This window comes from Ictidomys tridecemlineatus, chromosome X, assembly GCF_052094955.1.
Source record: "Ictidomys tridecemlineatus isolate mIctTri1 chromosome X, mIctTri1.hap1, whole genome shotgun sequence".
NCBI classification, from domain to species: domain Eukaryota; kingdom Metazoa; phylum Chordata; class Mammalia; order Rodentia; family Sciuridae; genus Ictidomys; species Ictidomys tridecemlineatus.
The window spans coordinates 4,023,882-4,267,833 of record NC_135493.1 but is presented as its reverse complement, the minus strand read 5'-3'; the positions used below and the strand labels follow the sequence as shown (position 1 = coordinate 4,267,833).

Sequence of the window (243,952 nt, the reverse complement as noted above, 5' to 3'; positions counted from 1 at the left end):
GCCCTGGGTTCAATCTGTAACACCTCGAAACAAAACAAAACAGAAAAAGAGAAAAGACTAAGGTCTCCACCAAAAAAAGGAATTCTCCAGATTGTGTTCAGGCTCACAAGTGCAAAATCAACTGCTGCAGATTCCACATAATCAAATGACCCAGTTCTTTAAAAATCCCTCAATCTCAATCTCTCTCTCTCTCTCTCTCTCTCTCTCTCTCTCTCTCTCTCTCTCAGAAGAGACTGATCTTAGACTTCCCAGCCTGCAGAACTGTAACAAATAAAGTTATATTACTTATAAATTACCCTTTCTGTAGTATTTTATTACAACAGCACAAACAGACTAAGACAAGGGCCATTCTCAGTGACATCCTCATAAATTTCTAGATCTTTTGTGGCAATTTCTTGGCATTCAAGGGTTGAGCTCTAACAAAATAGATATATTATGACAATTTTATGACAAAAAGAAGTGAAGTGCTGTCTTTTTCTAATGCACACAATGGTTCTATATGGGCTGAGACTTGGGATGGTTTAAACTCAACATGCTTAAAATTAATTCATCTTTTACCCTCTTATTTCACTTGCTTACCATCCTGGATTCCTTATATCAGGGACTAATATCTCTCCTTTTTCCCTGTTATCTAAGTCTAAAACCTCAGTGAAAACTTTAACCCATTTTGCCATCCCTCTCCCTCTCCTCTTCATGCCTAAAGCCCATTACTTACTGAGGACTGTGCAAAGTCTAGCCCTCACACATCAGCTCTTCTTTGGATTATAAAAACTTTGTAATGTCAGGCAGGGTGGCGAACGCCTGTAATCCCAGTAGCTTGGGAGGCTGAGTCAGGAAGATTGCAAGTTCAAAACCAACCTCAGCAAAAGTGAGGCGCTAAACAACTCAGTGAGACCCTGTCTCTAAATAAAATACAAATCAGGGGTGAAGATTTGGCTCAGTGGTGGAGTGCCCTTGATTTCAATACCTGGTACCATCCTCCCCCCCCCCAAAAAAGAAAAAGAAAACCAACTTTGTAAGAAGTAACTTCCTACTACTGCATTTGTTCCTTCCAATTCCTCTTCATCACGCAACCCCAGTTATCTTTCCAAAGTGTATATATGATCAGTTCATCCTCTCCAAAATCTTCTGCAGCTCCTTGTCACCTTCAATAACATTTCTCAAAGTGTGATTCTCAGATTATCCATATCAAAATCACCTGAGTTACTTTATAAAATGTGTATTCTCAGCACCTGCCTTACCAAGCTATTAAATCCTCAGATTCTCTGCAGTGAAACTCATTAATCTGCATATTATTGAGTACTCAACATCATTTTTATGCATGTACTTTTGAAAATGACTGCATTCTACTGTTCATTGCTTAAACATTCACAAACATGCAATGTGCACTCATAAACATTTCCTGCTTCCCTAGTAGGAACTGCAGAGTGAAAATGGGAGCACAAAGGAGACCTTGACTATGGCCTGGTGAGCACCAGTGTAAGAATTAATTCCTCACTTTGCCTCCCACCATACAACTCCAGTTCCAGGTGGACATCTGGGAACCATGTACCAGTTCCCTTACAGTGACTCCCGGGGATGCAGGGTGATCAACCCAACAACTATGGGTAATTCTCATGTGGACCTTGAAAGGTAGAAGGGAGAGGTGGGGCCCATGTGTGCTGGGAGACAACTCTTCATAAATATCTCAGACTTCTGCATGGTCGGATTACTCTGAGTGAATGCATTAAGCAGTCAAGTTAAGAAAGCCAAATTAAAAATCACTAGAGAGAGTGATCCATGAGGGCGGGCTAGATGGAGGCTGCATTCTGTGTTGCCCCAGGACCTGGCATTCAATTAGTGATAATACTGTTTCTCTGTGATCAGAGGACCCCCAACAGATGCTCCCTCGCAGGAACCACAGCCTCCATGCGGCACACATCTCCAGGCCCAGCATCAGCACAGGACTCCCAGCCACTCATTTACACAGGTCCTCCAGGTGCCAGAGTAGGACCACCCACATTAACACCCACGTAAGACTCCTGGCTGCCCACCTGTGCAGGAACTCTGGCTGCCAGTTCTGTGTGGGTCCCCATCTACCAATGTGGGGCTCCTCTGGTTGCCTCCACCTTGGGGCAGTGCAACCATTGCATCAATCCCCTACACATGGTAGCCTGCACCTGGAGACACTGCACTGGGTCTGGAGACAGCCACCAGCCACAATACTGCACACCACAGAGCTGCATCTCTGAACATGCCCCTCAATACTACCAACCGGTCCTGCCCAACCTGACCAATCAATCATGTCTCAATAGTAACCCTGAATGTAAATGGCCTAAACTCACCAATCAAAATACATAGACTGGCAGATTGAATTTTTTAAAAAGACCCAACAATATGCTTCCCTCAAAAGACTCATCTCATAAGAAAAGATTTCCACAGATAGAAGGTGAAAGGTTGGGGAAAAATTCCCACTCACATAGACTGCAGAAACAAGCAGGGGTCTCCATCTTCATATCAAATAAAGTAGACTTCAAGCCAAACTTAATCAAAAGGGATAAGGAAGGATATTTCATACTGTTTAAGAGAACCATATATCAACAAGACATAACAATCATAAATGTGTATTCCCCAAACAATGAGGCATCTATCAAACAAACTCTTCTCATGTTCAAGAGTCAAATAGACCACAACACAATAATTTTGAAAGACCTCTTTCACCACTGGATAGATCTTCCAAACAAAAGCTAAACAAAGAAACTATAGAACTCAATAATACAATCAATAACTTAAACTTAACAGACATATATGGAATATTTCATCCATCAATGAGTGAATACACTTTCTTCTCAGCAGTACATGGATCCTTCTCTAAAATAGACCATATATTATTATACAAAAATATAGAGATACTACCCTGAATTCTATCATATCAAAATGTAATGAAATTAGAAATCAATGATAAGATAAAAAACAGAAGCTACTCCAATATCTGGAGACTAAATAATATGCTATTGGATGAACAATGGGTTGCAAAAAGACATCAAAGAGGAGATTTAAAAATTCTTAGAGGTGAATGATAACACTGATAAAACATATCAAAATCTCTGGGACACTATGAAGGCAGTACTAAGAGGAAAGTTCATTGCATGGAGTTCATTCCTTAAAAGAAGAAAAAGTCAACAAATAAATTATTTAACATCACATCTCAAAGCCCTAGAAAAAGAAGAACAAATCAACACCAAAAACAGTAGAAGAGAGGAAATAATTAAAATCAGATCTGAAATACAAGGAAACAATTTTAAAAACTGACAAAATAAAAATTTGGTTCTTCAAAAAATAAAATCGATAAACCCTTAGCCATACTAACAAAGAAAAGGAGAGAGAAAACTCAAATTACTAACATCCATGATGAAAAAGGAAATATCACAACAGACACTACAGAAATACAGAAGATAATTAGAAACTATTTTGAAAATTTATACTCAAATAAAATATAAAATATCAAAGGCATCAACAAATTTCTAGAGTCATATAATTTGCCCAAACTGAATCAGGATGATGTACACAATTTAGACAGACCAATTTTAAGCAATGAAATAGAAGATGCTCTCAGAAGCCTACCAACCAAGAAAAGCCTAGAACCAGATAGATACACAGCTGAGTCCTACAATACCTTCAAAGAAGAACTAATACCAATACTCCTCAAATTATTTCATGAAATAGAAAAAGAGGGAGCAGGTTCGAAACTCATTCTATAAGGCCAATATAACCCTGAATGCAAAACCAGACAAAGACACATAAAAGAAAGAAAACTTCAGACCAATATCTCTAATGAGCCTAGATGTAAAAATTCTCAATAAAATTCTGGAAAATAGAATACAAAAACATATCAAAAATATTGTGCACCATGATCTAATGGGGTTCATCCCAGGGATGCAAGGTTGTTTCAACATATGGAAATAAATAAATGTAATTCATCACATCAATAGACTTAAAGACAATAATCATATAATCATCTCAATAGATGCAGAAAAACTATTTGACAAAACACAGCATCCCTTCATATTTAAAACACTAGAAAAACTAGGGATAACAGGAACATACCTCAACATTGTAAAAACTATCTATGCTAAGCCCCAGGCCAACATCATTCTAAATGGAGAAAAATTGAAAGCATTCCCCTCTAAAAACTGGAACAAGACAGGGATGCCCTCTTTCACCACTTGTAGTTAACATAGTTCTTGAAACTCTAGCCAGAGCAATTAGACAGATGAAAGAAAGGGATACAGACAAGAAAACAAGAACACAAATCATTATCGTTATTTGTCAATGATATGATTCTATATATAGAAGATCCAAAAATTTCCACAAGAAAACTTCTAGAACTAATAAATGAATTCAGCAAAGTAGCAGGATATAAAATCATAAATTAAAGGTATTTCTCTACATCAGTGACATCCTCTGAAAGAGAAACTAGGAAAAATACCTCATTTATAAAAGCCTCAAGGAAAAAAAAATTGGGAATCAACTTAATGGAAGAGGTGAAAAACCTTTACAATGAAAATTACAGAACACTAAAGAAAGAAATTAAAGAAGACCTTAGAAGATGGAAAGATATACCTTGTTCTTGGATAGGCAGAATTAATATTGTCAAAATGACCATACTACCAAAAGCACTATACAGACTCAATGCAATTCCAATCAAAACCACATTGAAATTCCTCATAGAAATAGAAAAAAGTCAAAAATTCATCTGGAAAAAAAGAGACCCAGAATAGCCAAATCAATCCTTATCAAGAAGACTGAAGTAGGTGGCATCACCTTAAACTATAGTACAGAGCAATAGTAACAAAAACAGCATGGTATTGGCACCAAAATAGATTGGTAGACCAATGGTACAGAACAGAGGACACAGAGACAAACCCACATAAAAACAATTAGCTTATATTAGGCAAAGGTGCCAAAAACATACATTGGAGAAAAGATAGCCTCTTCAACAAATGGTGCTGGGAAAACTAGAAATCCATATGCAATAAAATAAAATTAAGCCACTCTCTCTCACCATGTGCAAAACTCAACTCAAAGAGGAATAAGAACCTAGGAATTAAACCAGAGACTGCATCTAATAGAAGAAAAAATAGGTCCAAATCTCCATCATATCAGATTAGGCCCCAACTTCCTTAATAAGACTCCTATAGCATAAGAATTAAAACCAAGAATCAATAAATGGGATGGATTCAAACTAAAAAGCTTCTTCTCAGCAAAAGAAACAATCTGTGACGTGAATAGAGAGCCAACAGAATGGGAGCAAATTTTTACCACACACACATGATACAGCACTAATATCTAGGATATGTAAAACACTCAAAAATCTTAACACATACAAAAAAAAACCCACAATAAATGGGCCAAGGAACTGAACAGACACTTCTCAGAGATGATATACAGTCAATCAACAAATATATGAAAAAATGTTCAATATCTTCAGCAATTAAAGAAATGCAAATCAAAACTACTCTTAAGATTTCATCTCAAACAACAATAAGTATTGGTGAGGATGTGGAGGAAAAGGCACACTCATATAATGCCGGTGGGACTGCAAATTGGTGCAACCACTCTAGAAAGCAATATGGAGATTCCTTGGAAATCTGGGAATGGAACTACCATTTGACTCAGCTATCCCACTCCCATATTTATACACAAAGGACTTAAAAACAGCATAGTATAGTAACACAGCTACATCAATGTTTATAGCGGCACAATGTACAATAGCTAAATTGTGGAACCAACCTAGATGCTCTTCAATAAATGAATGTGTAAAGAAACTGTGACATAAATTCATTAAAAGAGAATACAATAATAATGACTTGCAGATGAATGGATGGAGTTGGAGAATGTTATGCTAAGTGAAGTAAGTCAATCACAAAAAAACAAATGATGAATGTTTTCTCTGATATGAGGATGCTGATCCATAATGGGGGTCGGGGGAATATGGGATGAATGAGGAATTTTGGATAGGGTAAAGGAGAGGGAGGGGAAGGGAGGGGGGACATGGGAGTAGGAAAGATGGTGCAATGAGATGGACATTACTACACCAAGTACATGCATGAAGACACAAATGTTGTGACTCTACTTTGTGTTCAACCAGAGACATGAAATATTGTGCTCTGTATGTGTACTATAAATTGAAATGCATTCTGCTGTCATATATAACAAATTATAATAAATAAAAATTTTTAAAAAGAAAGCCAAATTAAGCTGGTGAGGTGGCACATGCCTGTAATCCCAGTGTCTCAGGAGGCTGAGGCAGGATTGCAAATTCAAACCCAGCCTCAGCAATTTAGTGAGGCCCTAAGCAATTCAGTGAGACCCTGTTTCTAATAAAATTTTAAAAAGTGTTGGGGATGTGGCTCGGTGGGTAAGCGCCCCTGGGTTCAATCCTCAGTAAAAAAAAAAAAAAAAAAAAAAAAAAAAAAGCTATTTTAAGAAAGTTCAGAAGGGTTTGGGCTGTAGCTCAGTGGTAAAGCGCTTGCTTTGCATGCATGAGGCCCTGCGTTCGATCCTCAGCACTACATAAAAATAAATAAAATAAAGGCATTGTGTCCAACTACAACTGAAAAATAAATATTAAAAAAAGAAAGTTCAAAAGACATTACAAGACAGTAGACTTTATAGCTGTCTCCCTCCCTGAAGTCAATGCAGGGCAGTAAAGGTAAAGATCTCTTCTTTTCCTCTTCAGAGATTTGGTTATAGTCCAAATTAATGAAAATATTTGCTCTCTCTGGAAAGGAGAATGGACATTTCACTAACAACCCAATACAAGATCAGAGTTTCCTAAATCTGTGGTTCCTCTTCTGTGATGCAGGTATAGGATACCCTTTGGTTCACTATTGGACAAAAGAGGTTATGGGGCCAGCCTCCATTCAAGAATATAGAAAATAGATAACACCTCTTGATGTGGGAGTGGCGAAGTTGCATTACAAAAAAGCGTGTTACCCTGTGGAAACCGGGGCCTGGAGTGCAGATTCAAGATATTTTTCTGGCTGCATCTTTTGCTGTGAATAATGAACCATCTTTGTTTCTGATTCAGAGATCCTGTGTTTTCTGTCAAAGCATAATGATCAACTACAATTTTAGCTTGTAGTAGGATAAATCTTGACCCATAAGAGCTTCTGACTTAAGTGCAGAGCACCTACTTAGAGAGTGGCTGTGATTTGTGCCTGGATCCCCAGCTGAGTGGGGAAGAGATCTCAGCAAGTGGAAGTTTACTTCTCTGGGCTGCAATGTATGTTGCTGCAGAAAACATCCCCCAAATCTAGTAATTGGCTTACAAAACAACTTATATCTCAAAATCTTTGGACTAATTGAATGATTGTCCATCTTCACATAGTGTTGGAAAAGCCACTGGGATAGCTGGAAGCCATGAAATGCCTCCACTCACATGACTGACAGTGTTGGCTGCTAGACATGCTGGAATTCCAGATGACTTATGACCTAGTCTTGGAAACTGTACATAATTACCTCTACTCCATTCTCTCCACATTGAAGTGGAGGAGAAATAGACTCTATCTATTGATGTATCTGAGTGGCAAGGTCACCTTGCAAAAGAGCATGTGGAATGGGAAGTATTATTGCTTTGAAAACACAATCTACTTACTATAGTAGTATTTCTCCAAGTGCAGTGAGCCCTGTATCAGAGTCCCTGTAACACCTGCTGGAAATGCAGATTGGAGGCAATTCTTGCACAGTAGCATTTGAGAAACCTTCTGCTGAGCTACAGAACAATGCCCAGACTTTTTAGCCTAAAATCTTCCATGGCTTGGCCCTGATGACCTCTCATCGATCACCTCACTTCTCTGAATTTATGCTCCAGCAACAGTAAAATTCTTGAAGTTCCCTTTCATATAAGGTAATTAACCTACTCCATACTTGTGTCCATAACTGTTCCATCTTCCTGGAATGATTTGACATAACCTGACAAGGACATACTACTCATCTTTTAAGATTCAGCATTATGTCACCTTTTCTAGGAAGCCTTCATAATTTCCTCTTTTTTTGAGAGAGAGAGAGAGAGAGAGAATTTTTTTAATATTTATTTTTTAGTTGTTTTTTTTTTTTCGGTGGACACAACATCTTTGTTTGTATATGGTACTGAGGATCCAACCCCGGGCTGCACGCATGTCAGGCGAGTGCTACCGCTAGAGCCACATCCCCAGCCCCCTAATTTTCTCTTGTTCCATGGATTGGGGTAGGTATTCCTACAACCCATGTGATTGCCCCCGGCAGAGCACTTACAACTTGAAATATCAGTGTTACTTTATCCCCTTCACTTAACTGTAAACTTCATAGTCAGGTATATGTCAGATTCATCTCTGTCCTCTAAATCCAACATGTGGTTAACTAATTTGAAAGGTTGATAGTGTCACAGAGAATTCCCCTCTTTGGCCTAATCCTCTTTGTAGTATCTAGTATTTTAAATATCCTTCAAATTTCATTGCATTATTTTTGTTCTGACAAATCTTAGGGAAGCTAGGGTATTTGCAACAATTTGTTTAAAAAAAACTGCTTTGAAAGTGGGTATCTTAGTCTACTCAGGCTGCCACCACAAAATACTGTAGAGCAGGGGGTGGGGAGCTTTAATGATAGACATTTATTTTCTCACAGATCCTGGATCTGGAAAGTCAAAGATCTAGCAGTTTGGCTGCTGGTAAGAGCTCTCTTTCTGGCTTGCAGATGGCTGCTTCCTGCAATGTCCTCACATGACCTTCCCTCACTGTCCTTCCCTATCTTTCTCTTTCTTCTGCTGAGGATTGAACCCAGTGCCTCGTAAGCACTGAGCACACACTCTTACCACTGTACTACACCCCAGGCCCTACATGGGTTTCTTGGTGCATGTATGTGAAAGCATACTATCAAGCTCTCTAGTGGCCCTTTTATAGTAGCACAAATTCAGTCAGGCCCAGGCAGGCCCTCAGAACCTAATTACCTTATGGAGACGTCATCTTCACATACCATGATGTTTGTAGTTATCCCCTCTCAGCACATTCCTGATTTGGGGTGTGAATTTGGGTGGGGGGACACAAACATTCAATCCCTAACACTAGATTAAACATTTTGTTTAATGATTTTGGAAATCAAGAATCTTGCAGGACGTGATTTTCCAGTGTGCCAAGATATTTCCCTTATTTCCTCCCAGCCATCCTCAGTCTGTCAACCCTTTACCATAGGTTCACCTGCGCTTTGGTATAAGATGGTTGCTGGGGCTCCAGGCATCACATTCTCAAGACTTAGTTTGAAGTTATTAAGCCAGTGGAACACAATGAGTTTGGGGTGGGTGTGGGTTACTGTCTGCAGGTCTACCTTTAACAGTAAGGGAAGTGTTCCCTTTATGTGTCCTTGGGCAAATCTAAGGCAGAGGTCTACTCCATACCCAGAGCAATCACAGACAAAAAAGGTCTGGATTCCCATATCTACTACCAAAAAAAATCAGGGATGTGCTGAAAGGGGATAAGCCACTACATATTTGAACCCAAGCAGAATGAGGGTAATAAATGTAGCTAAGAAGCATGCCTAAACCCCTTTATCATCATGATTTTCATAGTGGCGTATTGAAATCAACAGAGCTTAAATGTTACTCTTAACATAAACCATAAACCAAAGGCGGAAGTTCTGAGGGCGGCATTGGAATCACTTGGTTGCCCTACAGATGGCAGGGAGGTGGATTTGTGTGGGGGAGTGGAGTGGAGTGCGGGTAGAGGGAAGAAGGGAGTGGGGAAGAATTGCTAAAATGCATGCAATTGCTTATGCTTCAAGACGGCAAGACCAGGTACGCCCAAGGAGCCTGGACTGTCCCGACCCAAAAACTTCTTTGAGCACCACAAAACTGAGGGAGAAAGAGTTTTTAACCCCTGAATTTCCCCAAACCTGTTTTTTTTTAATATATACCCCGCATCTTGATAGTCAACCCGATTTGATTATTGAGCAAAGCATCTTATGCTTAATGCGTTGGAAGCTCCCGAATCTCCGCGGATGTGCTCCAGCGGGACGTCCCAGCCTACTAATCTCAGGTTCCAGGGGACGGGTGCCAGGTGGGGCCTGGGCGGGGTCGGGAACCAGACGCCCGCCCTGCGCACCGCCCTCCCGCCTCGACCCCGCCCCCTCCCCAGCCCCCGCGCGCGCGGCCTTGTGGGTAAAGTGGGGATGCCAGGTGACAGTTAATGGCGACGGCCGCCTGAGGCGGGCGGCAGAGTAGGGCTGCAGGACACGCGTGGCGGAACATTCCGGCCCGCCGCTCCTGTCCGACTGCGGCTTCCCGGCGGTTGCAGGGCTCCGCAGGAGCTTGGCTCTCCATGGACAGGCCAGTGGCGGCGGCGGCGGCGGGCTGTGAGGGCGCTGGGGGCCCGGGCCCGGGACTGGCGAGCGTCAGGAGGCCCCCTCGGGCCGCTGGGGGCGTCGCTGCCGGCTCCCGGCAACCCAGCGTGGAGACCCTGGACAGGTAAGCGGGACCCGGGCCGCCCTGACTCACTGCCTCTCCCGCTCACCGCTCGCCGCCGAGGCGGGGACGGAGGGCCCCTCCACAGTCCCTTCCCTGCCCCGGAAGACCCCTGCGCCCCAACCTGGGCCGCACCCTCGGACCTGTCCCAGGCTGTGCACCTGGCCCACTTCCGCCTCACTAGTCGAGCTCTCCCCTGGCCCTCTGATGGCCTTCGGAGCTGTCACATCGCTTCCCTAGATACCTACTAAGATTCCCTTGACGACCCGTGGTCTGCACTTGCTGGAGCCACGAATCTTCTGGGGCAATTTCACCCGGGCGGGCTGTTCTCTTTTGAGTCACTTTGCCTCCTTTTAAGCCAAATTCTCCTCCTGCTGCTGCTCCTTGGAGTCTTTGATGTTGGAGTTGGGGACTGTGGGACAGGATCCCATACGCGTGGGAGCTGGTGCAGATGAAGGCAAAGATACCCTGATTTGAAAAACTGGGATGGAAAACTTCCAAACTGTTCATGCAACAAGAACACAGAATCTTCTTTCAGTTCTTCACACTTCAGAGGGACCCACTCATTGTTTTCTTGAATGCAAGAGCTTACTGCTTCTGAGGCAGTTGCAGAACTAAGAGAAATCTGTTACAGGCACACAAAGCCACCCACCATGTCCAACTGGGAAGGGCCATCCCATACTCTGAGGACAAGTGATGAATTATCCTGTGGCCCAGAACATCCAGTTTGCCCACCTTGTGGCCATTTCCCCAATGCTGGAGTGACTTAGGCAACAGACACTGTTGTGATGTAGCTGAGTTTCAGATGTTCATTCCTGCCTGTCTTAGTCATACCAGTATACTGAAGTTTTGGGAGTTTCCAAAGGCACAGGAACAACAGGAAACACTCCCTCACTTTGCTGCTAGCTCAGTGTAATTACAGTGTACTTCAATAAATTAATCACCCAAGAGATCAGCTTCACTGAAAACTAATCACAGCTAACACAGACAGCATTTGGAATGGTGAGGACTTCACTTATCTGCAAATATTCAACAATGTTTGAGGTATCAGCAATTCAGACAATAATACAAGATGTCTTTTGCTCTCTGGCTTACCATTTTGCTGAGAATACAAACAAAGCAACAATTGAAATCAAATGTGATTGAGAGCTCTGCTAGAAGTGAACACACAAGGATACTCAGGATGGGGCATGTGTCTGAATATCTAAGAAGCTGAAGGAGCCAGAATGTGTTACCCTAAGATATAACTTATATTCTTGTCCTTCAGAGCTTCCCCCCCACCTTTTCCTTTTTGAACCATGGATTAAACCCCAGGGATTTTAACCACTGAGGCACATTCCTAGCCCTTTTTATTTTGAGACAGGATCTTCTGAAGTTATTTAGGGCCTCACTAAGTTGTTGGGGCTAGCCCTGAACTTACAATTCCCTTGCCTCAGCTTCCCAAGTCACTGGGATTACAGGCATATGCCACCACATCTGGCTCCTGCAGAGCTTTTTAAGTATTACAATGAACCAGGCCCCATACCTCTCTGAATACTCCTTCAGGATATTTCTGGAAGGCCTGGTAATTAGTATTTTCCAAAAGCTCTATAGACTGAGTAGTGATCCCCCTGTACTATGGGTACATTTTGCCAGGTACTTTGGGCTATAAGTGAGGATCTTCCAAGGAAAACTGACACTGGAACTGAATAGTGAAAACTGAGTAGAAGTTAGCTTGGGCACAGAACAGGGAGGGCATTTTTGGCCATGAGAGCAGAATGTGTAGTCATGTAGGTAATACGGGGATATGGAGAACTGGTAAGTGAGAAGGCCTGCTTCTTGTGGGAAAACAGCCTTCCTAAGGAATTGGGTCATTATCCTGCTATAGGGATTGCTGCATCAGAATCATCTCAAGTGTAAACACAGGTTTTTCGGCCTCATCCTAAATCTAGTCCATTCACTTCTGACTTTGAGCCTGTGTGAGTCACACAGGATATTTTGCTCACAATGGTTCTGGTTACTTGGTGGGCCAGTGTAATTATTAACATCCTTCTTCAACACTCAGTTTTTTTCTTGGTTTGAATGAGAAATTATATGGTCATCCTAGCTTTGGGGACCACAAAAGGACTTCAATCAGGTGAGCTATGCAGTGGTGTGGCAGATGGACTGGTGAACTGGTCAGTGGATTATCAAAATGCTTAATCACTCATGCGTTTATTCTGCAAATATGAATGCCTGTTCTGCATCCAGTAATGCGTTGAGTCTGGCGATAAAGCAAGGAACTAACACAAATCTCTCCCCCCATAGAGTGTATATTTGTTGGGAGACAAAGACAAAAAGCAAGTAAAATGTGTTCTGGGTTAGATGGTGATAGGTGCTAGGGAAAATAAGTTGAGAAGGGACTAAGAAGTGTTGGGATCTGTGCATTTGGAAGTGGTTGTAATTTTAGTAGGATGATTAGGAAAGCCCAACTGAGAAAGGTGACATCTGAGCAGTGTCCTGAAACAGGTGGGAGATTCAGCCTTACAAATATCTGGGGAGATAGCTTTCTAGGCAAAAGCCTGTGCAAAGGAACTGGGGTAGGAGTGTGAGGGAAGTATCTGAGGACTAGCAAGGAGACAGGGAGTCAATAGTGAGGAGGGAACTCTGGAGGGAACTAAGGGATGAGGTCAGAGAGGCCTCAGGAGTAGCTGTTGGAGAGTCTTAGAGGCCATAGGGAGCCACTGGGGACTTCAGAACAAAGGAGTGACATATTTTATTATGTATTTCAGTAGGCTTTCATGGTGCTATGTGGACAATAGGAAGAGGAGGGAAGGAGTTGAAACAGAGAGGACAGCAGGTAGGCAACTGTTGTACTAGGCCACATGAGAGGATGACAGCTTAGCCTAGGGTGATGGAGTAGAGGAGGGTAGAAGTGGTCTGATTATAGATGTGGTATGAAGAAGACCTGCAGTGTAGAGCCAGTAAGGTTTGCTGAAGATTGATTGTTGAGTATTAAAGAAGAATCATGGAGGATTCTAGTGTATTTTGCTGTGGGAAAATGGTATTGCTGAGATGGAGAAGTCTCTAAGCAGATCAGGATTAGGAAAGAGAAGGCTCTCATCTTTAGACATATTAATTCAGAAATGCCAATTATACCCCTGAGAAGATGTCAGAAAGACAATTGGTTTACATGAGCTTGGAGTTCAGGGGTGGCACCTGGGCTGGAGACCTAAATTGGTGAGTCATTAGCATCTAGATGGGGCTTCGATTCATGAGGCAGGATGAGAATACAGAATGATGGGGCCCCTGAAAAGGAATAAAGTAGGAATAGGACAGGGTCAATTTTTAAGATACTTACCAGGGAACAGGGACATGACCTGCTGAGCATTCAGCTATGTGAGATTGCTCAATGAGACCACAAAAAGACCAGGTTGGAGAACCAGAGCCTGCAGCCTACAAGTGGTTGTTGAAGCCAAGAATGTGGAAGGCAGTTGCAGACTAAAGGGATGAGAGAAGGGAAGAGGAAACGTGGCCTTTAATCTCAGGTCTGTCATTTCCACAAGCTCCCATTCATGGTTTTCTTTGAAGAGTGACTCTTAGAGTGGAACCTGGCTATATGGGCTTGGCTTGGCCATGCTTCCTGGAACATGGGACCTTCACCCCTCTTCCCAGTACTGTACTTGATAACGAAACTGTGGTCTTGTGAGAGGATGTGGCTTGCTGAAGGTCACAGACTAGCTGGTGACAGAGCATGGCTAGAATCCAGGCCTCCTGTCTGCTAGCCCACTATACCACTTTGTGTGTGACTGCACTGGCCAAGACACTTCCTGTTGTAGGTGACAACACAACTCATTACCACAAAGGAGATATGTTGGCTCACGTAACTGCTCCAGATGGGGAGATAATGCCAATGCATGTAAGTGGGACCAGGGTTGCAACAGTGTTGTCAGGACTGCCCATCTCTTGTTTCTTACTTTTTATCTCTGTGTGTTCTTTTAAGGGGTAGAGGTAGGGATTGGCTTCTAGCAGCTTTGGGGCAGATCCACAGAGCTCAGAATCCAAGAACAAACTTGGAACTGGCAGGGCCAGAGTAACTCCCCTATAAGCTATAAGTGGGAGCAGGAGGAAGAAGGGATTAGCCCATCCCTTTCCTCTCCCCCATAGAATCCTCTGAAGTGGGAGGCAGGAGTTATATAGTTCCTCAAAATAAAGGGAAGTTTCTAATGAGAAGAACTGGGAAAGGGATACTGCTCAAATGGTAGCACCAGGCCACTCATGGTCAATAGTTGGGTTTCTACAGTTTTTTCCCTATACTTGCAATCAGGAATGGGTGCTGATAGAGCAAAAGGCAAAATGAGAAGAAAAACTGAGTACAAGCAGGCAATAAAGATAGCAGCTTTTAAAAAGGAAACGAAAATCCTTGCTTTCCCCCCTCCCCTTAGGAATTATGATAGATTCCTGGGATATCATCAGAATTTCTGCCCAATGAGCAAGTATTTTGCTTATATTTTCAACCACACAGCTAACCATTGGGCTGTCTTAATCAGAAACTGGAGTTTAGAGCACTAGGACAGAACATCATCTTTATTATTTAGTTTACTTTACATATTTCCTGGTGATTTCGTGTGTTTCTTTTCTTTAATACATGAGAGTAGATTTAATTAGTCATGTGTTTTTTTTTTTTTTAAAAAGATCTGGAATAGTCAGTGAAAGCTACCTGCGCAGTAAACTTTTATAAGCATCTTTTATTCTCTTGCTTAATTTCTTCAGTTTTGACAAATCAGGAGAGGAACCCAATTTTGAGGGGCCATTTGTAATTCTACCACTGCCTAGTTTGTTTTTTGTGGTCCTTTAGAACTTAGCAGTCATATGAGCTTGGACCAAACTAGAGACTAGATTTTTTCATCTATGAAATGGGTCACTTTGAGGCTGGGTAAGAATACATGTGTGGAAATGGCTTTGAACACTGTAGAGCACTGTGGAATTGGAAGATACCATTTTTTCACATTGTTGTATTTTCATATGAGGCAGATGGTTAGCATCTGTGGTGCTGGATTTAGCTCATTAAGCTGGTCACTATTGTACCATGTTCTGTAAGGATGGCTGCTTCCTAACAAAGCATGACACCTCTGTGCCTCCATTTTCTCATCTCAAAAACCAGTTGCGTAGTCCCTGTTCTGCCTTTTCATCATACCATGGTTATGAGGCTCTGGCATAACAACTGGAAGAACATTTTGTAAGCTAGCAGAACACTTACAGAAATGTAAGGTATCATTATTACTGTATATAAAATGCTATTTTTCTACTCTGTTCTCTTTAAAATCACAATCAGCTTTCCTCCATTAAGAGTTTCTTTGGTTTACTCAAGATTACACTAGTTTTTAGATTAAAACTGCCAACATGAAATTAAATTTTTGAAAAACATATGCTGGAAGATAAATATTTCACCTAAACAATTAGTTTTCTATAAATGTTACATTAAGAATCATGTTTCCATACAATTGTAATAGGATAAAATTCCATTTAATGTTGGAGAACAGTATGCTTATCACCTAGAATCTTAAAATTTTGAAAAAAATGGTTAATTCATTTAAAACTATCCAAGATTGTAATCTTACTTCCTAGATTTCAGTCAGTATTTATTTATTTATTTATTTATTGGTACTAGGGATTGAATTCAGGGGCATTTAACCACTGAGCCACATCCCACATCCCCAGCCCTTTTTTTTTGTATTTTATTTAGAGACAGGGTCTCATTGAATTGCCCAGGGCCTCACTAAGTTCCTGAGGCTGGCTTTGAACTTGCGATCCTCCTGCCTTAGCCTCCCAAGCTGCTGGGATTACAGGTGTGTGCCATGGTGCTTGGCCAGTATTTCATTTCTTACAGTAAATGTAGAGGTAACCAAATATTTTAACAAAAATTTATTCCTCTAAATTTGTGTATATATCCCTATTCAGTGCTCTATTACAGAGCCTTTGTTTTAAAATTTTTTAATCATGCTGCCTTTTTTTTTTTTTTTTTTAGTCCTACAGGGTCACATGTTGAATGGTGTAAACAGCTTATAGCTGCTACAATTTCTAGTCAGATTTCAGGTTCAGTGACATCAGAAAATGTATCCAGAGATTATAAGGTAAGCAACATTGAGTGTTTAATTCATTTTCAGTAAACTAAGCAGCAAAGAAGCTTTGTAGTTTTATTTCAAGTGAGCCTTTGACCCCTTGATGATTAACTGTCATTTGCTTGGGAATGGGGACAAATACAAATTCTCTGTTGTTCAATTGGAAATTTAGAAGAGAAGTTTTACCAGTTGCCAGTATATGTGGTCATATATTTATAACTGAAAGGAAAAACTGTCTTTAGATTATGATCATTCTTTTAAAACTCAAGTTCCATTTTATTATAAGACATGCATATATTTTCTTTGTTAATATTTTTTATTTCAGAAAATGTATATGTACATTATCTCCTTAAGCTGACAATTCATTTTTGTATTTAGGTATTATCTGTGAGTATGCAGCATTAACATGTGTAACTAGAATGTAAAAGCAATTGCAAAATTCAAAGAATGTATGAGCAGCCTCATTTTTTAGTCCTTACTGAAGTGAAAAATTGAATTTATTTTAAATTCTCTTGTTTATTTTAATCTCTTCTGCTTATTCTAGAGTTAAGAGTGATAAGTTCCTTATTAGCAGACACCAGGGCTCCTTTACTCACCACTGGTTTCCCAGCATAATCCTGGAGCATAATAGGTACTGAGTAAATACTTAATGAATCAATTAACAAGCCCTAAATTACTTGCTCCATCTTTGTTCATGATGATCATTATGATCTTGCCCCATCATTTTAATGTCAATAAACTATTAACAGGTACACTAAGTGAAACCATGTTTACATTTCAGTTGTGGTATTTATTTGAATTAAGGTTTCAGTTTACCATGATCATTTTTGTCTGCTAGGAAGATATGATTGATTTTTTATAAGCATGTATAAAATATATTTAGTATCCTGGACTTGTATTAGTTACAGGCTCTCAAAATCATGATCCTTGCCAGACAGCAAATCTTACAAATCTTACAAATATTTAAGAACTACAATAAAGATGCTGATTAATTCTTAATTGCCTCAGTTCCTCTTTAGCTCATAACATAACAAGTACAGAAACTAACTCAAGAGGCCATCTAATTGAGATTCAGCTATGTTGCTGTCTCTTGCCTCATCCAAGCCAGCAGATGTTGTTGAGTATGCCTATCAGGGGAAGGCATAGCAGTGGATTAGAGGAAATTGGGTTATCTTCCCACCAGAAGAGTGACAGTATGTCCCTTAATAGTGTCCCCTGTTACCTGGTTTTTATATTTTCCCAGAAAAGTGTAGCTGGAGCTCCCGATCTTCAAAACTTGACTGGATAAACACAGTGTCCAGTTGGGAGAAGCATTTGCTGTATCACCAATGCCTGGGTGGCTGGCCAATGAGCAGCTATAGATCAGTTGTCCAATTGCCCCCACTTTACCTGAGAAACTATCCACTGAAGGAGATGCTGAAGCACCCATATTGGCAGAGGAAAACTCTCTGACTTTGGTGTGATTTTCTTTATGTGCAATTATGAGTTAATTGTAAATTGTTCATTATGGTTGAATAGTTATGTTGTGTGGCTTCTATAAAAGACTGAATGTTGACTGTGTGCATAGTTCTCTAAACTATATATTAGTAGGTCAAACTGAATCTGTACTTTATCATGAAGTAACTTAAGTTTTATTATGTTTAGTCTGTTTACAAATTTTCTGTAACAGAATTAGCTCATGTTATGATGGTTTAACAGATGGTGTTCAAAAAAATAAGACTTAAAAAAATTTTATCCCTGCATCCTACAGTTACATTCTTTGATGAGTTATTGTAAGAGAGCATGTTTTAAAACTATCTCTGTTATATTTGCCCTGTAGCCAAATCTACAAGTTGACATTAAATTTATAATTTGTGAGTTGTTATGCTTCTTCAAGGAAGTTTAGTTTTGTTTTGTTTTTTGTACCAGGGAATTAACCCAGGGGCACTTGACCACTGAGCCACATCCCCAGCCCTATTTTGTATTTTATTTAGAGACAGGGTCTCAGTTGCTTAGCCTCACTTTGCTAAGGCTGTTTAGGTTGGTGATGGGACAAAGCATTCCTAGTACATTCATACAAACATGAATAATTAACAACTCATGTTAGATGTTGAGAACAGTTACTTATTCTTTACTCATATCTTAAATTGTTGATCAGCCCAGGGTCAGATCACCCAAAGTGGTAAGAATATCACTGGTGTCATATGAGATGAGTTTGGATGGTATGTCTTGAACATATTTTAATAGCATTATAATTATTTTATTATATATTAGAAAAATGAGCACATCAGGCTTATGATTTAATGGATGTTATTGCTTAAAGCAAACAAAATATACAAAGGCGTGGATTTTAAATCAATATATGGACAAATATTAGTATCAGTGCAAGTGGTAAACAGACATAACAAGCCAAACTGGTAGAGTTGGTATTGTGAGTTGACAGAAATTTGGCAAACATTGTCCCAGCTGAAAGAGTAGACAGCTGTTAGGTTGAATTGTAGGTTAACTAAATTAATAAATGCATGCTTTAATACCAAGTTATCCTGAAGATTAGTCCAATAATTAAGAATATCAGAAGAAATGTAATAAAATATTTTGCTCCCCTCTACTACCAACTCAGTTATTTTCATTTTTATTAAGTTAACAAAGTAAAAAATGTCTTCCTTGAATTTGTTAAACAATATAAGAATAAGATCTGAATGTAATCTTCCATAGATCAGGTGAAATAATACAGTCAAAGATTGTAATGAAACATTTCTAGGAACTATTAGTAGAAAGGATGCAATTGATCAAAGCTTTCATTGTTTGGAAAGTAGAACCAGGCCAAGAAGAGGGAGCCTAATGGAGGAGTACAAACAGTACTGGTTAGCTTTGTGACTTGCATAATCTCTGAGGATAGTTTCCTTTTTTTCTTAATTTATTTACTTATTTTAATTTGGTATATATGACAGCAGAATGCATTTGGATTCATTGTACACAATTGCAGCACAACTTTATATTTCTCTGGTTATACATGATGTAGCATCACACCATATTTGCACTCATATATGTACCTAAGGTAATGATGACCATCTCATTCCACCATCTTTCCTGCTGAGGATAGCTTCTTTATCTGTGAGGATTAACAGGTTTAAGTTAGATTATAAGCCTCTAAATTTCTCTGTTTCTAGAGCATTCTTCAGTTATGCTTTGTCTAGAAAGATTTGATTCTGGTCAGCCTTATGGAAATTAGGACACTGCAGGTTTAATGTGATTATCTTCTGACTCTATCACTCTCATCACTATTCTTTGGTCCTTTGCCTCCCTTTCTCTCCTCCTCACCCATACACACCCAGAAGCTAGGTGTCTTCTCTGTAGACATTCTGAAGAAAAAGGAGAAAATGGAAAAGGTGTCCTATACAAAGTTTAATCAGTGAACAAGATAGAACAATAATTAAATTTTGGATCTTCAACAAAAATTTCCAGAAGGAATTTAGAGGGAAGGGAAAGCAGTATATGGGAAATACTTCATTAATCTGATTAATCTGGAGGAAGATATTGGTTAATATTTCTTTTCTTTTCTTTTCTTTCTTTCTTTCTTTCTTTCTTTCTTTCTTTCTTTCTTTCTTTCTTTCTTTCTTTCTTCCTTCCTTCCTTCCTTCCTTCCTTCCTTCCTTTCTTTCTTTCCCTTCCTTCCTTCCTTCCTTCCTTCCTTCCTTCCTTCCTTCCTTCCTTCCTTCCTTCCTTCCTTCCTTCCTTCCTTCCTTCCGATTGAACCCAGGGTGCTTAACCTTTGAGCCACATCCCATGTCCTTTTTTTTTCGATTTTTAAAAAAATTTGAAACAGGGTCTTTCTTAGGTCCTCATTAAATTGCTGAAGCTGGCTTTGAACTTAGGATCCTCCTGCCTCAGCCTTCTGAGTTGCTGGTATTACAGATGTGCATCACCATGCCCAGCAATATTTCTTAAATTGACTACTAGTCTCTAAAAAGGGAAGCTTAAACATGATTTTTCATAATCTATAACTGTAATCCATTGTCTATAGCCTGGCCTTGTTACATATTAAATCAGAGGTTGCCAACTCAGGTGCCTACATATGACAGTTAACAAGCTGGTCAGACACAGGGGAGTATTACAGAGAACTGGATAGTGATCATGCCCCTCTAAAAGAAATTTTTTTTAAAATCCTGCTACCGTCTGTCTGAGCAATAGATCTCAAGTTTATGACCACTGTGATAGATGGAAAAGTGCTATTTTAACTCCCAGGGTCCTTAGGAGATAGATTTCTTAAAAATGACAAGACTTGGGACTTCTGCTTCTAGAAAGATGGAGCAATGAACTTTCTTGTTCTTCATGCTAAGTACAACTAAAAGCCCCAGACATTATCTATAAAGTAAACATAAGAACAGTCTGAAAGTCAAAGACATGAAAGCAAACTGGTTAAGGACCTCAGGACTCAAGAAATGTCATGATCTTGAGTGCCTTGACTTTTGTTTTTGCCATACATAGTCCAAAGGCATTGCGGAAGCAGCCATTGACTCAAAAGTTTATAGGTGCAGACAAGAAAAAACAACTCTGATTAACTAAAGGATCAGGAAAGGTTCAGTTTTGCAAAAAGAAAACTTTATACACTAACCACTGTATTCCAGCCAAACAAAAAATATTGTAACCCCATGCTCACCCCACCAGCGAAGCCAGTTGGGGAGACTTGCCAGGCTGTCAGGATGCACACCACTCTGCAGGAGTAATGTCACAGGATGCCTAGTGGAGAGTCAGAATTTTCAATACTGCCCATTGAATAGAAGGTTACCTGCTCCTTTGTGGTATCAGTGAAGGCCACTTGCAGTTCAATAATGAGGCATCCTTTCATTTCTCAACCAGAAAGGTTTCTATGCAAGTCTAGCTGGGAGCTAGAACTATTGCTCCTGTTCAGCAGCAACAAGGAACATTTGTACACTCTGATGATGTCAGTGGAGGTCTGAATAAGGAACCTGGACTTCTCCCATACTTGGGAATAATAAAACAGTGCACTCCTTCTGCTGGAGTACTGACAGAGAAAGACAGCTAAAACAGAAGGTTTAAATAAGACTGAGTCTCATGCATAGTACACCAAAATATCCCAATTCCAATTGATAATCGCTTATCATACCAAGAATGAGGAAGATCACAAATGTAATGAAAAAAAGAGAGTCATTGTGGGCTAAGGATGTAGCTCAATGGTACACTGCTTGCCTAGCATGCCTAAGGCCCTGGGTTCCATCTCTGGCACCATTAAAAAAAAAAAAAAGCTAGAATCAACAGATTTTAAAATGGAAATGACCAAAGTTTTAGAATTATGTGCAAAAGATTTTAAAGAAACCATAAAATTTCTTCAATTATAAATATGCTCAAAATAATAAAAAATAGAAAGAGGGAAGAAATAGAAACGTTTCAGAAAAAAAATACAAGAGATAAAGAAGAACCAAATAGAAATTTAAAATGGGAAGATACAATAACTAAAATAAACTAAGCAGATGGATTCAACAGCAGAATAAAGAAGACAAAGAATCTGTGAACTTGAAAACAGAAAAATAGGAATTAACTAGTCTGAATGAAAGGGAGAAATGAATAGTTCAGGGACCTGTGGATCTATAACAAAAGATTTACCATTTGTGTCATCAAGGTCCCAAAGGCGAGAAAGGGGTAGGGCTAAAAATTCCTTGAAGAAATAATAACTAAAAATTTACCCAAATGTGGCACTAAGTGAGTATACTCCAAAGAAAACTCCCCCTCAAAAAAAAAAAAATTCGTACCAAGATATAACATACTCCAACTATTATTGGACAATTAAACATAGTAAAGATGTCACTTTTTCCCAAAGTAATACATAGGTCAGTTCAATTCTTACCAAAATCTTAGAAAGATTGTATTTTAGATGCAGACAGGATTATTCTACGATTTATATGGAAAGTGAAAGGAACTAGAATAGCTACAACAATTTTGAAAAAATAAAGCAGAAAGTATAAGTGTACATGAACTCATGCTGAATGATTCTACACTACGTGTAAAATTTTGATTAGTATTTAACAACTCAATATATTGGAAGTATTATTTAAATGAAAAATATAATTATGCTAATAAGATGCTAGAATTAATGGAAAATATGTCAATAATTATACTTCTACTAATTGAATTATAAATGTTTATTTCTTTTGTAAGTGGAAATTGGGATGTCACAGGATGCCTAGTGGAGAGTCAGGATGGAATTGGACAACTCATTTGCCATGTTTCCAGAAGGGTTTTATGTAGTCTTGTTTTAGTCAGGGTTTGAACAAGGCTATCAGGCAAGGTTCAGGTCAGCTTCTCCCAGAGACTGGGGTTTATTTTGTTGATGATGTTGAAAGGAGCATGGGGAAGATTATTCAGTTAGTTGAGATTTGTTTGACCATTCCATGGCCTCTGACTCAGGTCAGCTGGTGAACACTCCCTTCTGATGGTTGAGGCTTTAACAAATGTGTTCAGTTTTACTCTAGCAAAAAACGTCTCCTGACCTAACAGTTCAAACTACATAACAGGGCAAACCTCCTTTTTAAAAGTTCGTTTTGTAGCAATCTGATTGCTAAAGGAATATTATTTTATTCCTGATATTAAACTGATATTTTTAAGCCAGCTGTGGTGGTAGACACCTGTCTATGATCCTAGTGACTTGAGAGGTGAAGGCAGGATGATTGCAAGTTTGAGGCCAGCCTCAGCAACTTAGCCAGACTCTGTCTCAAAATAAAAAATAAAAATGACTGAGGATGTAGCTCAGTGGTAAAGCACCCTTGGGTTCAATCACCACTACCAAAAAATGGACTTTTTTGGTCTTAGAAAATTGTATATGGTTAAAGCAGCAGATGTTAAATTTGGAATCAGAGCACTTTTACCTTGAATCCCAGTCCTGTAACTGACTAGCTGCTTATGAAGTTGCTTAACTTTGATGAGCCTCAGTGTCCTCATCTGCATAATGGTATTGTAGCAGAAGCTGAATGTGTTAAATAGTGCAACATACGAATGTTATAATAGTGCAACACATACAAATGCTCATTTACTACATACTACCACTAAAAATTTCTATGTGTAAAAACAAATACAAGAAGAGTATATTGTCTTTGCTGAACACTAATGTATTTTAAGAAACATGATGTGAGTATCTGTTCTGGGTTGGGCTACGTGGAATTCAGTCAGGCAGAGATGAAGAAAATCATGGTACAAGTTGGATCCATGGTGAGTGTTAAAATAGACATGTAAACAGGTGTGGTGGGAGGAAGGAGGGGGAAAGAGCAGGGCATTCTGGGACTTAAGACTTGAGGGTCTTTGTCAGCACTCTGCAGAAGGGGAACAGATGTAGGTAAGGGCATGTTGAGGTCAGGAGCATGAGCACTAAAGCCAACTAGCTTGGGTTTGAGTCCCTGCTCTGCTGTTGCTGGCTGTATGGCTAGGGACAAGTTGCCTCACCACTCACTGCCTCGGTTTTTGCATTTGTCACATAGGTTGGTGGGAGGGTTGACAGAACATATGTAAAGCACTCAGTACCATAGCTTACGCTTTCAACAACTGCTCGTTATTATTTGTAGTACTAGTACTGGCTGTGTTGAAAGCTTTCTGAGATCCTTTCACACTCTTGGGGGTCTAAGGGTATCAACTGTCACTTTATCAAGAATTAAGACAGGAGCCAGATTTAGACCAAAATATCAGCTTTAGCAATTGATGAAAACTGGCTTAGGGGGCCTAGCTAAGGTATGTTGCAGAGTAGGCTGCCTCATTCACCCATCTAAGGTTAAATTAACTTACCCAAATGCAGTTGTGTCCTCTCTTGGGGCAAGGCCCATACAAGTGAACACCTTGGGCTGGGGGAAAGCAGGCTGTGCCTTCAGGTCTCCCTAGCAGACAGATACTGTAGGGCCAATGTGAAACATGCCAGTTCCACTCCAAAAGCTGTCAAAAATGGATGGTCAATCGAAGTTCTTGCCCATCTGCTGGGAAGTGCCTTGAAGGATGACAAAGGGAACCCAAGGACAGAGGAAGGGAGATTTACCCCTAACAGAAACTTTCACACACATTTGAATTTTGTTACTATTTCTTGATTTGCTGGAAGCCATTTAGAGTTGGTATGGGCAGGTAAAACTTAGTTAACCTTTGGATAGATAGTAGGCTAGCTTTATTGAATAGATTGAAATCACTTACTTTTATATGCCTTCTTAGAGGTTCTTGGCATGTTTAGGAGGTGAGGGAGGGATGTGGGCCACATTGAGATAGTTGTGGTCCAAATTAGGGCAGCTGAGACCCATCAACTTAAAGTTACTTATCCTGCCCCATGTACGGTTACCTTAACTGATTTAATCTTCCCAATAATCGTGAGGGAGATGGAGTTAGCATCATCAATTTAAAGAAGAGACTAAGACTCTGAGGGGTTTATGGCTCATCCAAGGTCTTATAGCCAGTAAGTAAGTGGTGGATTCAGGATTTGACTTGAGTTCACTCTTGTAACCTGAGCCAGTTTGCCTCCCTAAGCCTCAGTTTGGGAGATGTTTTCTGAAAGCTTCTAAGGAGGTTTAGATAATCCTACTCCTGGGATTTTAAACTGGTCAGGACTTTGCAGTCATCCCACAACTTCTTCTCATTTTCTTTGTGTAGAAACTGAGGCCCAGAAGGCAGACATTGGGAGCTTCCCTGGCCTTGATTCAAAAGCACTGCCCTCTCCTCTGACTTCCATCAGAATTGGATTCAAGAAGAAAATGAACTTCTGTGTGTGCCTGAAATGGCTTATTTCAGGCAGAATGAACTAGAGAGAAACACAACTAGTTCAGTCAGCTTTTCTGCTGCTGTGACCAAAAGACCTAACAAGAACAACATAGAGGATGGAAAAATTATTTGGGGCTCACGATGTCAAGGTCTCAGTCATAGACAACCAACTCCATTGCTCTAGGTCTAAGGTGAGCCTAAACATCAAGGTGGAAGGGCATGACAACAAGGAGTCAGAGAGCTCCACTCGCCAAGAACAAAATATATACCCAAAAGGAAGGCATGCCCGTAGTGATCCCCCTGCCCCAGCCACACCATACCTGCTTGTAGTTACCGTCCAGTTAATCCATTCAAGTGGATTAAAACACTAATTAGGTTAAAGCTCTCATAACCCAATCATTTCACTCTAAATTTTCTTGAGTTGTTTCACACATGAGATTTTGTAATAAGCCTTCATTGACCTCCTTCTCATACAAAGAACACTGAGCATTTCACTATAGTAGGTAATGAATGTGAGTTTAAAGCCCAATTATTCTACACCTTTCCAATCTTTCAAGTTAGTGTCTCAAACTAATAGTGAAGGCTTTATTGACAAGGAGCTAGCTATGTCTTCCATATATGAGGCTCAATTGCACTCCCTGGTTCTGCAGTAGATAGTATTTCCATAAAATAATTGTGAAAGCTGCTTTTTATTTTTCAACTTTTGCTGTCAATTTACATATGAAATATCAAAAGCTGTAGTTACATAACAAATGGGAAAATAATATATCATGTGGGAATGGAGGATTGGCGATTGAGAGGGGAAGAGAGGTGGAGAAAAGGATGGTGGTGTTGGTTTCTTCAGCAAACTTAAAGGGAGTTAAGAGCTATCATGTGTACTTTTGAGGGGTCAAAGCAGGGTTTCAGGGCTAATTATAGAGATCCTACACCAAGGCAGAAGATCAGTGTTATTAGGGACACAAATATGGAATTAGACTACCATGATTTAAATAGTAGCTGTGCTAACTTGAACTTGGGCAGGTTACTTAACTGTGCCTTGATTTTCTCATCAAAAGAAAGAAAGAGAGAAAGAGAGAGAGAAAGAAAGAAATTGGGCCAATAATTACTTGTCTTTTTGTGTGTGTGTGTGTGTGTGTGTGTATGTGTGTGTTTTTACAATGATAGTTTTTATCTCACAAGGTTGTTTTAAGAATACAATGAGTTAATATGTATAAAGTACTTCAAGGAGTGGCTGGAACATAAAAGTCCTGAGTGTATTTTTATGATGCAACTGCTGGTAAAGGAAAATGTCAGAAGAAATAAAAATTAAACTTTGAATCAGCAAAGACTAAGAAGAAAAAAAGTAGTAGTTTGAGAAAGATTATGTTCTTAATTTTTAAAATGGGAGGTCAATGAATACTGTTTAAAGGTGACAAATTAAGAAACAGAAGTAGAACCATTTTTCATAGTAATGGAGGAAATAGAAGAATTAAAAATAGGTCGAGTTGAGTGTGGTTGTCTATGGGGAATGAAGCTCTGGGAGGGGAGATTTTCTATTTCAAAGTTTTTATTACCATAAACATGTTATTTTTATTTTTTTGCTAGCTTTCTTGAGGTATAGTTAAATAATAAAACTCATGTATTTAAAGTATACAGCTTGATGAGTTTTGACATATATACACATTCATGAAACAAACCATCATCACAGTTAAGATAAACATCCATAACCCTATTTCTCATCGTCCTAAAAAAGTGCCACATTTAAGCTTCTTTTTTTTCTTTTTAATTTGTAGATGGACACAATGTCTTTATTTTATCCATTTATTTTTATGTGGTGTTGTGGATCGAACCCAGTGCCCTACATATGCTAGGCAAGCGCTGTAACACTGAGCTACAACCCCAGCCCACATTTAAGCCTCTTATTCTAAATAGTCTTTATAGGAACTTACGGGTTTTAATACTTTTGAGATACAGTGTCACTTAGCTCAGAATGCCTTTTTGACTTCAATGAGTATTTTAATGCTAATATTCTGATGTTTTTTGAAGTAGTATATTTGTATTCAATTATTTTCTTATCACTTCTGAGTTAAACCATAAAGCTAATAACCAAAATGGTGATTGTCTTTTTTGATGATATGTTTTTAATAGAACACTCACTGTTTAGATGCTAGGATTGCAGCCTTTGGAATGAGATACAGATATAAAGTCTGCCTCAGACTATTACAACTATTTGCTTTTCAAAACTTACATCCATGTGTGGGCCATTTCTTCTGACCAGAGCTTTCCAGATGTGTGTGTTACATGTTCATTTATGATTCACAGGCCATAGGCAAAGGAATAATGTTACTGAAGTAAGTCTCAGTTGAATAGTGTGGCTTCCCTTCTAAGGTTAGCCACCACCCCTTCCTGCCTGGAAGTTCCCCTTAGCTATCCATGTCTATCAGTGCTGGGGTACAGAGCAGGCACCCTATTCTCAATGGGGTGGCTACATTGAGGAGTTTAATTCCATAGTCCAAAGTATGAATTGGAAATATAATTTCAATAGAAGTCAGGCTAAGCTTTGTGATTACCTCAGTTTTATGGTACTGTTAGTTAATACTATAGCTGAACTGTGCTCTAGGTCCAATGTGGGAGTTTCTGTGGTTTTGTTTTGTTTTGTGGGCTGCTTTGAGAGCATAACTGCCTTTTTATGTCATTGCCTCTATGTAGAAAATGCATTCAGTATTCCAAACAGAAATACAAATGGACTTTTCAAACAGAGCCTGTTCCCGATAACTTATAATAACACTTGACAGAAGAGGTTTGTATTTAAGGTAATATAGTTTGTCTTAGCCTAAGAGTGATACATTTCTCCAAATTATACACTTCCTTGGAAATTATAGGACAAATATATTAGTATTGATTTGATATTGAATGAAAATTGGAGGGCAAATGTGTTAGGATTGATTTCACTAGTTTTATCCAGAGGATTATGATGTCTGTTAGGAAGTGGGCTGTTGATTAACGGCATCTTTCACAGGTCAATAGTAAGATGTCCATGATGATGATGTTCTGTATTTTAACTAACAGGTTTTCAGGAGGCCTGATATAAGGGTAAGGATACCTGGCTTTCTGCAGATGGGCCTCTTCCTTGTGTGTCTATTTAGTGTTCTTTACCTTCTCACTGGTTTTTATGAGTCACTCAGATCAATTTGCTCTGCTGTGTTATAGCTTTAAGTGTTCACTAGAAACGCTTTATTTGTTACAATGTTTTTATGTGCAGTAAAAGCCACTGTGTGTGAGGGCAGGATGCTAAAATTGTTACCAGTGTGTACTACTGACTTTCCTTGTGCTACATGAATTCTGACCAGATGGATGCTCAGGGCAGGGATTATAAATTTAGGCCTACAGAGACCTCTTTTAACTTTGCTTGCCATATGATTCATGCTAAGGAATTTAGTACCACCCCCTCCCCAAAAATAAAATGGTCAGATGTTGTCCATCCAGTCTAAATAAGGTTTTTAGTCATATTTGTGTTTGCATGTTGAGTTCAAAAAGCAGGAGTGCTAATCTTTTTTTAAAAAGTACTAAAATCAGTCCCAGTTAGTTTTTAAAATAGAGATACAGCAGATTATAGCTTATATTTTCCTCATGATTTTCTTTCCCTTTATTTCAGAATATTCATAAAGCAAGACAAAGATTGGTAATGTGCATGCAATTAACTCAGCATCAGACATTTAAAATTAACCTGTTTCCATTCAATGAAAACAATGTGGATTTGACAGTATATTTAATGACTTTAGCCTAAAATTTTTAATCTTATTGAAGCCAATGAAGTAGTACAAAAGTAATCAGTTGAGTCAAATTCTTCTATTTTAATTGGTTTACCCTTTTAATCTTGTTTTCTTTTGCTTGTGGTAATCATTTCTTTCATTGATTCACATTGTTAAATATTAGTGTTTGCTTTTACACTTGCATGGATTTTGAAATGCAGTGGGGTTTTTTTGTTTATTCACTTTCTGTTTTTTTTAATCTAATCAAAGAATAATTCCATTTCTTTGTATTTCAAAAATAGGAATTTCAAAAACCTGGCCACATTTAAATATTACACTGCCTTGAAGTGTAGTTGTACCAACTGTGTACTGAATTCAATCTGATGATAAATTATAAAATGTGATAAGTTTATTGACCAAACTGAAGGTGGGAAATATTGAATTCTTTTAAAGCTTTGCTACTTCTTCACTTTTAAAGAAATATAATCACTGGAACAAAAATTTTATTAAATAAAAATATCTATGCTAAATTTTAATATTTTTAGTCTCTGGAATTTGATACCATTCTTAAAAGGTTTTATAATCTTGTCATTTTCAGTATTCACATTCTTTACACTTAACCAACTGAATTAAAAGTTAGGTTTTTTAAAGCTTCAAAAATAACTGATTTTGTGAAGAAATTAAACTAAAAACAATGTACCTTTACAGGTATTGGTAAAAAATTGGAGGATATATGACCTTTTCATTTCTTGGAAGCATGTTGTTGATACTGCAATTAGAAATATCTAATAAGATGTTGATTCATGTGTCATAGTATTTAACAATAAGAAACAGACACATATATGTACATATGTATATATAAAAATCTCCAGCATGTGATATGTGCATGTGTGCAGTGGAACTGACCCTTGGGCAAAATAATAGTTCTTTCGAGTATACAAGTAAGTATACTCTAAATTGTATACATACTTAGATGTCTATGAACTGCCTTTGTATTTTGGCCTGACTTTGCCCTTTACCTGGTTTCTGTGGTTTGCTTTATTTTCTATGAGCACATGATGTGCCTGTTGTTTAGTTTCTTTGCTACATGCTATAGTGTTGCTTGATTTTAAAAAGACAGTGCATTCTTTGAAATCCATGTTTGTTTGCTTTACATTTTCTACTCCAACACAAGCAGAATAGATACTCCCATTTTAAGCTGAGGATGCTATATAGATAGCCTACATGTTATTTTCTTAACTCCAAGGGGGCAAATGTTGTGATTTGCAAAGCCATGAAAGTTGTGTCAACTTTTACATGCTTACTGTCTCTTTAAAAAAGAAATTCTGTCCTTTCACCTGTCTGTTTGCACGTGTTTCTCTTTCTCTTCTCTGCCTTTTCTTGTCCATGCACCTGGTGCTGTGCAGGAGATACAGGAAGAACACAATGGCTACCCTTCTGAAGCTGAAGCTGATCAGGTGGCAAGTTCTACGTGTTCATCTGTTTGGATCGTGTATCTAGAAGCCATTTCATACTAGATTTCTAGACAATAAGCAAAGCTTTCCAAATGCTCTTACCACTATATTAGTGTTCTCCTGTCCAAATTTGGTAGATTCCATTATGACATTATTTGCAAAAATTGGTTTATCCAACATTTTGTCAACTGTGCTTCTTGGTTCCTCCAGATAGGGGTTATTGATGAGTTTAGTGACTCTCCATCATTGTACGATTCTAAAGAATATTTCCAGAAACCTAGAGGGGACAGACACATAATGCTAAGGGGCTCCTTGAGTATGTGGACTTTATTTTATTCAAATTTGCATGGTTTGTGCCCTTTGTGAACATTTATGGAATGAGTACTTAATTTTTATATTTACTAATCAGTCTACAAAATCATTCCAATTGGAGTACTTCCTCTTTGCTCAGTGCCTCTGGACCTTCTCTGGAGTCTCAAGGCAGCAGTCCTTTCCTTGTTGCCTTAATGTATGAGACCCATAGGCAAGCAAGCCCCGGATGCTCAGTTGTTTTTTGTCCTCCACTGCCTAGCCCCACCTTCCATTGGAGACCCTAGGAAAGAGCTCAATTTGAAAACCACTGCTTTGGGCATGCAGCAGCTGCATAAACTGTCCACCTTGAAGCTTAGATTCAGGCTGAAAAGAATAATAGTGGAGAGGCTAGGGTCACTCCTATGGGCTAGAGCCCTCAAGGACTAAGTCAGGGAGCTGCAGACCTCATCTGGACCTTCAGGGTCATAAGAAGAGAGTTGAGATGAGATCATCAGAGGGGGTTCCTTATTTGGTGAACACTTTGTGCAAAAGGCACCAAGAGGAATGGGTGTAATTGTGATGTCAAATTTACTCCATCCTTTGATTGTACAATACATGGGTTGGATAAATCAAGGGTCAAATCATGTCCTGTGCGACCTGGTAGTTGCCGCAAAAGCTTAATATAGCACAAGTGTGAGTCCATTCTCCTAACACCAGCTTCATAAAGGGAATCTACTGTACTTTAAAAAACAAGCCTTAAAAACTGTTCTCCTCTTGAGTTCCCATGCTAAAGCTTAATGTGTTCCTTTTACAAACAAACTTCCTATGGTGAAATCAGATACAGTGGGGTCATTCCTTTGTTTTATTCTGATAGTTGATTTTTCATCATTTAAAAAGCATGTCCTAGATTTAATTATCACAAGTGAGGATATTATCTGTTTTACCAAAACATTTATGCCTTGTGTAAATGCACAGGTGTTTCCAGCCACACTTGACATGACTATGGGAAAAGAAGAGAAAGGTTTGCTCCTTAGTCTCTATCTTGACAGCATTGTGCATTTCCCAAATAGTCAATCACCACTGTCTCCCACCTGCAATTTTTCATTAGCTAGTCCTGAATTGAGAACTTTACAGTGTTCCATGTGGCTTGCTGGAAAGTTTAGCAGGAATCTTATCTTCTCTAATCCCCTTCAGATTCTATTGATCAGAATAGCTTGTTTTTATAAATATATTTCAAATAATCTATCCCCATTTATTTTTAAGTATAAGTTAAGGGATTTACATCTGTATAATATATATTATAATAAGCCTTACCAATTTATTATTTGAAGTAATGAAATTGATTAAAGTAGCTTTCTTACTTTGTAACTATTCTATAAAATTAGTCACTGGTTCACATAATAAATTAAGGCAAATTTTCAAATTAAGGTTTCTGTTAAGATATTTTAATATTTCTAAAACCAGGCATTTAAAAGTATACATATTGGCTTATATTTTGTTGCATAAAAGGTATAGTCCAAATCAGATAGATGTGAGCATTAAATCTAAAATGATTCTCCATGTTCCCTTTAATGTGTTAATGCCTTAAAATTTTTGGCTGAAAATAACTAATCTGTACTAAAAATTAAACAGAATAAATTGTGTAGAAGTAATGATTGGTCCTAATATATATTATATTAACCATATATCTTTAGATAAGGAGAAAAATGGACCGTGTATTTTGTTCCCTTTCAGAAAAAAAGACATACCTGAACCAACATTTTAGCATCGAATTTGCTATTTATATTTTAACATTTTTCTTTGTTTAAAAAGCAATATGAAACTACTCTTTATAGTGTTTCTAACTTGACCTTTAAGTCCCTTTAATGAAAAATTGAAATATTCTTGTAACTATGAAAAATCATTAGTCATTTTTAATTTTCAGTAATTTAGATTAGAATTATAAAATACATCCATTTTGCTTTACAAAATTATTGCCGAAAACTTGGTGTTGTTCAACCTGTTTTCCACTGAACACTAGTGGCCTCCCCGTGTTGACAGGTATTCCTTGGAAATGCAGCCCCTGTTCAAATAGGTATGAGACATGCATTATTATACTTTAGCGCCCTCTTGCTGCCTTGGTGTACATTAACACTAAAGACTAAACAAATAGCTTAACTTGTTTTGTTTAACCCAGCAATTCCCAAACTTTTCTTTTTTTTAAGATCTATTCATATTTCTTGGGAAATTAATGCTCTGTGAAGCACAACTTGGGAATTGCTAGGGTTTTGATCACCTTATTTTTATTTATGACGCATTTTGTCATACATGCCAGGGTGAAAATGAGTGGTTTCCTTGGCAACATCTCAGAGAGATGGTGGTGACTTTGAATAGGCCCCAGATTCAGGCTCCAGTTCCTAGCACTATACTCCAAGAGCACTGCTTTCTGACCTCCCCTGAATTATCTGGCACCATCTAACCAAGCTTATAAAAAACTGGCTACTGGACTGTAATGCCGGTCTGGTCATTTAAAAATGTGGGCATGAAATGTACAAGGCATCATTCTAGTATCATTGTCGCCATACAGGAAACTAGTAAGACATTAGCAGTTTTCTTGGTGTGCTTGAAATTAGCACACAACTGAATTGATTTGAGAAATGCCTGATGAGCATATCCTGCTCCATAGTACAGACTAGAATATTGGTTGAATATCTCTTATCCAAAATGCTTAGAACCAAAAATGTTTCAGATTTGGGATTTTTTATTTTGGAATATTTTAATGTACATAACAAAATATCTTGGGGATAAGACCCACGTCTAAAGTTAAATTTATGTTTCGTGTATACTTTATACACATAACCTGAAATTTTATACAATATGCAATATTTTTAGTTCCCGTGTTTTAACTGTGACCCATCACATGAGATCAAGTGTAGAATTTTCCACTTGTGGCATCATGTACGTGCTCAAAATATTTTAGACTTTGGAGCATTTCAGATTTGTATTTTTTAATTAGAGATGCTCAACCTGTATTCTTTTCTACTAAATGAGAACATACTCTCTTGTGGCCTGGATTGGGTAAACTGAAAAATTCCACCCTCCATGTCCCCTGTTAAATACTTGGTGTTTGTGTATGTGCACACACACGTGTGGCTGGGTTGCAATACCAGAGCCTAGAACTTTCCTTGGTTATGTTCTGAGACCATTCTTTGATTATTTGATTAGGGTTTGGGGTTTTCTAAACTGTCTCATAGGCTGGGTCATTTCGATGGCAAGCCAAGCACCTACATCTAATGTTTTTATTTGTATTAGTTTCATGCTCAGAAGGTGACCTTTCTTTCTGACCTTATTTCCAAATTCTGGAGGCATCTTATATATTAGCTGTATATGTAGTGATTACAGTATCTATCTGTCATGTCAAGGCCCTTCTGTATTAATGCTTTCTAACTGTGAAATGTAAATATGTTGTAATAATTTGCTAGAATATGCAGCATGATGTCCTGTGATGCTGAGCTTTGAAACTGTCTTTTAAAGGGAGGGGGCATACATTGTGCACGCTTACATAGCCTTGTAGAGAGCACAGAACACCACATTTTTCTCAGGTGTACAGATGTAAAGAAAGATTTACTCCTGTTTGGGTTTTGTTTTTTTTGCCAGGCTCTAAGGGATGGAAATAAGTTGGCACAGATGGAAGAAGCGCCGCTTTTTCCAGGAGAATCAATTAAGGCTATTGGTAAGTTTAATGCATACATTTTGCTTATAAAGATCCTGAAGATGAAATGGCACTTCATTTGTGAGTACAGGTTTTATATAAGCTGGATATCAGCCAGACCAATTTGGGGACAAATGAACTAGGTCTATTCATTCTTATTACTGTCATCCTGACCTTAAGAGATAGAAAACTGTAGAGGATCCCATTAAGCTGTAATTGAGTATTAGTTGCATTACCAAGAGAAAAGGGTCCCAGCTTTTCCTGATGAACCGAGAGGTAATTAAACACTTAGTGTAGTGTCAGTTCACTACTTTATTGAAATCTTTCACCATATAGAAAACATATTGGTAAACAGTCCAAATCATATTTTAATAACAGTTTTGAGGACTTTGCAAAGAAATTTTAGTGGCTTATAAGATTCCAAAAAGTATAATTTTAGTGCAAGAAAAGGGCATCATGTGTTACCATCCTGGATTGTAAAGATGATGACACGAGTGCTCCCATATCCCTCCGTGGTGTGTCGTCAGGCATTTTAGAAGGTAGTTGATTGTACCATGGGTAGATGGGAGGGGCAGCTGAGTGCCAACTTTTCTTTCTTTTTTTATTTGTTCTAATTAGTTATGCATGACAATAGAATGTATTTTAACATATCATACATAAATGGAGTATAACTTCTCATTCATCTGGTTGTACATGATGTAGGTTCACACCAGTCATGTAATCCTATATGCACAATTCATTTTTCTATCCTTCTTACCCTTATTTCCCCTCCCCTCCCTTCACTCCCCTCTGTCTAATCCAAAGTACCTCTATTCCCTAGCCTTCCTTATTGTGAACTAGCATCTGCATATCAGAGACATTCGGTCTTTGGATTTTGGGGATTGGCTGATGTCACTTAGCATGATAGTCTCCAGTTCCATTCATTTACTGGCAGATGCCAAAATTTCATTCTTTCATATGGCTGAGTATTATTCCATCATGTATATCTAGCACATTTTCTTTATCAATTCATTAATAGTAGGGCACCTAGGTTGGTTCCATAGCTTAGCTATCAATAATAAATGTTGGTGAGGATGTGGGGAAAAAGATACACTTATACATTGCTGGTGGGTGCCATGTTTTTATATCATCAGTTTGTTGGGTTGAACAATCTGCTCTGTGAGGCTGAGCATTTTCTTCTTCCTTCATGGCTGTCTCTCAAAGGTATGTGCTCAGTTTCATAGTATGGTCATCTTGTATCAAGAACATTTGAGTAGCTAGGTTCTTCTACCTAAGTCTTCAAATAACTCTTCCTGCTGAATATCCCAGTCTGGGCTCTTGGCTTATCCATTTTTGGTTTTCCTTGGCTTCTGCAACTTGATTCTCTCTTAGTCTCTGATTGTTTCTTCTTCCAGCCCTGCTCCATGCTGCCTTCTGAATGATCTGTTTAAATTTGAGCTAAATATGTATTGCCCTTGCTTTTTCTCCAGGCCTTATTAACTATACAGATTGAAAGTGTACAATGTGTAGAGGGGTTTATTTACTTTATCACTGTTCCAAAGTCCACTTAGAAGAGATTAGAGCTGATCTAGATGATTGGTCACATTGTATGTATATCAGATACACTTTGAATTAGTAAGGAGTATTATGAAAGCTTGGATTGCAAGTTTATAGTTGTCTTTTTAAGAAGAGAAGACTTCAGTGGATCCAGCTATAGTTCTTTCTCTCCTGTTGGTTTCTCCTTTCACTCTGGAAATGGAACTCTGGGAGAAGGATGCTCCCTCCTGGCTCCATTCCTCTCCCAACTGTTGGAATATATATGTGAAGGATATCTGCACATCCTTAAGTGATTTAAGTATACTTTAAATGCCTCCAGTGGGTTTCAAAGGGTAAGTAAATTAACCCCTACTTTTAAATAAAATATATTCCTGGAGGCAAAGTATTAAAATAGGTCATTGTAAAGTAAAGTACTCTCCATGGATTATTATTTCAGTTTGTCACTGTCAGAATATGAAGAGTTTTGACACAGTATATGCCCGGGAAGTCATTATCATAGTCAATGTAGTGAATGTATCCATCATTACCATCCAAACCAGAGGTTTCTTTATGTCCCTTTGTTATTCCCTACTTCTGGTATATTCCTCCCTATCTTCAAGTGCTATAAACTAGATTATATTTTCTGGTATGTTTAGAAATTAAATCATTGTATATATTCTTTATTGTCTAGCTTCTTTCAATTTGTACTCATTTTGGTATCCATACTGTGATGAGAGTCAACAGTCATTCCTTTCTGTTGCTGAATAGTAATTCATTATATGGACACATGACAGCTTGCTTATGTGTTCATCTATTGATGGATATTTGGGTTGTTTCTACTGGTTGTGTGCTACAAATAAAGCTACTGTGAACATTTATATACAAGTCTTTGTATGAACATATATTTCCTTTTCTCTTCAGTAAATATCCCTAAGGTATGGAGTATCTGGGTCATATGATAGCTGTACAATGAACCATTTACGAAACTACTAAATTATTTTCCAAAGTGACTGAACCAGTATATAATCTCACCAGCAATATATGAGCATTTCAGTTCTTCTTTCCAATCTGAGTGTCTTTTAATTATTTTCCTTCCTTTATTTTTCTTGCTTGAACCTCCAGTATAATGTTAAAGAAAAGATGAGAGCAGACATTCTTGTCTTGTTGCTGGTCTTGGGAAAGCGTTCATATTTTCACTATTAAATATGATGTTAGCTGTGTGGGGTTTTTTATTTGTTTGTTTGTTTGTTCTTGTGGATGCCTTTTGTCATGTTGAGGAGGTTCCTTTCTATTCCTAGTTTGCTGAGAGTTTTTATCAATAATGAATGTTAGATGGTGAGGTGCTAAGCAACTCAGTGAGACCCTGTCTCTAAATAAAACAAAATAGGGCAGGAGATATGGCTCAGTGGTTGAGTGCTCCTGAGTTCAACATTCTATCTGTCATATTCTAACAAAGAATATGAATGTTAGATTTTGTCAAATGCATTTTTTGTATTGATTAATATAATCATTGATTTTTCTTTAGTTTATAATATGGTGGATTATATTACTTAATTTCTGAATGTTTAATCAACCTTGCATTCCCCGGATAAACTCTATTTTATTATAATGTATTTTGTTGGTTTGATTCATTTAAAATTGCAGAAACTTTACATCAATTTTTATGACATATTGCTCTGTACTTTTCTTGTAACAACTTTGTTGGTTTTTGCATCAGAATAATGCTATCCTTGTAAAAATAAAAAAAGTGAATTAGAAATCATTCTCTTTTCCTCAGTCTTCTGGAAGAGTTTATTTCTTCCTCAAATATTTTGGTACCTGAATCTTTAGTCTTATTTAAAAAAAAAATATATATATATATATATATATATATATATATATATACTTTTATTTTATTTGTTTAGGATCAAACCTTTTATTTGAGGATCAAACCCAGTGCCTCAGGTGTGCTAGGCAAGCACTCTACCAATAAGCCACAACCCCAGTCCTCTTTAGTCTTCTTTATGGGAAGGTTTTAAGTAAAAATTTAATGTCTTTAGTAGTTGTAGGATTACTTGGTTGTATTTTTTAAATTTCCATTCTCTTTTTAAAAAATAATTAATCAATTTATTTTAATTAGTTATATATGACAGCAGAATGCATTTTGATTCATTCTACACAATTGCAGCACAACTTTTTGTTTCTCTTATTGTACACGATATAGAATCGCACCACATGTGCAGCCATACACGTACTTAGGGTAATGATGGCCATCTCATTCCACCATCTTTCCTGCCCCCATGCCCCCTCCCCTTCCCTACCCCCTTTTCCCAATCAAAGTTCTTCTAGTTTTCCCATGTGCCCCCCGCCTTATGGATCAACATCCACTTATCAGAGAGAACATTCAGCCTTTGGCTTTTGGGGATTGGCTTATTTCTCTTAGCATGATATTCTCCAGCTCCATTCATTTGTTATGTATGACAGCGGAATGCATTTCAATTCATAGCACACATATAGAGCACAGTTTTTCATGTCTCTGGGTGTACACTAGAGTCACACCATTTGTGTCTTCATACATGTACTTGGGATAATGATGTCCATCTCATTCTATCATCTTTCCTACCTCTATGTTTCCTCCCTTCCCCTCCCTCCCCTTTCCCCTATCCAGATTTCCTCCATTCCTCACATGCTCCCCTCAACCCCCATTATGGATCAGCCTCCACATATTAGAGAAAACATTTGGTATATGGCTTGAGATTGGCTTACTTCACTTAGTATAATATTCTTCAATTCCATCTATTTACCTGCAAATGTTGTGATTTTATTCTCTTTTAATGCTGAGTAATATTCCATTGTGTATATATACCACAGTTTCTTTATCCATTCATCTATTGAAGGGCATCTAGGTTGGTTCCACAATTTAGCTATTGTAAATTGTGCTGCTATAAACATTGATGTGGCTGCGTTACTATACTATGCTGTTTTTAAGTCCTTTGTGTATAAACGGGGGGTGGGGGGATAGCTGGGTTAAATGGTGCTTCCATTCCCAGTTTTCCAAGGAATCTCCATACTGCTTTCCAGAGTGGTTTCACCAATTTGCAGTCCCACCAGCAATGTATGAGTGTGCCTTTCTCCGCACATCCTTGCCAACACTTATTGTTGTTTATATTCTTGATAACTGCCATTCTGACTGGAGTGAGATGAAATCTTAGAGTAGTTTTGATTTGCATTTCTCTAGTAATTAGACATGTTGAACATTTTTTTTATATATTTTTTGATTGAGTGTATATCTTCTGAGAATTGTCTGTTCAGCTCCTTGGCCCATTTATTGATTGGGTTATTTGTTTTTTTGGTGTTAGGTTTTTTGATTTCTTTATATATCCTGGAGATTAGTGCTCTATGTGATGTGCATGTGGCAAAAATTTGCTCCCAAAATGTAGGTTTTCTCTTCACCTCACTGATTGTTTATTTTGCTGAGAAGAAGCTTTTTAGTTTGAGTCCATCCCATTTATTGATTCTTGATTTTATTTCTTGCAATTTAGGAGTCTTTTTAAGGAAGTTGGGGCCTAATCTGACGTGATGAAGATTTGGGCCTACTTTTTCCTCTGTTAGGCACAGGTCCTTGATCCACTTTGAGTTGAGTTTTGTGCAGGGTGAGAGAGAGGGGTTTTAGTTTCATTTTGCTGCATATGAATTTCCAGTTCTCCTAGCACCATTTGTTGAAGAGGCTGTCTTTTCTCCAATGTATGTTTTTGATGCCTTTGTCTAGTATGAGATACCTGTATTCATATGGGTTTGTCTCTGTGTCTTCTATTCTGTACCATTGGTCTACAAGTCTATTTTGGTGCCAATACCATGCCATTTTTGTTACTCTAGCTTTATAATATAATTTAAGGTCTAGTATTGTGATACCTCCTGCTTCTCTCTTCTTGCTAAGGATTGCTTTGGCTATTCTGGACCTCTTATTTTTCCAAATGAATTTCATGATTGCTTTTTCTATTTCTATAAGGAATGACATTGGGATTTTAATTGGAATCGCATTACATCTTTATAGCGTTTTGGGTAGTATGGCCATTTTGACAATATTAATTTTGCCTCTCCAAGAGCGTGGGAGATCTTTCCATCTTCTAAGGTCTTCTTCATTTCTTTTTTTAGTTTTCTGTAGTTTTCATTGTAGAGGTCTTTCACCAGTTTTGTTAAGTTGATTCCCAAGTATTTTATTTTTTTGGAAGCTATTGTGAATGGGGTAGTTTTCCTGATATTTCTTTCAGAGGATTCATCACTGATGTTTAGAAATGCAGTTGAACTTGGTTGTATTTTTCCTTTCAGGTAAGCTTTAGTAGTTTATATCTTTCTAGAAATTTGCCCATTTAATCTGAGTTGTCAAATTATTGTCCAGTTGTTTATCACATCCTCTTATTATTCATTTAATATCCATAGGATATGTAGTGACATCACTTTTCTCATTTTTATATTGTATTATGCAGGCTTTTCTTTTTACCACCATTTTCTTTACCTTTTAACAAACAGATACTTTTTTAGAAGTTTCTTAAAAAGTTAAATGTACACATACTATATGACCTAGACACTCCATTCTTTAGGTATTTACCCCCCCCCAAAAAAAGGAAATACACATCTAAAGACTTGTACGTAAATGTTTTTAGCAGTTTTATTTGTAGAAACAACTCAAATATCTAACAATAGATGAATGGATAAGCAAGCTATCATGTATCTTTATAGGAAAGACTTTTCAGCAATAAAAAGAAGTATGAAAACATGATGGCCATTGCAAGAATACTACAATATACATATAGATGTAAAACTTCTGAAAAATTTTTTTGATTCTTTTTTTTATTATTAGTTGTTCAAAACATTACAAAGCTCTTGGTATATCATATTTCATACATTTGATTCAAGCAGATTATGAACTCCCATTTTTACCCCGTATACAGATTGCAGAATCACATCAGTTACACATCCACTTTTTTACATACTGCCATACTAGTGTCTGTTGTATTCTGCTGCCCTTCCTATCCTCTACTATCCCCCCTCCCTTCCCCTCCCCTCCCCTCTTCTCTCTCTACCCCATCTACTGTAATTCATTTCTCTCTCTTGTTTTTTTCCCCTTTCCCCTCACTTCCTCTTATATGTAATTTTGTATAACATTGAGGTTCTCCTTCCTTTAACATGCAATTTCCCTTCTCTCTCTCTTTCCCTCCCCCCTCTCGACCCTGTTTAATGGTGAACTTCTTCTCATGCTCTTCCTCCCTATTCTGTTCTTAGTTGCTCTCCTTATATCAAAGATGACATTTGGCATTTGTTTTTTAGGGATTGGCTAGCTTCACTTAGCATAATCTGCTCTAGTGCCATCCATTTCCCTGCAAATTCCATGATTTTGTCATTTTTTAGTGCAGAGTAATACTCCATTGTGTATAAATACCACATTTTTTTTATCCATTCATCTATTGAAGGGCATCTAGGTTAGTTCCACAGTCTAGCTATTGTGAATTGTGCTGCTATGAACATCGATGTAGCAGTATCTCTGTAGTACGCTCTTTTAAGGTCTTCAGGGAATAGTCCGAGAAGGGAAATAGCTGGGTCAAATGGTGGTTCCATTCCCAGCTTTCCCAGGAATCTCCATACTGCTTTCCAAATTGGCCACACCAATTTGCAGTCCCACCAACAATGTACAAGTGTACCCTTTTCCCCACATCCTCACCAGCACTTGTTGTTGTTTGACTTCAGAATGGCTGCCAATCTTACTGGAGTGAGATGGTATCTTAGGGTGATTTTGATTTGCATTTCTCTGACTGCTAGAGATGGTGAGCATTTTTTCATGTACTTGTTGATTGATTGTATGTCCTCCTCTGAGAAGTGTCTGTTCAGGTCCTTGGCCCATTTATTGATTGGGTTATTTGTTATCTTATTGTCTAATTTTTTGAGTTCTTTGTATACTCTGGATATTAGGGCTCTATCTGAAGTGTGACGAGTAAAGATTTGTTCCCATAATGTAGGCTCCCTATTTACCTCTCTTGTTGTTTCTCTTGCTGAGAAAAAACTTTTTAGTTTAAGTAAGTCCCATTTGTTGATTCTTGTTATTAACTCTTGTGCTATGGGTGTCCTATTAAGGAATTTGGAGCCTGACCCCACAATATGTGGATCGGAGCCAACTTTTTCTTCTATCAGATGCAGAGTCTCTGATTTGATATCAAGCTCCTTGATCCATTTTGAGTTAACTTTTGTGCATGGCGAGAGAAGGGGATTCAGTTTCATTTTGTTGCATATGGATGTCCAGTTTTCCCAGAACCATTTGTTGAAGATGCTATCCTTCCTCCATTGAATGCTTTTAGCCCCTTTATCAAATATAAGATATTTATAATTTTGTGGATTGGTCTCTGTGTCCTCTATTCTGTACCATTGGTCCACCTGCCTGTTTTGGTACCAGTACCATGCTGTTTTTGTTACTATTGCTCTGTAGTATAATTTGAAATCTGGTATCGCTATGCCGCCTGATTCACACTTCCTGCTTAGAGTTGCTTTTGCTATTCTGGGTCTTTTATTTTTCCATATGAATTTCATGATTGCTTTATCTATTTATACAAAAAAATGCCATTGGGATTTTGATTGGTATTGCATTAAACCTATAGAGAACTTTTGGTAATATCGCCATTTTGGTGATGTTAGTTCTGCCTATCCATGAACAGGGTATATTTTTCCATCTTCTAAGATCTTCTTCTATTTCTCTCTTTAGTGTTCTGTACTTTTCATTGTATAAATCTTTCACCTCTTTTGTTAGGTTGATTCCCAAGTATTTTATTTTTTTTTTGAGGATATTGTGAATGGGGTGTTTTTCCTCATTTCTGTTTCAGAAGTTTTGTCGCTGATATACAGAAATGCCTTTGATTTATGCATGTTGATTTTATATCCTGCCACTTTGCTGAATTCATTTATTAGTTCTAGTAGTTTCTTTGTAGACCCTTTTGGGTCTTCTAGGTATAGAATCATGTCATCTGCAAATAGTGATAATTTAAGTTCTTCTTTTCCTATTTTTATGCCTTTAATTTCTTTCGTCTAATTGCTCTGGCCAGTGTTTCGAGAACTATATTGAATAGAAGTGGTGAGAGAGGGCATCCCTGTCTTGTTCCCATATTTAGAGGGAATGCCTTCAATTTTTCTCCATTCAGAATGATGCTAGCCTGAGTCTTAGCATAGTTAGCTTTTATAATGTTGAGGTAAGTTCCTGTTATCCCTAGTTTTTCTAATGTTTTGAACATAAAGGGATGCTGTACTTTGTCAAATGCTTTTTCTGTATCTATCGAGATGATCATATGGTTCTTATCTTTAAGTCTATTGATGTGGTGAATAACATTTATTGATTTCCGTATATTGAACCATCCTTGCATCCCAGGGATGAATCCTACTTGATCATGGTGCACAATTTTTTTGATGTGTTTTTGTATCTGATTCGCCAGAATTTTATTGAGGATTTTTGCATCTAGGTTCATTAGACATATTGGTCTGTAGTTTTCTTTCTTTGAGGTGTCTTTGTCTGGTTTTGGAATCAGGGTGATGTTGGCCTCATAGAATGAATTTGGAAGAGCTCCCTCTTTTTCTATTTCCTGAATAATTTGAAAAGTATTGGTATTAATTCTTCTTTAAAGGTTTTGTAAAACTCCGCTGTATACCCATCCGGTCCTGGGCTTTTTTTGGTTGGTAGTCTTTTGATTGCTTCTTCTATTTCATCCATTGATGTTGGTCTGTTCAAATTGAGTGTATCATCCTGACTCAGTCTGGGCGAATCATATGACTTAAGAAATTTATTGATGTCTTCACTATCTTCTATTTTATTGGAATATAGGTTTTCAAAATAATTTCTAATTATCTTCTGTATTTCTGTAGCATCTGTTGTGATATTGCCTTTTTCATCCCGTATGTTAGTAATTTGAGTTCTCTCTCTTCTTCTCTTCGTTAGCATGGCTAAGGGTCTGTCAATCTTATTTATTTTTTCAAAGAACCAACTTTTAGTTTTGTCAATTTTTTCAATAGTTTCTTTTGTTTCGATTTTGTTGATTTCTGCTCTGATTTTAATTATTTCTTGCCTTCTGCTCCATTTGCTGTTGTTTTGCTCTTCCTTTTCTAGGGCTTTGAGATGAAGTGTGAGCTCATTTATTTGTTGTTTTTTTCTTTTTTTGAGGAATGACCTCTAGGCGATGAATTTCCCTCTTAAAACTGCTTTCATTGTGTCCCATAGATTCCGATATGTTGTGTGTGTATTTTCATTTATCTCTAAGAATTTTTTGATTTCCTCCTTTATGTCTTCTGTAACCCATTGATCATTCAGTAACATATTGTTCATTTTCCATGTGATGAAGGATTTTTCCTTCCTTCTTTTATCATTGATTTCCAGTTTCATTCCATTATTATCAGATAAAATGCATGGTATTATCTCCACCCCTGTATATTTACTGAGGGTTGCCCTATGGCATAATATATGGTCTATTTTTGAGAAGGATCCATGTGCTACTGAGAAAAAAGTATATCCACTTGATGATGGTTGATATATTCTATATATGTCGATTAAGTCTAGGTTATTGATTGTGATATTGAGGTCAATAGTTTCTTTATTCAACTTTTGTTTGGAGGATCTGTCCAATGGTGAGAGAGGTGTGTTGAAGTCACCCATAATTATTGTGTTGTGGTCTATTTGATTCTTGAACTTGAGGAGAGTTTGTTTTATGAACGTCGCAGCACCATTATTTGGTGCATAAATATTGATAATCGTTATGTCTTGTTGGTGAATGGTTCCTTTTAACAGTATATAATGTCCTTCCTTATCCCTTTTGATTAACTTAGTCTTGAAGTCGATTTTATTCAATATAAGGATGGCCACCCCTGCTTGCTTACGAGGACCGTGTGCGTGGTATATTTTTTCCCAACCTTTCACCTTCAGCCTGTGTATGTCTTTTCCAATCAGATGTGTCTCCTGGAGGCAGCATATTGTTGGATTTGTTTTTTAAATCCATGTTACCAGCCTATGTTGCTTTATTGGAGAGTTTAAGCCATTAATGTTTAGAGTTACTATTGATGTATGGTTTGTACTTCCAGCCATGTTTGATTATTTATCTTTTTTTTAAAAAATTTGCTTTGTTTCTCCATGATTAGCTTTCCCCCCGCCCTCTGTCTTTACTGAGGTACTTCCCACTGTTGGTTATGGTTATTGTTTTTCATTTCTTCCTCGTGTAGTGTTTTGCTCAAGATGCTTTGCAATGCTGGTTTTCTGGCTGCAAATTCTTTTAACTTTTGTTTATCATGAAAGATTTTTATTTTGTTGTCGTACCTGAAGCTTAATTTTGCTGGATACAAAATTCTTGGTTGGCATCCATTGTCTTTCAGTGAAATACGTTGTTCCAGGATCTTCTCGCTTTCAGCGTCTGTGATGAAAAATCCGTTGTTAACCTTATTGGTTTACCCCTGAATGTAATCTGCCTCCTTGTAGCTTTTAATATTTTCTCTTTGTTCTGAATATTGGATATCTTCATAACAATGTGTCTTGGCATTGGTCTACTGTGATTTTGTATGCTTGGTGTCCTGTATGCATCTACAATTTGTAAATCCATTTCCTTTTTTATTTCTGGAAAGTTTTCTATAATTATTTCATTCAGCAGGTTGCTCATACCCTCTATACCTTCCTCTATCCCGATGACTCTTAAGTTTGTTTTTTTATTATCCCATATCTCTTGGATGTTTTTCTCGTGATTTTTTACCAGCCTTTCTGAGTTGGCTAGACTCTTTTCAAGATGATATATTTTGTCTTCATTATCTGACGATCTGGCTTGTACTTGCTCCACTCTGTTAGTGATACTCTCATTTGAGTTTTTAATTTGGTTCATAGTTTCCTTCATTTCTAGAATTATTGTTTGATTTTTTAATAATCTCTATCTCCTGATAAAGATGCTTATTTGCTTCTTTTATCTGTTTATGTAATTCATTTTCAATGTGTTCTTTCATTGTTTGAATTTGCTGTCTCATATCCTCTTTAAGATTCCATTCCATCTGTCTAAGGTATTCCTTGAGTTCTTTATTTGACCATTTTTCTGATGCCTCTAGGTCCTCCTGAATATTTAGGCTGTCCTGCATTGTTTGTACTCCTTTTCTTCCTTGCTTTTTGAAGCTGCTCATGTTACTTCTTGTTCTGTTTGGCTGCTGAGTTACTGTTTACTCCTATAAATTTATTTGATGCTTGGGAGGAAAGGTATTAGAAGGGAAGGGAAGAAGTCACTAAAGAGAATGAGAGTAAGCAGATAGAATTCAAGGAAGGGGAATAAGGAAATTGAAAAGAAATGAAAACACAAAAGAAAAAATAGAAAATAAAAAAAAGAAAAAAAATTAAAAATAATCAAAAAAATAAAAATTAAAAATTAAAAATAAATAAATAAAAATTTAAAAAATAAAAAATGAAAATAAAAAAAAACAAATAATAATAAAAAAAATTGGGCTGGGGATGTGGCTCAAGCGGTAGCGCGCTTGCCTGGCAAGCATGCATGCAGCCTGGGATCGATCCTCAGCACCACATACAAACAAAGATGTTGTGTCCGCCAAAAACTAAAAAATAAATATTAAAAATTCTCTCTCTCTTTCTCTCTCTCTAAAAATAAAAAAAAATATTTAAAAAAAATAAAAATAATAAAAAAATTAATAAATGCAGTCTTAGAGTTCGATTAACTTCTCTTCTAGCAGGTGGAGTTGTGCCAACTGGGCCAAGCTTCTCCTCTCAATATGCAGGAACCAATCACTGTGCAGCAGCTCCTCCTCCCAGATGGGGCAGATCTCCAATCCTGGGTGCCTAGGGCGTCCTCTTGTGTCTAGTCACTTCTCTAGTTTTCCTCAAGCCAGGCCCCGCTCACCGGTGATGCTCACCACAATACTGGCTACACGCCAGGTCTGCTGCTCATAGGAGCCCTGTTGTCATGAAGACTTGGCACACTCTCCCTTCTTGCCCTTCCCTCAGACCCTAAGTTTGTGGAGCTTGGGGCTGAGAACCCCCAGTGTATTTTGCTTGCCCTCCGGTAGCCACGCCTCTGGTAGCTGGTGCAAAAGACATCAGTTGTCAGCACTGGTGGGAGCAGTAGCCGGGGGTTCCGCTCTACGGGTTCTGTGCCACTCCTGATTCCCTCAGTCTGGCTATCATGCTCACGGGAGAGCTGGGAGGGGCCCTTATGGGAGAGCTGGGAGGGGCCCTTAAGGTTTCCCCACTGTGTGGAGAGGGAAGGCTAGGGGGTTACACACCTGTCGCCACCGGTTTCAATGAAGTTATCTCCTCTGCCGCATTCTGGTGACGTCAGTTCTCTGCCATGATGGTATCCCATGCAAATGGCGACAGTTCGTTCCCTTTGCTGGGTGACCAATGCAACGGGTGGGTCCTGACTGGCTCTCCCAAGCCCCGTCTCAATCCTGTGGCCACTGCCTATGAAGGCTCAGTTGGTATTAACCTCCGCAGGTTCAGAAAGGCCGACCAGTTGTTTCAGCAGGATCGTTTAGTGCTGAGTCACAGCGGTTTGTCTGCGAGAAGCAGGCGAACGGGAGCTTGAATGCAGCCGATCCGAGCTTGGTGTGTGTTCTGAGAGGCCCAGACTGTTCGCCCCAGATCCACGTCAGCTCAGCATTGCCTAGTGATCCTGAGCAAACAGCATTTCGACAGTTTAAGACTCCCTATGCTCATGTAGCTGAAGGGATCAGAGACCTGATCTCTGCAAGCCCGCCGCCATGTTGGTTTCCTAAAAATTTTAATAAGTCAAATCCAACAATATATAAAAATGATACTACATAATAAGCAAGTAGATTTTATCATGGGAATTCAAGGTAAATTTAATATTCAGAGATTAATTAATCCCCTAGTTACAGGTTTATCAATTTTATTGATCTTCTCAAAGTATCAGTTTTTAGTTTCATTATTTTATTTTCTATTTCATTTAGTTCCACTCTGATCCTTAGTGTTTCCTGGGTTTAATTCTCTCTTCTTTTCTAGTTTCTTGAGGTAGGAGCTATGGTCATTGATTTGCGGCCTTTCTTATTTTCTAGTCTAGGTGTTCAGATTTTCTTTCAATTGCTTCTTTAGAAGTGGTATCTCACCAATTATGATGTTGTGCTTTCACTTTCATTCAATTGAAAATGCTGAAGTTTTCGTTTTGATTTCCTTTTTGAACCTTGGGTTATTCTTGAATGTGTTGGTCAATTCCCACATATTTGTGAATTTTTTCCAATTTTGTTTCTTCCATTTGTGTACAGAAAACATACTTTTAATGCCTTGAATATTTTTATATTAATTAAACCAGAGACTCTGCATCTAATAGAAGAAAAAGTAGGCCCTAATCTTCATCATGTGGGATTAGGCCCCAACTTCCTTAATAAGACTCCTATAGCACAAGAATTAAAACCAAGAATCAATAAATGGTATGGAATCAAACTAAAAAGTTTCTTCTCAGCAAAAGAAATAATCTGTGAGGTGAACAGAGAGCCTACATCCTGGGAGCAAATTTTTACCCCTCATATATCAGATAGAGTACTAATCTCTAGGATCTATAAAGAACTCAAAAAGCTAAGTACCAAAAAAACAAATAACCCAATCAACAAATGAGCCAAAGACCTGAACAGACACTTCTCAGAAGACGATGTACAATGAATCAACAAATATATGAAAAAATACTTATCATCTCTAGCAATCAGAGAAATGCAAATCAAAACTACTCTGATATCATCTCACTCCAGTCAGAATGGCAGCTATTATGAAGACAAACAACAATAAGTGTTGGAGAGATGTGGGAAAAAGATACACTCATACATTGTTTGTGGGACTGCAAATTGATACATCCAATATGGAAAGCAGTATGGAGATTCCTTGGAAATCCGGGAATGGAACCACCATTTGACCCAGCTATTCCTCTCCTTGGACTATACCCAAAGGACTTAAAAACTGCATACTACACGGACACAGCCACATCAGTGTTTATAGCAGCACAATTCACAATAGCTAAACCATGGAGCCAACCAAGATGCCCTTCAGTGGATGAATGGATAAAAAAAAAATGTGGCATATATATACACAATGGAATTTTGCTCAGGAATAAAAGAGAATAAAATCATGGCATTTTTCAGGTAAATGGATGGCATTGGAGAAGATAATGCTAAGTGAAGTTAGCCAATCCCAAAAAAACAAATGACGGATGTATTCTCTGTTATAAGGAGGCTGACTCATAGTGGGGTAGGGAGGGGGACCATAGGAGGATTAGATGAATTCTAGATAGGGAAGAGGGGTGGGAGGGGAAGGGAGGGGGCAGGGGATTAGCAAGGGTGGTGGAATGTGATGAACATCATTATCCACGGTTCATGAATGAAGACTCAAATTGGGTGTCAACATACTTTATATATAAACAGAGATAAAAAAAAATTGTGGTATATATGTGTAATAAGAATTGTAATGCAAAAAAAGTACACGTATAAAGGCATGAATTGGCATGAACATACTCTACATACTCTATATACAAAGATATGAAAAATTGTACTCTATATGTGTAATAAGAATTGTAATGAAGGGTTGGGGATGTGGCTCAAGCGGTAGAGCACTCGCCTGGCATGCGTGCGGCCCAGGTTCGATCCTCAGCACCACATACCAACAAAGATGTTGTGTCCACCATGAACTGAAAAATAAATATTAAAAATTAAAAAAAAAAAGAATTGTAATGAATTCCATTGTCGTGTATTTAAAAAAATAAAATCAATATAACTAAAAAAGACATTTATTATGGTCTTCATAAACAGTTTATATGTACTTGAAAAGAATGTGTGTTTTGCTGGGTTTTTTTACTGTTTATTTTTTAGTTGTAGATGGACACAATACCTGTATTTTATTTATTTATATGTGGTGCTGAGGATCAAACCCAGGGCCCCACACATACTAGGCGAGCACTCTACCACTGAGCCACAACCCCAGCCCTATTTTAATGTTATTGATTAGTGTTCTATAAATGTTAGGTTAAGTTTGTTGATAGCATTGTTCAAGTCTTCTGTGCCCTTACTCATTTTTCATCTACTTCTCTCAATTATTGAGAGAGGGGTTTGAAATCTCAGTATAATTGTGGATGTGTCTGTTTCTTGTGGCAGTTCTATCAGTTTTGCTGCATCCATTTTTAAGTTCTGTTAATAGGTGCATAAGTGTTTTGTAAGTATGTCCTTCTGATGCATTGACCCTATTATTAATATGACATTACCTTCTTTATTCCTAGTAATAGCTTTTGCTCTGAAATTTACTTTGTCTCATATTTTTATACACATGGTAGCTTTCTTTTAATTAGTATTATGATGTACCTATTTACATCTGAATTTCAAACTGTTTGTATTTTTATATTTCAAGTGATTTTCTTTTCAGTCACATGTAGTTGGGTCTTGTTTTGTCTTCAGTCTGATAATCTTTGCCTTTTTTAATATTTATTTTTTAGGTGTAGATGGACACAACACAATGCCTTTATTTTTATGTGGTGCTGAGAATCGAACCTGGGTCTCGCCTGTGCTAGGTGACTGAGCCACAATCCCAGCTCCAATCTTTGCCTTTTAATTGAGGTGTTTAGGCTATTTATACATTATATAACTATTAATATAAAGTCATTTACATATTGTATAATTATTAATATAATTAGCTTTAAATGCATAGTTTTGATGTTTGTTTTCTTTTGGTCCCATTTGTTCTGATTCCTTTACCCTCTTTTATCATCTTTTAATTTAGTTGCATACTTTTTAAGGTTCTATTTTATCTCATTTGTTTGCATAGTAGCTATAACCCTTTTTGTTATTTTACTGGTTGCTTCACATCTTTAACTTACTATGGATGACTTCAAGTGATTTTAAATACCTCTTCATGGATAAGAGCCTTTCATTTGTCCCTTCCCCATCTTTATGCCATGATTGTCATTTATTTTATTCTTACTTATGTTATAAACACCTCAATACATTGTTTTATTTTTGTTTAACAGGAATTGAACCCAGGGATGCTTTAACACTAGGTGACATCCTTAGCCCTTTTTGTTTTGAGACAGGGTCTCACTTGTTAGATGCAGGACAGGCTGAACTATGTTATCTGCAGGGCAGGCTGAACAAATGTTAGCTGCAGGATGGCCCACACACTCAAACCCCCCTCTGTCTGGTCCTTTATCATCTATTTGCGTCAAATCTGAACACTAAACCCCCCCGCTCAAGGTTGAACACTCAACTCCCACTCAAGGCTGAACACTTAACCCCCCCCCCCCCCGTGTCAACAAGGCAGCTTGCAGAACCAGAGGCCCCATTAGATTTGGGCTGTAAAAACTCCCTCCTGCCGGGTTCCTCTTTCTCTTGCTCTCTTACTCTGTCTCTCTCTCTCTCTCTTGCTCTCTCTTTCTTCTCTTTCTCTCTCTCTTTCTCTTTCTTTCTCTTCTCCTTTGTTGCACTGCTGCAGTAAAGATCTCTTGGTTGCTCCTAGTGTTATGGTCACTTTCCTTTCATCACTAAGTTGCTTAGGGCCTTGCTAAATTGATGGAGCTGGATTTGAACTTTTGATCCTCCTGCCTCAACCTCCCTTGTCACCAAGATTATAGGCATATACCACAGTGCTAGGTTAACTTTAGTACTTTCAATTGTTCCACTCAGTACATCTGTAGATATGTATATTCTTGTCAATCCGTTGGAATGATACTTTTGGTAAAATAATGATATAGGATCTTTATGGTAGATGTAGGCTTCTTAACACTCAAAGGAATTAAATGTTTTATACTTGATTGATAATAAAAAGAAAGTTAAAATTGATAAGGAAGCTGATAAGGATTTTGAAACAGGATTTTTTTTCTAGTGTCAGAACAGAACAGGGCCGCATGCATGCTAAGCAAGTGCTCTACCACTGAGCTACACCCCCAGCCCCGAAACAAGTCTTTTTCTACTTCATTGAAGTGGCTGTAGTTTTATAATTTGTAAAGTAGTTTGCCTTGGAATAGCATTAGGAGTTAGTATTTAACTTCCATTAGTTTTAAGTAGCAATAATTCATGAAAGGAAAGCCCAGTGTCTTCAGAGTTTAATGTTTTGAATATGATTAATTTATATCCCAGGAAAAATGTTGACTACCCAGAAAAAATGACAAAATGTAACTTATTATGAGGCCTTTACTTAAAATGTCATTAATTAACAAATCAGAGTTTTGTTTTAAACAATTGAACTTTATTAGAAGACTCTCCATCTATGACTTTATTTAAATTAATAATTGATATAATCTTAGGAATTTAAAATTCCTAGAAAATTAGAATAACATACCATGCATATTTTGGAAACTCATGCTAAGATTTATTGAAGCATAAGTCTATAGTAGTAGTTACTACTTTCAGCTTTTTCTTTCAGTGAAAGACGTCATGTATATCTGCCCATTTATGGGAGCAGTGACTGGAACCCTGACAGTGACGGACTTTAAGATGTACTTCAAAAATGTAGAGAGGGTGAGTTTTTAATGTTTGTTTGTTTGTTTACTTATTTATTTTTTGTTGTACTGGGGATTGAACACTGGGCCTCAAACATGGCTAGGCAAGTGCTGTACCATTGAGCTCCATTCCTAGTCCAAGAGGGTGAGTTTTTTTAAAGTGTGTTTTATTTTTTAAAAATAATTCAGAACAATAAAAAAGAAAATAATCAGTCTTCTGAAATCCCATCACCCATAGATAACCAGAGGGTGAGGTATATTTTTTATTTTTATTTTTCATTTCAGAGGGGGAGTTTTAAGATATCACATTTGCAAAAAGACTTTGTATTTTGACCAAAAGGCTGTTAAAATACCACTTAAACCTGGAGGGGAAGTTTCACTGTAGTCTCAGTGGAAACCTCAGAAGGTATGCTATAAATTAGACTTCAATTTCTTAGCTGGAACAAAGAGTAAATGCAGGATAAACAAACTTATTTCATAACCCTGCAAAGACTTAAGACATGAAAACTCAGGTGGCTGACCTTGACAGATATTCATCTTAATTTTTAAATGTAGGATCCACATTTTATCCTTGATGTTCCCCTTGGAGTGATCAGCAGAGTTGAGAAGATTGGTGTGCAGAGTCATGGGGACAATTCTTGTGGTATAGAGATCGTGTGCAAGGTAAACTGCAAACTTTTTCTGACTCAGCCTTTGTGATCTTTGGTTAGTAAGAGTAATTTGCACTGTTAGTTTCCCAGATGTTTTCGGGGCAGTTATCTCTTCAAATGTTATATCAACAGATTTAAACTATTGTGTAACTCATCAAATTAATCCTTTTCTCTTAAAATATTTGTCTTCCTTTTTATTTTGGTACTGGGCATCAAAAGGGTGCTCTATCATCAAGCTACATCCCTACCCCTTTTTATTATTTTTTTCATTTTGGGATAGGATCTCACTAAGTTGCCTAGGCTAGCCTCCAGCTTGAGTCTTCCTGCCTCATCCTCCTGAGTCTCTGGTGTGCACCAGCAAACCAGCCCTGTTGAAGTATTTATAGTTAATGTGACATATAACCTAAGTGCTGACATTATTTGTTACATCTTAGAGAAAGCAAGTGGAAAGCAGAGATCAATACTTTTTTTCCTTATGTTTCTTTCTTTTCTTTAATTTATTTTTTATTTTTATTTTTTTTGTACCAAGGACTGAACTGTAAGCTGTTCTCTCTCATTTGTCCTTCAGCCAGGAAAGCCAGGGGTTCAGGACAAAAGGTTCTATTTTTTTTCATAGCATTTTATTTAAAGACAGGGTCTCACTAAGTTGCTTAGAACCTCATTAAGTTGTTGAGGCTGGCTTTGAACTTGTGATTCTACTGCCTCTGCCTCCGTAGCCAATGGGATTATAAGCATGCACCACCGTGTTCATTGTTTTAAGACTACTCTTCAGAACACTGGATGGACAAAGACTTCCTAAAGAGTCAAAAGTGTTATGTAAATCATCTGATAAAAGTTTTTTTGGTGATGCTGGAATTTTCACCTTAAATCGCTTATTTTTTATTTATACCCTTCTTCCAATGAATTAAGTAGAATTGTGTGCCCTTAATAGATATGTTTTATTTCTAATGAGTTTACCTCATATAATACTAAAAACCTACCTAACGTACCAAGTGCCTGTAGAATTGTCAAGTTCCCTTCCAAATTATGTGTTTGGATTCCTGTCAATCTCTTTGCTTTGATCAAATTTCTGAGGACAGCTACCCCTGGTTGGCCTTAGACTGCAGTTAAATACAGTTATTCAAAGAGCCTTTTACTTTTCCAAATTGTGGATCTGCTGGCTTACTAGATACACATTAGTGACTACATGGCACATTGCACTTGTCCTTCTTAGACAGGGTTCCACATGTGAACAGTGACAAGCAGCTGCAGAACTTAAGTCAGAGGACTGAACTGGTTCTGCGATTTTGAAACCTGCCATTCCCCTTCTCATAACTCTCGAGTAGCTTCCCATTGTTCACAGGCTAGGGGAAACACCCCTTCTCAAGTCCCCACATGTCTGAATCTGATTCAGTTTCTTCTGCAGCTTCCTCTGGAGCCACCCTCCCTTCATCCTTGCCTCTCAGTCTTCTTGGCTTTCCTTTAGATGCTCATACTTGCCTTGTACCCATGTGCTTACATATACACCAAGATTGTTTTTGTTTTTTTGTGGTGCTGAGGACTGATCCCAGGGCTTCACACTTGGTAACATGCACCCTATCACTGAGATACACCCCCAGTCCCACACCAGGAGCATTGCACATGTTCTTTTATAGCTTGGGATACTTTTCTTTCTGAGAACTCCCAAACAGCAAGTCAGCTCAGGTAGCTACCAAGGTGTGTGTGTGTGTGTGTGTGTGTGTGTGTGTGTGTGTGTGCGTGTGTGTGTGTGTGTATGTGTGCGTGTCTCCAGTAGCTCAGAAATAAGGTGTGTCAGGAAATTATGCTGCTCTGGCAGGTGTCTTGTGACTATTTTACTAAGATATTTTTATGGCTGGGTGGACATTGGCTAACAGCTGATTTAAATGTTTTCTAACCTGAAAGCACTAAGGCCAGGCTCCTAGCCCTCTCAGCTCACGTGTAAGGGCCATATAAAGTGTGGGATTTAGTTTTAACCCATGGTACTAAATTTAAAAGTACAAAAACTATATAGCAAAAGTAAATGTTCCTCTCCCCAATATCCCTGTTCCAGTCCCTGCCAGCACCAAATTCCTAAAGTATCTCTCTCTTCATAGATAACCTATGTACCTAAACATGTATGTCTAGTCTTATTCTTTGAAAATACAAATTGTACTCTATTATATACAGTGTTCTCCTTTCTTTTACCCCTCACCAATATACATTTGAACTTCTTTCTATTAGTATATACAGAGTTACTTCTTGATTTTCACAATTCTTTAGTGTCTGGCTAGCTGTTTATAGTTTATTTAACTATAGCCCCTGCTGATGGGTTATTCCCATGCTTTTGGTGTTATAAATAATATTACACAACTTCATTTCCCAAATTGTGATTCCTTTGTTTGTGGTTACATTTATTTTCAAATATAATCTTTGAGAATGAGATTTTTGTGTTTGACATAGACATAGTTTTAAAAATACTGTGAGGAAAAGCCTAAAACATTGTCATGAGAAAAATGACAGCATCAGAGCTGGGCTTGGTGGGATTGTTCCCATTGACTTGTGCTTGGCCTTTGGCCATCAACTGGCATTGTGGGGAGGCATTTCAAGAAACTGTGAGCTGGAGAAATAGCATCATGTTGCTCTAAGTATGTCACTGTCTCTACATGATATTTTTAAAACTTTCTGTAAGTGCATAAGGGAAGCATCTAAGACATTTTTTGTTTTATGAATGGTATGAATTCTATAGATTTTTTTTCAGTGGTTTATAATGCACAACTAATTCCATGGCACAGCTTATTCAGTAACTTCACAGTACTTGATGGCACAGCTTTTGTGTACAAACCTTATTCTGTTACATCTGATGATTCCCTATATAGTACATCCCCCATGTTATCGTTTCCTTAATTATTTTATCTCATTGGAAGTGCTTTTGTTAAATTTTTCTTGATAGTTGTAGAAAGTAGAAAATGGGAGATGAATAAAATATTTTATTTATCAGTATAGGCATGGTATCTGCTTCATAGAAGTTCAGTAAATATTGAGTAACTTGAGTTCTAATTTTTTTTTTTAAACCAGGATATGAGGAACTTGCGACTTGCTTATAAACAGGAGGAACAGCGTAAACTTGGAATATTTGAAAACCTCAACAAACATGCATTTCCTCTTTCCAATGGGCAGGTAAGTTCACCAAAGGAAACCTTTTCTGCAAGCAATTGTGATGGTCTAATAATTTTGTGCTTAATTATTCTGTTTTCTGGAGGTTTCCTTCATTTCTTTTTACTTCTATTGATAAATAATATTAGAATATTTGGATGTTTTCAGTTCTCTGTAATGATTGAGACACTACCAATTTGTTAGTTCAGAATTTGAAGTTATAATAGGAGTATTAATACATTCAGCTCATATCAGAATAAAAAGCTTTAATAATGGGTATATGATGTAAATATATATATACTGACATCTGTTTTGTGTTTTTTGTATCTAGGCACTATTTGCATTCAGTTATAAAGAAAAATTTCCAATTAATGGCTGGAAAGTTTATGATCCAGTATCTGAATATAAGAGACAGGTAAAGGATATTGCTTATTAGACTGAAAATAAATAAGTTGAACATCTTTTTCTCTTCTAAAAGGTTAGAAATGTGGTAGAGGAAAAGAAACTTTCCAGTAAGTTGTACATAGGCACAACTTCTCTATCTTATGGGTTCTCCATCTCTTGGGGTGCCTCTTCTCCTATGCCAAACTTTTGACTCTGTCACTGATTGTTCATCCTTTGCCAGAGGGTGTGTAAGGGGTCAAGAATGGAGGTTTATAGACAGTCATCATTACCCTAGTTACATGTATGGTTTCACAAATGGTGTGACCCTACTTTGGGTACAACCAGAGAAATGAAAAATTCTGCTCCATTTGTGTACATGACAGCATTCTGCTGTCATGTATAACTGATTAGAACAAATAAATAAATAATTTAAAAATTAAAGAAAAAGAATGGGGGTTTAAAAGACAGATCTTCCAGGTGGTTTTTATTAGATGACCTGATAAAGAGTTAATGACTACAAATCCAAACCACTTAATTAAGTTCAATTTGTGGTGTATGGCAATACTGCATCTGTCTGAGGTGGTGCTAGTGAGTTTGGGAGCTCCGTAGTACATTGTCAGTTCCAAGTTATTTCCAGTATAATCTTATTTTCATGATATTTTATGTTTGTCTATACCTTTTATTTGATGTAATGTTTTGTATTACTTATTTCCAACATTTATTATTATGTATATAAGGTACTTTTAGTGTATTTTTAGAAACAACACTAAGCTTATTATTTATAGAAAACGGGACAAGAAATATATAGAACTGGAATTCTAGTGTACACTTTTATACTTGTAATATTTGTATGATTTTGAAAACCTTATGTTTCATTAGATTTTTAGAATATCTAGGAAATAGGTTATACCAGATTTTATACACACACATGCGCGCGCGCGCGCACACACACACACACACACACACACACACATATATATATATATATACTCATATATATATATATAAAATACATATATATATTATACAAGTGTATACATATGTGTATATACACATGTATGAATTTGTAAGTAACAATAAACAAGGTATAAATGATTTTTTGTAGAAAATAAGAAACAGATGTGATTAATGATTAGTAATTTTTCAAAGTGGAAAATTATGTTTTTCCCTTTTTCTTAACACCCTTCAGGGCTTGCCAAATGAGAGTTGGAAAATATCCAAAATAAACAGTAATTATGAGTTCTGTGACACCTACCCTGCCATCATTGTTGTGCCAACTAGTGTAAAAGATGATGACCTTTCAAAAGTGGCAGCCTTTCGAGCAAAAGGCAGAGTCCCTGTAAGTAATGAAGATTGTCATTCAGATGGAAACATACACTGTGTTAGATCAAATATGGGAAGATGCAAGACAGAAAACAATCTAGCCAAGTGGACAGTAGGCAAAAAAAAGCTTAAAAATGAACATATCTTTGATTCTCAAGAAATACCTAATGGGATTGGGGATGTGGCTCAAGTGATAGCGTGCTTGCCTGGCATGCGTGAGGCACTGGGTTCAATCCTCAGCACCACATAAAAATAAAATAAAGATATTGTGTCCACCTTAAAAAAAACTTTTAAAAAAGTAAATAAAAAAAGAAATACCTAATGATATAAACATTCTTTTTGCTGCATCTCCCCTTTGTATGATTTCCCGTTTCTAAGTGCAAGGGTAACTTAAGTTATGCTCTCCAAATGTAGAGGAGAATAACAAAGACACAGCAAGAAAGAACATGATGTTGCATTAACAGTTCACATCACGGGTTTCAGGAAAATGTCCTGGAAAAGTTACTTTCTTTCTTCATGCTGAGTGGAATGCTGTAGCTGCATGGGAAGAACACTGTTACAGAAACAATTGCAGCCAGCAGGGAGTGATGGTTTTACCCTGGAGTTTCTAGCTGTTATAATTCTGAGTCACTTGGCCATTGAAGGAAAATGGAAGGTTTGGTGGCAGAGTTTAAAATTTTTAAGAGACTGTGTTTACTTTGTCTTTACCCTGCCACATATGTTATTGTGGAGATACAATGATTATTTTTTAATTAGGAGAAAAGAGTAAACTAGTCAATTAAATAGGTTTGGGGCTATATTTCAGTAATAGTTAGACTTAGGTTTTGTTTTTTTGTTTTTTTAGAATCATAGAATTTTTGAGATGAAGGGAGATTTTAGAGCTCATCTAGTCAGATGAGTTAAAACCTGGGCAGAACAGTGGGTCCTTTGGCCACTGTACTGCTCTCTCAGCTCTGATGAGCCAGCCTCCCACCTCACAAATCCTATTTTCTAGAAGATCTGTTGACTTCCACCTTAAAGAAGTAGCCACCTGCCCTCAGTACCTGAGTATGTTGTGCCTTTGGTACATGAGTAGCTACCATGTGCTAGGCTGATGTGCATGAGGCTCTGGGGATAGATGTGGCCAACTGTCTGGCTTAGGAGAAACACATATTGAACAAACTGCTGCACACCCTGCCATGTGGTTATCCACTGTGACATGAAGGAAAATAAAATGTGTTTGGAGAGGAAAATTTTAGGGAGAGATTGTGCTTTTTGTCCCAAGTAATTAGAGAATATATTGCTTTAGGAACTGTACTAATATTTTTGCTTAAAAACACTAGGTGTTGTCATGGATTCATCCGGAGAGTCAGGCAACAATTACCCGTTGCAGCCAGCCACTGGTGGGTCCCAATGATAAACGCTGCAAAGAGGATGAAAAATACTTACAAACAATAATGGATGCTAATGCACAGTCCCACAAACTTATTATCTTTGATGCCCGACAAAACAGTGTTGCTGATACCAACAAGGTACATGCTTTGTTTTTTTTTTAATTTTTAAAAATTATTTTTAGATATACATGAGACTAGAGTGTATTTTGACATATTATACATACATGGAGTATAACCTATTCTAATTAGGATCCCATTTTGTGGTTGTACATGATGTGGTGTTTTACTGGTTGTTTATTCATATATGAACATAGGAAAGTTATGTCCAATGCATTCTGTCTTTCCTATTCCCATCTCAACTCCCTTCCCTCCATTCCCCTTTGTCTAATATACTGAACTTCTATTCTCCCTTCCCCTCCCTTATTGTGTATTAGCATCCACATGTCAGAGAGAATATTTGGTCTTTGGTTTTTTGGGATTGGCTTATTTCATATATCATGATAATCTCTAGATCCATCATTTACCAGCACAAATCATAAAGTTATTATTTTTAATGGCTGATTAATGAACCATTGTGTATATATACCACATTTTCTTTATCCATTCATCTCTTGAAGGGCACCTAGGTTGGTTCCATAACTTAGCTATTGTGAATTGAGCTGCTATAAACACTGATTGTGGCTATGTCACTGTAGTATGTTAATTTTAAATCCTTTGGGTATATACCAAGGAGTGGGATAACTGGGTCAAATGGTGGTTCCATTCCATGATTTTTAGGGAATCTCCATACTGCTTTCCATAGTGGTTACACCAGTTTGCATTCTCACCAGCAATGTATGAGTGTACCTTTCCCCCCACATCCTTGCCAACATTTATTATTACTTGTATTCTTGATAATTGTCATTCTGACTAGAGTAAGAAAAAAATCTCAGTGTTGTTTTAATTTGCATTTCTCTAATTGCTAGAAAGGTTAAATTTTTTGCATATATTTGTTGAACATTCATATTTCTTCTTCTGTGAAGTACCTATTCAATTCCTTTGCCCACTTATTGATTGAGTTATTTGTTTTTTTGGTGGTGGTGGTGGTGATGGTGTTAAGTTTTTTTGAGTTCTTTATATATCCTGGAGATTAATGCTGTATATGAGGTGTGGGTGGCAAAGATTTTCTCCCATTCTGTAGGCCGTCTCTTCACATTCTTTTTTTTCTATTTTTTTTTAGTTATATATACATGGACACAATATCTTTGTTTATTTATTTTTATGTGGTGCAGAGGATCAAACCTAGTGCCTCACATGTACAAGGCGAGCATTCTGCCACTGAACCCCAACCCCAGCCCCTCTCTTCACATTCTTGATTGATTCCTTTGCTATGAAGAGACTTTTTTAGTTTGATACCATCCCATTTATTGATTCTTGATTTTACTTCTTGCATTTAGGAGTGTTGTTGAGGAAGTTGGCTTCTAAGCAGACATGGCAGAGAGTTTGGCCTAAATTTTCTTCTAGTAGACACAGGGTCTCTGGTCTAATGGCTAAGTCCTTGACGCACTTTGAGTTGAGTTTTGTGCAGGGTGAGAGAGAGGGGTTTTAGTTTCATTTCGCTGCATATGGATTTCCAGTTCTCCCAGCACCATTTGTTGAAGAGGTCATCTTCTCCAGTATATGTTTTTGATGCCTTTGTCTAGTATGAGATAACTGTATTTCTGTGGGTTTATTTCTGTGTCTTCTATTGTACCATTGGTCTTCATGTCTGTTTTGGTGACAATACCATGCTGGGTTTTTTTTTTTGGTTGTTGTTACTGTAGCTTGTAGTAGGGTCTGGCATTTGATGTCTCCTGCTTTGCTTTTCTCACTAAGGATTGCTTTGGGTATTCTGGGCCTCTTATTTTTCTAAATGAATTTTATAACTGCTTTCTCTATTTTTATGGAGAATGTCATTTTGGGGGCTGGGCTTGTAGCTCAGGTGGTACAGCATTTGCCTTGCATGTGTGAGGCACTGGGTTTGATCCTCAGCACCATATAAAAACAAATAAATAAAATAAAGGTATTTTGTCTGTCTACAACTAAAAAAAATAATTTAAAAAAAAAGAGTGGATGTTTTTTAAAAAAAAGATGTCATTGGAGTTTTAATAGGAATCGCATTAAACCTGTATAGTGCTTTCTGTAGTATGGCCATTTTAACAATATTAATCCTGCCTATCTGGTAACATGGGAGATCTTTCCATCTTCTAAGGTCTTCTTCGATTTCTTTCTTTAGTGTTCTGAAGTTTTCATTGTAGAAGTTCTTCACCTCTTTTGTTAGATTGATTCCCAAGTATTTTTTTAAGGCTATTGTGTATAGGATAGTTTTCTTAATTTCATGGAGGTGATTTTCTCAGTATCTAATAGGCACTTCATTGTCTTCTATCCTGTTCAGAAGAAATAAAAGCAGGACACCAAAATGCATGTCTACAATAATTTTAACCATAGCAGTGTATGTGTCTAGGAAACACACAGGATATTCATTTATTGAAGTCCCCATCAACTCTTCTACATATATGATTATGTCATGTGCAAATAGAGAGTTTGACTATGTCTTTTCTGGTATTGTATTTCATAGCTACTTGCCTGATTCCCTATAAAAAACCTGTAGCACAATGTTGAATCTCAGGTAAAAGCAGGCATCCTTGTCTGGTTCCTAAACTTTTTTTATATAGTTGTAGATGGACAGAATCTCTTTATTTATTTTTATGTGGTGCTAAGGATTGAACCCAGTACCTCACGCATGCTAGGCAAGCACTCTGCTACTGAGCCTTAGCCCTGGTTCCTAATCTTAGGGGAAAGTATTCCATTTTTCACCATTAGGTATGATATGAGCTATGCGTTTTCATACATGTCCTTTATCAAAATAAAGGAAGTTTACCTCCTTTCCTAGATTGTTGAATGTATTTATCTTGAAAAGATGTTTGATTTTGTCAAATCCTTTTTCTGAATTGAGATGTTCATGTAGTTGTTTCCTCCTTCATTCTGTTAATGTGCTGCATTTCATTGATTTTTGTATGTTGAACCCCTCTAATGGATCTAGTAATTTATGTCTACCTGGAACCTCAGAATATGAACTTTATTTAGAAATTGGGCCTTTGTAGATGTAATCAGTTAGGACGAGGTCTTAACTAATTAGAATAGGCCCTGAATTCAATGACCAGTGTCCCTATAATAAGGTCATATAGAAATAGACGCAGAAAGAGGGAAGATAGCAAAAAGTCTCACCCACCTCCAGTGTCTTCTTCCCAGTAGAGTCAGTAATTCCTCTGTTGTCTGACCCTCTTCATGCTTAGCACTGAGTCCCAGCATAGTCTCTGGTCTCATTGTTCACCATTCTTGCTGCTGCCCTAGATTTCTGTCTGCTGAATTTCTTATGCCCCTCTCAGGAAGCTGTGTCACTGTCAATCTCCATGGCCCCTTAACCTTGGATGTTCTTGCCCATTTCTCACCAAGTTGTGCTTTCTTCCCTCTGGTGGAACAGGCCTGGCCAGTGTTCCTGGGGTCCCCTGGGTTCTCCCAGAGCAGAAGACCTATAGCCCTGTGCTACTCTTTACCCTGTTCTTCCCGGTCTACCCCAGATTTGGGGGACCTGAAAGACCAGGGTCTCTACTTGTTTATCATTGTTGCTCCAGGAATGGGCATTCATATTTACTTGGTAAATGATTGGAAACTGAATGAAGAGTGTGGTCTTTGGGTCACAGACATGTTTACCTTTCTTTATTTTATTGAGATAAAAGTCAGATAACATAAAACTTACCATTTTAGCCATTCCATAGTTTACAGTTCAGTGACTCCTAGTACATTCATAGTGTTGTGCAATTACCACTACTGTCTAACTCCTGACCCTTCTTACCACCCCATATACAAACCCCATCCATTGTAGCAGTCAATTCCCATTCCCTTCTCCCAGCCCCTGGGACCCACTAGTCTTATTCCTATGGGGTCCCTGTTCTGGACACTTCATATAAATGAAATCATACAATATTAAATCCCTGTATTCTTTTACTTCATTTTCAAGGTTCATCCACATTTTAACATTAGTACCCTATTCCTTTTTATGGCCAAATAATATTCAATTGTATAGATAAACCACATTTTTTTTATCCAGCTCTCTGATGATGATGGACATCTGGATAGTTTCTCCCTTTTGGCTATTGTGAATAGTACTGTTGTGAATGTTTTTGTACAAATTTTTGTTTGAATACCTTTTCTGAATTCTGTGGGATATATATACACAAGTGTAATGGCTGGATCATATTGCAATTTTATGTTTAACTTCTTGAGTAACCATCAGGAAGTGGGCTATATCCTCCTTTTTTGTTACATTTGTATTTTGTTTTAGTTAAATTGCTTAGATAAATGTTATGGTTTGTCTTTTGATTGCCAAATTATTTTATTGCAGAAATTTTGTAGCAGTGCAACTTTTTTCTATTCAGATATATAGCACTAACAGTAGATACCTTTTAAGTTTGTTTTCAGTTTCTTGAAGGAATTTTTTTAATTGGTTCTTTTTAGTTATACATAAAGAATACCTTTTTAAACCTAATTCTTAAGTAAGAACCAGTTTTTTATATTTTAAAAATTTTTAGTAGATGAAGGATTGTTATGACTTTAATTATATACCTATAAAAAGATATTAAGTCCTAACTCCTAATACATACAAATGTGACCTTATTTCAAAATAGGGTTCTTACATGTATAATTAAGATGAGGTCATATTGTATTGAGGTAGTCCCTAATTTTATACAAAGGGTATTTTTTTATAAGAAGAGAGAAGAGGCAGAGATGCAAAGGGGAAAAAGTCAAGTGAAGATGAAAGCAGAGATTAAAGTGATGTCTCTACAAACCAGGAATGCCTGAGGCTTCTGCCAGGAGCTGGACAAGCAAGCCCAAGGAAGGATCCTCCCCAAGAGGCTTTTGAGGGAACCTGACCCTGCCAACACCTTAATTTCAGACTTTCAGCTTTCAGAATTGTGAGATGATACATTTCTTTTATTTTGAGTTACTCAGTTTGTGGTACTTTGTTCTGGCAACTCCAGGACACTCAGATAAGTATATACAAGGTTTATCAATGGATATGTTTGTTACTTCTTTAGTGGTCTGTATCTGGTAGCACTAGAAACAATAGAAAAGTTAATTCCAGATAAATGGTATATATCTTTTGTTTTTCACAGGCAAAGGGTGGAGGATATGAAAGTGAAAGTGCTTACCCTAATGCCGAGCTTGTATTCTTGGAGATCCACAATATTCATGTGATGAGAGAGTCACTACGGAAATTAAAAGAGATCGTGTACCCTTCCATTGATGAGGCACGGTGGCTATCCAACGTGGATGGGACACATTGGCTGGAATATATAAGGGTAAAGAGGTCTAGTCAAATGCTTTCCATTTAAGATTTCACTCCATCAGTGCCATAAATTTCCCCATCTCCAAGTGGGTTTTGGTATCACAAATAAGTGCATCTTTGCTTTGTTTATGAGCTTTCTTGGTTTCCTCAGGCAGCATCCTGACTATGGTCTTTGTAGAGGGCTTTTGTAAAAGACAATCAAAGGGGGTTAAGGCTTGCCTCAAGTCAGGTTGTAAAAGAACTTTGTGACTGTTTAGAAAAGGACCTGAATTACTGCTGTAGTTTTTCTTTGTATGCTTTTTTTTAAATGTTGTTAAAATTTCCTGGTGATTCTTAATTGACTGCATGGCAGTCTTCTGTGTATGTATGTGTGTGTGGTTCTGGGGATGGAAACCAGGGCCTCCAGTACTAGGCAAGTGTTCTGCCACTGAGCTCCAGCCTTCAGCCCCTTCATGGCATTCTTGTTTGGTTTATTGACCAAAACTTCCAAAGTTCTAATTATTTTATGCACTAATTGAAATTCAGTGTAGTTTTATCTGATATATCTTCTTTTCTGAAGATGCTTCTTGCTGGGGCAGTAAGAATTGCTGATAAAATTGAATCTGGGAAAACCTCTGTGGTGGTGCACTGCAGCGATGGTTGGGACCGAACAGCCCAGCTCACATCTTTGGCGATGCTGATGTTGGACAGTTATTACAGGACCATTAAAGGATTCGAAACTCTCATAGAAAAGGAGTGGATAAGCTTCGGACATAGGTTTGCACTGGTAAGTTGAGATGATGAGGTCTGTGGTTGAATGTTTTGCTTTGTCATATGTATGTACCTGCCATGTGTAGCATATACAGACATGTGTGCACACACTTGCATGCAGACTTTCACCTCTGTATCAAACCTGAATTGCCATAATAGAATACCATGGACCTCAACATTGTATGGCAGGGCTTTTTTGTGTACATGTATGCCTTTTTATTAAAAATGAGGTAGAATTCATATAACATAGAATTAATCATTTTTAAGTGCTCCATTCAGTGTCCTAGATGACCTTCATAATGTTGTGTAACCATCACCTCTGTTTAGTCCCAAACTATTCATTATCCCAAATGGAAACTCTATACATATCTTAAGCATTCAGCTTCCATTTTCCCCTCCCTTCAGCCCCTGATAACCATTGCTCTGCTTTCTGTCTCTGTGAATTTTCCTATTCTAGGTACCTTATATAAGAGGAATTATACAATATTTACTTTCCCTTAATGGCTTTATTTCACTAAGCATGATGTTTCAAGGTTGATATATATTATAACAAATATCAAATTTCCTTTCTTTTTTATGGTTAATGGTATTCCCTTGTATATATATGCCATGTTTTGTTTTTCCATAATCTGTAGATGAACACTTAGGCTCTGTCCACTTTTTGCTGTGAACATGGATGTACAAGTTTTTGCCATAATGAAGTGCCATGGACTGGGCAACTTAAAACAACAGAAATGTATTTTCTTGCAGTTGTAAAGGATGGAACTCCAAAATCAAGTTGTCAGCAGGGCAACTTAGTTTCTCCTGAGCCTCTGTCCTTGGCTTACAGATGGCTGCCCTCTTGCTGCCTCTTCACATGCTCGTACCTATGTGCATGTGTCCCTGGTGTTTCTCTGTGTGTCTAAATTTTCTCATGTCATAAGGGTACCAGTTATATTGGGTTAGGAGCCACTCTAATGGCCTCATTATAACTTCATCTCCTTAAAGGTCCTATCTCCAAATCCCATAATATTTGGAGATACTAGGGGTTAGGACTTCAATTTGCAAAGTACATAACTCACCCCAAAGCAACCTGCTTTCAATTTGGGGAACATATCCCCAGGAGTGAAATTGCTGGGTCACCTGGCATGGCATTTTGAGGCTGCCATTTGTGTTTTTATCCAGTTGGTAGCTAATTCCTAGTCTCTTGATCTCTTGGGGATTTGTCTTCACCATGCATTGGATTGGAAGACTCCAAGATTCCCAGAGAGACTCATTTTGGAATGCAGGATGGGCAACATGAGGACTTCAATGGCTTCCATGTAGGAGCACCAAGTGGAGAGCAGAGAGAGGCCCTCACAGCCCTTTAAAATGGTCAGGTCCATAGCCTCCGAATCCCGTGCCCCAGGGGAATTCTTGTCAGATCCTTAGATACATTCCTTCCCTTCTCTTGCTTTGGTTTCCTCCCCTCTGAAATGGAGTGGTATGGGGGATGGAGGTTGGGTGTATCAAGTGCTTAGATGTTAGGGTCCCTGCTAAGTGCCAGCCAAATTTAACCTCTTTTGGTTATTTTTAAACACTATCATGAACACCTTTGTTTCTTCTCATCAAGGCTAGACTCAATGGGGAGGATAGCGTATAGAATCTTTTGAAATATTTGCAATTTGCCTTCCCTAAGGATTCAGAAACCATTCTCTTCTACCTGTCCTTTCCAAACTGTATGTCTGGAGGGAGGTAAGGCTGGCAAGTGGCCTTTCTCAGATGGGCAGCAGTAGTGGCTGTCTATTGAAACAACAGAGATGGCAGCACACAACTGGGCTGACCAGGAATGCATGTGTCCAGATAGCCCACAATTCTGTGGTCCTGTCCCTCCTTGCTAATGCTGGGGCTGGCCACGTCATGGCCACAGAGAAGGTGATATGACTGTATGATTCATAATGGCCTCAATTTACTGAGTACCACTGTATGTCCAGCACCATCACATGAATCATCTTATTTAATCTTGATAGGCAGGTACTATCATTGACAGGCAGGGAAACTGAGGTTTCAGGAATATGAGTTATCTCCTCTAGGTCATACTGTTAGAATGGAGCCAGCATTTAGACCATGGTTTCAGGCCTGCAACCACCTACCCACTGGGTCCCTGTAATCTACCTTACCTAGAATTTCTGGGAATGAGACACCTGAGCTACTGAGGCCAGTTCCTGCCCTTGTCCATCTGCTTCCATCATCTACCTCATGGACCTTATTATGAAACTGACTGTTCTTCCTCCATCCTGTCCCCATTCCTACTCTTTCCTAGATCATTCCCTTTGGTAGAGTAACATACTATTATATCCCCCCGAACCCTTTGGCCTCACAGTCCTCTCTAGCTGTCACCCTAGTTATCTGCTCCCCTTTTACAACACTCCTCAAAATTATTATATATATTTACTATCACTGCCTGTCTCCTTCCAGCTGTCTTGACATCATGGTCTTCTCATGGTTGTCAGCAACTGCCACTTTGCCAAGTCCTTCTCTTATTTGGCCTAAGTATTAGATGCTGCTGATTCTTCCCACCTTCTGGAAGCACACTTTCTTCACTAGGCTTCTGGACCTCTATAAACTTTTGCATTTTCTCTTATTGCTGGGTCCTCCCCTTTTCTCCAACCTTTTAATGTTGATGTACTTCAGGGCTTAGTCCTTAGATGATTTCTCTTCTCTGTGTGCTTAATCCCTGAGTGATCTCAGCCAATCTCATGACTTTGAGTACATGTATTCAAATCTGTTATCTCCTCTCCGTTGCTACTGCTGCCCTCTTAATTCAGGTCTCGCCAATTCCCTCAGAAAGTCTCCTAAGTAGTCTCTTTTCAACCTGTCCCCTTCTAATCCACCATCCCTACTGTAGCCTGATGGAACATTCCAAAAGACAAATATGATGCTGGCACTGCCCAGTGTGAATCCCTCAGTGCCTTCCTGTGGCCTTCAGGATCATAGGCAACCCATCAGCATGGCTCTCAAACCCTTTAGTTATCTGGCCCTGGCCCACGTCTCCAGCCTCATCTATCAACTTCCTCCCCTTACCTCATCTTCCAAGCCTCAGTAATGCCCAGCTATGTATGACTCCCCTAGCATCCTCCCTCATGTTTCCATTGCTTATAATAAATTCCTGGCCAATAGGAAATAGGCATCTCCCTATTATTCAAAGTTTAAATGAGACCTCAACTATAACTGTAACTTTTATGAATTTCCCCCATTGTTCCCTCTCTAACCCCATGCTAGAATGGTTTACTTGTTCCTCTGAGCCCACACTGTACCAAATGCACACACAGAAGCCCCTACAATACTTAATTGCCCTAGTTCTTTACAAGTCTTTCTCCTTCGACTAGACCACAAATGAATAGTCATTAAGCACAAGTTTGTCTTGGTATTCTAGGTGGCTAGCCAAAGACTAGGACTCTACTACATTCCATGAAAATGCCTGAAATTCTGAGGGCCAGACATGATGTCTTGCACACACCATAGGAGTTCAGTGACTGTCTATCAAAAGAAAGAATGAATTCTAAAGTTTGAACTGTCAGTGAGGAACTGCTCCCTAGGAACCTTAAATACTGAAGAGCAGGATCTACAAATTATTTTATGTAGGGCAAGTACAGAAATAAGGCAATGCATGCAGCTGCTATGGAACAGTATAGAAGTTCCTAAAAAAATTAAAAATAGAATTGTCATCTGGTCCAGCAATTCCATTTTTGAGCATATACCCAAAAGAAGAGAAAGCAGGGACTCAAACAGATATTTGTGCAGCATTGTTTATAGCAGCATTATTAACAATAGCCCAAAGGTGGAAGTAACCCAAATGTTCATTAGCAGATGAATGGTAAACAAAATGTGTCTATCTATACAATGGAATATAATAAGAAAGAAATTCTGATACACTGTACAACATGGATGAACCTTGAAGACATGATGAATGAAAGAAGCCAGTCACAAAGGTATATAGAGTGAACGTTTTCCACTTACATGGCGTGCCTAGAACAGTCAAAATCATAGAAACAGTAGAAAGGTAGTTGCTAGGGACTAAGGGGAGGAGAAATGGGGAGTTGGGGATTAATGGGAACAGAGTTTTAGTTTTGTCAGATAAAAAAGTTCTGGACACACACATAGTGGTGATGGTACTGACAGTGTGCATGTGCTTAATGTGACTGGACTACACACTTAAAATGGCCCAAATGATAAAACTTTTATTTCTATTTTACTACAATTAAAAATGAAAAAACTCCCCATTCCCATTCCCAAGCAACTACTAACCTGTTTTCTGTCACCCTATGTTTGTTTACATTTTCCAGAATTTTACATAAATATGATCATGAAGTTTCTTCTTTTCTTTGTCTAGCTTCTTTTGCTCAGAATAATTATTTTGAGGTCTAACCATATTGTTTCATGCATCAATACTTCATTCCTTTTTATTGTTGAGAAACATTCCCTTGTAGAGATATACAATTATGCACCCATAAAAGGTGGTCAATGACTGACCACCCTTATGATGTGGTCCCATAAGATATTGCCTACTGATGTCATAGCCATATCATTCTAAAAATACTCTGTCATGTTCACACAATGACAAAATTGCTTAATGACATGTTTCTCAGAACCTATCCCATTGTTAAGCAAAACATGACTGTACCACTATTTATTCATTCACTCATCTCTTGGTGGGCATTTGGGTGTTTCCAGCTTTTGACTATTAAAAATAAAGCTGCTACAAATATTTTTAAAAAATGAAAAGAGGGCAATACACTATTACTCTGAGCTGTTGACATTGACTTGGTTATTTCTTTGTTTTTATGTCTTCCCGATGGCAATTTTATAGATGAAGTATATTTTTTTCTCCCTGTGGTGACCATGTTCTATGTTCCCAGTGTTTTTTTTTCTTTCTTGTTCTTTTGTTTAGTTATATATTATTTTAAGCTTCTCTCAGAATGCTCACTCTTTAGCTATCTTTTTACTCATGATGTTTTCAGCAATCATGTTTATGTGGGTGAGAATAAGTATCAATCTATTAATATAAAACATAAAAAGATCTGAAACACAATACCAGACTCCTTGAGCAAGGAAGAAGAGTTCTTGAGTGGTAGAAAATTGGTTAAAACTATTATTAGGGCTGGGGATGTGGCTCAAGTGGTAGCGCACTCATCTGGCATGCGTGCAGCCCGGGTTCGATCCTCAGCACCACATACCAACAAAGATGTTGTGTCTGCCAATAACTAAAAAAAAAATAAATATTTTTTAAAAACTATTATTAATCACTATTTTTAAAAAATATTTTTTAGTTATTGACGAGTATTTATTTATTTATTTATTTATTTATGTACAGTCCTGAGAATCAAACCCAGTGCCCCATGCATGCTAGGCAAGCACACCACCACTGAGCCACAACCCCAGCCCTATTAATCACTATTTTGATATGCAGACTTCCTGACATTTCTGAAAAATGGGAAAAAATGGTTTTATACTTACAGAGAAAATGACATTCATGATGTGCTTTGTGAGCTAATTGGTACTCACTCCCACATTGATAAAATTTGCTTAATGTGGTAGCTGATCTTCTTTTATTGGTTCTTTTTAGTTTTATATGACAGAAGAATCCATTTTGACATAATTATACAAGCATGGAATAGATCTGATTTTAATTCAGACTCCAGTACCTCTCTTTTCCCTTTCCTTTCCCCAGCCCCTGCTGGTAGCTGATCTTGAACCCATTATTTGAACTGAAAAGTTCACTAGCCACTTGATTATCATTTATTGAAATCAACTATATTAAAGAGAAATTACAAAACAATCAACATATATAGTAAGCTGAATCTTGGTTTCCTAAAAAAATGGAAGTCATTTTAATTTTGTAAACATTTTCAAGTGCTGTTTATGTGCCACAAATCCTTTTAGGTCTGATAAGGTATTACTGTATCACCAAAGAAACTTAAAATGACTTTTGAGAGGACTGAAGCATACATGAAGATGTTTAACCTTTTGCTTTCTTTGCAGCGAGTGGGCCATGGTGATGACAACCATGCTGATCCTGACCGATCTCCTATATTCCTTCAATTTATTGATTGTGTTTGGCAAATGACAAGACAGGTGAGAGATTTCAAGTTTATTTCTGACCTATGTAGTGTTTGATTCAAGTATATCTTAAGTTGAAAATTGGATAAATTTCCATTGCTGTTTCATTCAAAATCAATGTTTGTATGTAAAATATGACCCCTTATGTTATTTGGTACAATTTGATTCTTATTCACTTAGAAACATAAGTTGAAAATTAGAAAAAACAAATTTCACACCAAGTTAATTTTCTTCTGCAAGTGGTTATTGTCAATCTTCCTTTGTACCAGCTGTGCAAACCAAGGCCCGTTCTGCCTCTAGTGCTCCCTTTTTGTCAGGTCCAGGAAACCTGCTTAGTCTTCTGCTGGGCACTTAATCTAACATTTGGCCAGATGTTAGAAATGCAGATATGGCTATAAATAGGGTCAGATCAGAGAATTTAGGAATCTAGGCATTCTGATCTAGGTCACAGCACCTCATACCTGAAAGTTACTGAGAATTTGAAGTATGTGTCAAGAACCAAAGGCAGAGAGGAAGCTGTGTAGTAGTTTATCTTCAGCTATCGCTTAGTTTTCAAACCCCAGTACACAGGGTGCTGGTTAGCAAGTAAGCCAGGCATGTATCCTCCTTCCCTTAGGCCCCATGGCTTTCAGTTCAGAGCAGACCATAGGGCACTTGCAGTTTTTTTCCCCCTTATCTCCAATTTCCAAGCCTGAGTTTGGTGTCTTAGCCTTGGAATAGGAGATAGTGTCAGGGAAATGGACTTGGAATCAGAAAAAGGGAGGAAGGAGGTAAAATGGATTAGTTTTTCCCAGAGCCTACTGTGCAGCCTGGCTGAGGGAGGGACTGCCAGGAAGAGTAAACTAGGAGACTGAGAACCAGGGCCTGGGTGCTGTCTCTCCTATACACTTGCATGGAGCTCTTGCCTTGGCTCCTTCAGGTAAGGGGAAGGGAACCAGTCAGAAAGCTGCTGAAATCTGCAAGGGATTCCTCCAATAGTCATAAGCTCATCTGTGATACTCCTAGCAACCTTACCACAGTCACCCTGGGATCTTTTTAGAGTACAACTGCCTTCTCACTGTAGAAAGTTGTAAAATGTCAATTGTGTTTCTTGATTATGAGCTACTGTTACTGATGGGAGCTTGTGTTGGGGCAAAAAGAAGTTGGAGCTCCATTGCACTACCTCTACTGCCCCTGCTGCCCTTTCCCACCTCAGCTGGGACTTCTCCCAGGCACCATTGCCTGGGAGCTTAGGAGCCATGGTAGCTCTCAGGCTTACCAAAGACTGGATGATGCTCTGGGAGTGGAGCTCAGCACTCTGGTTTCACAAACTTCCAGGCATTGTGGTGTATGCTTTAAGTTTGGAACTTTAAATGAAACACATCCCCTGGGGTTCTAGTTGAAATGCAGAATCTGAGTCTGTGGATCTGGGGTAGAGCCAGCAATGCTGCATCTCCACAAGGTGATGTTGTGGGTTCACAGAGCACACTGTGGAAAGGGTCTAGAGAATGTTGACCTATCTTCAGAGTAGCCAAGGACTTCTGAGTAGCCAAGGGGGATCTCACAGAGTACTCAGGTCCTCACTTAGAACTGACTCTTCCTTTTAAAAATGTTTTTATGAGTGCTTTATAGTTATATATAATATAGGGGATCATTTTGACATAATCATACATGCATAGAATATAATTTGCCCCATTTCAGTCCCCAGTACTTCCATTTTCCCTCACTTCCTCCCTCCCTCTATTCTCATTTTTCTATTCTATTGATCTTCCATCTGTTTACTTACTGTTTGGTTTTCTTTTTTTTAAACTTTATTTTATTTATTTATATGTGGTGCTGAGGATTGAACCCATGGCCTTGCATGTACAAGGCGAGCGCTCTACCACTGAGCCATAACCCCAGCCCCTACTTATTGTTTTCTTAATTGGTGCTTGATAGATATACATAAATGTGGAATTCACTGTGGTATATTCATACACACACACACACGCGCACACACACATACACATACACACACATATAGCATAATTTTATCAATTGCTTTTTTAAAAAAAAAGAATTTATCCTTTATTTTATTAGTTAATTAATTAATTAAGTGGTGCTGAAGATCCAACCCAGTGCCTCACTTGTGCTAGGCAAACCCTCTACGACTGAGCTACAACCCCAGCCCAGTTTGATCATTTCATTCTGCAGTTCCTCCCTTTTCCCACCCTTTCTTTTTCTCTTTCAGTACTTTTCTTCTTCTCTACTAATCTCCCTTCTATTTTCATAGGATTTCCCCCTCTTTTTAAAATTTACTTCATTTCTCTCTAGTGATTACATAGGAGAAAAAACATTCAACCCTTGAGTTTCTGAGCCTGGCTTATTTCACTTAGCATGATGTTCTCCAGTTCCATCCATTTACTGGCAAATGTCATAATTCCATTCTTTATGGTGAAGTAAAACTCCTTTATATATATATCTCACATTTTCTTTTTCCATTCATCTGTTGATGGGCACCTAGACCAGTTCCATAACTTGATTATTGTAAATTGTATTGCTATAAACATTGTTATCCCTGTATCACTATAGGATGCTGAATTTACTTATTTATTTTGATAAATAACAATGAGTGGGATAGCTGGGTCATATACTTTTAGACCTAGCATCAACACACTGACTGGGGTCTCAAGTTTATCTGAGAGCCAAGACAGTGGATTAAAAGTAGCCATTTAGAGAGCTGGTGCGGGATAGAATGGTGGCACATAGACTATACAAGTAACAAGTAACTGCAGAGACAGGCTCAGAAGGCAGGGAGGCTGGCTATAAGTCCTACTGTTATATATGCCTTCTACTTTGTGCTGTTTGTATTGATTCTGAGCCAATAACAAAATTAAATGATTTTTAATTTCAGGTTAAGACAAGAAAGTATGAAACATATCCTAGAAAATTGCATATAAATGTCGTATGAAAAAATAATTCTGATACCACTAATGGGATAAGCACGCATTAGCACAGAACATCCATTTTTGTGGATGTAAAGTAGTGTATTCCTCCTGAGTGCCTAGAGGATGTATGAACAAACCCCTTCAAACCCCTTCAAACTGATTTTTGTTCTTCATACTGTTTAGTGCCTATTTTCTTGTCTAATCTGTTAGTTTTGTATTGTTTATTGGATTTTTAAATTAGAGCTTTATAGTTATACATAGTAGTTGGATTCATCCCATCAAACTCATTCATGCAAGGAAATGAATTTCAGTTCATGATACCCTCTTTCCCCTCCCCATTTATCCCCTCTCATCCTTCTTCCCCTCCCATGTTCTCCTTCCTCTACTCAAGTGCTTGACTTCTTTTCACTCATCTAGCTTCATCATATGAGAGAAAACATTCAATCTTTGAGTTAAAGTCTGAGTCCAATTCCATTGTATATATGTATCACAATTTCTTAATCTATTCATCTATTGATGGGTGTCTGGGTTGATTCCATAATTCAGCTATTGTGAACTATGCTACTCTTAGCATTGAGGCGGCTGTATCGCTGTGCTATGCCAATTTTAGATCTTTGGGGAAAATACCAAGGAGTGGGATAGCTGGGTCATACAGTAGTTTCATCCTTAGTTTTTTGAGGAATCTTCATACTACTTTCCAGAGTGGATGCAGTAGTCTGCAGTCCCACCAACAATGTAAAGTATACCGTTTCCCCCCCACAACCTCGCCAGCATTTATCATTGTTCATATTCTTGATCATTGCCATTCTGACTGGATTGAGATGAAATCTTAGTGTAGCTTTGATTTGCATTTCCCTGTTTGCTAGAAAAGTTGAACATTTTTTCATATATTTATTGGCCATTTGTGTTTCTTACTTTGAGAAGTTTCACAAAAAGTTATTTTGCCTATTTATTGATTGGGTTATTAATCTTTTTGGTGTTATTTTTTTTAATTCTTGTATATTCTGGATATTAATCACCCATTAGATGAGTCACTAGCCAAAATTTTCTCCCATTTTGTAGGCTTTCTCTTTCTGCTCTTAATTGTTTCCTTGGATTTTAAGAAAAATATGGGGTTTGGATTAGAACATTTTGGGTGCCTCCCACAGCTCAAATATTCTGTTCATGAAAGGTGTGTATTGTTAATACATTAGGAGAGATAAATGATTAGTGTTTATCACTTAATTAACAAATGATTGATATAGATGCATCCATGTAACAAGATTGCTTATTTTAGGTTGCCCAAAGTTAAATCAACTATGCTAAGTCAGTGTAAAGTTGTTAAAAGCCTCAGAATAAAATGAACTAGTTGACAAACTGTTAGAAAAGGAATTAAGGGAAAATAATTGAGGGAATCTTTAGTCTCAGAGATTTTGTATAGTAGTCATAGTTTAATTGCACCTTTACTCTTTTGGATAGGTTTAATAGTAACTAATAAATGTGCATTCCTCAAGAGGTACAGAATTTTATTGTAGATTACTGTGGATATTTTGAAAGTCTACTTTTTGTGGGAATGGTATAGTTTCCAAGTGAAGAAATCAAAACATACTGAATGGCAGAGAGTTAATATTTTATTTGTATTGCCCTAGCTGCTACTACTTCCCCCAGAGAGTTGTTTTCTTAGTTGAACTTAATGCCACAATACCCTTTGAGTATGAATGGCAATCTTAACCCAATGAACCAAAGTGAGTATAGACAGATGAAGCCTTTGTTTTTTGGTTTTCATAGGTGCCAATAGGGTTGGATTGAACCCTGCTCACTTTGCCCTCCCATACCTGGTATGCAATTGGCCACAAGGCTTGTCTGTGGCACTAAGACATACCTACCCAGACTCCCAAATCTAGCATGCAGGCTTGGGGGAATCAGTAAGAATGATTGTTGTCTTAGTCTATTTGGGTTGTTATGACAAAATACTGCAGATCAAGTGGCTTATAAACAACAGAAATTTCTCAACAGTTCTGAAGGTTGAGATGTCTAAAATCAAAGTGCTGGCAGATTCTGTCTAATGAAGGTCTACATCTTGGTTCATGATGACACATTTTCACTGTCACTTCAGATGATGGAAGGGACAGGGGAGCACTCTTAGCCTCTTTTGTAAAGATATTAATCCCATTCATGAGGACTCTACCCTCGTGCCTTAATTACCCCCCAGAAATCCTACTTCCTAATTCTATCACCTTGAGGGTTAGGATTTCAGTATAGTTATGGGATACTGGGAAAATGGACATAGCACACTTGACATTAAAAACAAAAAAATAAAAAACAGCCATTTGGGCTAGATGCAGTGGCACATGCCTGTAATCCCAGCAACTCAAAAGGCTGACGCAGGAGGATCACAAGTTCCAGGCCAGCCTCAGCAGCTTAGTGAGATCCTACCTCAAAATAGAAAAAAAAAAATTAAAAGGTCTGGGACTATGGCTCAGTGGTAGAGTATTCCTGGGTTCACTCCCTAGTGTGTGTGTGTGTGTGTGTGTGTGTGTGTGTGTGTGTGTGTGTGTATATATATATATATTAAAAAACAGCTATTTTCAATGTAAGGCCATTGTTAGAGTTGTAGTGAGCAGTCTTAAAAACCCAGGAGAGAATTCACAAGTAGATTTTATTAGTATTTCAGCCAGAGATATCACAGTGCTGATTTACTTAACCTGGGGACAAGAATACCAGTAAGAATAATCACCACGGCTGGTTTCCAGAAGTTTCTGAAGAAGCAACATTATGTTTGGGCTCCTTAAGGAGAGATATTTGTGTTTCTATGAGATCAGTCTCTGAGGAGAGAAAGGCAAATCTTTATTGAAGATTTTATACTTAATTTTTTAAATCAACTAATGTAATAACTTAGTGAAGAAAATCACAGTTTCAAGTGGAGTCTAGACTGTCATCATTTGACTGTTGTTTCTAATAGAAAACCCTATTCCTAGTATAGTAAATTAGTAAAGACAAATTAAAAAGTAAACTTGTCTTTCAGTGATCCTCATTGTCACGCTAGAGATATCAGGACTAGTCATAATAGTGTGCAAAACATCACTCTGATTGGAGAATAGGTCTTTTATATAAACTGACTTCAATACAGATACACTAGGTAACTCTATTTGGTTTTGTTCTAGTTGACTCTGCTTCATTCAGTAGGTGATGAATATTTCACTATGTTTTAAAATTAGAATTCTGGCATATAGTAGGTACCCAGTATATGCTGATGCTGAGATCATTATTATCATTTCCAGATAACTCAGTGCCAGCTATTAGCTAAAACCTGCTGGCAATGCTAATAGTCTCATTGGAATTCTGCAAAGCCCTATCATCAGTTACCTAAAACAATTGAGATGATTATATAGTTTTTGTTAATATGATGAATTATAATAATGGCTTTTGGGGTAACATTAATTTTCAGATGTTAAACCAGCCTTGCATTCCTAAGACAAACCCTACCATCACCCTCTCACATGCTAGGCAAGTGCTTTATCACTAAGCTACATCACAGCCCTTTTTGTTTTGAGACAGGATCTTGCTAAGTTGTCCAGGCTATGGATACATTTACGATCTTCCTGCCTCAACCTCCTGAGTATCTGGAATTACAAGTGTGTGCCACCACATCCAGCTTGTATTACCCTTTTAATATGCTGCCGTGTTCAATTTGCTCTTATATCAGTAAGAATTCAGGGATATATGTTCAGAGGTTGTGTTCGTGGAAAAGTTCTTAGTTATGAGTTTTTTTTTAATGGATAGAAGAGCTATTAATATTTTATATTTCTTCTTGGTTCACTTTTGGTATATGTTGAACCAGGGTCTCCCTTCCTGCGGTGTGGCCTACAGTGTGCCTCCAAATAGGAAGCTGGAACAGTAATAGTGCTCCCCTCACTTATTTGCCTTCTCTCAAGGTCACAGTCTCTTGTTGCCTATTGCCAATATATCAAAACATTTTTGTTTCATATATTTTATCCAGTTTTCTGTTTCTATCAGAAGGGTGAACCTGAGCTCTGTCCTACATTGTGAGAAGTAGAAACTACATAAAATATTTTAGGCATAGAAAAATACAACAAATTTTGTTGTTTCTCAGCCAGAGAGATCACCTTGGACTTGAAACTTAGATAGTTAAGACATAGGGTCATTCTGCCTTTTAATCTCGATAAATTCCAAACAGTAATTTAGTTATCTTTCACAATGAAGTGTTATTACTTTATTTTAGAAATTAGACTTTAAGACAACCTTATTTTTCTCTCCATTTAAGTTTCCTTCAGCATTCGAGTTTAATGAACTATTCTTGATTACAATTCTGGATCACCTTTATAGCTGTCTCTTCGGGACCTTTCTGTGTAACTGTGAACAACAGCGGCTCAAAGAGGTAAGTGTCTTATGTCTCCCATGTTGCCCAGGCACCTATTCCAATAAGGACTATTATAGAAGGAGGCCTAAATGGAGGGAGGACTTGGCTTCTGGTCCTGCTGCTATCTGTAAGTGTGCAGGGAGATGGGGCTTATACTAGAAGCCCTCACGGGGTTCTAGCATCTCAAGCATATATGTCTAATATGAGCCTCTTACTTTATAGTGTTTGGGAGCCAATGAACCATGACTTTCTTTCTTTCTTTTTTTTAATTGTAGATGGACACAATCCTTTTATTTATTTATTCTTATGTGGTGCTGAGGCTCGAACCCAGTGCCTCACATGTGCTAAGCAAGTATTCTACCACTGAGCCCCAGCTCCAGCCCATGACTTTCTGAGGAGTAACACAAATCTGTACTCCTCTGCATTCAGTGTGATTGAGCCCTGTTAACTTAAAAGGGAAAAAAAATAAAGAATAAAGTTTATGGTAATCATCATATCTTAATAAAGTTCTTTAAAACAAAGAAAAACCCAGCAGCAGAAGATTGAAATTCATATATAGAATTTAAACTATGATTTCATCTATTTTGGTGGAGAGGGGACTGCAAAATTTACTATTTAAAAAAAAGCCTAGTCTCTTGAGATTTAATTTATATACTATGACATTCACTCATTTAAAGTGTACAGTTCAGTGGTTTTAGCATACACAGATTGAGCAACCATAACCAATATGTAATTTTATAAAATTTTTATCACTTCAAAAATAAACACCACGCACCCTAGCCTCTGGCAGTCACTAATCTGCTTTCTGTCTCTATGGATTTGATTTCATTTCATATACATGGAGTCATATGGTAGGTGGACTTTTGTGACTGACTTCCTTCACTTCCTTTTTCAGAATGAAAACATGTTTTCAAGGTTCATCATGTGCCAGTACTTCATTCTTTTTTTGTGAATGAGTCATATTCTATTGTATGAATAGACCACATTTTTAAAAATATTTTGTTATACATGGACACAGTATCTTTATTTTGTTTATTCATTTTTTTATATGGTGCTAAGGATTGAACCCAGTGCCTCATACATGCGAGGCAAGTGCTCTGCCACTGAGCCACAACCCCAGCCCTAGATGACATTTTTTATCTATTCATTGGTTCATAGAAATTTATGTTATTTTCACTTGGGGGCTCTTATGAATAATGGTGTATTATAAACATTCATAATTTTTTGTGGACATATACTTTTGTTTCTCTTGGATAAAAAAGAATGGAATTGCTATGTCATGCCACAAATATGTGTTTAACTTATTTATTGGGGAACCACCAGGTTGTTTTCCAAAGCAGTTGCACCATTATGCATTATTACCAGCAATGTCTGAGGGTTCTCATTTCTCTGCATTTCACTAACACTTATTACTTCTTTAAAAAATAATAACCATTGTACTTGGTAGTATGACATGTTTTTAATTTGCATTTCCCTTACAATCAATGATGTTGAACATCTTTTTATATGTTTATTGGTCATGTGTATATCTTCTGTGGAGAAATGTTTATTCAGGTCTATTGTCCATTTTTTATTAGGTTATTTGTCAGTTTCATTATTGACACATTTTATATACACAAGTCCCTAATAAGATATATGATTTGTAGTTTTTTTCTCTCATTCTGTGGGTTATTTTTTTTACTATCTTTATGATGTCCTTGGAAACACAAGTTTTTAATCCTGATGAAGTCCATTTTTTTTCTTTTGTAGCTTATACTTCTGTTACCGTATCTAAGAAATCATAGCTTAAGATCACAAAAATTTGATCCCGTTTTCTTCTAAAAATGTTACAGTTTTAACTTTTAAACTTCAGTATGTGATTCATTTTAAATTAATGTTTGTATATGATGTGAGATAAGGGTCCAACTGCATTCTTTTCTATTGGCTATCTAGCACTAGTTGGAGGAAAGACTGTCTTTCTGCCATTAAAGTGTCTTGCCACCCTTGCTCTAAATCAGTTGACTATAAATGCAAGAATTCATTTTTATAATTTTTCTCATATTTTAGTGGCCTATTATAATTATACATAAAAAACAGGATTCATTGTTACATATTTATACATGCACACAATGTAATTTGGCCAGTATCATTCCCCAGTATACCCCGTATTCTGTCCTGTTAATCTTTATGTTTATCCTTATGACAGCACCACTGGTATTGATTATTGTAGTAAGTTTTGAAAATGGCAAATATGAGTCTTCCTAATTTGTTCTTCCCTTTTGAAAATTAGTTTGGCTAATCTGGATCCTTTGAATTATCGGTGGTATTTCTCTTATAAATGTAAGAACTTAAATGGTCATAATTGAATGTTCCAGTGGGAAGTAAACATTTTTATAAGCAACAGAATAGTAGAACATTTTCTTTTTTTATTTATTTTTTATTTTTTTTATTGTTGGTTGTTCAAAACATTACATAGTCCTTGATATATCATATTTCACACTTTGATTCAAGTGGGTTATGAACTCCCATTTTTACCCCGTATACAGATTGTAGAATCACATCAGTTACACATCCACTGATTTACATATTGCCATAGTAGTGTCTGTTATATTCTGCTGCCTTTCCTATCCTCTACTATCCCCCCTCCCCTCCCCTCCCCTCTTCCCTCTCTACCCCCTCTACTGTAATTCATTCCTCCCCCTTGTATTATTTTTCCCTTTCCCCTCATTTCCTCTTGTATGTAATTTTGTATAACCCTGAGGGTCTCCTTCCATTTCCATGCAATTTCCCTTCTCTCTCCCTTTCCCTCCCACCTCTCATCCCTGTTTAATGTTAATCTTCTTCTCATGCTCTTCGTCCCTACTCTGTTCTTAGTTACTCTCCTTATATCAAAGAAGACATTTGGCATTTGTTTTTTAGGAATTGGCTAGCTTCACTTAGCATAATCTGCTCTAATGCCATCCATTTCCCTCCAAATTCTATGATTTTGTCATTTCTTAATGCAGAGTAATACTCCATTGTGTATAAATGCCACATTTTTTTTATCCATTCGTCTATTGAAGGGTATCTAGGTTGGTAGAACATTTTCTTGACCTATTTTCTTCATTTGAATTTTTCACTGTTTGATCCATTGTTTAATGCTTATCTGTCTTGTCCCCATCCCTACAAATTTGGGTGTTTTCATTCAGATGAGCAATGCAAATTGTTAATCATTTCTAAATAGTGTAATGTAAAATTGAGGGGAAGAGAATAACCAATAAAAAAATAAAAATAAATAAATATAATTTTTTTAAAATAAAATAAATAAATAAATAAATAAAATTGAGGGGAAGATATGCATACTTCTCTATAGGCAGCTTTTCCAGTCTGCCGTCATGGCACAGTATTCTGCAGATACGTATGGTTTTTCCATTGCAAGGGATCTTAACTGTAAATTCTACCTACGTTTGTCAACATGAACAGTCACAAAAGCAAACCTTAAACCAGAATAAAAAATGTATTTATTATTGATGAGTCCTATCATCTTGTGGTTGTTGGAAAGTTCTCATTCCGCCTCCCCACAGACACACTTACTGGATGTTGCCTAACATCAGCAATATGTTTTTCCAGGACAGCAAGCAGTGCATGTTCCCATGTTGTCCCCAGCATGAGGCCAGACTTGGTGGGAGGATGGGGATGGGGCCTAGTAACTCTTTGAGTTCTCTTCATTATTCCAGTCATTTTCTTTTTGTAATACTCATTCTTGGGATATGAAGAAAAGCTTATTTCAGTTATTCCTTTTTTGTTTTTCAGGATATATATACAAAGACTATATCTTTATGGTCTTATATCAATAGCCAGCTAGATGAATTTTCTAATCCCTTCTTTGTGAACTATGAAAACCATGTGTTATATCCTGTTGCTAGTCTGAGTCATTTGGAATTATGGGTGAACTATTATGTACGATGGAATCCACGAATGAGACCACAGGTACCTTTTTGTTTTTATTCTCCTCATGGGAACATGTCTCTTTCCTGGTGAAGATGATGTTATAAAATGTGTGCATGGTGGGTGCTAATGTACTGTAGTTCTTTGCATTCATGTTCCTCTAGGCCAACCCCAAGCTGTTAGAGTTGAAAACCTCCTCCTTCCCGCCCTCTGTCCTCTACTGAGGAAGGTATGGAGAGAATCCTGTCTGTGTTTGGCTCTAAGTCTTATAAGTTGCTTGGAAGTCTTATGGGTGGAGTAGTACCTACTCTAGTAATGTATGTGTGGAGTTAGTGGAAAGGCTGTAGTAGCACAATAGAAAGAAGGCATGGGCTGAGGCACAGAACAGCCTCCCCTCCAGGAAGGGGTAATGTTTGCCTTACCATCCTAGACTGTTTCACAGTAATACTTTCTGAGATGGTAAAAACTGAGAGAGTAATACATAGACAGGGCCAGTCAGCCAAGCCTGTGCCTGTACTTTGTGTTCTTCGGTGGCTGAGCTCTGGCTGTGAGCGAGGCCTCCCGTGACCTATTCTGAATGCTCCCCCAGTTTGGGGGCTTTGCCATGGATTTTGACTCATCCCTGCTCCCCACACCCAATTTTCTTTACATGGGTGGCCAGGCCTGGTGGGGTCTGGGTGTGGAAAAGGAGGGAAGGAGACAGCCCTCACCTCTGTGGACAGAGAGCTTTCTGCTGAGGTTTCTTCTTAAGATAACACATCCAAGGCTTAGCAGACAGTCACCAGGAGTATGCTGCCCAGCCATTGTTCACACCATTGTTTTCCCCCATCAGCCAGTGATGAAGCCTGCCTGCTCTCTCTGCATTCCTCCTCAACCACCTGTCTCTCTCATGGTGTCCTCACATGCTCCATCTTAGCCCCAAGCCTCACAGACAGGGGCAAGGTCCAGTTGTTCATTTTACTTTCAGCTGTCTGGCACTGGAACTCCAGAGGGCACCGTCCCTTTCCTAACTCCTGGGGCTAACAGTGTACTTACATGGAGCCTCAGCTGTGGGTTCAGTCTGATGTGCACACTCTGCTGCCCCAGGCAGCTGTGACCCATCTCCTCCTTGGATCCTCTGCTCTGATGCCGCAGCCCACACCAGTCACACTTGTTGCTTGTTCAAAAGCCCTTTCCTCCTCTAGATCCTGTGAGTTGGCCCTGCTGCCTTACAACTGCAGGAGCATTTTTCAGTGTTCATTGATCATAGCACTTACATAGTTCTCTGAGCTAGGCCCTACACTCCCTGTTGCCTTCACCTCTGTTGTTCCCTCTCCTCTTCCCTGGCTGGGGCTGGTGGCTCCAAATAGCACAAGTGGCACCTCAAAGCTCTGCAGGTGTGGAAGTGCAGGGTGAACTGCCATCCTTTCACTGGAGTCCAGGCTCCAGATCTACTCTGCCTGCCTTTGCTGCTGTACCTAGGAGACCCAGCCTTCACCCACTTCCAGCAGCTTCCTCCTTTGTGTGTTTTGCTGTCACAGGCACTTGGCTGAATTCTTCTTTGCTGGGCAGCTGTAGAGTGGGAAAGTCACACCTTTGTTTTAATTATGTAGAGAGAGCCACTAAATAGTCTGTTTAGTGATTCCAGGGACCAACTGTTGGGTGCTCTTTTGGTTAGAGGGGTTTCTCAGTTACTGCAGGGCTTAGCAGGTCATAGACTTGAAATGTAAGCAGCATCCCCTTGAAGCACTGTGCTAGCTCCTTCTGCCGGTGCCACAGGCCCAGCCACACACCCTGTTATGCTCATTCTCCATTAGAAACAAGTGAGGGCAGGGAGCAAATCTTTTGTAAGAGATCTATTCTTGATGTTTCCTCATGGAAGAGCGTTCAGTTTCAGAGTGATGATGATCAAGGGAACATGGCTATAGCTGCCTATCTTGAGGTCCTTTAATGTGCCACTGGGCACTGTGCCTGTGACTTCATGTCAGTCCCACAGTGCAGAGGGTGATGGGAAGGGTCTGAAAAGCCATAACTCATCCAGGACTTGCCAACTTGTGTGCAGTTGTGGAAGGATATCCCTCACCAGGGCCAAATTGGGTCTCTGGCAGTAACTCAGTCCTGATCTGGAGCAAGGCCCTGAGCCTCACGGCAAGGTGCAAGCGTGATACAAATCTATGCCAAGTACCTGCCACAGTGCTGGGGGGTGGTGTAGAAGGTGGGTGTCCGTTTTTTTGTGTTCTCCCTATGCTGTATCTCCATGGCTACAGCTTTTATACTAAAGGCCACAAACACAACATGCTGGGCACATGGCCTTTTGGGACACTGGTGATATACCATGCTAGGGAGGCAGGTGGGCATTTGCACAAGGCCAGGTGTATGATGGGGAAAGCTTCCTCCCTCTGGCTGCACTGTGGTGGATGGGAAGCAGAAGGCCATGAGGCAGGTTGCCATAGGTGTGTGGTGATTGGAATAGAGTCATGTGGGGCTGAGAGGAAGAAGGATATAGGAGGAAAGGCAGGGGACACAAGCCTACTGGGTCTCTTTGCTCTGAGAAGGAGATGGCAAGGTTCGCTTCTGTGAGAGAGGCTCCCTCTTAAAACCTATTAGAGGATGGCTGAGTGGGGCCAAGAGCCAGTGGGCATCCTCCTCCTTTGGGCCTTGGCTTATGCCTCACACATGCTAGCACACCTGGGTCAGACATAGCTAGCCTTTCTCTGGTAAGTTTCTCTAACGCAGTCCTGCATTTAAGCCTCAGAGTTATCTGTTTTTCAGGCACCCCCTTGCTTAGTATCAAATAAACTGATACATGAGAAAATTACAAAAAGCTCCCTAAGGACATAAGGTGATGGTGGCACACTTGGGCAGCCCGAGTCTCATTTCCTGGGTGTGCAGGAGACTGTTCCCCTGCGTGCTCTGCTCCAGGAAGCTCATGTGTGTGTTAATAATGGTGGTTGATTGCAAAGCATTCCCTCATCTGATTGGAATCAAACAATCTCACAGATGAGCAAAATCCCAGAGAGATCCTAAGGTTAAGAGGAGAACTATTGTCATTGTTAGTGTCCTTTAAGGATCAGCCTTTGCTATAAGACCCTGATGTTGCTGTCCCCTACCTCCTTCTTCCCATGGTCTGACAAAGGAGAGTGTGTTCTTAGCCTCCTTGGTGCTGGTTACTGAGCACCCTGTGATGTTGGAAGCATGCAGACGCCCTATCTTTACTCCTCTTCCTTCTCTTGTTCTTCCCCCCACCTACCAAAAGGGCTGATCACCAGGGCACCATGATGGTGCAGCTTCAAGTTTTTGACCTGGTGAGTGATGAGCTAGAGAAGCAGGCTAGTGCCTGGAGGTCAAGTTCAGGGTGTTACTCTCAGGGCAAGGGGAAGAAGCCACTAGAGGTATTAACATGGTATGTCATAAGGTCTGCTTGAGGCTTGGAATCCACCTAGTAGCTGTGTGTGCACAGTGGGTATGGGAGGAGAAAAGGATCCAGAAGCTGCCCTGTGCCTCTTCACTTCCCTAGTGACCTCCCTGCCTAGTCAACTTTGCTCACAGTCTGTGAAAGTCCAGGTCTTTGATCTCTGGGCTTCTAGTAGGTGCTGAGGCTATCTTGGTAGTTTGGAGAGCTAGGTGCTATGACTATAAAATAACATGACCTTCTAGTTTCTTTATTGTTCCATCCCAATCTGCGGGTTTAAAAAAATAGATAACTGAGGGGAAGCACTTGAGCAGAAGTACTGAATAGAGTGAGAGGCTAGTCCCTTTCCCATGGCATCACCCCTCTGGGGCCTTATGCTCTACTTCATGCAAATAAACACAGCTCCAAGTAATAGAAAGTGCTGATTTAACAGATGTATTTTTCAGTCAGGGGGACTATTTATAAAAATGCACAAATACAGAGCTCTTGGAGGCAGCAGGGTCTGTATGTGAACACGGCTTAGCTGGGCAGCCCGGAAGCACCATGTGTGTTTGACAGTCTTCAGCAGACTGCTCGGCTGAGTCTGCACTGGGCAGACTCAGGTCTGTGGTCTCACCAGAGCCTGTGAATCTTGTCCTGAGAACTGGGAGCCCAGCAAGGAGAGCAGAGGGCAAAAAGGCCTGAATGGTGCCCAGTCCAGCCTGGCTCATTGCCAGTAGATGCAGGGTAGTCTGGGTAGCAGCTGAAGCACATGGCTTATGGGGAAGGGATCAGTGTACACTTGGGGAAAGATCAGTAACTGGTCCAGGAGACTTGTAATACAGGAGTCTGGGTGAGGAAATAACCACAAAGCTGAGGGCCTAGATGTTGGAACACAGTACTGTAAGAGCAGCCCAATAATGAGACTTTGTCTCTGCTCACCACCAGATGCCAATTCACCAGAATCTCAAGGAGCTGCTGGCTGTCAGGGCTGAGCTGCAGAAGCGGGTGGAGGATCTGCAGCGGGAGGTGGCCACACGTGCTGTCTCATCCTCGTCTGAGCGGGGCTCCTCGCCCTCCCACTCAGCCACTCCTGTCCACACCTCAGTCTGATGAGCAAGGCCAGTGTCTCGGGCCATCTTGCTGCTCCACCATCTCCCAGGTGGCTCAAGAACCTGGCCATTACTGTTAGGGCTGTAACTTGTGATCTTGTCTCTTAGGATTAGGCCCAGGGACCATCTGTGTGGCTAGGTGGCAGCTCCCATTGTCAGTAAATGCTTTTTGTTTTGTGACCAGCCTGCGACCCTCCTGTAGGCGGGTTCACAGGGGAGCCACCTGTCACACACACCCTGTGAACCACCTTCCTCTCCTATGGACAGTGTGGGGGAAACTTGAGTGGATGCAGCGCAGCACTTAGGCTTAGAACATCTCACGCCATTTCTTTCCAAGTTAAACTCTTCATAGAAAAAAACATCCTTCACTTGAAAGACCACACTGCCAGGCATGTGGCTTCTTTCAGCTCTTTGCCACAACTTGAAAACTGTTTTTAAATGAAATGTTTTGAGGAATACAGACAATTGCCATCTAGTCAACAGTTATCTTCATGCAAGGGGTCTTCCTGCATCAATTACTCTTGTGTACATATAAGGTATTTTTTAAAAAGAGAAACATGCCTTTATTTTCCTATGTCCTTTTTTATGTTTAGAATAGTCACCTGAGGGGGGATCTGCTTAACTGGACTATGTGATAAATTCTTTCCAAATGAACTTCATGCTGACTTTAGTGTGGTACATTTGAAATAAGCTTTGGATGTGGTCATTTCAATGGCAATGTGTTATTGACCTCAACCAAACTCTGTACTTGCCTCCTGAGGTGGCCCAGTCCATTCACAGGGAGCAATGGGTGCCTCAGGACAGCAAGAATTAGGTTATGCTGAGAACTCAGCTGTGCCTAAGTGCTGGCCTCCCAGACAGCTCCTTCAAGAGCAGCTCCTATTGATAATTCCTGGGCTATTTCTGCAGCCCACCATCTCTCGACAGATGCCAGGCATCTGTATCAAAGCAAGGCTGCTTTCTTGTCCAGTGATTTGCCTGGACAAAATAATATTTGTCATTTTATCACAACCCTTTCACATCAGTTTATTCACAAGACTGCCTGTCCATATTTTCAAGCAACCACTGTGTTATGGCTGAGGTTTGCTAGAGCAGAGCACACTCTTCCCTTAGTTCTTCCTTCTCAGAGCCAGCCTGTTAAGCAAGTTTCTCTCCATTGTTCTGCACCTTCACTTAATGAATTTAAGCTCTGTGATTCTGTGAGTCCTTGTAAGAATGAATTTATGATCAACTCTTAGCTCCTTCGTGTGGGGTGCCAGCATCCCTCCGCCAAGTGCTGCGCCCATTTCTGCAAATCACCAGACCCGTACCTGCAGCAGGAAGTAAGATTACTCTCCGAAGCTTAAAGGGTCAGCCTCGGAACTGCTGTTTTGCACCCTCTTCTGGTTGGTGTCAAGTTGCTGAATGCCACACACAGTCCTACATGTTGACCTTACTTTTAAAAATATATTCCTAAAAAAGGTTTTCTATGGTCAAATATAGAGAATAGATTTTTTTCAACTTACAACCTTCTGATTCTTACAGAAAATTATCCTTCCAGAAGATACTAGAAATATTTATTGAAGATAATTTGATAACCTCAAATTAATTCTCAATTCTTATCATCTGGGGGATTTGTTTCTAAATCATAGCTTAATTAACGTTTACTTTTGATTTATGTTCCCAACACATCCAAAAGCTGACTTACAGATAAACTGATTGATGCACTGATTTTTTTTTAAATGGAGATATTTCCCATTTTTATTCCCCTGGAAAAATATAATTCCCCAGCCGTACTAGAACTGTTTTTATAGTGGAGTGGATGATGCTTTTGGCAGAACCAGAGAAGAGTGCTAATTCTTGGTGAGGTGAGCTGGCTGGTATGGGTGGATTGGGAGCTGCCCCCTGCCAAGCTGCATGCTCCTTCACCTGGGTGGTCTCTGCCAGCCAGATCCCTCGAAACTCCCATTTGATTTTTTAAAAAAAGCACAGCAGAGCATTTCCCTTTGTATGTTCCTAGAACAGAACCGTTTCTAAAACAACTTGAAGTAAAGTTTTATTATCTAAGCATCTTTTTTTGTTGTTGTTTTATTTAAGTGTACTAGAATGTAAAACCTTTATGGTTCAGGTTTTTAAAAACTGGTAGAATATTGTATTTGCCTCATCTGATGCACTGTATTTCAATCTATAATTAAAATTACAATATGTTTGCTCCCTGGTCTTTTTGTTGTCACTCTTTAAGTGTTTTAGTAGGTTTTCCTTTGGGGAAAATTAGTAATAATAAAGTAACATGAAGTAAATGTTTACTATATGCCAACTACAAATAATATATGTAAAGTGCCTAAATATTCACTTACAAAATCATACATGTAATTAATTCATCAGGAGTCTTAAGTGTTTGGCTGGAACAGATAAGCCTCCTTGTACAGCGCTAAAACCTAAAATTGGCCTTTCCCCAATTCTAGAGGACTTCACGTTTTTTGGAGCCCTGTAAAGGCCTGTGTGAAATCACACTGCCCCCTACAGGTCAACCTTCTTATTAGGGCCTGAGATCTCTGCTGTCCTGAGAAACACTGCTGAGTGAGAGAACCTAATATTAGGCAGAAGATGCTCAGTGGGACCAATTGCCAGGCAACTATCCCCAGCAGTGACACCAGAGAAGAAGGCTAGGAGGGCCACTGTGCCAGGTCCCCACTAGACATGTAGAACTTCTGCACAGGGCAGTCACATGGTGAGTTTGAGTTTGAGGATTTGGTGCTGTTTCACTACCAGACTAGTTTAGCAAAAATGGAAAAAAAAAAAAAAAACTGCTGTCAATGTGAAACAACTCCAATCACTGCACAGTATCTGTGCAGCATGTTCATGCTGACAATTCCATCCATCTTCTTAGTTTGTAATTCAAGCTGTGAGTTGACAAGGTGGTCTGCTGGGACTTGATCCCCAACAGTCCACTCTCCACAGGCAGGTACAACGCCCCTTTTCTTGCTCAGCTGTCTCTGCCTGAAACAACTCACATAACTAGAAGTTTTGCTGGTGACTGGCTTTCTCTGAGGACAGAGCAGTGGGCTGGGAAGCTGCCAGGCAGTGCAGCCACGTCTATCCTCCCAGAGGAGTTGATGCTACCTGGCAAGCTGCAGCATCAGGCAGCCCATGAAGCCTGGGTGTGGCCTTTGGAGGCTCTGCTCCTCCATCTGCCCTCCTAGCCCAGGATATTGGGCATATTATACTGCAGATGTTGTATAATGGGAGGCCACCCCCAGAAGCCCTGACACTAGGCTGTTCATGAAGAGGTAACTGCAAGAACTCTCAACTTGGAGAAAACCTCTGGCTGGAAATGAAGAGAATGAGCTCAGCTCCATATCAACTCTTGTAGGAAAAGAGAGCCACCTCAACACAATCCCAATACAACGTTCCATTTTGTTTAATGCACACACTAGACATTTTACAATTCACACTTGGACACAGCACATACAAAAGGATGTACAGAGGATTCTGAGATCGGTCTCCAGCACTTCTTCCTCAGAGAAATGATACTAACCCCAATCCAAGTGGTTGAGGCAGTGGGCCTGCCCCACAGCATGAGGACATTCCTCCCCACCAAGTTCCCTATCTTCTGGCTCCCTTAGCAGTCTTCCATGGAGCTGTGAGCTCACTTGGATATACTCAGAGCTAATACTATAAATGCTGAACTTTTTATAAGTTCTCCCTGCCAAGCTTGGCTGATAATCAGTGTTCTCAATTGGCCTTTCCAGATCACTCCCTTTTCCTACCACCTAGGACCAGACCTGAACTGACTAATGAAGCCTTCATATAGACAGGAGAGGAGTTCCCAAGGCTTCTGCAGGCCACAGTACCCAAGCAAGTGTCAAATGCCAGCGGGAAGAAGGAGCCCTTGGAATGATACTCTCTGCAAATGGGAGGCCAAGGACCGCCCAGGCCTGTCCAGGCACTTGAAGTTAGCGCCTGTGGGCCAAGTGATGGGTTTTATGCAGGAGGGCTTTACGCAGAAGGCACCGAGGTAGCTAAGGGAGAGAAGATAGGGCTCTTGTCACTGAAGTCAGTGACACTGAGAAAATGGTTTTACCAAGAGCATTTATTTTACATCGTGGCTGCAGGGTTTCAACGTCTGTGCCATCAGATGGGCCTCTCCATAAAGGTAAGATGGATAACACCCCGGAGGTCACCCTATCTAGGTGCCAATAGACCAAAGATGCAAAAATTCTTCATAGCCACCTCCAGCACAGCAATGGCCAGGCTGTCGGGCCATCATCTCTTGATGTCCTTGGTATCAGGGAGGCACAAATCCGATTGTTGATATTCTCACCAGCAGTGTGGAAGGTCTTGAAAACATGCAAATCTTGCAAACAATGCCTCCCTGACTAATTAAACTTCCTGAGGCCACATTTCCCTTCCTTCATCTTGCTGCTTCCTCAGTGCTCCAGCCTGCCTTTCAGACCCAGTGCTGGTGTGTCTGGGCCAAACAGGACAGGGAACAGCTGGAAGGCTGCAAGTATTCACTGGGAGTGGGCTTACCAGACCACCTAGAGACAGCACCACCTCTGAAGCCCCTCTGCCATGAATAGGCTTTTAAAACAATGGACACACACAGTAGCATGCATTAGATGGTGGGTGGGGTCTGCTTGGATTTCAGTGGTTTCCTTAAGAAATGGGAATGCCTCATCCCAGCTCAGCAAGGAGCAAATGTGCAGCATGTGGATTGCCTGGGGCCATCATGCAGTCCAAAGACTGCCCTGAAGTTTTGTAAATAGAATCTTGCCTGCTGGTGACTTATATTCTGCTTTCAGAATTGCTCTCTGGGAGGCTGGAGGTGTGGCTTAGAAGGATTGCCCAGCATGAGGCAAAGAAGCAAACAATTGCTTTTTGACATGGCAAACTGATAACCAGCACACAGGGCTCTATGCTGTAGCTCAGCCTCTGACAGCAGAGCTTGCTGGGGGCAAGGGCTAAAGGAATACCATGAAGCCAGCTATGCTCTGGCCCAAACCACACAACTTGGGCCAGGTTAGGGGCCATTCCTTGGGTTCTCATGTCTAACATATCATCAATGTTCCAAATGCTCTTCATCAGAATCGACAAGGAGGATAACTACAGAGCTACACAGGCAGAAGCAGCTCCTTTTCCTCCTTCCATACATTTCTTTTTCTTTCTTTTCTTCTACTTTGGTACCAGGAATTTAACTGGGATGCTTAAAAACTGAGCCACATCCCCAACCTGTTTTTTGGTTTTTTTTTTTTTTGTTTTTTTTTTTTTTTTTTTTTTTTTAGATAGGGTCTTTTAGGGCCTCACTAAGTTGCTGAGGCTGGTCTCAAACTTGTGATCCTCCTGCCTCAGCCTCCTGAGCTGCTGTGATTACAGGTCTGTACCCTCCCATACATTTCTAGGCAACTTCTATGAACATGGTTCTGGTTTCAATGCTCGTTCTCCACGCCTGTAGCTTTTGCTACTCAAATGAGCTCATATACAGGGTTGGGTGATCATCCATCACCCAGTAGAAAACATTTCCAAAGCAGAAATGACTCTTAAGAATTTTACCCTGGCCAGCCTAAGGCTACCCTTAGTCCCCTCTGGAATCTGGTAGGAATTAGGGCTGCAAGTCACAGCTTCCAACTTCTCCAGATTCTTATACTCTCAGGGCAGGATTATCATGAGATGTACATTTGCACTGAAGTAACTGAAAAGTCTCCACTTGTGCCAGCTCTAAAGGCCAGCAATGTAAAGTCCAGGATTGGAAAAGAAAAACACTGCCCTGGGTATTACATGTGTGTGGCATTGCTTGGTGTTGATTTGTCTGCCCCGTGCAGGGATTCCAAGTGAACCGGGTGCTAGCAGGACCCAGCCATTTACAGCTCTCAGAGGTCACTGCCAGAGTCAGCCATTCCAGTGTGTACGGGGATCATACCACCTTTCGATTTATCATCCAAGCAGAAATGCTCTCCTTCCACACCGTCCCCAGTGTCCTCTTGCCTGCTCTCATCTTGGTTTCCCCTCCCCATGCTGAGGCTGGGACAGGATGGCTCTGCGGAGCTGGTGACCCAGCAGGTTCCGAGGATGATGCTGGTAATCTGCTGGAACTGGGTCTTGAGCCTCAGTACCAAGTCTCTTCAGAGCACCTGGGGCAGGGCAGACACCCCACCCTGCAGGCAGGGCACAGAAACCAAATTCACGAACACTCAAAGCTTGTCAGGAAAACTCACAACAATAAGAAGCCAATAATGTGGAAAGCGTAGCACAGCAGCTGGGGATCTACATGAGGGGCTGAAGGGTGGTGGCACCCTTCATGTGTGTCTGCTGCTGAATGGAGCCTCAGATTGAGGACAGTTCAGGTTGTGAGGCCTCTGCAGACTGTGTTTGCAGTGCTGAGTATTTCACTAGGGAAAGAAGACATGTGTTAGGTGGTCTCACCTGTATCCTGCACAGAAGGCCCTGGTAGGGACAGAATTGTGCTTCCTGCATGTTGGGTCAGGAACTGACCCAAGCCTGTCCCAGACACACTTCCTCTGGGGCCCATTCCCTGCCCTGTGTCGGACATGCCTTGGGCCCTGGAACAATGTTCTGCGTGGGTGAAGGGGGAAAAGGGAAGCCAGCCAGGCTCTGCAGAGCCCAGCCTCCACTTCCTCACCTGGAATCTGGAATGCTCCTCACAGGGTTACTGATTATTTTAAATAAAGCACTCAACACAGCACTTGGCCGGTACAGGTGATCACTCACTCAATGGAGGCTAGAAGTCTTAAAACTTGTGATAGTGAATGCTACCTCTCATAGAATCCTTTTTTTCCACATTTGGACCCAGGGCTATTTTCATCTATTTGGTATGGCAACACCTTGATGATGACATGAGAACCTTGTTCTCCTTATACAACAGTCCCTCCTGATCTCCTTGGCCCCATCATAATGGCTGTTGCCCTGTGACTCTGGTCACAACACAACTGGGCTCTGCTAGTCTCCCTGTCTGTGCCATCCCAGCCTTAGCTGATAGGAAGCTGGCTTGCCTTCTGCTTCCTGAAGCCTTGCCAGGCCTCTCCACTGGCATTCTGGGCCACAGGCTGTATTTTCCTGGAGAAGCTGGCCACTCCAGACCAGTGGCCTGATCTTATGTGGCCTCAAATTGCTGCTAGTTCCTGAAGCCCCAAAGTGTTCACTGAGCAAGAAAGGGAAGGCTGAGAAGGTCTGGGTTTCAACCATGTACCCGTCTTGCCTCTGGCAATTTTCAAATCAAAAGGCTATAGATCTAGGTGAAAAGTCTTCCCACAGCTCTATCTAAATGTGTCCAGGACATGTCCCTTTCTGCCAACAGGGAACAGAGGTACCTGGTGCTCCAGCTCAGATCAATCAAGAGCAAGAATAGCAGGAGTGCCCAAAAGTCGCTGACATGGCACCTGATGCTCTGACTGTCATCCCAGCAATGCCAGTCTCCTGAGCCAGAAGACGCTGGCTGATCCAGGCACACCTGGGCATTTGTGGCCTTCTACTCTGGCTGGTCATTCTATGCTTCCCTAGCCCAGTTCTGCTCAGTGCTGGGGCCACCAACTAGGAGACTTTCAGCAAGGAATAGTAACCAAGATGTCCTCACCTTGGGGTTCCTCACATACAACGGCTTCCAGGTTCTCCCCTTTCACGTAGTCTGCATTGAGACCCTCTGGAAAGGGCAGATGGCAGTGTTAGTGATGGGCATGGAAATAAAGGGGCCTCCTGTGATTCAGCACTCCTGACTGAGTCCTCCATTACAGTAGCTGCCCACTTCAGACCCCTGTCCTGGACAACCTGGACATCCTTTATCTCAACTGAAACTGTCCATCTGGAACTGCACTGCTCAGGAGTACTCATCAGTGCCTCAGAGATGAAATATTATGCATCAAAGGCCGCTGACACCCTGTCCCTATAGGGCAGCTCTGCTCAGAAGAGGAGGCACCAGACAGCAGGGCTCAGCACCATCCACAGGTCCCATGTGTGACCCAGGGACCAAGGAGGTGGTGAGAGAGCCAAGTGCCACTTGAGTGACTGATGGATACAGCACCGGGAGGGGGCAGATGGCTGAATGGAGCTCACTGTGGAGATGCCAACAAAGCCTCCAACACATGGCCTTCCCAGCAGCACCTGCACAGAGAAACCAAATGGCTTCTCCTGGCAGCGGGAATAACTGCTGTCCCCACCCAAGCTGGAAGGGCCCAGAGCCTACTGGCAGCTGCTCTAGTCTAGTTGGCTAACCGGAATACAGAGATTCTACAAAGCATCCTCTTCAGTCCAGCAGAGGCTTGTAGTGGACAGCACACCTGCTGCTGCTAAAGGAGAATCCACAGACCTTGTCTCATCTCTTGGTAACCCAGGCCCTGCAGGAAAATTGTGGTTCTAATAGACCAATTGACCAAGCACTGGCACAAGTCACACTATCATCCCAGGCCAAGGGCTCAAGATGGAAGCCAGATGAGTCTTTGAAAAATGCAGTCATTGCTCTCTGGCACAGGTGGCCAGCCCCATGCACAGCCAGGCAAGGGAGGGCCCAGCCCTGATAGGTGGGGGCTGGGAGATTGCCTTCTGCCTGTACTTGCTTCTCAGGGATGGCTACTAGGGGGCATCTCAGTGTCCTCTCTGATCCTGCCCCATCCCTGACCCCCAGCCACACAGGCCTGGGGACAGAGGGTCTGGCAAGTGGCATCCTCACACACATATCAGGGAAAGCTAAAGATGGTTGTGGTTGCAGCCAAGTTGGTGAGTACCAGGGAAGAGGATGGGGTGGGGAGCATGAGAAAAAGCAAGATGAGGCAAGGGAGAGGGAGGAATGATGAGGTGTCCAAGGACAAAGCACAAGGAACATAAGTAAATCAAAGCACATTGTTACCTTGACCTTCCGCTGCATCTGAAGGCAAGACACGAATCTTAGAACCCTGGAGTAAGAACTCAGCTCCTGGCAACCAAATTCTTGGGCTTTCTGTGAGACACACTGACCACTGGCACTGGAGGCAGACAGGGGAAGCTGACAGTCCCCAAAGCATGGGCTCCTTTGGTAGCAGTAGTGACCAAGAGCACCTGAGGCCCACATAGAAGGTGGAAGCAGGCCCTCCACAGAAACAGTGTTTATGAGGTTAGCCACCCTACAAATATCCTCAAGACTGTTTCTGATCCTGGCCTGGACTAGATATCATTAGCACATCAGTACATGAAGCACACACAGTCCCCATGGAATGGACAGTCCAGAGAAATGCAGGGTTGGGGTCTAGTCAGACACAAACCCACTGGCCCTGCAGGTTCTGGCAAAGTCAGCAGGGGGCGTTGTGGCAGCACAAAAAAAAAATGCAGCCAGTGCAGCCACAGGCTGGTCCTGGGGAAGGATTCCTGAGAGGGAATGCTCTGGGCCAGAGGATGAGAGGAGCTCTCTGGAGACAGAGGCTGCAGGGTGGAGAGGGCAGGGCATCCAGGGAAGCAGGTATGGCTGTAGAGAAGGCTTCCAGGGACAGGGAGGAGCCGCACCATAGTGGGATTTGAATGCCAAGCTCAGGGCCTGGAACATAACTTGAGGGCAGCCAGAAACACGAGGTCCAGGCATTTTAAACAGGCCCTTCTTGAAGTGGGAGAATTATGGGAGGGGAGAGGGGCAGAGAGGAGGCAGATGAAACCATCCAGTTAGGAGATGGAAGAAGACCTGAGCCTGGACAGGCAGTGACCATGGCAACAGTGAGAGAGCTGTGGCTCAGAGAAGATACATTGGGTGGCACAGGTCCCAAGGTTGGGAGTACACAGGTCAGGCACAGGAGGGAATCCCAGGCCTTTACCTTCGGGAGACAGACACCAGGGAAAGAGGGGGTTGACAAAGAAGAGCAGTAAAGTTCAAGATCAACAGAGTGGAGGAGAGTTCCCTCTGGAACCAGCCACTTTGCCTGCTAATTCAGTGTGTGAAACCTCACACCTGTTTGTTTATTAAACAAGTGTGAAGACAATGTATTTTCCTTTTACCTTAGTGTCCCTATAAACACATCCAATCAAGATGTTTATTCTATGTTTTGGAAATCAACCCATTTTCCTCCTGTCTATTCCTACCCAGGTGGCTCTGACCTTATTTGGTCAGAAGATTTGTTCATACAGCTGAGGCCCAGAAGACCCCCACTGTCTGTTCAACCCAAGTCCTCTTGGCCATGTTGCCCTGTCCTTGCCAAGCTGAGGCACAGGTCTGGCTTCTCACCCACAGGAACAATCCTGAGGCTCTGGGTGTGAATGAATGATCTGCATTCACCCAGTTCTAGTCCTTTTGTAAAATGGGGTCATCAGGGTCTACTTGGAGTTGGACCACATCCCTTCATCTCTCAGGCCCCCACCTCTTCACCCTCAAGTATGAGAATGGACCGGAGTGGACCTGAGTGAGCTCACACCTCAGTGCTCCTCCTACCAATCAGAACTCCATGGTGTACTTTTCAGGGCATAGAGATAACTTGATAAGACTTTTCACACTCTAGTCAGTCATAGGGCCCTGGGAAGCTTAGGTTTGTGCCACCAATCTCATAGAAGTCCCAGGGTTCCAGGAGAAGAGTCTGAAACCACCAAGATTCATATTTGGAGTCTACTACTTATTAAGCCTCTCAAGGTGAGATCTTTCTGGATTTAGGATGAAGGCAGAGACTGAGCAATATGGCCACAAGCCAAAGAACATTTGGAACCCCCAGAAACTGTAAGAGGCATGGAAGAATCGTTTCCTAGAGCCTCCAAAAGGATTACGGCCCTGCTGACATCTTGCCCTCGGATTTTCAGCCTCCAAAACTGTGAGAATGAGTCTCAGTTGTTTTAAGCTACTCAGACTGTGGTTCTTTATCCCAGCAGTCACAGGATAATGCAACAGTTGTGCAGGTCGAGACTACTTGTTTGGCAAACCTTGCACGTGAAACCTGTTGCCTCCCAAGTTAGAGGGATTCTTGTCTGAGTACCTCCATGGCTAAGGACCAAGCACAGAGTGGCAGTTCCTCTCCTTGCCTCTCCATGTCCATAGGAAGGGAAAAGAGCAGAACAGCAGGACAAAGAGGTATGCCATGTGACACTTCTAGACCTCCAGTAAATGTGCAGACCTCCCACTAGTTTTGGGGTCCACTGTTATGGTTTGGATGTGGATTTAGTTTGGATTGCTCAGGTGTGAGACAGTGCAAGAAGGTTCAAAGGAGAAAAGATTGGATTGTGAGAGTCTCAACCCAATCAGTGAATTAATCCCCTAATCAGGATTAACTGTGTGGTAACTGAAGTGTAGGGTGAGGCTGGAGGAGGTGGGCATAGAGGGCATGGTTTTAGGTTCATATTTGTGTCTAGTGAGTGGAATCTCTCTCTCTCTGCTTTCCGATCATCATGTGGGCTGCTTCCCTCTGTCATGCTCTTCTGCCATGATGTTCTGTTTCACCTTGAGCCCCAAGGAATGGAGCCAGCCTTCTGAAGACTAGGACCTCTGAAAATCCTTAGCCCTCAAATAAAATTTTCCTTCTCAACAGTTGTTCTGGTCAGGTCTGTTAGTCACAGCAGCAAAAGATGTGAGGGCAGGAATGGGTGTGGCCCCATAGCAACCTTTTAGGATCAGAAAGGGGATGTTTTCAGAACCATAAGAGCCCTGGCTTGCCCAATGGCATTTGCTGCTATGTTTAAAATCCCCGAGAAAGTACGGCCTTCTGGTCAGCAGGAGAGGGAGCTGTTGACCTAGAGCCTCTGGTAGCCCCACATCCCCTTGAATGTGATCAGAGGCCATAAGGATATCCCAGGGCCCCTTCCATTCTAGGGAAGGAAATGCCACAATAGTCACTGAGCTCTATCTCCATATAGCCTCCGAGTACTGGGGCCCCTGGAATGTCAAGGTCACCTGGAAAACTCCCATCTGTCGTCACAGACTGGTGTACACTTCAGTTGGACCTCAATTTGTCCCTGTGGATTTTAAAAGGGTACCCCACACCATGGCCCAGGCAGTACACTTAAAAGCTAGTGTGGGGCCAGATGTGGGAGGGATGTGTCTACACTGACCCCTTCACTGTTCAGGTGCACTTACGCTGAATGCTGAAGCAAAACTTCTTCTGCTGGTAGGAGATGTAGCTGGACACAGCACCAATCAGGGCCATGGCCAGGGCACTGGCTACTCCAGCGATGGTGCCAGTCTCAGCTGACATGCCTAGGCACAAAAGAACAGGGAGAGCTTTTGCAGAGCACCTTGGAGCTTAGCTCAGGAGTGGGCTTCTCTACTTACCCCGAACTAAGCTGGTCCAGATGCCGTAACCCCCATGTCCATGCAAGAAGGCTAAGCCATGGATGTCCAAGGCATGACAGTGACACAGTGCTCCTTGGATTTACCAAATACTTTTGGTCTTCTATAAAGACTTGCATTTTGAGGAACTTGAAATGTAGACATGGAAATGGTACTGTGCCCGCTCTTACTAAGGCCCAGCCACAGCTCTGGGTCTTGGGTCAACAGTCCCCCTCATTGGACCACCTCCCCTGGGACCCAGATCTTCATGCTAGTTCCTTTTAAAGACTGCACCCCTCTGCTATTTGCCTTATGGCTCTCTGCTGAAAACATTCAGGGGAAGGGCAGGGTACACCCTGAGACCAGCGTGGGACAGCACTACTTTCCTTATGGCTTCCAATGAAACCTTAGGGGACAGATACTCACCAGATCCAGGGTCATCACTGCTGCCATAGCCACCATCACCTGGAGAAAGGACAAAAACACTGTGTCTGCTGTGAACCTGCGGCAATGTGGATGGCAGGGCCTGTTTCTTTATGCTCGTCACCTGCAAAGCCCAGGCTTCAGGGTAGAATTGCTCATCATTCAGTTAGCACCCTAGTTTTTCTCTCTGCTGTCCAATGGGGCAGCTGCACTTAGCACCCCAACTACAAGGGAGGGAGCAGAGGCTGGCAGGCAGCAGAGGTTGCGTACAGGCCAGGCCTGATTGAATGACAACACCATGTGTCCCCCATAGGAATGTTGACAGGGGTTGAGGATGGGGGGGGGGATTTGGCTGTGTTTCTAAGTGGGTGACACGGAGAATCCTTGTGATGACAGAACTATTCATCTCCACCACAGTAATAATAACACCAGTCAACACCTGTGATATAACTCCACAGAGCTCTACACACACACACACAAACACACACATACACACACACACACACACACACACACACACACACAACACTCCCTGACAAGCAATTGGTACTAATTCAGGACATTAATTAGCCCTGAGTTTGTACTTCTTGTCACCCTCTTCCTTTTAAGACCAAATGCTCATTGATGGAAGGAGATGATTTTTTCTGGGCCCAGAGTTCTTAGGGGAATCCAACCTGTGGTGTTGGAGGCTATGGGTTCTGACATTTTCTTTACTAATCAAAGAGTCTTGGGAGGTGTAGGTCAATGGAATGTAAAAAGTGTACCATGGTGGGGGGGGGATGATTGGGGGGGGGGTGGTGAGGGACAGTGGCTATATTGGAACTCCCTGTACTTTGCACTCATTTTGCTGTGAATCTAAAGATGCTCCAAAAAATAAAATCTATTTTTGAAAAAAAGAGTCAAAGGGCAGGAGAAAATGAGATTTGTTATTCTCCCACCGAGGACTGAATCATGGAATCAGATGCATCTTATAAAGATCTCAGATTGGCTATGAACAGCTATGCACAAAACAAATAACACAGCATTTCTAACAAACACACTTGCTATTGTTGGAGAAAGCAGAGTGGGAAGAAGCGTAGGAGTTGCCATATACACTAATGTGTGAATGGCAACAAGGTCACCAGTGAGTGCTTGCAGAACTACAATGCTGGCCTGTCATTGGTCCCCTCTGCTGATCTAGAGGTGGCTATTGCCAAGGATAAAGGCAGATATCCACATAGGCTCCCTCTGTTGACACATTCAAGTGACTAGATTTCCAGGTTTTGAACCCTCTTAGTAATTATTTTTTGAGGGAGGGGGTGTGTACCAGGGATTGAACTCAGGGGCAATTGACCACTGAGCAACATCCCATCCCTGGTTTGAATTTTATTTAGAGACAGGGTCTCACTGAGTTGTTTAGTGCCTAACTATTGCTGAGTCTGGCTTTGAACTTACAATCCTCCTGCCTCAGCCTCCTGAGCTGCTGGGACTACAGGATCCTGCCACTGCACCCAGCTCTAGGTAATTCTTTTACATAAAGAGAGAATGAAGCTGAGTGTAGTCTCAAACCTGCTGACTTCCTCATCTCCCCCCAGGGGTGTACAGAGAGACTGGTCAACAGATCCAAACACTTAGGCTCCTGATTATCTAGCTGTGATTATAGGAAACACTGACTTAAGATGATAACCAAAACTGTAATTCTTTCTTCTCCAAAAAAGGGATCTCATCCTATGAGGCTAGAGGAAAAATAGAACTCATCACCCCAAATTCTGTCCAGTTGAGTTGCATGCACCTTGTTACTGGAGTTAGCCACGCCAAGGTCCTGGCTTTGATAGCTCTTTGGCCACTGAGCTCTGGTTACTTTACCTGAGCTCAAGCTGAATTCAGCTCCTCTACACAATGCAGTCTGCTCAAAAGATGGTCTTGGGACAAGCAAAAAAAACCACTGGCATAAAATAAAGTGATACATCTCAGTACCATCCAAGAAAATGAGTTCCTAATAAAAATAAAATGGATGAAGCCATAAAAGCACTAAAAGAAATTTTAGGACAACATTTATATTATCTTAGGGGTAAGGAATGACTTTCAAACACTATCATAAAGCAGGAAACACAAAATGGGAAATAGTGTACCACATGTAAAAACTTTAGTATTAAGAGAACAAGCAACAAAAGGAAAAATAAACTGAATTTTATAAAAATTAAAAACGTTTTGTGTTTCAAAGGACATCATCAAGAAAGTGAAAGATAGCTCATGGAATGGGAGAAAGTATTGGTAAATTATATATCTGATAAGAGACTTGTATTGAGGATATATAAAGAATTCCTAACAACTCAATAATAAGACCAATAATTCAATTTAAAAATAGGCAAAGGCTGGGGCCAGGGTTGTGGCTCAGTGGTAGAGTGCTTGCCTTGCATGTGTGAGGCACTGGGTTTGATTCTCAGTACCACATAAAATAAATAAAAACAAATGAAATAAAGGTATTGTGTCCATCTACAAATAAAAAATATTTAATAAAATATAAAAAATAAAAATAGGCAAAGGATTTGATGGCCAAAAAGACACACAAATAGCCAATAAGCACCTGAAAAATCAGTCCATGTAACTCAAGAAAGGCACCCCAAAATCATAATGAAATGCCACAAAAAGGAAGAAAGGAGAAAGAAAATGATGAGGAAAACTGAAATTCTCTTACATATTAGTAACGACAACTGTTAAACCATTTGAAAGTACCCCCAGGAATCCATGTACTGGAAACTTAATCCCCAAAGTCATATGTCAATGGTATTTGGAGGTGGGATATTCAGGGGGGTAATCAAGGTTAGATGAGGTCAGGAGGGTGGGTCCCCATGATGGCATTAGTGGACTGATTAAAAGAAGGCCAAGGAGGGAGGGTGTAGGTTCAGTGGATTAGACAAAGGGGAAGAAAGGGAAGAGGGTGGGATGGGAATGGGAAAGACAGTAAAATGCACTGGACACAACTGTCCTATGCTCATATATGAATACATGATCAGTGAATCTCCACATCATGTACAAGCCCAAGAATGGGCAGTTCCAGCCTCCAGAACTGTAAAGTAAATAAACATCTTTCCTTTATTAATTACCCATTCCATGAATATACAATATGTCAAAATACACTCCACTATCATGTATAACTAAAAGAACAAAAATTTAAAAAAAAAAAAGAGGAAGAGAGACCAAGGCTACCATGTTCATTCTGTCCTGCCACATGAAGGCCTCAGCCATGTCATGATCCAGCAAGAAAGCCCTCATCAGATGATGAGCATATGTCAGCATCATGCCATTAGACTTCCCAGCCTCCAGAACTTGGTACTAAATAAACCTCGATTCTTTTTTATTTGTTATTTTTACTTATGTATGTATGACAGTAGAATGTATTTTGGCATATTACACATACATGGAGGACAACTTATTCTAATTACAATCCTGTTCTTGTGGTTGTTCATGATGTAGAGTTACCATGGTTGTATATTCAAATACAAGGCTAGGAAAGTTATGTCCATTTAATTCTGTTGTTCTTCCTATTCCCCTCTCCCCTCCCTACCCATTGTCTAATCCAATGGATTCTATTCTTCTCTTCCCTACCCTTCTTTTTTGTGGTTTAGCATCCACATATCAGAGACAACAATCAGCCTTTGATAAACCTCTATTCTTGGGCTGGGGATGTGGCTCAAGTGGTAGCATGCTCGTCTGGCATGTGAGCGGCCCGGGTTCAATCCTCAGCACCACATACAAAGATGTTGTGTCCGCCGAGAATATAAATAAATAAATAAATAAATAAATGAATGAATGAATGAATGAATGAATGAATAAATAAATAAATAAATAAAAAGATAAACCTCTATTCTTAACAAATTACCCAAAACAAACAAACAAAAAAAACAAATTACCCAGTCTGTGATCATCAGTCACACCAACAGAAAACAGACCAAGACAGATATATATTCAAGACATATGTCCATATAAAAACTTGTATGCCAATATTCATAACAGCAACATTCATAAAAGCTAAAAAGTAGAAAAACTGCAAAGTTATTTGAGTGAATAAATGAAATCTTTTTAGAATATATGCAAAAAGGCTTCCTAATCCATAATGTAAAATGAACCCTTACCAACCTATGAGAAAATTGGGCCAAGACATGGACAGGTAATTCACAAAATACATTGTCCAATAAGACATATAAAAAGTTTCACTTCTTTTGAATTAAAAAAAATGCAAATTTGAATAGGACAGTGTTTTGCTCTGAATGATTTTACAGAGATTACAAAACCGTGATGTTGATGGAGGCAAAGGTCTAAGAAAAAAGGTTTCTACTTGCTTCCTCATGATTGAAATGCAAGATGGTACAACCTTAATGCAAAGTCTCATCTTTAAAAATGGATACCTTCCCCTCATTGTTATAAAAAAACTACATAAAAGAGGTTGTGAGGGGAATTGGAAGAAAAATAAGGAGAGAAATGAATTACAGTAGATGGGATAGAAAGAGAAGATGGGGGGGAGGGGGATAGTAGAGGATAGGAAAGGTAGCAGAATACATCAGTCACTAGTATGACATTATGTAAAAATGTGAATGTGTAACCTATGTGATTCTGCAATCTGTATTTGGGGTAAAAATGGGAGTTCATAACTCACTTGAAACTATTGTTCGAAGTATGATATGTCAAGAGCTTTGTAATGTTGTGAACAACCAATAATAAAAAAAAAATGGATACCTTCTATGACCTAGCAATTTGACTGTTAGGAATTTAAATGACAGAAACAACTGTGCTTTTGCATATTCAGCATGACAATGCTCATCTTGACACTGTCTGTGTACAGTAGCAAAAGCTGGGGGAACCTCTCTGTACAAAAACAGGTAGCTGGTTAAAGACATGATGGTATAACATAATATTATGTTGTCACTGAGAGGGTATTATAGAACACATTTCAACAATAGAGCATGGTTGAATAAAAACTGGTGGTAAAAGAATACAATGATCACACTTCTTTACAAATGTATATTTGTGCATAGAAAAAGAACTTCCAATTTATATTCCAAAGTATTACTGGCCCTTCTCCCTAGATGGCACAACAACAAACAACTTTTTTACATAATTTTTTACATATGTACACCTTTTTGATAAAGAATTCTAGAAAACTTGTAAATATGTAAGCCCCATACGATCTATTTCTCTCCAAGAGGCTATTTCACAAGTCATTGGCAAGATCTTCATTTTCTAATAGTACATTTTATCCCACCTGCCTTCTGAGCTCATAATTATATAGCAAAGGGACTATGGTACTCTTCTGTCACACCAGAAATTTCCCTGTACAGTGTACTTCATGCTGCAACTTGCTTTCAGCACAGATATCTAGGCATATAAATAGTGGCACAGACTGCTATAGCTCTAGGAACCTCTGATCTAACGATAGCCACTGTAGCAACAGTGAGCACCTGCCACATCAGATCCCAGAGCTACAGGAACCCTGTAGATGTAGCAACCACCACCACTTTGAGGGCAGCTACAGTTATGCTGACCACCATAGTTATAGGGACCCTGTAGAACAGGAGGCACTGGCTCGGTGAGAAAGTTGTATGCAATGGTTTCAATATGGTTTGTCCCCTTGGAAACTGGTATTGTAATCTGATTGCCACTGGTAGTGCTGGGAGATGGGGCCTTTAAGACATGATTAGGTCTTGAAAAAGGATTAAGTCTTTTGTCCTGGGGATGGATTAGTTAGCACAAGAGCAGGTTGTTATACTGTGTTTTGACTCATCTGTAGGTGTCTACTTGCACTTCCACTTTTCTGCCCTATTATAATACAACATGGGGCCTTACTAGAGGGGGTTGCCCAATCTCAAGCTTCTAGCCTCCAGAACTGTGAGGTAAATCAACATCTTTCCTTTATTAATTACCCATTCTTAGTTATTCTGTTACAGCAATAGAAAATGGACTAACACATTGTGAATAAGCCCCATTTTCAAAGTAGGTGTCAGACACCCCAGCAGCTCAAAAACAAAAACAACAATGTACACATACACAGCCTTGAGTTCTATACAGTCACACACCTGGGGAGGCAAGGACACAATGCATGTAGATGCCATTCTCTGATAGGAGCCCAAGCCCTGGCTCATGGTGAGGAATGACACATTCAGTTGCCAAGGACACAGAGAGTCATATAACAGAAGGCTAACTGTATCTAGAACTGTTAGCGGAAGATGTTCCAGTGTTTAAATACATTTGTGAGTATTCTGGACTTCAATGAGACACAGTTTGGGCTTTCAGATAGTTCATAAATGTATTTCATTATCTAAAATTAAATGGCAGGAGTGCAAAATAAAATTAAATTAATAAATAAAGTGTATTGTTTTGGATGTGAGGTGTCCCCCAAAAGCTCACATGTGAGATAATGCAAAGTTTAGAGGAGAAATGATTGGGTTATGGCCTTAACCTAATCATTGAATTAATCCCTGATGGATTAACTGAGTGGCAATTAACTGAGGCAGGTGGGGTGTAGTGAGAGGAGGTCATTATTGGGGGAATGCCTTTGGGGTATATATTCTGTATCTGGTAAGTGGAGTCTCTCTGCTTCCTGATCATGTGAGCTGCCTCCCTCTGCCACACTCTCCTGCCATGATGTTCTGCCAATTGAGAACAGACACAAGGACCAGAGGAAGGTCAAGGTAAGGTAATCACTTTATGAAAAGGCTACAATATACCAGCACCCTTAAGGACCGAGCTTCAGTGTACTAGAGGACAGGACTGAGGTCACACAGAAACTTCCGGTTACTTCTGCTACCCCATCTCCCACAAGCACCCTGAAGCTCAACTGGGAGAAAGCTGGATTTACAGGTCAGACACAGAGTTCACCTACCCTCACACTGCACCCTTACCCACACCTTCTGGGAAGTCCTGGGCTCCCTCACATGTTTCATCCCATGCCATGATCCCACCCCTAATGTGAATCACATGATCAACAGGTTTATATTTTTTACATAGCCCTCATTTCTAAAATTGTTGGATCACTAGGTAGGTGTATGTTTAGTTTTCTAAGAAATTTTACCAACAATGCATGAGAATTTCAGTTGTCTCACATCCTTATCAACATCTGATATTATCAGTATTTTCTTTTCATTTTAGCTATTCTGATAGGTGAGTTGTAGTATATTATTGTGATTTTAATGTGTATTTCCTTGAAAAACATTGATTTTGAATATAATAATCTCCTCTATGAAGAGTCTATTCAAATGTTACACTCAGTTTTAACTGGGCTATTTGTTCATTATTATGCAGTACCTTTAAACAGAGGAGTGACACATGATAAGACTCATGTTCTTGATGGTTCTCTGAAAGCTGCACGGAAGGCAAACTGAATCAAGGAGACCAGATAAGGGGTTAGGGGAAAATCCATGGAGAGGAGATGAGAGCCTGGAATTGATGGGAGGTAAGGAGAAAGAATATTCCAGTTTCAAAATACACAAGAGGAAAGGACTTCTAACATGAGAGAGTGAGGAGAACACATTCTCTCCTTAGAAACTGGTTTACTTTCAGTCAGAGCAGCTTGAGTCAGAGGCATTTTTGCTCAGGACTGCCCTCATTTTTCCTCCCCCTAGGTCTTTTAACAGATTGTTCCCTGGATATCATAAAGCCCAGCAACCATGCTGCAGATGCCAAATGAGACAGACTTGACTTGGAGCACTGTCAGGTAACATGGAAATCTTGGAGTTCAGTGAATAGGGAAGGCCAGCAGTTTCTTTCACCTGAGCAAGACACCAACCAGTTACCTGGCTAAGATCTAATAGGGAAATGGGGAGGTGAAGCAACTGCAGAGAGCTTAAAAAAGTCTTTACATATTCCTAGTCATCCTGAAGCTAAATATAGGCCCAGCAGAGTCTAGTACAGGATGAAGGACAACCATAGAGATACTAGAGCAGAACTAAGATTCTACACATGAACACTCACATTTATGTCAACTGGTTTTCAACCAAGGAGCCAAGATGATTCAAAGGAGGAATGGATAGCTATAAGGATGGAACCTAAGAAGGGCCTTAGCCTAACACCATTTTAAAATAAAACTACAGTCCCCACCAGGCACGCCTACAGAGCCCTCCAATATTGTCATCAGGCATAGCCTGATAAAATAAGTCACTTTTCACAACCCTGACAAAACTCAGAGTGAAGTCACTTGTCATTTATCTTCGCCCTGATAAAGTCAGAGGCAAGAGATCAGGATGGAAACCACTAGACCAGATGTCCTGACCCCAGAATGAAAGACGTCACTGAGAAACGCAGTAATGGCTGATAGGGATTCAAAGGGTGGGTAGAAGCCCCCAGACTTAGCATAAATGATGGAGCCAATGAACAGACTTTCAGCTAGCTGACACTGATACCCACATGCTGGAGAGCCTGATGAGGACCTGGACTGACACCCCAACTCTTCTCATCATTTGCCTGATCCTCTGCATTGTCCTCACTGCTGTCAAACTCTACAGCTACATCTTGACCCTGGTGAGAGGCACAACTTCTCCCTACGACCCTCTCCCCAGTGGGCCATCAGCTCCACCCCAGGAGAAGCCTGCCTTGGTTCCTGATCTGATCACTATGGTCTGAGTGAGTGGACATCTACCTGACTTAAAACCTAAGGCTTGAGACTTAAGATCTGGCATTTGAGCTTAGCACACAGAGGGAATTGTCACTAGCCTGTCATGATTAAGTGTGTTTGCAGTGCTTAGAATTAATCTAGAATTGTTTGCTGTGAATTGATTATGTCTACTGCAGTGCACAGCATTAAGGATTGTCATTTTCTTGATTAAGAACCTATAGAGTGAAATTTTATTGAGTAATTTGAGTGAATAAAGCACTGAAAAAGGCATTAGTGTGTGGACATTCTTTATTTCTCCCCTCGATTGCATAGTCACACCTTTCTCCATCGCGACAATAGCCTTGTCAACAAACAGTGCTAAGGCAACTGAATATCCACATGTCAAAGAAAAATTCATGTCCTAATCTCATACCATAGATAAATGAACTCAAAATGGAGAAAAGTCTTAAATGTAAGGCTAAAACTGTAAAACTCTTGGCAGACTTAGGGAAAGGTCTCCAAAGCATAATCTATAAAAGAAAAAAATGAATGAGTTGAACTTTATAAAATTACTAGTATCTTTATTCTACAAACAACCCTAGAGCGAAAAGGAAAAGACAAACCACAGACTGGGAAAAAAATATATGCAGAATCATATACATAATATTTGTATCCAGATTATATAAAGAGCTCATTAAATGTCAACAATAAGAATGCAAATCACCTAAATTTTAAATTGGGGAAAAATATACACAAATTTCACCAGAGAATATAAAATAAGAAATAAACAATGGTTTGAGGTGTAATTCAGTGGTGAAACATTTGCCTGGTATGTGTGAGGTTCTGCCTTCAGTAAGGGGATGCAAAAGAAAACCACTAGAACGCAATACACACCTATTAGAATGTCTGAATTTAAAAAAAAAAAAGAAAGAAACTGACAATACCAATCACTGACAAAGATGTGAAGCAACAGGAACTCTCATTCATTGCTGGTGGGAATGCACAGTAATACTGTCACTTTAGAGGACAGCTTGGCAGTTTCTTGCAAAGTTAAACATAGACTTGCCATATGAACCAGCAAGCACGCACCTAAGCTATTTATCCAAGTAAGCTGAAAACCTACGCCTGCACAAAAATTTGTAGGGTAAATGTTTAAAGCAGCTTGATTCATATTCACCAACAGCTGGAGGTGAATGAGTAAATAGTGGTATATTTCTACTATGGGTTGTTATTCAGTACTAAAATGAAACAAGCTATGAAAAGATATGGATGAACTTAGCATACTGCTAAGTGAAAGAAGCCAGTCAGAAAAGGCTATATCCTATACAATTGCAATGACACGGCATGTTGGAAAAGAAATAGCTATAGAGATGGTGAACAGATCAGTGGTTACAATAATAGAAGACAGATAAGACTTGAAGGAGGGAGGAATAACTGAGGATTATAGAGGGAATGTGTAGAAGAACTTACAATAGAACAAAACAAAACATGAACTAAGTGGGTGGAGGAATCCCAGGATGGAATGTCAACAGTGACAAATGAATTTAACCCATTATAAACATATGGCAAAACCACACTGAATGCATAGGGGTGGTGGAGATGGTCTAAGTAACTGGGAAACAAAGGGGTATGGGCTGAGAATTCTTATACTGATATACAGGCAGAGCTGAACTAAGCAAGAAAGGAACAGGATGACAGATGGTAGAAGTCAGGTTCTCACCATCAGAGAGGCAAGTTACAGATAAGCAAGCAAGCAAGACCAAAATAAGCCTTTTGGCACTATATTCAAGTAGATGTAAGTATGAAGTAATGTTTAGGTTAATATAACTATAGACAATTAAGCCTAAAAATAATCATAGCTATGTGTGCATACTTAGTGCTATGTGTCACATGTTTGTATACCCCTCACAAATTCATATGCCAAAGTCTTGACATCCACTGTGATGCTGTTAGGAGGTGGGGTCTTTGGGTGGTTATTAGGTCCTGAGCATAGACCTCTCATGATGGGGTTAGGGCCTTATAAGAAGACATATGACAGAGCTCGTATCCTCCTTCTGATCTCCATGTGAGCAAACAGAGAGAGGGCAGCCAGCTACAGGCAAAGAACCTAGGTCACACATGACATAAAGCTGAGACCATCAGTATGTCACTAGGAAACACAATGGGAGAAGCTTCTTACATGCACTCAGATACAAATGACAGGGGAATACCAAAGAAGCTATCGACAGAAATGGGGGAAAATCCCAGTCCAGACTAGGCAGGGAGGGAGTGAAGGGGGAGGGGGAGGGCTCACCCTCTTAGGCAAGGTAAGAGGACCTATTGACAAAAGACTGGCATTTTCACCCAGATGAAACATGGGCATCCTAAAGGGCCAGGGAAAAGGTTTCATGAGGAAAAAATACATAACAGATAATATATTGTTTCACAAACACACTAAAGTATAGCTGAATCTATTCCCTGGGACATGAGGCTGGAAATCCATTAATAGATGTTCTCTTTATGCTGAAGTTTATAATTTATTTAAATGTGAGGCTTTACCTTTGCTCCCAGCATGAACATGTTTTTGTGTAAAGGATAGTGTCTGAGAAGATAATTGTATGCTTGTCATAATCATGTTTCAGTTTCACACTTGTCCTTTCTGGTGGGACCCCTTGATCTTCTTTTACTGACACCCATAATGACAGAGGATATAACTAAAGCTAACAATTGATTATTCGTTACAAGAGAAGTTCCAATGTGAACCTAATTAAAGAATTTCCTTACACTTCTTCCTTGCTAAAACAATTACTTTTAATAAGGAAAAGCTCCTGACATGCCATTCAGACCTTCCCTCACATGCATGCTTACACACACAACTACTGCCCTCATCTCCCCATCTGGAAATACCATTTGTCACCCAGAAGTAATTGGCTAATTTGCTGGGTTTGCCCTTTAAACGTCCCATGTTCTCCTGACACCTGTGAGTTTCATTTAGAGGCTCTTAGGGTTTTTTTTCTAGAGATGACACTGTCTGGAAAGGGATTTCTGAGGATAATTCTGAAGATAGTACCTGAATCACGAAAGAACAATGCTCCCACATGAAAGACACACTGTTCTTGCAAGAAAGAAGCAAATGTCAGTACCACAGTCAGGACTGTGAGGCATCTCAGGGCTCAGCTACACCCATATCTTGTCACACCCCTAGCCTGTTACTACAACATGCCATCACAATCAGTTATAACCAAAGTGTTAACAACCAACTCCACTCACCATCCTAACGTGATCACAAGTTACTTGCACAACACATTACAACCACAAGTTGCAGACATAGCAAGTTACAGCTACAAGTTATAACACTAAGTTGTTTCACCACATTAACAAGTCTGGCTGACACCCCCCCCATACTTAGCATCAGATTTGACACACACTATGATAAAAGGTTTAAATCATTGGTAGTTGTGGGGGGGATGAAAAATATAGTGCCTTGGGGAGGGTGGGACTATTCAAGGATAATATGATGGAACCATTCTGCCTCCTGATTGTGGTGATAGTGACTCAAATATTCACATGATAAAATTTCACAGATCTACACACACACACACACACACACACACACACACACACACATATACATGCACACACAGGAAATCTGAACAAGGTATGTCCATGACTTCACAGTATTGCACAGATGTCAATTTCCTGGTTTGGACAATGTTCTTGGGTTCTGTATGACCCTATCCTCGGGGGGGAAGGGTACAGGGTGCACAAGGAGGGATTCTCCTCAAGTAGTGTTACAACTGCCTGTGAGTCTTAAACTATTTCACTAAAGGTATTTAAAAAGATATGTGACTTGCTAGGAGCCTTTTCAGGATGAGCCTTGGTTCAAGCACAGCAGGAGGGGCAGGCTTTCTCTGGGGAAGGCCATTCTGTACATGTGTTCTGTCCTTGGTCATTCTACACTCAGCACTGCCTCAAAAACAGGCTACTGCTAGCATGGAAGCGTCAGTCCAGGAGGCACCTTGGCTCAAAGGGCAGCAGGAGAAATGTGTAGCTTTTCCAAAGTGACTTTTACAGGCAACTTTGAGTTTCATGGCCCATGTCACTGCAAGGGAACTCCAACTTGCAAGCTGGGGTATCTGGGTACTATCTCTCATTTCCCAGAAGCTGAGTAAGAATGGCTCAATTAGCCTGGTTGCTGCATAAGCACCTTTTTAACCAGAATAGGAACACAGTTGAACAAATCAACACTATTACCTTTATTCTTATCAGGTTTGTATTCACCACCTCCTAATACGTCTTCAAGATCCTTGTCTGAAAAACCTAGAAAAAAATAAAATATACATTTCAATGACAAAACACTTTTAGCAACAAGAAACTCATATTAGTTAACATTAATTAATATTAATAGAAAATGCTGCCAGTTCCACTTGAGAATGTCCTTGATGGCACTGTGGGCATGGCCTAGTGGAATAGTACTTGCCTAGTATGTGCAAGGTCCTGGGTTGAATCCCCAGAACCACACACACAAAAAAATCCCTTGATGAAGATGGTAGACAAAATTCCAAGAGGGCCCCAAGACTTCCCACTGCTGGTGTGTACATGTCCTGTATAACAGCCAGTCATTTCAAATGTGAGTGGGACTATGAAGTGGATGGATATCATTCCCTTGATTAGGTCATAGGTCATATTACATTGCAAAGGTAAAGGGATTTTGCAAACATAATTAAGATACAGTAATCAAAAGGAAAATTACACTGGGTGAGCCTGACTTAATCAGGTGACCCCTTAAATGCAGGTTTTATCTTCCCTCAAGTTCAGACATCAGAAGCAAAAATGCAAGTCTTTCTCTCTCTTCTCCCTTTCAACCCTCTCTCCCCGCCTTTCTCCTGCTGGTCCTGAAGAAGCAAATAGCTGAAAGGAAATATACTGTTAGCAACCACATGAGGTTGGAATTTGAGACCCCAGCCCTGGTCAACACCCTGATTGGAGTTCTATGAAACCCTGAACAGAAAGCTCAGCTTCCTAACTGACTAAAGGAAATTTCAAGATGGCAAATGGGCATTATCTTCATTTGCTATTTCTTTTTTTTTTTTAACTAAGTTTCTGAAAATTTGTGATGGGAGTAATAGAAAACTAATACAGGAAGCAGAACAGTTATTAATTACATATAGTTCAACCATTGAGTACACCTCTTTGAATATTTCATGATGAAATGGAAAGTATGCTTATGGCATTTCTGTTGCACTTGAAGTACTATAGTTCTCTCACAAAAGCAGCTGCGTGACTGCTCCAATTCTAAGGTCTTAGCTGCTTGGGTCACAGGAGACCACTTTTATTGGATAGAATGAATGATGGACCAACTATAGTTATACCAAGTTGATGTTTTCTTGAAAATCAATGAAATGAGTTCAACAATTCAGAAAGGCTACTGATGGTATTTATTGCCAAGAATATGATTTCAACTAAAACTTAGGATTCTCAAAAACCTATATCCATCACTGTGATTTAATAGCTTCTCAATTATCAAAGACCTTTTCTAATGACATAGGTGGTGATATTAACAAATGTTACTTTGAGTTTTGCATAATGAAGTGTGGCATTATTTGAAACTGGAAAAATCTTAGAATATTAATGTTTTCCAAGTGACCAATGTGCAATGTCACAAAACCACAAATAGGTAAAAGATCCACTAAGAGGGCAAGAGAGTCCCATGGGATTCAATGGAACAGAGAGAGGAAAGCTCAAAGATACGTTTCCCACAATGTGCTTAACCTATAAACAACTACTAGTTGAGTTTTAGTATGCTACTGAAGAAGAATGTCCATATTGACGTGGAAAAGTCTATAAAGATGTTTTCCTTTTTCCAGCTACCTATCTGTATGAGGCTGGATTTTCTTCATGTATTTCATCCACAACATATCACAACTGAATTGAAATTTACATTTGAGAATCCAGTTGTCTCCTATCAAGCCAGATATTAGAGAAATTTGCAAAAATGTAAAATAATGCCACTATTCTCACTAAGTGGTGTTTTTTTCTTGCCAAATATAGTTACTTCTCATTAAAATATGCTATTTATGTTAATGTGTAGGACTCTGTGTTGGTCATGTTCAATTTCAGCTTTAAGGACTCAGATGGTAAATACTGATAGATATGACCTACTGTTCCAGGGTTGGCCTGTGATTTCAGTCAGTTGGAACTTACCTCCTCCTGCTACATTTGGTTTCCTGCGGCTATCATCTGGGTCATTTCGATCATCCAAAGCATCAGCCAAGTCGAAATCATTTACTTCAGGAGGCCCCAAAAGACAAGAATACAGTCTTTTGGTTAAACTACAAGCAGGTCATTTGGACAGTATCCTTGAAGGGGCTCCCTAAGGCCCTCCTTACTGCCCTCCTCAGGGCAGACAGTTACCTGAAGAACCTGCTGGAGCTCTCGTTGTTCCTGGCCTCCTGGTTGTGGTGGTGGTGAGGTGGTCCCATCTCCCTAGAAGGGGGAGGGAGGACAGTAAGGAACACACATTTATGCAACTACTCTATACCTTGGGAGAGTCACAACATCAATAGAGTACCCTTGCCTTGGACCTTCAGACCTCCAAACAATCATATTGAGATGAATGCCAAAGAGACGGAACGTGTTTAGAAATGGTGGATTCTGTTCACTTTTCTTCAGGGGAAGGGGGTACTGGGAGATGAATATAGTCCCACATCTGACCAGGTGAGTGAGAGAGCTGGGACTTTAGCTCAGATTTGCTGGAGATGACTGCATGGTCAGGAAGTTCTAGATTTGAGCATGATCCCTGAGAGCTCCTCACCCTGGTTTCCACCAATGCCAGCCAGACCTAAACCAAGGACAACTGCCATGGATGGACCAATGTAACATTCCCTGTGAAGTATGGAAGTGTCTTATTAACTAAAAGTCGTTACAACATATACATAGAATTTTATATAAGTGTGGTTACTACTGAAATATTAGGTCTTTGGATGCAATCAGGTCCTTTAAAAATATGGACTTCTTTCACATCAATTCCACAGCATGGCATTTTCCAACATTCTCTTCTCTTGCACTTCAGAAGAGAAGGCCATAATTGTTCCTGTTATTGAAGGTAATAGTGGAGAAAGGCACTGACAGAGCCATCCAGAGCAAGCAACGAGAGAGAAATAGCAATGTTTTGGGGGGGGGGGGAGCATCAATGAGTTGGCAGATTAACTGTGGTCCTCCGGTGGGTGTGGTGGTACATGCCTGCAATTCCTGCTACTCAGGAGGCTGAGACAAGAAAATCCAAGTTTGAGGTCAGTCTGGGCAACTTAGTAAGACCCTTTCTAAATAAATAAATAAAAACCTCAACAAACTTAAAAGTATTAAAGTTATACAGAGAGGTATCTCTGACAATATGAATCCAAACTAGATACAAAGAAGAAAAAGGAAAAAAAAAGAGAGAAGACAATCTATAAATACTGGAAGTTAAACAACATACTTCTAAATAAAATAAGAGCCAAAAAAATGACTCAAGGAGAAATTTAGAAATACAGAGAACTATGGGAAAATGAAAATACAACATATCAAAATATAGAGAATGCAGCTAAAAAATATTCAGAGGAAAGTTTATAGCACTAAATGCTTAAATTAGAGATGAAGACCTAAAATCAATAACCCAAGTTCTTAACCTGAGATAGTAGAAAAACAAAAGCAAAACAATCAGACAGAAATAGTAAACACAAGAGAAGAAATCAATGAAATTGAAAATAGGAAACTTATAGAAAGTCATGAACCAAAATGTTGTTATTTGAAAAAGTAAATTTAAGTGATAAACCTATAGTCTTACTATAGAAAACACATTAACCTGAAAAATGAAATAAACTCTGATGACAAACTGTAGCCATTAAAAAGGAAAATGGAATGCTATGAACAACTTTATGCTCATGTATTTGACAATTTGGAAAAATTTACCAATGTCACAAAAACTACCAACTATCAAAACACAATCAAATCCCATATTCATGGATCAGAAAACTAATATTGTTAAAATGACCATACTGCCCAAGATGAGCTATGAATTTAGTGCAATTTCTGTTAAAATTCCAATGGCATTTTTTTTTTTTTGCAGACAAAGACAAATCCATCCTAAAATCCATATGGAATCTCAAGGAATTCCAAATAGTTAAGAACAGTCTAGAAAAAGGAGAACATAGTTGGTAGAATCACAGTTCCTGATCTCAAAACTCACTACAAAGTTGTAGCTATCAAAACAGCATGGTATAGACATATAAGAACTGTCACAGACCAATGCAAGAGAACAAAGTGCCCCCAAATAAACCCTACCATATATTATTAACATATTTACAACAAGGATGCGAAGACCATTCATTCAATAAGTGAAGGACCGTCTTTAACAAATGGTGCTGGGATTGGACATCACATGCAAAAGAATGAGGAATGAAGTTCCATCATATAAAAAAATTAATTCAAGCTGGACATGGTGGCACACACCTGTAATCCCTGGTACTTGGGAGACTGAGGTAGGAAGATCACAAGTTTGAGGCCAGTCTCAGCAACTTAGCAAAACCCTGCCTCAAAATAAAAAAAAAAAAGAAAGAAAAGGACTAGAGAGGCAGGTCAGTGATAGAGCACCTCTGGGTTTAATCCTCAGCATTGCAAATAATAGTAATAATAATAATTCAAAGGATCAAAGACTAAATATGAGAGCTAAAAAAATCTTACAAATCATACACATAACAAAGTATTAGTATCCATACTATGTAAGAAACTTCTACAACTCAACAACAACAACAACAAAAAAAACAACCAACCTGATTTTAAAAAATGGGAAAAGGATTTAAATAGATAACTCTTTTAAGAAGACATTAAAATGCCTAATAAACACATGAAAAGATGCTCAGCATCAATAGAGATTCCAAAAATGCAAATCAAAACTGCAATGAGGCTGGGCATGGTGGCGCACGCCTGTAATCCCAGTAGCTAGGGGGGCTGAGGCAGGGGAATTGTGAGTTCAAAGCCAGCCTTAGCAACTTAGCGAGACCCTGTCTCTAAATAAAATATAAAAAGAGGTGGGGATGTGGCTCAGTGGATAAGCACCCCTGGGTTCAATCCCCAGTACCACACACACACACAAAAAAAAAAAAAAAATGCAAAGAGATCCCACTTCACATGTATTAAGGTAGCTATTTTCAAAATTTTAAAAAATTAAAAATAAAGAATAACAAGTGCTGATGAAGACATGAATTGGAAACTTAGTATGTTGCTTATGGGAATATAAAAATAGTACAGCCAATGTGGAAAACATTTTGGCAGTTCCTTAAAACATGAAAAACAGAATTACCATGTGATCTAGCAATTCAACTTCTAGGTGTACACACAAATGAACTCAAAGTAGAGACTCTAACAGACACTTGCACACCAATGTTTATAGCAGCATTATTTACAACATTTAAAAAGTAGAAAGAATCCGAGTTTATATCAACATATGAATGGTTAAACAAAACATGGCATATACAATGAAATATTATTCAGCCTTAAAAGAATGAAATGCTGATACATGCTATGACAGACAAACCCTGAAAATATTATGTTAAGTGAAGTTAGCTAGGTATCTCACATAAGTAGAATCATACAATATTTGTCCTTTTGCATGTACCTAGAATGGGAAGATGCTTAAAGACAGAAAGTAAAACAGGTTACCAGAGGATCAGGATAAAAGAAATGTGGAATTATTATTTTTTCTTTCTTTCTTTCTTTTTTTTGGGGAGCAGGGAGTGGGAATCAAACTTAGGGCTCTGTGAATGCAAGGCAAATACTTTGCTGCTAAGCTACCTCCCAGTCCATGGATTTTTGTTTGTTTTTAAATGAGTTCATGTTTGGGGTGATGAAAAATTCTGGAAACATATAGTGATGATGGTTGCACTGAAATATATACTTATAATGGAAGACTTAATGTTACATATGTTTACTACAAGAAAAAACTCAATGTAGATGAAATACACAACCTGAATATTCCTATAGCTGTAGTTGAAACGGAAGTTTTCAAAAACAAATCTCTAGGCCTTGGTAGTTTCACTGGAGAATTCTCCCCAAATATTAAAAAAAAAAAAAAAAAAAGTCGACTCTCTTCAAACTGATCTATTAAAATCCAGAAAGATTTTTTATTAGAAATAGACAAAATTATTCTAAAATATATATATGGAAAGGCACAAGCCCTATAATAACTTTTTAAAATCTTGAAAAAGAATGAAGTGAGAAGAATCCCTCTACCGAGTCTTAAGACTTATTTTATAAGTATACTAATTGAGGGACAGACAGAAATACAGATCAAAAGAACAGAATGGAGAACTCAAGAAGACCTCAACATACACCAGATGATTTTTGATAAACATGCAAAGGCAATCCAGTGTAAGAAAGTCTTCTCAGCAAAAGGTGCTAGAGTAATTAAATACCTGTATGGTTAGATATGAGGTATCCCACAAAAGCTCATGTATGAAACAATGCAAGAGAGTTCAGAGGAGAAATCATTAAATGACAGCAAGTAGCTTTTCCAAATGCAATGATAAGGAACTACAAGAAGAAAATTGAAATATTCACCAGCATGTGGAAATTAAACAAGATGGTCCCAAACAACTAGTGGGTCAAAGGAAAAATGAAAAGGAAAATCAAGTAATAGAGACGAAGGAATAGAGGGGTACGTCAGTGGTAGAGCACTTGCCTAGAATACATGAAGCCCTGGGTTCCACTCCCAGTGGGAAAGAAAGAAGGAAATAAGAAAAAAGGAGAGAGGAAGGGAAAAGGAGGAAGGAGAGGGGCAGGGGAGGGAGAGGGAGAGGGAGAGGGAGGAAGGAAGGAAGGAAGGAAGGAAGGAAGGAAGGAAGGAAGGAAGGAAGGAAGGAAGGAAGGAGGGAGGGAGGGAGGGGGATGGGGAGAGGAGAGGAGGGGAGGAGAAGGAGAGGGAGAGAAAGAAAGAAAGAAAAAATTATGAGATGCAACAAAAGAAGCTCTAAGGGTGAATGCTTACCTGGGGGGGGGGGAGATCTTAAACAACCTAATGTATGGCTCAAGGTACTAACAAAATAAATACAAACTAAACCAAAGTCAGCAGGAAGGAGGAAATTATAAACATCAGAGTAGAAATAAATGAAACATAGATAGCTGAAGGTGTAGTTCACTAGCTTAGTATGCATGAAGCTCTAGGTTCAACACTCCCACCACTACCACAAAAACAAAAAGAAATAGAGACAAGAAAAACAAGAGAAAAGATCAATAGAAGATTGAGCATGACTCAATGATAGAGCACATGCTTAGCATAGCATGTTCAACACCCTGGGTTCAGTAACCAGCACACACACAAACAAACCTAACAGTTGTTTGAAAAGATAAAACAAGATTAAAAATCTTTTAGCTCCTCTAACAAAGAAAGAGAGCTCTCAAAATTATCAAGGAAAAAAGGAGATATTATAACTGATACTATAGAAATATAAAAGATCATAGGAGATTATTATGAACCAAAAATCAGGTAACCTAGAACAATGCATAAATTCCTAGAAACATACAGCTTATCAAGACTGAAACATTAAGAAGCAGAAAATTGGAACAGGCCCACTATAAATAAGAATATTGAATCAATGATCCAAAATCTAACAGCCAGATATGGTGGCACACAGTTGTAATCCCAACTACTTGGGAGGTTGAAGCAGAAGGATCAAGAGTGTAAAGCAAGTGAGGCAAGCATCACTCTCTTACCAAAGCCAGAAAATACCACAAGAAAAGTACAGGCCAGTATCCCTGCTTAACACAGAAACAAAAATCCTTAATGAAGTCCTAGCAAACAGAATTCAATAACCCATTAAAAATATTATATACCATGATCAAGTTGGATTTATGTGTGGGATATAATGATGGCTCAATATACTTAAATCAATTAATGTGGAATATCACATTAGATGAAGTTGTACCTTCATACAATCATCTCAACAGGCACAGAAAAAGCACATCTGACTAAATCCAACATGCTTTTGATTAAAAAAAAGTAAGTACAGAAGGATTGTAACTTATGATAAAGTCTGTGTGTGACAAGCCAACAGCTAGCATCATACTCTACAGTAAAAAGCTGATCACTTTTCTTAGAAGATCACTTTTCTTACTTTCACCATTTCTATTCAATATAGTACTAGAAATCCTCACCAGAGCAATTAGGCATCCCAGTCTGAAAGGAAGAAGCAGTTGTGTCTGTAGATGACAGGATCTTATGTATAGAAATAAAAATCTGAAGACTCCACCCACCAAAAAGCTGTTAAAATAAACAAATTCAGTAAAGTTGCAACATACAAACTTAACATAAGAAAATCGAACATTTTTATATTTAATGATAAACTCTCAAAAACATCTTAACAAAACAAATCCCATTTACAATAATATAAAAACAACAAATTGGGAATAAATTTAACTCTGGAGTTAAAAGATATTTATACTGAGAACTATAAAACATTACTCAAAGAAATTGAAGAAGATGCAGTAGTAGAAAGATATGTTCATGGACTAGGAGGATTAACACTGCTAACATGTCCATATTATCCAAAGTTATCTATATATAGATTCAGTGCAATCCCCATACAAATTCCAACAGCATTTTTCACAGAGTTTAGAAAAAATACTAAAGGCGATGCTTAAAATTTGTATGAAAACACCAAACACTGAATAGCAAAGCAATATTGAGAAAGAAGCCCAGATTTGGAACCATCACACAACAGATTTCAATACACTACAGAGCAACAGTAATCAAAACAGCACGGTATTGACATGAAAACAGAAATACAGACCAAAGGGACAGAATAGAAAGCCTGAATAAGTTCACACATTTATGTTCAATTGATCTTGAATTAAATTGCCATGAATTCACAGTGGCAAAAGGATACTCTTATAAAAAATGATGTTTGAAAAAGTGAAAATCCACATGCTGGAGAATGAAACTGGACCCTCATCTCATTTGATTCAACTCAAAATGGATTAAACATTTAAAATGTAAGAACTGAAACTCTAAAATTGCTATAGAAAAACATGGGTGAAAAGTTTCTAAACATTACTTTAGGCAAAGAATTTTTGGAATACAATCCAAAAAATTATAGGAAACAAAAGCAAAATACATGAATGGGTTCGTATCCAACAAAGAAATTCTGAAGAGCCATCAAGAACCAAGAGTTAAGCCAGGTGATGCTTAAAGTTGCAGTGTAGACAGCCTGGGAGCAGATACTTGGTCTCAGGTTGGAGTAGGGGATAAGGCATTTTGAAGTTAGGATTTGTTCTGTTCCCTGGATTATGGAATTCACCCTCACCTGATAATAAATCTCTTTAAAAAATCAACTTATATAGCTAGAATAGATCTGTGGTCTGCCACCAAACCCCAATTAACAAAGATGAAAAGAAACATACCTGGCAAATACTGCCCCAAAGGAAGCCAGTGGAGAGAAGGTAATGTTGAACAAAGTCAGGTTCAGGGCGGAAATAATTATTAGGGACTAAAGGGATGACTGCCTAAGGAGAAATAATTCATTGAGAAGTGTTAAACATTCTGGTCTTGTGTGCATTTACCTAATAATAGGGTCTCAGATGGATATAAACACAAAAAAGTAGCAGTAAAAGGAAAACTTCAATAATTAGCAAACTCCACAATAAATGACTCCACCTTTCACTGGAATTGAAAATTCAAGAAGACAAAAAAGAGTAAGAATATAGAAAAATTGAATAAGCCTGAGTTCATGGACATCCCAAACCAGAGACTACACATTCTTTTCCAGTTCACCTTAAACTTTTAACAAAACATTTGTCACCATGTTCTAGGCTACAAAACAAGTCTCAACAAACAGAAAAAGAATTGGTATCATACAGTCCATGTTCTTGAGCTGCAATAGAATAAAATCACAAATCAATGACCAAAGTAATATTGTATTCCATATGTTTGGAAATTTTATATACTTATCTATTTGCAGTATAGGGATTAAACCCAGGGCCTTGTGCATGCTAAGCCAGAGCTCTGCCACTGAGCTACACCTCCAACCCTGGAAATTTAAGTTTTAAAATGCACTTCTAGCCATGGGTGGTAGCACATGCCTGTAATCCCAGTGACTGGGGAGGCTAAGGCAGGAAGATGGCAAATTCAAAGCCAGTCTCACTACCTTACTGAGACCCTATCTCAAAATCAAAAATAGGGGCTGGTGTTACAGCTCAGTGGTAGAGTGCTTACCTAACATGGGTGAGGCACTGGGTTTGATCTTCAGCACCACATATAAATAAAAAATATATTTAAAAAAATCAAAAATAAAGAGGGTTAGGGATCTAAGTCAGTGGTAAAGCACCCCAGGTTAGAAAGAAAGAGAAAGAAAAGAAAAGAAAGAGAATGAAGAGATAATGTGCAGAATAGAAGAGTATATTTTCAAAGTATATATCTGATAAGGGGTTAATATTAAAAATGTATAAGGAACTCATGGCTACTCTGGCCAACCACAACCCTGAAATTACTTACAGTGTCACCAGTACTGCTCTGTACAAACACTTCTCATGGCAACACGTTACAGAAGAAAAGACCCTCCAGATACAGTCAGAATATCTGGAATCCAGTCCATGTGTCCACTGGCTTGCAGCATGACCTTGAACAAGTCCCTCTCACATGAATAATGAGAGGGAGGACGTGAGTACTAGGGTTCTTCCCAATTCTGACATCTACAGTTCTTCTTTAGTAAAAACAGCTTCAATTTTAAAGTTTAAATTTGTTATAAATGTAATACATACTGTGTGTTAAAAATACATTTTACCAATGGCACAGAACTATAAGAAATAACAAAGCCAGCCTCAAGTCTATCCCCAGAGGAGGCTGCTCTGCATGTGTCCCTATGTTCACATCTAATTTTATATGATAGAAATTCATTCATTGTTCTGAGGCTTGCTTTATTTGTGTCAGTTCCAGAAACCTACCTTAGTATTCATATTCATAGCATTCATACTATGAATTTATCTATTTCAGTAGTGGGATTTGAGGGTGTTAAATTTGGGTCTGTTACACAAGTCACAAACATCATTTCAAATGTACCTCTGTGTACAAGTATATGTATAAATGTACCTGGAGGGGAAAGCACTTTGAAGTAGAACTACTCATTCAAAGAGTTTATTAAAAGTGCCCTCCCCAAAGACTGGAAGCATATTACCATCTACAGAAATGAAACTGTACAAGAACAACTTGGTATAACATCTAAACCAAGCTTCCTGCCTGCCACAGCACCAGCATACATGCTCACTGCATGCCAATACTGACCAGATCACTAACTCAAAGGAAAACATTCTGATACCACATAACTTCATAAAGTCATCCTCTCAAAGGACAGTGGCCCCATGGTCCCCCAGGGGGTCTAGGAGGCCATAACTATTTTCATAACCACCCTCAAATGTTTGTTGCCCTTTTTACCAGGTCAGCATTTACACTGTGATACAAAAGTAATGGTGAGTAAACTTGCCAGCCCTTGGCATGCAGCAAGGCCCAAGATGTCATGAGACTCCTCATCACTACACAATGGCAGTCCAGAAAGAATGCCTGTTTTACCTAAGAAAGTCCTAGATGAACCTGGTAGGCAGAATTCTCAGATAGCCACAAAGATTCCTACACTCTATTTAATTTTCATTCCTTGAGTGTGGGAAGGACCCAGGCCCAGGCTGGATGACACTGTCTTGATAAAGTTTTAACATGGAAGAGGTCAATAGATTTTGCAATGTGACTTTAGATTACTTAAATGGGAGAATATTCTAAGTAATTTGGACATAATCAGGTGAGCTCTTGAAAAGTGGGCTTAGGCCTTCTCTGAATGATACCACAGACAGCAGAACCTCTCACTCTTGTGCTGATCTTGAAGAAATATGCAACTGTGAGTTTCAAAGTTTCATGGAAATGAATTCTGTTAACAATTATGAATCTTTAAACATGTTACCTTACACAAGGAAAGAGGCTTTGCAGATGTGATTAATCTAAGGCCCTTGACACAGGGAGATTATCTGGTCAGGGCCAATGTAATCATAAGGGCCTCTGCAAGGAGAGACAGGAAGGAGAGGCAGAGGAGATGTGATAATGGAAGCAGGAATGGGACTCAGAAAGCTTGACTATGCTACTCAACTGGCCTTGAAAATGGAGGAAGTAGCCACAAGCCAAAGAATACAGGTGGTTGTACACATAGGAAAAGGGAAGGAAACAGATTCTTCCCTAGAGTCTCAAAAGAAATGTAGCTTTGTTAGCTCCTTTAGCATAGTCCAGCATGACCCATTTTGAATTAATAATCTCAATTATTATAAGATAAATTCAAATTGTTTAAAAAGCCGAGTTTATGGTCATTGATTTATAGCAGAAATAGGAAACTGACATGACCTTAGACTTCAGATGACACCCTAGCCCCAGCTGACATCTGGATTGCACCTTTGCAAGGGGACACTAAGCAGAGGATCCAGCTAAATAGGTGCCACATTCCTGATCCTAGGCAAATGAGAATGAAGTGAATACAAAATCATTTTAATTCACTAAACTTATGGTAATTGGAGCAGAAAACATTTATTAGAACTCAACCTTGAATACACATCTTTTTAACATTCCATGTGATGAAATGAGAAGGTGCTTAGAGAACTTCTGTTGCACACCCAAGTATAATAGGTGACTCAAGAAAAGTAAACAATACAAATGTAATCAATACAAAAGAAAAAAGGGCTGGAGATGTGGCTCAGTGGTTGAGTACTCCTGAGTTCAATCCCCAGTACCAAAAAGGAAAAAAAAAAAAAAGAATGGCATAGCCAAGAAATTAGAAAAAAGAAAAGGTATAACACATTGATAAGAGGATGAACACATCTGGAAGACATAATATTTTTAAATTTGGAAGCACTGAAACACTCAAAATACATGAATCAAAAAGTGGTAGAGGTAAAAGGAGAAATAAACAATGAAAAATAATGACAGAAAAAATTAGGGGAATTTGCAAACATCACTACTGACTAAAATAAATAAAAATGATTATAAAAAGGGAATACTATTAACAAAAGTATGCCAATAAATTGGTAGCCTAAATGAAATGCACAAAATCTTGAAAGACACAAACTACTGAAAATAACTCAGGGAGAAATAGAAAGTCTGAATAGACAAGTAAACAGAACTAGGGGCTGGGGATATGGCTCAATGGTAGAAAGCTTGCCTAGCGTGCATTAGACCCTGGGTTCAATCATCAGCATGAAAAAAAAATCAAGTAAATAAAACTAATTATCAAAAACTTTAATGAATAAAAGCCCAGGACCATATGGCTTCACTGGTGAATTGTACAAAACATTTAAAGGACAAATAGCAATCTTTCTACAAGTCTTCCAGAAAACAGAAGATATACTTTCAAATTCATTCAACGAGACTAGCATGACTCTAATGCCAAAACCAGAAAAAGACATCTTAAGAAAAACTGCAGACCTCTATTATGAATACAGATGCAAAAATCTACAAAAAATACCAGCACGTCAAATCCAACAAAAAAAGAGTTATATTCCATTTAATTTTTTAAAGGATCAAAAGCAGTTCAATGAAGGAATAGTCTTTTAAATAATGGTGTTGGGAGTAATTAGAGATTCATATGCACGGGGGAAAAAAAAACAGAAAATCGATGGAACCTGGGAATAGACAAAGAGTCCTAGTTCTTAGACATGGTATCAAAAGCATAATCCAGGGCTGAGGTTGTGGCTCAGTGGTAGAGCACTTGCCCAGCATGTGTGAGGCACTGGGTTTGAATCTCAGCACCACATGTAAATAAATAAAACATAAAGGTCCATTGACAACTAACAAAATGATTTAAAAAAGTATTATCCATAAAAGGAAAAGCTGATATGCTGGATATCATCAAAATTTAAAATGTCTGCTCTACAAAAGTCCTTGTTAAAAGATTGAAAAGATAAGCTACAAAATAGGAAAAAACATTTGCAAAACATTTCTGACTGAAGACTTGCGTCTAGAATACTTAAAGAGATCTCAAAACTCAATAGTAAGAAAAACAAAAAACTCCAATTTATGTTATTATGTATGGTTTATAATGTCATTTACATGGCATTATATTGTGTACAGTACAAAATATATAGAGAGAGAGAGAGAAACAAAGATCAATAGTTTAGGAAATACTAAGACTAAATTGTTGGGGCATGATTGTATATTAGGGTTCTCTTGGTATTTGAAGTGTCCTAGTTTCACAAGAGGATCACTGGGACACAGGGCAGAATCCTGCATGGAGCTATGTCACAGGCCAGTGGTTCCAACCAGTTAAGAGTTATCTCTTCCTCCTGCACTTGGTTTCCTATGGCCATCATCTTGATCACCCAAAGCATCAGACAAATCAAAATCACCTTTCCAAACATAAAGGAAACAAGCAAGTGATTAACAATGGGGTGCAAGACTCAAAAAAAAAGCAAAACAACACCCATGGATTCAACTGATCAGCACTAACAATGAGTTAAGAAAACAGAAACTGAAAATGAAATCTCTGTATACAGACACTGATAATGAAAATACCCACAGGATGGAGCAAGTTCCTGCTTTCTGATTCTGCAGTATACTGATGTTGAAATTAATTTAGGTTCTTACAGATGCTTTGCTTTGGCCAGCAGGTGGATCATTTTAATGGTATACTCACTGATTGCAGGTATTAACCAAGATTCAAAACCAGATGTGCAAAGTCCATAAACTGGACAATTAAAAGGGGGGACACAGCCAGGTGTGGTGGTGCACACCTGTAATCCCTGCGGCTCGGGAGGCCGACGCAGAAGGAGCGGGAGTTTACAGCCAGCCTCAGCAGTGAGGCCCTTGTGGCTCAGTGGTTGAGTGTCCTGGGTTCAATCCCTTGTACCAAAAAAAAAAAAACAAAAACAAAAAACAAGACCACATGGTCACAAAATACCCCTTTGAATCTGGAAATGTGAAGACATGATGTTAACTCATGCAGTGACTCTCTTAGATCATCACTGTCTCTTTGAAAGGAAAGTAGCTCTCCACTGAATGGAAGGTATCAGCATGTCTCCTGAAAGTACTGTAAACAAGTTACCAATGGAGGCAGTGACTAAGTCTGTGATCCCCAAAGCCAAGCTTTTCTTTAAATCACTGAAGATGTCCAAATGGCAAAATGGTCCAACTAAAGAAAGGTTCAAACAATTACAGGAAAGAGTCTTTACAGAAATACTGAGTTCCAAAATCCTTTCCTAAAAGGTAAGCCCATAAAATAAATCCCATTACAAAATGTTCTCTCTGCCTGAAAAAAAAAAGTCTGATGGGCTTCATAAAGCCTAACCAATTACAAATACATTTTCTCTGATTTTAGAAAATTAAATGGTTGAATAAGGGAAGAAATACAAATGCAATTTTCTCTGTAAAATTTCCATGGCAGAAAGCCCAATGATCAGCTAGGTATGCACACAGAAAGCCCAATGATCAGCTAGGTATGCACACTTTACTAAGAACACACAGAAAGCCCAATGATCAGCTAGGTATGCACACTGTACTAAGTTAAACCCAGTTTTTAGACAAAAGCCTTGGTTGACTTTGCACACATGGGGAAAAATGTACGCTTAGCTTATTTGGGCAGTGCTCCAAGGGGGGTCCACCAGGGCCCTAATTACTGCCATCCTCAGAGCAGCCAGTTACCTGCAGGATATGCTGGAGCTCTGGTTGTTCCTGGCCTCCTGGTTGTAGTAGTGGTGAGGTGGTCCCATCTCTCTAGAAGGGGTAGAAAGGACATCAAGGTGAGCATATTTAGTAACCAAACACAGCAACTACTCCATGGCTTGCAGTAAGTAACCTTGCATTAGTCCCTGAGAGCACCAAACCTTTGTTCCACACTGTCAACCTGGCACTTTAACCATAGACAATACTGCTCAGGGACAAGCTGGGGTTATTTTCCTAGTGAAATATGGAAGTATTCCATAGATTGAAAGTAGTCAAGGGCTGAGGTTGTAGCTCAGTGGTAAAGCATTTGTCTTGCACTCGTAGGGCCCTGGGTTTGATCCTTAGCACTACATAAAAATAAATATAAAAATAAAGATATTGTGTCCATCTACAAGTAATATATATATATTTTTTTAAAAGAAAATAGTCAAAGCACATGAATGAAATATTTTATTAAGTATGCTTACCATTAGAAATATTAGGACTTTAAAATTATTTATATCATTCACAAGAATTACATGATGTGCATGAATTTTCCAATAATTTATTTTCACAGAAATCAAAACTATGATGCCTGTTTCCCTACTGTCAAAAGAAGAAGAGGAAAAGAAACAATCAGTGAGGTGAATAGAGAGCCTACAGAATGGCAGCAAATTTTTACCACATGCACACACATTAGATAGAGCACTATTCTCTAGAATATATAGAGCTCAAAAATCTGAACACCAAAAAAAATAAATAAATAAATAATGTAATCAATAAATGGGCCAAGGAACTGAACAGGCACTTCTCAGAAGATGATATACAATCAATGAATATATGAAAAAATGTTCAACATCTCTAGCAACTAGTCTAAGATTTCATTTCACTCCCGTCAGAATGGCAGCTATTAAGAATACAAACAATAATAAGTGTTGGTGAGGATGTGGAGAGAAAGGCACACTCATACATTGCTGGTGGGACTGCAAATTGGTACAACCAATCTGAAAAGCAGTATGGAGATTCCTTGGAAAACTTGGAATAGGACCACCATTTCACCCAGCTATCCCGCTCCTCTGTTTATACCCAAAGAACTTTAAAACAGCATACTATAGTGATGCTCAATTCACAGTAGTTCAATTCACAATAGCTAAATTGTGGAATCAACCTAAATAACCCTCAGTAGATGAATGGATAAAGAGACTGTGGTATAATATGTACACAATGGAATATTACTCAGCATTAAAAGAGAATAAAATCATGGCATTTGCAGGTGAATGGATGGAGATGGAGAATATTATGCTAAGTGAAGTTAGCCAATCCAAAAAAAAACAAATGCTGAATGTTTTCTCTGATATGAGGATGCTGATCCATAGTGGGGAAGGGAGAGGGAGCATGGGAGGAATGGAGGAACTTTGGGGAGAGGGAGGAGAACGGAGGGAGTAGAATGGTAGAATGAGATGGACATCATTACCCCAAGTACATGTATGAAGATATGAACCGAGTGACTCTGTACAACCAGAGACATGAAAAATTGTGCTCTATACATATTCTATGAATTGAAATGCATTCTGCTGTCATATATAACAAATTAGAATAAATAAATGAATTTTTAAAAAGAAGTAGAGGAAATCAGTGCTCTATCTGATATGCATGTAGTAAAGATGTTCTCCTGGTCTGTGAACTCTTTTTTCACATTGTTTCCTTTGCTGAGATGAAGCTTTTTAGTTTGAATCCATCTCATTTATTGATTCTTGATTTTCCTTTTTGTAGTTTAAAAGTCTTGTTAAGGACATCAGGACCTAATCCAATATGATGGAGATTTGGACCTAATTTTTCTTCTATTAGGCACAGGGTCTCTGGTCTAATTCCCAGGTCCTTGATCCACTTTGAGTTGAGTTTTGTGCATGGTGAGAGATAGGAGTTTAATTCAATTTTGATGCATACAGATTTCTAGTTTTCCCAGCACCATTTGTTAAAGAGGCTGTCTTTCCATCAATGTATGTTTTCAGCGCCTTTGTATAGTATGAAATAACTGTATTTGTGTGTGTTTGTCTCTGTGTCTTCCATTCTGTACCATTGGTCTACATGTCTAGTTTTATAGTGACACAACCATATCAATATTTATAGTGGCTCAATTCACAACAGCTAAACTGTGGAAACAATTTAGATGCCTTTCAATCAAAGAATGGATAGAGAAACTGTGATATATATACACAATGAAATATTACTCAGCATTAAAAGAATAAAATTATGGTATTTGAGGTAAATTGATGGAGTTGGAGAAGATCATGCTAAGCAAAGTAAGCAAATCCTAAAAAAAACAAAAGCTGAATGTTCTCTCTGGTAATGGATGCTGATCCATAATGGAGGGGCGGGGTGCATGGGAAGAATGTAGAAATTTTGATTGGGCAATGGGGAGGGGAAGGGGAGGGGGCATGGGGGCAGGAAAGATGGTGGAATAAAATGAACATCAATACCCTAAGTACATATATGACTGCACATATGGTGCAAATCTACATCATGTACAACAAGAGAAAGGAAAAGTTGTTCTCCATTTGTGTACAATGAATCAAAATGCATTCTGCTGTCATGTATAACTGATTAGAACAAAGTAAAGAATAGGAAAGAAAGAAGGCAGACACAAAACAAGTTCAGCTTTGTATACAGAAAGTACTCGATGGGTATTATTTACTTAGAAAACAAACAACAAAAATAGAAACAAATTGTAAGAAAAGAATGGAAAAGGATATATTGCATAAACAATAGTAAGAGAGCTAGTGTAGCTGTACTAATACTAAAAGTATTTTCAGAGTCAGATCGACATTTGTAGTGATTACAGGGTGAATTCAACAGAGAGATAAAATAATCATAAATATATATGCACCTAAAACCATCCCAAAATGCATGAAGCAAAATACGATAATACCGAAAGGAAGACTAGATAATTTAACATTAACAGAGATTTCAATACACTCTTTTCAATTATAGAAGAAACAATGAGGCGGAAAAAGAAAATCCTAATTAGAATAAGATATATTCCATCCTTGTATAAGTATATCAAATAGATTACACTGTCATCTATAACTAAAATAACCAGTTTTAAGAAAGGACTTGAACAACTGTATAAACTAAATAGACCTAGTAGTTATCATGAAATAAACCAACTGGGAACAGAACATACATTTCCTCAAGTGTATATGAAACATTTTCCAAGACCAACCTTATCTAAATGACAAAACAAGCCTCAATAAATTTTTTGTGGTGCTGGGAATCAAACCCAGGGCCTTGCACACGCTAGAAAAGTGCTTTACCACTGAGCTCCATCCCCAGCACTGTCTCAAATAAAATCATATAAATTATGGATTGAAATAATATGAATTATGTTCTTCAAACATAATGGAATAAAATTAGAAATCAATAACAGAAGGGCATTTGGGAAATTAACAATTATATGGAAATTAAAGAGCACAGTTCTGGATAACCAAAAATAGGTCCAGGTAAAATTCAAAAGGGAAATTATAAAAATACTTTAAGAACAAAAATGAAAACATACTAAAACTTTTGTGTTTTAATGAAAGCAGTGCTCAGAAATAAATTTATAAATTTGTTCTCAAACTTCCAAAAAATACAAGAGAAGGGAATATTCCCTAGGTCATTCTATGAAACCAGTAGTACCACAATACCCAAGTCAGACAATACACCACAATAAATTTACAGACCTAGAACCCTTATGGATACAAAGGCAAAAATTCTCAACAAAATACAAGTAAACCAAATCTAGTAGTATATTAGGATTACACATGATGACCAAGAGGAAACAGGAACACAAGGGTGGCATAACATAGTAAAATCAGTTAAGGTAATGTTCTATAGTGATAGAATTGAAAAAAACACATGATCATCTCACTAGATACGGTAAAGGCAACTGATGAAAGTCAACACTGTTTCATGACAACACATTCAATAAACTATAAATAAAAGGGGATTCTCTCAACTTGATAAAGGCATCTATAAAGAATTTATAAATGAATGCATAAGCTAAATGTTAAATACTGAAAACTTTCCTCCTAGAAACAGTCACAAGACTGTCCATTCTCATCACTTGTATTCAACATTATAGTAAAAGTTCTAGCCAGGGCCATTAGTTAAGATTAAAAAAAAAGCCCATCATCTATATTGAAAATAACTAACTCCAACTGTTTCTAAAAACAAATGACAATCTTACCTATAGAAAACTGTAAAGAATCTGGGCTGGGGTTGTGACTCGGTGGTAGAGCCTTGCCTAGCACATGTGAAGCACTGGGTTCGATCCTCAGCACCAAGTAAAAGTAAATAAATAAAGATATTGTGTCCATCTACAACTAAAAAAAATAAAAATAAAAAAATCCAGGGTCTCACACATGTGAGGCAAGCGCTCTACCACTGGGTTCGATCCTCAGCACCACATTAAAAAAAATAAACAAGTGAAATAAAGGTGTTGTATCCAACTACAACTAAAAAATAAATATTTTTTAAAAAAAGAAAACTCTAAAGAATCTACATAAAAATATGTTAAAATGATTAAGCTAATTAATAAGTGAGCTCAGCAAAGTTGCAAAATACAAATCAATTCATACAATATGCATTAATAAAACAGAAGTTAACACCTCTATTTTTAACTCTCTGAAAATCTTGCTTCTAATTTTATTTACCTTTTATATGTGAACCTATTATAATCAAAGTAATCTTTAGTTTTGCTGCTTTAAAAAAAGTCCTGTTTTACAAATTAGAAGAAAAAATAATTTAAAAAGTCCTATTCTGTGAAAGAAAGGGCAAAAAATAAAATTTAAATCAGTTGTATTCCTATACACTAGCAATGATCAATTCAGGAAGGAAAATAAGAACTTAATTCCATTTATAATAACAATTAAGAAAACTCATAGAAATAACTTTAACCAAGGAAGTGTAAGGACATATACACTAAAAGCTATAAAACATCAATAAGAAAAAAATTAAAGATGACCTAAAAATAGAATAAAATACCAGAAGAGTCAATATTGTTAACCTGGCAAAATTTCCCAAATTAACCTGCAGGCCCTTATATCATATATAAAAATTAACTTAAAATGGATCAAAAACCTAAATGTAAGAGCTAAAACCATGAAACTCTTAGAAGAAAACACAGGAGTAAATCTTCATGACCTTCAATTAGGCAATGGATACTTTAACAGCCAAAGCATGAGCAACAAATGAGAAAATGAGAGGTTAAATAAGTTCAAAGATATAGTAAGAATTAGTTCAGGTGTCCTATGGCACAAAAGGGTAACTATAGTCCATGACAAATAACTAGAAGAGACCCAAGTTTCTAATGTACATAAAGATAAATGTTTTAAGCCAGGTGCAGTGATGCATGCCTGTAATCCCAGCAGCTCAGGAGGCTGAGGCAGGAGGATCATGAGTTCAAAGCCAGCCTCAGTAACTTACTGAGGCTGTAAGTAACTCAGTGAGACCCTGTCTCTAAATAAAATGTTTTAAAAAAGGGCTGGGGATGTGGCTCAGTGGTTAAGTGCCCCTGGGTTCAATCCCCAGTACCAAAACAAGATAAATGTTTTAGATGCAAATGCTATTATCCTGATTTGATCACTATAAATTTTATAATATGCACTGATTTATTGTAATATACCCTATAAATATGTATACATAATATGTTAATTCAATTTTTTAAAAACAAAAAACAGGTAAATTAAACTTCATCAAAATTAAAAAAAAACTTCTGTACATCTAAAGAACATCATCAAGAAAGTTAAAAGAGGGCTGGGGATGTGGCTCAAGCGGTAGCGCGCTCGCCTGGCATGCGTGCGGCCCGGGTTCGATCCTCAGCACCACATACCAACAAAGATGTTGTGTCCACCGAGAACTAAAAAATAAATATTAAAAATTCTCTCTCTCTCTGTTTCTCTCTCTCTCTCTCTCCTCTCTCACTCTCTCTTTAAAAAAAAAAAAAGAAAAAAAAGAAAGTTAAAAGAACCTATAAAATGGGAGAAATCTTTACAAATCCTACTTGATCTATGAATGAAGATTCAATCTTCGGTGAAATGCAAATGAAAACCACAAGGCTCTACCTAATGCCATTAAGATGGCTTTTAAAACCTGGGCAGATGATATGCAGCCAGGTGCAGTGACACACACCCCCATCAGCTCTGGAGGCTAAGGCAGAAGGATCACGAGTTCAAAGCCAGCCACAGCAAAAGCGAGGTGCTAAGCAACTCAGTGAGACCCTGTCTCTAAATAAAATACAAAATAGGGCTGGGAATATGGCTCAGTGGTCGAGTGCCCATGAGTTCAAACCCTGGTACAAAAAAAAAAAATTGTTTGCACTTGTGAATATGTCAAAATGATCCCCACTGTTATGCATAACTATAATGTACTAGTAAAAACAATTTTTAGAAAATCAAAAAATAGGGCTGGGATTGTGGCTCAGCGGTAGAACACTCGCCTAGAAAGGGCAGGGCCCGGGTTCAATCCTCAGCACCACATAAAAATAAAGGCATTGTGTTGTGTCCATCTACACCTAAAATATAAATGTTTTTTTTAAAAAGAAGAGAAAGAAAGAAAACCAGGATGTGGAGAAATTGCAACCATCATACATTGCTTATGGGAATGTATAATGGCTTAGCCAATGTAGAAAACACTTTGGCAGTTCCTAAAATAGTTAAGCACAGATGAACCAGCTTTTCCACTCCTAAGTATATTTGCCAAAAGATTTAAATAGGGGTTCAAACAAACATATATAAATAGCATGTTGACCATAATATAATTCCTAAACAGCCAAGATGTGGAAACAGCCAAAGATCCATTAAACAATGAATAAACAAATATCGTATATGCACACAATCCATATTACTCAGGCACAAAAAGAAACAAAGTATTGAGTCATCCCTTGGTGTCTATGAGTGACTGGTTTCAGGACCCTCTCCCACCCTTGAATAAAATGGCATAGTATTTGCATGTAACCTACATACCTATTCTTGTATATGTGAAATAATCTCTACATTATTTATAAAACCTAATATAAGGTGAATGTTAAATAAATAGTTGTTTCATCATATTATTTAAGGAATAAAGGCAAGAAAAAGTCTATACCTGTTCAGTAAAAACACTATTTTTCCTTGAGTATTTTGATAATAAGTTATACTGAAACCACAGATGTGTCTCCAAAACATTATGTTACATGGAAGAATTCAGACACAGAAGGTCACACGGATGTGTAGGTTTGATTTAATAAGAATATATCTTGAGAAATGTGTCACTGAACAATTTTGTCATTGTGAAAACATCATAGAGTGTACTTACACAAACCTAAATTATACAGCCTCCTACACACCTAGGCAGCCTGGTATTCTGAGGCTACAAACCTAAATGTAGGACTACACTCTAAAATAACTATTAAAAGTATAGTGAACACATAAACCAACAACATACTTATTTATTATCAAATATAATGTGCTGTACATGATTTTAAGTGCAATTTATGTTATGCTATGACATTAAGATATTAGTAAGCAATAGAAATTTTTCAGCTCCCTGAAAATCCTATGAGATTATGAGACTACTGTCCTTGTATATGTGGTCTGTGGTTGACCAAAACATCTTTACATGATACATGACTGTATATGAAATATTCAAAATAGACCGAATTCACAGACACACAAAGCAAGCGGGTGGTTACTTTGGAATGGAACAAGGGAGGAATGAGGAGAGTCTGGTTAACAGAACCTTATTTCACTGCAAAAGCACTGCCAGCATATTATCATATATTCATGAGTATTCTAATCCTAATCTTTCACCAAAGACAGTATGGTAATAAATGACTTTTAAATAATACTGGCACAATTTTTAAGAAGTTTCACATAATGGTCACACTCCACTTTTTTTCAAAAATAAAAATGGCATAACATCTGTGACAATTATGCTGTGAAATACATTAAGAGATTTTACTCTGGAATAGATAAATATTTTGGAACTAGATAGACATAGTGATTATACAACATTGTCTATTCTAGAATGCCACTGAATTCTTAACTTTAAAATGCGTATCAAAGAGAGGTACAATGGGGCACACCTGTAACCCCTGCTACTCAGGAGCCTCAAGCAGGATGATCTCAAGTTCAAAGCCAGCCTGGCAACTTGGTTAGATCCTGTCTCGAAATTACAAATTAAAAAAAAATTGAAAGGCTGGGGTTGTAGCTTGATGGTAGAGTGCTTACCTACCATGGGCAGGGCACTAGGTTCAATCTTCACTACCACAAGAAATAAATAAGTTATTGAATTAAATGAAATAGTTAATTTTATTAAAAGAAAAAAGTATCAGATATATAGGGTAAACAAGTCTAGAGACCTAATATACAAGATGAGGACAATAGTTAATAAAATTCTACTATATTAGGGATTTTGCTAAGGAAAATTTTGCTAAGTTAGCACATCCATCATCTCACAACAAAGCGAGATGATGGATGTGGTAACTTGACTCACTACAGTAACTATTTTACTATCAGTACACATATTATAATATTGTTGTATAACTCACACACAAAAATTATTCAAAAATTAAACAAAATGACTAATGTTATTATATGAATTATAACTCAATATTTTTTTGAAAAAGTGGGAATGGTAAATAGCATAACTGCATGCAACATCTCTCACAGTTCAGCTTTAGTAACAGGCTTATATGGAAGTGGTTTTCTTAATTTGCTCAAACGTGCATGCTACTCTGCAGGAAGCTTTGTATACCATTCCACATACATCCATGTGAACACTACACTAGTGCATGGATTTTTTAAATATATATTTTAGTTGTTGATGAAAATTTTTTTTATTTATATGTGGTGCTGAGAATTGAACTCAGTGCCTCACACATCCTAGGTGAGCTCTCTACTGCTGAGCCGCAACCCTAGTCCACCACATAGATTTTTATGGCAAAAGAAACACATTGATAATCTGTTGCTAGTTTTTATTTCTATGCATATATATTTTATTTATCTGTTTATTTTGTATCAGGGATTCAATCCAGGGGTGCTTAACCACTGAGTCACATCCCCAGTGCTTTTTTTGTATTTTATTTAGAGACAGGATCTCACTAAATTGCTTTGGGACTCACTAAGTTGCTAAGGCTTGGTTTGAATTTGCAATCTTCCTGCCTCAGTCTCCTGAGTCACTGGGATTACAGGCATACACTCTCATGCCCCACTACACATATAATACATGCTCATGATAGATTGAGAGATGACTTTCTAATGTAAAATAAAGAAGTATAGTTTATCTTTCTTGATGTATATTTATATTATAGTGATGTGCACAGGCAGGAAAGAAGAGTTGCATTATTGAAATCATTATTTGGACAACTTTCAGGAAAGCAATTGTCACTTATGTATATATTAGTTTAAAATTTGAATGACTCAAACAGCTTTTGTGTAAAATTATTGCTTTATCTGTCTTTAAAAAATCAACTATCAGTCAACAGATACATAGATAAATAAAATGTGGTACATATCCACAATGGAGTTTTATTCAGCCATAAAGAAGAATGGAATTATGGTATTTGCTGGTAAATGGATGGAACTGGAGAACATCACGCTAAGTGAAATAAGCCAGACTCAGAAAGTCAAGGGTCATATATTTTCTCTCAAATGTGGAAGCCAGAGAGATAAAAAAAGGGGGGGGAGGAAATGGGGGAGAGTGTCATGAAAGTAAAGGGAGTAAAGTAAGAGATCAGGGACAGGGGAGGAGCTGTAGAAAAGGGAAGATACTGGAGAATGAAATTGATTAATTGCATACAGAAATGTCACAATGAATCCCACTATTATGTGATAATTATAATACACCAAGAAAATTTTAAAAATCAATTGATCATACACATGAACATTTAATTTTGGGGCTCTGAATTGTGTTCCATTTATCTACACTATGCTAGTACCAAATTATAATTATGGTAGTTTTGTAGAGTTCTGCCCTGCCAAGCTACAGTCTATAGAAAATTCTTGTTCCTCTGAAGATCTGTAGGTGCCACTTCAAGAGAGGTTTATTCTTAAATGCACGTGGAACCAGTTACTCTGTCAGAGTCAGAGCCTTTAATGATGTAGAACATGAGCTTGGAATTATGTGCTTTTAAAGAAACTATTAACTACAGATTTTCTGTTGTATATTGTCATGAGTCTTTGAATGGGATTTTTTGTCATCCATAATTAAGATGAAGACTTCGAGTTTAGGGCTGGGGATATGGCTCAAGCGGTAGCGCGCTCACCTGGCATGCATGCGGCCTGGGTTCGATCCTCAGCACCACATACAAACAAAGATGTTGTGTCCACTGAAAACTAAAAAAAAATAAAATATTAAAATTCTCTCTCTAAAAAAAAAAAAGAGAGAGAGAGAGTCTAACTATTCATCAAGAACTCTAAGAATAGTAGGTCAACTTCTTCAAAGCATTAAGGTCCTAAAATTTAAAAAAAAAAAAAACTATTTCTCTGATATCTTTCTCAAAATTAAAGCTTTAAAATTTCTTGGCTGTTCAGCAAATGCTTCCAGCATCAAGGCAATCCTATCTGGAGCGATTCTCTATAATATGGTGCTGCAACCAATACAGTAAACAAAAATGGTAGAATCATCTTGCTGTGGTTTAATGATAGTGCTTGATATGGTCTGAAGTTTTGTGTGTCCCCAAAATTTCATGTTGAAATCTAACCCAAACAGTGATGGTATTAAAAAGTGGGGCTTTTGGGGATTGATTAGGTATGAGGGCTCTGACCTTATAAATGGCACTTGGACCCTTGTAAAAGAAGCTTGAGGCAGCCAATTTGTCCCTTGTACCACTTGAGGACAACAATAGAAGGCACTATTTATGAAGCAAAGAGAAGACTTCACTGGACATCAAATGTGCTGATGTCTTGATCTTAGATTTCCTAGCCTCCAGAACTGTGGTAAGTAAATTTCTGCTTTTAAAATAAACTACCTAGTCCAAGATGTTTTGCTACAATAAACCAAATACACTGAGACAGGGACCATGGCATTCCTAGGAAACAAGGACACTAACAAAAAGTTACATTTTTTACATTTTTGTTTTATTTTGTTGTGTTGTGTTTTGAGATAGGGATTCACTATGTAGTCCAAACTGACCTTGAACTTCTGGCTCAGTTATCCTCCCACCTGTTTCCCAAATTGCTGGGACTAAAAACACAAACCACTGGGCCCACATCATAAAAAGTTTTTATTTCTCAAGAGCAGACATGTATTACTCCAGGAGAACTGAAGACTGAGTAGGGGACAAAATTGTGAAAAGCAACTCAGATGAACCTTGAAAACATTACACTATGTGAAAGGTGCCGGAAATAAAGTCCACAAAAAGAATGATTCCATTAATATCCAGAATAGGGAAATCCACAGAAACACAAAGAGATTAGTGGTTGCTTAAGGGTGAAGGGTGGGAACGGGAAGAATCAGGGGATTGGTGATGACAAGTAAAGGGTTACCATAGGGGCTGGGGCTGTAGCTCAGTGCCAAAGTGCTTGCCTTGCATGTGTGAGACACTGGGTTCGATCCTCATACCACATAAACATAAATAAAGATACTATATGTTTATCTACAACTAAATAAATCTTAAAAAAAAAAAAAAACAACGGTTAACATAGTTTGAAGATGTCCTCCAAAGCTCACATGTTTTGGTCCCCAATACAGCAATGCTGACAAGAAGGATCTTTAGAAACGAAGGGGTTGGGCTGGGGATGTGGCTCAAGCGGTAGCGCGTTTGCCTGGCAAGTGCAGGGCACTGGGTTCGATCCTCAGCACTGCATAAAAATATAAAAATAAAGATTTTGTGTCCACCGAAAACTAAAAAATAAATATTAAAAAAATTCTCTCTCTCTCTCTCTCTCTCTCTCTCTCTCTCTCTCTCTCTCTCTCTCTCTTAAAAAAAAAAAAGAAAAAAATGATAGGGTCATGAGGGCTCTGACCTCAGGAGGGTCTTACTGAAATAATGGTCATTGCACGAGTGGCTTTGTTACAAAAACAAGGTCTGACTTGCTTTGTTTCTCCATGCCATAGATGCAGCAAGAAGCCTTCCCCAGATTCTAGCACCATGCTCCTACACTTCCCAGCCCACAGAACCATGAACCAAACCAGCCTTTATCTTGTATGAACGACCCAGTCTGTGCATTCAGTTACAGCCATAGAAAATGAAGTAACATAGGGTACAGGGCTTATTTTTTATGATATGGTGAAAACATTCCAAAATTGACTGATGGCTGGAAAAGTAAGTGGGGGTAGAGTGCTTGCTTCGTATGTGCAAAGCCCAGGATTCCATTCCTAGCACTACAGAAGAGAAAATGACAACAGTCATGGTTGCACAATCCTATGAGTACACTAAAAGCATTGTACATGTTGAAATGGGTAAATTTTATGGAATATGAATTATATACCAATAAAGCTATTCAAAAATCCTTAAGGAGCTCCCCCTTACACCTACAACAAAAGTCACCACTATGCCCTATGAGATCCTATATAATCTGTTCCCTGACATATTCTCTATGCTTTCTCCAACTCTCTCCACATTCCAGCCACACAGGCTGCGTTCCAGGCCGGAGTAAGCCCAGCACTTTTCTACCTCAGAGTTCTCATGCCTGATCCCTTAGCCTCGAAGGCTTTTTCCCCAATCTGCATGGCTCCTTGCACATCACCTCTCTTCAGAGAACCTTTGCCACTGTATCTAAAGGAGCTGCTCCTTATCACCTCTTTGGGCCCCCACCATCACATCATCCTGAAATTATTTTAGGTACTTTCTGTATCCTCCTGGAGAAAGTAACTTCATAAGGGCAGTGACCTTTTCCACAGTATATGCCTAACACCTAGGACTGTGCCTGGCAGCAAGCAGGTACACATTAAGCATTGATGAATGAATAGACAGAGGTCACTGACAAGGGTACCCCAAACTAGGTGGTTCATGAATTTTTTTAAACAAGAGAAGGAATGCACAATGTACAAATGAGAACATTCTCCATAGGATAAATGATTGGACCAAGGACAACTGAACAGGCCTATGTCTTTGAAATCTCAAACTACATGAAATGTAAGGTAAGGTAGAAAACAAAAGGTGGCAGCATAATGTGGTCCTAAGGGCTGTCTTTCAACAACAGACATGACATTTGGTGGCGCTAAGAGTTCCAGACACACTGGCTGATGGGTGCTAAGACTCAGATTAGATGGTCTGGCACATGACTCAGAAGGGGGTATTAGTATTGAAAAGTCCCTATTAGGGGCTGGGGTGTAACTCAGTGATAGAGCACCTGCCTAGCATGCACAGGCTTGGGTTCAATATCTAGCACCATATAAAAAGGCCCCATTAAAAAATAATAAGTTTATTAATTTGGAGTCTGTTTATACTTATCATTTCTTGTCCTGTTACTTTTAGAAATGTTTAATGATTTCATTAAAATCAACATTGTCAATAAATTATTTATTTTCCTGGGAATCAAAGAGGCCACTCACATGCATAAGACTGTGTGCATGCTCAGGAAACACCTAAGGACACTCTAACCTCTTACCTCACATCACATGCAAACATTAACTTCTAAGAGATATATAGTTTTTTAGGTTTATCATCCTTCAGAGTTGATTTTTGTGTGTGGTATAACATAAAGGTCCAACTTCATTCTTTTGCATATGGATAGCCAGTTGTCCCAGCGCCATTTGATGCAGATTGTTCTTTGCCCTTTGAATGATCTTGGCATTTGTGTAAAAACAAATTAACTGGCCATAGATGTCAGGGTTTATTTCTAGACTCTCAATTCTAGTCCACAGATCTCTAAATCTGTCTTTTTACCCATACCACAATACTTTGAATATTGTACATTTTGCATTAAGTCTTGAAGATTTTGAGTCACCTGAATTTCCATATGAATTTTTGAATCAGCTTTTTCATTTCTGTAAAATGTCCAGCTGGAATCTTGGCAGGAACTGTGTTGAGTCTATCAGTTGATTTAGGCAGGTATGTGTGTTCCTTGGGTATGCTTGCCCAATCACAGTCACTCACTCCAACCAAGCCAGTCAAAGAACAACAATGGCTAACACTTGTTATTCACCTGTTCCAAGTACTGTGCTGAATGCTTCACGTGGATCATCTCATCTAATCCTTACAATTATCCCAGGAGGCAGGGATTATTATTATTATTAGTAGTAGTAGTAGTAGTAGTAGTAGTAGTATATGAGGAAACTGAGATGCAGAGAAATCACTTGACTTATACAAGGTGACAATCAATTAATGGTAGAGGCTGGGTTCAGACCTAGGAAGGGTCTCACTCCAGAGCCCCCAACTTTCTCAACACAGAATATACAAAGAAATCCTCTAAACTCATTTTGAAAAGATGAGTAGCCAGCAGAAAGATGGGGAAAGGATGTGAACAGACAGTTCATCAAAGAGGAAAATGCAACTGGCCAATAAATATGTAATATGATGCTCTATCGTACTATAATCAGGGGAATGCATAATAAACAATGAGATATTGTTTTGTCTATCATATTTGGAAAATATTGATAAGAAAAATCTAGTGTTGTTGTAGCAGGTCTGAGAAAATAGGTCTTATTACAACAATATCAGTGGCAATACATAATAGCACACCCACTTTGGAATACAATTTGACAAAATTTACTAAGATGTAAAATACACACACACTTTGCCCTAGCAGTTTCATTACACATAGGTACAAAGGACATAGACAAGAATGTTCACTGTAGCCCTATTTGCAATTGTGTAAAAAGGGGGAAAAAACTACATATATGCCAGTGAATAAATGTCATTATTGGCCATGGCCAAATCCATACTACTGGAACGCTAGTTCTAAGAGGCACCAGTCTGTGCTCTATCTCCCTAGTGCCTAAAACAAGAACTGTCACAGAGGTGGCACTCAGATGTTTGCTGAATGCATACTGTAACATACAAAGCAGCAGTCAAAAACAAGCTATATATGTACATATGAAAAAGCCCTGCACATGTAATGAAAACAAAAAAATACCAACTAATCTTTAGAAAAATGTTTATAGAATAAATTGACAGAACAGCACAAAAAAATTAACATACTCCACAGCCTACTGTAGTTCCCTCTTGGGGACATTGTTAGATTTTCTCAACAAAGGACTTTACATATTCATATTTTAAAAATAATATAATTTCTAGTCATGCTTAACCTGATTAAGTGTAATATAGACTACCTATTGTTATTCTTGAGGGTATATATATTCTGAGTGGGTAGTCCCTATTAATCACTACTGTTTGGTTTTAATAGTTTGATTTACTACTCACGCTTTACTGAGGAAGTTTCTTTCAGTGCATCCTCCAGATTAAAATCATCAGAGTCTCCAGATCCTAAAAAGGAAAAGAGAATTTAAAAATTTAACTATCTTTGCATGAAACAAAATAATACTGAAATATTTTCTTGATATAGTAATTTCTCTTTAGAAAATAAAGGGATAAGAAAGGTAAGTCTCTACAAATGAAAACCAATAGTGGGAATAATATGCTTATATTAAACAAAAGACTTTTAAGTCTAATACTATAAAAACAGACAAAGAACAATGCTAATTAACCAAGGAGTTACAATGACTCTAATATATATGCAACCAACATTAGAACATCTCAATTTTTATGGGAAATATTAATAGATATGAAGAGGCTGTAATACAAAAATAGGAGACCCCACTTTTGACATTGGACAGATGAAGTAAACAGAAAATCAATAGGGAAACATTGGACTGAAACTACATTTTAGATCAAATAGATCCAACAATATTATAGAACATTCCATCCAATAGCAAAAAAAAAAAAAAAATACACATTCTTCTCAAATGCACACAGAATTTTCTCCAGGACAGATCACACATTAGGATACTAAATAAGTTCAAACACATCCAAGAAGACTGAAATCATATCAAGTATCTCTTCTGACCACAAGTGAATGAAACTACAAATCAATAATGGTAGCAATCTTGGAGAACTCACAAATAGACAAAAATTAAACAATATGCTCCTAACTAATCAATAGGTCAAATAAGAAATCAAAAGGAAAATTAAAATGTATCTTGAGACAAAGAAAAGGGGAAACACAGCCCATCAAAACTTATGGGGTGAAGAAAAAGCAGTGCAGTTAAGCAAGAAAAATAAATAAAAGACATTCATATACGAAATGAAGAACTGATAAATTCAGTAGGATTATCGGTTACAAAATAAACACAAAAATATCAGTCACATTTCTATATACTCCAAATAAGTTTTTGTTTGTTTGGGGGTGGCGGTTGTACTGGAGATTGAACCCAGAGGTACTTTACCAGTGAGTCACACTCCTGACCTTTTTTTTTTTTTTTTTGAGGTGGGGGTTACTGAAGATTGAACTCAGGGGCACACGACCACTGAGCCACATCCCCAGCCCTATTTTGTATTTTATTTAGAGACAGATCTCACTGAGTTGCTTAGCACCTTGCTTTTATATAGGCTGGCTTTGAACTTATGATACTCCTGCCTCAGCCTCCTGAGCTGCTTGTATTACAGGCATGTGCTAGCGCACCTGGCATCCTGGCCTTTTTAATTTTTAGACAGGGTCCTACTACATTGGTTGTGGCCTCACTGATTTGCTGGGACTGGCCTCAAATTCTAAATCCTCCTGCCTCAGCCTCCCAAGTCAATGGGATTATAAGCATGTGCCACTGCACCTGGCCTAAGTAAGTTTTAAAAAATTGAAAACAATCCTAGTTAACTATCATTAAAAACACTTAAGATGATGGGCATGGTGGCACAAGTCTGTAATTCCAGCTATATGGGAGACTAATGACAGTGAATTGCAAGTTTGAAGTCAACCTGGGCAACTTAGTGAGAACTTATTTTAAAATAAAATTTAAAATAGTACTAGGAAGTTCTGTATATGTAGCTTGCTTGGTATATGTGAGGTCCTGGGATATAGCTCAATAATACATTACTTGCCTAAGTAAGTAAGGCCCTGAGTTCAATTTCAGTACCCCCAAAAAAAAAAAAAAAAACAACTCTTAGGAATAAATTTAACCAAGGAAGTGAAAGATCTATACAATAAAATCTGAAAAAAAAATGGAATAAATTGAAGGACACATAAATAATTGGAAAGATATTCCATGTTCATGGATAGAACACTTAATATTGGTAAAGTGTTCATACTACTCAAACATTCTACAGATTGAATGACATTCCTATCAAAATTCCAATGTCATTTTTCACAAAAACAAAACAAAAAAAAAAGAATCCTGAAATTTGTGTGAAATCACAAAAGACCCTAAATTGCCAAAGTAATCTTGAGGAAAAAGAACTAATATGGAGGCATTATACTCACTGTTTTCAAAATACAGCATCCCTACCTAAAAATCTGAAATCCAAAATGCTCTAAAATTGTAAGAGTACACTCCTCCAACAAATATTTTGCTTGCAGTCCCAGCCATTCCTTTACTGCTTGTCAATATATCCTGCCACATGCCATTAGCTAAAGAGTTAAGAGCAACATAACACAATTTTGTAGTATTATTAATCCTTCAATGACCTTGGATTCAACAGATACTAACCATTTATGGATAAAACCATTCAATCTCAAACTACATTCTGAGCTATGAAGACTTCTTCAAAGCTTTCAAACAGGGGCTGAGGTTGTGGCTCAGCAGCACAGCACTTGCCTAGCACGTGCAAGGCCCTGGGTTTGATCCTCAGCACCACATAAAAATAAATAAAACAAAGGTATTGTGTCCACATCAATGTTTATAGCAGCACAATTCACAATAGCTAAACTGTGGACCCAACCTAGATGCCCTTCCGTGGATGAATGGATAAAAACAAAAATGAAGCATATATACACAATAGAATTTTCATTAAGAGAGAATAAAATCATCACATTTTCAGGTAAATGGATGGAGTTAGAGGAGATAATGCTAAGTGAAGTTAGCCAATCCCAAAAAAACAAATGCTGAATGTTTTCTCTGATATAAGGAGGCTGAGGGGCTGGGGATGTGGCTCAAGCGGTAGCGCGCTGGCCTAGCATGCGTGCGGCCCGGGTTCGATCCTCAGCAGCACCACATACCAACAAAGATGTTGTGTCCGCCGAGAACTAAGAAAAAATAAATAATGTTAAAATTCTCTCTCTCTCTGTCCCCCTCTCTCTCACTCTCTCTTTAAAAAAAAAAAAAGGAGGCTGATTCATAGTGGGGAAGGGAGGGAGAACATGGGAGGAATAGATGAACTCTAGACAGGGAGAGGGGTGGAAGGGAAAGGGAGGGGGCAGGGGATTAACAAGGGTGGTAGAATGTGATGGACATCAATGTCCAAAGTACATGTATGAAGGCTCGAATTATATGTCAACATACTTTATATACAACAGATATATGAAAAATTTTGCTGTATATGTGTAATAAGAATTGTAATGCATTCTGCTGTCATTTATTTTTTTAAATCAATAAAAAGGTATTGTGTCCAACTATAACTAAAAAGTAAATATTTTTTTTAAAAAAAGCTTTCAACCAGGGCCAGGGGTGTAGCTCAGTGGTACAGTGTTTGCCTGGCATGTATTAGGCCCTGAGTTCCATCCCTAACCCTGCAAAAAGGAAAATAATCTTACAACCAATAACAGCTACTAAATCCAAGACAAGAACAAATACTCTTATAAAGATATTATATCTCAATTTTTTTTCAAATAGGTTCATATTCTATAGCCCTTTTGTGCCACCCAAAAGTACTCAGCTTGGGATGGAGACAAGAATCCCACAAGTTCTCTCTTTGGCACCAACATACTTTAAAAAGCAACTGATCCATCCCAGGCTGTTCAAAACCTCCAATCCCTGTATAAGTAGGTAGTATTCAACTTATCTCATTCCACTTCAGAGAGTCACAAAGAGTTTCTTTTAAATGAAACAATTACACAGTGAACTGGTGATACCTGTCTGGAAATTCTTTTCAAACACAGCAGAACTTTAAAAATGTTCCCTCACAGACTTTTATGTGTCCTTGAGAAGACCTATTGAATAAGAAAAGTGCTGGTTCCACCCACAGACACCTCCAGCAGCCAAGGTTTGCCTTCAGAAGATTATGTCCCTTTGGAAGGGAACACAAACTTGACCTCATATTGCAACCTGACCCACCACCACTGGCATCTGAAGCTAAGTGTGCATTTTAATGAAGGCTATAAAACAAGACACAGCCAGTCCTTATAAGAAAATTGTATCATGACCTGGCAGTGAGCCATAACCTGCCAAAGCTTTGATAGAATGTCTGATCCTTGAGAGACACCATCTAATGGGCCCTTAAGTAGCTTTTCATTTAGATTTGATTAATCACTCCCTCCTTTGTTGTTTGCACACCCATTCCAGCTAAGTGTTTATGTGCATCTTCTCCCTAGACCTGCCCTGTTCAACATGGTAGCTACTAGCCACATGTGGCTATTTATAATAAAATTAATTAAAATTCAGTAAATATTTAAAATTTAGCTCCTTACCTGCACTAATCACATTTTAAGTGCTCAATAGCCACATGTGACTGGTGACTACTGGGTTGAACAACACAGAGAACATTTCCACCTTATAGAAAGTTCCATAGGACAGCATTACCTTAGACAGTGAGCTGTTTGGAGCCAAGGCAGGGACTTGGTAATCTCCATAGCAATGCTAAATACAGACCTGGCAGCAAAGAAGCATCTCTATAGGTCTGTTCATTTGCATTACCCAAACTCTGGCTCCATTCAGGGACAGGATCTCTGATCTGTTTCTAGGAATTCACAGTCCACAGTGCCTGATAATAATTTGTGACAAATCCATATATCTGCATAGGAATGTGTCTGCTGCCTACTGCTGGATGAAAAACTGCAAAGATTTCAGAGACAAAGTCAGGATTCAAGCAGGGAGATTGGTGCCTCTCAAGTGACCAGTGACATCCATCCACCTGCTTTCTAAGGATGGATTCTATTCTACCTTTTCCCTTTATATATGCAAGCAATTTTCATTCAGTTCTTTTGGAAGAGGGCCCAGTATAAATCCTAAATGAATATATATTCACCTGAACTGCTTCAGTTTTCAAGATTTTAAAATCTTGATCCTTTTCCAAGGATATGAATAAGGAAGAATACCAGGGACATCTTAGTCTGGTAAATCACAGATGTGTCATCTCAGATTTTCCATTTGTCTGCTTTACTAGTGGTTCCATAAATACTCACACTATATTTAAGTGTGCCCAGGAAAGCCATGATACTACTCATCTGTCTGTCATCTGGGCTAGCATCTGTGTCTAAACAATTCCAAGGGCATGAAGCTACTTATTAAAAAGGAAACAGACTTGTCAATAGGGAGAATACCAACTAATGCAAAGAAAGCCCATTACAAGAGAGATCAGATTCAAAACCAGACCTGAGGGATAAAATCATGACCCAGAAAAATACAATTGTGGCACAAACCTCTTGATCATTTGGTTTCAAAGAATAAGAGTAACATTGGCCTCTATTATCAGATGAAGCCTTGACAGAGGGATAAGGGACATAGCTTAACATAACCTGAAATATGCCATGTAATAAAGATGTTCCACCATGATGGAATAAAGCCCTCGCCTTGTGCGGCTACTTGTAAAGCATGATGCCCACCCCATCCCATCCCTGCTCTCTGGCAGAGGGTACTGGGGCCAAAATTACTAAAAGCAAAGACTAGAGGTCACAGAAACAAGTTCACACCTCCATACCTACCATTGAAATATTCCTGAAAATTGCTTTGTGGGAAATCTATGCAACAAAGTGACTGGGAGGCATGGTCAATTTTCCAAAGGTCTCTTTGTGGAAATAATTTCTCTCCCTTAATGCAAAAAGTAGGTATCCTCTCTCACTTCTTGCTAGAGGATGGAAGGGAACCAAAAATGCTAGTTCTATTAATTCCCAATTTCTATGGGATTTTGCACCCTTTTAAATTTTGTTGCCTCAGGCTGGGGATATAGCTCAGTTGGTAGCGTGCTTGCCTTGCATGCATAAGGCCCTGGGTTCGATTCCCAGAACGAAAAAAAAATTTGTTGCCTCAATCTAGACTCTAACGCACTTGTTCTTGATAAATTTAGACTTTTATACCCCAAAGCATGCTGAGTAATTGATATCCTCTGGCTTAGTTAGGTTGCAGCATCACAAGGTAACATGAAAATGACCTACATCTTATTCTGATTACTAAATGGATTTAGCTGTTGCCATCTGAGCTCCAACTAATTTCATGAATAAATTCCAAGCCCTCTCAGAGAAGACAATAATGACACAAAGTCAGTTCACAAGAAGACAGGAATCGGCATTTCAGTCCAAAACAGCCACCACCACCAATCCAACTGCAGTGGCCACTGCAGAGTCAGAACCAGCAGCTGATTTCAAGTATACATAGAGCTGCCCTCTCCAGTTCCACTGGGGAAAGGGAAACTCAGTAAAGAAGGGATCCTTCAGATGCAGGCGCCAGGACTGAAAGTCTTTTTTTAAAAAAAAAAAATATTTATTTTTTAGTTGTAGGTGGACACAATATTTTTATTTTATTTATTTATTTCTATGTTGTGCTGAGGATCAAACCCAGGGCCTCACACGTTCTAGGCAAGTGCTCTACCACTGAGCCACAACCCCAGCCCCAGGACTGAAAGTCTTTTTACATGTTTCCAGGAAGTATCTAAGTGTCTTATGTAGCAAGTGGCTTGATCTTCAATGTGGGGAAATTATTTGTTTAGGAATTTTATGTAAGTCACTTTGCTGATGAGTTGCAATTAAAAGTATTCCTTTCTACACAGAAACCAACTGTCTGATGGATGCTCAAGAGAAAACTTTAAATGCACTTTGTATGTCTACAAGTATAACCTTTTCATGGAGAAGTCAGAGCTGAGAACTAGGGGCCTGCTTAGCACAAGAAAAATATAATAGGTGCCAGGGACTTGTGATGAGGAAAATGGAGACTGCCAATGGGTGGCAGAAATGGTCTAGAATTAGGTAGTGGTGATGGTTGTAAGACATAGTGAATCTATTAAAAACACTGAATTACAGAAATTGAAATAGTAAGTTTTACGTTCTGTGAATTATATCTCAACAGAAAATGGAGTAGCTATCTCCACATACTTTCACTGGAACCTCAGAAATCAGATGGTCCTTTTACAGGTAGGACACCAGGAGCCAAAGCAATTAATCATTAGGCAGCAGAAATATAAATGACCCCCAAACCAGAAGATGCAAGAATTAGTCCCAGTTTGCCACACAGTGCCTGAAAGCCCAAGAGCAATCACTTGACCCCAGAGAATAACCTGTTCCCTATACGTGAAATAAAGGTATCATACCTGATTACTCCTCCCCCTTCAGGAAAAGCTGCATGTATAGTGGTAATAAAATGGTCATGGACAAATCAGGTGCTGTTGTGATGCTTCAGGAGACTTAATGTCTCATAATAGTCCATGACTAGAGGTGCACTCCTCTCAGGTCTGCAGTTTGTATGAAGGAGTACAAGTACTAAGTGTGCTGAAGGGTGATGCTGCTGCTGTCACATGGAGAACCGGTCCAAGGCTGTGCCAGGAAAACACCTGAGGATATCAGTACAGGTGACTGGCTTTGAAACCAGAGCCTTGATGCAGATCTCAGCTCACTACTCACCAGCAGGGACACTTGGACAAGGGACTTGATAGTTCTAGGCCTCAGTTTCCTTGTCTGTCAACTAGAGATAATATGACTTACTACAGTGCAATGATGTCAGAATTAGTCATTCTATAAAAAGTGTTTAGTATAGTATCTGAAATATAGGAATCCGTCAAATATTACATATTATTATTACTAATAGATCAATTAGTAAGTAGAAGAAGCTCATCAATCATGGATGAGTAAGTAGATTATAAGTAAGTCCTTTTAAAATGTTCAAACACGTTTTTATTGGTGCTTCTTGGTTATACATGACAGTAGAATCCATTTTGACATAATTACACAAGCATGGGATATATCTTGTTCTAATTCAGACCCTAGTACCTCTCATCACCCTTTGCTCTCCCCACCTAGTGCTCCCTTCCTTCTATCGATCTTCCTGCCATTTACCCATAGTTATTTGTCAATTACTTTTTTGCAAACACATTCTTTTTAAATATTTTTTAGTTGTAAATGGGTCTTTATTTTATTTATTTATTTATATGTGGTGCTGAGGATCAAACCCAGGGCCTCACACATGCCAGGCAAGTGCTTTACCACTGAGCCACAACTCCAGCCCCTACAAACAGATTCTTATATAAAGCCACTCAGTGTCTGTTGAACCTTTAGATTCTACTGTTGCGCCATAAGCCTGGGAAACCAGGGTATAAGAATATTGGTGCTTTGGATACAGCCGTACCCAAACACTTCTAAGCCATAGTCTGTCAACTAATAACAATATATGCAGCATTCCTTTCCCCGAGGCCAACCTAAACAAGTGGCTTTCTGTGTGATTTCTTAGATAAGGTGAGAAGTTGTGTCTGGCCACTGCTGCATACATGAATATGTTGAAATCAGAGATTCTTGTGAGTAAACAGAGGGACTGAGGGACCATCCCAGCAGCTACCAAAGCTCCTTTTACATCAGGAACTCCCGCCTTCACTCCCTGAATGGTACAGGTTGCTTCATCATGGTCCATACTGAGAAAAAGGAAACTGAACTCAGTAAAGTCATAACACCCTTGGTCATTTGTTGTCTTAGCATGATCCATGCCCTATGCATGCCTCATCCAGTCACCTGCCATCTGCCACTGTGGACCTCTGGACTGCCCTGATGCTGAATGCCCTTAACTGTCCAGCCCCATCTGATAGAAAACAAGGACTTTGGGTGACTTTCCCCAACTCACCCTCTTTCAGCAGGAAACAGTTTGGAGATATCATCACCCATTTTTCCATAGAAATGGAATATAGATATTGACACTGGGGAAATGTAACAGTGGTCTACTTTAGGCTTTGAATATAGTAGCCCCTGCTGCTCTGCCACTGCAACTAATTTTTAAATGGACATGTTTCTTTCACTTCCTCTCTCCAGGCTCCTCCCTAATCTCCCTCTCCCTAATCTCAAGGGAAACAGGATTGCCTTTCTTCCCCATTCTAGGCAGAGTTATTTGTCCTTGAGTGCACACCTACCATAGAAAATAAGTAATCCAGATTTGGGGTTGGTACCAGAAGATTTCAGAAATGGCTGTCATTAAAGTGTTGTTCTGACTGATAGGCAGAATCACAGCCTCTGGGACAGGAGTCCCCTGCATTTCTCCTTTGCTAGCAAATCAGTAAACCTTCTTTTTCCTTTTTATCAAAAAAAAAAGAAAGAGAGAGAGAGAGAAATCAGAGGTAGGCAGAGCAGAGCACAACCTCAAAGATCTCTTACTCCAATCCATTTGTTTTAGAGATAAATAGGATCCATGAAAAAAAGTTGATTTTTTTCAAGTTATGTTTCAAATTGGTTAAACAAAAACAGGATACTTTAATTACAAGAAAGCTCATTTTGCAGTGCAGATGCACTAGAATGAAGCCTGGGTTGCACAATGGCCCCAACAGGCTGGCCTGGGTAGAGCCTGATCTAACCCAGACAGCCTATAAGGCAAAGCAAAGCAATCATGTCACAAGGTCAAGCATTAGCTAGGGGTTTCCCTGTCAAGGGCCAGCTCAGAAGTAGAATCCAAAAGTACACTTCCCAAGCCCCATAAAGATTTTAGTCTTGCCGTGTGTGTGGTGCACAACTGTAATGCCAGCAACTTGAGAGACTGAGGCAGGGGGATCGCAAGTTCAAAGTCAGCCTCAGCAACTTAGTGAGGCTCTAAGCAACTCAATGAGACCCTGTCTCTAAATAAGATATTTTTTAAAAAGGGTTGGGGATGTAGCTTAGTGGTTAAGCACCCCTGGGTTTAATCTCTAGTGCCAAAAAATTAAAAAAAAAAGAAGACGACTTCAGTTGTGCTACCCAGCCAGGCCACTACAACAGTAGAAAGGCATTAGCAACACCTCCCATATGTTCCTGAAACAGACCTTTCTTCAGAATTGCAATCCTGCAGGTGCTTTTACCTGCAGGGATATTCTCACAGCTCCTCCAAGAAAGCATGTCCTGAACTGGCTTCTGTCTCCCCGTCATACTAGTAATCATTGTCCCAGCTCTTTGTCTTCATTACTGTTGTGTCGTACCAAGTTTTGAAATTGGGAAATGGGAGTCCAATAACTTTGTTCTTGTTTTTCAAGTCTGTTTGGCTATTTTAGGTCGCCTGAATTTCCATATGAATTTTAGGATCAGCTTGTCCATTTCTGCAAAAAGGCAGCTGGGATTTTAATGGGGATTGCATTGCATCTGTAGATCAATTTGGGAAGTATCATCCCATCTATTTTTAAACATGCTCAAATCTCCCATTTTAAGCTAGAAAACCCTCTTTTAACTGTGTACGCCCATCTCGATACTGCTGCCTTCTCTCCCCTTCTTCGTGAGCTAACTTATAAAAATGGCTGTCTATACTCCACTCCCGCCCCTTTGAATCACTTCCCAATGTCTCAGAGCCAAATGCCTAAGCTTGCCTCTCTAGCCCAAGTTCCCCATCTGTTTCACTGAATGGCACTGCCACTCAACCCACCATTCAAGCCAGAAACCTGCAAGCCATTCTGGACATATTATCTCCCACACTCTATAGCCACCTCATCACCAGAAACTATTGATTCTGCTTCCACAACATGCCTGAGGTCCACCTACTTCTCTATGTCTAGCCCATACAGCAAACATCCTTCTCCTGGACCACCACAATAGCCATGTGCCTAGGCCTTCCAGGAGAATGGGTAAGGTGTAGAGTCGGTCCCAACCCACTCATGCCCACAGGCAGGGAGATACTTTCTTCCTTTCTAAGCAAACATCCTAGTATATTACCTACCCTGCTTGAAGCTCTCAAAAACATCCTCAGTATATTGATTATAAACTGCACATGCCTAACTATCGCCTGCCAGGCCTCCAATTCTGCCTGATGTGGCCCCTACAGTCCTCCTTTGTACTAGACCTCTCACTGTTTCATGTAAGTTTTTATGATTATTTTCAAGTAATGCATGCCCACCTAATCCATTCAGTCACCTGCAGACAGGTATACATTAACAAACTTAGACAAAACACCATTGTTGAGGGCCACAGACAAGTCAAGATGGCGCCTGGCACTTTGCCAGGAGGAGTGGTTTGAGACATAACGCCAGCCAACCATTAAGATGATGGAGATTCCTTAATGACTGACTGCTGTGTCTAGATTATGTCTATTAAGTTAAGCTGTGTATAATTATTAAGATGATGAGGATTCCTTAATGACTGCTTGCTGTAACTGGATGATGCTAAACTGAGTCAAGCTGTGTATTCAGTTATGTATATATACCTCTGCTGTCCTACAATAAAGCGGCTCCTGCCGTATCAACCTTCACAAGTTGCTTGTCACCGCCCCCCCCCTTACTTTGCCCAGCCAGACTTCGGCACACCACACATGTTGCAATGAAGTGATACTCATAGAAACAAATAGTACAACAAAAGAATGCTTACCCTTATTTGGGGGATGGACTTTAATGTTTTCCAATCTACCATGTCTCTTGTGTAGAGGGCTAATTGCAACCCACTACACTGCTTGCACAGCCCATTGATGGGTGGAGACCCAGCTGCAACAGTGCTATAGAGACCCTGCCTAAGAAGCAAGTGCTTCCTATATGATAGCCAAGCCCAGATCAAAGAAAAGAAGCATTTTTAAAATTTTTTATTTCTTTTTTTTAAGAGAGAGAGAGAGAGAGAGAGAGAGAGAATTTTTCTTTAATATTTATTTTTCAGTTCTTGGCAGACACAACATCTTTGTATGTGGTGCTGAAGATCGAACCCGGGCCGCACGCTACCGCTTGAGGCACATCCCCAGCCCAATTTTTAATTTCTAATTTTTTAATTATCTTAACTCTACAAATTTATGAGGTACTATGCAATAATATGACACATGTATACAGTATATAATAATCAAATCAGAATATTTAACATTTCCATCTTCTTAAATATTCGATAGTATTTTATTGACATGTAATGTACTCACATATGGCAAGCAGTATAATATTTCAATACATGTATACGATATGTACTTATCAAATCAGAATGATTGGCATTTTCATCTCCTTGTCATTACTTTGTCTCTTTTCCCCCCTCATCATTACTTTGTGTTTGGAGCTCCTCTCTCCCAGTTATAAAGAAAACACATAATAGGTTATTGTGACTAACCAAACATACCAGAAATCTCTGCCCTCCAGATGTAGGGATCTGAACTCTAGGCTTGCTTCTGTTGTCTTCTAATTTGGATAAATTATTCCCACCCTCTGCCTCCATTCTCCCATTCTACAGAAGGAAGGTATTGGATTAGATGACTAAACAAAATGCCCATTTCTTGAGGACCTAGGGTTGGCAAGTCTTCATGCCAGGTGTTTCGCATCAATACTCCAATGGTCAGCTACCACTGTGCTGATAAGCAATGTCTTTTACAATGGGGAGCCAGGTTCAGAAAGGTACAGCTGCACTGGGTCATTCCGCCAGTCAATCTGATTCTGCCCCAGCATGCCTGCCTGTGAGGTCCCATAACAGTCAAGTGCTTTGATAAGACAGTTGCATTACCTTTCCCTTGGGGCTATAACAATTTTCCGTACACATAGTAGCTTCAAAGGGTAATTTTATGCTCTTACAGTTCTGGAGGTCAGAAGTCTGAAGTGAGTCACACTAGGCTAAAATCAGGACACTAGCAAGCTGCAACTCTTCCGGAGGCTCTAAGAGATAGTGTCTCCTTGACTTTTCCAGATCTGGAGGCTGCCTGCATCGCTTGGCTCATGACCCTTTATCTTTAAAGTACATTATTCTAACCTCTGCTTCTGTCATCACATCTTTCTCTGACTCTCCTGACTACCTCTTTGACTTATCAAGCCTCTTGTGATACAATGGACCAGATGGATAATCCAAGCTAATCTTCTAATCTCAATATCCATAACTTAATCTTGTCTGAAAGCCCATTTGCCTTACAAGGCAACATTCACAAGTTCCAGAGACCTGGATGTGGATATCAGGCAGGGGAGGAGAAGAAGTACTCTGCCCACAATAATCAATAACTACCAGATAGTGTCCTGTTTCAAGCACTTAAATTGTTCACTCCTGCCTGGCTAAAAGAGTGCTTCAGGTCAGTTGCTTTAGCAGTGAAAATCTGCTTTGGTAGGGCAGTCAGAGGAGTCATCAGTGAGGTGAATTTTCACTAAAAAAGACCAATTTTGCAGGCTCAGTTGGACAAGCACATCTGGTAAAATTGACTGACATTTTTCAAAGATCCCTCTGTTGTGTGGAGAACTGTTTGTGGGAGGTCAATCGGGGAGCCATGGCTGTCAGCCAGACCTATGAGGACAATGATTTAGCACAGGATGACAACTCCCTACCATGGCCCAGACCTCTGGAATTCATTTGGTCACTAGACCTCAGTTGGTTCTTCCCCTCATCTGAGTCCTCATGGGTCCCTCTGCATGGAAACTCTTCTCAACACATCCCTTCATCAAATTCTGCTCCAGTACCTCAGATTCTTTCTTTCTTTAAAATATCTTTATTGAAAGTATACATTCAATGGGAATTCAGTGTTTTTTATTATATTCACAATGGTCTGTAATCATCACACACATCACTTTTTTTTTAAAAGAGAGAGTGAGAGAGGGTGAGAGAGGGAGAGAGAGAGAGAGAGAGAGAGAGAGAGAGAGAGAGAGAGAGAGAACTTTAATAATTATTTTTTTTTTAGTTATCGGTGGACACAACATATTTGTTTTGTATGTGGTGCTGAGGATCGAACCTGGGGCCGCACGCATGCCAGGCGAGCGCGCTACCGCTTGAGCCACATCCCCAGCCCCTCACACACATCACTTTTTAAAAACATTTCCATCACCCCAAAAGGAAACCCTGAACTTCTTTTTTTTTATATTTTTTTAAGTTGCCAATGGGCCTTTATTTTATTTATTTATATGCGGTTCTGAGACTTGAACCTCATGCCTCACACATGCCAGGCAAGTGTGCTACCACGAAGCCACAGCCCCAGGCCAACCCTGAACCTCTTAAGTAGCTATTTCTCATTGCCCCTCCCCCCCCACCTCTTGGAAACCATGAATTTACTTTCTGTCTCCATGGATTTGCCTGTTCTGGATATCTCATATGAATGGAATCTCTTGTAACCACCTTGTTTGTTTGTTGGTTGGTTGGTGCTAGGGATAAAACCCAGGAGCATTTTATCACTGAACCATAGCCGTAGCTGTTTTTTATTTTTTTTTATTTGGAGACAGTGTCTCCTAAATTGCTTAGGACCTTGCTAAATTGTGAAGGCTGGTTTCAAACTTGTAATCCTCCTGCCTCAGCCTCCAAAGTCACTGGGATTACAAGGATGTGCCGATGGACCTGGTTTACTACTTTGTTTTATTCAGCAACATGTCTTCAAGGTTCATCCATATAGAAGTATGTGTCAGAAATTCATTCCTTTTTATGGCTAAATGATAGCCCATTGAGTATACACAGCACATTTTATTTGGTCACTTATCAATCAGTGACCATTTGGGTTGATTCTACCTTTTGATATTATAAATAGTGTTCTATGACTATTCATGTAAAAGTTTTGGTATAGACATGTTTTCAATTATCTTACATATATATAGAACTACTACTTTTGACAGTAAAATACAATAAGCAACCATGAAGTTGATTTTTTAATCCAATTCATGCCATACTCTTCTGCTGCTTATAACCATCTCCTCCCAACTCTTGGTCTTAAGAGATGTATGTATAGGATCTATACTCTTGCCATTTACAGCCACTCTAGGCCATGTCAGCCAACCTGCGTCTCCAGATAGAGATGTGTCACACATACACACACTCCAGTAAAAGTGGAATGATACATATCTAGAGTGAGCTGGGGATGCAGCTCAGTGACAGAGCACTTGCCTAGCATGCTCAAGGCCCTAGGTTTGATCCCTAGCACTGAGGAAGGAAAAAAAGGATGATGACAAGAACTGGAAAAGTTTCACCCACATATATTGAGAAATTCTTTAGGGAAAAAAGCCACTGAATACTGTAACCTGCTTTGACATTCATGCTGTGTGGTGTAGGGCCGCAAAGACTATGCATACTAGAATCAGAACACTGGGGTTAGAGTCGCCTCCACCCTGGCCCTGGCATTTCACTGCTCAGTAACTCAGTTTCTCACCTGGAATATAGGGGTGATAAATCAGTGCCAGAACACAGGGCTCTTGCAAAGGTTCAGCAACAGAACTCGGGTCCTTCCCTTCCCCTCGAATCTTTGAGGGCCTTCAAAGGCCAACATGACCCAATTATTAGTTTACAGTTCTGCAAAGGTAGGTCCAGTCAGAGGGGCCTCCTCACAATCACTCAAATAGTTAGGCCTGTTTTAGAGCTGTGATCTCTTTAATGACATGTGGTATAAGTACAACAAAAACCCTTTTGAAGGATAACTTCAAAAGGGTGGGCCTTTTCTGTAGTACACATAGCACTGCAAGTCCCACTGAGTTGGAGCAACCTAGAACACTATACTCAACCAGCTAACTACAAACCTAGGCCCTATCCCCAACCTGGCAATCACTGCTACTTGCCAAGCCTAGAGATGCACCCGAGAAACATGTGCCTGAGAGACGTGCCAGCATAATGTATAAAGTGGGAGAATCTAAGCACCAAATCAATGGCTGATGGGCCAAAAACTTATAGCCCAACAGTCAAAATGTACCTCCTTGGGGAGCCCTTCCCTAATGTGGCCCTTCAACCCCAGACACAGGGTGCAATTTTGTCCAATTCATCTCTTGCTGTTCCCCCAATAGGAGCCCATGGGAGCAGCAAAGTCCTGTCTCTAGCTGTAAGCTCACAGGTTGATCCAGGGGGGACACACACTGGGACTCTCACTCAACTTGCAAAACAAGCAGCCCACCAAGCAGTTCTCCCAATACCATGCCACTCTTGAAATAATTTAATCTGAAATTATCTCATCTGTGTTATTTCTCTGTTCCCTCTACCGCACTCTGGGTCATTTAATTATTACCATTCATAATAAGACACCACACTGCCTAGGAATTCCCTGGGTGCAAGCTGAAGAAAAGTGACTTTTTAGTAGCTAATCTATAGAGCAAAATCACTCCTCAGCAAAGGCAAAGAGTGACACTTTACACTTTTGTTATGGGCTGAATTGTGTACCCCCTCATTCATATATTGAAGTCCAGTTCCTCAAAAAGTGACTGTATTTGGAGATAAGAGTTTAACAGAGGTAACCAAGTTAATATCAAGTCATTAGGGTGGGCCCTAATGTAATAGGATTGGTGTCCTCGTAATAAGAGAAGATAGGAACGGAGATAAAAGTCGGTAGTAGAACAGTTGCCTGGCATACATGAGACCCTGGGTTCAATTTCCAGCACGAAAAAGAAGAGGAGGAGGGGGAGAAGGAGGAGGAGGAATAGAAGGAGAAAATACATAAAAGACTATGTGAAGATGAAAACAGACTGGAATTACCAGGAGCTAAAGGAAGCAAGGAAGGGTTCTCTTCTACAAGTTTCAGAAGGAATATGCCCTGTCAGCACCTTGATGTCAGATTTCTAGCCTCCAGAAATGTAAGAGTATATTTCTATTGTTTGCAATCACCCAGTTTGTGGTACTTCATCATGACAGCCCCAGGAAATTCCAATAGCTACTGGAGTAAAAATGCATATGCCTGACCCACAAGTCACTCCCCAAACTGGCCCCAACCTGCCACTTCTAGATCCTTCCCCATTGCTCCTCACTGCACATACTCTGGATGCCCCATCTGGGATGATTCCTTGAAGGATTCCACTTCCTGGCCCTGGAGTACTCTTTTCTGCCTTCCATCTCCACAGAAAATTATTGCCCATGTCAAGCATCATGTCCTCTAGAAAGCCTGTGCCCACCCCACAAGGCAAAAGAGCTCTTTCTCCTGGCTGTCACTTCATGGGTCAACAAGCAGAATTCTAACTTCTCTGCACAAAGTAGGGCCAAGAGACTCAAGGTGAGGACTCCTGAAGTAGGCCCATTATAGCACAGGCTCCCTGTACACTCAGCATATGTATCAAATGAAATCACCTAACCCAGCATTTTTTTTTAACAACAGCAAAACCTTCCATCTGAGGGGGGAAAGGAATGAATGACTGATACACACAACATGGATGCATCTCAGGAGAATCATGCTGAGTGACAGTCAGACAATCCTACTCTCAAAAAAATAAATGCAGCATACTACATAATCCCAGTTTTACAAAACTCTAGAAAAAGTGAACTTGTCTACAGTGAGAGAAAAAAAAAGATCAGTGATTACCTTGGTATAGGGAGGAGAGGAGAAAGGGTTATAAGGAAGCTTTTCGGGCCAAGTGAGATGTTGGTAACCTTGACTGCAGTAATGGTCTCACAGTTGCGCACATTTGCCAGAACTGACCAAACTGTTCAATTTAAACGTGGGCAGTTCACTGTATGTCCATTACACTTCAATAAAGCAGTTAAAAACAGCAACAAATTATATACCTCTTAGAGAAAGGAAAAAAAAGGCCTAAACCATACAATAGTCTCTGGGGGCCAGCACCATCTACCTCCCACCTTGCTGACCTATTTGAGGTTTTTTCATTTCTTGTTTTCATAAAGCCTGGAATAATACATACCAAAATGTCAGTAGTAGTTGTCCATTTTCTAGGAATATATTATGTTCATATTCAAAATTAAAACTATTTTTAAAAAGCAATGTGACACAGTACAAAAAGTACATTCCTGCTGTAGATGGAATATCTCAAAGATGCTCTCATTCCAACTTGAATTTGTCACACTATGTAGCAAAAGTGACCACAAAATGTGACTAAACTAAAGGTGTTGAGATGAGGAGGTAATCCTAGATAATATATGTGGGCCCAAGGTAATCCCAAGGGTCTGTGTAGTGTAAAGAAAGAGGGATGAGACAGGGTCTGAGCTTGTGGGATAAGAGGAAGGAGTCAAAACCCCAGAATGCAGGCAATCTCCAGAAAATAGAAAAGATAAGGAAACAAATTCACCTCTTGGGACCCCGAAAGGAATTCTTGCTTTTAGCCCAGTGAGACCCTTGTCAACCTTCTAATACCCAGAACGTAAAGGAATATACTTTGTGTTGCTTTAAGTCTCTAAGTTCATGGCAATTAGTTATACCAGTAGTAGGTGACTATTTGTTTCTTTCTTCTATATACTTGTCCATCCAGACACCATCCTAGGCCTGGAGAATAGCATGAACATCACAACCCCTGCCCCAGAGAAGTTTCCAAACTAGCTGACATCCAAATGATGTGCAAGCACCACCCTTTGTTCTTAACAGGTTTGCAGTATTCATTTGGAAACCTTTCTAAATCCTATTCTGCTAACTCTTTAATGTCAGACATTCAACAAGCAATTATCCTTTTTTTCTTTAAAAAAAAAGTCCTACTTACAATTATGTATATTATAATTGGGCAATATGAGTGACAAAGGCCTTAATTATGGCCCATAATTCACACCTAGTATATTATTAGGTCTTTGCTACATGTTGGCATTTGTGAACATTATACTATGGCTCTGTCATTTGCACAGCTGCTTCCAATTATTGTAGTTATTGGGCACTTGTGTATGGTAAGGTAACAAATGATGGCAGTCCAACCACCAGAGCTTGTATTTACCTGAGCAAAATACATTTTGGTCACTGCCCCCTCCCCAATCAAACACAGAAAGGGGCTTCCAGGAGGGATAAACTCCATCCACAAGGAATTCAATTTGCAAATCTTGCAAATTATCACATTATTACATAAAGATAGGCTTATCACAATCTAATTTTCAGATGAGAAGACTAAATCAGAAAGTAACCAAAGGCAGCAAGTCAAGAAGAAAGAATTAGAGGGTTCCTTTTCATTCCTCCATTTGGATCTTGCAACACTGGCTCATCAGTGGGGCATAACATTCTCAGGGTAGTTTTCTGCATACTTCTGTTTGTTGAAGCAAAATCTGCCTGTCTCATTGTACTATCCCCCCAAAATTCAAGTGCAACCAGAACCTGAAAAATGTGACCTTCTCTGGAAAAGGGGTCTTTACAGCTATAATCAAATTAAGATGCTGAATTAAAGTGGACCCTAACCCGTTGAGTAGTGTCCTTCCAAGTGAGAAATTTGGACACAGATGAAGGGAAGAACTCTAGGTAAAGGTGGAGGCACAGTCACTGGAGCAATGCAGCACCAAGTCAAGGATTGCTAGGGACTCATGGCCACCACCAGAAGCTAGGAAGAGGCAAGGAAAGATTCTACCCAGAGTATAAGAGTATAAGAGAGCAAAGGAGCATGGCCCTGCTGACACCTTGAATTCTTGAGACTAGTGAGAAAATATTTCAATGTTTTTATTAGTGTATCAGTTATACATATTAGTGGGATTCATTTTGACAAAATCACAGTTATATGGAATATAATTTGCTCCATTTCAGTCCCCATTACTGCCTCCTGCCTTCTCCCCACCCTGTTTCCCTCCTCTACTCCACTGGCCTTCCCTCATCTATTTATTGTTTTTATTTTAAGTCATCCAGTTTGTGGCACAATCACTTAACAATAAGTAATGGTTCTGACAAATGTATGTCAGTGATGCTGTTTTGTGTAAGCATCATAGAATGTATTTACACAAACCTAGCTGAGGTAGCCTACTACACACCTCGGCTATGTGATGTATACTGTCAGATATATACCACAGTCAGTCACCAAATGTTGTTATGTGGTACACTGTTAATATGGTCCACTGAATTACTTTGTTAGAGCAGCTCTAGTAAAGCCGTACAAACACACATTATCTGAAATGTTAGTAATAATCAAGAGTAAGGAATAGGCATGGTTCATCCAGTAAGGCTTCCTAGAAGCTGTGAGTTTGCAAAAAGTTTCTAAAAGCAGGAAGAACACAGCTTGGGAAGGAAGATGAGAGGTGACAAATGACATCTTCATTTAATCAAAACATTCAACCTCTTTTGGGCCAAGTATCCACATGTACATAAAGCACTATGAATGGCACCACAGATGTACAATGCTTATCATGGCTGCTTAATGCAAGGAGATACTACTCTATGCCTGTGGAATGGCAAAAAATAGAAAGATGAATAAAGGAGAGACTTGGGAAGGACAGGGGAACATATAAACCTATGGGTCTTGATGGTGGGAGCAAGAACAAGCACAAGTATTCTAGAAACCACCCAGCAACCCTTGGGTAGATTCATATGTATGCCCCACATGTAAGGACTTCACAACAACAGGAATATACATAATCCCACGGAATTATACACTTTCAATTGTTAAGACAGTAAATTTTATGTCATGTGTATTTTACTACAGGAAAAAAACATGGAAAAGCCCAGCGTAGTGGTGCATGCCTGTAATCTCAGTGACTCAGGAGACTAAGGAAGGAGGGTCACAAGTTCAAACCCAGCCTCAGCAACTTAGCAAAGCCCTATGCAATTCTGTGAGACTCTGTTTCTACATAAAATATTAAAAAAAGTTGGGAATGTGGCACAGTGGTTAAGCACCCTTGGTTGGGTTCACTCCCTGGTACCAATAACAACCAAAAACATTGGAGCTGAGGATGTGCCTCAATTAAGTGCCCAGGGTTGACTGCCCTGGGTTCAATCCCTGGTACAAAAAAAACCATGGAAAAAAATAAGAATGGGTGCTTAAGGGAAGAGATGGAAATGGAAGATGAAGGGAAATTTAAACTAATATAAAAGAAAATGAAAAGGAAGTCTCATACAACTTGCCATGGTGACAGCAGGCTGGGACCAAGGAGTGATATGGACCCTACTGTCTACACCAAAGAGCTGAAAGGGAAAGACTAAGAAGGTAAATGATGCTTCACCCACATGGTGGCTGTGCACAGGAGGCCCTGACCTCTGCCCCTCCTCAGCAGGATCACACTTTTCCATGAACTATTTGGAAATAAAACCATTGAGTCACCTTGAGCTCCATCAGATGCAACAGCTATAAGAAAAAGAAAATTAATGCAAACAGTATTGAAATTTAATTATTTAAAGAAAAAACATAACTCAGAAGCTGGTGCAATGGCACATGCCTGTAGTTAGCTTTCTAGGAGGCTGAAAAGGGAGGATCATTTGAGCCTAGAAATTTGAGAGCTGTCTGGGCAACACAATAAGATCTCATCTCAAACAAAACAAAACAAAGCAAAACAGAAAAACCTTAATACAGGAAATCTTTAACTATCCAAGCGACATAGAACCCCCAAACACAAGGAAATCCAGTATTGGAATTCTTAACCATTCAGCCCAGTAATTCTTAGCTGCAATATGTCCAGGCAGGCAGGGGACAGGATCCTGGACAGTGTTTCTGGACATTAGGGGAAAACTAAGAAAAATCTGAGTAAAATATGGGTTTTCATTAATAACAATGTAGCATACTGGTTTACTCATTGTAACAAATGTACGTACTAATGTAAGATGTCAATAATAGGAGGAACTGAGGAGGTATGTAGGAACTCTGCACTATTTTCACAATTTTTCTGTAAATATGTTGTCAAATTATTTTTTAAAGAAAAGACCAGGGAAACCAGGCACAGTGGTACACACCTGTACTCCCAGCAGCTCAGAAGGCTGAGGCTCATGAATTGAAAGCCAGCCTCAGCAAAGGGCGAGGTGCTCAGCAACTCAGTGAGTCCCTATCTCTAAATAAAATACAAAATAGGACTGGGGATGTGACTCAGTGGTCTAGTGCTCCTGAGTTCAAATTTAAAAGGCCAAGGCTAGAGTGCTTACCTGACATGTGTGAGGTTTAAGGCCCAGCTTCACACACACACACACACACACACACACACACACATATACCAGGTAGCTCCTTGGGCATACTTCATCCTACCACTCAGCCTGGGGTGTGGGTAGTTGTCCATGAAGACCTCATTCCTTTGAATAGATGCCATGGAAGCTGTTCTGCAGGTTCTCTTACAGTCAAGATGAGTGAATGAGGCTCTCCAGGGTAATCAGTTCAGAGTTTTTAGAATGATCTGGTCCTGAAGCATTATGGACAATCCTTGTGAAATGCCTCTCCTTGTGGAGTGGGCACTTCTCATCAGCAGGAGGAAAGTGTGTGTTCTGTATCCAGCTCAGAACTCCTGGGAATGTCATTTCTCAGCACCCACCTCCCACCTGTGCACAGGGAAACCTGTCCAGATTATTGCCATCTAAGAGAAGGATGCTGCATATATTGCTGCTCAAACTGGAAGCTTGGCTGTCACCAGTGACACCTCCTTCCTCTCACAACCCACAACCAATCTATCCAAGAGGTCAGTCAATTCAACCGAATGTCTCTCACATTCAGCCATTTCTCTCAAACCCACTGCCAATGCTCTGGGCCTCTGCCTAAATACTGCATGCATCACTTGCTCTCTGCCATTTCATTTGGACCTCCTATCTGTATGTACTTCTAGTGTCCTCTTCATAGGTGGTATCGTGTCTTCTCCAGCAGATTTCTTCTTGGCCTTCCCCATGTCCTCTACTGATCCAACAGAAAAGACCTTTCAGAGTACATTGAATGTCTGCCAGTCCACGGCCAGTCTACCATGAGACAGCCTATGTTCCTGTCTCTGTTACCAGCCAAGATGTCAGTCAAGTCCTCTCGCTGCCTTCCTTGGTAAAGAGATATTCTACAACCTTCACATTAAAGAAAGAGGAAAAGAATCAGACTCCCTCTTTGAGAACTTTTCTTTCAAAATGACTATCCATATAAGCAAATAGATTTAAAAATGATTTCAAATATTTTGCATCTTTGGCCTTTTGAAAGAAGAGGAGGGAAGGAAGAGGACAGCTGACTGAGAAGGTTGTTCTCATTCCCACCACTGGTGAGGCGTTTCATTTCCTAAGTATTAATCAAAATCACTCTTGATTATAGCAAAAACAACCTTTGCTATCATTTTAATGCAATTAACAAGAATATATGGTAATTCTGAGCAATCTTGCTCTTGAGATTAAAGAACAGCCTGCCAGGAAACATAGGAAAAAAGCTTTAAGATCAAAATTTGCATAATTAGGTTTCTTCCCTACTTTGCCCACCCCCATCCCAGCTTCTATGGCTATGATAAGTTCAGTTGAAAAGGATGTTTAAAGGCAGAAACTCTGACTGTCCTCCCACATTTGGAATGTCCCTTTCTAAAAGTATATTCATGTTTCTACCCCACATCTCAGACAGACTAACAGACTGCCAATGACAGATAGATGAATTACTGAGTGCAGAGGTTCTGAGCCACGGTTTCAGAAGTGGGGGCAAAAATGTAGCAAGGATTTCTAGCTTCAGAAACTGCTTCCTGAAAGTAGAGCTCCACGCAAACGTGTGCATCCTGCTCTGCAGAGGCACTATAGTTTTCTTAATACCATTTAAGCAAAAATTCAGAGTCCAAAATGTCAGGTTTTGCTTATGAAATATGAGTCAGTACCTGGTCACAAAATACATCCTTATCCTCGGGCACTACTGCCACTAGAAAAGCTCCACATCCTACACCCCTCCTTTAACCTGGACTGTGATAACCAGAGTCTGTATCGCCCCACTGCACCACACCCCCATTCTACCAGCAGGATTATCCCACACCCTCTGGGGAAGGCCTACTTTACTCCAGGAAGGAAGAAAATGAATCAAACAGTAATTTTCCTGAAAACGTAACAAGCAGAACACACATTCTGGAGAAGACGGACAAATTCAAGGAGTTACAGCGACCACTTGTACCCATCTGGTATGCTGGTTGGGGGCTGAGTATTCAAGGGAACTAGTGAAACAACTGCCACCTCTCACTTTCCACCCTGTATCACATGCAAGACTTTTTCCAATTGGTCCACCAAAAGTCTTTAATATTTAAAAATCATATAAAATATCAACAGTCCCTTTTCCTCTTATAAGTTATTCTTGGACATGCAGTAAGACTGGGGATGAAAGGTTAATATCCTTTGATCACAGGCTTGGAGTAAAAAAGGAATCATTATTTTTGTTATTTGCTGCTTTGCAAACAAAATGCAGAAAACACAAGACAGGAACAGTTGGCCGTGTTTGACACAGAACAAGCTATAACTCCATTAGAGACTACTTGGATAACTAAAAAAATGATGTCCTGACTGCCTTTCTCTCAAAACCCTAGAAAAATCTCAGAAAAGCAGTACACAAGTACATTCATGAAAACACTGGACATAGGAGCAAGAGGGTAGAGCATTAGTGATCCAAGATTCAGAAGAACTTCCCAAAGAGTGAAGATGGATGAAATCAGAATAACAGAAAAATCAAAAGTCAGAGAAGCCATAACACCAAATATTACATAAAATGTGAAAAATCTGGAATTTTCATTTGCTGCTGGTGGGAGTATAAATGGTACAAGCATTTTGGAAAAATCGAGCAGTTTGTTCTCTCTCTCTCTCTCTCTCTCTCTCTCTCTCTCTCTCTCTCTCTCTCTCCCTCTCTCTCTGTATTCCTTTCCTTCTTTCTTTGTTTTTCTTTTTCCAGTACTCGGAATTGAACCCAGAGGTATTTTACCACTAAGCTACATCCCAGGTCTTTTTTTTTTTTTAACATTTTCTCTATTTTTTTTTTTAATTTTTAGTTTTAGGTGAACACAATATCTTCATTTTACATTTATGTGGTGCTGAGTATCAAATCCAGTGCCTTGTGCATGCTAGGCAAGTACTCTACGTCTTAGCCACAACCCCAGTCCCCCCCCCCAGGTCTTTTCATTTTGTATTTTGATATAAGGTCTCACTAAGTTTCTATGGCTGGCCTCAAACTTGAGATCTTCCTGCCTCAGCCTTTGAGTTGCTGTGATTACAGGCATGCTCAATATATTCATACTCCATGAGTCAGCAACTCCCTTCAGAGTTGCACCCAAGACAATGAGAACATAGAACTATGAAAAACCTCAAACACAAATGTTCAGCTGCTTTATCATAATCACTCTAAACTGAGAACAACTCAAATGTCCATCACCAGGAGAATGGATAAGCCAAATGGAATCTACCCATACAATGGAAAACTGCTCAGCAATAAAAAGAAATGCTGAGCCATACCACAACATGGATGAACCTTGAAAACACTATGCTGCATTAAAAAGCCAGTCAATAGTATGGTATGGTTTCATTTCCATTAAAAGCTAGGAGTGAGGGCTATGAATGTAGTGGCGGAGCACTTGCCTCGCGTGTACAAGAAAAAAATCTAGATATAATATATGTGGTAAATGGCAGTGGGAAAGTGATGTAAGGGAGCTTTCTGGGGTGATAAAAATTGGTCTGTCTTGATACACACTCATCAAAGCTGATTGAACCTAACAACCTTAATATCTTATCATGGTACTATATGTGACTTATACCTCAATAAAAGAATATTTCAAATTCATACTAGAACTATGTGACAAAAATTTTAACACGTTACCAAAGAGGACTACAAAAATATCCTAATATTTGAGCATTTTCCTGTATGTAAACTACACTTCAAAAAATGCCTAAGATATGTAACTATAAATCTCTTTATCATGTATAACTATAATGCACCAATAAAAGGCATGAAAAGAAGAAAATATGCCTAAGACACAAAAGACTTCAACAAATGAAAAGACATGCTAGGTAGGAGATAGGAAGTTCCTGTGATTCTCCCCATTAATTTCTAAATAGGACTCGTTTCAAATATAAATAGTACCAAGAAAAGATGGGAAGGAGCCAAATTTAGGTACAATCTCTTCCCAGGAGGCATGCAGGCTGAGTTGGAGGCCTCACCCCTCCTCACAGTGGGCAAGAGGAAAGAGGAAGAGGAAGGGATACCCAGAAGAGTAGCTGAAGAATTGTTCCCCTCACCATCTACACTGCCACTCCACACTGCACTCACTCCCATCCTCCCAGCATGCAGTCCACCTCCCTGCTGGTGGCATTGCAGAATACCACCAAGAACTACCAGACACTGAGGAAGACCAGTAACCACCTTTCATTCATTCAACAACTGTTACCAGTAAACATGATCAGGTGACCAACCCTGAAAAAACATCCCGGAACAAGTTGGCTACAGTTGTTGCCACCACAGAGCACAGTTCTACGGCAAGTGGTCCAGCTCTACACAATGAAATATCATTCAGCCATTACTAGGAGTGAAATACTGATCCCTGCTAAAATGCGAGTGTACCCTGAGAACATACTCACTGAGAGTACCAGTCACAAAAGAACACCTACTGTATGATTTCATTTATACAAAACGGTCAGAATAGGAAAATCCATAGAGACAAAGCAGATTAGTAGTTACCTGGGGCTAGCAAAAGTTGGGAGATGAAAATGACCATTTCATGAGTACAACCTCTTTTTTGGGATAATAAAGCTTTTACAACTGGTAAAGGATGCACATGCTTTTGAATGTATTAAATGCCACTGAATTTTATACTTTAAGATGGTGAACATATGATATGTGAATTATCTCTCATTTTTAAAAGTCTTTTTGGTGGATACTGGTTATTGAACTCAGGGGCACTTTACCACTGAGTCACATCCCCAGCCCTATTTTGTATTTTATTTAGAGACAGGGTCTCATTGAGTTGCTTAGTGCCTTGATTTTCCTGAGGCTGGCTTGGAACTTGCAATCCTCCTGCCTCAGCCTCCAGAGCTGCTGGGATTAAAAGACATTTAAAAAAGAAAACTGCATTTCCAAATTCCATGTTTATAAAGAAGATTCTATCAGATACTACAGGGAACCTGGCAGAAGTCAGCTAGCTCCCAAGGAAAATCAGGGATGGCCTGCATAATAGGAAAAGGGAGGAGACTTGAGAAGCAGCCAAGTGTCCAGAGCATGAGGAGGAAAGGTAGGTCAGATGTCTTGCTCACTATAAATACACCTGGCCTCCAACCAAGGTCTGAGCCTGACAGTGCAAACATGAAACAGGGTGTACTTCCAAGGATCAGCATGCCTAGCTTGACTGCAACAGAAGCCCAGCCATGCTGCTATGATTCAAATTTCTGCACATCTGATCCCATTTCGAATGACCTAAAATGTTTCCATTTAAAGGGAATCCTGCTGTGTGTGCTCTCCATAGGATTCTAGAATCAAAAAAGCAAGCATGGGATGATTTAGTCACCAAACACTGAAGACCAATCAGGCACCAGATACTAGGGAAGACAGAAGGATGAGAAAACCAGAGTTCTTTTCCTTAGCCAAGGGGCAGAAGCATTTGAACAATGAGGATCTATAACCACAGCAGTGGTGATCAGCTCTGCCTGACAGACTTTAGGGAATGTGAGCCTAGACAGGCTCACAAAGAGGAGCAGAAGGAGAGGGTCTTTGAGTAGGAGAATCTTCCAGAGTCAGACCTTAGCACTTCAGAGCACTCCATTCTGACAGCCCACAGGGAGCCCAGGTGGGCAGGAAACCAAGTGGGTACGGCTGTGTGTGTGGCAGGGAATGGCCAGAGAAGAAGAGGAAGGTAGGTGAAGAAGTCCAGACTGAGGAGGGGCAGGGGGCATAGTTAAGAGGGGCTGCAGTGATGAGACAGTAATGAGAACGAGCTCCAAGTGTCCCTTGGCACATGGATTGAATAGTGACACCATCCACCAAACTGGGAAGCACAACAGAGGCTAGCTTGCAGGAGAAAATGCCTCACTCAGGTTTGCACATGGCAGGCATGAGAGCTCATCCTTTTGGCTTCATCTTTCCCTCTACTGGAATTGATAACACTGAGGAAGATTCCTTGAAATACTTTGTCCTGAATCTCCACATTTTCTTTTTTTCCTTTTTTTTTTTTTTGGTAGAAGGGATTGAACTCAGGGACACTCAACCACTGAGACACATCCCCAGCCCTTGTTAATATTTTATTTAGAGACAGGGTCTCACTAAGTTGCTTAGTGCCTCACTAAGTTGCTGAAGTTGGCTTTGAACTCATGATCCTTCTGCCTCAGCCTCTGGGAGCTGCTGGAATTACAGGTGTGCACCACCATGCCCAGCCTGAGTCTCCACATTTTCCTCCTTTGTTTATCTCACTCATCACCAGTTCTCAGTCTCCTTCAATGATAAGTCTTTGTCTCCAATTTCAGTGTTTCCCAGAGTGCCTTAAGGTTTAATCCATTGTCCCAGAGGGATTCCACCTGCTCCTATGTTTTCAACTCTCTTTGCTCCCCCACCCTCACAGTGGCTCTGGATCTCTGAACCCAGGGCTTCCTGACAGGCACTGCTCTGTATCTGATCTATTAGCCTGAGATCTTTTTAAATACTGCAGTGTTCACAGCCAATAATTTCTTCCCTGGCTTCCCTTTTCTGAGTACATTATTTTGAATTGCCTCTTGCTTGGCTGTTTGATATTAAGTAGATATCTCCAAATTTCCTGAGTGACATGTACATCCTTAAGGATATTTTGAACTCAATTTTTTGAGATAATGACAGATTTCCATAGAGTTGTAAGAAGCAATACAAAGAAACTCCTTATACATTTTGCCCAGTTTTCCCCTACAGGTCTTATTATGCAAAATTAGAGTATACCATCACAATCAGAATGTGGACATTGATATAACCATACATCTCATTCACATTTCCCCAGTTTCATTTGTACTCATATGTGGGTGTTTAGTAAATTCCATACAATTTTATCACATGTGTAGATTCGTGTGATCACCAGCACAGTCAGATTAAAGAACAGTTCTGTCACTTTGCTGATCTTATACAAGCACACCCACTTCTCTCCACCTCTCCTCTCCCTATGCCCATGCACCTGTCCCTAACCCAACAACCACCAATCTGTTCTCTATATCTATAATGATGTTTTGTCAAGAATGTCATGTAAATGGAATTGTTCATTTTGTATTCTTCTTTCATGCACCACAACACATCTGAGATCCATCCAGGTTGTATGTATTAGTAGTTCCTTTTCCTTGCTGAGTTGTATTCCATGGTATGGGATGTGTTGGCTCATTCCAGTGCTTGAGATCAGTTACAAATAAAGCTGCTGTGAATGTTTAGATACAAGAAGTCTTATATTTTTCCTTTGTGTTGTCACTATGAGAATGACAACTTAAATCACACACTGTTCCCCAAGAGACTGTCCTAATAAAGGATGAAATAAACTGACTTCTTTTCATCTGACAGGTGATTTGCTCCTTCTGCTTAAGTTTCTTTAAAAAAAAAAAAAAACAGTTGCTTCACTACCCTACCCAAGAAAAAGAGTAGAAACAAACTAACATGGTTAGGAATAACACAGAATTAACTACTACTTCAAAGGAAATCAAAATAATAAGACAAAATTTTATGTAGCTCTACTCTCATGAATAAAAACAAATCTGACTTTATCAACTGAATCCCTCTTCCATTTGATAGACATTTATAAGCAACTACTACATGCTCTCTTCTGCTCTAGGTCCTAGGGATATAGCAAAAAAAAAACTCATTTCTTTGTAGAGTTCATATTCAACTTGTCTAGATGGATATTAATCTACAAATAAATAAATTTTCAAAAATTTGTCAATTACAAAGAGAAAACCTAAATAGAGCAAATGGCATGGGGAAAAATGGATTCATTGTCTGAGAACTGTTGCACTAAAAGAATCAGGCACACTCAATCCACTGGAGAAGTACTTTAATCCTCAAAACACAGATAATTTCTCCATTATTAAATATGCAGAGCAGAGAGACAAGAAAAATTTCCAACTTATTTTCATGATACCTAGAAAAGGTAACACAGAAAAAGTACACTTTAGTCTAACTTCACATAATTATTAATATAAAAAGCATAAATAAAACAACACATCTAAACCATAGGGGGCTTTTCCAGGATCACTCAGACACTCTGTAGTTAAAATTTAAAAGATATTAACAGGTTAAAGGGGAGGAGACAAATCTGAAGATACCAAAACACGCTTGATAAAAATTAGTATCTAATTCTGAGTTTTCAAAAGTCAAATCCTTAGTAAAGTAGGTGTAGAGATTTATCCTTAACATGATAAAACTATGTATAACAAGTCAAAGTCAAGAGCAAGCAAGGAAGACAGGCATGGTGGTGCATGCGTGAAATGCAGCTACTTGGGAGACTGAGGCAGGAGAATTACAAGTTTGAAGCCAGCCTAGGCAATTTATGGAGACCTGGTCTCAAATATTTTTAAAATGATTGGGGATGTATCTCCATGGTAGAGCACTTGCTTAACTTGTGCAAGGCCCTGAGTTCAATCCCTTGTACTGGAAAAAAAAAAAGAACAAGTAAGGAGACCATTAGGACCACTATTACTTTAAAAAAGCCATGGATGTGGGCTGGGGCTGTAGCTCAGTGGTAGAGCACTTGCTAGCATGTGTGAGGCACTGGGTTCAATCCTCAGCACCACATATAAATAAATAAAGGCATTCTGTCCATCTACAAATACAAAAAAAATTAAATAACAACAACTATAAAAAGCCATGGATGTGCTAACCAGTAGAATAAGGTAAGAAATTAAAAGGGAAGGGAGGGCTGGGGATGTGGCTCAAGCGGTAGCACACTCGCCTGACATGCGTGTGGCCTGGGTTCGATCCCCAGCACCACATAGAAATAAAGATGTTGTGTCCACCGAAAACTAAAAAATAAATATTAAAATATTCTCATTCTCTCTCTCTCTCTCTCTCTCTCTCCTCAAAAAAGAAAAAGGAAGGGAGAGACAAAAGCATCACTATTTGTTGATGATATGATTATATACCTGGTAATACCCAGAGTATCAAGTGAAAAACTAGAAGAAATTAAAAGATGGCTAGATAGCCAGGTACTGTGGAGCACATCTGTAGTTCCAGCTACTTTGGAGGCTTAGACAGGAGGATGGCTTAAGCCAAGGAGTTTGAGGCCACTCTGAGCAATATAGACAGACCCTCCATCTTAATAAATAAATAGATAGATAGATAGATAGATAGATAGATAGATAGATAGATAGATAAATAAATAGGATGTTTATGTAAGATGGCTGGTAATTAAAAATGTATGCAAATATCAGTGGCTTTCTCAAATATCAACAATGATCATTCAGAAAATGGAGGTGGTGGAAGATCCCATTTAAAACAGAAATAGATCAGGAATAGATATTATAAAGCACTTGGAAATAAGTCAAAAATCAATGTAAAGAATGAAGATGAACACAATAAAATTCAAAGATGATGGTACTAAATAGACAGCTACCTTGAGTTTGGATGGGAAAACTCAATGCTGTCAAAATAAATAAAAATGTTTAAAAGGTGATTTTCCTAAAAATCAACCTGTATAAAGAAGACAACTCCAAACAAAATCCCAATGGGGGGCTGGGTATATGACTCAGTGCTAGAATGTTGGTCCAGGATACATGAGGGCCTGGGTTCCATCCTCAATGGAGACACACATACACACACACACACACACACACACACACACACACACACACACAGTAAAATCTCAATGGAGTTCACATAAAAGAAAAAAAAAAACTTGAAAATTTAACTCTAAAGTACATGTGGAAGAAATGCAGGGGGAATTTAAAAAATAAAATTAACTGTAGAAAGGCCTATCCTAAAATTTCTACAATTTATTATTAATAAGAGCAATGTCTAAATACATTTTTTAAATTACAGAATATGTATGACCCATCTACATCATTGACTGGGTGTGCAGACAGTGCTTAACCCTAATATTGTATCAAAGGTCCCTGGAGCTGTTTGGATGTCACCTGTGTAGACATCTCCTGCCACCAACTCTAAGTAATGAGTTCTAAGCCTCATTACTTCTTTTGCCTGCTCTATACTAAGGTAATTCAAGAGGCTCCCTGCATATACTCTTCCAAATAACAACTCAAGAGCAAGGAGTGAGAGTTATCCTCTTCCTTCCAATTCTACTTCCCAGAGAGATCACTGGTGTGAATGGTTTGGGACCTACTACTTCAACAATCAACTTTTAAAATTATAGGTTGAGTATCCTTGTCTAAAATGCTTAGGACCAGAAGTGTGTCAGATTTTAGAGTTTTTCACATTTTGAAATATGTGCATCCAAATTTTAGTTCATTACTAATTTCAGACTGTTGTATTAGAAATGTTCAATCTGTACTTGTATCCTAGTGGCATTAGAAAAACTTTTCAGTAGACCAATGGAACAAATGACAGAAGCCACAGTCTAGTTTGAAAAAATTAAAGGGAGATTTGAAGGACAGAAGTGGGGTATTTAGAGAAGACATGATGCAGGATGAAGGGAAACTTGAGCATTTTGCTAGTAAATGAAAGGAATCATAAAAGTGGGGGCAATTAAAAATATAGAATAGCCAGGCAGTGTGGCACATGCCTGTAAGCCCCGCAGCTCAGGAGATTGAGGCAGAAGGACCACAAAAACAAAGCTAGCCTCAGCAACTTAGCAAGGCCCTAAGCAACTCAGTGATACCCTATCTCAAAATAAAAAAAAGTAATAAAAAAGAAAGTTCTGAGGATGTTGCTCAGTGGTTAGGCACCCTTTTGGTCAATCCCTAGTACTCCCCAAAATTTCATATATATATATATATATAAAATACATATCAGTAGTGATAGATTTCATCAGTTTCTTTTCTTGAGCCTCCTCAAGAGGACATACCATTACATACCATTAAGAATGACAAATTCACAAAAAACATGAAGGACCCACAATGAGGCAGAGTTGAACCAGGGCCTACTGATTCCAGATTTATAACCTCTGCAGTATGTAGATTTTCACTCCAGAAAACATGGTCCAATAATCACAGGAAAGGAGAAGGCTCAACTTCATTAGTTACCAGGGACATATGAATCAAAGTCACAAGGAGCTACCACTTCACATGTACTAAAATGGCAAGAATCAAAAAGGAAAAGAAAGGCCAGGCACGGTGGTGCATGCTTGTCATCCCAGTGGTTCAGGAGGCTGAATGAAACAAGAGGATCCCAAGTTCAAAACCAGCCTCAGGGCCTGGGGATACAGCTCAGTTGGTAGAATGCTTGCCTTTCATGCAGAAGGTCTGGGTTCAATCCCTAGCACCACCACCAAAAAAAAAAAAAAAGAAAAGAAAGAAAAAGCCAGCCTCAGCAACAGTGAGGTGCTTAGTAACTCACTGAGACCCTGTCTCTAAATAAAGGGCTGGGGATGTGCATCAGTAGTGTCCTTAAGTTCAATCCCTGATATTCCCCCCCACAAAAAAAAAGACAATCTAAATAATGAAAACTGGTAAGGATATGGGGAAATCAGAACATTTGTCCATTGCTAATGGGACTGTAAAATGATGCAGCAGCTTTGTATAACAGGCAGTCCCTTACAAAGTTAAACATAGTGTTGCCACATGGTTTGGTAATTCCCAAGTAAAACCTAAGTCCACACAAAATCTAAGTCCACACGAAATCCTGTACACAAATGTTCATAGCAGCATAATTCAGAGTAGCCCAAAGTAGAAACAACCCAAATGCCGTCAAGTGAGGAATAGATAAACAGCATGTAATTGTCTATCTGTGCAATGGGATGTTAGCCAACCACAAAAAGATGAAGTACTGATCCACACTAAGTGAAATCCATAGAGACTGAAAGTGGATTGGAGGCTGCCAGAGGCTAGAGGGAAGGCAGGAAATGGAGAGACTACTACAGGGAGGGGTTTCTTTTGCAGTAACAATGTTCTAAAAGTAGATAATGCTGAGAGTTGGCCAACTCTGTGATATACTAAAAAAAACTGAATTTATGCACTTGAAATGAGTAATTGTATGGTATGTGAAAATGCACCGATTCTAAATAATGAGTTCTAAGCCCCATTACTTCTTTTGCCTGCTTTATACTAAGGTACTTCAAGAGGCTCCCTGCATATACTCTTCCAAATAACAACTCTTTTAACAGCTAAGATGGGAAGGGAAATAAACCTACTATGCAGAGGCTTGTGCAGAGGCTGACAGTGGACATATAGTCCCATCTGTGAGTTTGGGCAAGTCCCTTTGTGACTTTCTACCCATCTCCTCCTCTACAGGGAAGATCAGGGCCCTCCAAGAAACCTACCTTCACTCTCAGGCAGCACCCCTCCTCTGTTGAGACTGCAGCCACCTGGTCATTGCTCTTCTCTTTGGTCTGTCCTCTCGTGGCTTCCAGCATATTACCTCCAGTTATTAAAAGAGATGGAGTTGCTTGACAGTGGCTCGGTTCTCTACCCCAAGTCCTCATGGCCTGGTCATCTACCAGATCCTGCCTTCAGCACCTTCCCTTTCTTCGTTATCTCTAACTTCTTTCATCCCTTCACTTCACTAAAGGCAACCACATCCCCATAAGGGAGTAGAAACTGCCCCACCAGGGAAATTTAACTCTTTGTCCATGGCCTGTCTTCCCAACTCTGGTCTGAATTCCTCCCCCACCAGACCTGCAGAGTTTGCCAGGCAGCTCTTTGCCATTCCTTCTGGTTCTGCTCCTCTGACCTGGCATCGTCCCAGCTTGATCACCACAGAGATTCTAACAAATCCATGTCACAGTGGTCTATCCCCACACCAGTCAATCCCCAACCTTAGGAAAAGAACCCTTCCTCTCACCACACTGGACTAGGGATTCACTAATGCAGGGCCAGTGCCTGCCTCATCTCCACTGGCCTGGCACCAAGCAAGGTGCTGGCCCATAAGCAGAACTCAACTGACACTTCTTGGAGGGAACTGATGACACCAAAGGATCCCACTATTGACCCTACTACATTCTAGAACAATGCCACTGAAGCAGACCACCCCCTACACACACTCAGAAGACCCTTACCATAATTAAGCAGAAACCTCTACCATACTTGTAACATATAAGCTATTCTTCATGTCAGAAAGTTTAACAGAATATCAGCAAAAATTTCTACGAAAAATTCAATGTGGGGGGCTGGTGTTGTGGCTCAGTGGTAGAGTGCTTGCTTGGCATGTAAGGCACCAGGTTCGATCGTCAGAATCATAAAAATGCATAAAAATAAAACAAATATATTGTATCCTCTTACAAATAAAAATTTTTTAAATATATTATAAAGTGCTGAAGAACTGACAAAATGGTAAAAAAAAAAAAAAACCACAACAAAACCTATGAGACAGCTAGAAATCCAGAGTGGTGGGAGCCCACACAAACCCACCCACTTGTTCTAAGGCATCTGACAAACCATGACTTTGATTTCAGAAATGTTCCAAGACAGACAAAAGGAACTGAAGTCCACATTTATAGCCACTAAATAAGAAATGGTAATAAAGTTCTTTCCACATTAAACTGGGACCCCAAAGTATTATACCCACGGGGTAAGCATGACTCAGAAACAAACCTGCCCCTCCCAAGTTCATCTCCAAAAGATCGAAAAGAAGGCTTGCCTGGTCCTGATGAGACCAAGGGAAAAGATAAGAAACCAACTAACAAAACTGAACACAAATCTCTGGCTTCAAAGATTGCCCACATATATATTTCAATGGCAAAGAGCAGTACACAGCCTGAAGAAACAAACAAAAAGAGAACTGCAACCAAGAACACAAGAAAATAAAGCATTGTGAGTAGGAGTCAACAGGAAAATGAGCCAGAGATTTGATCAGGCAGTTCACAAAAGAAGTCAAACTGGACAATAAATAGTCATCAGAGGTATGAAAATGAAATCATGATAATATAACACCACAAACCCACCTGGAGGCTAGTATTACAATGCACTCTAACAACACCCAGTATTGGTGAGGTGGTGGCACAACAGCAACTTTGATATTTTGCTGGTGGGAAGATAAATAGGTAACCAATTTGGTGGGCAGTTTGGTACCACTTCATAAAACCAAAGTTACAAATATTGTGAAATCCAGAATCTCCACTCTTAGGTGTAACCCAAGAGCAATGATTTTCAAACTCTTTGCTCTTACACTGAAAAATTATTGAGGAACTTAAAGAGCTTTGTTTATGTGGGTTATATCTACTGGTGCTTATGATATTAAAAACTAAAACATATGTATTTTATTTTATTTATTTATTTTGGGGGGTACCAGGGATTGAACCCAGGGCCACTTAACCACTGAGCCACATCCCCAGCCCTTTTTTGTATTTTATTTAAAGACAGAGTCTCACTGAATTGCTTAGAGCCTCACTAAGTTGCTGAGGCTGACTTTGAACTCACGATCCTCCTGCCCCAGTCTCCAGAGCCACTGGGATTACAGGCGTTTGCCATTGTCCCTGGCTACTAAAACATATTTTTTGTTTAAGTTTTTTTTTTTTTTAAACAACATAAGTCGAGCATCATCTGTACAGCTGAGGTTGTACGTAAGCATTGGGTGTCATTCTTTTCTTTTTTTTTAAAGAGAGAGAGAATTTTTAATATTTATTTTTTAGTTTTTGGCGGACACAACATCTTTGTTTGCATATGCTGCTGCTGATCGAACCTGGGCCACATGCATGCCAGGCGAGCATGCTACCGCTTGAGCCACATCCCCAGCCCCCAAATAATTTTTTTAAAGATTTTTTTGTGAGGAGGTGTAGCAGGGATTAAACCTGGAAGTGCTTTACCACTGAGCTAAGTCCCCAGACCTATTATTTACATATTTATTTTGTGGTGCTAGGGATCAAACCCAGGGACTTGTGAATGCAAGGCAAGTACTCTACTGACTGAGCTATATCCCCAGCCCCTTAAATATGTTCTTTTATATATATTTTTTTTATTTTATTTTATTTTATTTTATTTTATTTTATTTTATTTTTTGGCGGACACAACATCTTTGTTTGCATGTGGTGCTGAGGATCCAACCTGGGCCGCACGCATGCCAGGCGAGCGCGCTACCGCTTGAGCCACATCCCCAGCCCCTTAAATATGTTTTATTAGTTGTTGATGGACCTTTATTTTATTTATTTATATGCAGTGCCTCACACATGCTAGGCAAGTGCTTTACAATTAAGCCACAACCCCAGCCTCATAAAACATTTTTAAAGCACAGGACAGCATACATTTCATTAGCCATCAGATCAATTGTGTCACACATCACATAGCCTCTGGAACATTCTATAGATTCATGAGAGAAGGAGAGTACAAAACACACATGACATCTTAGTGTTACTATGAAAATAGTTAATAGTTGGATCTTGTAGACTTATGAAATGGGACTCCCCACCAGGAAGGTTCCCAGACCACAGTTTGAGAATTTCTGCCCAATAGAAACCTAGGCACATCAGCATAAGAATGCTGGCAGTGCCGCTTGAAATGGTCCCAAACTGGAAACTACCCAAATGTCTATTAATAAAAGAATGTATTTCTATAAACCCCCCAAACTTGGGGCATGTTCAAATAGTGGAATACATAATAATGAAAATGAATGAATACAGCTACACACAACAGAAAATCAACAACACTGGGGGAAAGACACAAAACACAGAAGATTACAGCCAGTGGAATTCCATTTCTATAAAGTCAAAATAAAAGACAGGAAAAACTGAGGCTCAGTGTTAGAATGCTTGCCCAGCATGCGCAAGACCATATGTGGGACCATATAGGTTCCACCCCTGGAACCATACACACACACACACACACACACACACACACATACACACAACAAAGAAAAGACAGGCAAAACTACATTATTTAGGGCTGCATACATAGACAGTAGAAGGATAAGGTAAATCAAGAAAAGGACTGCCCCAAAATCAGGGTAGTAGATATCTCTCAGAGGTGGGAAGACAGGTACTGTGATCAGCAGAGGAATATAGGGGTCACCCAGGTGTTATCAACATTCTGTTTTTCTACCTGGTTGATGGTGATACAGGTTTTCACTTTGTACTTCTCTGTTTCTCTGTAAATATAAGCCTTATACATTTTTCTATAGGTTCTATTTCACAACAAGGGAAGAAAGGTATATATCAGTAACTTGAAAAACATTTTCTTCATAGAAAAACATTAAAATACTGAATTCCAATGTGGTACCAGGAGTCAGCCCTGGGTTATGGGGTTTGTGTTTTCATTACACTTTTCTGTATTTTCCGTGTTTACTACAAAAACTACATATTACCCTTGTAATCATGTAAACATTTGGTATTGTCAGATTTTATTATCATTTTTAGCCTACTGGAGGGCATGTAATTTTATCTTGTTATAGTTTAATTTGCATCTCTCCAATTACTAATGAGGTTGATCATCTTTTCATATGTTTATTGTTCAATTTGATCTCTTTTATGAACTGCCTGAGTAAGTCTTTCGTTCATTTTGCTATTCTTTTTCTCTGACTCTCAAAAAAAATCAAACATATTTTAAAAGACAAGATTGTCATCTAAAATGGAAACTAATAAGGTTCAACATGAAAAAGATGAGATGAGCCATCTGTGAAAATCTAATCAGAAAAACACTAACTACCTGAGGAGATTGGTGACAGGCCTAAGCTAAATAGGAAGAATTCAAAGCTCATTGCAGAGTCTAGGGCACATTCCTAGAGTCTGCAGAGCTGATACCAGTCCACAAGGACTGCCTGTGATCTGATTTCCTACAACATATCTATCCTGAGGCAAAGTGATGATGACAGAAAACTTAAGTGACTTATGAAGAATACTGAGAAAAGACAGGGCAAATACAAAGAATAAGGCTGTCTTGGGCTGAAGGTATAGCCCAGTGGTCAGTACTTGACTAGCATGCAAGAGGCCCTAGGTTCCATCCCCAACAACTGCAAATACACACACACACACACAGAGAGAGAGAGAGAGAGAGAGAGAGAGAGAGAGAGAGACAGAGACAGAGAGACAGACAGACAGAGAGAGAGAGACAGAGAGAGAGAGAGAGAGAGAGAGAGAGAGAGAGAGAGAGAGAGAGAGATCTATAGTAGTTGTTTACAACCAGGAGACATTTAGCCCTTGAGGGCATACTGGACAATATCTGCAGTCATTTCTGGTTGACAAGACAAGGGCAATTTCCTAGCTGGGGCCCCAGACACTATAGAGAAGAGACAGGCCATCTCTACTGCATTCGTCTGAACTCTCAACCTATGAAATCTATGAACATAGTAAAATGGGTGTTGTTCAAGCCACTAGGTTGCAGAGGTTGATTATGCAGCAGATGAAAACTCAAAGAAAAAGGGAGTCTTCTGTTCAGAAACCACTGCAGTAACAGTGGAATCCTCATGTCTCTTAAAACACACACGACAGTTATTATGGACCTTTGCTTTTAGAGCAGTCTGGACTGTAAGCTTTTTGAGTGCAGGTGCATGTTTTAGTCATGCTTCACCCACAGAGTGGTTTAATGACCACTCATCTATGCATTAGCAGATATGTAATGAGCTCTAGGTGTGATTGGCATTAGCTGTATCAGTGGATTCTCTGGTCTCCTGGATTCCAGTTTGGTTTAGGTTCTCTAAGTGTCTCAAAGTGTCCTTAGGGCAAAAAAAATACTTAACAGTTCCATCATCCCAGTCTAGCTGAAAGAGGAATAAAGTTTTTTTTTTAATATCAAAATGAGCCCCAGCTGGTCCTTGGCACTGTTTCAATGGTAATGAATTCCAGACTGCAGCAATACTTTCTGCAGAGGGCATCTCTTCTAATTTGAAAAACAATTCCAAATAGATCCACCTAGCAATGCCAGCCAGATGGCATTGAACAGAGGTTCACTGAATAGAGGCCCCTTACTTGCAGATTCAACTACCACAGTTTTCAAAGCCATTTTATAGCTGTAGAGTCCCCTGCCATCTTATAAGAAGCAAAGTAGGAAACTAAAAAAAAAAAACAGCACAAAACTGTTGAAGCTAAGAGAAGTCCAGGTGCACACACTCCTGCCCTGGTCTTCTGCCCTCACCCACCTTGGGAGACAGGGAGTCAGCAAAGGCAGGCAAAAGCCACAACACTGAGACATAGGCAGCCAGAAAGGTGAACACAGTCCTCCTCCTCCTCCTCTTCCTCCTTGGGCAAGCATTGCTCAGACAAATAAAATCTATGGTCTGCTGGCCCTAGACTGCAGGACTCCACTGTAGATGGCCTACAGCAAGAGCCACATTCAAATGCAAAATCCATCTCCAGTCTCCTTATAAAGCAGTTCAGAATCAAACTAAGCAATAGAAATCCCCAGGGCCCTCCAAAGTGTTTCTAAACACTTGCTGCTACACCAAGAACATTTATTTCAAAATCCTGAACTTAGACCATACTGGTGATTGATTTACAACAATGTAAGGAAACATCACATACTCATTTTTCAAAGATGAAGAAAATGCTAATATCTAACTCTTAGCTTCTGTTCTTATTTCTGCTTTAACAAAACATAAAACTTAAAGATTTAAAACAATGCATATTTATCTTTTTTAATATTTATTTTTTAGTTATACATGGGCACAATATCTTTATTTTATTATTATTTTATTTTTATGTGGTGCTGAGGATCGAACACAGTGCCTCACGCATGCCAGGCGAGCGTGCTCTACCACTGAACCACAGCCCCAGCCCAGCATATTTATCTTAACAGTTCTGGAAGTCAGAGGTCCAATCCGAGTCTCACTAAGCTAAGATTATAGTGTCAGCAGGGATGGTTACTTCTGGTTTCTAAAGGCCACCTACATTCTGGCTCCTGGACCCTTGAAAGCCAGCAATGGTCAGTCAAGTCGCTTTCTCATGGCATGACTGACACTGACTCTTCTGCCTCCATCTTCCATATTTAAAGGACCTATGTGATCACATTGGGCTCACCTGAATAATCCAGAATAACCTTATTTTAAGGACAGACACCTAGCAACCTTAATTCCCCCTGTTTCCTCAATTCCCCTGCTTCCCTTTTGCATGTAAACTAATACCTATGTATGGGAAAGATTTCGCCACCAGCTCTTCATAACTGTTTATGATGATGTAATGCTTCGACATGCAAGCCACAATTCGCCCATCACTAGACCTCTCAGCAGGCCTCAGGAAAGGCTTGTTCTGGGTTGGAGGTCAGGAACCCCTTGAGCCAGGACCCTCAGCACCCTAGAGGAGGAATAACATGCAAAGTGCAAAAAGTAAGAGTGCACAAGAAAGGCAAAAACACCGGGTAGGGAACAGAACTGGGAACAAGAAAGTCAGCATATCTGGAAGGTTTCTTTTCTGAACTCACCAGGACCAAGTCCAGATCCTCACCCTCATATCCCTCTGAACAGCCAAAAGGAGAGGCCTTATTGTGTCACCTCTATTGGGAAAACTTCAGGCATTTCCTCGGTGCCTACAGTTGCCCCCCTATGAACTGAATACCCCTCTGTAATTAGAACAAGGATAACTAATTAACTGCCCTTTACATTCCTGTAAAGGAATTAATTTATGCCTGTCTCTACTTGCCAAAGCCTGGAGGGATTTCACAAATTATGCCCTGATATCCTGTGAGCCTTCTGAGGTCTGCTGGGGTTGTTAAGTCATACCTATCATTAAGGACTGGGACCAAGAAGTTGCACTCAAGGAGAGCCAACCAGTGCCTCACTGAACACTTTGAAGAGACACAAAGCAGGTGTTCAGTGAGGCACGGCTGGCTCTCCTCAAGTGCAACTTCTTCATTTCCATGCAGCAGCTGAGGCTAACTGGCCAGAACCTGGAGCAGACTGCCAATGCAAAAAGTCTTATTTTGGACAAAAGATCCAGAAAACTGGGTCCCTACCTTGAAATGAACCTGTATCTGGTTCAGCATTCTTAATTCAAACAACAACAAAAAAAATCACTAGGTAGCAGTCCTATCTGGGTTGTAATCCTGGCTCTATTTCTTCTGAGCTATGTGACCAGAATCCCCTCATCTGTAAGGCAAGGATAATACATAACCTGAAAAATTATTGGGGCAATTAAAAACAAGTTATGTGATATCTGTGCCACACAGCAAGCACTCAGGAGGTAGTAGCTGGTAGCAAGGCTTCAGATCTAAGAGTGACACATTCCTGGTCCCAAGATACCTTTGTGAATTATCAGGCATTATATGGTTGAGCAAACAGGTTTAGAGAACTCATTTTCCCAAAGCAACTAAGTGGTAGAAGTGGGACAGCCTCCAGGTATAAAGCCACAATGTATAGTGCTTAAAGGTTGTGATTGTGGAGTCAGGCAAGCCTGGAATAAAATCTTAACCATGCCAATTAATCTTACCGGATGATCTGAGACAAGTTACTTCACCTTTCTATGCCTCTTTCCTCACTGTAAAATGGTTGCACTGGTTCTCAGTCTCCTTCAGCACCTCCTAAATCAATCTCACTGTTTTGAGATATACCTAAATCAATTAAGTATATCTCAAAACAGTGAAAAGCTGACACTCGATCATGTATATTCATCTTTCAAATTCCATGCTATTAGAGGCAAATCAATCAAAGATTATAATATACACCTTATCTATGGTTTCACCTTCTGAGGATTTTCTTTCCTTAGTTTCAGTTATTGGTGGTCAACTGTGGACTGAAAATGTTAAATGGAAAATCCGGAAATAAATGATTCAAGTTTTAAATTGTACGAAGTACCCATTAACAAGTCACTTAGTAGCTTAGTAAGGTTATCAGATCAACTGTGGAAGTATTGCGGTGCTTGTGTTCAAGTAACTCTTATTTTACTTCCTAATGGTACCAAAAGTTGAAGAGTAGTGATATGGGCCGACAGTTAATAAATGGGATGGCATCAAATTAAAAGGCTTTTGCATAACAAGGGAAACAATTAGGAATGTGGAAAAAGAACCTACAGAATGGAAGATCTTTGACACAGTATCTACAATATAGAAACAACTCAAAAAACTTAACACCAGAGAGCTGGGGCTGTAGCAGCAGTAGAGTGCTCACCTAGCACGTGTGAGGCCCTAGGTCCAATCCTCAGCACCACACAAAGATAAATAAATAAAAATAAAGGCATTGTGTCCAACTACAACTAAAAATTAAAAAAAAAACTTAACACTAGAAAATCAAATAATGCAATTAATAAAGGGACTAATGAATTAAGCAGATACTTCTCAAAAGAAGAAATACAAATGGCCAACAAATATATAGAAAATGTCCAACATCATTAGCAATTAGGAAAATGAAAATCAACTACACTGATATTTCATCTCACACCAGTCAGAATAGCAGTCATCAAGAATACAAGTAGTGCCGACCACGCTGAGTGCTGACCATGACTGTGAGGAGGAGAGGAGGCCTTGGATCAGGGACCCATCAGAGGAGTAAAGATGATTTTTGAGAGTGGGCGGGGTGGGCTGGAGGTCAGGGGACACAGGCGAGATCTGGTCCTGCAGGGCAGACCTTGGGTTTGGCACAGGTGAGGAGGTCTGTGCTAGAGGCCCCTCCATGCCCTGAGTCAGGTGGCCGATCGGGCAGGCTCAGGTGATGGGCATGTCTGCAGGACCCCTGGTGAAGGACGTCATGGGTTTCAACACACAGCCCCTGGTGGGGGAGGCTGGCCACGAGGCTGGAGGCCCGAGTCCCAAAGGACTCCCCTCAGAGGGAGCAGGAAGTGAGGAGCAGAGGCTCTGCTGGCCCCCGGGGCATTCCTAACCAGTGTGTCTTTGCACCCTGCTTTGTGAGGATCCTGGTGGTAAAAGGGGACGTGCGTGTCAGCAGGGACACATGGTCAGAGGCACAGGTGCAAGGTAGGCCCTTCACACAGTGGGGGCAGCAGCGGTGTGTGGCGCAGTGCCCTGGCTGCCCACCCATGCCTGGCACCGTCTGGCTGCTGCAGGGTTGGTGGGGCCAAGTCCTAGGCCCAGGCTGCTGCTGGGGACAGCACTAGCAAGGTGGTGGCTGCAGTGTGTGGCCCTGGGGAGGTGACTGGCCAGTAAAGAGGAGGGACAGCCAGCGGTAGCTCTTCCTGTTCACTTAAGACACAGACATGTAAGGCCTACCCCAACTTCAGGAATGGTATTCAAGTCGTGATGCCACCTGGTTCCTTGTGTCTCTTGCCCAGGTAACAGCAAAGCTCAGGGGAAGCATTAATACACCACTGTAAGAATCTGAATTTTAGGGCTGGTGTGGCTCAAGCGGTAGCGAGCTCGCCTGGCATGCGTGCGGCCCGGGTTCAATCCTCAGCACCACATACAAATAAAGATGTTGTGTCCACTGAAAACTGAAAAATAAATATTAAAATTCTCTCTCTCTCTCTCTCTCTCTCTCTCTCTCTCTCTCAAAAAAAAAATTTTTTTTGAATTTTAAATCAGAGCCAAGCAACACAAACCCAATTGTACAGAGAGTTACATAATTTTAGAAAAATCATTTTGCAAGAACTCTCGGCTCTAGCTGTACTCAACCTTATATCTTGAAGTAATTTATCAGAAATTCATCCCAATGTGGTCACAACCTATGAAAGGCTCTTAGCAGTTTTGGTAACAGTTGCATCAGCAAAAATATCTTTCAAAATTAAAAATCACCAACAGTTCCTTGTGATCTTGCATCTGTGAGAGGAGAGGTTGCCTGCAATCCTATCAACAGAAAGCGAAGTTGCTCAAATTCATGAGAAAATGCTCAACCTCAGTATCATCGGGAAAGTGCAGACCAAAACCACAAGGAGAGCGTACCAATCGCTGGCAAGGAGGCAGAAACAGAGAATGCTCCTGCCCCATTGGCGGGAATGTGAATTAGCGCAGCTGGGCGTGAAGGCTCCTCAAACCACTAAAAATAGACCTATGGATGAGTCAGAAATCTCACTTTGGGGGTATATCCAAAGGAAACAAAGCCTGTCAAAGAGATACCCACATTCCCATGCTTATTGCTGCACAATTCACAATAGCCAAGAACTGGGATTAACCCAGATGCCCACCAATGAAAGGATGGCAAAGAAAATGGTATGTATGCACAGTGGAATATTATCCAGCAATAAAAAATGACATTCCATCATTTGCAGGAAATTGGACGGTGCTGAAGACATTATGTCAGAGGCACAGGTGCAAGGTAGGCCCTCCACACTTGAATGTGCCTGAAATGTCAGACATGGAAGGACAAGTTCTGCTGTGTTCTCATAGGTACAAGGTGAAAAGAGTATATCAGAATGTAGGACAGCAATTCCAAGAGGCTAGGGAAGGAAAGAGGAGGCGGCAGACGATCAGAACTAAAACATGGGACAGGGTACCAGATTCTGGGTTCTGCAGGACACCAGGTGACTAGTCTCCATACCTTGATTATCTTAGGAATAACAGAAGAGGAGCTCCAAGCCCCAAAGCAGGAATTAAGGAGAGGGAAGCGTTAATGACCCCGACTTGATCAGAACACATAGTGCTGTGTGTCAGAACCACCCACCGCAAATGCAGTTACTGTCTTAATCAAAAACAAAGGAATTTAAGGAGATGCTAACTAGCCTGACCTGGTTATTACTAACTTTAAATCTTAGTGTTAAATCATCACACTGAACACCATAAATATATACAATTAAGATAATAGTAAAAAGATGCTCTTTTGTACTAAAAGAGAAAATGAAATTCCTTTAAATTTTGATAACTTAATAAATGAATTTCCAGAAAAGTAGTCCAGAAAGATGAAAACAGCAATAAAGATATCCTATTAGTAAAGTAAAAAAAAAAAAAAAAAACAATACAAGTAATAATAAATGTTAGAAAGGATGTGGAGAAAAACTGTTGGTGAAACTGTAAACTAGTACAACCACTATGGAAAACAGTATGGAGACTCTCAAAAAACTAAGCATGCAACCACCATATGACCCACCTTTAGCAATCCTAAGTATTTACCCTGAAGAATTAAAGTAATCACACTACAGTGATACATGCATACCCATGTTTATAGCAGCACAATTCACAGCAGCCAAACTATGGAACCAGCCTAGGTATCTTCAATGGATAGAAGGATAAAGAAAATGTGATATATATATATATATATATATATATATATATATATATATATATATATATACACACACACACAATGGAGTTTTATTCGGCCATGAAGAAAAACGAAAGTATGGCATTTGCAGGAAAATGCATGGAACTAGAGACCATCATGTTAAGTGAAATAATCAAACACAGAAGGTTAAAGCTCATATGTTTTCTCTCATTTGTGGAAGCTAGAGAGGAAAAAAGAAAACAAAAGTGGGGTGGATCTCATGAAAATCAAAGGGAAATCAGTGGAAGAAATGGACCAAGGGGTGGGAGGAGTGGAGGGAAGGGGTAAATGCTGGGGAGTAAAATTGGTCAAATTATATTGTTATATTGTGTGCATTATATATGTAACATCAAATCCCATCATTATGTGCAACTATTATGCAGCAATAATAAATGTAGAAAGAGAAAAAAAAAGACCAGTGATGTAAATGAGGCCCCAGGGCATAAGACATGGAAGGACAAATTAACTTGGTACTCCGTGGCAATGCTGCCTGGAATACAGTATAAAACATGGTATATACAAGGTTCTGAACCATGTATATACTATTTATGGTTTGAAGCATCCAATGGGAGTCTTGAAATGTATCTCCCGAGGATAAGAGGGGCACAACTGTATACTTTTCTCCACAAATACATATTAGACAGAATAAATTGTATTCCCAAAGTAGAAAATGAAAGGGAAAATTCTAAAACACTTTATCCCTATAACCTGCTTTATTTTTCTTCATAGCACTAACAATATATTCTATAGAACAGATGTGTGTAGTTGGTTTTTTTCCCTCCAACATGAGGCCAGCTTCAGGAAGACAGTCTTAGTTTTGTTCACTTCTATATCATCAGTTCCTAGAACCAAGCCTGACATCTTTGAAGAATGTTGAATGGCTCTTCTTGTATCAAATGCAGGAAGATGACCCACATGAAAACATTTCCGCATCTTTTGCAAACCTACCTTGGCTAGTACTGTCCACTGTTTTCCAGAGTTCCTGATATGTGACATAAATTTTAGTGGAACTCAATACCATGTGAAAGCTTTTCTTTTCTGAGCTCATGTTTTTCACTAGTTGAATTTACCTTCATTTTCATGAAGCTCAGAGCACAATTCAGTGCTCAAATTGCAGAGTTTCCCTTAGACCACTTTTCTGATGTGGAGATGGGATATAAATAAGTGTAAGAAGATTCTGCTGGTACATGTTTAAGACCCTATTTTTAACCACAGATTGCATTTATTCTCAGACAATGCTTCTCAAACTTGAATGTGCCTGTAAATTACCCAGGGACCTAGTTAAAAAGCTAAATAAAACACCGAATCTGACTCAGTGGGTCAGGGACAGGGCATATGATTCTGCATTTCTAACAATCTCCCTGGTGATGCCAATGCGGTTGGGCCCTGGCCCACACTTTGAGTAGTACAGAGTCTAAGAACCTTGCACCCTTGATTCAGCGAAATTTCCCTCTCCTCTTTCTTGGCAAAATATGACCAAAGCTTGAAACCTGAAGCAGATACCAAAAGCATCTAGGGAACTGGTTATACCTACACGTCACGCCCTCCACCTCCACCCCCACCCCAGCCCCACCGCAAAGGTATAGGAATCCGCCCAGTAAGTTCCCCAGGTGCTTTTGCTGCAGGTGGCCCCACACACTTTTCGAAAATGACTGCTCTTTCCAAGGTTTTCCCTAAGGTAAACTCGTGAGGACAGCTGTTGTCATCTGTGGTGACACCTGCTTGTTCAGGATTTTAGCGGAGGCCAATCTCCTGGTCTGTAGCTCAGCACCAAGAGAGGTCCCATGTTTCCTCTCCAGCTACACTGATCCCGGCATGGTCGCACCCCGCACCTCCGCCCAGCACAGCCTGGTGCCTCAGACTCAGGCCTGCGAGGCGGGGGCCGGGCCGCTCAAGCACAGAGCGACCCCGGGGCCCCCAGGGCGGGGTCCACACGCGTCCCCCGCCTGCCTTACCTCTCTGGACCAGGATAGCCAAGAAGAAAGCGAGGGAGACAAGGACCGCCGAGCGCCAGGCCACCATGGCTGGGACAAGGCGTAGGGGCCCCAGAGGAGGACAGCGCGAGAGGACCCGAGGGGCAGGTCGAGGAGGAGCAGGAGGAGGAGCCCTGCTACCACTGCAAGGCCCCGCCCAGAGCCGGTACGCGCTGCGCGGCCCCGGGACGGCCAGGGAAGGGGACGCGCAAGTGCTGGCGCCTGCGGGCGACGCGGCAGGGGCAAGGCCGGCGGGGCGGGACCAGGCTTGGGTCTCCGTAGCGGGGCCGCAGTCTGAGGGCGGGGGCGATGGGCGTGGCCAATGCCAGGAGGCGGGGCCTCAGGCACCCAGTGGGTGGAGCGGTCTGATTTCTGGGGCGCGGCCCGCATACCCCTTCCCACCTGGTTCCGGCCATTGAAAGCACTTGGGGGCGGGTGGGCAGGGAGTAATAAGTTGCTTGAGGCCGCGAGCCAGAGGTTGCTGTGGCACGGGCGTGTGCGGTGACTCCCCCCTGGCCTGAGTGCACTTATCGGAGCGTCTGCCAGCTCGGTGACCTTGGCCAGAACTCTTCCCCTTCTGGCCCTGAAATTCTCCCCAAGAAAGACTGTTCCCCGAGGACCCCTCCAGCCGCCGCTCCAGAACTGAGCATAAGAGCCTTTCGCTGCTCCCTGGAGGAAGATGTAGTGAACCCTGTCTCAAAACTAAAGAAAAGGTGCCGTTTTTTTCGTGTCTGGCCACGGTCAGCAGGCAGCGGCCCGGGGGTGCCAGGGCGGATGAGAGGAAGCGGGACTGGCCCAGAGGCAGAGCGCCTTGTGCTCGGGAGACTTGGTGTAGGGCCAGGGTCTGCACTCCCTAGGCTTTCTGAATGCGTTGAAAGCAGAATCAATCTGGAAAACCCCATTACCAACAAACGCGCTGCAGTCCTTTCCCATGAATACCCGCAGATGGAGATCATCTCCCAGATGGAGAGAAATCAGATTGTGACACCACCACGGACAGCAAGATGCCCCGCTGCAACCTTTCCGTGAAAGCTTTGTAGAAGAGCCCCAGCTGCAAGTAACATTCAAGGACAAAGAGAAAGCGCCACTGCGCTCCGGAGTGGCAGCATTGAGCCTGTCCCTGCCATTATGGTTCACAGAAGGTCCTGGGGCACATCTTTCTTACAGAGCGACTACTGCCACTTTCCCCCAATGCCCATTAGGCAGCCTTCCTGTGCCCCACCAGACCTGCAGTGGTTCTCACTGCCTCCTCAGCTTCCATTCATTGCTCTGAATCCTGGGGCTGCAAAAAAACAAATGGTGTGTAAGAAGTCAGTCTTCTGATTTTCAAAGCAGTGTTTATTTTGTTACATGAGCTAGAGAGTGAACAGAAGTAGCTGCAGTCACTGAACTGGCACTCTACACATGGCACATTTCAGGCATTTACCTTTATATTTTATTACTTACAATGACCTTATGCATCACTGCAATAATTAAGGAGGGTGAATGAGCTTGGGGGTTCCTTGAGGTTGAGGAGGAAGCCAGTCCCAGGCCCACAGCATCAAAGGAGGAAGTCCTCCTGCCACCACCAAAAAAGGAGGAAGCCCAGTCAATAAATGGCTAAGAATTTGTACTTTAGTACCAGATGTGGTACAAATACTGGCTGGACCTGAAAAGTGGGCAGCCTAGCACACAGTGATGATGGTAGAATTATTACTTGTTGTAACAGCTGAAGAAATATTGGCTACTGTTGTCTGTGGGAGGTTACTGTGTATTCCAGACTGTAGAAATGCCCCCAATTTTTCCACTAAATCTAGATGCCCTGGGCCATTATTTAACTGTCTGACCTTGGTGGTAACTTCTAATGGACCACTACACTTCATGGTCTATAGGAGCCCTTCAGACTGTGATAGGTAAATGCTGTGGAAAGTACAACCCCTGAAGTGAGGCCATCTCAGTCAACTGTCGCAGTACAACTGCAGCAAAATAACGGGGGGGGGGGGGGGGGTGACCGAAACTCTGCTACATGTGCATCAGAGACAACTGAACCCGCCAGCCAAATGCCTGCCACAGTAATGTGTGATAGGACTGTCTTCTAGCTCAGGGGCAGTATACACACTGCAATCTGTGGGCCAAATCTGGCTCACTCACTATTTTGTGCAACCTCCCAGCTAAGAGTACTTTTACATTTTAAAATTATTGCCAAAATATCAAGTATTTTATGACATAAAACATTAATACAAAATTCAGATTTCAGGGCTATGAAGTTTATGGGAACACAGCCATGGCCATTATTTTCTGTTATTTTCTCTGGCTATCTACCACAGCAGAAATGAGTACTTGGAACAGAGACTACAGGGCCCACAATGCCTAAAATATTTGTTATCTAGCCCTTTACAGGAAAAGATTGCTAACCTCCATTCCAGCAAATTGAAAAGTGGCATGAATTTATATTGAGTGGTGAAGATGTGGAACCTCAAAAGAATGCTTCTCTAGAACATATGATAAGCACACACACAAAAAATGACCTCCTCTCATACAGGAATAAAAGCCAAGAGAAAAGGACAATGGTTATCATGTGCCAAAAGACACTCAAAAAAAAAAAAAACTCATTCATTAAAATATTGCAAATGCCCAAGATCAGTTATCGTACCAATGAAGCCAGATTTACAGATAGGTAGTTAGTGTAGTTAGGTGAATAGGGTCTAATATTGAGTAAAGAAAATGGAGACCATGATTGAGAATGGAGTCCAGGAAACAGAGCTGCACTTGGGGAAATTGAAATGTTAGTGTCCCCAAGGCCCAGAACCCATCCTAAGGAACTGTTCAGGAAGTAGCTCCCAGTAAACAGGGAGGTGCTAATCAAAAACCACCCCAGGCCCTTCCTGGTCGGATTACTCCTTCAGCCCACCCAGGCCCCACATTTGGCCTTTCCATCTGCATTCTAGCACTGAAAGATAAAGGGAAACAAAGGAAATGAGTGTGGGAAAGCTGAAAGAAGACCTTAGCTGTAAAAAAGGGAAGACCTCACCCTTCCATGGATTCTGCCCGGGGAGAAGTAAAAACTTCTGTCCTTTAATTCTGCTGTCCTTTAATAAAGCCTTCTACTTTCCACTCTACACTTGCCTCTGCGTACTTTTCTGGTTATACTTCAGCATTGGGGAAGCAAGGACTCATCACTGGTAAACAGCAGTAACACCAGATAACTCTCCCTTTGTGTTATGATGCATATGGAACCTAGTTTGTCTCTCTGTGTCTTGTAAATTGGGTTAATATGAGTCTATCTGATGAATGTATGAGGTGGAACTCAATTGGATTGCTGCTACCTTGCTGAATTGCAAGTAAGCATGAAATTTATATACATAGGGGCTGGGGATGTGGCTCAAGCAGTAGCGTGCTTGCCAGGCATGCGTGTGGCCCGGGTTCAATCCTCAGCACCACATACAAAGATGTTGTGTCCGCCGAAAACTAAAAAAAAAATAAACATTAAAAATGCTCTCTCTCTCTTTAAAAAAAAAAAAGAAAAGAAATTTATATACATATAGAAAATTCTACACTTAGAAATCATGATCTGTACCTGCAATACATACACACATACTTCCCATTGTCAATACACCTGAGTTCTGGGACCAACTCATGGCCAAACCTGACTCCACCATACACCCTCCCCTTGTCTCCACCCTCTTTTCTCCCTCCCCAGGAGCACTTAACTGCTGAGCAACATCCCTTTTTATACTTTAGAGACCAAGTCTCACTGAGTTGCTTAGTGCCTTGCAGTTACTGAGGCTGGCTTTGAACTTACAATCCTCCTGCCTCAGCCTCCTGAGCCATTGTGATTATAGGTGTGTGACACTGTGCCCAGCTCCCACCCTCTCGCTACATCTGAATTTCTCATGCCCTGAAAATTGTCACCAATTGGAAAAACCATTTTGTCCTCCAAGCCCCCCTCCTAAAATGCCTGCCTTTCCCCAGCTCTGGCCCACGCAGAGAGGTGTGGCGTGCACAAATGTCCACCAAGCTAGCCTGAGAGCACAGCAGACACACAGATAAGACTGGGAGGTTTACACTAATGTGAGTTCAGTAGGCTCCTGAGGGCCAGCCTGGTATTCCCAAATCTCATCACACACTGTGTTCAAGGGAGGATGTGTTCTAAATTCCAAAACAGCTGTTATCTCAGGGTCCCTGAGCCTCTGCAGCCTCCCAGAATAAATAAAATCACAGTGCTATCACTAAAGCAGAGTTCCTGTTCTTGCTCCCAACTGCCTCTAAACCCACCCTCAATACTATATTTCAGCAAGTCCCTCAAGGGGGCGTCACTCACTCATGGCCCTCTAGGGTCCTAGCTGGGTAAGAGATGGAAAAGAACTCTCTGACTTCCACCATGCTCCTGCTGTGCGAGCCAATTAAGAGACAAAGACTTGTTTGGACAAATGTCCCCCTCCTCCTAAAAAAAAAAAAAAAAAAAACAAAACAAAACAAAAAAAAAACACTAGAGTACTGACCTTTATTCTGAAATCGTGAACTTTTTTGGAATACAAAAGTCCTTTATTTCCTGCAAAGATCGCAGTGTTTCGCAGTGTTTTGTTTAATGTGCTTACTTTGCAAAATAAAAAGTTGGCAATACTACTGTTCCCAAAATTTAAAACGAATAAAATAAAATAAAAAAGAAATTTACTTGGCGAAATTCACAAAGCTGGGAACCACCAGCTATGCTAAAAATATTCAGCCTACTCAGAGCCTTGATATACAGGAATTTTTGGAAGATACTCCATATGTCAGTAGAAGCCTCACATATTTTTCAAGTTGTAAGGAAATTGTTTCAGGCTTTTCTGCCACTCCCCAGGGTGTCCTCTCCCTGCCTCTTGTCCTGGGGATTGAACCCAGGGGTGCTTAACCACTGAGCTCCATCCCCAGCCTATTTTATTTTTACTTTGAGGCAGGCTCTGGCTAAATTGCTGAGGCTGGCCTTGAACTTGTGACACTCTGCCTCAGCCTCTTGAGTTCCTGGGAATACAGATGTCTCTGCCCAGTTCCACCGCATTCTTAATGTCTCCTCTCTTTGTAGCATGGCAAAGTCAGCTAGAGACTTTAATGCCATGCTAATGAGCAAAGATTTGAACTTGAGAACAGAGGAAAACTACATAAGGGTTTTAAGCAGCATGTGGGGGTGGGGGAAAGCAAGTGGTACACAGGGGATGGGGCCACGAGTCTGTATTCAGGGAGTGGATGGGGTGGAGGTAGTGATAGAAGGAAGGAAGTGATAGACAGAAGGAAGGGCCTCGATGTATGGCCTGACCCTGTTCTCAGGACTGGGAAGACTCCAAGAAGTCCAGCGACTCTGGCGGTTCCCTATAGGAATGGACATAGAAGACAGGCAATTAGAAGTACATGTGATTCAGGCAGTTAGAGACAGAAGCACTGGGAGCTGTTGGGACTCTGGGGCAGACCTTTTTCCAGTGGGAGAATCAGGGTACAGACAATTTAGAGGAAAGGAAACAGTTTCCTGGTCAGATGGGGGTTGTTGTGGTACAAACACTGAGGTGATAGCCCAGAAATGAGTGGCCATATGGAATTTGAGTTGCCTACAACCTGGTCATGCAGTGCTTGTAGACCAGGGTAAATTTAGACTCTCCTAGGAGCCAATGTCAACCTCTATATGTTTTAAGTGGGATGGGGTAGCACTACAGGGTGACAAGATCAGAATATTGGCATTTCATGGTTCTGTTTCTCCAAGGAACTTCAAGACTTTTGTTGTATAGAAATAAGAATCTGCCTTAGAAAATGCTGCTCTAAGTAACAGGAACCATCCAAGAGTGAAAAGCTGGGAAGTGGGGAGAAAGAGTCCCAAGAATCCTACAACCCTTCTCAGGAGAGGTGCAAGCCAGCATGGGAAAGGGAGTTAGAGACACAGCCAAGATTGGCTGGGCAGGAGCAGCAGCTTCACTCTCAGTGCGCTGACTTCCCTCTCCAGTTTTCTGCAGAATCCCCTGCCCCTTGTCGCTCCTGTCTTTTATGCTGCAGAGTCACTTATCCCAAGAAAGGGGCCCTTTATGCAGAGATCAGAATCATCTCCTTTTTTTTTCCTTTTTAGATACTCATGACAGTGTCATCTCATCCTGAATCCCTGTAAGGATTCCCATTTGGGATTTGAAGGGCTTAACACCCCAAGGACAACATGGTGGTGATCAATGCAGTGCTGGCCACTGTGACAACAGACCAGAAGAAACAGTAGGAGGTGCAACAGGGTCACAATTTCATTTCAAGGCTCATTATTATGGGAAACAGCCCTCTTCTTTTGAAATCTCTATGCAGAACAGCTAGTATCTTCAGGAGGTCTGCGTGTGGAGTCATGCAGGGCACAACCTCATACCTGCGTGTTTTTCTAATGCACAGACTGTTCTGTATATTTCTTTTTAATTCTCAGTTGAGTTCATATGGAATTTGCATAAGCACTTGGCAAGAAATAAATTATGTCTCTGTAATATTTCCCAGACAGCATTTTCTACTCTGAATCCTGACCTCCATAGGAACAGGACTTAACATTTGCCTCCCAAATGTGGAGTAGGACTTTATTTAGCTTACCCAGTGAAGTCTCCCTCAAGCACTTGAGAGACTTTAAACCACACAAACCAACATTTGCTCTCTTTACGTTGCATTCTAGTCATTAAGCAGCCTGAGAAATTTCCCAGAAAAAGTTACAGAACACCAATGTGGAATACAACATTCAACTAATAGTGATAACACTTTATTCAAAAGTGACTTTTTAGAGACACTGCAATGTCTAAAACACAACTGTCCCCCCTTTCCCCCAAATCACTCTGCTCCTCCCCTAGACCCAGGAGGCAGCCTTCAACCCTCTCCATCCATTCTTTCATGTGTGCCCCATCCCTGCCTTGGAAAGCTTCTGGGTGCCTCCTTCAGCCCATTTTCTTCCCAGCAGCTAGAGGGTGTCCCTTTAAAAGGATCTGGGATCCAGCTATCCCACTCCTTGGTCTATACCCAAAGGACTTAAAAACAGCATACTACAGAGACACAGCCACATCAATGTTTATAGCAGCACAAGTCACAAGAGCTAAACTGTGGAACCAACCTAGATGTCCTTCAGTAGATGAATGGATAAAGAAAATGTGATATATACACAATGGAATATTACTCAGCATTAAAAGAGAATAAAATCATGGCATTTGCAGGTATATGGATGGAGCTGGAGAATATAATGCTAAGTGAAGTTAGCCAACCCCCCAAAACTAAATGCTGAATGTTTTATCTGATATAAGGAAGATGATTCATAATGGGGTTGGGGGGGCATGGGAGGAATAGATGAACTCTAGATAGGGCAGAGGAGTGGGAGGGGAAGGAGGGGGCATGGGGGTAGGAAAGACTATAGAATGAGATGGACCTTGTAAGATCAGGCAAGGTGGGCAGCGACCAAAGGAGGCAGATTTAAAAAGCCCACTGAATGAGGCTTTATTTGAGATATCATTCCTGGGTGGAACTTATCAGACTGACAGAGTGGACAGGAGAAGGTCATGAGGAGAAACCACATGGGAGCTTGACCGGACTGGGATTTTATGGGGCTAAGGCAGGAGGGAAGGGCTTGGGACAGGAAAAATTATTTTTAGAGTCCCTTGTCCCGCTGGAGTTGGTTGGGAGAACTGGCTGAACTCCAGGATCAGCCAGGGTGCCTGCTGATTGACAGGTGTTGGTCAGGAGATCCCGCTGATTGACAGGCGTTTCCATAGGTGCCTGATTGATGTTTCTTTCCCATGCAGGCTGCATTGTTCTAAGTCACCACCACCGACCTGACAAACATCATTACCTCAAGTACATGTATGAAGATATGAATAGTGTGACCCTACTTTATATACAACAAGAGATATGAAAAATTGTGTATACAGGTAACACTGATTGGAACTAGGAGTTGAAAAGAGGAGGTGGGATTAGAAAGATCAATAAAAGCTTCAAGGAGCCAAAGAAGCTAGAAACCTGGAGCCCTGTGTCACTGTCTGACACTGCTAGGATTCTGAACTACCTGCCAATCGTCCATCTCTGGATCCTTTCCATGCAGACTCATGAGGATGAGAAGCCCCCACCCCCCGACACACACACACACAAACACACTCCAGGAGCTGGCAGGGCACAGCCTCCTGAAGGACAAGTCCAGAGCCCTCCTGGATCTGGAGGACCTGCCTATAGAGCTCTTCCCACCACTCTTTGTGGAGGCCTTCAGCAGTGGACACACTGAGGTCCTAAAGAAAATGGTGCAGGCCTGGCCCTTCATCCGCCTGCCCCTGGGGGCCCTGATGAGGAAGCCACAGCTGGAGATGATCCAAATTGCACTGGATGGGCTGGACATGCTGGCTGCCCAGCAGGATCGCCCCAGGTGAGGGGGACCCTGGAAGGGAGCGCCCTGGGCATCTAGGGAAGGGATGGGTATAGGCAGGGAGAGTGGGTGCTGAAGTGTGCTCCACAGGCTTCCTGTGCTGCCAGCAAGGAGGGGTGGAGAGGCCTTGGCCATGCTGAGCCCCATCTGGGAGGGGCTTCCAGATGTGGAGGTGCTTGTGGCATCTACCCTGACCCTTGAAGGAGGTTTTGCCTGCCCCTCCCTTGGCTGGTACAAGTGGAGGCACCAGGCTGGATTGGAGGGTAAAGGAGTAGAGAAAAGTGAGACAGAATAAATAAGTGGAGTGGGGAGCAGCAGCTGAGAGGTGAAGGAAAGGGCCTCAGCGCTGAGACTCTGCTGTTTTCCTTGCAGGAGGTGGAAACTGCAGGTGCTGGATTTGCGGAAGGTTCATGGGAACTTCTGGAGGATGTGGTCTGGAGCTGTGGTCAATGCCTGCTCACCAGAGGACATGAAGGAGAGGCAAACAGTGACAGCCCCTCCAGAGACAGGGCCCACTCTGCCCTTGAGGGTAAGCCTGTGCTTTCAGCAAAGACCCCTGAATGCATTCCTCTCCTTCCTCTTTCAGTGAGTAGTTGAGAGGAAGGGTCTGCTACAGCTGTGCTGTAAGAAGCTGCAGATGTGCCTTTTGCCCGTCCATAGCATCAAGAGGATCTTGGAGAGGTTGGGTCTGGACTTTATCCAGCAAGTGGAAGTGCAGTGTTCCTGGAGACTGTCCACCTTGTCTACTTTTGCTACCTATTGGGGCCAGATGAGCAACCTGAGGAAGCTCTTTTTCTCCCACGTCTAGGTGTCTGCCTATGCTTCCCAGGAGGAGAAAGATCAGTTGATGGATGATATTACCTCACAGTTTGCAAAGATGGACAGCCTCCAGAGGCTGTACCTGGATGGTATCTTCTGCCTAGACGGTCATCTGTGCCATATGCTCAGGCTCCTGAAGATCCCTCCTGGAAACCCTCTCAATAACCAACTGCCAGCTTTCAGATCCAGACTGGAATAATATGTCTATGTATCCAAACCTTGATCAGCGAATACACCTGACGCTGTGGGGCATCAAATTGACCAGTTTCAGTCCTGAGCCCCTCATAATTCGGCTAGAGAATGCTGCAGCCACCCTTGAGACTCTAAACTCACAGGACTGTGGGATCACCAACTCCCAGCTCCAGGCCATCCTACCTGCCCTGAGCTGCTGCTCCCAGCTCAGGGTCTTGAGCTTCCATGGGAATGACATCTCCATGTCGGTCCTGAGCAACCTGCTGCTTCACACTTCCAGGCTGAGCCAGTTGAGCCTAGAGAAGTACCCTGCCCCTCTGGAGAGCTATGATGCCCAGGGTGCCATCCACCCAGGGAGATTTCTCCAACTCTATGATGAGCTGATGGAGATACTGAGGGATGTGAGAGAGCCAAAGGACTTCCTTTTCCATACTAAACCCTGCCATAGATGTGGCAACCGGTTTGTCTATTACCTGCCCTCCAGTCCGTGTCGCTGTTGGCTGCCTGCCTAGTGGGATGCATATATCAGAAATGTTATCCTGTGCACTTGAAAATAAAGGGTAAGAAATGAAAAAAAAGTGTATATGTGTAATATGAATGGTGTAATATGAATTACACAACCAGAGATATGAAAAATTGTGTCTATGTGGGCTGGGATTGTGGCTCAGTGGTAGAGTGCTCGCTTAGCATGTGCAAGGCCATGGCAATCCTCAGCACCACATAAAAATAAATAAACAAAGATACTAAAAAAATAAAAAAGAAAAATTGTGTATATGTGTAATATGAATTGTAATGCATTCTGCTGTCATATATAACAAATTAGAATATAAAATTTTAAAAAGGAGCTGGTGTAAGGGTCCGGCAAAACGTCAGAGGAAGAGACCACAAGAGATCAGCTTCATGCAATGAGCAGGAGGGAGTTTATTGAAGAGGATCCTAATTCAGCGCGCTGAGGCTCAAGGCTCACTCAGGAAGGGAGAGCAGCCCAGAGCCCAGAGCAGAGGTCAAGCAGAGCTTAAGTACACTTTTGGGGGAGGGTGGGGGAGGGGGTGCTTTGCATACATCAGAACAAATCATCATGAGGCCCGGGGAAAATTGAACAACAACTCTGAGACATGATTAGCACATTCATTGGCAGGAACAGGTCACGCGGAGGTGATTGGTCACTCCTAAGCAGGGTATACATTCAAACTGATTGGTTCAGGCCCTGTGACAAACTGCACAGGGCCCTAGGCTAAATGGCCAGTAGGGCTTTGTCTTAACTATCTCAGGAATTTCAGGTTCTGGGTGTAGCAGAGGAACTTAATAATACCTAGTCTTTTACATTTTAATTCAGGCTTTGCAGCTTAGAAACTTTACCCTTTCATTGGGATCATGTCATTCCCTTGCTCAAACCTTATCAATCTCAGGTAGAGGGGTGGCTCTCCATCTGACTCAGATGAAAACTGAATTCTTGTCTGTGGTCTGCAAAGTCCTATATGATTGGATGCAGTCCCTCCTTCCTGTGCAACTCCCCAGCTCTTTCCTCACCTACAGCTTCCCTCTGCCCAGTCCCATCTCTTCCTTACCCTGCCATTTCACCTGTCTGGAGGGACTTTTTGCCTTGCCTTTAACTGGTGGTTTCAGTCTATTCCTCAGGCTGTACTAGAACATACTGTAAACTGCCAGCCCAGGAAAAGATGGAATTCTTTGTTCGATTCTACCTTAACACCCAACTGTGAGTTCAGCTTCAGGTTCAACTTGCTTGGAAATTTGCTCTTTCCATTGGCCCCATTTCTCAACCCTACCAGCATGATCGAATCATCAGTGAAATTGTGTTTTTACATTGAGGTAACATTCACATGAAAAATTAACACTTTAAAAGTGATGTGCAGAGGCTGGGATTGTGGCTCAGCAGTACAGCACTCGCCTAGCACATACGAGGCCCCGGGTTCGATCTTCAGCTCCACATAAAAATAAATAAACAGAATAAAGGTATTGTGTACAACTAAAAAATAAATATTTTTAAAAAGTGATGTGCAACTATCACCTCTACTTCCAGAACATTTTCATCACCCCAAAACAAAACCCTCTGCTCACTAGGCATTCCTCTTTCCCCCTCCACCAGCCTCTGGCAGCCACTGATCACCTTTCTGTCTGAGTTGCCTAATTCTAAATATTTCATATAAAAATGAATCATATACCATGTGGCCTTACTGTGTGTGGCTATTTTCAGTGAGCAAGGTTTTGAGGCTCATTCATGCTCTACCACCTATTTGTTTCCATCGCTAGGACAAAATATCTAAGACTAGATAATTTATAAAGAAAATAAGTTCATTTAGCTCACAGTATTGGAGGTTAAAAGTCCAAGACTAGTTGTCCTCATCATTTCAATTACTGGTGAGGACCTTATGGCTGCTGGCATCACAATGGCAGAAACACATATGGCAGAGATCACATGGTGAGACAGATTCAGGGGTCAGTCTCGCTCTTTTATAACAATCCACTGCCATGGAAACTACCTAGGGTCCCATGAGACCTATATTATTCTCTTCCAAGAGAAGTGCCCTAATGACTTAATCACTAAGTTGCACTAAGTTCCACCTCTTAAAAGTTCTAACACCTCCCACCATTGCTGCACTGGGAACCAAGCTTCCTGTACAAGAACCTTTGAGGACCCTCTCAAATCTCATCTACCACACCATTCCATGTATCTGAATTTCATTTCTTTTTATGGCTGAAGTATTTGCTTGTATAATATGCTATATTTTACTTATCCATTCATCAGTAGAAGGGCATTTGGGTTGTTTCCAATTTGGGGCTATTGTGAATGATGCTCCTAGGAACATCCATGTATATAAGTTTTTTGGTTTTTTTTAGGTTTTGCTTTTTTATTTTTTGTAGTTGTAGATGGACACAATAGCTTCATTTTATTTGTATATATTTTTATGTGGTGCTGAGGATTGAACCCATTGAATGCTAGGCAAGTGTTCTTCCACTGAGCTACAGCCTCAGCCCTAGTTTTTTTTTTTTAAGAGAGAGTGAGAGAGGAGAGAGAGAGAATTTTTTTTTTAATGGATAGCATGCCTTTATTTCACTTATTTATTTTTATGTGGGGCTGAGGATCGAACCCAGTGCCTCACGTATGCAAGGCAAGCGCTCTACCACTGAGCCACATCCCCGAGAGAGAATTTTTAATATTTATTTTTTTTTTTTTAGTTCTCGGCAGACACAACATCTTTGTTTGTATGTGGTGCTGAGGATCGAACCCGGGCCGCACGCATGCCAGGTGAACGTGCTACTGCTTGAGCCACATCCCCAGCCCAGCCCTAGTTTTTTGCTTTGTGTGTGTATGTGTGTGTGTGGACACATCTTTTCATTTATCTTGTTTATATACATGAGCCACTTGGTATCAAGGAAGCTATTAAAATCACCCCTTTCAGGGTTGTACTTCCTGAGTTTTCAATGTACTTGGCCTGAGACCATGGCGGGGCAAACTAAGGCTAGTGAGTCAAGTCCTGTACCCTGTTTTCACATGGCCTTCAAACTATTCAAAGAATAGTTGAGAAAAATTGTAAATGAGAATATGTTGTGACACACAAATATGATGTAGCATGCAATTTCAGTGTCCATAAAGTTTTATTGGCACATAGCCACACCCATTTGTTTGTGTACCATCATCTATTACTGCTTTTCTATGGTCCATAAAGCCAACTCTGCACTATTTGGCTGGGTATAGTGTAAGGGTAAAATTTCTAAGCTGATTCTAAACTGCAAAGCCTGAGTTAAAGTGTAAAAGACCGGGCATTGTAAAGTTTCCAAGCTGCAGGGCTTGAGTTAAAAAGTGAAAGACTAGGTATTGTTAAAATTCCTCTGCTACCCCCAGAACCTGTAATCCCTGTAGCTGTTAGGACAATACTGGAACTACCCAGTAAATATTTCCACTGTTTCCACTGGTTGTCTAATAACCTGGGACTCTGTGTAGTATGTCACGTAGGCATCCAGGCCCTAAAACCAATCAGTTTGAATGTGTATCCCGCTTAGAAGTGACCAATCACCCCCGTCCAGCCTGTTCCCGCCAATGAATGTACTAATCATGTCTCAGAGTTGTTGTTCAATTTTCCCGCGCCTCATGATGACTTGTTCTGATGTATGCAAAGCCCCCCCACCCTCCCCAAAAAGTGTACTTAAGCTCTGCTTGACCTCTGCTCTAGGCTCTGGGCTGCTCTCCCTTCCTGAGTGAGCCTTGAGCCCCAGCATGCTGGTTCAATAAACTCCCTCCTGCCAATTGCATGAAGCCAGTCTCTTGTGTGGTGTCTTCCTCCGACGCTTCGCTGGACCCTTACAATAGAAAACTGTCGCTGGCTCCTGCCATCCTCCATTCTCAGTCCTTCTGTTTCTTAATCTTTCTGTGGCCATGGCACAATTGAGCCCTCTCTACTTCCTGAAATGTGTTCTTCACTTGGCTGCTGAAAACTCAGTCTCTCAGGGAGCTGCTTCTCTGCACCTTGGGAGAGCTGCATTGGGGGATGGATTTGTGCTGCCCAGCATTCAAGAGCTGGGGCACTTCAAGTCCCTCACACAGATGTTGTTGGGGTGGGGATAAAGGTTAGGAATCACTTTGTAGCTTGAGCAAGTCACTGTTCTTCTCTGTACCTTGTTTTTCTCTTCTGGAAAATGAGTTGGTTAGACTGGACTATCTCTAAGATCCCTTCTACTTCCAAGTTCTCTGGTAATCATGGTATCAAACACTATCACCTGCATTCCCTTGTCAAGTCCTCCCAGCAACCAAGGAGGAGGGCACCATTTCTATTAATATCATGACCTTGTAGTTGATACAACAAATCTTCTAAAAAGGGAAACTGACTTTAGTCAAGTCAACCAGCAAGTCAGCAGTCAACTTGGCATTCAAACTCACATTCTGCCCAGCCCAGTCTTTCTGGTAAGATGGATGAGCTAGGTGCCTGCCATGTAAGCCAAATGAGGCCTCAGAGAACTGTGTGCCTGGATGTGCTCTGTGTTATGGTTGTGGGCAGCTGTGAATGGTACCTGAGATGAGAATAATAATTTCTTGAAAAGCCTTGGGCAATGTGCCTGGTGTTATGATAAGCACTTGACAAGTCTCATATTTAATAATTTTGATACTCCCATGAGGGGGCATATTAGTTTCTTGTGGCTGCCATAACAAATTACTGCATGCCTGGGGGCTTAAAACAACAAAAATCCATTCTCTCACAGTTCTAGAGGCCACAGTTCAAAATCAAGAAGGTAGCAGGGCTGTGCTCCCTGCAGGCTCTAACAGAAAACCCTTTCTTGCAACTTCCAGCTCTGGATGGCTGTCAGGCAATCCTAGACTTCCCTTTCCTGTAGGTACACAACTCCAATCTCCACCTCTGCCTTGGCATGGCCTTCATATAAGGACATCAGGGATTGGATTTAGTGCCCATGCTAATCTGATATGACCTTATTTTTTTTTTTAAGAGAGAGTGAGGGGGGGGACAGAGAGAGAGAGAGAGAATTTTAACATTTATTTATTTTTTCTTAGTTCTCGGCGGACACAACATCTTTGTTGGTATGTGGTGCTACTGAGGATCGAACCCGGGCCGCACGCATGCTAGACGAGCGCGCTACCGCTTGAGCCACATCCCCAACCCCATGATATGACCTTATTTTGAGATATTTAATTACATCTGCAAAGACTCTATTTCCAAGTAAGTCACATTCTGGCGTTCCCAGTGGACATTCATTTTAGGAAATACTATTCAAGTCACTACAGGGGGTAGTTACCAGTGTATACATATGGAAAATAATGGAAAGTAGGGACTTGAACAGATATTTGTGCATATATGTCCATAGCAGCTTTATTCACAAAAGCCAGAAGATGTTTACAACCCAATTGTCCACTGAACAATAAATGGATAAACAAAATGTGGCATATGCACACAAGGGTATACTATTCAGCCATAAAAAGGAATGAATGCTGATGTAAGCAACAACATAGATGGCCCTCGAAAGCATTATGCTGAGCCAGAAATCAAAACATTGATATTGCATGATTCCACTTATATAAAGTATCTTGATGGACAAATTCTTAGAGACAGAAAGTACATAAGAAAATACCATGGGCCAGGTGCAGTGGCACACATCTGTAATTCCAGCAACAGGGAGGCAGAGGCAAGAGCTTCACAAAGTTGAAGCTAGCCTCAGCGACTAAGTGAGACCCTGTCTCAAAATAAAAATATAAAGAGGGCTAGGGATGTAGCTCAGTGGTAGAATGCCCCTGGGTTCATTCCTTGTACCAAAAGACAAAACGAAACAAAACAAAAATTACCATGAAGTGGGAGACAGGGGAGGGAGAGGAATTATTTACTGAGTATAAAGTTCAAGTTGGGGATGATGAAAAAGTGTCCAGTATAGATAGTGGTTACGAGTACACAACATTTTGAATATAACGCCAGTAAATTGTGCATTTATATATAGTTAAAATGATAGCTATTGTGTTATGTATATTTTATCACAATTAAAAAAAAACTTAAAAATGTGAGCCTGTAATCCCAGCAGCTTGGGAGGGTAAGCCAGGAGATTCACAGGTTCAAGGCCAGCCTCAGCAACTTAGCCAGGCCCTAAGCCAATTAGGAAGACCCTATCTCAAAACCAAAAAATAAAAAGGTCAAGGGATGTGGCTGAGTGGTTAAATGATTCTGAATTCAATCTCCAGTACCCAAAAAAATATATACATAGATAGATAGATATAATATCTGAGTCATTAAGGAACTCATTTATAAGAAAATAGAAAGATGGTCTCCAGAAGTGCAGGGCAGCCAGCACTACTCTTACACCCTACTACCCGCTCAGTACACAGCATGCCTCCTACCTCCTCACCTTGCCTCTGGTGAGGGTCCCTGGAATGTACTAAGATGGTTTGGCAGGGCAGCCCACTAGCACAGGATTTCTGGAGCCTGTCTCCACAGTGTCTCCTGAAATCTGGTTCTCTCCCCTTCCTTTCTGCTTAGGCAGAGTCCTGAAGAGAAAGAGGTCTTCACACACCTGCATCTCCTTCTTGCTCTGACATTCTTGATATCCAGCTCATTTGTGATCACAGGTATCTGCTTTCTGCTCCCTCATTTTGGTCCCTGCCCAGGGACAGGGTCCTGGGGGTGACATTTGCCATCCTGTACCTCTGTGCACTCTGTGCCTATTTCCATGTTGGTCCCCAGAAAGCAGGTTGATTTCCCCTCCTGACTGAGTGGTAGCTTGTGTCCCAAAGTGTCCACAACCAAAACCATATCTTCCTTTACATATAATGTCCCCTGGCTCCCCATTGTCTACAGGATCAGGCCACATGCCTTGACCTGGCATTTAATGCCCAGCCTCCCCTGCCTTAGTTCAGCTGGCACAATGTGTGACTTTACTGTCCCCTGAATGGACTTTCTGCTTGCCTGCCTCCTTATCTTTACTTAATATGACTTCTGCAGCCTGTTGAACCTTCTCTTAGCCTTTCCATCCTTTTATTCAAATGATAAAGTCCCTCAAGCCCCAGGTTAACATATACTTCTTTATCAAAGTCTTCAAAGGGCAAACATCCATCTGCTTAGCAAGGTATCCTGTGTGACAGACTTGGTTGGGCATTTCCCTTATTTATTTTTAACTATACCCTATGTACATTTTATCAAGAAGGAAAGCTTCTGGAAGCCTAGGGTGCAGCTTCCCTTGTGTTTCTCTAGTGGAATTGTACATGGGATTGTTGTGGAGTAGACATTGGTGGAGTTGGGTCAGTGAAGAGGAGGGGCATATCTAAATCTGTTTCTGCAACTCTTTCCTCTGCAACCTCCACTCTTCCCATCAAACTCCAGCATGAGGGTGGTCCCAGGCTCAGAATAGGACCTTGTCTCCTCAGCTCTTTTCTCATCTTGGGGCTTAGCTCTAGTATAAAACCAATAAGTAAAGGAAGCAGTTAGTCCATGGTGAGATCCTACTTCAGAGGATATAATCAAAAAAGCAGATAATGACAAGTATTGATGAAGATTTAGAGAAATCAGAACTGTCACATATTGCTGGTGGGAATATAAAATGGTAGAGCTTGGGAGTTCCTCAACAAGTGAACTGTGGAGTTATTCTATGGCCCAGCAATGCAAAGTACTCCTAGGTATACACCCAAGAGAATTGAAAGAGCATGTCCAGGCTGGGGGTATAGCTTTGTAGTAGAAACTTTGTGCAGCATGTGTGAGGCCCTGGATTTAATCCTCAGCTGAATCCCCAACACTGGAAAAAAAATAATCATACCCAAATGCTCATGGCAGATTTGTTTATGATAGTCAAAGTAGAAATGAGTCAAATGTCCCTGATGAATAGATAAAAAAAAATGTTGTTTATCCATATAAAAGAATAGCATTAGACAGTAAAAAATAATTTAATATGGATGCACACTACAAAATATATGAACTTTGAAAACATGATGCTAAGTGAAAGAAGCTGACACAAAAGACCATACTGTGATTATATTTATACAAAATGTCTGGAGTGGTCAAATTCATAGAGACAGAGAGCAGATTAATGGTTGTATAGGGCTGGTTCAGGGAAAGGAGGGCTGGGAGGTGATGTCATAGGATGCCAGGGTTTCTTTTGGAGTCATGAAAATGTTCTGCCATTAGATAATGGTGATGGGTGCACAACCATATAAATGTGTTAAAACATACACAAGCACATGTTGAATTATATACTGAATTATATGGTATATGAATTGTATCTGAACAAAGCTGTCATAAAAAGAAAGAACCAACTGGCAAGTGTATTTTGAGTACTCTTTCTATACTAGACATTGAGCAAATGTTTTAAAGGCTCCAAGATTCTCATCAAAACCCTAACAGACAGTGTGAGAAGATACATGTCTGTGTCCCCCCAAAGTCCATAGGTTGAAGCCCTCCTCTCCCCATGTGATATGAGAAGATGAGACCTTTGAAAGGCAATTGAGTCACCAGAGTGGGACCCTTATAAAAAGAGATTCAGAATACTGTCTCTGCCATTTGAGAACATAGCAAGGACACAACCATCTACAAGTCCCAAAAAGGGCTCTCATAGATAACCACATTGCTAGCAGCTTGATCTTGACCTTCCCAGCTTCCAAACATATGAGAAATAAATCTCTGTTGCTTAAATTACCCAATCTATAGTATTTTGTTAAAGCAGCCTGGCCTAAATAATACAGATAGGTACTATTTTTTCACCATTTTATAACTGAGGAAACTGAGGCACAGTAAACAGCTTGCTCAGGGTCACACAGCATGAAGTGAAACCACCAGGACCTGAACCTATAGACTCTGGCTTGAAAAACTCTCCATTTAGCTGCCTCTTGGGTAGGCATATGTGTTATAGAGCTTGGGACAATTGGTTTTTCATTAGCACTGCTTCAGAAGAAGAGTTTGAGGGGTCCTCAGGCCCCAATAGTTACATTGTTCTGAGGAATTCTGCCAAAAGTATCTCCAAAATTAGTGGCTAGGTCTCTACCATATCTGTAGATAGGTAAGATAGGCCATCTCCCTGGGAGCATTTTTTTCCCCCTGGGAGCATTTTAACAAAGGCCAGGTTAAGTGTGAAGAAGGTCCACTGCATTTATCCAGAGGAGCTTTACAGGGTGGGCTGCTGCTGCCCTCTGTCCTGACTAGGCCTTGAAATTAGGACTGACACACCAAGCCAAGCCAGCAGGAGTGCTTATTGTCCTAAAGCTACAGTTAGGAGGACTGGGAAAGAGCCAGAGTGGTCATCCTGGCCTTTAGTTTTTCTGATGGTTCTGTACATGTTTCACAGGTCCAAGGCACAGGGAAGAGATTCCCGAAGCCAATATTGGGATCTGGCATTGCTTTTTGCTAGTGGGAGATGTCAGTTCTCAGTGAATGGAGGATGGCATTCGGCTTTAGAGGTTGAGAGCATGGACTCTGCAGTCAGCCAGGCTGAGTAACCTTATACAAATCACCTTGCCTTCCTGAATCTCAGCATTCTGATGTACAAAATGGGCAGAGTAATAGCACTTACATCTTAGGACCCTTGTGAAAAGGAAACACACAAACACACATGGAAACTGCACAGAGGAAGCACTTCACAAATGATAACTTTAAAATTTTATTTGAACTGGTAAAATTTTGATGTAGGTGGATAGGGAAGGAGGAATAAATAGTAAGCTAACCATCTGAGTTGTAGATTCTTCTAGAATTACAGCAGAAAAATGTGGATATCTTTTATCCCTACATGCTCTGAAGAACTTGTTGTACTCTAGGAAAGGGGAGGTGATGTCCTGTGCCTTCCTGGTCAGCCTACAGTGCCCGGATATGTGCCCTGTTTGGGGTATCAGTAGCCCTTCTAGAGACATTAAGAAGCTAGACGTGCTTCAAGAACTGGTGATGAGAATGTCAAAGGGAGCTCAGAATTATCATACAGGGAATAAGCTTGGGAATGTTTAGGCAGGAAAATAAGATGATTTTAAGGGATAAAAGGGACAGGGTTGATGAGCAAGAATCCTAGGGGATCTCCTGGGGGACTTAATCCGTTGCATGTGGCTGAACTTGTGAAAACAAGAATAAAGGGGGGGCTGGGGATGTGGCTCAAGCAGTAGCGCGCTCGCCTGGCATGTGTGCGGCCCGGGTTGGATCCTCAGCACCACATACAAACAAAGATGTTGTGTCCGCGAAAAACTAAAAAAATAAATATTAAAAAACTCTCTCTCTCTGTCTCTCTCTCTCTCTCTCTCTCTCTCTCTCTCTCTCTCTCTCTCTCTCTCCTCTCTCACTCTCTCTTTAAAAAAAAATAAAGGGGACAAGTTACAGGTAATATCTTCTAGAATTTTCTAAGTGGCAGAACTATCTCAAGATGGAGGAGCTGCCTCAGCGGGGAAGGGATTCCAGCTTAGCTGGCTAGCCTTTTGGGGATACTTGGGCCTGGTTCTCTAGACTTCCTTTGAAACCTCTTCCAACCTGTAGGTCCTCTGACTCACTCATGTCCCCCCCCACACACACACAGCCTAGAGCCAGGATGCTATGGAAAGCTTGGTTTCTAAAACTGCTGCAGAAAAGCCAAAGGAAGGTTTCCTTCCTTTATTACAAGCCTAAATTTCAGACACATCTTTGAGGCTCTTACACATCTTGAATGAATCTGCCCTGGCTGGGTGCAGTGGCACACACCTGTAAATCCCAGCCACTTGGGAGGCTAAGGCAGGAGGATCATGAGTTCAAAGCCAGAATCAGCAAAAGCAAGGCACTAAGCAACTCAGTAAGACCCTGTCTCTAAATAAAATACAAAATTAGGGCTGGGGATGTGCCCCTGAGTTCAATCCCCAGTACCAAAAATAAATAAATAAATAAATAAATTTCTGCCCACATGTCCAAACTCACCCTGTGCTCTGGAGCTGAGAGGCCATGGGAGAGATTCTGTTAGGAGATTATAATTGTCAAGAGAAGGTACATGGTATCTTTAGACACAGGATGAGTGGGTGAATGAGGAAGCAATTCCTAGGATTCTCTATAGATCCAAGCCACGGTCTAGCTGCTGAACCACAGCCCAGTCTATCCTTTCTAGGTGACACAGTTCTAAAGTGCCTTTCTCAATGCACCTGTTATCTTTTGAAAATGAAATACTGCTATTTCAATGTCATTCATGCCCTTGCATAGTTCCTTATTCAGATCTGTGATGAAAGGTGCATGGGAGCTTTGCCAAGCACTGCACAGTAAAGCTCAACTCTCATTCAGTGTCATGTGTTCCACAGGAGGGACCAGACACTGACCCAGCAAATAAACAACTTGACTTTCCAATCAAGTCCAGCATTTGAAGGTATGATAACTTCCTGTTTGAATGTTAGAAAATTAACATTTGTAATTTACAAGTGATGTTCTTTTCTTGTCAAGGGTCCTATTTTATATGGGTTATTTGGAAAGGTAAATGATTATCAAAGGATTTGTGCTGATCTGGTGTTTTCACTTACCCATCTGGTTAGAGGGAAAGAAGTGTGGCAAGTGAACTGAGTCTAATTCTGCTGTGCCCGATGACAAGCCTACCCTGGTCAATATACACCTGTGGTTTGGGAATCAATGCTGGTTGTGAACACAGAACAGAATGAACGAACCCATACCATTTAGCTTTCTGGATATTCTCTATATCTCACTACCTCTTTAAGCACAAACTTGAGGAGGGTTTCAAGGGGTAAATATGGTGAAAATGAAGACATCATTTTGGATTGTATTTGGAAAGAGTCGAAATGATGTTGACATATCTTGATCTGTGAGTGGCATGTCTTCAAAGAGATTTACTTGAATGGATTAGGTTGAGGATTGGTCAGTAACAAAAGTTATTTGCACATGAATGTTTATAGCAGCATCATTAAGAGTAGTCTAGGTGGAAACAACCTAAAGTCCATCAAGGGAGGGATGGATAAACACAATGTGGTGTCTCTATACAATGCAATATTATTCAGCCTCAGAAAGGAAAGGTGCACCAGCACACCCTGCAACATGGAGGGACCTTGAAGACACTATACTAAGTGACAGAAGCCAGATATACAAGTTCACAATTGTATGATTTGAATGTTCTGAAATTGGAGCTGAGGGTGTAGCTCAGTGGTAGGAACACTGATTGACCTTCACCTACACATGCTCAAATTGAAAAAACAGCCTTAGGAAATGAGACTTTGAGCCTAACAAAATATAAATCAAAGCAGCATTCTTGTCATTAACTGAAAATGGATCAAAGGCTGACAGGGGTGGTGGTGTACACCTGTAATCCCAGCAGCTCAGGAGGCTGAGGCAGGAGGATCACTAGTTCAAAGCCAGCCTCAGCAATGACGAGGCATTAAGCAATGCAGTGAGACCCTGTCTATAAATAAAATACAAAAATACAGCTGGGGATGTGGCTCAGTGGTTGAGTGCCCCTGAGTTCAATCCCTGGTACCAAGAAAAAAAAATGGATCAAAGACTTACATATGAAAGCTAAAATACAAAAGTCTTGCAAGAAAATAAGGGTAAATCTTTTATAACTACAGCAAAATTTTACTCCATATGACAACAAAAACACAAAGAAAAAATCAACTAGATTTCATCAAAATTAAAAACATACATGCCATGTGTACTTGTGCATGTCTGCATTCCCAGCTACTTAGGAGACTGAGACAGGAGGATCACTTGAGCCCATGAATTTGACAGCAACCTGGGCAACACGTCAAGATTGTCTCAAAAAGTGTGTTTTTTTCCTTTTCTTCAAAGGAAATGTTCTGAAAGTATACTTCTTATCTATTATACCATATTGAAAGCCCTGGATTAAAAAATTGCATGGTACCTGGGTTTAGTGGCACACTCTTGTAATCTGAGCTACTTAGAAGGCTGAGACAGACGGATCACAAGTTCAAGGCCAGCCTGGTGAATTTAGCAAGGTCTTGTCTTAAAATTAAAAAAAAAATGAAAAGGACTGGGAATGTAGCTCTGTGGTAGGGTGCTTGCCTCATATATGTGAGGCCCACTATTCAATCCACAGTACTGCAAATAAATTGTCTGGCATGGTTCTGGCATAAGTATTGGCATATACACTGTTAGAAATATTGGGGTGCCTCAAGAAATCAGGCATATGCTCAAAAGTTATTCAGCAAGGCAAACTTTACTTCTACAGAAGGGTGTGCTACTGAACTAAGTCTGCCAAGCAAGTGTAACAGTGGTCCATTTTATGTTTTGAATATAGCCCTTGCTGTTCTGCCATAGCAACTGATTTTTTAAATGGACATGTTTCTCTTTCTCTCTCAGCTCTTCCCTAATCTCTCCCCCTCTCCAATCTTAAAGGAAGCAGAAATACCTTTCTTCCCCATCCTAGGCAGAGTTATCTGTCCTTGAGTACACACCACCATAGGAAGGAAGTCATCCAGACTTTGGGGATGGCACCAGAAAAGACTAGTTCCCAAATTAACAAGTGCATTACAATGCCAACAGAGAAAACATGGAATGTAGCCTTTGAATCTCCTCTTTAAAAGCCTTCTGTTCCAGCTGATGGGCAGAATCACAGCCTGTGGGACAGGAGTCCCCTATGTTTCCCCTTTGCTAACAAAGCAATGAAACTTCTTTTTCCTTTTTCTTCAAACTGTGTCCTCATTATTGGATTGGCACTGGGGACAAGGACTGAGCTTTTGGTAACACAAACACACTGGGTGGACAGATAGTCAGCCTTTTTAAATCCCAAACACAGCACTGCCAATTGCTCTGATAGGAGGAGTTTGGGAATATAATCTACATAATTGGCTGACTTTAAAATTGGTGAGGGCAACATAAAACATACAACAAGGGAGGGGAGAATAGAAATTCAGTGGATTAGACAATAGGGAATAAAGGGAAGGGAGGAGGGATGGGAAAAGGAAAGACAGTGGAATGAATCAGACACGACTTTCCTATGCTGATATATGAATACACCACAGTGAATCTCACCATAGTGTGCAACCACTGAAAAGGTCGGGCGAACGTTGGAGGAAAAGACCACCAAGAGACAGTCCCATGCAACAGCAAAGTGTTTATTGGGGGTCCAGCATGCTGGGGCTCAGAGCTCACTTCAGAAGAGCAGAGAACAAACAGCCCGGAGAACAACTTAAAGAGAGTTTATATACATTCTTTGGAGAGGGCAGGGACTCTACATATATCATAGCATCCCTTAGCAAATCACTGTACACCACGGGAAAATCAAATAACAACTGTTAAACATGATTAGTACATTCACTGGCGGGAACAGGTCGGGCAGGGGTGATAGGTCAGTCCAAAAGGGGTACTGGTTTGAACTGATTTGTTTGAGCCAAGAGGGGTGTGCATGCTGAACTACATGGTTTCCCAACATGTTATCAACCACCATAAACTACTGGGAGGGTCATCTGGCATCCCAGGTATTTCCCTGTCTCATGCTGACTGGTGGCTGCTAGGGGGTTGCTATGGGTCCCCACTTAGCCTGACTGAGTCAGGGACACCTGGGGCAGCAGATCTCTCCTGTTATTTGTAGATAAACAACTCAGCAGGGTGGAAATGTGCCTAGGAGTGCTCTGTGGGTCTTTCCAAGGACAAAGGCCATGTTCCTTTCCTTGGACAGCTTTGCTCTGAGATAGAGGCTGGTTTTTCAGCTTGTGATTTTGTGCCCAGCCAGACTGCGGCACTGAGCAACAAAATTTGGCCCTCACTGAATTTGAGAGAACCCTAATATAAGGGAAAAAATAAAGGAAGGTGATTCCCCTCTCTGTGCTTCAGCTAAAACACCCATCTTCTGTCTCAGACATGGGTGCTTCTGGTTCTTGGGCCTTTGGACCAAGGCTGAATTAGACTTACTGTCCTGATGGGCAAAAGGCGTGACTTATGAAATCGAGGGGGAGAAATAAAGAATGTCCATGCACTTCTGCCCTGTTCAATGCTTTGTTTACTCAAATCACTCAATACAATTTCATTCTATAGGTTCTTTTATTAATATTTATTTTTTAGTTTTCGGTGGACACAACATCTTTATTTTATTTTTATGTGGTGCTGAGGATCGAACCCAGCACCCTGCGCATGCCAGGTGAGTGCTCTACCACTGAGCCACAATCCCAGCCCCAACTCTATAGGTTCTTAATCAAGAAAATGACAATCCTTAATGCTGTGCACTGCAGTAGACATAATCAATTCACAGCAAACAATTCTAGATTAATTCTAAGCACTGCAAACACACTTAATCATGACAGGCTAATGACAATTCCCTCTGTGTGCTAAGCTCAAGTGCCAGATCTTAAGTCTCAAGCCTTAGGTTTTAAGTCAGGTAGATGTCCACTCACTCAGACCATAGTGATCAGATCAGGAACCAAGGCAGGCTTCTCCTGGGGTGGAGCTGATGGCCCACTGGGGAGAGGGTCGTAGGGAGAAGTTGTGCCTCTCACCAGGGTCAAGATGTAGCTGTAGAGTTTGACAGCAGTGAGGACAATGCAGAGGATCAGGCAAATGATGAGAAGAGTTGGGGTGTCAGTCCAGGTCCTCATCAGCCTCTCCAGCATGTGGGCATCAGTGTCAGCTGGCTGAAAGTCTGTTCATTGGCTCCATCATTTATGCTAAGTCTGGGGGCTTTTGACACCCTCCCCTTTCAATCCCTATCAGCTTCTATCAGATTTCTCAGTGATATCATTTGTCCTGAGGTTAAAGCATCTGGTCAGGTGATACCCACCCTAATTTTCTTGCTTTTTGCTTTTATCAGGGAAGGACCACAGGTCAGAGAGTTCATTCTGAGTTTGTTAGGGTGGGGATAAGTGACATGTTTGTGCCTGAGGGCCATACTGGAAGGCTCCGAAGGTGTACCGGTGAGACTGCAGGTTTCAACAAATTTTAAAATGGAGTTGCTTAGGTTGAGGCCTAAGGCCATCCTTACACTTTCCTGGTTTTCTGGCCCCACACAGATCAAGGAAGTTCTCAGCCTCTGTAATCATGTGAGTCAATTCTTATCAGATAGATATGTAAGTAGGTAGGTAGAGCACAACTAAATAGGCAGTGCTGGTATAATTCTGGTTGTGGTGTGATTGTTATTCTCAAGAAGATTAGAAAAGACTCAAGTGGGTTATATTGTGTCTTCAAGCCTCTTTAGTGGTATCAAGGAGAATTGAAGTTAGAACCACCCCCCCATGCCCCCAAGATCTGAGCAGTAAAAATAAGAGGAATAAAAGCATGTTATAGGCAGAAGGTTTGGCTCAATTAGGGGAGAATTTTCTACAGAGGTTTACCAGGGGCAGTGGGCTACATTAAGAGGTAGTAAAGAGCAGCTTCTTGGGAGGCTGAGGCAGGTGGATGGAAAGTTCAAGGCCAACCTGGGCAACTTAGTGAGAACCTGTCTCAAAATAAAAAATTAAAAGGGTTGGGGACATAGCTCAGTGGTAGAGTAACCCCAAGTTCAATCCCCAGTTCTGAGAAGGAGATTTAGTAAGCAGTCTGACACCAGTAGGCTCTTGTGGTGGATCTGATGCCCACCATGATCTAGGCCAGACAATCTCTCAGCCTCCAACCTTGAGAAGTTTGAGTTTTATGGATTACACAATGAGTTGGGTGATGACTCTGTGGGGAGGCTGCCAACGTTCTCTGTGATGCTCCTGTGAACTGGAGAAAAGCCAAGTTTGCTTCTACAAGAAGGAAAATGAATATGAGTTGTGTAAGGAGGTGAAGGAGGGACTCTTTGTCAGGCTGGCTGCTTGCAAGTGTGTGCCCAAGGGCATCTGTATACCTCTCTCAGTGTCCAAATGAAGGCAGGGCTCCCTTTAGCCTCCTGAGAACCAGAGGGAAAACTCTTCCTCTTCCCTGTGTTTTGGACTCCAGCCCCAAGAAAGATGGAAAGGCACATGAAAGATAGTCAGTCCCCTTGGGCCCTCCTCCCAGGGGAGAGACTGGGAGTGTGTGGGGTGGTCCAAACCTAGCAGGAGGCAATCCATTTCATATCCCACCTTTGAATACTCCTCAAAAGATGGTGTTGGAACCGCTCACTTTTCCTCTCAGAAGCTGGCTCTTCAGTCCTTTGGCAATTTTCCTTTTACAAGCTGACCAGTGAAACCCACATATCATATGATTCCATTCAAATAAAAGTCCACACTAGGGAAATCGATACAGACTGAAAAGAGATTAGTGGTTGTTAGGGCTAGGGGGAGGAGGCAGCAAGAGGATAATAGCTTAAAGGGTAGGAGGTTTCTTTTAGAGGTGACAAAAATATTCTAAAATTGGTATTGGTTGTGAATGTACCAAAGACTCTTAAAATGTACACCTTAAATGGATGAACTGTATAGTATGATAATTACACATTAACAAAGCAGCTTAAAAAAAAAACAAAAAAGAAAGCTAATCAATGGGCAATCCTTCCTTAGTTGATCTGTATCTCTTTCAATTTCCAAGAAACCCCAGAAGAAGGTGTGTGTGGCATGAAGCCTTCTGCATCTTGGGGCTGTTGTTACTGGTGCTGGGCACTGCTCTGTTGGGCTGGGTACCTTATTGTGATTACAGATGGCTGGCCAAATGCACCGCATGTATTCAGCAATGAGAACTATCTGGAAGGCATTTAATATAGTGACTCACAGGGTCATGCTTGGAAAATTAATTCAAATTGGCTTGGCATCAAGCCAAGGAAAACTGTCTGAAGAGGCTGTAAACAGAAGGTAATGGATTGAGTTGAAGGAGGGCTAGAGGGAAGGCAGCAGGGGGAGGCTCAGCCACACAGCTCCCAGGCAGCTGAGAGGAAGGGGCTCTCATGGTCACTGGCACTCTCCGTTCTTGTTCAGGGGTGGTTCCTCTCCCCATTCTGGGGAGCCTGTGGTATCTAGTCTGTTCCTCCTGGCAGCACTGATCCCTGTCACTCCCCAGAATCCCTGACATTCCAGATATTTCTGCTGGCATCATATCTCCCTCCCTACTGTGAGCTCCTGAAAGGCGGGGCAGCTGTGCACAAATGATAATGTAAGAGTAAAAGAAATTGAAGTTAAAGTGTAAAAGACCGGGCATTGTAAAGTTTCTAAGCTACAAGGCCTGAGTTAAAAAGTGAAGGACCAGGTATTGTTAAGTTCCTCTGCTACTCCCAAAACCTGGAATTCCTGTAGCTGTTAGGACAATACCCGGAACTGCCCAGTAAATATTCCCCCTGACCCTCTGGTTGTTTAATAACCTAGGACCCAGTGCAGTTTGGCACATAGGCATTCAAGGCCCAAACCAATCAGTTTAAATGTGTACCCCACTTAGGAGTGACCAATCACCCCCGCCCGACCTGTTCCCGCCAATGAATGTACTAATCAAGTTTAAGAATTGTTGTTCAATTTTCTGCGCCTCATGATGATTTGTTCTGATGTATGCAAAGTGCCCCCCTCCCCAAAAAGTGTACTTAAGCACTGCTCAACCCCTGCCTGGGGCTCTGGGCTGCTCTCCCTTCTTGAGTGAGCACAGAGCCCCAGCACACTGGAATGGATCCTCAATAAATCCCCTTCTGCAATTGCATGAGTCAGTCTCTTGGTGGTCTCTTCCTCCGATGTTTCGCCGGACCCTTACAATAGCTGCATGTTGAAAGGGGAGTCACTAGTGGGCTACCCAAGAGACTCACATTGTTAAGTTCCCACCTCATCAGAAAAAATATTTTTTTTTGTATGTGTATGCTGTGCTGGGGATGAAACCAACCCAGGGCCTTGTACATACTAGGCAAATACTCTAACACTGAACCCCATTTCTGCTGGATGAATATAGGTTTTTTTAATGGGTTTTCCAGACAGATGTTACAATGCCTTTTTAAAAAGAGATTTATTAGGTTATAATGTAGAGAACATAAATTGTAGGTATACATACAACTCAGATTTTTAAGAAATTTATAGAGTACTGCAACATCAGCACAATCTCTTCTTAGAACATTTCAATCACAAAAAGTACTATTTAAATGGTACATTGCCACACATTTTTATATACCCAAGGATACCACATGTCCCCTTTCTTCCCTCCCTGGCTCTGGGAAAGGAAAATTTTTGTGACCTGGAGCCCAGCTGTCTGGAATATCAATCCAGTTCTTTGGGTGGTCATGAGACCTCAGGCAAGTCTTTTCCCCTTTCAGGGCCTTGTTTACCCTGATGAAAAGTGAGGAAGTTGGGTCTGGACTGGTGGGAGAAAACTCAGCTCTCCAGCTCAGACATTGTATCAGCATCCCTACCCTGGCAGGAGCATAGGGCAAAGGCCACTGGCAAGGAGCTCTGGGACCTTGCAGTTCTAAAACCAAAACCTGGGCCCAGCTGGCACTTGCACCACTGGGGGGGAATTCAGAAGGTTCCAGATATTTCCTGGGTGGGCAGAAAGCTTACATCTGTGACTCCTTTCGTGGGCATTAAAATGCCCCCAACTCTGACTCCTAGAAGGCCCACTTGGGAGATCTCATATTTGCCAAGCCCTCCTGCCCTCAATACCCACTCTGGCTGAGTGAATTCAAATGAACATTTCCTGAGAGGCTACTAAGGGGTCAGGAGTCAGGGGAAGATACCCTTCCATTCATGAGGACATGAACAAGACAGTGAAGGCCTTGGAGAACCCCACATTCTCCACAGTGGAGGAAGCAAGGTGTGTTAGTTTCTGATAAATGTTGTCACAAATCACCCCAAATGTACTGGCTTTAACCCAAAACACATTGCTTCTCTTACAGTTCTGGAGCTCAAAAGTCCCAAATGGGTCTCAGAAGAATCTGTTCCCCTGCTTTTCCACCTTCTAGAAATTGCCTACATCCGTAGGCTTGTGGCCATATCAGTCCACCTCTGTGTCTGTCATCACATTTCCTTCTTTGACTCTGATTTTCTTGCCTCCTTCTTACAAAGAGAGACCTTTTGTGATTATCTGGGATAAGTTTCCCATTCAAGATCCTTAACTTAATTGCATTCGCTAAGTCTCTTTTGCCTTGTAAGCTAACAAATTCAAATATTTTGGGGACTAGGACATGGACATCTTTGGGGAGACAGAGGCAGGAGGACTTTGGACAAAATTCTGAATGTCAAAAAACAATTACTGAGCTGGGCATAGTGGCACATACCTGCAATCCCAGTGACTAAGGAGGCTGAGGAAGGAAGATCACAAGTTCAAGGCCAGCCTCAGCAATTTAGGGAGGCACTAAGGACTTATTGAGACCTTGTTTCAAAATAAAAACAAAATAGGGCTAGGGATGTGGCTCAATGGTTAAACTACCCTAGTTCAATCTCTGGCAACAAAAAGTAAAGTAAAAATTACTGTCTTTGTAAGAAAAACAACAAAAACAAAATCCAAACAGAAACAATGTTTGGCATCATCATCATTATCAACTTTATGTGTGTGTGTGTGTGTGTGTGTGTGTGTGTGTGTGTGTGTGTGTGTGTTGCTGGCAATGGAACCCAGGTCTCTACACATGCCAGGCAAGCACTCTGCCACTCAGCTACATCCCCAGCCAACAACAATAACAACTTTCTTTTTCCTTGTTTCCTTTCTGGTCCTGGATCCAATCCTAGACCATATGTTTCGTATACTTGTCATTCAATCTGGAATGGTTTCTCAGTCTTGCCTTGTTTTTTATGACCTCATTTTTTGTGTGTGTGTGGTTCTGGGTATCAAACCCAGGGCTTTGTGCATGTGAGGCAAGCACTCTACCAACTGAGCTATATTCCCAGCCCTGACCTCAATATTTTTAAAAAGCACAGTCTGGTTATTTTGTAGAATGTCCCTCAAGTTGGATTTGGTCAATGTTTCTGCAGGAGCACTTTGGGAGTGATATTGTTACTGCTGTTTACAGGTGACAAATCCTTGCTTTCCCGAATGCATGTGTAACACACCAAGACAAGTGTAGAGTGCAAAGTGGAAGCTTTATTAAAGGACAGCAGAAAAGACTTCTGCCCGGAGGAAGAAGGGGACCCTAAAAGGCAAAGTTGGAATCCACGGAAGGGTGAGGTCTTCCCTTTTTTACAGCTAAGGTCTTCTTTCAGCTTTCCCACACTCATTTCCTTTGTTTCCCTTTATCTTTCAGTGCTAGAATGCAGATGGAAAGGCCAAAAGGAGGGGCCTGGGTGGGCTGAAGGAGTAATCGGACCAGGAAGGGCCTGGGGTGGTTTTTGATTAGCACCTCCCTGTTTACTGGGAGCTACTTCCTTAACAGTTCCTTAGGATGGGTTCTGGGCCTTGGGGACAGTAACATTTCAATTTCCCCAAGTGCAGCTCTGGTTTCCTGGACTCCATTCTCAATCATGGTCTCCATTTTCTTCATACTCAATATTAGGCCCGATTCACCTAACTACACTAACTATCAGAAATCTGGCTCCAATATGTCCTCAGTATACCATATTGCTACTGAGCATGGGCCGACTGTGCTATACACATTCAGGGCAATACAATGGCAAAAGACAAGCCTATGCAGAAAGAAAAAGCTTTATCCACAGGTGGCCTGCTCAAAGCTGGCTCCCTGAGAGCAAGGGGTATAGCTCAAGGGTAGAATACTTGCCTCACATGTGTGAGGCCCTGGGTTCCAACCGCAGAGCCTGGATAAAGAGTCTGTCTCCTGATTGATCAAAAAGGAATGTACATGGCACAGAACACAGAGAATTAGAGGGATGATTGTTTGCATCCAGGGGTCTTGGTGAAATAGTCTGCACCTGGGGAGCCTGACCAAGGGGAACTTGTGGTCTCTGTACTACTCTGACCTGCTTGTTCTGCAGCTGTTGCCAGCATGCTGCACTTCTAATCTAGGTCTCTGAAGACCTGTTCTCATTCTTCAGGTTCTGTACACCGGTGACTGTTGGTTCTGCCAGGCTCTGAAAGTCTGTACTGACCTCCTGAAAAACTGCTTTACAGAAACATGAAAGCTACTGTTTTTGACTTCAATATTAGGAAGTATAGGGTATTGATTTGTCCCATTACTGATTATAACATTAACTTTGATCACTTGATAAAAGTGTTGCTTGCCATGTTTATCTACCAGGAAGGCTTTAAAAAAAGATTTATTCTAATTTGTTATATATGACAGCAGAATGTATTTTAATTCATATTACACATATAGAGCATAATTTTTTATGACTCTGGTCGTACACAGAGTCACACCATTCGTGTCTTCATACATGTACTTAGCGTAATAATGTCCATCTCATTCCACCATCTTTCCTATGTCCCTGCTCCCTCCCTTTCCCTCCCTCCCCTTTGCCCTATCCAAAGTTCCTCCATTCCTCCAATGTTTTTCCCCCATCCTCATTATGAATCAGCATCCTCATATCATAAAAAACATTTGGCATTTGGTTTTTGGGGATTGGCTAATTTCACTTAGCATTATATTCTCCAACTCCATCCATTTACCTGCAAATGCCATGATTTTATTCTCTTTTATTGCTGAGCAGTATTCCATTGTGTATATATGCCACATTTTCTTTATCCATTCATCTATTGAAAGGTATCTGGGTTGGTTCCACAGATTAGCTATTGTGAATTGTGGTGCTATAAACATTTGTAAGGGTAAAATTTCTAAGCTGATTCTAAACTGCAAAGCCTGAGTTAAAGTGTAAAAGACCGGGCATTGTAAAGTTTTCAAGCTGCAGGGCCTGAGTTAAAAAGTGAAGGACCAGGTATTGTTAAAATCCTCTGTTAGGACAATACCCAAACTGCCCAGTAAATATTCCTCCTGATCCTCTGACTGTTTAATAGCTAAGGGCTCTGAGTAGCTCGACACGTAGGCATCCAGGCCCCAAAACCAATCAGTTTGAATGTGTACCCCACTTAGGAGTGACCAATCACCCCCATCCAGCCTGTTCTCGCCAATGAATGTACTCAATCATGTCTCAGAGTTGTTGTTCAATTTTCCCGCGCCTCATGATGACTTGTTCTGATGTATGCAAAGCCCCTGCCCTCCCCAAAAAGTGTACTAAAGCTCTGCTTGACCTCTGCTCTGGGCTCTGGGCTGCTCTCCCTTCCTGAGTGAGCCTTGAGCCCCAGCATGCTGGTTCAATAAAACCCCTTCTGCCAATTGCATGAAGCCAATCTCTTGTGGTCTGATGTGGCTGTGTCCCTGTAGTATGCTGGGTTTTTTTAATATTTATTTTTTTAGTTGTAGTTGGACACAATACCTTTATTTCACTTATTTATTTTTATGTGGTGCTGAGGATCCAACTCAGGGTCTCACATGTGTGAGATGAATACTCTACCACTGAGCTACAACCCAGCCCTGTAGTATGTTGTTTTTAAGTCCTTTGGGTATAGATCGAGGAGTGGGGTATCTGGGTTAAATAGGAATTCCATTCCCAGTTTTCCAATGAATCTCCATAATTTCCAGATTGGCTGCACCAATGTGCAGTCCTACCACCAGGAAAGCTTTTGTACTTATGAATTTATAAGTAATTAGTACATATTTCGGGGAGAGACTTTGAATGATATTCCTCATTCAACTTTTATATGCCAGTTTTAGCATCTACTGATATTCCTTTCTTGAATAAAGTATTACTATGATAGTTCCCAAATAATTTTCTAATGTTGTTCTTCCTTCCACATTTGTTTATTGGTGTTCTGTTATGGGGAGAGTTTGTTCTTTTCTCCAGTTTCTTGGTTTATATAGGCATAGGTGATGAATTCCTATTTTGTTCCATGGATATATACATATAATTCACTACTAATATTATCTACTTATTTTGGTGCTGGGGATGGAGTGCAGGATCTTACACATTCTAAAGATATGCTCAACCAGTGAACCACACCACGAGCCCTTCTGTATTTATTTTGATGTTCATATTGTTCCAGACTTGAACAGTGGGAGCCCTTCAGCATGGCTTCTGTATCCTTTCTGAATGACCTCACCATTGTTTGAGCACATCCTTACTTTCTTGGTGGAATGACATGTCCCAGGCTTATCTTGCAATTCACTGTCCCCCCAAATCAACCATTTATTACAGGAACCCTGGATCCTTTTAGTGGACAATATTATTTGAAAACTATAATCTGTGTGCAGGATGGGTTCATTGCTACCAGAATTTCACAGTTTCTAGGCCCTCTTCATGAGAAGAACTTCAAAAGAGTTCTACATATAAACATGCACACACACACACACACACACACACACACACACACACACACAAGATACACATGTATGCACACACTGATAGAGAATGTTTGTTTCCCCCCCAAATTCCTATGTTTCAATCCTCATCCCTACAGTGATGATGCTAGGAGGCGGGGCCTTTGGGTGGAGCCTCATGAATGGGATTAGTGCCTTTGGTTCCAAAGAACTCCCTTACCTCTTCTGCATGGCAAAGAAACAGTGGTCCATCTAAAGCCAGGAATTCACACCAATTGCTGCCATTGAAGTCTAGTAGCCAGAGTTCATCTTGCCCTCCATGTTTCCAGATGTGTTCCCCCCTTTTCCCATGGTAAGAAACCTGCTTCTTCTAATGCTCCATGTACTTTACACTTTTTTTGCTCACTTTCTCCATATGCTACTACTCTCCTGGCCACAAAGACAGTCTCAGCTCAGGCCCCACTGAACCTGTCAGCTGTACCTGCTGGAGCACCCTCCTCTGATACTGCTTAATAATGGCTGTGCCACCCAGTTTGCCTGAACATGACATCAACATGTGGAGACTCTGCTCAGCTCCTTGTCTGATCCAGGAAGGGATGGCAGGGAAAAATTTGTGTCTCTTCTGCATGGGGCTAGTGCTTAAGGCAAAGACGGCAAATGCTAGGGGTTCCCTTTCCCAGCACAGAGTGAGGAGTTTACACAGACTCAAACTGTATGGAGATGGGGGATGGCAACTGACTACAGGGAGGTGAAAGACCCTAGAGGACTGAGGGATCTGGATGGGCTTTTCTGGAGAGGTCTCCCTGGGGTAGATGGGTTACTGAAGGGCTTGAGCTGGAGGAATATCTTTTTTTTTTTCTTTTTGGTACTGGGGATTGAACTCAGGGACACTCAACCACTGAGCCACATCCCCAGCCCTATTTTGTGTTTTATTTAGAGAAAGGTCTCACTGAGTTGCTCAGTGCCTCACCATTGCTGAGGCTGGCTTTGAACTCAGAATCCTCTTGCCTCAGCCTCCTGAGCCACTGGGATTACAGGCATGTGCCACCTCACTTGGCTGAAGATAATTTTCTTTAAAGGCTGTGACAGTTGATTGGTGGGGAGTAGGTGGTGAGGGACAGAGTGGAGGTAGACACTAGATAGCAGGTTGATGCAGGAGGTCATGGAGGCAGAATGTGAGTAGGAACTGAGGTAGTACCAGGGTTGAAAGAGGGGATGAGCTACACTGGTGGTCAAGGTCAGGAAACCCTCTACATGTTATGGCGCTTAGATACCAAGTGGAAGTCAGGATGAAAAGGCCACAATCAGAGACTGAGCGACTGGGAAGGACAACTTCTAGGGTAGGAAGGGGGGGAAGAGAGGGAAGGGCTTCTTTTCATCTGGAGGTGATAGTGGAACCTCAAAAAGAAGTCTCTGTACCAAGAAAATGAAGGTACAAACTTCTGAAGAAGCACTCTACAGGGGAAAAGTCATCAGGCCACAAGAAGGAGGTGAGAAACCAGCCTCTACCTCAGAGCAAAGCCTGTCCAAGGAAGGGGACATGACCTTTGTCCTTGGAAAAACCCACAGAGCACTCCTAGGCACATACCCACCCTGTTGATTTGTTCATCTGTAAATAACAGGAGAGCTCTGCTGCCCCAGGTGTCCCTGACTCAGTCAGGCTAGGTGAGGACCCATAGCAACCCCCTAGCAACCACCAGTCAGCATGAGACAGGGAAATACCTGGGATGCCAGATGACCCTCCCAGTAGTTTATGGTGGTTGATAACATATTGGGAAACCGTGTAGTTCAGCATGTACACCCCTCTTGGCTCAAACCAATCAGTTCAAAGGAATCCCCCTTTTGTACTGACCAATCACCCCTACCCAACTTGTTCCCGCCAGTGAATGTGCTAATCATGTTTTAGAGTTGTTTTATGATTTTTCCGCGGTGTGTGATGATTTGCTAAGAGAGGCTATGATGTTTGTGGGGGTCTCTGCCTTCTCCAAAGAATGTATAAAACTGCTGCAAACCCTGGGCTCGGGGCCTCTCAGTGTCACCAGTTGCTTTGTGTGCGTGTGGAGGACCCAGCTACCTCGCAATAAACACATCTTTGCTGCTTACATCCATCTTGGGTCTCTGGTGGTTTTGGGGGGGTTCCAAATTCAAGCATAACAGAGGCAGCTCACCCAGGTGCAGAGAATGGAAGTCCCAAGGCCCAAACCCAAAGATTTGGCAGTCAGAGTGATGGTAGTGTGGGGTAAGACAAGAAGAGCCAGGGCAGGAGACCAGAGAGAGGGGAGAAGGCAAGACTACCTAGGCAGTGGTTTCTGGCCCCAACTGTGTCACCTCCCCTTTGAAGTCCTGGCCTGAGACCCTTTATGAAGAAGTCCATCCGTGTCGTCTTGAATCTCTAGAGCAACACTCGTCTTTAAACTGCAATGAATATTCAAGTCACCTGGCAGACCCTCCAGCATGAAGACTCCCAGCTTCTCCCACTTGAAGGAAGCCTGAGCCAGTTCATCCACGAGGTCCCCATTCAGCCCTGTGGATTCTGAAAACAGTCTTATCCAGGCAGGTGACTTTGGTTTTCATGTGGCTTCAAGGATTCAGACATTTCCAAAGAGTAATTTTTAAGTACAGTCTGAAACCTTCCTTTCCCCCATTAACACTTTCAATAAGATTACATCCCTTGGGCATTACTTAGTTCAATGGTAAGCATCCCAGTTTTCCTAAAGGGGGGGCACCCTAAAGTGCTTTGGAAGCAATTATTGATGATGGAGCTCTTTTCTTTTTTTTCCTAATGCGTGGGATTGAACCCAGGACCTCATGCATGCTAGGCAGAAAGGGTCCTGTCTTAACTCCTGCCTAGGCAGGATAAGATACAGCCGTTGTGGCCATGTTACCGCTGTTGACCAGTGACGAGTTCTTGCTTCCCCATTGTTGTAGAATAACACCAAAGAAGCACGCCGAGGCAAGGTGAGAGTAGAAATTAGAAGTTTATTAAAGGACAGCAGAAAAGACTTCTCCCAGAGGAAGAAGGGGACCCAAGAGGTGGAATCCGTGGAAGTGCGGTTGTTTTCCCTTTTTATAGTTTTGGTGATGGAATGCAAGGGGGAAGGGTTAGGACACAGGTGGGCCAAATGGGCAGGAAGGACTTTTGGGATGGGCTTATCACTTCTCTGGGATGGGCTATCTCCAAATCTGTTGGGGGCTGTTCATTAACACTTCTTTGAGGTGGACTTTGGCATAGGGCCTTTTCGGGACTTCACTGACATTCCATGAATTGTCCTGTGTTTTCCCTGAGTCATTCCCAGCATGGCCTCCATTTTAGATTTCACTTGGTATTAGACCCAGATTTACCTAACTACACTGACTACCTAACTTTAAATCTGGCTTCAGCCTGAGGATATAGCTCTGTCGGTTGAGTGTTTGCTTTCCTTGCACAAGGCCCTGGGTTCAACTCCCAGCTAGTACCAAAAAAAAAAAAAAAAAAGCAAGATATGGTTATCCCAGAAACAATGCAATAGTGTACATCAACAACTAAGAGTGGTCATATCACCCACTTTCTTTCTTTTTATGTGGTGCTGAGGATCAAACCTAGCACCTCACATGTGGCAGATGGGCGCTATACCACTGAGCCACAACTCCAGCCTGTCTTTGGTGCCACTGTAATAGTGGTCCACCTCATGCTTTGAATATAGCCCTTGCAGTTCTGCCACTGAGGTTTATTTTAGAATGGACTTGTTTTCTTTCCCCCTTCCCCACTCCCCCTCCCTAACCTCAGGGGAAACAGGATTACCTTTTTCTTGTCCTAGGCTATAGAATTCTGTCTTTAAGCACACACCCACCACAGGAACCACGCAATTCAGACTTCAAGGAATGCGCAGAATATCTAAAGAATCTCTATCTCCCAAATTAACATGTGAATCACAACCCCCCACAGGGAATGTCTGGAATGGATCACTTCTTTAAAAACCGTTTGTTCTCCTGGATGGGCAAAATGGAAGCCTCTGGGGCAGGAGTCCTCTGGGTTTGTTAACAAAGCAATAAAACTTTTTTTTCCCCTTTTTATCAAAACCTGTCCTTTGCCCTCCTTATTAAAGACATCAGAGACAAAGACCAAGCTATCAGGGATAAAGGCCAAGCTATCTGTAACACCTTGGGTTACACTTCTTACCCCATTCTTTTCTTTCTGGAGCCCAGATCCCAGGGCCCAGCCCCTAATTCCTCTGTCCCCATCTTCCTGGAAAGGCCCAGAACTCTCTTAGAGGTCACCTTGCCCACCTCATGATATCAGTGGCTGGCCACAAGAGCTGCCTGCAGTGTGGCCTTATCCTCCAACTGCTCATCACAAGCACAAAGTGCTTGGACATCTGCATAGGCGAGTGTCTTAAGCAACAAGCACCTTGGGTTCTGTTGGATTAATCCAGCTTCTCCATGAGTGTGTGCTTTATACAGTGTTAGCAGCCAGGGATTATTTGTTGCTAACTTTGAAAGCTGTATCATAACCCTCTGAGCTGACTTTGGACAGTCGATTCATTGATCTGCCAGTGTGGAGCTTAGGGGGCTCCAAGGCTCAGAGGAGAATATCAGGAGCTGGCCCAGCAGACAGGGCCAACGCTCACTGTGCAGCGGGCCCTGCAGCCAGGAGTAATTATCATCAATTCAATTCAGCCCACATTGCCTGGCAGGCCCCCAGTGAGACGCCCTGGGCAGGTGCCGAGGGGATACAAGGTGAAGCGGCAGCCGACCTCTTTGGCTCTGGTCTTCTCGGGGCCAGGTGAAGGGCCAAGCGGGCACGCAACCCAGAGGCATAAAGCCCATGGGCCCTCAGTTTTTGCAGAGGCACACTTTGCATATGGCTGGGGGCAGATTCCCATGCAGCAGAAGCTAGGCAGCCACCGCTGTGCTTCCTTCTCCCCCAACACTGGTAGATCTCACGCTCACACGCATTTCCTCCTGTTCCCCACCTCACACACCCGCCAACTGCACACTTTCCCATGCCTTCCCTCCTGCACACATGCTCCCCCAGGCATGCACACCCACAATCACACACATACTTGCACACATACTCTTATAAACCCTCACACATATTTACACACTGCACACACACAAGCCCTCACTCACACAACCTCACACTCAATGGTCACACGTACTGTCATTCACACGTGCACAAACCCACAAGGTGTGCTCTCACACAGGTACTATCAGGTCACATACACCCAGATACCCTCCCGCTCTCTCATCCCAGTTATCATTCTCTCCACAGTCACTTGGGGCATTTGCGAATCCAGCAAGTCCAGAGGTCTGGGTGAGAAATACAGTTTTCCCAAAATCATGAAGAAGGAAGTTTGGTCTAAGGTTGAAAGGGGAATAGGAGGAAGTTATTTTTTTTAATATCTCAAGCAGCAGAAGAATGCTTTCATTCATTTAGTCAGTCAGGCAATCAGGCACTCAAATATTGACTAAGTACGCACCAAGCACCATACAACCACTGGGTGCTTTGGCATATTCCTGTAAGCCCAACAGCTCCAGAGGCTAAAGCAGGAGGATTACAAGTTGGAGGGCAGCCTCAGCAATTTAGTGATGCCTTATGCAAGTTAGTGAGACCCTGTCTCAAAATAATAATAATAATAATAATAGTAATAAGGACTGGGGATGTGGCTCAGTGGTTAAGGACCCCTGAGATCAACACCCACCCCCTCGTACCAAAAAAAAAAAAAAAAAAGAAGGCATACCACCTTGAACAAAAAGACATAATCTCTGCACTGGCTGTGAGTGTGGGCAAGACATGCTGTCCAGAAAACAATGTGGTACAGATGCACTTGGTGCCCACATGAAGAAAGAAGGTACTCAGTGGCCAAGGGTGACCCTGGGTAGTAGTAGTTCCTGCCTGCTCTATGGAGGGGAAGGGAGCCTAATAAACAAGAAACCCTGGTTTCTAATCTCCAGGAGACCACCAAGTTTTTGATTAGGACCTATAATTTATGTCACATTGCCTCCAAAAATATCTCAAAACAGCTTCTAATAAAGTGATGTACACTGATGAGGGGGAAAGCAAATGCTGCTGTGTAAATGTGCACAGTGTTAGGCTGTCATAACAGCACACCTCAGATGCAGGGGCTTAAACCACCTCAGTTCCAGAGACAGAGATGTATAAAACCAAGCTGCTGGCCAATTCAGTTCCTGCTGAGGGTTCTCTTTCTCACTTGCAGATGGCCACCTTCTCGCTGTGTTCTCATGTGGTGGAGAAAGATATCTGTATGTGTCTTCCTCTTACAAGGGCACTGACCTATCCAGTTATGAACAGATCTACACTTTGACCTCAAATCTCTTTTATCTCCTCCTCACTGGCACTATCTTCAAATACAGTTACCTTGGGGCTTTAATATATGAATTTGAGCAGAGATCAGATTCCACTTTGAGCTTCCTGGTGAGCAATGCTGAACTGGGTTGCTGATGAGAGATGACTTCAGGGACCTGAACTCCCACTGTTAGGATTGGTTCTTTGACTTCAGACTTAATCACCCATTCACAGGCAAGTGTCCCTGGGAAGGGTAATCTATCCATGAAACCTCTGCATCTTTTATGCTCAAGCATGATTTGAACCCCAGGTGGAGGTAGTAGGCAGAACCAGGAGCTGTGTTACAGGAAATCCCGAACCCAACGTGGGGAAGAGTCTGCTGCAGGTTTCTTAAGTGTTAAAAGCATGTGGAGGGTTGAGGGTATAGATCAATGGTAGAGCCCTTGCTTAGCCTATCATGTGTGAAACTCTGGGTCCCATTGAAAGAGTAAAAGAAATTGAAGTTAAAGTGTGAAAGACTGGGTATTGTAAAGTTTCTAAGCTGCAAAGCCTGAGTTAAAATGTAAAGGACCAGGTATTGTTAAGCTCCTATGCTACACTCTAAACCTGAAATTCCTGAGGCAGTTAAGACAATGCCCGGTACTGACCATTTAGTTGTTTAATAACCTGGACCCTGTGCAGCTTGGCACGTAGGCATCTCAGGGCCCAAACCAATCAGTTTGAATGTACCCCCCTCCTTAGGACTGACCTATCACTCCCGCCCAACCTGTTCCCGCCAATGAATGTACTCATCATGTTTAAGAATTGTTGTTTGATTTTCCCCGCGGTGTATGGTGATTTGTTAAAGGAGACTGTGATGTATGTAAAGTCCCTGTCCTCCCTAAAAAAGTGTACCTAAGCACTGCTCAACCCCTGCTCGGGGCTCTTGGCCGCTCTCCCTTCTTGAGTGAGCATGGAGCCCCAGCGTGCTGGATTGGATCCTCAATAAATCCCCTTTTGCTGTTGCATGAGCTGGTCTCTTGGTGGTCTTCCTCCGACGTTCGCCGGACCCTTACACCATCCCCTCTACTGCACAAACAAATAAAAACAAAGCAGATGGTGTCCTCTCAGAATCTCTCTGGTCCCAGAATAACACTTTGGTATGGTGGGAGAGGTGACTTATCCCTCTGGTGTGGAATTGATCAGCTTAACATACTGGGTACTCCTCAGGGACAGAGTCTGGGCCTTGTTCTTATAGCTGCTGTAGCAAACTAATACAAAAAGACAAATATTGATTTCCTCCCTTCTGGGAGAAAGTCCAAAATCAAGGTGTTAGATGACCACAGTCTCTTCTGGAGGCTGCAGGCTGGACTCCTTCATCAACTCTTGAACTTCTGGTGGCTTCTGGTATTCCCTGGTTTGTGACTGCATCACCCCAGTCTCTCCCTCTGTCTTCACGTGGCCTCCTCTTCTGTGTGTGTCACAAAAATCTCCCTCTTCTAGGGATACATGGGATTCATTTGCTGCCTACCTGGATAATCCAGGGCAATCTCCCCGTCTCAAGGTCGTTAACCACAACTGCAAAATCCCTTTTGCTACATAAAGTAGCATTTATAAATTCTAGGCTTTAGGACCTAGGTATCTTCAGGAGCTATTATTCATTCATTTAGTAGCTAGTCTGGGGACTGGCTCAAAGAGGTATTCAAAAAGATGTTTGTAGGCTGCCTGAAATAATTATAATTTGAACTCAAAGCTTTAAAAACTCTGTAGCTTCCATGTGAATTTTGGGCCCTTGAGCAAAAGTATGTTTTGGAGTTAATTGTTTACTTTTCCCTTAAGAAAGAAGTTATAATCAGTTTTGGATGGCAAGGGTACAGATAGAAGAGTTCAAGACCAAGTGTAAGCACTGTTGCAGTTATCATTACAGACATGAGAAGAAGAGAGGAAGAAAAGGGCAACACTCGATGCAGAGGATCACAACTCTAGTTGTGGAGTTTAGGTATGTAGAAGGCCTGCAGAAATGTCTCAAAGCCTGTGGGCTCCTCTAGGAGGTAGGAGTACTTCAAAACTCTCCTGCTACCCTGGTTACTGAAGCTGGAGTTGGAGTTGCCTGAGTACCTTCTGGAGCCCTGATCTCACTTTCCCTCTACTTTGCCCAAATGTGTCTGCAGAATCCCAGAAAGCCATGCCAATCCCTCATGGTTTAGAGATAGGGAAGGTTTGGCTAAGGACCCAGGCATCTAACTCCTAGGCCAAGACTCATTTCTCAAGTGCTGAGCATACCAGGAAAAGAGTGGGTTCTGGAGAAGAAATACCACAGACCAAAGCTGTCAGATAGTTTTGTAAAATGATATGGAGATGAGCTCTTGGCATCTCATGGAATTCCTTTTTTCATTGTTCTTACTCACCCTGCCCTTCAGCAGAGGACCAGAATGCACTGAGCAGTCTAAGCCAGCCTCCTGTCTGCTCCCGGGTTAAATTCTGGCCTCTGCCCATCCGCTATGGCTGTTTGCTATCAGGGATCCTTACCCACCAGCCTGTTTCTCAGGCTTTTCTCCAATACCTGCTCCCTTCCTGCAAACCAAGGTAGAAGAAATATGCAGGAATGTTAGTGCCCAGTTGAGCTGTATGAACTTTGAAAAGACCAGTCAGGTTTCACTCACTTTCCTATTCCCATTGGGGACAGAACAATGTGCTCGTGTGGCAGTATATGCAATGCCAGAAGCCTTAAGCAGAGAGGCATTTAAGTCATTAAGGAGTACACAGGTAGCATGCTGTCTCAGGCTCCCATTACACCAGTTCCCTGTGGTTTTTCCTATGAAGTGAGCATGGTGTCTGGAATGGCTTAGTTTTCCAGGTTCCCAGGGTGATTCGTCAATTTCCTTTGGGTCTTGTAGGTTTTCTTTGTATGCAATTGCTAGTAGTAAGTGGTGTGTACTGGGGGAAAGCACCAACTCCAGGGGTTGGGGACTGCTAGGACCCTGGAGATCATCTGGAGTAGCCAAGAATGAGAGATGGGAAATAATGAGGGCAAGCAGGCTGGAAAGGTGCGGAGGAGTGGGAAAGGGGGAGGGGGAACAGAAGTGGGAAAAGGATACTGGCAGGAGAGGGGCAAGGAGAGGAAAAATGAGGAGGAAGGGTCCAGGGAAGAGAGGGAACCCTTCCACTATTTGATGCAAGAGACTCAGAAGGAAAAAAAGTCCTCTGCTGGAGGGTTGGAGCTAAGGGTTCTAGTCTCCACTCAATTACTGGCCAGCTCTGGGACTTTGGGCAAGTCACTTCCCCCAATGGAGCTTCGCTTGCCTCATCTGACACATGAAGGAGAGGCTTGACTCATTTGGGGTGTACAATTTCTGAGTCTATGTCCAGTTCTTTTGGTATACACCAGGCATGGATTGCTGGGTCCTAAGTAATTCTGTTTAACTTTTGGAGGATCCAAACTTTTCCACAGCAGCTGGACCATTTGATATTAATGTGACAGCATAGGAGGCTCCAGTATCTCTTTATCTCGTCTTTCATTTGTAAGGGATAGGGTAAGGAGGATGAATCTGAAGGTGACAAGGAGTCATAGTCAGGGAGTGTGGAGGAAAACCTGGCACCAGGAGGTGGCAAGTGGTCAAGTGGCAACAGAACCTAACAGGATGACTGACAGTGCCCTCTGCTGGGTAGAGCTGTCAGAGGACTGTTTCTGGGGCAGGGGCCAAGGCAAGGGTCAGTCCAGGCACTTGAGCCATGTTGGGAGATGAAGTGGGATGGGTCAGTGTGGTGCAGGTGGGGGGCACATGAGATATAAAGGAGTGCTCTTGTCAGAGCTGGGAGACTTTCATGATGTAATTTGAGTCACTCTTCACGCTGGCAGGGGAACAACAGTGCCTTCCATGATTGCTAGGGGTCTCATGGCGGGTGGAGCACAAGCTAAAGAGCCAAGGTCCTCTGGTCTGACAACTTGTTGCATGAGATACTGTCCAGAATCAGTTGAGGGAAATCTGTGGAAGTAGTACTGGGGAAACCAGGGAAGACAGGATTTGGGGAAAGTCAGGAAAGCTGGGAAACTGCTGGAATCATGCCAACTGTTGAAATGAGGACTTTGTGTCTGGCTTCATGGGAAACTATGGGTTCCCTGTGGGCAGGCATTCTGAAAGCCCCCATGCCCAGCTTAGAGCCTGGCTGATAGCAGGGACTCAATCAAAGCATCTGGATGAATGAATGAATGAATGAATGAATGAATGAATGACAGGAGGTATTGTACAGGCTCCCAGGACTCCATTTGCATAAGTCCTTATGAACTCAGGGGCAGGTGGTGTGGCAGCTGCTGGGGTACTGCTAGGCCAAGTGGCTTAAGGTCATGCTGGGCCACATCATCCAGCCCCTTCTCCTTGGCCTGCTTCCCACTATTTGATGCAAGAGACTCAGAAGGATCCAAAGCAAGAGTAAAGTCCCAAAGAAGCCCTCCAGCCATGGCCAGATGCCAAGACCTGAGCCCAGCTGGCAATGCACTTGCCTGACTCCATTCTGTGGCCCCACAGCCAGTGGGCTGGGTACAGCTGGGTGTCCAGTGTGCTCAGCAAGTGGTGCAAGGTTACCTTGGCATGATACAGGCATTCCAGGATGCTGGAGTCTACGAATATCCTGTCAATCTCCCCAGCTTGGCAGATGCTTTGCTGTTAACCAGGAAGTCTGGACATCAGAACTGAGAGTAAGAATGAAAGGTAGGGGTGGTTAGAGAGAGAAGGGAGATGGGCGTCAGGATATCAGGACTATTTCACTTTTTTTTTTTCCAGAAAGCATATCACTCTTTGTAAACCCTTTTCCATCTACTATCCCTCTCACAGAGGTGCCTAAGCTGAGTATGTAATGTGTCTGTGTCACCAGGGGCTCTCCCACTGCACCCAGCCTTGCTGTCTCCTTTCAAACACTCTGGGAAAGTTAGGCCATTCCCTCTCTGAGGCTACTCAATTTCCCTCCCCTCTGATTGTCTCCCCTCTCTTCCCTGGACCCTTCCTCCTCATTTTTCCTCTCCTTGCCCCATTCCTGACAGCATCCTTCCCACTTCTGTTCCCCCTCCCCCTCTATGTGCTCCCTTTACTAGTCCCAGGCTCCCTCTATCCTTCCTTCTAGGGCAAACTTTCTTCCTGCTTTCCTCTTTGCTCCCCACCCAACCCACCCCCTAGGTGAACTGGGCAGCTGCACAAGGCTTGCTCCCAATTCTCTGCTGCCTGTTTACAGAATATGCTCTCTCCCCTGCCAAATGGAGGAGGAGGCCATGAGATCCTGAGGTGGGGCCTGCCTGCATGAGAAGGGACCTCCTGTCCTGGTCTCAGGAAGCCTAGAATCAGCTGGGATGGACTCTTCCAATGGTATCCCATCCCCGTCCATACCTCCTGGTCTACCACCCCTTGCTTCCTTCTGGCACACACATAATGGTCTCCAGGGTTGCTCCAGAGTGCCTAAGAAGGAAGGAATGAGTGGTGGCTAGGCTGCTGATCCACTTGGGTGCTTTCTAGGTACTGCTTGGCTTCATTCTGCTGGACAAGCCATGATAATGGTTGTGCTGGTGGGAAATGCTATAAGGAGATTGTCATGGAGGTCCATTGGCTGTTCCAAAGTACATGCCCCTTAGGGAAATGGGAGTGGGGGTGTGAAAAGTACACTGGCCAAGCAGTCTAAACTCGGCCACGATTTAATTGGATGAACTCTCTTTGGGCCTCATTTTCCTCTTCTATCAAAGATTATGTCATTCATGTTCCCTTGTGTACCTTTCATCACAGGCATTCAGTGATTATAATCCTTTCTCCTGCCCTCTCCATACTTCCTGATGTGCTTGGTTAATGATAGGCATCAGTGGTTTCTATTTCTGCTGAGCATTATCATGCTGGCATTCCCTGCCAACCCCAGGGTGGCCCTCCAGGTGTAGTCCCTGGGCATGCAGCATTAGCATCATCTGGAATTTATCAGAAATGCATATCTTTGCCTGTCCCAGATTTGCTGCATCAGAAACTGGAGGTGGCACCCAGGAATCTGAGTTTAAATAAGCTCTCTGGGTGATTCTAGTGCATACTAAAGTCTGAGAACCACTGTGCTGAACTGTTTATATTAGCAGGGGGAGCAGGGAAGCAGTTAATCCCACAGTGTGGCTAAGGGACCCATCCCTGGAGGTGACCTTCACTTAGAGGTACATGCTCATGTGTAGCCCACATTATACTCTTGCACAATACAGTCTCTCTCTCTCTCTCTCTCTCTCACACACACACACACACACACACACACACACACACACCACTAGTCTACTTCTCTGTTGACAGCCTCAAATTGGCTAGATTTGATTATAGCACAATTAAGGATTTCCTTTCAGGAAGAACAGCATAGATAGAGTTAAGAGATGACAGATGGGGAGGAGATATTTGCTGCTTAAAACTGACAAGAGATTAATGGGGAAAATTTACAAGAAAATTCTGCAAACCAACAAGAAAAAGACCCAAGGGGAAGATGAGCAAAGCATATGAATAGGCAGTTACCAGAAGGAGAACCCAAAAGGCTAGCAAGTAAGTGTGTGAGGAGGGACTCAGGCTCCAGATTCTCTAGGAAGCAGAGAAATGAATGAAAACAATGAGATATGATGCACACGTGTCAGATTGGCAAAACTCGGCTGTGTGATGCCAAGCTGCCTAGGATAAGGAGAAAGAGGACCCATTGTGTGGGACTGATGGCAGTCTAGCTAGCTTGATGCAGCTGCTTTGGAAAGCCACTTGGCAGCATTTAGCTAGATCAAAGGTCTGTGCCCACACTTCCCAAGCAAGCTCACTCCTGAATATACCCCCTGTCTCCTGCAAGCCCTCAGAGGGACTATGAGTTTCCTGTGGCTGCTGTAACAAATCATCACCAATTGGGTAGCTTCAAATAACAGAGACATAACCTCTCACAGTTCTGGAGACCAGAAGTCCAAAATCAATATCACTGACTGAAACCAAGGTGCCAGCAAGGCCATGCTCTCTCAGGATGCTCCAGGGGAGAATCCATTGCTTATTTCTTCCAGCTCCTGCTGGCTGCCAGCCTTCCTTGGGTTGTGGTTGTGTTACTATTGTTCAAACCCATCTCTACTCCATTTTCACTTTGCCTTCTCTCTCTCTCCTCCCCCTCCTCTCTCTGAAATGTACCTCTACTTCCCTTTTATAAGAATGCAAACATACTGTGTTGAATAGTGTCCCCTAAAATTCATGTTTGCATAGAGCCTTAGAAAGTAATCTTTTTGGAAATAGGGTCTTTGTAGGTGTAATTAGTTAAGATGAGGTCACACTGGATAAGCAGGAGCCCTTAATTCAATGACCAGTGCTCTTATAAGAGGGGAAAAAGGACACACAGAGATACAGAGAAAGCCTTCAGATGTGAAGATGGAAGCAGAGTTTGGAGTGATTCTGCCTCAAGCCAAGGAATTCATGGGGCCATTAGAATCTGGAAGTGACAAGGAAGGATCTACTCTAGAGGCTCTGGAAAGAGTGAGGCCCTGCTGACACCTTGACTTCAGATTTCTGGCTTCCAGAACTGTCAGGATAGATTTCTGAGTTTTTTTTTTTCTGAGGTTTTAAGCCACCAAATTTGTGGGACTTAGTTATGGCAGCCACAGACAACTAATAACGCATGTGAGCTCGTTTTGAGCCCAACCTGATAATCCAGGATAATCTTCCAATCTCAAAATCCTTAACATAATCACATTTGCAAAGCTCCTTTTTCCATATAAGATAATATTGACAGTTCTAGGGCCTATTACCTGCTAGCTTTGAAGGCCATTATTCAGCTTGTTCCAGGGACCTGCACCAGAATCATTGCACATTGGTTGTGCTAACAAAGGATTGGAGGCAACCCAGGTATTCACCCCTGGGGAAAAGCAGAAATAATTGAGTTGTTACAAGTATCCAATTTAGGGACACAGACTGAAATGGAGAGTTAACACACCTGCAGGCGAGTGGGGAGGCAACCAGCAAGAAACCCACCATGTTCTCCAGGGCAATATTTCTTCTGTTTATGGAAAATGTACATGTGCACACACACACACACACACACACACACATACACACACACACAAGTACACAGACACTACTCTATCCACTTTGCCAGAGCACATAGTCAAGCGGTTGCTACTGAGAGGAGAGGATTGGAAAAGAGAGCATTGATGTTCAGGACTCGATGGATGGATAGATTAACCCAGCTGGAGAGGATCCTCACAGACCAGTGATGGTGGGATGCTATGAAGTGAGGTCCATTGCCTGAAGACCACAAAAAAAAAAAGGAAGAGAAAAAGTCTGTGAGAGGTCCTCCCTGGGGATGTCTGGCCCACCTGGAAGTTCCTGGTATATTTTGTGTAAAAATACATTGTCCCATTAGTTGCTGCAGGGGGTAGCAGCCAGTGAGCTAGCTACGTTCTTCCCCTTTGTAAAGCAAGGAACCATGTGTCCTCCAGAGTAGAGGGAGGACACCCTCCTTAGCAATACCAAGGAACAAAGAAAGCTACACTGATGCCATTTGCTGTGGCCTGACAGTTGTTTTCCATCTGCTGTGCTGAGTGTTCCCTCCCAGCAGCCTTGAGTGGGCAGCTGATATTGGCTCACCCACTGGCCTTGGTGCAGGCTTCCCATTGTTTTGTTCATTCTCGAAACACACCCTTGCCTCCCTTTTGCCAGATGCAACATTTCTCCCAATGCCACTTTGACAAGTGACAGGGATGCAAAGTAGAATGGAGCCAGTGGCCCGGATAGGCATATAAATCATCATGAATTCAGAATCAATTTGGCAAATGGTCAGCCATTTTAATCCCTGGGGAGAGGGCTTTGCACTTGTTCGTTTAATTTCCCATTGGGTTCCTCTCTGTTCCTTGTAAAATTCCCTTTGAAAATACCATCCCATGTTGACTGTGCTTGGGGAGGAAAGAGAACCCGACTTTTTAATGTTTTGTCTGTTAGTAGCAAGGCCAGAGGGAAAAGGGGAGTAATATTTTATTGTAACCTTTTCTTTATCCTCCACAAAGGCCTCTTGGCAGAACTGACCTTCAATACTTTTAAATTTAACAGCAACAAGAAAAATCTGAGTGTGGCATTCAGCTGTGTTCTTATCTGAGCTCTCCTTGATCCACTTAAGGATTGGTATTTTGGGGTACACAAGCAGCTGCTTAATGCTTCTCTTCATTCTTGCCCACCTCCTTACTCCCATAGTTACAGTCCGACCCAGGAATCAAAACATCCAAATACAGGTGAGGAATCAAGCAGTGCCTTTTCATCTCAAAAGATGCTTTAACAGTCTGCTCAAGGTCTGAGCTCTTTGTGAGCAAATATTTCATTTGAGCCTTACCTATTTGGCACAGTTGGCAGTCTTGTTTTGAAGGTGCTAAAAATGACATTAATCTAGAGATGCCAATATCTTCTTGGTCATTTGCTTGGAAGAGTGGGATTTAGTCAAGCCAGGCAAGGGAAGATTAGAGAGTAGGCAGAAGTAACATGCCTTGTTTCTTTCTGGAAAATGTGCCTTATTGCTCACCAAGAGAAGCCTTTAGGCAATTTCTCAACCCTCACAGCCTCAACTCACTCATCTGTATAATGAGGTGGTTGAACTAGATGGATGTTTTCACCTTCTGTTGGTGGAAGGTTCTACAATGTGCTTCAGGAGCCACTATGGAGATGGAGACCTGACAGAGGACACTTACCCTCTTTTTTAAAATATATTTTTTAGTTGTAGTTGGACACAATATCTTTACTCCATTTTTTATATGGTGCTGAGGATCGAACCCAGTACCTTCCACATGCAAGGTGAGCACTCTCCCACTGAGCTACATTCCCAGCCCCTGATCCTCTTTTTTTAAAAATTAAATTAATTTAAAATTTGTTCTTTTTAGTTATACATGACAGTAGAGTCTATTTTTACATATTTTTACAAACATGGAGTATATTTTATTCTAATTAGGATCCCAGTCTTGTGGATGTACATGATGCTGACCCTCAAATTTCTTTGACTATGTCCCTTCCACTTTGATCTGTTTTACCTGTAGGCAATGATTCTGTTTGAAAAAGTTATTGATTTTGCTGCTATAGATGTATGGAAATGATTAGACTAAGATAACTCCAAGGATCTGGTGTTAATTTCCTGGGGTTGCCATAACAAAGAACCACAAACTGGGGGCTCTGACCAATAAGAATTTAGTGTCTCAAAGTTCTGGAAGCTAAAAGTCTGAAATAAATATTGCTGGGCTCAAACCAAGGTGCTGGCATCTATTCCTTATTTCTTCTGGTGGCTGCCTATATTCCCTGGCTTGTGGCTGTGTCACTCCAGTCAGTAAGACTAGCATCTTTAGTATCTGTGTACTCCAACTTCACATTCTATTTTGTGTTATTGTTATTCTGACAAAATACCTGAGGCTTTTATTCTTTATAAAGAAAAGAATCTTAGCTGGACAGCTTGGGAGGCTGAGGCAGGAGGATGGCAAGTTTGAAGTCAGTGTTAGTAACTTAAAAATACCTGTCCTCCCAAAATAAAAAGGGCTGGGGGTATAGCTCAATAATAAAGCTTCCCTGGGTTCAATCCCTGGTACCAGGAAGGAAGGAAGGAAGGAAGGGAACAAGCAAAGGAGGAAGGAAGGAAGGGAAAAAGGAAGGAAGATCATTTTGTTTGGCTCAAGATTCTGGTACTTGGAAAGTCCTGACAACATGGTGCCAGAATCTGGCTTTGTCACATGGGTGACTTCACTTTATAACAACTCACTCTCCATAGAACTGACCTAGTACTTTGAGAACTACATTAATACCTTCTGAGGGTGATCATGACCTAATCATCTCTCACCAGACCCTGTCTCTTAAAGATCCTACTACCTTTTGATATTGTTACTCTGGGGACCAGGCCTTCACACATGATCCTTTGAGAGACAAACCTTAGCAGTCCCCACCTCAACATCCTAAACTTTATCGTTTCTGCATAAACATTTTATGTTTTTTTTCTACAAAAGTTAACATTCACAGATTCTGGTGATTGGGATGTGGATATTTGTTCAGGAAGTATGTTTCAGCCTACCATAGGCCCTTTCAACAATAAGGTTCTAAGATCCCCTCTCCCCAAAAAATTCCCATCATAAAATTTTCTCTACATTCCCATGTCTCAAGGCATGTGTAAAATAACAGCATTGTTTTCCATCCAACTCAGGAATAAGGAACCTACATTTCATTCCTATAGCATGAAAGATTGTCAATTTGAGAGCTCACCTGAGGAGCTCTGCTGTTTTTATTTCTATAAAAGTCAAATGGGAGGGCTGGGGTTATGGTTCAGTGGTGGAGCGTTTGCCTAGCACGCATGAGGCACTTGGTTAAATCCCCAGCACAACATAAAAATAAATAAGTAAAATAAAGGTATTGTGTCCATCTACAACTAAAATACACACACACACACACACACACACACACACACACATATATATATATATATATATATATATATATATATATATCAAATGGGAGTTATGAGTTGATTTTGCTTTGATTGACCTTGGTGCCTTCATGAGCACAGGGAAATGTAAAGAGGAAGAGCAAGTGCTGCCCTTAGAGCACAGCTTAGGACCACAAGTCCTACTACCTGACTCCCAGCTTGGGCTGTTTCCAATGTCAACACTTTGGCATGCTAAAAGCTGATTTAAAAACCCACTATAAAGCCTGGACTTTTGACCTCTGTACCCACCATATGCCCCTGGTACAATTTTGTATTTAAGGTTTTTCAAGACAGCCTGACAGCAAGCCTGTATGGGTCAAAAGGATGTGTCCTCACCAGGAGTGATTTACATTGCTTTGTTCCAGGCCTCATTGTGCAAGGCGATGGCATTCTTCTGAGTTTCTGGAGGTTGCAGTTTGTGGGGTACCCATATGGCTGCAAGATGATCAAAGGCCTTATGAAAAGGAAGACTGAGTAGGGCTGAGGAATCTCTCCCCACTTCCACCCATTTGGGACGGAAGGGTAGAGTGGTATATCTCAAGGGTTATTCCTCACACCCAGGACAATGGGAATGCTACCACTGCGGAGTAGTTTTGCTAGGGAAGGGCAGGTAGGATGGTAAGAGGTCACATGTACTTCTCTTACCCTTCAGTGAATTATCTCACCATTTCTGTCCAGTTCTTACACTTCCATCCCCAGAGAATTATGTGCCTCCCTTTCCTCTGATGCACGATAAACATGGCCCACATCCATTTTCAAAGTTTCAGAAGCTCTATAGTCCAGTTTGTTGGGGAAGGAAAGGCAGTGTGGTACAATGAGAAGAGCCCTGGGAAGTGAGCCAGGAGCCCTGGGTTTAAAACTCAGCTCTGCCACTACAACCCATATTATGACCTTGATTCAGCTCCTGGCTCTCTCTGGGACTGAGTTCCTGATGTGGAAGAGAATCAATTCACACTGGATGTTAAAGGTTCTCCCATCTGTAATGTTGTAGGATTTATAAGGTGTCAATACTCTAGCATTCTAAGAGGTGATTTGAAAACCCACCATAAATATTTAAATTAGCCAGCAACATATGCTGGCTCATCACATAATCAGGAGCTATGTTAGTGGAACAAGATCTTGAACAGGAAGGGTGATGTCTATTTTGTTAAGTCTTCCCTCTGAATCCACAATCAAGTGTTCCAGAAGCTGGGCTTCAGTATGATCCCTCATCATCATTATCGTCACCCAGGTTTTAAGATGAAAGGCAGGAAGCTAGTGGGAGGCACTTCCCAGAGGCCACAGCAGTAGCAGCAGCAGCAATAGCAGCAAGGTCACTGCGGATTTTTCTCTCTCATCATCCTTTTGTCCCCCAGAGCTTTTAGGTTGCTGCATTTATTACTAAACAATGCTGTCCCTCATTGCTGAACACCAGCAAGCTAATTCAAGTGTGTTCCAATTTTACTCTGAATTTCTAGTGAGGACCAAGTAGTCCATTTTGTGCTGCTATAACAGCCTACCTCAGACTTGAGCATTTATAATGAATAGAAATTTATTTGACTCATGATTTTGGAGGCTGCAGAGTTCAAGGTTGAGGGGCTATATCTGGTGAAGACCTTCTTGCTGCCTTATAACATGACAGAAGGCAGCACATG

The 243,952-nt window shown here is 40.7% G+C and overlaps 2 protein-coding genes across 40 annotated transcripts; one reads left to right on the top strand and one right to left on the bottom strand.

The window, feature by feature from the left end:
- The first annotated feature begins 10,160 nt into the window (after nucleotides 1-10,160).
- Mtmr1 (myotubularin related protein 1) lies at nucleotides 10,161-89,329 on the top strand. Of its 36 annotated transcripts, none has more exons than XM_078034114.1 (19): nucleotides 10,162-10,477; nucleotides 16,461-16,566; nucleotides 28,324-28,347; nucleotides 28,910-28,936; nucleotides 30,413-30,463; nucleotides 34,388-34,463; nucleotides 50,429-50,503; nucleotides 52,351-52,445; nucleotides 52,982-53,089; nucleotides 56,131-56,232; nucleotides 56,540-56,623; nucleotides 57,782-57,931; nucleotides 59,238-59,426; nucleotides 64,484-64,669; nucleotides 65,216-65,422; nucleotides 71,407-71,499; nucleotides 78,655-78,768; nucleotides 82,522-82,698; nucleotides 86,975-89,329. In XM_078034114.1, exons 1-19 carry the CDS (start codon nucleotides 10,332-10,334, stop codon nucleotides 87,137-87,139), a joined length of 2,175 nt encoding a protein of 724 aa, XP_077890240.1. In that variant the 5' UTR covers nucleotides 10,162-10,331; the 3' UTR covers nucleotides 87,140-89,329. The 36 variants fall into 36 exon arrangements, with proteins under 36 accessions (XP_077890256.1, XP_077890240.1, XP_077890239.1 ...); XM_078034113.1 differs by having other exon boundaries at nucleotides 30,413-30,466; XM_078034127.1 differs by lacking the exon at nucleotides 10,162-10,477 and adding an exon at nucleotides 25,168-25,466 and having other exon boundaries at nucleotides 30,413-30,466.
- Cd99l2 (CD99 molecule like 2) lies at nucleotides 81,146-191,031 on the bottom strand. Of its 4 annotated transcripts, none has more exons than XM_021735406.3 (11): nucleotides 190,708-191,031; nucleotides 143,324-143,386; nucleotides 127,996-128,067; nucleotides 114,717-114,788; nucleotides 114,507-114,590; nucleotides 112,557-112,622; nucleotides 99,761-99,799; nucleotides 99,143-99,262; nucleotides 95,975-95,992; nucleotides 94,709-94,774; nucleotides 90,515-93,506 (listed from the first exon to the last, which is right to left on the bottom strand). In XM_021735406.3, the coding sequence occupies exons 1-11, from the start codon at nucleotides 190,772-190,774 to the stop codon at nucleotides 93,442-93,444; spliced, it is 732 nt and encodes a 243-aa protein (XP_021591081.1). In that variant the 5' UTR covers nucleotides 190,775-191,031; the 3' UTR covers nucleotides 90,515-93,441. The 4 variants fall into 4 exon arrangements, with proteins under 4 accessions (XP_077890270.1, XP_021591081.1, XP_077890269.1 ...); XM_078034143.1 differs by lacking the exon at nucleotides 190,708-191,031 and adding an exon at nucleotides 138,281-138,350 and having other exon boundaries at nucleotides 143,324-143,374; XM_013364360.4 differs by lacking the exon at nucleotides 95,975-95,992.
- Nucleotides 191,032-243,952: the final 52,921 nt, after the last annotated feature.

Coding starts and splice junctions, on each gene's coding strand:
- Cd99l2 (XM_021735406.3), bottom strand. CDS start 190,774: ATGGTGGCCTGGCGCTCGGCGGTCCTTGTCTCCCTCGCTTTCTTCTTG. Junction 114,591..114,716: donor AGCTCCAGCAGGTTCTTCAG/GTAACTGTCTGC, acceptor GGCCTCCTGAAG/TAAATGATTTCGACTTGGCT. Junction 112,623..114,506: donor ACCAAATGTAGCAGGAGGAG/GTAAGTTCCAAC, acceptor ATTTTTTTCTAG/GTTTTTCAGACAAGGATCTT.
- Mtmr1 (XM_078034113.1), top strand. CDS start 10,332: ATGGACAGGCCAGTGGCGGCGGCGGCGGCGGGCTGTGAGGGCGCTGGG. Junction 56,624..57,781: donor TATCTGAATATAAGAGACAG/GTAAAGGATATT, acceptor AACACCCTTCAG/GGCTTGCCAAATGAGAGTTG. Junction 65,423..71,406: donor TCGGACATAGGTTTGCACTG/GTAAGTTGAGAT, acceptor CTTTCTTTGCAG/CGAGTGGGCCATGGTGATGA.